The sequence below is a fragment of the Carassius auratus genome, chromosome 34 (assembly GCF_003368295.1).
Source record: "Carassius auratus strain Wakin chromosome 34, ASM336829v1, whole genome shotgun sequence".
NCBI classification, from domain to species: Eukaryota; Metazoa; Chordata; class Actinopteri; order Cypriniformes; family Cyprinidae; genus Carassius; species Carassius auratus.
Window position 1 is genome coordinate 11,594,410 of NC_039276.1, and position 242,480 is coordinate 11,836,889.

The 242,480-nt window shown below is 36.6% G+C and overlaps 12 protein-coding genes and 2 long non-coding RNA genes across 36 annotated transcripts; 7 read left to right on the top strand and 7 right to left on the bottom strand.

Moving 5' to 3' along the window:
• Positions 1–30,614: 30,614 nt before the first annotated feature.
• LOC113053195 (interleukin-1 receptor accessory protein-like 1-A) lies at positions 30,615–115,525 on the top strand. 2 transcript variants are annotated; one of them, XM_026218019.1, is made up of 12 exons: positions 30,615–31,235; positions 45,608–45,705; positions 74,605–74,890; positions 77,666–77,852; positions 78,471–78,624; positions 92,269–92,343; positions 108,152–108,284; positions 109,171–109,316; positions 111,483–111,629; positions 112,191–112,361; positions 112,959–113,003; positions 113,221–115,525. In XM_026218019.1, exons 2-12 carry the CDS (start codon positions 45,621–45,623, stop codon positions 113,940–113,942), a joined length of 2,151 nt encoding a protein of 716 aa, XP_026073804.1. In that variant the 5' UTR covers positions 30,615–31,235; positions 45,608–45,620; the 3' UTR covers positions 113,943–115,525. The 2 variants fall into 2 exon arrangements, with proteins under 2 accessions (XP_026073804.1, XP_026073805.1); XM_026218020.1 differs by lacking the exon at positions 112,959–113,003.
• A 4,571-nt stretch (positions 115,526–120,096) lies between these two features.
• LOC113053196 (tripartite motif-containing protein 35) lies at positions 120,097–123,088 on the top strand. The gene is made up of 6 exons (XM_026218021.1): positions 120,097–120,623; positions 121,124–121,219; positions 121,321–121,551; positions 121,690–121,712; positions 121,785–121,906; positions 121,990–123,088. The coding sequence occupies exons 1-6, from the start codon at positions 120,183–120,185 to the stop codon at positions 122,529–122,531; spliced, it is 1,455 nt and encodes a 484-aa protein (XP_026073806.1). The 5' UTR covers positions 120,097–120,182; the 3' UTR covers positions 122,532–123,088.
• Positions 123,089–125,327: 2,239 nt separating this feature from the next.
• Positions 125,328–127,086, bottom strand: LOC113053199 (uncharacterized protein CXorf21). The gene is made up of 2 exons (XM_026218025.1): positions 126,939–127,086; positions 125,328–126,350 (listed from the first exon to the last, which is right to left on the bottom strand). Exon 2 carries the CDS (start codon positions 126,348–126,350, stop codon positions 125,529–125,531), a length of 822 nt encoding a protein of 273 aa, XP_026073810.1. The 5' UTR covers positions 126,939–127,086; the 3' UTR covers positions 125,328–125,528.
• Positions 127,087–127,259: 173 nt separating this feature from the next.
• Positions 127,260–133,255, top strand: LOC113053200 (uncharacterized protein C13orf42-like). Its single transcript, XM_026218026.1, has 3 exons — positions 127,260–129,884; positions 130,340–130,484; positions 131,549–133,255. The coding sequence occupies exons 1-3, from the start codon at positions 129,471–129,473 to the stop codon at positions 131,797–131,799; spliced, it is 810 nt and encodes a 269-aa protein (XP_026073811.1). The 5' UTR covers positions 127,260–129,470; the 3' UTR covers positions 131,800–133,255.
• Positions 133,256–133,406: 151 nt separating this feature from the next.
• Positions 133,407–137,802, bottom strand: LOC113053197 (ribonuclease H2 subunit B). 3 transcript variants are annotated; one of them, XM_026218023.1, is made up of 11 exons: positions 137,460–137,802; positions 137,142–137,213; positions 136,906–137,013; positions 136,693–136,769; positions 136,494–136,608; positions 136,325–136,386; positions 136,129–136,231; positions 135,965–136,046; positions 134,186–134,231; positions 133,821–133,898; positions 133,407–133,583 (listed from the first exon to the last, which is right to left on the bottom strand). In XM_026218023.1, exons 1-11 carry the CDS (start codon positions 137,521–137,523, stop codon positions 133,473–133,475), a joined length of 918 nt encoding a protein of 305 aa, XP_026073808.1. In that variant the 5' UTR covers positions 137,524–137,802; the 3' UTR covers positions 133,407–133,472. The 3 variants fall into 3 exon arrangements, with proteins under 3 accessions (XP_026073808.1, XP_026073809.1, XP_026073807.1); XM_026218024.1 differs by having other exon boundaries at positions 135,965–136,043; positions 136,325–136,389; XM_026218022.1 differs by having other exon boundaries at positions 136,325–136,389; positions 137,460–137,798.
• Positions 137,803–141,502: 3,700 nt separating this feature from the next.
• Positions 141,503–156,701, top strand: LOC113053205 (uncharacterized). Of its 4 annotated transcripts, none has more exons than XR_003277183.1 (4): positions 141,503–145,570; positions 147,140–147,191; positions 150,511–150,554; positions 152,772–156,701. It is a non-coding gene; the product is annotated as an uncharacterized LOC113053205 (long non-coding RNA). The 4 variants fall into 4 exon arrangements; XR_003277185.1 differs by having other exon boundaries at positions 141,974–142,109; XR_003277184.1 differs by lacking the exon at positions 147,140–147,191.
• On the bottom strand, positions 151,827–160,842 carry LOC113053202 (tripartite motif-containing 13). Of its 5 annotated transcripts, none has more exons than XR_003277182.1 (4): positions 160,755–160,842; positions 157,082–158,323; positions 152,707–152,796; positions 151,827–152,135 (listed from the first exon to the last, which is right to left on the bottom strand). XR_003277182.1 is itself a non-coding variant. In XM_026218032.1 (2 exons), exon 2 carries the CDS (start codon positions 158,315–158,317, stop codon positions 157,103–157,105), a length of 1,215 nt encoding a protein of 404 aa, XP_026073817.1. In that variant the 5' UTR covers positions 158,318–158,323; positions 160,755–160,842; the 3' UTR covers positions 156,841–157,102. The 5 variants fall into 5 exon arrangements, 2 of the variants coding, with proteins under 2 accessions (XP_026073817.1, XP_026073818.1); XR_003277180.1 differs by having other exon boundaries at positions 152,707–152,799; XR_003277181.1 differs by having other exon boundaries at positions 152,696–152,799.
• On the top strand, positions 160,122–163,067 carry LOC113053204 (SPRY domain-containing protein 7-like). Its single transcript, XM_026218034.1, has 5 exons — positions 160,122–160,387; positions 160,813–160,929; positions 161,167–161,333; positions 161,451–161,553; positions 161,901–163,067. Exons 1-5 carry the CDS (start codon positions 160,282–160,284, stop codon positions 161,996–161,998), a joined length of 591 nt encoding a protein of 196 aa, XP_026073819.1. The 5' UTR covers positions 160,122–160,281; the 3' UTR covers positions 161,999–163,067.
• A 1,138-nt stretch (positions 163,068–164,205) lies between these two features.
• LOC113053201 (muscle M-line assembly protein unc-89-like) lies at positions 164,206–173,317 on the bottom strand. 5 transcript variants are annotated; one of them, XM_026218028.1, is made up of 22 exons: positions 172,959–173,317; positions 172,768–172,872; positions 171,043–171,176; positions 170,930–170,970; positions 170,736–170,779; positions 170,545–170,567; positions 170,386–170,447; positions 170,075–170,160; positions 169,871–169,896; positions 169,733–169,764; positions 169,500–169,570; positions 169,057–169,079; positions 168,907–168,962; positions 168,749–168,813; positions 168,375–168,403; positions 168,210–168,241; positions 168,097–168,125; positions 167,190–167,280; positions 166,207–166,437; positions 165,893–166,072; positions 164,642–164,713; positions 164,206–164,427 (listed from the first exon to the last, which is right to left on the bottom strand). In XM_026218028.1, exons 1-22 carry the CDS (start codon positions 173,082–173,084, stop codon positions 164,351–164,353), a joined length of 1,635 nt encoding a protein of 544 aa, XP_026073813.1. In that variant the 5' UTR covers positions 173,085–173,317; the 3' UTR covers positions 164,206–164,350. The 5 variants fall into 5 exon arrangements, with proteins under 5 accessions (XP_026073813.1, XP_026073814.1, XP_026073812.1 ...); XM_026218029.1 differs by having other exon boundaries at positions 168,097–168,122; positions 169,871–169,899; XM_026218027.1 differs by having other exon boundaries at positions 169,871–169,899; positions 172,959–173,316.
• Positions 173,318–173,575: 258 nt separating this feature from the next.
• Positions 173,576–190,714, bottom strand: LOC113053206 (guanine nucleotide exchange factor DBS). Of its 3 annotated transcripts, none has more exons than XM_026218037.1 (30): positions 190,433–190,714; positions 185,759–185,842; positions 183,842–183,956; positions 183,678–183,768; positions 183,055–183,168; positions 182,859–182,975; positions 182,171–182,320; positions 181,931–182,055; positions 181,282–181,396; positions 181,051–181,170; positions 180,706–180,897; positions 180,315–180,506; positions 179,671–179,815; positions 179,503–179,567; positions 179,257–179,336; positions 179,083–179,149; positions 178,704–178,819; positions 178,527–178,596; positions 178,321–178,413; positions 177,745–177,837; positions 177,202–177,327; positions 176,866–177,087; positions 176,372–176,464; positions 176,169–176,247; positions 175,996–176,068; positions 175,803–175,924; positions 175,623–175,688; positions 175,290–175,364; positions 174,613–174,722; positions 173,576–174,528 (listed from the first exon to the last, which is right to left on the bottom strand). In XM_026218037.1, the coding sequence occupies exons 1-30, from the start codon at positions 190,512–190,514 to the stop codon at positions 174,451–174,453; spliced, it is 3,270 nt and encodes a 1,089-aa protein (XP_026073822.1). In that variant the 5' UTR covers positions 190,515–190,714; the 3' UTR covers positions 173,576–174,450. The 3 variants fall into 3 exon arrangements, with proteins under 3 accessions (XP_026073822.1, XP_026073821.1, XP_026073823.1); XM_026218036.1 differs by lacking the exon at positions 190,433–190,714 and adding an exon at positions 188,813–189,001 and having other exon boundaries at positions 175,996–176,053; XM_026218038.1 differs by lacking the exons at positions 175,290–175,364; positions 190,433–190,714 and adding an exon at positions 188,813–189,002.
• Positions 190,715–194,778: 4,064 nt separating this feature from the next.
• Positions 194,779–197,995, top strand: LOC113053208 (uncharacterized). Its single transcript, XR_003277187.1, has 4 exons — positions 194,779–194,972; positions 195,973–196,138; positions 196,236–196,520; positions 197,608–197,995. It is a non-coding gene; the product is annotated as an uncharacterized LOC113053208 (long non-coding RNA).
• Positions 197,996–198,174: 179 nt separating this feature from the next.
• Positions 198,175–224,974, bottom strand: LOC113053207 (RING finger protein 17-like). 3 transcript variants are annotated; one of them, XM_026218040.1, is made up of 37 exons: positions 224,870–224,974; positions 224,531–224,646; positions 223,497–223,594; positions 222,147–222,234; positions 221,941–222,021; positions 221,590–221,693; positions 221,335–221,503; positions 216,909–216,985; positions 216,692–216,766; positions 216,425–216,615; positions 212,496–212,600; positions 212,228–212,386; positions 210,465–210,636; positions 210,114–210,240; positions 209,704–209,870; positions 207,317–207,449; positions 207,071–207,224; positions 206,841–206,956; positions 206,247–206,361; positions 205,954–206,071; positions 205,631–205,858; positions 205,351–205,495; positions 205,140–205,252; positions 204,580–204,670; positions 204,357–204,469; positions 204,020–204,267; positions 203,319–203,482; positions 203,033–203,152; positions 201,455–201,535; positions 200,683–200,805; positions 200,546–200,602; positions 200,359–200,466; positions 199,849–199,969; positions 199,511–199,649; positions 198,952–199,138; positions 198,544–198,650; positions 198,175–198,460 (listed from the first exon to the last, which is right to left on the bottom strand). In XM_026218040.1, the coding sequence occupies exons 1-36, from the start codon at positions 224,922–224,924 to the stop codon at positions 198,555–198,557; spliced, it is 4,554 nt and encodes a 1,517-aa protein (XP_026073825.1). In that variant the 5' UTR covers positions 224,925–224,974; the 3' UTR covers positions 198,175–198,460; positions 198,544–198,554. The 3 variants fall into 3 exon arrangements, with proteins under 3 accessions (XP_026073825.1, XP_026073824.1, XP_026073826.1); XM_026218039.1 differs by having other exon boundaries at positions 198,175–198,469; XM_026218041.1 differs by having other exon boundaries at positions 198,175–198,469; positions 224,531–224,643; positions 224,870–224,973.
• A 1,451-nt stretch (positions 224,975–226,425) lies between these two features.
• On the top strand, positions 226,426–237,275 carry LOC113053209 (rho GTPase-activating protein 20-like). 5 transcript variants are annotated; one of them, XM_026218044.1, is made up of 16 exons: positions 226,426–226,787; positions 229,663–229,742; positions 230,314–230,481; positions 231,229–231,378; positions 231,506–231,547; positions 231,632–231,716; positions 231,804–231,881; positions 232,002–232,068; positions 232,204–232,359; positions 232,845–233,029; positions 233,247–233,411; positions 233,982–234,112; positions 234,324–234,507; positions 234,673–234,784; positions 235,241–236,396; positions 236,528–237,275. In XM_026218044.1, the coding sequence occupies exons 1-15, from the start codon at positions 226,713–226,715 to the stop codon at positions 236,362–236,364; spliced, it is 2,802 nt and encodes a 933-aa protein (XP_026073829.1). In that variant the 5' UTR covers positions 226,426–226,712; the 3' UTR covers positions 236,365–236,396; positions 236,528–237,275. The 5 variants fall into 5 exon arrangements, with proteins under 5 accessions (XP_026073829.1, XP_026073830.1, XP_026073828.1 ...); XM_026218045.1 differs by having other exon boundaries at positions 236,531–237,275; XM_026218043.1 differs by having other exon boundaries at positions 235,241–237,275.
• Positions 237,276–237,407: 132 nt separating this feature from the next.
• Positions 237,408–241,029, bottom strand: fdx1 (ferredoxin 1). The gene is made up of 4 exons (XM_026218048.1): positions 240,736–241,029; positions 238,775–238,899; positions 238,177–238,306; positions 237,408–237,840 (listed from the first exon to the last, which is right to left on the bottom strand). Exons 1-4 carry the CDS (start codon positions 240,888–240,890, stop codon positions 237,711–237,713), a joined length of 540 nt encoding a protein of 179 aa, XP_026073833.1. The 5' UTR covers positions 240,891–241,029; the 3' UTR covers positions 237,408–237,710.
• Positions 241,030–242,480: the final 1,451 nt, after the last annotated feature.

A 242,480-nucleotide genomic window follows, 5' to 3' on the forward strand; every position in this document is an offset into this window, starting at 1 on the left:
GCGACGAGCACCAAACAAAATCTGCTCCTCTTTGTTTTATTCTCGTCTGTGACTCATTCATTACCATGTGAAAGATCAAACTATAGCTCTCACAAAAGAAGCATGTTAAAGCGAGTTTTCCAAGCCATATTTAAACAAACAAGCAAACAAGCAAGCGAACAAGCAAACAAACCACCCTGTGCCGCAACAGATCACGTCCTCGTTTAACTCTATGGCATCTTTGATTCGCGCTGCAGGCTTCTCGCAACTTGCCTTATGAAACCAAGTAGCTTATCTAGAGCATCTTGAGAAAAAGCTGGAGGAAATATTGTTATTATTTCATTTATTTATTTATTTTTAAACGAGTTGAGCCAATATACCCAGGCAGGCCTGGTCCTCTCCAGATGGATTCCAGGCAGCCTCATCTTCTTCATCCATTATTGATGAGTGGGGCAAAGAGAAATAGGTCAGAAGAGAATGAACTACATTCTCTTTGTTCACTCTGCTTGTTACATAAATGATTGAGATTTATTGCTTCCACTCTCATATTTAGTCACTGGCCTCTGATCACCTTACAAGACTGCCCTCGGATGATTGTTTGCAATATTAATATACAGACTTCTCTGATTATTCTTGTTCCCAGGTGTAAATAAGTGATTCTTTTCATGTACATGATAGACAGAAGTGGAAGAAGATATAGATGCTGTGTTAAGTATAAACTCAGTACAATACCAGATGGCTGCCAGCTGACGGCAAAGATGGATGGATTATGACCCGGGCGGATAGGGCAAGTGTTTTGGGACCTTTGACCATCAGCGTGCTCCGATACCTAGAAATAAGGCACTCTGTATATAAAATTGACATAGACAGATGAAATGCACTTGAATATGTGCCAAATATGTTATTTAAATATACAACTGGGTTTCTTTTGGTTTTGGTTTTGGACTTGTACAGAGGTATATATAATTGACACTGCTGAAATTAAATTACACAAATGAGGGGTACAGCTGTAAATGCACCTTACGTTCTCAGAATTGCTACTTCCTGTTATGTGGACGATGCATCTCCCAGTTTTGATATTCATTAATTTTTTATTTTACTGCAGGCTAAATATTTCTGTTTTGAAACTGGCAATGAATATAAAAATGTCAACAAATTATTATAAATCAGACTATAAATGCAGTATGTCCTATCCACAGACAAGAGAAGATATAGTGTACCAAGCCTTTACTTATTTATCTGTCTGTCTGTCTGTCTGTCATTCTATCGATCCATCCATAAATTTGGTCTGACTTTGTCTACCCAGCATTCAAAGTTTGTCAAGTAATGAATTTCTTGGAATTTCAGTTTTAAATTGTACTACCTTCAAATTCAAATCACAATTTTGCATCCAGTTACAGTTTTCTTTTTACTTTTTTGTTCCACTTTGGTGCTGTTTTCACAAGTACAGTGTATATTTTCATAACTCCTTATACAAAAATCCAAACTGATCACACTTGTAACATCGCTAGTCATTCTTTCAAAAACAGCAACCAATGCAAGACATATGTTGCAACCTTTTTTGCTGAAATAATTACAGTAATACAGGCAATAATTGGCATGTTAGAAAATACGCTTACATTCCCTAACTTGCATAACTTACATAAAATCTATAATGTTTGTAAAACCATTTATCTGGTGTGTTATCAAAAGGTGTGATGAAGGTATGACATGGAAATAAGTTTTTGTGCTAGAACAGAGTTTACTGTCAATGCAGTAAACATCCTCACTGTGCCATATGACTGAATCTATACTGTATCTTAACTTTTCGATGGAAGATGAGTTATATGTTCTAACTCTGACATGTTATATGCCTTTACAAACAGTATCACATGGAATAATAAAATGTAAAATCCTGCATTTTATGCCATCTGCCCCTCCTCTTCTGATGCATCTCTGATCAATCTCTGAACACTTCCTTGTATCCTGCTGTATGTTCAAAAAATGCAAAAGTTAAAGTAGACAGTTTTACAAAAAGAGGTTTTGTGTGATTTTGACATACACACACATACACAGGTAATGGAAGTAATTTTCCCTGAACCGCACACACATTTAAAAAAATATGAGTTATTATCTAAGAAAAATAACATGTGAATATCCGTAAATTGCAGACAAGTTCTTTAGAAACTATATCTACATTCACATTTTTTTTTAACCAGAATGTGTGTTCCCTGAGAATCAAACCCAAAACCTTTTGCATTGCTAACACAATGCTCTGCCACTGAGCCGCAGGTATCTACTGAAGCTATCTACATCTATGCATTTAGCAGATGCTTTTATCCAAAGTGACTTACAGTGCATTCAGACTATACATTTTTTTACCATTATGTGTGTGCTCTAGGAATTGAACCCACAATCTCTTTCACTGCTAACACTATGTTCTACCACTGAGCAACAGCAACAGATCTCTATAGATGCACCATGATGATTAAATGATAGACAAATGTATTAAACTGAATGAAAAGACATTAAAAAGTTTGATAGTGAGAGCTTTATGAAAGGCTGTTGCTGTGAAGGAAACATTTATACAGAAGAAACTTTTATTTTGTGTAGTGAAAAGGATCATTGTGTGTAAGACAAGTGAATATATGCTGAAATGTTTTGCACTTTTTAGATACAAGTACTAAGAGTTTTAAAAATGCACACCTTCCTTATGAAAATAGTACCAAACCAATAAAAAAATGAATAATAATAATAATAAATAAATGAAATAAATTCAAATTCAGGAATTGTATTGGTCAGACCTACCAGCTCGCAGATAAACAGCAGTTGTTGTTTTATTTGTTGTTGCTGTTTTTCAGCATGGCACAGACATAACAGGGACCATTGAAAGGTATCTCTTCAACGGCGGTCAACAAGAAAGCGCACTACAGGTCAACAAAGAGTGTCAGTGTGTGTAATTGTTTGGAGAGCTTCTACATGACTCTGTGTTTGCACGTCTATGCCCTGAACCTTTTGGATATCACGCCAATTTCAGGATGTTATTGTCAGTATGAGGAATGGGTTATTGTTCTGTATTCTGGAACAAAGTGCAATAATTCATTACAATGTTAATTCTGCTGATGACCTTTCTGCGGGTACGCTCGCCCGTTTACACACGAACACACACACATTAATCTTCCTCCCTAAATTAACCTTTATTAGAACAGTGTTGGTGTTCAGAGGGCTAAGACATCAATAAATTAATTAGAATAAATGTAATTAGGACTCGGTGATTATGATTAAAGGTTTGTTAGAAAAGTCTGTCAGAGTGTTTAGTTTTGCACATTGTGTCGTGGAGCGTGCCTAGAGAATGCTCGCAGCTAGAGAAAAACTAAATGATGACTTGATTCCCTATGAAAACCACTATCACAATGCCATCTGAACCCAAGGCATTTGCTCTTAGGCTAAAAACAAAACTTGTCAAACTAAATTTGAAAAATGGCTGCTGAGTCATTGTTCATATCTGCACTGTGACAGCTACAGTAAACATAGAACATTCACCGACAATAGAAAACATAGAGAATAAGCAGACTAAGATACATGATATTAATATAACTTTTGAAATAATGTATATTGAAAAACAATATGGATTCTTCCTCTAAGAATTGTTTATTTGTGTACAACTATTCTTGTATTTAGTAACGATATGTGCATGTGTGTTTATTTGAGTAGATGTGGCACCGAAAGTGATAAAGTGCCTCATATATTTAAAAAGTTGAGGCAAAAAGCTCCATCAGCAAATTTTTCCATTTTGTGGAACCGGTTATCAATCATATTTCATATATTATATGGTGATAAAATAGAAGTGCATAATCCAACGTGAAAGCCCTCCTATTATTAAAATTTCTACATTATTGTCTTTGGTTTTGATTTGATTTTGTATTCATATTATATTTATATTAATGAAGATTTTAAGTTTTTGACAAAAAATACTAGCATGCAGTATTTTCATATTGTTAAAATCATGTGCACTGGATACATTTTGCCCCTCAGTAAAAGAGTGCATTTGTACCATTTGACACATGTATTCTTACTCCACTCTATGTACATTAACCTGAATCTGTTCAGCCCTGACACACCTGAGCAGCTTTAATCAATGCAAAGGTCAAATCATATGGTCAGGGGTCAAATTCAGGATTGCTGAAGTCATGAATGTTAACCCGTGAGGTTTATTCTGACAGGCATTCTCCTGCTATTTCTACCCCGGTGATTCATGGGCCATTTAATGCAATCTGTCACACTCCGGCATCATCCTGAACTCTACACTAGCTGACACTTCAGAGACAGCTCTGATAAATGGGGCTTTAGTCTCTAAGGAGGCCATTTTGGATTCGAGTCATGGCTAATCTTAAAGCAAACATTGCAATAATTATGTCTAAATGATCTCAGTTTAGCTGCCGTGTCATTTATAGATTTGCTTTTTTTATCAAATTACAGTTTGTCTACCAACTCCATTGAAATCTTATTAAATGAAGTGAAAAATGTTTTTTACTCAAGGTTTACTTTTTACTCAGTAAACACATATACAGAAAGAAAGTCCTTTAATTTATTTATTGCTTTCACAAAAGTTTAAAAAAAGTAAATAGTGGTACCCCAACCAGAAATAACAACAAATAGCATAATGGTGGGTGATAGATAACCTGTCACCAAGCTTGGTCTTTTTAACTCAGTGTAAACAGAAACTTTCTATAGGGTTCTTGAATGGTTCTTTGTAGAACCTTCTTTTGAGTTGTCTGAATGGTCCTTTGGAGATGAAAAAACTCTTATTTAGATCAATGTATTATTTTCATATGTTTTCTTTTGAAGCTATGTCATCAAAATTATTCATTATCATTTAATATGTAACATTTGATCAGTTGGTTGAGGCATCTGGAAGGAGATTAAAATTTTTAATTAACTTAAAAGTGAACAGAGCTGTTTCTTATTGTGTAAACAGAGTGCATGAAAACAATTATAGTAATCAAAACAATTGACTCGTAAGTAAATAATAAAGCTGCTAATAACCATTTGATCGTTTGCTTAATGCATGCTACGAGTTTGTAGAGCTCTGTTGGTTCATGTGCCTGACATTTTAATCCTCTTTGAGCTTAAGAGAGCTGTACTAATGTCTGCTGGATCACAGTCTTGGGTTTAAAATGCTTAGCAAAAAAAAGGCCACTACATTCATGATACGTATATCCCAGAAGGCATCGTTCTAATGAGGTCTCCGCCCCTTTTTCAGGGTCGCAGCCTATGTACTTCAAATATATGTCGATGTTCATTTTAGTATAAGCTTATGTTCTCAGGGATTTGAATGGAATGGCTGTTTCAGGAGCTAATGTATATGCAAGTGAGCAGCACTGTCCCAACCCTGCAGTTATGAGAGGAAGAAGAGGTGAGAGGACAGGCACATACAGTATTCTGAGATGTGGCTCCGTTGTGCTCAGACTCACCGGGGCTTTGGTGCATTATATGAAAAGCCAGAGTTAATTTCATTTCTATATTAATCTCACTCAAAGAAAAGTCACCTGCTCTCATATCACCTTATAAAGATGTTCAAAGGCAAGGGGTCCAGGAGGACACCCACTCATTTCTACAAGAAAAAGGAAGAGCATGCCCTTCAGCTAAGTTATTTTAAAGTCGTCCACTCGGACTTTCATTGAGGAACAGGAGAGGACAGATGAGAGAGAGACCGGGCCTCCCAGTGCTTTTTCTGGGACAGTTCCCCTGACCACAGACGACTGAGAAAAGAATGACATGCGTGAAGGAAGAACGAAGGTAGAGGTAAAGAAAAAGCAGCAGGATGGAAGAGCAGTCAGTCGTGATGTCTCATGAGGCTGAATCTCTTGGAGGGGATTTGCGTGTGTGGTTTTTGTAAGGACAGAGATTACTGAGATGAAGTTAGATGCCCTTTTCAACATGCCACCCACCGTAATCCTGCGCCGTGCAGCGATAGCACAGTCACCGCTGACTTTTTAAGAACGCTGTGACACTATCAGAATTCTGCAGACACAATGACATCACCACCCTTTCGCAGGCTGCATGACATCATCAAAACCCTCCCAGACATGATGTCGTCATGCACCCTGCAGTGACACTTACACCGCTGACCCTATAGAGTGGTAGTATGATCAAAATCTATATATGGGACTATGAGAAAAATTATAATTCAAAATTACTGTATTAAAAAACAATATGGTAATGCCTGTGTTTGGAAAATACATTGAATTAAATAATGTATGAAAGATATGCAAATAAAGGATATAAAGCACGTGACAGATACTTTGCAGGCAAAATGTCCATAAAACTGCAGCACAGCACGTTACACCTGTTTTAAGGCACAAAAAGAAAAACAAAACAGAAATATGTGAACGAACTGAAGGTTTTGGGCACCCATGATCCATACAGGCTACAGCACCCACTGCAGTATTTCATTGACTAAAACAGATGGATATTCTATAACGATTAACGTGAAAAACTCTTAATTAGGCTTAATGTATTAAGAGAGTCAAATATTAAAAGGTCAGATTCAGTAGGCTACATAGCCTACCTTATTGATGGTGCACCATTCATTTCTTAGGATCCAAACAGGGATGAATTTAGAACAAAATAAAATGTGATGATTTTCTAAGCCGATAAAAAATGATGACTATGTATGGCAGAAGAGCACTTTGCAGTACTTTGACCTCGGAACAGTAATATCATCACTCCTGAAAACTCCCCCAAACTCCTACCAATAGTGCTGAAAAGTGCTCTCCTGCAATACATTACAGTTATCATTTTTTATCCGCTTAGAAAATCGCCAAGTTTTATTTTGGTTCACCATACTTAGTCGTGTAACTGCTCATGTAACCGTCTTTATATAGGGAAAACATGGAAGTGTTTGGTGGCATCTAAATGCATCCCTGTTTCGATCCTAAGGAATGAATGCTGCTTAGCTAATGCTAACATAGTGGCCCCACTTACAGTTACAGTGAAGTGCATTCACTGAGACGAGAGAGGAACGTATCAACTCGTCTAATTTGAGGGACGAACATAGTGGAATACGGAAAAACAGTGATGTTTTCCTTTAATGAATGACAGACTTCTACCACTGCAACAGCGTCATAACCGTCCACCAGATGTGTCGCTATTCCTGCATGGACTATATCCGGTGACCAGATTTCTTAAATTAAACCAGGGATATTTCCTAGTTCAGTGGTCAAAATATCACTGAAATGTCACTTGTCATTATCTATGAATTAAAAAAAGGGCAATATGTGTTTTCCTATTGTTGTGGGTTCCATTCATTAATATCACAATTGATACAGTGGTGTTTGAGGATGAAACTTACCCTTTAAAAAGTACAGTTCAAGTAAAAGTACAACTAATCAGTTTACATTTTATATGAATAAAGTACAAATACCCCAAAAATAATACTTAAGTACAGTAATCCAGTAAAATTACTCAATTATTTTACACCCCTGCAAATAGCAGACATCTCAAAACAGTAGGCTAGTATTATAACAAAATTATGGCTTTCCAAAAACACATTAAAATAAAACAATAAATATGTTATTTTCTAACTGTATTTAACATTTTCACAACTGTGTGTACATCCCTACATACTTTCGAAATTTCTGTTTATAAACATATGCTTCTTATCTATCCCTAATCAGGGTTAATATTTTGCATTTTAGGCTCATATTGACTACAAAGTATGTGCTTTCTGCAAATGTAATTGTTCAAGTATAATTGATTCCTTTATTATTTTTTATATTATTCATATCAGACACTTCAGAGTTGTGATGGCGGAGGTTTCAGGAATGTTTAATAGGCCTATTGTGTGCAAAACAATCCCGCAACCTACATATCTTGTTATACACTGCACACAAACAGTATTACTATGTTTAATATGTATAAAACGCAGTCACTTTTGATACCTGATGATAACAGCGCTCTGCTCTCGGCCAAAATGTTCATAGCTACAGTAACGGCTTGCGACCAAGGAATCATCTCACAGCTCCTAAAGCAAGCTGGCTAAATTGGTCGGGCTTTTCTAGTGTATTTACTGATTGTTGTGCTGTAAAACGGGGAAGTTTCCGGGGACAACTCCAGTCGGGAACAGGACACCAAAAACCGGGACTGTCCCAGTTCATAAATATGGAAAATTATTTGGAAATATAAATTTATTAAGTGGTGCTTCCGGCATCGGCACACTTGACTCGGCAACAGATTCACAGAATCGCGCCAGCACCTCTCAGTGGAAATTTTTCAAAAAACGATTGAGTTTTTTCGTGTTTTTGTTCTAAAAAACTGCTGTCCTTTTTAACTTTTGCTGTTTTATCTGTTTGTCTGCTCATGTAAAAAGTCTGTTCATTTGCAAAAAGCCAGAAATTGTGAAGGAATAAAGGTTAGTGTCATAAGAGCTTGCGGCCTGTTTTTTATTTAATTACTTGCAGTTGTAACGTAGCCTAATTGTATTTTTGCTGCATGTGGTATTTGATTATCTATTTTGGAATTTTTTTATTTTGTTTTCAATTATGTAGTTTCTTTTAGCTAACACAGCGTTATAACCAGTAATGCTACCGGAGACATTTTTTTCAATAAACAATGAACAATAAATGTGACAATAAACATTGTTTACATTGTACACTCAAGCAGTACATTACATGTGATTGCAGTTCTTTAATATAATTAGGCCCATCTCAATAGCCTATATCCACCTAGCTATATACACCTTTAGATGTAAACGTAATGTAACAGTGATTAGAGTTTTTTTTTTTTTATCTAATATTATAACAATAATAATTAAACATAGATTAATATTATTTTTAAAAGGAATAACACAATAATGTAATTGTAAACCCATTGTTTTCTAAAGTATTGCTTCCCAACAGTGCTCTCCATTGATAAAATGAAATCTCACAGATGCAGCGACTTCTCAGGGTTTCCATGGTTACGCTGTCACAGCCACATCATTAACTGCCCACTTTCGGAAAGACAGTAACAGCCCTCTGTTACGACCTCGCTATAGCTCAACAGGCACAAAATCAGCATCTTTTGATGGTTGGATAAGTAAAACACTATCATAAAATCATCCCATCGAACAGGATGACATGGTGTCTTTTTTATCCTTTAATAAGCAAGTGACTTCAAATGCATGAAGTGTTATGCATTTCAAATGGATTATGGTATCAAGAACTTAAATCAGTGAAGTACATCACCTCTTATCTTGCATGCTACAGTATGGCGTAGTGCATGTATGTGCAAATCTTGATATGCTATAGTAGTTTTTCCTTATTAAGATAGCTTATATGTTTGTGAATTAGATATTGCAGTGGGTCTGTATCTGTCCTTTTTAACTTTTCTCAAAATATTCACACTGTGAAACAGAAACTGAGCCCATTCCATCACTCTGAATCTGACAGCTATTCAGCTGACAGACTGCACTTGTAGCTAGGTTATTTCGTGGACTTTACAGATGTGATAAATGCATTTTAATCTATTATTTAGTTTGCTGTAACGTTAGCATTATTTGAATGTTAACTGGGCACTATCGTACTCTCTGATTGGGGGCTTGGGGCTGTCAAAGCTTCTGGAACAATCCGTGGAAATGAGTTTGAGAGCAACAGCTGATTTGTCACGCCTCTTCTCATGTCCCCCTTCAGTAAATCATGCCAATTAAACCCTCATGTGTCAATTATCATGTTTAGCTGGAGCTGGTTGCTTATGAAAATAACCTCAGCTGATGCCTAATAGGCAGAGTAACAAAAATGCACTTCTGCATAAAAACAAATTCTCCCCAATACATTTTTAATGGTTTTATCTGAATATTCCCTTTCTATCTATAACGATCTAATTGAAATTTGAATAAAAAATGTATGCAATTTAAATGTTTTCAAATCTGCAGTAAACTAGTCAAGCAGCCAGTAAATACTTTTATACTTCACGCTGTTAGAAGTAAGATTAAACATAGTAACTTGGATCTTCTGAGCAAGTTAATTGAAGATATGTTAAAATAATTTGCATGTAGGCCTATTAACTTTTTAAGCTCTGTAGAATCTAAAGGCAGAAGTAGCTCCTCTAGCTAAACAAATGCTGGGTCGTTAATATTCAAGCAATGGAAAGAGTAACTGTTCGGCACTTTTTAGAAGTACTAGCTATGTTTAAAAATTTACCAAATAATCAAAATGCAGGAAGTTCTTTTTTATGTCTCATGGTTTCATGGTTACAATGAGCATAGTTTTTTTCTCAGGACTTTTTTGAAAATGGCACTCCAATGTTCCAACTACCAGGTTTATTTATTTATTTAAAATATATTTCTCATCATAAATGTAAATGTCACCTTAAAGGAAACTCAGCTAGTCATATAACGACATTCCTCTCATTAAGCTGACCTTTGTTATCAGGTTCTGTATTAAACTCAATATGATTCTCCACAGATTCAACCATTCTAGCAGAAAATTAAATTAACATAAAATCAATTAATACATTAATTAGTTTGGTTTAATCACATCATTCCAAGTCTACTTGGAGACTAATTATTTATTTCATAATTAATGTAAGGTGATTAATTGTGAGGTTTAGAATGAGTATGCACCTTATGCCAGACCTGTGCAGTAATGCAGACCAGGTGCTACTGTTTTATCATGTTCTCACTTTCAGATCTGTGTTATTGTAGTATGAATTGAGAACAGCCTGTATACGCCATGTAACCAGGACACGTGTCAAGTCACCCTTATTAATATAGCGCTTTGTACAATACAGATTGTGTCAAAGCAGATTTACAGTATTAATCAGAATAATTGTGTGCCGATAATGCAAGAGGACAATAGTAAACACAAATTTTTTCAGTGATGTCATCATCCAGCTCAGTGCAGTTCAAATACTATCTGTTAGGAGTGTGACGAGACGAGACACGAGATTGGGTTCACGAGAACGAGACGAGACAAGATTTTTTGACTTTTTTAAAGAAATCCTCGATTTTTAACGGAAAAACACACACAAAAAAACTTAGGTGTTTTTTAAAATCAACTTTTACTTTATGATATTAAACAACTATTTTATTAAAATTTATGCAGTAAAAAACAATATGTAAACACTGCAGAAGGTTTTACCACAAACACAACTGACTTTCTCTGTTTTGCCTTAGGATACAAGCTTCAGTCTGGATCCAGAACACCTGAGAGGAGATGATGCTGACCCTCAGAGGACCTCAGATGATGCCAACCCTGAATCAATAAACAGAACTAACAAATATTGCTATATACTTACTATTCAATCTTTGTATGCAATACTATGCTACTCACTATGCAATCACATTATAATTGCTGTTAATAGTTCATAATAGCCAATAATGTCTTGTATAAATTATTTCTGAAAATTCCTATCATATGCACATAAACTGACAGTCACCACTTATAAACTACTACTAAATATTGTAGAAACTTTATTTTCTTTAAAGTTGCTTTGCAATGATTTGTATCGTTAAAAGCACTATACAAATAAACTTGAATTGAATTGAACTGAATTAAAGTGAAAGTGAAGCAGCCAGTCAAGTGTATTATTTGGTAAACTGATATCCACTTTTTTAATAATAATAATATATTTTATTTTTAAATTATTGAAATTAACTTTTTTTTGGCAATAAAAATGGGATTTACTATTCAAATTAATACATGGAAGAAATGTTGTGTGATTAATCCTTAAAAAATAATTTTTGTTTAATTTTATTAGTATTAGAAGTAGTAGTAGGCTGTGTACAGTCTGACAACAGAAAAATAGTACCGGACTTTTATTTTGACCGGTTGCCGCAAATACATTTACAGTTCTGTGTAAGTGACTCTCAGATTACTTCTGGAGACGTTGTTCATTTGTTTCCATCCTCATTTATGGGGACAACAGACGCTGAAATCACTGTGAGCATCAGGCTCTGTGTGTAGTAAATTAAACGCGTCTGCGCCATTCATTAATAGAGATGAAGAACACGCAGGATTCATGTTTAAATCGACTTTTGTGGCTTTATATTTACAGATATATCTGGATTTTATTTAAATGTAATGCAATTCATGTTTGACAAATTCCGTGAGATTCCGTATTAATGACTAGATAAAGATTACAGCACGAAATCTCATCACACCCCTATCTGTGCAATCAAGTCCACATATTGCCAGAAATGAAGTGTCCCCATCTAAGCAAGCCAAAGGTGACAGTGGCAATTAAAACAAAACCCCATCTGTGACAGAAATGTAAGTTGTTAAGTTACTTACAATACACAACACTGCCGTACAGGGGATCTTTCTCTCATTTCAAGAGGTTTTCTTTCTCTCATTTCAAAGTCTACAATCAAAAGTCAGAGATTCTGATGCAAATACTAAAATTTCTCATCAAATATCTGTGCTATGCTGTAAAAATGAAAAGATACTTGATACTTGAGATTTCTCGATTCAAATGGTGATATTTTAATATTCTCAGCATGAGTACCCTTGTACCCTTACATTTACTCATTTAGCAGAGGCTTTTATCCACAGTGACTTGCAAATGAGGAATACAACACACTGTAAGTGTGGCAGTGACATAAATGCTGCAGTGTGAAATTCCTGCAAAGTAAAACAGAGATGACACTGAGAAAAGTATAAGTTTGAGAGTTTTGTGTGTGTGTGTGTGTGTGTGTGTGTGTGTGTGTGTGTGTGTGTGTGTGTGTGTGCTTTAACAGGATTCAGTTAAATGCTTACTGAACAGATGTGTCTCTTCTGGAGGTGCATAAAATGTTCTGCAATGTACTCAAGAAAATCCAATATATTTCCACTGTTTTCAACGGGGGCACAGACTTACATCAAAATTAGTTTCCCCATATTTTGATATATATATATTTTTCTTGTTGACGACTCTGAACTGCAGGTAAAGATATTTTATATCCATATGTCCATAACTTATGGACATGTAAATTGTTTCACCGGCAGCATACAGTCATTCACAAGCTACATGCAAAATAAAGATCTGCTCCATTGCTGAAAAACATTAGAATGCATTTCTGAAGTGGATTATAAGTAAATATCCACTATTGTTTTTGTTTCTGATTTATAAGGTATCCTGTTTCGATGTGAGAAACCACTGTAAACATCTAAAAGCTGACAGAAAAATAAACATGACATGAAAACTGGAATATTGGGTTAATTTGGGATTTATCAGTAGTAATTTACAGGAGAACAGCAGTATTTGACTGAGGCTTGTCCCCCAGTTAAAAGGGTCTTATCTTATGATGAAGTACTGCCATTAACAGTCTTTAGGGTTTAGGGTTTTTGCAAGATCTTCTGATTATGATTTGCTGGTATGATGCAATCCTTAAATTTTAAATAGTCCCAATTATTTTATACCTGGATGCTCTTTGTCAATATTTCAAAGGACCTTTAGAAGGAGTATCTCGGTTTCATTCAAGTCATGCTGAAATAGAAATAGGGTTCCATATTGTGAAGTCAAGTCAAGTCAAGTCTGCTTTATTGTCAAATCTTCCACATGTACAGCACATACATACAGAGAACTGAAATTGCGTTTGGTGCATACAGATAACACTAACAGTAGAGCATACAAATACAGATAGATACAGAATAAATCATTTTACATACAAAATACAGCTATACAAATATGGGCATGTTAAAAAAAAAAAAATACAGTTAAATAAAGCAGCATAAGGTACATGACAGATAGAGTGCAAACCAGTGAAGTAAACAAACAATGCAGATAAAATGATTATTGTGCAAAAGAGCTTATTTAGTTTGATTAAAGTGACAAAAAGCTCAGAGAGCAGTTATTTTATTTAAACTGACTGAAGAGGTAGTTGAATGAGGAAGTGAACATACCAATGCTTCAGTGACTGGTGCAGGTCTGAGTTTGTTAGTTGGGTGCGAGGGGGTGGAAGGACCTGGGGATGTGGGAGCTGGGGGGAGGGGATCAAAAAGAGGGGAAGGGGTTCAGAATTCAGTGGTGACTGGGGAAAAAGAGAGGAGGGGAGGCAAGGTCGGGAGGGAGTTCAGCTTCCAGACAGCCTGATGGATGAAGCTGTCTTTCAGTCTGCTGGTCCTGGCCTGGAGACTCCACAGTCTGCTGCCATCAGGGTGGATTGTGTTGGGTGGGTGGGATCACCTGCGATGCAAAGGACATTAAGGGTGAGACAGGTTCCATAAATGTTCCGGAGAGAGGGGAGAGAGACATCAGCGATCTTCTCAGCTGCCCTGTGTTTTACAACAGGACGCGTTGCAGGCCCCATACCACACAGTGATGCAGGTAGTCAGGATGCTCTCGATGGTCCCTCGGTAGAAGGTGCACGTGATCAGATATCAGAGCCACTGGAATACCCAGTTATGACATTTTGATTAAAAATGACAAGATCAAAAAAAGGAAAAAAATAAACATAAATTTAGAAAATAAAAAAAAACCACATGCACAGATGAATTATTCACACTAAGATCAATAAAGTCAGTTCATTGATGATTCAGTGATGTCATCATCCAGTTTAGCTCTCTCCCAATGGTGCTGAACAATCAATAGAGGTTTTTAATATAATGTTGAATTTAATGTTTAATTTTAAATTTTTAAAGTCTCCTGAGTTGAGGGTTGTCAAACTGGAGCCTAAAGACTTGCAGGGAGTTTCAAGAGGGTGCTAGAGGGTCTGTGAAAAAAGTGAGAGAATTTATATTGTTTAACTTATTTTTCACATTTTCACAATCCAGTCAAATCTAATGTGTAAGGTTAAATATGTGTTTAACAAAGTGATTTTTGAAATAAATCGATCAAATTTGATATTAATACTGCTTAATTTTTTATTTTTCAGTTTGAAAATCAGGAGATTAATTATTATTTCAATGTAATTACAGGCTCTAGTTTAAGCTAAATATGTGCTAGCATTCTGATGCACAACGTTATATATGGTGGTATACTGGGGGACAAATGTCCTGTTCTCTGGGCTCAAATCTCTTCTACTGTACATCTTAACGAGACTCCCATCAGTTGGCTTCGAGCAGTCAGACCCATACGAAAGGAAAATATATTTACCAATATATTTCTTAAAATATATTGTGATATATTGTAATATATTATTTTCCCTTTTTATTTTCTAATATTTTATATATTTGAATACATTTAATAATATATTGATGATACATATATTATATAATATATTGCAAAATATACAAATGATTGCCGCTTTCAATATATTGCAATATATTGGAAAAAATAAATATATTTAAGAATATATGCCTAATATATTACATCATATTTTCTAATATATTGCAATATATTTTTGTTTCATAAGGGGACACCTGCTGGCTGAGTGTGAGTGTGTGTGTGTGTGTGTGTGTGTGTGTGTGTGTGTGTGTGTTCATGGTGAACTTCCTCCTAATTAGCTGTCATTTGCTCTGTGCCCATATCATAGGGTCATGTTATCATTGGGGCTGATGTATTCTCTGTAAAACCACACCACTCCTCCAAAGGGTAGGCTATGTTTGATGGGGTGGAGGGAGGCGACGTGAACTTGGCGAGTTAATGAGGAATCAGACATAATTTCAATGCAGATACGTGTCATTAATCTCGGTGTCCTCCCTCACTCTTACGGCGTTTTATTCACTCGCTCTCTGAGTCTTCTGGAATCAAACTAGCCTGATGTAATTTGGGGATAAAAGAATATTACACAATACATGATGCGTTTACGAAGCCTTTCTGACCACCGGGGATCTCTGCTGAAACGCAGCGCGTGTAACCTTACCGCTACTTCCTGTTTAGATCCTGTGCAAACTTTTCGCCAGTTCTGTTTCCAAGCTTGCGAACTTCTCTGAGCCCACCTACACAAGCCTGTATGGCTCACAGATGAGAGTCGAGATAAATGTGCAGTCAGCTGGGCTCACATCCCAGAATAGACCGGTAACTACGGTGACTGTACGTTGGAGCGAGTGTAGCTACTGGAGTTAATGTAACCACCCCTCCTGCACTCCACTCTCTCTTTCACACTCTTTCAGAGTAATTTGCACGTAATTGGCTGTCCACTGAGACGGCCCTTCCACTGCATGTCTGTCCCTTGTCTTTCTTTGATTGTGAAGTGGATTGCTCGGATTTTGTCATTGGCATGTGTTTAATCGATGTTGAGAGGTAGCCGTGGTGATGACATGACCCTCTCGATGGCATACCATAATTATGTCCACCCCCGGCATGCGGCGCTTGATCGCAAACAATGTTTGATTTTTTTCCCCCACCTCTTAATTATTTTTTAATTAGCAGCCTCTACACGAGAGAGTTGGAAACGCTAAGCACCGGAGATCATTCCGTAGTTAATTACCACGCACACACATACCCACACCCACATGGTATAGATTTTCTATGTATTGTGTTAAATATCAGTATGATATGCATTACTTTGCATATGTCATCTTGTTTGTCAGTTGCAATAACACCAGCATTCCCTTATCGGAGAGAATCGACGCACATATCGGTCTTTAATCAGCCATTTGAAAACCAGAGAACAAGAAATGAAAGAAATAACAGAGAGGTTTGTCTGCAGAAGATTGTATCTTAAGATTCTAGTTCTCCATAATCACACTCTTTATGAGGCACTGGTTGGGTGATTGTTATAGTTCCTGTTCTTCTGTAGGTGTTTGTGTGGTGATTAAGATCACCATGACAACAACGGGCAGCTGGGCCAGTGCTTAGAGCCTGCAACACATTACCTGTTTCATATTGAAACTCATTTCAAGAGAAGTAGGTGCGCAATTATTCAAACCCTCTGAGTTACCTAATAGCGAACATCAGGCGTGTATCATGTCTAATCTAATGGCAAACATCAGCAAATATAATGAATGTCTCAGTAATGCCTGTCATTTATACCACATTTTTGATAAGCAATATTTAGTGCTGTCACAGTTAGTTAATTTATTATCCCCTCTGGGAAATTCTGTTTCAGTGGGTTTCAACAGGCATTTCGCATAGAAAACAATACAACATAACTACAAGATCACAGACATTAAAAAAATACAAACTATCTTTTATTAAGACATTTCACAGCTTGTGGTAAAAAAAATGAAAATAAATGTTTTTTTACACCTATTTTTAAGAAACACTGGCATCCTAAATTTTCAACCTGAAGGCAACAGCTCAAACTCATCATACAATGGGTGCATATGGTCAGATGTAATTTGTATAGCTTTACTAAGCCATTTAACACAATTAGCCGTTACACTGTGCTTGTAGCACGTGCTCTTCAGTTGGCACACAAATGCAGTGGCATGCACTGTATATCATTTCATTAAAGCACAATAGAAAGTACGAGCATGCGAGCCGTAGTTACTGTCATCAGTAAAGTCATGAAGTTACCAAAAAGGTTGCGATTGAAGCTACCTTAAAACTGTGCGTGCATGTAAGTATATTCTATATTTATTCCGTCTATATTTAGGCCAGACAATGAGGACCCCTTGATACAACCTGATAGAAATGTAATGTGGCATAAGGTTGGCTGAATGGATGAGAAAGGGAGGGAAGGGTGGGTTCGAGAGAATGAGACTAGCAGAGCGGTATTAGTTGGCCCGGTATATATGGAGGTTTTAGAAGTCAGGTGATTGTTTGAGGCGTGGCCCTGCTCCCGAACTTTAGTTAATGTCAAATTGACTCCATGTTGTTATTTTTGAAAGTCTAATAAATGTTAAAACTGATAGCTCTCAATTATACTGTAATGTACAAGGCTATGGTCAATGTAACATTACATTGGCTATAGTCAATGTAGTCAAAAAATGGTAGTATTGCTATCAGTGATATTCACTTCCACTACATGCCACTAAACAAATATTAAAAAATATTATACTGTCTTTATATTGTTTCTACATTTATTCGAAGATTGAATTGCAATATAAACATATATTAAAAAACTTTAATGTTAGATGGGATTAATCATAATTATTTCAGAAAAATGTGCAATTAATTAGTTTTTATTATAATCATTTGACAGCACTAGTAATTTTCTTCTTCTTTTTTTTTTTAACCCAGACTTGTTGGAAAAGAGTACCTGTGTTAACATTTCTCTAAAATGATAATATATTGCTTCTTGCGTGTTTTGCGACATAATCAAAGTGAAATGTCTGTCGAGTGGCACTAAAAGTGTGTTCAGATTAATCAAAAATTGATAAATGTGAATCTGACAACATTTTATTTTGTTGGTTGTTGTAAGTGTTGTGGCAGTTTGTAAATGAAATATAATATGTAATACACTGATAGTGTTAACATTAGCAAACTTTAGACAAAAACAAAATAAAAACACATTAGTTGAAGTAACCATGCCATTTTGGCTCACTGATACAAGTTGTTGAGTTGTTTTATTGTGATTCATGTTTCACTGGACTCTACCAGCTGAGCTACTAAGCAAGTGTGGTTATGTGATACAATTTGTCAATATGTCTGTATGTATTAGTTTACAAATCATGCACTGTGGTAAAAGTGTTTTTAGGTCATAACAACATATTGAACAAGCAACCACACAAAGATAAATCTTTGTTAATCAGTCATCTGCATTTGTCACCATAATGGACATTTTAGCTGAAAACTGCAGGAAATAGTGTATTGGTAAAAAAATGTAATTGTTACAGAAATGTCACCATAGGCAAGTTATCCAGAGAGCCTGCACTAGCTAGTATTTTTAAATACATTTTTTTATTTACCATACTTTTTAAACTATATTGCAGAATACAGTATGTATACCCCCTGCCTATGTAAAGCGCTTTGAGTGCTTAGAAAAGCGCTATATAAATGTAAGGAATTATTATTAATTATACTGCACACTTTATGTATGCATGGAATACTCAGATACAAAAATACATGGTAGTGTACACAGTGTAGTGTGCTCCACCTTCCTTCTCCGTCTTCACACTTTCCATTCCAATCCAACAAAATAAATAAAATGTCCAAACAAGCAATGTATTCTGGAGCAATTAAAACAAACCAAGATGAGCTGTTGCTCTCAGGATCAGGACAAACAGCACAAACCAGTAAGGATGATTAAAGTTGATTGAATTGTTATGTTTAAAAGTATTTTTAAACAGTGTAATGGCACATACTGTATTTATTTTTTGGTGAATGAAATAACCCACATTACAATGACATGTGACAACAATGTTGCAAATTAATGTCTGAAATGTTTATGCTGGCACAATGCACAATGCGTATTAATAAGTACTTAAGTATTTCATTTTGAACATAGGCTTTATTTGCTGGATTTAAGTCTGCGATGTGCGGTGCTTGTGCAGTTATCTTCCTGTTGTTTTCCTCTTTCAGGATCTGTTTTTCTTTGAAGCAGCTGTTGAATTCATTGTTTTAGCATTCACATATTCGAGTACAGGAGCCAGGCCATATGGTGGCGAATCACTGTGCCAGGACTGGAGCGATAGATAAAGATAGAGAAAAGCACACAAAAATTCTTTACTTGCCCTCTCTCTTTCTTTTTCATCTTATCATTAGCACTGTTATTAGTCATGCTGTTGTTATGGTTGTTTAAAGTGAAGGTTGATTGCTTTCAGAGTGCATTTATGCTCCGCAATGCCAAGAGTGTAGGCAGGATTGAGTGTGTGTGGACAGGCACATTTTTCACCTGTTCACCTCCTCTTATCTGGTCTGCCGTTCAAGGTCTCTGGTCTTTACAATGGCCCAGACACAAATGCAGCCACCCAAAGAGTGAAACGACATGGGAAATTTCAACATCCATCTCGCTGCATATATTGACTATATACGAGAGAAGTGCTCCTGCTAGAAAGCCATTTGTATGCTTTGAAATCCAGAAAGGCTAATAATGGCCTTATTTGTACTGCAAAAAGTCTGTTTGAGGAATGATATAGGCAGCTGTGAACCTTGAGTTTGGTTAAAAAATAAAGACAGGCTGCACCGTAAATCAGTAGGTGTGTGTTTATCTGTTTACATGTATTTGGGTGTGTGTTTAGAGATTTATTTGTGTTAAATAACAATACACGTCCATCTTTAATAGCAGGACGAGTGCCATACTTTGACAAAGGAGTAACTATAGCAACCTTCCCCCATTGCTTTATTGACAGAGTGACGGTTTTAATGTTTCTGAATGAAATGTGGCCAATGAAATTCCTGAATAAGTCTGGATGCCAGTTATGAGCCAAATCCGGGCTCGGGGAAGGAGTTATGGAGCCGTAACCAAGGGCATGGATCAGAGAGGTCATCTATCTCCGGTACCAGTTTTCTGAGACGGACAGGCCCTTGCTTCAGGAGTGTTTATTATAGCCTGTATATTATCAGACGCTGTGGATACTACCAGTAGTCCCTGAAAAACTTTATAAGCTCCCCTTATAGAATACATAGAGAAATTCATTGGATGGCATTGTCTAAACCTCAAACTCAGAGACAAAATAAGAAGCAATCTAACAGTATTTAACTGCAATGTAGTAATATGAAGTTTTATTAAAGACAAAATGATTAATTAATATGACTACATTTATTTTATTTTTCTTATTTTTTTTTTTTTTTGAGGAACATTAAATTACAACTTTTCACAGCTGGGTCTCATTTATGTAAGTTATATTTGACATGCATATTTGCAAAATTCTTTCCAGATTTCCCCACATGTGGCTTGGCTTGTTTATTACTAGAAAAACTCCACAGGAAGAGGTCTGTTCAGCCGAATGAATGTGAGTTTTCGGACTATATGAGAATTTAAATGAATTTATTTATAAAACCTAACGAGCATCTGCCTATTTCTATTAAGTGGTGGGAAAGAGGACACCATTAAGAGTCTCTCCTCCTCCCTCTCTCCTCTCGTTCTGTGTGAAGTGCTTATTATGAATGTTCCATATGTTCTACATTAGAGTTGAGCTCAAGTGAAGATAGATGTTAATATAATCAACTATCCCCGCTTACAAATACACTCCCTCAGGACTACAATCCCCACCCCAACACATACACACACATATTATATATATATATTATCTCCTGCATAGCCATTAATCAAATACTCTACAAGCTGTTTTAGTTGGTTTGAGAGGCACTTTGCTGTGTTTAGACAATATTGCACCTGGTTTTCAATTGATCAGAATGGTCATAATGAAAATACAGCTCTTATGAAACTGGTGTAAGTTTTTTATATATAAAATATATATATATATATATATATATATATATATATATATATATATATATATATTGTTTTTTTTTTGTTAAAAAAATGTTTTATTTAGTTTAATTTAATATCTTGCAAATAATAATTAGCAAAACTTTAAAAATCCCAGATCACATTTTAGGGTTATTATGTAATAAAACACTGCGTAATGGTATCAACAATATATATCTATATTTATTTATTTATTTAGTTGGTTATTTAGTTAGTTAGTGAGGATTGGGGTTATACTTTAAACGTATAATCTTCTCATGTTAATATGCAAAAAAAGGATTATATTACACAAAAGGCCTTCTGCCATTTTCCTCTTCAGATGTCACTGCATTGAGATTTGTCCTCACTGGATTTGTTGCTTAACTGTTTAGTTAATCAGCAGCGATTGTCCACATACAGTATGTTTAACAATTTGTGGTTGGCTTCCCTCTGTATCTCTTTATATTTCTTGTCAGCAGTACTTATTTGTATCTAGGTTTTAATGCCGTGTGTCATCAGGGCAGGTAATATTATGGATTGTTGAGTGATTGATTCCACTCTCTTCCCGAGAGATTTCTCGTAATGCAGATTTTAAAATAGCTCACCTTTCCCTGTTGGCTTTTTATGCCAATTCTGAAGATGCAGCAGTCGAGTGTTACACTTATCTTCCCCGACTGAAACGCATAATGTATGGTTTTTATGGATTGCTATGACAGCGCTCATAACAGAGCAACGACAGAGTCGGCATTCATTAGTACCTTGAGGATGTGACAATCGGAATGAGATCCCTGTGATGAACCGGTCCATATTTCATCACAAACCTGGAGGCCTTTCACTGCTTACATCCCGTGTTAGGTAACCCATGCTTCACGCAAAATGCCACTGTCAGAGTGTTCTAGCTTGGATTAATGTGATATTCTGCACATTCGATTTGTGCTTCTGCTGTTTTCTTGGCTTTTCCCCAGGATTTTACCTTGCCGTGTCCCTGCTCTCCGTTCTGGGTCAGCGAGTGTGTGTCGGTGTAAAAGGAGGGCTTGTTCATTTGGTGTCACCCTGCTGTTAACCAGATACAGTTACTGAGGTTAAACCTTGTCATATACCACTGCCATGATCTAACTGAGCCAAGCCTGTGGTTTGTGCACAGGAGTGCTGTTAAACTAAAGTACATGCCAAAACCGGCGCACACACTGGGCATCGATGGTAAAGACTCATCTGGAAGAAAAACAGACTGCGAGTGTAGCCAAGCGAGTCTGCACCAGATGATCAGTGTGTGCGTGTTTGTGTGTGTGTTTGTACTTGGAGAAAAAGCAAAGAAACATAGTCAATTTACTCATCAAGCCAAAATGTCGAAAAATTGAATCCTTTGTCCACTAATGTGACTTGAATCAATAAACTACCGGGGATGTCAATAGGCTGAGTGCTCATCCTGAAACTCATCTCACAGCTTGCGGCTGAACTTCTAAATGCACACCTTTAAGCGGCCAATATTAAAACACCCGGCATGCATTTTTCTATGCAGTAGTAGTTATACATTCGGCTGTCTAAACACCATCTGCGATGTTCAGAGAAGTCTGAAATACTGCAGAAATGCAGAAATAACCCAGAACAAATACAGGCAAAATACAGACAAATACAGGCAGCCAATGTTTAAACATTTGGAAACTTATGAACTGCTGAATTTTGAATTTGAGAACCCAATGCATGTGAAAAAAATATAGTGAATAGGCTTAAATATTTGCATTACTACAAAAAGTCATCAGCCTTGTCTGTACTGTCGGTTTTACTTTTAAAGACAGAAATGGGTTGTTAAAGGAGTAGCTCGCCTAGTAATAATAATATTTCTCCCAGTAATAATAATTTTGTCGTCATTTACCATTATTTAGATTATCAATCCTTTCTTGTTGTAATTTTTTTTTCTATGGGACACAAAAGCAGATGTTTGGCAGAATGGGCATGCTAATCTTTTCTATAAAGTGAAAGTGAAAAGGGACTGAAACTCTACAATGGAAAAAAAATATGCTCGTTGACTGAATTTAAATTATTCCCGTTATTGAACCACATTAATTACAATTAATCACATTATATCAATACTTGTTAAGAGAATGCCCAAAAAGAAGCTGATTCAAGCACATTATTGTGTAAGACAAGTAAAGATGAGTAAATCAATGATTAGCCATTAACTAGAGGCTCAATATATAGTTTTATTTACGCATAAGTTGAGAGCAGCCCATATTTCAATCAAGGTGTCAGTCAGTCTGAGGTAGATTTAGGATCTATTCGCACATAACATATAATCTCTGTGTACGTTTTCGTCTGTGTATAGACACAGATTTTGTATACATGCTGTTTTGGTCGTTGTATTGCATTTTATATTTTTCAGCATTTCATGCCGTGTTTTTAAGTTGCAGTGTCAAGTTCAATTTTAAAAAGCATGTCTCAAGGCCCCTGTGTTTAGTCCCATTCCGTTCTGCTCCAGCTATTTTTTTTTTATAACACAAAAATGTGAGCAGCTTCTCTGTTTCTGTGCCGTCTGCTCTCATTAAGAGTAGTTTTGTGAGACAAGCAAAAATATAGTGATATTATAACATACAGCTTGAATTGCTCCGATGGTAGGAAAATTTCATAAGGAATTTATGAATGTGGAAATTATAATTGTGTTAATTTGATTATAATCAATTATAATTAATTGTTTTATAATCTTTGCTTTTTGAATCTTGTTATACTTTTATCTTTTTATGCTAATCATGCTAAACCTGTTAAATTAACAGACCTGTAGAAAGAATCTGTAAATTGTTTATAATTTTTTAATGCATTGAGAAATGTTGCAATTGTGTGTATATATATATATATATATATATATATATATATATATATATATATAATGATTAATTGTGTTAATAAAAAAAAAAAGGTTTTATACTTTTTAAACAAATTTGTCCTTTAAAAAAAAAAAAAAAGTTTACTATACTAAGTAAGCTGTTCCTTTAAAAGGCCTTTATTTGACACACACATAATTACATTATCACTGTGACGTTCTATCCCTGGCACACTGAAAGTTCTGGAATCTAACAGACACTCAACTCAAGTTTGGCAAGAGCTGAGGGGTTTTATATAGACTCACATTAATCTTGTGGCCTTCTGAAAAAAAGGCCTTATTAGCCCACATAACCAGAAAAAGATAATTACCTTTGTTACTCCTCTTCTGTTTAATTCTCGGGTGTGTGTGTGTGTGTGTGTGCGTGCGTGTGTGTGCGTGTGCGTGCGTGTGTGTGTGTGTGTGTGTGTGTGTGCGTGCGTGTGCGTGTGCGTGTGTGTGTGTGTGTGTGCGTTTATGTGCGTGTGTGTGCATGTGTGCGTGCATATGTATAGGAGGGGTACTGTAATCTATGAATTATTAATACGTTATTATCTCTTAATTAAGACATCATTTTTGTGACATTTTAATATTGCAGATGCCTAGGAAGTGTTGTTTCTTTTTCTTTTTTAAGCCAGTGGGGTGTCACATCAGCAAAAACATAATATAGTCACAATATGCATGAGAAGCAGTTCATCTGCAAGCTGCATGTGAGGAATACAAAGAAGTTATACATTTGTATGTGTATATATATATATATATATATATATATATATATATATATATGTGTGTGTGTGTGTCTGTATTAAGCTTGGTGTTCATGAAATGCAAAGTAGGGAGCGCTAAGGCTCAGCCAATCAATGCAGATTACAGCAGTGAAGGGATGGACTTAAACGATGACATGTATTCCACTTTGGGAGCCACGTGTGAACATGTAACACACATCAAAGTGACTTTGATCACTGCAAACACAAACACTGTTGCAGGTAAATAGGCCAGAGAAAGAGAATAGCTGTTTAGAATGAAATACTAAAGCTGCTGCTTGCTGCATATTATGCAGTATATAAATGTAAACCGACTACGTTTTTTTTTTTTTTTAGTGTGTGAAACTGTATGAAATATGCAGTGATAAACGTTTCAAATGGCCGCATGCAATTTGCTACTCTATGTTACATATAGTTCACCCAAAATTTGCTAAATATGTACTCACCCTCAGGCCATCCAAGATGTAGATGAGTTTGTTTCTTCATCAGATTTTCAGAAATTTACCATTACATCACTTGCTCACCAATGGATCCTCTGAAAAACAGTTTGAAGTGAATGTCATGATGAGTTTGTTCATTACAACCATGCAGCTTTCAAAAGATGTTAATTGATGGACTGACTGGAATTGTATGGATTACTTGTGGATTATTCTGATGTTTTTATCAATTGTTTAAACTATCATTCTTATGGCACTCATTCACTGCAGAGAATCTACTGGTGAGCAAGTGCTGCAGTGTTAGATTTCTCTAAATCTGTTCTGACGAAGAAACACATAGAACTTGGATGGCCTGAGGGTGACTGCATTTTTGCAAATTTCCTTTAACTATTCCTTTAATTTAGCTAGTGCCGTCTATTTATCTCAGAAATAAATTAGGTTATTTTGTACTTTTAATCCAGGTTTGAGTAAAAATGTCACATAATTGTAGCATAGAAGAGTGCCTGAGAGCAAAGATGGCAGGTTGCAGGTTATGTGTTTCAGGGTCTGAATACAATAGCTGAGCATCTGCTATTGAGATGAATGGGAAAGCTAACATTCTCTCCAGGTATTTAGACCTCCTTGGGTGTAACTTATGTGCTGATCATCAGGTTTGAAATCACATTTAAATCTCAAATTTCGTTACAGTGTTCACTGTATCTTATCCCCATGGACAAACATAATCTCAACTGCATTTAGATGATTGCCAGCTATCAAACATTATCATGTCAGAACATGAATATATATGTCACTGGTGTTTTACCCTTTCAGAAGATACTAATATGTACCATTTAGGTATTAATATGTACATTTAAAGAGCTAATAAGCATCCCTTAGGGGGCTTTTAAAAGGGTACCACCCCAGTGACAACTTTTGTACCTTTTTTCTGAGAGTGTACTTTAGTGCTGAAATCTGTCACTATACTGTACCTTCATTAGACCTTTAATCACTTTATTCTTTCGGATATGGGACAGCATTTGAAAGGGTAACAAACAATACACAATTCTTCCTCTGTCTCGAGATTTGGCACAGGGTTTGCATCGTTAACAAAAACAATATATGAAAATTGTCACGTTCATCGCATATTGGAACAAAATTACAAAAATACTTAATTACTAAAACTTAAAGTTAAATAATAAAAAAACTGAGAAAAAACTAAATCTAATTGAAAATATTAATGAAAAGTGTGTGTATATATATATATATATATATATATATATATATATATATATATATATATATATATACACACACACAATTTTATTATTGAATAGTATATCAATGAAATTGATATGTTAGGTTGTGCAACTGTCAGCTTAAAGGTCAAACTCATAAAGTCATAAAAGTCATAAAATCACCTTTTATGCAGATTTAGGATTTATTCTTAATACAGTTAGTGTTTTGTCTTAGTGTGATGAGTTGGGGGGTCCGAGAGCTGTGGGAAGCGGTGAACATATAATAATAAAATAATCACAAAATAGCACGACTGTCGCGCACAAACAGAAACAAAATAAAACCCAGTCCTGGTCCCCTCTTGTCCTTCAATGCCATTACACCTTTTATCCTTCTGGAGCTCGAGACTGGTGAGTGGTGCAGGTGTCGCTCATTTCCCGCCTCACTCATCACACTTAGTTTAAAATGTTTTATTTTTATTCTAATGTCTATCCAACATGTGCATCTTTTAACCCAACTTATTATGCAGGAGGAAAGATAAGTAATCAGTTGATTTCCCTGAATGTTTAGAAACCAGACATTATTTATGGAATTCCAATTGGCGGTACTAGTTGCACAAAAATGTTACTATTCAGCTTTAATATTTGTTTGTTGTCCTGGATTTTTGTATTATCTTAAATTTGTAATGCCTTTTTTTTATTATTTCACAAAAAATAAATAAATAAACAATTAAATCTTCCACTAAAAACATTGAGGGCATTGCAGACATGTTTTCATTTACGCTATTTGAACATGTTTGATATTGTGGCTGTCTTTACCTCCTCACTTCCTGCATTTAATTCAACTACAAACCTGATAAAATGACAAAAGACCTTTTAAGAATCCTGAAAAAATCACCTACTGTATGAAAAATGAATACTGTCTGTTGGGGGAATGCTTAAAATAGCTGCTAAAACATCTTGTGACATTTTCCTTTCCGTTCTAATTTCCGTTAAATTATAGTAGACCCAGACACTATGACAGACAGATGGAAACACGGAGAGGCAGACGGATAACCGGACTGACAGACTAGAGACACTCAACAGTTGTTTATTCTAGAGTATGCTACAGTTTATGCTTAAAACATCATTTAGAGAGACATTAAATCTCAGGTTTTCAAAAATGGTTTTGAGACCAGCTGGATAAAAGTAATTGTAAAACTCCCTCAGAAAAAAATAAATGAGATAATATCTATCATTAACTGTTTGCAGATTAAAATATTTTTAAGCAGTATGTTAAATATAGTTTAAAATAGTTTTTCAGGCTACTGTATAGGATTTTGTAGCTAGGGTTTTTAGAATAATAGGAATAAATAGTTTAACCAAACTAAATTTAAAACTCATTCCATAAATGTTGCAATATCTCAGGCCATTCAAAGTAAATTATCTTCTTAAGATTGTTTGGGGTATTGCAGCATTCCGAATGTAGCAAGTTTTGCTAGTTTTGCAAAGAGTCTGCCAAGTTTTTGGAAACTTTCAGCAAATTAATTAGTTATTAAATTAATATTATTTGAATATTTTTGGGGTGAATTTATTGAAACCTTTCACATTGTTTTTTTGTGGTTGACCAGAGTTTCCAGTGGTTTTTTAGTGCAGTGTGTGGAGTGAGATTACTGTAAATGTACAGTTCAGATTCAGCCTTACAAGAGATTGAGCTGTATGACATCAGCAGAGTGGGCAGCAGATACTGGAAGTTATAAAAACACGTGGACAGTAACTGCAGGAGAGAACACTCTCCCTTGGGCAGAAGGAATATACAGAGAAAAATGTGTGTGGTTTTATGGATGAGAGAGGGAGAGAGAGGTAAAGAAACAGGCAAAACCAGAAAAAGAGTGTGTGTTTGTGTGTGTTTGTGTTATGAGTGGGCTTTTCTTTTGCTGTGAACCTCCTCATTGTTATGCAACTCACAGAGCGAGAGACTCACCCTGGACAGGACAGCAAAGTGTTTTGGAAAAGACTCCCTCTCTCTCTCTCTCTCTCTCTCTCTCAGACACACACAAACACACATACACACACACACACACACACACACCAGTGCACACAACTGGGTCTCAAGGCTTTCTCTTTTCAGAACAACTCACATATAAAATGCACAAACACACACACACACACACACTATGAGATTAAAGGAATATTACACCTGAAAATGATTTTGTTATAATTTACTCACCTTCATATTGTTCCAAACCTGACATTCATTCTTCTTGTAACATACAAATAGTTGTTGCATAATGTCCTGGTTGCTATTTAACATGCAGTGAATGTATATTCTTACTATTTATGATGCAGTTTTTAGCTCGTTGTAAAGATTTATTGTTGTCTAATTTTCTCTTCTAATTTTTCTCTCTTTTCTTTGACAGATCATGCCATATATGTTTATTGTTAATGTGATTATATATATATATATATATATATATATATATATATATATATATATATATATATATATATATATATGGAATTGTTTTCATTATTGTTCTTTTCATTGCTTGATCAGGCTTCCCTAAAAAAAGCAAAAAGCACTTTATGTGCATTACATATGACTTCTGGCTATATTATGTTTTCTGAAGTCATGTAACTTTGTGCAGAACAGACTGAAATTGAATTTGCTCTTCACTGAACAGCAGCTTTCCTTCTGCAGTACCTGTCAAATCTCATTTGTATTCATGTGCATTCAGATATGACCAGTGGCTATGTTTACATGTACACCAATAGTCTGATTATTGCCAATATATACTGTATATATATATATTTATATTTTCTTTACATCACAACATCTTCAGTGCCATTTACATTTTTCATTACTTGAGACATTATTCACTTATGCCCAAACCGAAAACTCAAAATGTTAAATCAAAAGATTTAAATCCAAAATGCTTGTTATTTGGAAAGGATAATTTTATTTTTGTTGTTATTTTGCCTTACACATAGCCTGTCTTCATTTTGGTGTCCCTGTCCATCAGTAAAATGTGTCCACGTCACATAATGCTGTAAAAACTTTTTATCGTTGCCCCCCTAAGAGTGGTTTCTCATGGCTGTCACTTAAATTCACGGGGCTTTAGGCAACATTTTTATTAGTGGGCCCCTTTTTCTTGCTTCAGATGAGTAAGCTATACCATAAAGGAACCAAGTGGGGCCCCCTGATCACATGACCCAGGACAGCATTCTCAGTAGTCTTTTTCTATTCTGCTATGATTTCAGACCTGTTCATGAGTGTAACACGGCAACACTAGTACATGCACACTTTGGTCGGAGTGGAATGAATGCAATTAAAGCATAAACATGCTTGTGTACTGCACATTTTACTGTGATTAGGGTTACTCTAATTATAAACATAACCACATTAGCATAATTAGAGTATTCTGTTCCCATGAGGTCCAACTTAACCACAGTATTACTTTAAAGGAATACTCAATGAAAATGTGCTAAAAATGTACTCACCCTCAGGCCATCCAAGATGTAGACAAGTTTGTTTCTTGATCAGAACAGATCTGGATAAATTTAGTATTGTATCGCTTGTTTGCCAATGGATCCTTTGCAGTGAATGAGTACCATCAGAATGATAGTCCAAACAGCTGATAAAAATGCACAATAATCCACACGACTAGTCCATCAGTTAAAATATTGAATGAATAGTGACAAGCTGCATGTTTGTAATAAATTCATCATAAACTTACAACTGTCTGGCCAAATTATGAGTCAGTAATTCATAATAATGCTTCCTCCAGTAAAAAAGTCCATCCCCTGTTGTGCTTTCACATCAAAATCCATCAACATATCTGCTTGTAAACAGTGCTTGATACATTTCCCTCCTGATTCAGACAGGATGATTTGGGAAAGCAGTATAGTGCAGCTATAGAGGACTGGCGTTTTAGCCAGAAGCAATGGTTTGAAGTAAAAAATATCTGGATGGATTTCTTTATTACAAACACACAGCTTTTCACTCCACAAGATGTTAATCGATGGATTGGATTCATGTTGATTACTTTGATTACTCGGATGGCTTGAGGATCTGTACATTTTCAACAACGTTTCACAATTGGGTTTAACTATTCTTTTAATGACATTATAAAGAGTAATATTTTCAGTCAATTACTGCATAAACCTCCATCACACATAACTATAATACGACTTCAGGTGCTTTTTGTCCTTTTTGGCTCCTGAAATCCATTGGTCACATGATAAAGCCACATACTTTAACTGTGGGGGAAAAGCAATAAACATTCTGCCTTTTGCAGAAGAAAGTCATTAAGTTAGGGAACGACGTGATGGTGAGTAAATCATGACAAAATGTTTATTTTGGGAGATGAGCTATTCCTTTAAATGAAGATGGTCCTGAATGCAGCCCACCAGTCGTTGTGCACGCAGGCTTGTTTTTTTTTTTGGGGCGGTCTTTAGGACCATGGAGAGTTCTCCCACAGCAGCGAGCGCACACAGTCCGTCTTGAAGAGGAAACCCCCACAGGAGCTCTAGCTGCCGGATACCTGAGACATCTCAAATCATCCTTCTGACCGACGAGCGCACGGCGCGCCACGGAATGCGCAGGACCGACCGACTGTCCGCTGGACGAGGGCGCGCGGTCAAGCCATGGGTCCTTCTTCAGCACCTTTGAGTTCTTAATGCATTATGACGTTCTAAAGTCATAGAGATCCCTGGAAATCATTTGAATTCTCATTAAGGCAGCGTCTGTATTGGAATAAACTATCAGCTGGTGAATTTCTCTGTTCGGATGGATGATCTGGTCAGATTCCTCATTCATCGTGATGCGCGTTCCTTCCGTTTCAAAGTGTCTTATTGACTGACCGCGGATCAATTTTTGGACGTGGGCTGAAGGTAAGCTCGCGCTCTGTTTTAGTTACCCATGCAAAGTTTGAAGTGTGTGTTTTTGGAGAGGTTTCATGGTGATGCGGGGGTGGCGAGTTCATTTGCTTCGGCTCTTGAAGATGCAGAATATCGAAATCATGTAAACGTGGAGTTTGATGCTTAAATAATGACTAATTTTCATCAAGGCTGAATTGTAGAGTGAGAACTGTCAACAATATGTCCTGCTCATATTTCACCTAAATTAAATTAAATAAATAGGAAATTATGTTTTGTGATAGATGATATATAATTTGGATCTGACTGTATTGTGACATAATTTTCATGACTATTTCACGTCTATTTAGCATTAACCCCCATCCCCATAGTGTATGGCTGTAATTACATTAAAGTAAAGTGTGTTTTATACTGCTTATTTTTCCAAATCAGTGTGTCTGGACAGGATGTTTCTTTTTAGGCTACTGAATTGCATTAACGCGACTCTTTACTCACATTAATGAAAATTATACACTAATAAGTAATACATTCGAATTGAGGGCTGACATATGCTTCACTGACATAAATATAAGGTCAATAATGACACAAGAAACGTCTTAATGGTTCTACAAGTACGCAAATATATGTATACGTTTATTTATTTATTTTTATTTTTCCTTTTTGTATTTTATGCCAAAATATAACCTTTTAAACATCTTTTCTTCGGATTTATCCACACCCAAGGCAGCATTTTAGGTGGGAATCAGTCGAGATCTCAATGAGAGTCGCGGACTTTTCATAGGCGCAAAAATAAGACAAGGTTTTAATCGTGATGTTTTCATTACTGATAAAACGAAGGTTTAACGTTTTGTTCCAGTTGTGCAGTCTGTTGGCAAACGACTGTTATGCATAATCTCGTTTTGGTTTTGTTTGACTCTAAACAAATTTAGTAAACGCGACGTGATGTGCGGCAGCGTCTGAGATGGCTTGTTTAAAGGCGGTGTTTGCGGGAGTATTGCACCCTCCTGCGATGGTACGGACAGAAGACAGGAGCGCGCGCACACACACACAAACGAACGAACACACTCTCTCTCACACACACTGCAGTGGCGTCTGATCACAGTCTGCAAGAGAGTGAGCGAGGGAAAGAGTGCGCATGAGAACCTGTGCTTACACTAGCTGGTGCACATTAAACCCCTCGTGGGCTTTTCACACTTGAAATTGTAAACCCAGGGTCATTTTTATTCCTAGGTTAACAACAGAATCCATTCTGGGTTATCTGGTTCACTGTTTCGCACTGCTCCTTCACCGTTCTGGGTTAGTAATTAATCCTGGGTAGTCAGGTTACAAAATTTCACTCTTCACATTTGTGAACAGCAGGTTATCGTTCTTCTTTACATATTTATGTGTAACATTGATTGGACAAATAGCGTACCCTGTATTAATAAATGCTTGTCCATCTGTGTAAATGTGGCCAATTAGATTCGCTCTGGTCTTGCGCCTACAAACACAGGCCTATAGCAAAAGCAATACTTAAATACTTTCTTATTGTCACTGGTTAATGGATTTGTGTCACTGTTCCACATTTTCCCCTCACCATGGAGACTAAATATTAAGTGAAAGTTTATGCAACATACAAATCTCATGAATACTTAACGAGGTAAGCATTGTTTGTTTATAATTGGTTCTTTGTTGCTAAACAACTTACTGTAATATTTCAGCAACACATCGTTTCTCGCTTTATACCATTGTATAAAGAGTTAGCATTGCAAAAGTCTAAAGAAGGACTTCATAACCCAGGGTTAAAAGCCTTACAAACTCTCTTTTGAAATCTCTTTGAAAGTTGCTTAACCCAGGGTTAAAAGTGGCCTTAACCCAGTTAAGTTTAGTGTGAAAATCCTTTTGACTGGCCTAGTGTTGCTGTTACTATTCAAGATTCATGTGAGAACACACCCAAGGCATGAGGATTATACTTGTTATGGATGCATATTCATAAAATCACATTGCCCTCTTTTAACTCGTGCCACCTGCAAAAATTCTCAACCTAACGTATAGACATCCTCCATTTGATGGATTATAAATAAGCCAATCTCCTAATGCTAATGATTACTTTAGCTTATTCTTCAAATGTGTGCCTAGAATACACCGATTAAATGTTGGCGTAAATGGTCTTTGACAGTGCCATTGACTCCTCTTAAAGGAACTGTCACTCTGGTTTGAATGTGGTATGGGGCACAGCCCGGGTTTGTTTGCCCGGTTGTCATTGTGTGTGCAGTTATAAAGAATGCATCGAGTCCCATGGTGGGGCTCCTATTGCCTAGGGTGAGTTTATAGATGAACCCACACACACTTCCCTACTTAAGTTTCCAAAGAGGTCTGGCTATAGCGCATGCCATCACCGGCGGCGTTTGGATGGCCTATTAATAAAAAAGGCATGTTCTGTCATGGGCATATACTAAATGGCCAGGGGCATTGGTTAGCCAGTTGTCGATAAAATCTGTGAAGTAGAATCTGCAAAGAACCAATATGCGTTAAAATGCACTTTGATGTGATATGGCCATTTGACTGTGAGTGGTGCTGAAAGAACAGCTCCCCTTTTCAGTGAACTACAACACATCTGTCAGAACCTTCTCTGCCTTGATATATCAGCAGGTCGACTTACGTATCACTAAGATGACAAAACCACTATGACTGATGCCCCTGCTCTGTGGAAAGCTAAAAGTCATGTCTATGGCATTCTGATAAAAGAATGCATGTGTAATTTAAAGTCTGTATCACAAAATCTCGAAAACTCAAATTGAACTCCATATTGCAGTTGAGTTCTGAGTCTGTTTTGCTTTTGAATTTGAGTGGAATTGGTGCTGCTGGCTGTTGTAGAGCCATTCGTTGCTGTTAAAAGGCACAAAATCTTGGATGGGGTTAACTGTGGCAGTTCATAGGTGTCCTGAGTGTATGAAATATAGTTGTATTGTTTTCCCAGCGAATAAAACATACTCATGAGACTCCTCCCAGTTTCTTAGGGACCACTTTACTGGGCACAATATCAATAATAAGCTTGTCGCTATCTGTGTGTATGTGTGTGTTTGTGTGCATAATAAGGAGAGTATGCTTTGGGAAAGCCCTCATTATAAAACAGTTTGAGCTCTCAGGCCATTAAAGTCAAGTACAGCGAGTCAGGAAGCAAGTACAGGATACTCAGGTGGATTGTTAGATGATCAGTAATGGCTACTATTGGAATCCACTGGGCTGAGGGCACTTGTCAGCTCTCGTTCTGGTGATGTTTGTGACCTTTAGTTCATGCTGATTGATTGGGTCTCAAAAGAATAGTCATCGATTAGTAGTAAGAAAAGAGAAAGCATCTATTTAGGTTGGTGAAGTTGGTCTTTTGGGAAAGTCCACTGTGGTTTCCTGACCTTGATAGTGTGCTTTATTTGGAGTGAACCTGTGGAGGTGAGGCGTCATGCATCAGAGATCTTGTATCCCATATTTTCCTAACTCATGTAGGGAATTTAAATTTGAAGGACATACAAATGACACATACACGCAAATAAATAAATGCAATGAGTTCATTTATTTATATGTTTGTGTGCACAGAATATTCAAGTCAAGTCCCATTGGGGAATGCACACAAACTAATTTCTGCTGGTTTTCCTGTTGCTGATGAAGTCTGACATGTAATCTTTCCTTGTTTTTTTTCCCTCTAGCTCTCTCCCTCTCTATTACTGTCACTTTCTCTCTCCCTTAAAACTGTCAAACTGTTAGAATCCTCACTGATTCTCACCGAATAGTACTGAAACCTGCAGTGTGTGAATCCATATGAGTATGTGTTTGTGTAGACCCAATTTATTCTCATATGTAAGGATGGTATAGCACTTCCTACACTGACTTTACTCATAAAATAGCTCTGAATGTTACTGAAACATCAGTGCTTGTTTATTTATTCATTACTGATTTCTGAGAGATGGTGAAATTCGACACTTGATCTCTGTTTATACCCTCAAAATGTAATTTTAATTTTGTGGCTTACAGTCGCCGCAGTTTGAGAGAAGCCTCATTTTGATTCTCTCTCAACATATAACCTTGAAGTATAAGCTCATGACAAACTTAATGGATTCTTTGGTGGACAACCTTTGAAGGAATTGGAAATCTGCCTCAATCTTCAGTCCTCTCCTTGTAAATGAGATGGTGCAGTCATTTACATTGGTGAAACTGCATCAGAAACCTAGACATCAGTTAGAGAAGTAGTTCCATAATGACAATCACAGTAATTCTAAAAGCATTGGTCAGGATGAAGATTTGGAATGAGCTAGAATACTAATTTCCCAGAGGAAAACACAGGGGGAAACACATATTTAAACACACTGTACAGTGGGGTTCTGTAGTCAGACCTAGTGAAAATTAATGCAATGCTTTTCGTTTCAAATTATAGCATTTTGAGGGGGGAATTTAATTGGAAAATCAATGACATGCAGAATGTCTTAGTATTTGGTTTGTTATCCTTTAATGAAAGCAGCACTTGAGCTGACATGAACTCCACAAGAAAAACCTGATAATCAGCATGATTTGAGAATGTTCTGAAGAACATCTTATGCTTCAATGAACAATTTTACCTTTGTACAAAGGAATTCACATGGTCAATTTGACAAATTTGCTCAGTAGTGACCTGGACCTCTTGAATATTTATTATTCATTTTTTGTATCAAAAAGATTTCCAGTGTGGACTCAAACCCCGCAGTATATATTCATATTTAATTAATCAGTTACACTCTTTAAATAATGATAGGCTGTAATTGCAGTGATTTTTGAACTTTTGAATAAAGCAATTGTTTGAAGTCTCATATGTACAGTAACACATAAAACTCAATCACAGTGTTCATTAAAATTAGCCAAAATATATTTCACGAGTTTGCCTGCCCATCCAGTCCTGGTGGTTAATGGTAAGCGAATTTGAGCTCCAAGTTAAATCCCCCTCATTGTGGTACTAACAGAAACAGAGGAGATGGGGTGGTGGCCAGGATGCCAGAAGAATTGATGGTGGGACGACGCAATGAGTGCTGCTTATATAGGCTCATAATGATGATTGACAGGACTGAACGATTAGGCTCCTCCTAAACATTTGGAACTTCCTTACGAACATGTCACACCTTTTACCAGTTGAGATTCTACTATGTCCTTTTGCAACTGAAATCATTGCAATACTTTCAAGTCAAAACATGGGCATAAGGTATGATTTGGAGCGGTGGTTGGATATGTTAAAAATGTAATATACTGTTATTGTTATTTTTGGAATTGGATTGGTTGAGACACTGGAGTATCATTTGCTGAGTAATGACGTTGATAATGCTCTGTACTGCTAGACATTATTGTATTCTTTTGCCTTTGTGAGGTTTTTATGTTAATGATACCCATGTTTACAGAAGTTATTGTGTCTCTTTCTCGCTCTTCAATTTCATTGTATTCACATGAGATAAATTAAAATAGGCTTTCAAGCATCACTATATTATAAAATGTTACTGCTCAGAAGCAGGTTTTTTGATTTTAAAATTAAACTTCATCTCAGATTTTCCCCTAAAATTTGTTATGGAAATTAGAACCAGGCAAGGAAGACAATTATTAATATGCAATAATAGTTCAAAGCTATAGTATTAATATGAATGGCATGGCTCAGATAATTTGCCAAGAGTTAGATGAGAAAGTTTAAGTCCATATTAAAATCTCTGTCGTCTCATTGCAGTAACTTAGCAAATCGTACTATTTGTGAAGTCGTTGAGTGCCTCTTCTGAAACTCAAGAGGGAATACTTGTGAGATTACTGGGGTCTTTTTCAGCAGACAAGCTTGAGAATCAGGAGACTGAAACGGATCAGCCAACAATAGTATTCTCAATTGTATATTAACTCAAACAGTAAACTAGAATGTATTGATTGAAACTGATAATTAACATACAAATTGCTATGGCCCCATGGCTGACTTCTTAAGCAGCTGTGCTTGAAAGAACATTTCAGTTAGAAAACTTCATGTCATGTTTTTGTGATACAACTTGTCTCAGCCCTTTTTTATATGTGCACCAGTTATTAGAAATAGTCCAAGGAATTCAAGTGAAAACAAATGGGCTTTATCTCTGAGACATCAGTCATAATTATTGCAAATTTGTCAAAAGTAGACTGACATAATTGAATACACGCAAAAAAATGTTTAGGTCACAACAGCATCTGTTTCTGGATAAATTCAGCCATCATTCATTTATTATTGATAATTATAATTTAATTTAAAAGCTTAATAGCAGAGCCTACTCTACACAAATGGTATCATTCTTTTATATCATTCTAACAAGTTAACTCAATCTAAACAAGACTGTAGATAACTGAAGTCAGAATATAAAAATACTACTCAGAAATTAAAAACATTATTTTACTAATCCCTAGCATGTAGATATATTTTTTCTAGTGTCATTGATGTATTGAACTAGTATAATTTCATATATCGTCCCCTTGGAATTATAAGGTTCTATTATAAGGTTCTATTATAAGGACATTTTTGTCAAAATTGAGTTATTCCCATATTGTTATTCTATGACAACTTATTTACATAATGTTTTAGATTTCTTTTATGTTGTATACATTATGGGATTTTTATAAAAAAAAAAAAAAAAAAAAAAGGTTCTATCTACACAGTCGAATGGAGTGCAAAAACTTTGAAGCTCAATATCTCACAACTACTCAGAATTCAGATAGAACCTTGTAATTCCAAGGGGATATATCTGTAATTTTTTCATGCATTGGAGGATAGTTTGGTTCTTGCATAAATAGCTAATTTGACTAATTTATCCATTCATAATGTGCCAGTGGCAGGTTTCTCACTCATGGAAAACCAGAGAATTAGAAATTGGTGGTTTCCAAGCCCGTGAAAGTTCTGGAAGTCAGTTAAATCTCAAAAATCATTGAGAGTTCTATAGTGAGCATAAAAATCATTCTATAAATGTCATTATATTCTTCTCTAGCCAATGTGAGAGTAATGGCCTTCAAATCTCACAGCTCTTTTACGAGAATACGCAGAATCAGCAATGTGTTTCAAGCTTCAACAACAACTGCAGTAGTCAGTAAGAGTAGAAACCCTGCAGATATATAAACCTTTCATCATTGTAAAGTCATGTCAGATGTAATTTAAATGGAAAACCTTAAGTTTCCTGCACAAAGCTCTTTTCTTCTCCACTATTGCGATCCATTATCTTTGCTAGCCCTTTGACCACCTATTACCTTGTCTTTTTCTTTTTTCTTTTTTTTTGACTCCTGACTGAGAGTGAGTGTGTCTGGTGAGGGGATTAGTGGTGCTGTGTCTGGAGGTGGTGTTGGAGAGCAGTAATACTCAATAATTAATCACCATCAGCAGCGCAGAGCATGGAAGAGTACTCAGGGGTCCCTTGTTAGCTGGGGCCGATCAGTGAAGTGTGAACAGTCTGCAGGCCTCTTAAACCACATACATGTATACAAACCTGATCAATATTCTGAATTTCATTTCATGTTAAGGACACAGAAAGACTGATACGTTTTCTGACTTTTTCATGGCTGTGATGTATTGTGAGGGTAGAGCACCTGTATTCAAGGTTACATGTGCCCTAACAAGATGATGTCATTAAAAAGCATTCAGGAGTCCATATTTGTTTCTATATTTATTGTTTCTCATTTCCTGCTTTCACATTCAGTCACACACATGCTAAACACACACACTTTATGCCCCCGAGCATGTTCGACTTCTGCTCTGATATTTAGCTGGCACAAGTAATCTGGAACTGCCACAATAAATAACGAGTCCACAAAGACCAGTGTGGTCTTTGTCTTTTCCCCCCTTTTTCTTTTACAAACACTAGCCCAAACCTACAATAACATGAATACACACATGCGTACACGTCTATTTGTCTCTCTTTTGAACCGTCATACATGTAATGTCTGAATATAGATGCAGCTCAGGTTGTCCTTGAGTCATTCGTTCTGCTGTCTCGTAAGTGTGTGTGTGTGGGGGGGTTAACGTTGTGTGTATCTCTGTTCATAACGCAGCACTCTTCCTCCAGGGGCACTGTTATATTTACCGCATGGTAAATGTGTTGACTGTCAGGCCTGGAGATGTGGAGAGTTTAAATTGGATTAAATCATAAAATCACCACATCAATCATTCAGAGCAGGGCCCTCCACCACACGGCTGTCTGTGTGCATGTATGGGAGAGACCGAACATGTGTTTGAGGATATTAGAAGACCTTCTGTGTACGCCTCTAACTGGACAGTGATTGAATTGGCAATTGTGAGTGGGAAAAAAAATCAGTGCTCAAACAGACAGATTTGTTCTTAAAAGTGTTCTGTCTGGCAGATGAGGTGACTGTATGATTGAATGATTTGGGATGATTAGTGTTATTTGCTAAGCCAAGCATCTCTAGCATCACTTTAAAATAAAGTGTTAACCCTAAGGCTTAAATATAGTACATAACTCATCCCACACTGTTTGTTTTGTACCACACTGAATCATGTAGCTTGTTGAGGGGAGGTGTTGTTACTTTCTAAGCAACTGAACTTGAGAATATTTATATATATAAATATATATATATAGAGAGAGAGAGAGAGAAAGAGAGAGTAAATAATGTATAATTATAATTTTTCTTATTTGTTTATTTATTTTTGGTGTTAAAATGAGTGGGAAAGTCTTGTTGAAGATAATTACTTAGATTATGGGGTAGTCAACACATATTACACTCAGAGAACCATAGCAACCACACTGCAACACCCTGGCAACCACCCACAACAGTCTGGTGTCATTTGAGCAAGTCATTTGGAAAGCATTACTTACCTTTTCTTCTGAAAATGAAAGACTAAATATTTTTGGACTGATGTTTAGCATTGTCATAATGAACAAAATCTCATGGCAGTTCATAACTATTTTACATTTTGAATTGTTATGGTCTTGTCCTTATGCTTTTGTACAATCTGCTTACAGTTAGTTACAGTTTAAGAGTGGACTTTCAAAGCTTTTTTTCTCAAAAATGGTATGTTTTCAAATATGTATTCATTTTATGTAGCATTTACGGAAAAAGGAGTTATTTACTTACTCTTAAGACATACCAAGCTTTTATGACTTACTTGCGGTTTTCCATTCAATTATAATGAATGTGGACCGACACTTTTAAGCTTTAAAATGGATGATAAAGTATCAGAAATGTCCCATAAAATATAGCCCATATGATATGCCATATTCAAAAACAATACGTTTGTGTGAGGAACAGATTGAAGTTGTTGTTCATTGATAAACAAGTTATTTGTTGTGATTCACTGAGTGAGATGAATTGACCATATCAGTCAGATTTGTGAGCAGTCATTCAGGTGTGTGTTTCCAAAAAGCATTGTTAGCTAACTATGGTGGCAAGTTCCATTGAAGTATTTTGGTTAACGACCAGAACTTGTAACCATATTTGCCTTTGGGAAAGGCACCCCAAATCATTTTTGTGAACTGGATTAACCAATCCATTAAAGAGATCCAACTTGATAGAATGATTAATTCACAATTTAGACATTGCCGGTTCCTGGATGAAAACATCCAAGGACGGATGTAAAGATCTTCAGTGAGTAATTTCCTGGGTCTGTTCCAGAATAGTCCTATAAAATGTACCTTTTGTGTTTCACATAGGAAAGAAAGTAATTCAGCTCAAATGTTGAAAGAATTTTCATTTTGGGTGAACTATTCCTTTAATTAAAGCCTCAATGTGTGATCTCATATGCATTAACTGGTGGCTGTGAATGTGAAATATTTATATTTTACCTTTTCTCATTTTTTTTCTCTGTCTCTCTCTCTCCTCTTTCAGAACCCTGAGATTATGTGTGGGAGAGGGATGATAAGCCCTTTAAAGAGATCACAAGAGCACTCTCTCTCTTTCACCCCTTTGCCTTTTTAATGCACACACACATGGACACACAAACACTCCCACACACACACAAAATAAAGTCTATTAACCTCTCAAATGCTACTGTTCCTGATGGGATTTAGGCCTTCCAGTCTCTGAATTTGACATGCAATTCATCATCAATAGAATTTTATTGTAAGATAATTACGGATGAAGAGGAAGGGTTTGCACACACATATTAAGTTTACATTAATTATTTGAAAATCTCAATTTTTCTCAAAAAAAAACATGGGAAGTAGGGCCTATAGGTATTATTTGATTAAGAAGTCTTGGAGGGAATTCCAAGAATAATGTATAGCTGCAGGGAGTAATTTAGAAGTCTGCGTTAAAGTGACAGAAGCAGTGCATCATTAGGGAGTCACTTATTTATATTAAGTCATTGATTTATATTAATTTCAAGCAGCTAGATGTTTGTTAAAAATGGTGGAAAACTGTTACAGCAATTAAAATATACCTTTGCCTTAATGCATTATTTACCTGAAATCTTGTTGTTGCTTGTTATTATCTATTTCTAAAAGCAAAATAATGTTTTTTAAAATGAACAATGAACACATGTTAGACTGCACCCCATCAAACCTATAAAAAACACAGTAAACCATCCCTTTAATGAATGTTTCAGTCAAATTTTGGTTTAATAGACTATAGATGCCTGCACATAGCATTCAGATGTCTAGTTGGCCTATGACTCTTATCATTTGTTCTTAGACTTTAAAGATAGATGAATACACTAAATCGTTACTGCATATCTTTTTTTTTTTTTGACCTCTTTGTTAATGATTTTGGTAATTCATTCTCTTAAAATATTACACACCCAGAGTTCTTTTTAATAATCGTGCATGTCCTACATTACTCTAGAAACACCCTTGAAAGGAGAAAGAACAAAGAAATAAGTGTGTGCATACTCTGTTATGGAAATGATTTGGATTCTAGCTGAAAACAGGCTTCTATAACCTCTGAGATGGGAGAATTGTGTGGACGTTGTGCACAGACAGCAAACAAAGATTAAAATAGATTTCAAATATGAACACAGAACTCAGGTGATTGAGTGGCTTCGTGGGAAGGCATAGAAATCAGATCAAATATGAAGAAGTCATACTTTAATATGATTTGACCAAGAAAGAAATGCTTAAAGATTGTATCTCTCTTAGCGTTGTATCACACATATACATATGTATGGAGGACAAAAAACTGAAATTTAATTTTGCAGACACATTTTGCTGGAATTTTGAATATAGAGGGAATATACTGATTTTATTATCATTATTATTATTTAATCCCCCTCAGAGTTCCAGTATAATTGTGATTTTATGTATTTTTTAAATGTTACATAAGTACATTTACCACAAAGTAGGCTATATTTTGTGCATCCCATTAAAAATAACATTCAAACTGGATTATTTTAGAGCTTTAAAGTGCTGGAAATAGTTGTGTGAAATGCTTGAAAGTCATTTAAAAGTGCTTGAATTTCTCTCTCAAAAGGTTGTACAAACCCTGAATGAATGTAATCATTCAACTAATTCTACCACAAAACCATGGTTACAGTTAGTGTTACCACTTCTGGTTTCCTGACGTATGTCAGTGCTGTTTATAACGGAGATTCCTGTGCCGAATCTAAATGCTTCTCACTGGATCTCGCAGCACTGTTGCATCTGTGCAGTAACAGTGTCGCTAAATCAACTTTGGCTACAAAGTATTCTGAGCTCAAGTTTTTTTGTGTCACGTTGCGAGCTGATAACCATTCCGCGCCGTGCAGCAGAAACGTAGCGTGGTTTATTTTCACTTTCATTTCATTTGCCATTTTAAGTTTCTCAAATGCAACAGAAATGGCAGAGCTCATGAGTTGGGCAACATGGTGTTCACAACAATGTGACCGCTTATAAAACATTAGTCGCAGTCTGGAGACCTGTGTAACAAAGTTAGCAATTTTAGCAATGTGACAACACTAGTCAGTATGAAGAACTACAGTAGATTTTTATAGGTTGTTAAGGTATTCTGAGTGATTTTACTGTTAATACTAATATTAATCATTTCAATCATATTATTAAAGGTTGCTGTGTAGCGGCTAAAGTATTCCGAGTGTTGCTGTGGTCACTATATGAACAACTAGATTTGTACATTAAAAAAATGTGAGGTTGCTAATCTGAGAGTTTTTTTTTTTTTCTGCTATGTGGTTTCTAGGGTATTCTGAGGGGTGTTTTATCCCAATAAAGCCCAAGAAGCCATGGTTTATTGAATGGCAAAATCCAGGCTTAGACTACAGGAGTTTTAAATTTCTAATCGATTATGAAATCTGATTGCAGCATGCACAGAGAGAAGCTTTACAAACTTTCTTCCCTCAAATCAAGATTTGAAAACTGTGGCACATCACACACTACAAGATATTATTAAGAATATCATGCCAGAGGGAGCACCTCGTGATCTTACACAGCAGATCGTTTCAGCCATAGATATGTATATATATACTAGTGGTGGGTATAGATTGTTTTTTTTTTTTTTTTTTGTTTTTTTTTTTAGATTAATCTCACTGTAATCTTGGAATTAATATAGATTAATCTAGATTAAAATGGCTCATTTGAATTCTGCCAAAGTCATTCAGAAAAAGTGTGCTACCCAAATTAAATAATGACTAAAAGTCTTTGAGAATGGGTTTCTCAAGACAGGTGGGGCATTAGACCAGGGGCTCATCTCCTGTTTCCAAAATGCATCACAAACTGCTTGAGAAAGCTGTAAACGAATTCCACATTGCACAAGGAGCAAACAACCTTACGGCTGTTTCACACATAATCCGTCTGCAGTGCGTATGCGGTGCGTATTTTTTTACACACACGTTAACGGATTCCAGCGTTCACGCAGTTGCGGTCCGTCAGTGCGTTCCAGGAGCGTTGCGTCTGCAGCAGTGCAGCGATCGTTTATGTACCGAGTAGCGGATTGCAAACACGTCCTGTGTGAAAGCACAATGAATATGAGTCCGTGCTGCTTCTGCACCACATACGTAAAGCACACGGACTGCATACGCACTGCAGATGGATTATGTGTGAAACAGGTGTGTGTCTTGTCGAGGTTTCCATTGAGAAGCTTCTTGTATAAGCTTCTTATACACACAGGTTTAAAGACTCGTTCTCGCCCCCTACAGATTCGGCTAGGCATACATCCGCGCTATAATATCAAGGTCATCATGTCATCATAGCTCGCCTAGTATAGACCCAGCTCCCAACCCAACTTTGAGAATAGACTAACAGCGATATTTTTTTTAATCGCCCGATAAGAGTCTCACGTTAACGCAGCACATTAACACCGATAATGGCCCACCACTAATATATGCATATCTATGGTTTCAGCAACTTATATTTACATATGTTAGTTAGCATGCTAGCAGCTTTCTACACTCACCCAGTACATTCAAAACTGAGGCAATTTCACCCCAGCGATTCTGTTGTCCTTACAACACCACAAGTCGTCACCACCATTCGTGTTATTGTAAAACTTCCACAAGCAGTTTCCTACAGTCTTCACTATACAACCGACATGTACAGCAGCTTGTTTTGCTTTCACATATTGGCTATTCTTAAAGTAATGTGCCGTGATCATTATTTATAATCCTAAATATCAAAAATGTTTGATATGATCAGGGCGGCCCCAATTTGTGTGCAAGCAGATCGGGATGTGCAAGATTCAATCTGGAAATGTCTCACATTACCTGATAATCTGTGCGAACATTGGAACCGACCGAGGTCCTCAGCAAGATTTGTGTTTTTCGGGAGGGGAAAATCTGGGTTAAATTGGCCTAAAATTCCTGTAGTCTGAGCCCAACTTAAGGAATGCTGTTAGGTACAAGGTGGAGCTGAATATGTTAATACTTATACCTGGTGAGATTTCAGAAAATAAACACAAAGCAAATTTTTTTTACATTTATTGGTATAACAAATAACCATTCTTCCACCAAGTATTATTTAGTAGAATGCACACTGACGCAGCGGCACAGATGTAAATACAAATGGAATCACAGGTGTTTATGTGTGTTTATAGAGTATTTTACAATATCTTCAAACGCGGCTCAGCCTATCATACCTCATCAAGGATCGGAATTATCCATTTAATTTTAAAAACTATCATGATAATCGGATGCTAAGGTATAGTGTTTTTTGCTTGTGGCTCTGGTGTTCTTGGTGGGTGCTAAGCATTGTTTGCTTGTCCAAGAAAAAATAACCCTGCAATTTTCTATAGTATTGTTTAATGTATATGGCTTTTTTCACCAGTTTTATCTCTCCAAAATTGTCCAGACATTTAAAAAAAATTATAATATACCAGAATGGTAATGTAAAACTAAGGAATTTTTCAAATAGATTACTCAAACATGCTCTCCTATTGTTCCATTGTTCCTGTGTTTACCTGCTTCAGGACATAGGTAGCTTGTGGTTGTATGTTGCCTGTATGACGCAAGTTGTTTTTTTCTGTGTCTCTGTCAGGCTGGAGAGGAAGATGACAGCTCTCAACCCAGTGCTGTTCCTGCTCTGCGGTGTCTCCATGTCTATGACTCTGAAGGTGGTGTCAAAGAGAGGCTCAGGTATTTCTCTCTCTCTCTTTCTCTCTCTCTCCCTCTCTCTCTTTCTTTCTAAGTGCATGGTGGGAGTTAGTGGGTGGAGTTGGTGTGTGTGTGTTGGAGTGAGTTCCACGGTTCGAGTAAGTTTTCTATATTTTTACCTATATTTTGTGGCTTTGTTGTTAAGCAAATAAAAGAAAGGTTGTGGGTAATGATGCAAAGTCTGATTCATTTCCGGGAACCCGGTTCTTTTCGGACAGATCGGCTCATTGAACTGGTTCAAAAAGCTGATTCATCGGTTCCTGATGTCATCAAGCAATAATGTCTCTACGCATTTCTTTTCTGACAACTCACATTCAAATAAGTAATTTGTGTCAACACATATGAAACATAAAAAAATAAATAAAGTTATTTGTGTGAAAGCATATTGCTGATTATTACCATTTATAAAAGGTTAGTTCCCCTCCTCAATTCTGATTGGTCAACAGCTGTGGTTTATTCAGGATACAGCATGGTTCTGTTTATCACTTAGCAATACCCTTAGCAACATAAGCAATCAATAATATAGCATAAAAACTTATTCATTTAATATGTATTTCAGCAGAATAAACTAATGATCCCTGCTGTTGTTATGTTGCTTCTTTCATCTTTAATTTTGAGACCCCACCCTTTCCCCTTCTAATAAACACTTCTCATGCGGAGATGTGTTGTTGATGTGTGTGTGGGCATCTGTGTGGTAGCCTACAGTTTCCGAACTGAGGAGGGAACATTACTATATTTATTCGTTTTCTATTTCAGGTATGATTCTGTATGTCCATTATTTCATACTCTAATGATGCTTGCAAACTTGCATTGTGCCGCGAATCGGTCTGTTTTAAAACTAAAAGATGGAAAACAGATGTTTTCTCATGCTGAGAGATAAGCAGATGTATTTGTTTGAGAAAATATCATATATGGTGTTAAAAAAAATAAATGACACAGCATATGATGAGAGCTCCTATTCTCTGTTTTTATTTGAGCTCCATTAGATGAGGCATGCTCGGAACCTTCTCTTGCCGTTTACTGTTGCTGTAAGGAAATGTTTTTTTAACAGAAGGACAGCATTTAACTAACTTGCTTTAAAAAAAAAAAGTAACATTTCAATACATACATTTTTGGTTTTGATATTTTTGATTGTGTGGTAACCATTTTATAAAAGCAATAAGGTGCTCCAGGCCATGCTGTATCATGAATTAATCATGGTTAAACTTTTAGTATGGAATTTTTGGCCACCAGGGGTCACTCAATCAAAATAATAACATAAGACGTACTTTGATGACGTCGGGAAAGAGCGTAAGGCTCATGGGAGTTGTTGTTCATTGGAACACGTGCCATGTCGCTCCCTATCATTCCTCACTGATTCTAACTTAGTATTTTGACAGTCACGTCTTTTCGAACGGAGAGATATAGACGGTTTCAACGGCAACAACATAAACAAACGTTACTGCGCATAAGCGCTTTTGTGGACCTAACTTAACTTCCGGTAGACTTCCAAATATAATCAATAACAACAGCCAAGTCCCTCTAGAGTAGATATTTTTTGATAACAAACAAAATGTTTGCTGCGTGGATCAGGCAGACTTAATGAAAATGCAAATTCATTATTTGCCAACGGGAGATGTTTTAAAGCATAGACATAAAGCGCCAGAAATAGAGGTTTCCCCAGTAACAGCTGTAAACGAAGCAGAGCTGGTACGCTCATATGCTGCTATCAGGCATGTAACATGCAAGTCTTCCTTCAGAAACACAGCGATATAAAACACCTTTGCCTCGTTTTGATATTTAAACATAAATGTAAGGAATTATTATTATTATTAAACGTGCGGTATGCAACGTTACTCAATGAAGTCTTTTTGAAAAAAGATCAGTTTTAAAATTGTGGCGAGTCTCAAAAAATAAATAAATGTATGGGAAACACATCCTGCAGCACATCCACCTGAGCCCAACTTCAGTCTACTCATAACCTTGCCTTTAACTGCATTTGTAGAAGGCACCACAGCCAGACCTATATACACGACCGTGCGCCCAATGAAACCATCGATATGAATTATGAGACCACTATCAAATCAATATTCCATCTAGCTAGTAGTAATATATGTTAAAATTATAATAATTAATAATTTCGTTAATAATTATAATTACGTTATACTATGATATCGAACAAGTTAGAGAACTGCATTTGAAGCTACTTTATTCAGCTAGATATAGAACAAATGTAGATTTACATGAGAGCTAGTCTGTCTGCGTTTTACACAAGACATCCTCGTTTCACAAAATATACGGATATATACAGTTAGCTGAATGGATGCATACCTGTTTATTAGAATGCAAGCGAGTTCGACATCTCTCTGTAGTTTCAGCTTGTCACGAAGCTCTCTCTATCTTGGAAATGCAACTCCAATATTTACCCGTGTCTTGTTGCTTCTCTTGTCCCAAAACCATCTCGGGTCATTTATTTCACATGTGCGTTTACGCTTCACAGAACGTGCAGGCAAAGCATAATCATGATCCATAACTAAATTATTGATTGAGGTTTAAATACGAATATAAACAATATAAATATAAAATACAATAGTCTCGATAAAGGCTACTACTTTTTCTTCTTCGTCTCGTCTTTGTTTCTGTTCACCTTTGTATTTGGCGGTTCCGCAGGAAGTTAGATAAACTAGAGGGGTCAAAGTTTATATGACGTCATAGATGGGCGACAAAACGGAAATAAAGAAACGTGCCGTGTCTTCGAATTAAACTATAATTTTCTCCGGATTTGAAAGTTCGTGGAAACTGTCAGGATGATGTAAGTACACAACTAAAAAATATATATAACATAGATATAGTGATTTCTGCTATTTGTAAAGCAGAAAAATTACATATTCCACCTTTAAAGGGGTTGCAGGCACTTCATGTCATACCTAACAACTCCCTTTAGCCGTGATTTATTCAAGATAGGAGTGTAAATGTCAATCAAAAATATGGTTAGAACACAAATATCAGCAAATATGAAGCAAGGAATTGTATTTAACTATTTATAGGGTATCTACAGAAGAAATAAAAAATTAAGTCAATTTTAAGAGCCACACAAGTAAAATGAACACTGTATGAGTGTCGTTGGACAATGTCTATGGTAACATACAGTAGTGAGCCATAAAATTAAATGATTTACAGTTCAGAAACAGGATTTCACAAAAACAAAAATCTTATACAACAGCATTTCAGCATTTAGACCATTTTTATGAAAAGGGATAAATCAAGCATATAAACTATGTCAATTTAAAACATATAAATATATGTATATAGTCTTATTTGTTTAGATTTTTAGGAGGCACATTAACTTCTTTCTCATTTACAACTCTATGTGTTTGCTGCATAAAAACATGAATTGATATTTGCATTGATCTGCCAATAAACAGCAAGAAAGTCTTGTTGGAAATGCTAATTCACTTGAGGAGCACTAAAATATTGCGATTTCCCTAGTATCGGCTGTACAAAAAGCAGCTCCACGCTCATAGGTGAAATGAAATAAAAATGCCAATGAAACGTTTTTGAGGAGAGTCAGTTCCCTTCAGATACATTCACTTAAAGACACACGCGCTGTGTTTTGAATTGAAATGTTTCACACTCATATTTATTCAATGACATCATTGTCCTTTGAACTTTAATCGTGACTCTTGTCTTTCCGTCCCTAACTGTAAGACTTCTTGAAATTATAATTAAGACATTTCTTATACTATTTAACATATTTAAATATTTTCATGGTCTTAAGTTTGATACTACTCGCTTTAGGAGTTTTAAGTACCCGTGTTAATCTGCATTAGGTTACTTCCTGAAAACTGCCTCAAAAGAACAATTTGTTCAAGAAATGAACATCACTAGTTATGGTTGCTTGTGAGGAGCATTTTCAGTCAGTGTGCACTGATCACTATGGCAGCGTCTCAGCATGCAAATTTGGAAGGTTTAACGTTTTTGCAGGTTGTACTAAAGGAATGACTGGAGTAAGAGAATCATTCACAGCAATCCCACATGTCGAGAGTTTGTGTTTGTGTGCAAAGTTTGAAAATATGATTTTAGTTTTTATAAATGTGTAAGCTCCTGTTCTTGGTCCTGAAAATTTGTTGTTGTTGTTGTTGTTGTTGTTTTTGGATAAACTAAGCAATATTCTGTCAAATTGTAAGGAGGAGGAATTCATGTTCATTGGAGGAGATTTTAATTGTACAGCAAATGAGACAATGGATAGGAAACATAAAGAGCCACATCTAGCTTCTCAATAGGCTATAAGAAAGCTCATAGCAGAACACGATTTGTGTGATATATGGAGGACTTCATATAAAGAACAAAGGCACATGTGGGCTCAAACAAGAGAGAACTTTATTTCCATTGCTTGATTTGGATCGGTTTTATTGTTTTAAATGCCATTTTAATGTTGTAAAAAAATAATAATAATTGCATAGTGGTTTTTCTGATCACATTCTAGAAATCTGTAGTGTTTTTATTGCTAACATAAAGTCTAAGAGTGCTTAATGGTATTATAATACTTTGTTGCTACAATATAATTTTTCTAAGGATGTTTTTCTTTTTCTTTTTCTTTTTTTTGGAAGCAGTGTAGTTCTAGGAAAAAAAAGATTTTAGTTCCTTACAGCAATGGTGGGCTCATGGGAAAAAAAGAGATACAGCAACTGTTCTGTCAGTACACTCTTAACGTATCCAAGGACATCTCCCAGTCAATGAGAACCCTAGAGAAACTCCAGAATTTGGAAGTCCACAGGAAATACACTCGATGCCATAGAAGAACCTTTTTGTCTAAATGGTTCCATAAAGAACCTTTAACATCTGAAGAACCTCTCTGGTTCACAAAAGGTTCTTTGCTGAGAAAGAAGGATCTTCAGATTATAAAAAGGTAAGAAAGAGATGGTTTGACTAAAATGGTTCTTTGTGGAACCAAAAATGGTTATTTTATGGCATTGCTGTGAAGAACCTTTTGGAGCACCTTTATTTTTAAGAGTGAAGGGGACATATTGAGCTCCTCAAAGTTAAAAGAAGGGATCTGGATAACCTGTTTTAGAAATCAGAGCACAGGGAGCTTTGATCCGCTCATGATTTTAGAGTGCAGTAGAGATGGATGGCTCGACTAAATTCTTCTTTGGTTTGGAAAAAAAGAATAGTCAAAGCAGACTTATACATTCTTTATAGTAATCGGATGGCACAGAAATTATGGAGCCTAAAGAAATTAGAAAAAGAGCTGTACTCTTTTATTCTGAGTTTTACAAGAATGAAAATACAGATGCAGATGAGCAGGCCAGCTCTTTTTATGTGAGTCAGATGAGACCAACACCTGTTACCTTTGAGCTGCAGGAGAGCAGTCATTACCCTGTTACCCAAAAAAGTTGACTTAAAAGAAATAAAGAACTGGTGCCCAGTCTCACTCTTGTGCTCAGATTTAAAGCTCATCTCTAAAGCTTTGGCCATTAGGTTGAGGGAGGTGGTTGGGCAGGTTATTCATCAAGATCAAACTTACTGTGTGTCTATTTTTTTATAACATTTATCAAATTTGAGATCTCTAGGCTATTGGATATAGATATTGGTCTCATTTTTTGGACCAGGAAAAGGCATTTGACCGGATTAAGCACAGCTAAGGAGGAGTTTGGTGTCAGCTCTGGTTTTATTGCCATGATTACTTTTGTACCAGGATGTTGAGAGGGTACTGAAAATAAATGCTGGTCTGACTGCTCCTTTCAAAATCGAGGTATTAGTGAAGTGAAGTGAGGAAGTGAAGTGACATTCAGCCAAGTATGGTGACCATACTCAGAATTTGTGCTCTGCATTTAACCCATCCGAAATGCACACACACAGAGCAATGAACACACACACACACACTGTGAGCACACACCCGGAGCAGTGGGCAGCCATTTATGCTGCGGCGCCCGGGGAGCAGTTGGGGGTTCAATGCCTTGCTCAAGGGCACCTAAGTCGTGGTATTGAAGGTGGAGAGAGAGCTGTTCATGCACTACCCCCACCCACAATTCCGTCCAGCCCGAGACTAGAACTCACAACCCTTCGATTGGGAGTCCAACCCTCTAACCATTAGGCCACGACTTCCCCAAGGTATTAGACAAGGTTGTGCTCTTTCTGGAATGTTGTATGCTCTTGTCATTGAACCTTTATTGGTTAAGATCAGAGAATGCAATGAAGGTTGGACCATAAGGTGCTCTGGAGCAAATTTTATTATTGTTCTGGTTAAAGGGCAAAGTGATCTTCTTAGAAGAAGTGGTCTTCTTAAAGAAATTTGTAACAATATTGGTATAATTTCCTCTTCCAAGATTACTTGGTCAAAAAGTGAAGCTTTTGCAAGTGGTATATGGTCTCATGGTCTACCTAAACTACCAGGGGCTTTTCCTGGAAAAGGAATGGGCCAAAATATTTAGTAGTATATGTTGGCAATGATTTAATGTTAAGTAAAAATTGGGAAGGTGTTCTAGAAAAAGTAAAAGGGTGGCTACAAAAATGGAAATTGCTTTTGCCAAAAATGTCTTTTATTATAATAATTCAGTTTTGTGGTATTGTTTGGCCTGTGTTGATCCTCCAAATGGACTTTTGAGTAAAATTCAAGTCATTCTAGTTTACTTCTTTTGGGGTAATTTTCATTCGATTCCTCAGAGCGAATCTCAAAGGACTTTCTGGACCATTTCTGGACCTGAGGGGGCTAGAAGAGTTAAGTTTGCAAGATGTTCAAAGTAAATTTTTATATAAATATATTGTAAAAGTTTTAAATAAAGCCACTCTAAAAGAATGTAGTGATAAAGTGTGGAGTGAGAAATTAATCTTGTTTGGAGAGTTTTATGACTACTAATTATAAAATGCACAGGTGATATTTAGTGAGAGTTTTACATTGCACAATTACTGTAAATGCATTTGTGAGTGTTTTTATGTAACAAGTGATTTTCCATTTTTTTTAAATGAGGGAGGCAATTTTTCAATGTTTTTTTTAGAATGCTCAAGGTTGTATGATTTGTTTTCTTGATGTTCTATTCATGAAGTTTGGGGATTTCATTTCTTCTGAGATTTTTGTTCTTGGCTCTAAGTATAGTGTGGCGCAAAGAATACAATGTCAGTTGTTTATTATTTTTATTGGTCCAGCTATACTTTCTTTTTATATAAGCAGGAAAAACAAAATAGAAGGTAAAGAAGGACAACATGTGGTAATTGTTTTAAAAAATCTTGTGAAATGAAGGGTTTTAAGGTCTATATAAAGATGAATTATTTAGAACGTTTTTCTGTATAAATGGTGTTGTAAAGAAGCTATTACTACAGTTGTAGAAGAAATGTTGATCTTTTCTACTATATTACAATCAGTATTGGGTATAACGCGTTACTGTAATTAAATTACTTATCCACTGAAAAAGTAGGATTACTGCTCTTTTTTAGGTAATTTACAGTTAGTAATAAAGTACTTGCATTACATACAGTAAATTATTTCGATTATTTCATTTATCAATATTGAATTTGAAATCTAAATTTACCATCTAAAGATAAAATTTAAAGCAGCGTTTTTAACCTCCGGCATACCAGCGCACTTTCAGTTCTTCCTTATTCACAGAGAAACCTTAAATACTCAGACTTAATCAATCTAATCTAAAAAGGGACAACATTTATTTGTGTACACTGGCAATAACAACAAAACATTGTGCTTTTGAATATAAATAAAACATTCAGGGTGCACTTTCTGCCGTCTAGGTCTCCGTGTGCAATTTTCTACACGTCACAAACTCAGCGAATATTTGACACAGAGACATGAAGAATATGTATATAGAAATCTTTTGTCTAATTTTAAAAGAACGAATTCAAATTGAAAACGAATATTATCTGATTATGTAATCTGTATGAAACTAAAGCGAGGTCATAGGCGGAGGGTGAACCAACTCCAGGGTAAGGATATGTTCATTCATGATATGTTGTTATTCGGAGTATTTCTATTTGTTAACCAAAGAAGGCTAAATTTTTTATAAAAATGTTTAGGTATTGTTAAACATTGTTAAGTAATGTTTAAGTGTAGTTTAAAGCTAAAAGACTAAACTATTCTATGTTTGACTCAAATTGAAAGAATAAAGAGTTTGATTTCTTTTAAGGTTTGTAGGGATTTTAAGATGTAGCCTAATTAGCGATTTGAATAATTAAGTTACTTATTGAGTAACTAAGTTACTTTTCAGACAGAGTAATTTGTAAAGTAATTTGCATACAATATTGATGATGTAATTAGTAATAGTAATGAATTACTTTTTGAAAGTAACTTACCCATCACTGGTTATAATAACCATTTGTCTTTTGCAAACCCTTCTTTGAGTTTAGGAATTTTTTTTTGTTGTTTTAATGACTTTAATCACTGAATAAAGTGTGTTGAAAACTCTCTCTCTCTCTTATCTCTCTATCTTTCTCCCATTACTCACAGAGGGCTTGCTCTTTACTGACAGTAAAGTGTAACATCAAATATTATTTCACGGCGTAATGAAAACTGCTATGCTAAAATGCTCTCGTACTCCATGTGACTGTACATATTTAGACTTAATTTAATGCAGAATGGATTGTGAAGGTCATTCTAGTGTCCTGAGACAGTGAGCGTGTATGTGTGCTTTCCTTATGCAGAAGTACAGTAGGCATGTGCATAATCACCAAACTGCACACACACATGGGAATATGTGTAAATACACACATGCATTTTGCAACAGAGAACAGGTTGAGAAGAGAGCAGTGCCAGCCCATCTGTCAGATGTGATACTGGAATGTGTGTGTGGGGGGGGGGGGTTTAAGGGAGCAATAAAATGTGTGTGTGTGTGCGTGTGTGTGTGTGAGAGAGAGAGAGAGAGAGAGAGAGAGAGAATTATATGACAGGGAAAAAGAGCACAAAATGTGAGCCAAGACCACCATGCACTCTAGATAATTAGGTGCAGGGAGGTGTTATGAGGTGTTATGAGTTTAGCTGTAGTTTTATTTCCTTATACCCCAGTTGTTTTCCTGTAGCATAATGACAAAAAAAGAGTTACTCAATTATTGAAACATAAGGCATTCCCTGAAAATTATCTCAAAATATGAACCCTATCTTAGCGTTGACTTAAGGAGCAGTTATTATGTACAGTCTGATGGAAACTGTCAGGAGCTTTTTGAGGTAAACTTCAGTATCTTGCCTTAAAGTCAGTATGAAATGACATTCGCAACCCATTTTTCTTTTGTAAGTAGCCATATGTCATGTTATGTACCAGACTATAGCCAGATCTGCATGGGTGTTTACTAAAACAGCTATTTGATTTTTGATTATCCACTTCAATTCAAAATCAAGCAACAAGAAAAGTCGATTCAGAGGTGAAATTATGACAAAAGATGATGATATTTTTTCGATTGACATACTGATGAAACTTGAACACGCACCCTGTATTCAAAGCTGGCATAAAATGGAAATACATCCTATATTTTCTAAATGCATGTTAATGATCTTATTGTGAACAGTTAATCCATGCTTCTTTTTTTTTTGGACCATCGTCATTTTGTAATAAAAATGTTGTAACTTGATCTTTTAGATTAGATAAGAATCAACTTTATTGTCATTGCACATGTAAGGTCCAAGGCAACGAAATGCAGTTAGCATCCAACCAAAAGTGCAATAAGCAGTAAGTACAGGATATACAGTGGCTACAATATGTTACAAATGTCCAATAAATATACAGATATGGTGTATGTAAGGTGTATGTCCATGTACTTTGGACATAATTTACAGATTTTGAAAATATTATCAGCATGATATACAGACGGTTCATCTCATAACCCGCGGGCCCAGTGGGTCAGTTCGGGCGGGTAAAGAAATTGGCCCTTTATTTGCGGGACGAGTTGAGGCTGGTTAATTAAAAAAATCATATGCTTTTTTGTTTGTTTAGATAAATTGTTGAGAAAGGTTTGACCAAACTGTTAAACTAGGTTATTTAAAAATCATCCAAACACCTGATTCATTTCTAATACAATTAAATTGTAAAGTAATTAAAGCTCTATCTTTGAAATCTGATTGGTTGACAACTTTTGACGCATGAGCCCAGAGAGATTTGCGCTCACACATTGTATTAATGTGCTTTCGTGCTACAATAATGCGCTCTCGACATTTGTCAGTAAAATAACGCCATATATTTTCATATTTTATAAGGTTCTTTGATAAGGTTACAATAAAGGTCTAGGCAGCAACGTAACTTGCGTGATGTCCTTGCGGGTCAGGGCGGGTAAAGAAATGTTACTTTATTTGCGAGACGAGCTGGAGCAGGCCAAATAATTTCAGTAAAGCGGGACCCGCGCGTTGGAAAAAAATCTGACCACACATCACTATGAACATACTATAAAGATGGATTATGTAATATGTGTACAGTATGTACACTATAAGCAGAAACTATAAACATATGAACATTATTTACACTAGTGCTATAGACATAAAAAAAAAAGTGCATAGAAAAATATTCCAGTGTGCAAATGGATCATTTAGTATTCTGGGTGAACAGACAGTGCAAGTAATAACACATGTAATCATTTTTTGTTTTGTTTTTCCTGGTACAGTATGTTGTATTCAGTCAGTCATTTAGTCCACTTAAACCTCTATCCATTTTTGCAATCAGCTGCAAGCTCACATTTCAATCTGCCTCCATAGTGTCAACTACCAGTGCATAGAACCAAATCCCCATCCAGATTTTTTTAGCGCTAATTTATTTTGCACTATTTGTCCTAGAATTGGCTCATAGTGGCATAGATGTACTGTACCATCATGCAAGTTTTAGGTATTGATTCCATTGTTGAAATGTGCTAATCACAGCCAGCCATGATTGATATATTGCATAGACAAAGTTTATCAGATAACAAAATGGTTACACAGATAATGAGTTGTTTTAAGTTGGTCGTGTGCTCTGACCACCAGATGTAGAATAAAACAGCTTTTATCAGGCGAATGATATCTCAAGTTAGTTTCCATGATTTTAAATTATTATCTAAATAAGTACTATTCATATCTGCAGGGGTGAAACGTTTCTAATGAGCACAAGATTACAGAGTGCAAATACAGTCCATTTTAAATTCATGGTGATTTTAAAAAGCATGTTTCAGAGCACAGTCACGTTATGAGTGCGCACTTCAATGCAGCCTTGAAAAGACACTCAAAATCCGCACATTTGAGATCACTTAAAGCACAGCCTTACAGAGACTTTTGACCATGGGGTTGTTGAAGGTACAGTAATTTAAAGGTTTTTTTCAAGGCACTCTAAAACTAAAGTTATGCAGGACTGCCACCTGTGTGAGGGAAGCAAGCCAGAAGTAATGTCTACTATAAAGATGTACTCAAATTTGTACATGCCGTCTTTCCTCTTATAGTAATGTCTGAGGATACCATCTGTGGCTTGCTGTGGACTTCCACAAACAATATTTTTACTGCAGTCCTCCATCTGTAAAAAATAAGAAAAAAAGGAACAAAACAAAAGAAAGAAAGACAAAAGGAACACCACAACTCATGTAATTCAAAACTCATAGAGGAGTTTTAGTAAAACACGAGCTTCAAATTTTCCAAATTCTTATTGACAAGGTGTTCTCCAAGACTGAAAGTGGTAACAAGTAATATTAAAGTAATATGAAATGGGAAAGTGTGTTGAAAACCAGCAAGAGAGTTTTATTGGACTACTGGTGCGTTCTGCACTATTCAGCTCAGTGACGCTTCTGAATGTATTGCAGCAGAATCAAAGCTTCAAAGACACTATTAAATGTCAGACCCATCAACATCACTCTCCATGCTGAAGATGAAATAATAACTCTTTCCCTTTCCATCTGATCATCTCAGCAGAGGCCCAAGGCATGGCCCAAACATCAGCATGTGTATATAAATGTGTGCATATTCATGACTGAGTGACGCAGACACAAATCTCATCAGCACAGCATGCATTCCTCTTGATGTGTTGTAAAGGACTTCACAGCTGTAATTGAACAGGGCCATGCTCTGATTGGTTATAAAATATAAAGCTGTAATTGTCTTTTGCATTATGGATTATGAAGATGTTGAAATTTTTAATGCAGATTCATGAAAAGAGATTTGAGAAACAAGGGCTTAAATGTCAGAAGAAATTAAATGTTTATGTTCTAAAGAAATTATTTAAGTTGATTTGAAGCTGGTTTGTTGATGCAATCTACAAGAATTTTGCTGAAAATATTCGTAAAAAGAACATTTGGTGATTTCAACTAAGGGCAAGACCTTATAAAACAAAATTGACCTTGCAAATGGACTCTAATCAAGGTACAGTAGATACCATGTTTACTTTGATGTGAATGAAACCAAGGCGGTGAGAAGTGGAAGTGCAGTATTTTTAATGGTTTATACAGTCTTAAAGAGTTAGTTCACCCAAAAAGGAAAATGATGTCATTAATAACTCACCCTCATGCTGTTCCAAACTCGTATGACCTCCGTTTATCTTTTGAACACAGTTTAAGATATTTTAGATTTAGTCCGAGAGCTTTCTGTCCCTCCATTGAAGCTGTGTGTACGGTATACTGTCCATGTCCAGAAAGGTAAGAAAAACATCATCAAAGTAGTCCAGGTGACATCAGAGGGTCAGTTGGAATTTGTTGAAGCATCGAAAATACATTTTGGTCCAAAAATAACAAAAACGACAACTTTATTCAGCATTTTCTCCTCTTCCGGGTCTGTTGTGAGCGCATTCCCTGCAGTTTAGGGATATCTGGTTCGGGAACGAATCACTCGATGTAACTGGATCTTCTTGAACCAATTCACCAAATCGAACTGAATCGTTTGAAACGGTTTGCGTCTACAGTAAGCATTAATCCACAAATGACGTAAGCTGTTAACTTTTTTAACGTGGCTGACACTCCCTCTGAGTTAAAACAAACTCATTCTCAAACTAACCCTTTAATACGGAGCCCCGCAGATGACATGCATGAAAAATATTAGGCTAAATCGTGTGCACGATTTACTAATCCGTTCCCTCAATGTACTAAAACGTGCACACGATAAAATGTGCATACTATTGCGTTCCCTCAGTTTACTATTTCTTTCACTCGACTTATAAATTGTGCGCACAATTTCCTAATCGATTTGCTAGCCCTACCTAGTGGTGTGGACGGAGCAATCAGGCAAAATGTAAATGTTGTTAGTTACTAATGTGAGCATATAAATGCATTCAGAATTAGCTTTGATTAATTTTTTCAGCAATCAAAAATGTTAAGTATTATAGAAAAAACCTAGACTAAGTTAGTAGCATTCAGCTGGTCATGTGATCTCATTATGACAGCCCCTATGAGGCAACATGTGTCGTATAAAATTAAACTGCTTTTATTCAACCACTAATATGACTAGATATGCAAGAAGTATATGTCAAAAGTACTATTTCTTTACATATAAAACATTTTAATGAGGGAAACTTTAAGGGGTGATACAGCATGTTTGAGCAAGAAATGTTTTTTATCTAATGATGGAAATCTATGTGTTTATACAGTGAATGTTAAAGTGTGATGGTATAAATTAAAGAAAGTACAATTAAAACAAAAAATAAAATTCTGACACACACAAACACATGCACGCTCAAAGTGTCAGTTCATCCTGTCTCATTAAACACACTATAGTTCCTCTTGCTCACTCGCAATCTATGTCTGTTTTTTTAAATGCTAATGATGGATTAGCCCGTGCGCTGGCCTCAGGATTTTATCTCTTTATTCCAATGTTTGTTTCAGTTCTCTCTCTCTGGTCTTTTCTCTTTTCTCTCGCTGTCATGTAATTGTGGCCGCAGACCCTCTCTATTTATGAGACCCAATGAAAGGCCTCCAACGACAGAAAAGACTTCAATCCCTCTTTTCTCCATCTTAGTCAACTAAAGGAATTTTCCCATTATTCCCTTGTGAGCTGTGAGAAAATCGTTCTCATTGGTTAACAGGCCACCTGCTTGCCCAGCGAACCTGCTTGACCTCCGTCGCCATGGCGAGCCAGAGGCGGAGGTGAGCGGATAAGAGGTATGGGAAAAGATCAGGGAGGAACAGTTGCACTATTGTCCGACAGAGACCTGCTTGAGGTTAGCGGAAACTCTGAAAGGTCTGTGTGAGGTCTAGGAAGGGTCAAAACAAGGGGTGGGTAGGAAGACACTCAGGCGGCACGGCATGTCGTCATGGAAATGTCCTCAATTTGCCTGATGCATTCTAACTAAGACAAATTAGTGGCAGACAAAGTGATTTTTGCGATCGCTGATCCGAGAGACTCCATGGGAACAGTAAATAAGAGCCGCAGTGGTTTGTTTTGGAGATTAAAATCACTTATTTGACCAAAAACACATCAGCTAAGAAATATGGGGTACATAATGAGTTTATATGAATATACCTACTCGAAATAACAACAAAGAATGGAGAAGCAGAGGAGCCCCATTCCACCTCTTCTTCTCGCTCTCTCTCTTTCTATCTCTACAGAGAGCTGTAGGAAATGGAAATGCACACTTTATGGGTCTGGGTGATTGGATTTGCATGGCATCAAGCCAGCACAAACACACACACGCAAATACACACACACACACATACACTAAGACACAAAGTGTCTGAGAGAGCAGTGGTAACTCAAAGTCAACATGACAGTTTTACAGAGGTGCAGTTGCTCTCAGTGTCTAAAGCAAACAGCCATTTACTGTTGCACTAAACAGACTAGCATTTGCCTCAATATCAGAGAGAGAAATTACCGGTGCAAATTCAAGCAGGGCCGTTGATGCTCGTGTGCGTCAAAAGAGCCAATCGAGATTGTCAAAATGAATTTTAAATTCCTCCAAGCATGATTATATACAATTTCTCTCAATTGCAAGGAACTGTTTCATCTTTGAAACTCTCATTCTCTCATTTAATGGGAAATAGGACTTGCAGTGTGCTCAATCCTCGTGGTTTTTCTGTCCAAACTCTTGTATTTATTTCTGAATGCAGTGAATTGATCATAATTACGGCTGAAAAGCCATTTTTACTCTCTTGTGTTCAGAAGTGCTCACTTTACGTTTCACTGCAACACTTCAAATTGGCTTTAGACACATTTCAGGTTTCTTTTCATTGTGTGTAAAAGCCTCTGGAAACCTGCTCGAGTCTGTCTAGCCCACCTGTGGCAGGATGACAGCATGTGGCGTGCTTCTGCTTTATTGCGTTTGATCAGAGGACTTTTCCAAGTCTTATTAAGATGTTCCAGTTTAAGTAAGTGCGAGGTATACTCTATATCCTTAAATGACTCTTTGTTAAGCAGAACATTTGAATTAAATGAGATACAACGGTTAATTTAATATTACTGTAATTGACTCCAGTGGTTGGGCACTCCACGGTAATATCACAGAGGACTGCCTTTTGGTTGAAAGAGGGCGATAGAGACGGGAGGAGAGAGTAAGAGTGACAAAGACAGAGAGTGAATGTTAGGAGACCTCGAGGGATGAGGTGACCTACAATTAGTGACAGTAACATGATAACTCAAGGCCAACAGCAGTCCATTAGCATATTTCATAATTGATTACAGAATATCTTCGGAGGACGAATATTTATTCAGACCTAGTTAGGGCCAATTTTAGGGCGAATTAATGAGGAAACGAGGCTTAAGATGAGACCTGTGCTTTCTTTTTCTTCCCTTTTCCATTAGATGATGAAATACGCAATTATGTAAAATCAAGGTTGATGACTGCAGAGGAAAACAAGTTTCATAACAAATATTCATCCCATGTGACCATGATGGAGATCTCTTCAGTCCAGCCAGTGTTCTTATTCTTTACTGGTTAAAAAAAAGAAAGAAAAAAAACCCTTTTTCTCTCTCTTTTAGTTACCCTATGATTCTGGAATTTCAGATAATTTGTGTAAATTCTATTCTATTAAAGGAATAGTTCTCACAATAGATACAATTATTTGTTAATATGGTTCCTAACCTGTTAAAAAAACAACAACAATCAATCATGTTCGTCACAACATGATGGTGTATAAATGATGACAGAACTCCTGACAGTTCTCTCAGGGGGGGCAAATGTTTTCTCTATTAATGAGGATAGTTCACCCATTCAATTGATAAATTAACAGCTAGTTAAAGATGTAAAGGTAACTTAACTACTATAGTATTAATAAAAAAAACTGACATTAGGAATCAATCTCTTGCTCTCCTTATATTTTTATATGCATGTTAACAGCAGCAGCAAGTGAAGACTGATGCCAGGACGTGGTTTTCCAAAAAACTTTTTACTTCAATTTCAGTTTAATAAGAAATAATTGAAGTCACATAAATCACTGTTTATACAACTCGCTTATATTACTGCTCATTTATATCACATTGCTCACTTACATTACACTGCTCCCTAATATCCATATGCATCTTTGCTCTTTCGTGTTTTTTCACCTTCTCCGAGAGATGATGCATTTCGGGGACACCTGTAGTTGTCCAAGCAATGTCCGTCATGCTCTCGCGCTTCTTTAAGTGACACAATATAATTAATCTATGCTGAGGTAATGCTGACAACTGAATTTGCATAGCTGTCCCCATCTCTCTGTTTTTTTGTTTTGTTTTTCTTTTCACATTTGATAAAGGTATTAAAGTAGTTTGACATTTTTTCCTTGTTGTTAAAATTAAAAATTGTTTTTAAATATTATTAGATGTCACTGTTCCCACCAGTCATTGCACAAGTTAAGGTACACACGATGATGAAAGCATGTCAGGGTTTAGCCCTCCCAGAACTTGCATTGTAGTGGCTGCAGTTCGGAAAAAACAATTTTTGAATGGAAGTCTATGATAGCCCTCTGGGCGATTCTCAGTTTTCCAGTTTTCCCAAAAAGGGGCGGTACTACACAGAACGCGACTCGACGCTGATTTGACTATTTAGAGGCAGCAAAAACAGTCTACAATAGTGAAAGCTAGCGTAACACTGTGGTTGAATGTAAAATAAAATAAAAATCCCTCCCTTTCCTTTGGTGGGGCGTCGCTAATGGAGAAACTGCCACTGTATTTAAGAATAAATTTTGTTCGTTTTTTTCTACATATGGCCATTTTATTCTAGGGTGAAACACCAATCTGATTTCCTAATCATGACCTCACTGCTTGAAAATGTGTGAATATGTAGTTATGGAAACGCTGAAGCATTTTAACAAGGTTCTTATCTAAGGAACAGAAACCCACTTAAACTAATTCTCCACCTCCATTCACCCAACCACACACAAACACACACACACAGAGCTCCCTTGAAGATGAGTGATTCCCTCAAACTATAAGAAACAAAAACACAGAGAGAAGATTGCATGATTATCAAGATTATCTCTCTTTTTATCTACACCTTTATTTTTTATGCATTTCATTCACTTGCTCAGCAACAATTCAAAAAAATAATAATAATAGCAATAAGAGCATTTAACCTTGATTTTTCCATCCATGTTGTGAGCATTTGCCAGGGCTACACTATTGCTAAGGTGTTTTAAGTGTTCTTTTGCCTGTTGTGATGCAGTTGCTGGGGGGTTCCTAGTGGTTACCATGGTGTAGTTAGGGGCTTCCGGGTAAGTAAAAAAAAGTCTTTATAATATTCTGGTCTTTAGATATGACTCAGTGCCCTCCTTCATTTTTATTCTGGGATTTTTTTTTCCACATTTATGTGTAATTATAAAATGTCACTTAGAAAATATGCTACATACATACTGTAATAACACACCTCTACTCAATAATCTGCACAATTTAAGTTCAATACTTTGTTTAACAAAGTTTAATCATTTAGAACAGGGCCATCATTAAAAAAAAACTAGTCAGCATTTTCAGCAATGGCAACATCAACATGTTTTGTTTGTTTGTTTGTTTGTTTGTTTGTATTTTCTACACATTCACATTGTCATCCTCTTCTCTCTTTAATCTTTCCTCACAGGTAAATGCAGTCATGTATTGTTGTGACTAGTCATTTGGTTCTATACAGTATGCGCTTTCATTTGTGTGTGTGTGTGTGTGTGTGCATTATATTTCCCATGAGCGATGTAGAGAGGAGAGAAGGAGAAGGAGTTGTTTGATCTTTAACAGGATTATTCATCCTCTTTCCCTTTTATTTATTTAATATCCTTCCTTTATGCGCAGAGCATCTGGGCAGCATTTAAAACATTAAACCACACACATCTCACTAGAGGCCGGTGCTTTGTTTGTGTGCTGTCCATTTGCGGTGTGTGTGGAGGCGGAATTCCTTGACCTGACAGTCCTGTAGCATGATCGATACTGCGCTGAATTACACACGAGTCTGCAAGCCACACATTTCCAAATCCTCCTCTTCCTTTAAAATCTCTCCCTTGCCTTCGGACACACGCGCACACACACACACACACACAAACACACACACACACACACACACACACACACATAAACATACATGCGTCAGCCCTATAACTGCAGTTTAAATTGACAATGGTATAAGATGTTTGCATTGTACTTACTGTGTGTCATCATGATTTAATTTATTGAAATGTCAGCATTTGGATAAGCAGTTGGATAAAATTTAATTTGAAGCTAATTTATTCAACAACAAAAAAAAAAGTGTGCAGTGCAGTTAAAATGCATTTCTATGAAAAACAACATCAGATCATATGTATTAATATAATTATAATAGGAATCAAGATTGAATATACAGCATGAATATATGTGCTCATATCAAAAAAAATTATTTTAAAATATTTTAAAATTAATCCTAAAATGGTAGAATCATATAATTAATTAACTGTACTTAATTAATTAATAATTGTGTGTATATGTAATGTAATGCAGGTTGCTTCATGAAAGTGACTCAGATCAGAATTAAAAATGTCCATTTCATTTTTCTTTTTCTTTTTTCTGAGCCATAATTTTTGTTGTTTTTGCTTTAAAATTCTTTAAATCAGTCTTTTCACCCTGTTTCAGAGAATGAATTTCCGGTTAAGTCCTGCTGATATAAGAGCTTTGGGTGGATTTTTTATACATATATGCAAACAGTCTCTTTCTTGTATCGTTGGATGTATCCTAACGTGTGTAATGTTTAATTATTCTACTGCTCTTTAATGCTTTTTTTGAATTTTTTCTGGTGAAATGACTTGAATCGTAGACCTCCATTAATAGCTCGTTGTTTGCACATGCCGTAATGCCCTGTGTGTGAAAACCTCTACATTTGCCAATGTGTATGTTTTCATCAGTCTTTTGCAAAGCGAGGTGATTGTTGTTGATGTGTATGCACTGAGAGGTTATGCATAGAGAGGTTATTGTTGGTGTGTGTGTTGAGGCGTTGGATCATGGTGGATTAGCAGTAATCTTGGCCAGTGACACTCCCCAGTGGTCGGATCACTAAGCACACAGCCTCTCAGTCTTTCTGCTGAATACATCTCACACAGAAAGAAGCCAAACTACCTTTTTCCAGCAACTACAAGCTTAAACTCATTGAGGTTTGGGTGATTGACTCCCATTTGCGTTCACACAGACATGGACTTGCTCAAGAGAGTTGGCATCTTAAACAGTCAAGTGATCATTAGTATCTTACTTAGGGGACACACACAAACAAATAAAAACCTCTTGCAGTTAGAGAACACTAATCTCTTTGTATTCAGTTTCATTTTAATAAACCATGCATTTTAATATGAAAATTCCTCATCACAAATGGCCCATTTTTACTAATGACCCTTCAGAGGAGCAAAATCTCAACTGGACTAAAAATCTAATATCTGTCTCAAGGCCAGAGCTGTGATTCAACCTCCCTTAAATGTTTTCACGGTTTCAAAGCAGCGCTTTACTTTTACTGCCATTAAAGACTGCATGAAATGGTTTAAGAAACACTATTTTCTTTCTTGTTTTGACACATTTCCTATTGAAACGGGTAGCTGGGGCAGAACAAATCGAAAGGCTTATGCTTTTTCAAATAACCAACTGCTTTTAAGTAGTACATCACAGCCTGGCAAAACCAGGATTTACTATTAGTCATAGCTAGTGTGTGACAGGTGGTATTAGATAGAAACTCCCCCGCAAACAATATCATTTGGTTATTAATATTATGATGAAAATATATTGTTAATCTATCTAAAATATAGTAGTAGTAGTATTTAAGTCTTCCAAGGTACAACCAAGGCTGTAAAAACTAAAAAAATAATCAAATGTAATTTATTCCTTTGATGGCAAAGCTGAATTTACAGCAGTCAGTACTCCAGTCTCACATGATACTTCAGAAATTTGTATAATTGTATATCTAATAAAAGATAATCAAACCTAGATAATTATATTTAAATGTTATGTATGTACGGTATTAAGGCTGCACTATGAATCAGATTAATTTATCATGTGCATCTCGTCATTAAACCCAGTTCTGTGACTAGTAGTAAATCTCCAGCACATACTTTCAGATGGAGCAACATTTACTACACAGAGCCTTAGCTCACTGACAAGTTACGCAATATTGCGTTCATTATTCATGATGTATCGCATCCGCTAATGAAAGCTGTAGGTGTAGTTTCTCACTGAAGCACGTGATGGAGATTTGCTGCTAATCACAGAAACGGCTTTAATGATGAGATGCACATGATGTATGTATGTATAACAGATGTACAGCATGTATCCCACGAAAATGTAATTTTCAGGTTTTGGTTTACAGTGTCATCAAGAAAACAAAACAGATGTAAAAACTGTGTCAAATATGAAGGGAAAAATAGGCCACATTCAGCTGCAATGTGAACACAGCCCTGTCACACGGAGCTTCGGAGAGATGAAAGTGCACAGCTACAGAGACCTGAGATATGATTGTGTGCATGTGCGTGGAGGGATTCAGATGTAATTTGCATGAAATGCATCCAAAATCTTAATGATTTGCAAGCTGGTTGTTTTATCTTACACAATGGGAAGGAAGGGGAGTGCAGAGAGGGAAAGAGGGGCAGTGTTCAATCAACTTCTTGTTCGTTTTCTCAACCTCCTGTTTTTCTGACTATTTTAGTGCAGTAGGTTGTGCAGGATTGAGAACATGTGAATGTTTTATAGGCTTACATAAGGGACCTCACCCCAGAGACAACCGACCTCGTTATCGTTCATTTAGCAGTGAAAAACAAGATAGATAGATGGGGTGGGGGTAGATGAGAGGATGAAAAGAGAATGGGGAATGCAGAGGGAGAGGGGAGAGAAAAGCATGTACATGCAGAGGAATCGAGCATGATGGGATGTATTTGTAAAGGGAATGTAGGAGAAAGAGACATTGAGGGAAAGAAGCAGGATCCAGGTGTGCAAGTGATCCAAGTGTTCCAAGAGAGAGAAAGGGTGGAAGTTTGATTCCATTTTGTTTCTTTTATATGTTATCCCGAGTGCCTCAGGGAAGCTTGGCTTGTTAGCATCGCCCGGGCAAATGTTTCGTCCCAATTCGCCTACTTAAACTATGCCCTAAAAGTAAATACTCTTTTTTGTGAAGAAAAAGTACATACTTTTGAATATATAGCAGAATAGTAGACAAGCTTTGGGACATACTACTTCGTCATAACTGCGTCTTTAACGGACTGCTCTGTTGCTCAGTTACATGCATCCTGTAACACTTTAAACTGCTGTGTCAATCATCTTGTCAAATTTAACATTATCCATATTTCGTTTAATTACATTTTCTACTGTACTGGAGAGAAATGAAGAGGCACGTTGATCATGCAGAGAACTAGGGGTGTGCGATATGACGATTTTTGATCGAAGATGATAAAAATGTCTCCACCATCTACTTTTGAAGAAATACCATAGTATAATGTTACAGCACACATTTTATCAGCTGCAGTTCTGGGGCCTCCGTCATATACTGTACAACACCACATGAATTCACAGCAGTGTAAACTCAGCGGTAAAGTTGCTCTCTCAATATTTGCACGTGCTTTTAAATGTTTCATTCGCACGCTGGTCTGACCTTTGCTTTTTCTGAGTGCCACATACACCTGAAGCATGCTCTCTAAGAACCTGTCAAACAGCGCCTGATTATTGAACTAAATTAACTTTTGCAATAATACTGTCAAAACACACAAGGTTTACATGTAGACTCAAGTTGGTTATGTCTAAAATGAAAGTAAACAGTTGAGAGAAAAGTTATACGTGCCTGTATATTAGATGTGTACAGGTCTAAAAGGGACAGTAACCCTATTAACCCTTTCACACGTGAGTTTAACATATTCTAGCTGACACAGATGACCGTTATTTTAGAATGTATCGCCTTATTGTTTCCATGGAGACGCGCCATGCTTGTCATGTGACACAACACAGCCAAAATAGATCTGTATGACGCATGGATCGCTTTTATTTAGTTTTTCCTGTTTTATTCAAAATCTTCCCAAACATGCTAACTATATTATTAAATATCTGATATTCCGATTCTGAAACATTTGCAAGTGAATATATTTGGTAGCTTGTACACTTTTAAATTCAGCAGTTGATGCGTGACGCACTGAAAGTTCTAATCACATGTGATCGTACGCTTCAGGGGCCAGCCAAGAATCATCACACCGGTGTGATCATACGTGTTAAAGGGTTAAACATGCAGGCTACTGTCATTGCTGTCAAGGGATAGATCACCCTAAAATGACATTTCTGTCATTATTTACTCACTGTCAAGTTGTCCCAAACCTGTATTAATTTCTTTCTTATCCTGAATAAGAAGATATTTTGAAGAATTTGGGCAAAGTTGCTGGTCCACACTGAATTTGATAGTAGCAAAAAATACTCTGGAAGTCACTGTGAACCAGCAACTGCTTGGTTTTCTTCGTTCTTCAGAATAGCATTGTTCAGAAGAAGAAAGAAAGTCATTCAGAGTAAATGGTGGTATAAAAACAAAGCACTATCACAGAATTGACAGACAGCTGACATAATTTTTTTTTTTTGGGGGGTGTACTATTTAACATTAATAAAACAACAAAGCACAAAGACAAAAATCACTCACTGCTTTTGACTGAAGAAATTTAATACAGTTGCTTTAGGAATCAGTTCACATAATATTTTATTTTCATATTTGTTCATTCAATTTCTTGAATGCTCCTGCTAATTACACCTATTGTACCTGAAAATAAAGCACTGTTTGAAAGGCTTTGTCTTTATAATAGGAAAATTAGTTTGGCTATGATGCTCAGACAACTTGCAAAATAATAAAACCAACATGATCAAAAATGTGATTAAATCGTGATATTTCTCGTGATATTATATTTTTTCCATACCGCCCACCCCTATTGAGAACTCTGCTCATATTTTTGCATAATGATGGATTTAAAAGTTAATGACCAAACATAACATAATAAAGTTCACAGTGTTTTTGCGCATGAAATAAAATGCGGATAACATTAAATAAATATTTTTCAACTTGTTAGATATTGATTATTTACTACTCAGTCCCCTTTCTCTACCTGACCGTTGATCTCACATATCCAGCATGCTTGTAGTTTTTGAACACTTTTCATGCGTGTTTGTATTTCTAATCGAATCCTCGCCCACAGCGCAATGTGTTTTGGGCAATATTAGCCATTAGATTATGCACGGATCTGCACTTTCTACCGATAGCAGTAAACCATCAGGGTACTATTGGAATACTTATTTCCACATACTACTTTGGACTTACTTATTCTTATTTTGAATACTATTTAAGAAGGAAAGTAGGCTAATTGGGATACAGCAAAAGAAATGTAAGGTTCTTAGCTGGAGGTATAGATGAAACATCTCACTTTCTCCTTCCTTCTGTTGCTTTCCCCCTTTTGCTTATATAAAAAGGTCAGAGTTTCCTATAGCGTTGGGAAGCCATTTAAAGCACACCTGACATTAGAGTGGAAGCTTGTGTCTACATTCCTCAGCCCTCATATATCTGGAAATCATTAATGTCCAAACAACGAAAGCTAACTGTGTGTTTGCATGTGTGCATTTGAAAGCCACAGGCCTGTAGTGTATAGGCATGTACCGGTAGTTTATTGGGTCAATGCATTCAGGTTTAATATGCCTATGTAATTGCCTCATCTCTCTTTGACTGTGTTATTAGCGTGGTGTTACTTACAGCTCCTTTTAGATTTGACACTCATGTTCTGTTTGGAGTCCCAGAGACCTTAAGACCATGAAAAATATACTATAATAATATTTTAATAGCTTAAAAAAATACACTTTAATTCAACATGAAAGGAAGATGGAGCCTGTTTACTTTTTGAATCTAAGTTCTGCGTCTTATTGTGAACAATTCATCAGTGCATGGTATTTCAAAGAAAGAATCTGCTTTTTGTTCTTTGTAATTTTTTCCTAATTTATCTTCTCGTATCACTTACGCTGCATGTTTTATTGAGTATTGTTAACCAATACCCAAATACTTATTTTACCAATATTCTGTCCGGTCCCATTCTGGTATGCAATGCCCACTTTTCATGGCCTGCTGATTTGGTGCTCAAGGAACATTTCTTATCATTATAAATGTTAAAATGGTTGTGCCGCTTCATTTTTTTGTGGAAACATGATAAAACAAATTTTTATTCTTTAATGCATAGAAAGTTCAAAAGATAAGCATTTATTTTAAATAGAAAACAGCTTTTGTAACATTATAAATGTCACATTTGATCAGTTCAAGCATTCCTACTTTTGTAATACTTGGATATGCATGATTAGATGATGAGATTGATTGGTTTACACACTGTACCAGTACTGTGGATTGTTAAGTGCATAAACAGTATAAAAGTTATAGGAATATATATATATATATATATATATATATATATATATATATATATATATATATATATATATATATATATATATATATATATACATATATATATATATATAATAGGAATAAATAAAGAATTACATATAAAGGAATGAAAACATTTTTGTATGATTAGATGCAAACTGTTCTAATACAATTGCAGGTGTTTCTGCAGGAAACTTATTAATAAACCTAAATAATGTTACTAAAATAGATACTAAAATAGAAAAGTGCATGTCTGCATTGTAGCAAAACAGAGAGATTAAGCTTCAGTAATATGTTTCTGTTGGGATTTAGTTAAGATCTGATGAACTGATTTAATCAAATTCAAATAAAAAATAAGATGTTAATATCAAAATAGATTTTCTTATTTCAAGTGAACATCATTCAAGTTTCTGTGACCACAAACATAAAAAAGTAAAGTTGATCTCAATAGGACATGAAAATAAAATGAAACAGCTGGACATCAGCACCAGGGACAGTGGCAGAGCTGGAGAACAGGGACTAATGGAGAGCAGGGTATGATGACACCTGAAGAGGTTAACAGGGTTTAGTAGAGTCATTTCACACTGTACAGTTACAGCATACTGATGCAAGACAGTTGTAAGACAAAACAGAAAGAAAACGATGAGAGATGTAGAAAAAAGGAGAGTGGAGTGGGAGAGATGGGTGATGTAATTGTCATATTAAATGTAATTGATTTGGCAGAATGCACATGTCATCAAATAATTTTTATTCAATATCATATTCATTTAAAAGATTCAAACTGCCATCTATTGCCTCAGCATTTTCACAAGTGATGAGCGTCTGGATTCAGCATGAAGGAAAACGTCTTGAGTGGTGCATATTGTACATGAGCTATATGTCACAAAGCGTTTCCGCACAGTTTATGTTGTTTATTTTCATACCATTTAGCATCGACAGAAAGCGCAATAATGAGTGGATGTTCTGTTCTCCACACTGGGGAGAAAATGTTCTGTAATGGGTTTCACTTAATTTGAACACAATTCGGAAGTTATTACAGAGACGGATTTAGCCATTTGTGAATTTGGTCAAGGGCAATGCAGTCAACCAGGAACACAGAGGACTGTGCTCAATGACAAGAGCTTTTCTTTTCTGGAATATAATCATAATTTAGGGGATGTTAGATTGTATAATAAGCCTTTGTGTTTTTAATGCTCTCACAAGAAGTAAAATGAGTGTTTTGTGAAGAGCCTGTGATATATGATTCTCATGAAAACTGTCAAATAATACCCTGGTCATTTTTTTACTCAATGTCAAAAGTAAAAAAAAAAAAAAAAAAAATTAAAATAAACATAGTTTATTAAAAACATAACGACTAAAAAAATAATAGACTATTAAGACTTTTAGCATTGTGCTCCAACTATAACTTTAATGCTAAATCATTTGAATTATGAAGTCATTTATGCATCTACACACAAGTAAATCCAAGTTTATACAATTTTATGTAAAGCTAACAAGCAAACCTTTATTAATGTATATAAATAGTTCACTCAACATTCTTTACTTAAAAGTATAAGCAAATTAATTGCAACTTGTGTTAATTTAACATTCTTTTTATCATGAGCTATTGAATTAAACTGGTCTGTCTGCTCTTGAATAAAGTCTTAATATAAACACAAAACACACAATGAGCTCAAAATAAAGCATTTTACTTTGGACAGAGGCTGCATTTTAACAAAAGGATTTCAGAAAATTATACAAAAATAAAGCATTTTGTTTCTTGACAGCGATTGCATACTACTCTGAAACAAACAAACAAAAACAACTAAAATAGTCTAGAACCAAATATTATGAATATAGTGCTGCTGAGAAAATGTGACAAAAAGAAGTTCTTGTCTCTAAAAGTTTATCCATGATTCCAGTTCCTTAAGGTTACTGCGACTATCCTTAAAGACACAATTTGTCTAAAACAATTAATTGTCAAATGTGAAATTAACACAAATTGTTACAGCCAATGTTTTTGTACTAACAAGATCTAGATTGTTGCACCATAACTGGTCACACTGGAAAGATGAGTTGAGGGAAAAACAAAAGTATTAAACAACATTACATAACTGATTAGGTTACACTGTAAAAAAATTCTTGTTGTTTTTACAAAAACTTTTTGGCAGCTGTGGTTGCCAGAATAATTTTGTAAAAATACAGAAAACTGTAAACACATTTACGTCAAAAACTGTTAATTTTACAATATAAAGCTGTAATTTACAAACAAGAAAATGTGAATATAAACCAGTAAATTCAACAACACACAAAATTAAATCTGTTTTGTACCTTGAAAATACTGACAACCACCATAATAATAAAGATGGTACTGTATAAGAGAAAGCCACATGAAGTATCAAAGCTCATCTCAAGTAGCTTCACCACAAGCAGAAGTATATATTAACATATAGAAGGTGCACATTTATGGAAACACAAAACACCATCATGGTAACACACGTGATACTTAAATAATGCAAAAAACTTTCATTAAGCAACAGAAGATGTAACATAAAGCTCAAATGTACATAACTGATAACAAGAACTATTTAAAAACATGATTATTTAAACAAAATACTTTCAAACGTGGAGTGTCACGCAGGGAATTCTGGGAATATCAGTTTACAGTTTTAGACTGTAAATTATACATTGATTTGTTCTTTTTTTACTTCTAAAAGCTGTATAATTAACAGAATTTTACTGTAAATTTACATTAAATGCTTTGTTAGCTCTTTTACAGTTTTTCCCTGTATATAGTACGGGAACTTACTGTTAACCTATTATCAGTTTTTTTCCGTAGCGTTTTTACCAAATTTTACAGTTAAAATTACACTTATTTTTTACAGTGTAGCTTTTTATATTTTTATTGTATATTATTTTGAAACTAAGTGTAAACTTAATGCATATGCATTAGTGCAAACTCAATCCCTTTAACCTAATGTGATCTTCATGCATACGTGCAAAGGCGATTATGCATGGTCATATAAAAAAATGAAGCATAAATACTCTGACCACTATACATATAAACACTCAACCATATGTTCAGTGGAAGCACATTCATTTATAAGATATAATCACGTGCAAACCTGTTTCCTCGATTCATGTGAAAAAAACTTACAAACTCTATGTATATTTGCAATAGATTATAGATTATTTTATTGTTACAACAATAAAAGTTATTTTTAAGGATCTGGTTTGGTAGAAAAGGCTTTGTCAGGCAAGGTATGTTTCCAATACAGTTGAGTGATTCCCCTGTATGTTTTACTGCTGAATTATGAATTAATCTCAAAATCAATATACTGTCTGAAATATTTAATACTGGTGCACTCGATATATAAAACGTGTATTGCTTCTAAATTGCTATAGCAATTGTCACAGTTTGATCTTTTTATTTTTAACTTTGTACTTAGAAATAAAATCAGTAAATCAACCATGACTGTTCAAGGCCACCAGTACCTCAGATTTTGTTGGGGGCTAATTCAAATTATGTAAAATATATAGGATATAAAGGGTACAGTAGATTATTTGACTGTCCTATCAGATTCTAATAGCTCTATATTCTTCAGCTCCAGAGTTTCAAAAAGCAATTAACTGCTTTTATTACAAGCTCATGCCATCTCCCGTGTACACACACACATGTGCACAGCGATCCCCCAGCGCACACACGTACTTGCATATGCAAACATTATAAAACACAGCACTTAATTACAACAATGAAACAAAATTAGTTAGTGTATAATTAGTTGCACGGGTTAACTTCTTTATAGCAACTAAGCTTGAAAATGAACTCTGACTCATATTGACTTAACATCTCAATTATGAGATTTATTCTGAGGGAAAAAAATAACTAAATCTGCATTTCAATAGCTCAAAATTTGTCTTTGTGTTTGTATCTGAAGCTTTATCTGCAAAAATTAATGAGTTTTTTCTTCTTTTTTTTTTTTACCTACAGTGTTTGATGTGTGTTTATGGATTCAACTATTTGCCGCAATGAAAAATAGTTTAGTTTTAATAAAACTAAAATAGATATTGCACCTGAAAAAGTCAATTCTGTAATTATTTGCTTATTTTAAATGTTTAATGTTTTGCAGTTTGGCTAAATAGTCAATGAATGAAGAAAATTTCTAAAGGTGTGGGGACTAATATTTCTGTCCTCTGTCCTGTGTCTCTGCAGTGGACGGCTGCACTGATTGGTCCGTGGACTATCTGAAGTACCAGGTGTTGCATGGAGAGCCCGTGAGGATAAAGTGTGCTCTTTTTTACGGTTATATCAGAGCCAACTACACCCAGGCACAGAGTATTGGACTAAGTCTGATGTGGTACCGGAGTTCTGGGTTGGGACATGGTGACTTTGAGGAACCCATGTCCTTTGATGGGGTACGCATGAGCAAAGAGGAAGACGCCATCTGGTTTCGGCCTGCCGAGCTGCAGGACGCCGGCCTGTACTCCTGTGTTCTGAGGTGAGAGATAGAGAGAAGAATGCACATGTGTGAACACTCATACACTTAGATATGCTAATCCACAAAGAGACACACACACACACACACTCACACATACACACACACACTGCCTTTCGGACATTAGCTGGATTGGGGAACATGCTTAACTTTTTCCTTTGATGTATTTTCATTGTCTTTCAAAGCCTTCAAGAAAACCGCCATGCTGAGAAAATTAGTGTGTGTGTGTGTGTGTGTATTATTGTCTGCCTGTGTTGTGTGTGAGAGAGTTTCCAAAGCTCTGTTGTGTGTGTCTGTATCCAAAGCTTCTCATGGACAGTAAAACTGGATGTGAAATAAATGAGTGACGGCAGAGGACAGTGAGACGTTCTGTCATCCATCAATCAAACACTGACACTCCAGCACTCTCCCATAATGCCGCAGGCCACTGTCACACATATTAAACAGTCAGGCAACTCTCCAGGGTCCTCATTTGCTCAGGTTCCGACTTACTTGAGGTCAAAGCACATAATCTACTCATCATATTCACTTTTGCATCACAGAATGTCACACTGTGTGTGTGTGTGTGTGTGTGTGTTTATTTCTAGCATTCATGTACTGTAGGAAAAATCTAATATTTCAGAGTACAGTATTTCTTTTTTCATGTGTTGTACACATGAGAGACCTTTTGGAGAATATTTGAAGGAATTATACACATGCTTCCAATGTGAAAGTGGTTTTAAAAGTCACCTTATTTCTAAGGCAACATCAAATGTATCAACTGCAAAAAAAAAAAGATTAGCATCAGAATGCATCTCTGTGAATAATCATCCAAGATGGCCAACAAGTTGTGAGACATTTTAAAGGGATAGTTCTTCTAAACTTCTGTGAATTTTTTTTCTTCTGCAGAACACAAAAGAAATTGTGAAGAATATTGTGAAGAATATTGCCTTTAAATAAATTAATTTAATTAAATACTTAATGGAATTGGTAAAAAAAAAAAAAAAAATGTTTTTTTAAATATATATATATATATATATATATATATATATTTTTATCAGCACATTCTAAACTCATACATGCTTATACCGGTAATATCGTTCTGCATTCACACAGAACACATTACCATTAATTTGCTGGTATTGTTACAACTCCTCATACCGGTAAACTGCCAGAAGGAATTTAACAGTATTTAGGTCCTGTTTACACATTATCTCTTTAATGTAATTTACCAGGAAAGACTGTATGTGTGAAAGGGCCTTACATTCACCATTGAACATCCCTAAAGAGTATTGCATTCTTAGCTTATATTTAAAATGTTGACCTGACTTAGCTCGTAATTTTGACTTTTAAAAAGTCAGTGTAAAATAATGAAGTTCTGATGATTTATATGTTACTTGCAAAAGTAATATGATTTAGTCATATGCTTAACTCATTTTGAATAGCTGGCAAATGAATTTTTACCAGCAGTGGATTAAAGTCTAAAATAACTGGCCAAACACAGATCCCCTGGAACCAATTAATGTTAAACCGCTAGTTGTAAAATCAGTCACTTATAAGATTCCAGTTCCAGTTAGGATGCTGCCTAAGAAGGAAGACAGCTATGTAGACAGCTTACTAGATTTAAAACAGAGCTAAATTGCATGTTTTTTATTAAGAACACAGTTAGCAACAGGAAATTGGAGTTGTTGTTGTTCTGTTTCCTCTGAGACTGGCTTTGACCTGATTAAACCATAAACAATAGTTTTCAGCAGCACATCAGCAGAAGGGAGACAATATTTTTGTTTTCTTTTAAGGTTTATAAGGTGATAAAAAAAAGACTGTGCCGACATATGCAGGTGTCTGAAAACAGTGTAAAAATTGTGTTTGCTATACAGTTAATAGGGCAGAGAGAAATACAGCATATCGTTTATTTCTTTATTTCTTTATTATTTTTTTGTTTATGCATTTTACAAGAGACAAGTGCATTGCAGGTTGCCACCCCAAGCACTCTGTAACCACGGTAACCCGGTAGGAGGTGTGAGGTCATTACACTGAAAAGGTCAAATTTGAACAAATCTTATCAGTAGCTATTAAACTCAAAGCCCTTGGATAAAACAAACACTAATGCACTTTAAATGGAGATACTCATCAATGTATAGAACTGTGTGAATATGCGTTTGAGGCTGTGTAATTTTGTTTGACTGACTTTAATGCAAGCAACAAGCAGGGTCATATAATGAGAAATTATGTTCTTAAGTAAATAAATAAATGCTCATAATAATATTAAAACATACAGTTTTCAGAACTCAGAACTGCAATAACATTTTATTCTGTACTTTCACATCTTTCATAGTCTTATAGGCACAACAGCAAAAAAATAAATATTATTTCACATTTAATTAAGGGTCATAGAGAGTGTAGGATACTAAATCTGACACCTTTTTTTATTCTGCTGAAAATCATTAACTTACATTATAAGTGGACCTCAGGGAAAATGGAAAGTGATAAAAAATGTATCAAATGACCGTTTAAAACATTTGAGAGAGCATTTCATTCAATTAATTTGCTATTCATATTCGATCAGTAAGACACTAATTATTTGAAGCCCTACACGAAAATTGCAGACAAATTCTGTTCCATCATGGTCAGATTACATCTATCATGGTTGAATTACAAATAAAGTCATGTTTTATTCTCATATAATTTATTTAGTGTATAGGCTCTGTGAGATAATAACAAATTCACGATCAGTGATGTCTCTCGTGAGTATGTGTTAATCTGATAATGGATAGTTTATATACTCTGTGTGTGTTACAGGAATTCCACATTTTGTATGAAGGTGTCTATGACTCTGTTGGTTGCTGATAATGACACAGCAGGATGTTATAACTCAAAACTGCGCTACACTGAAAAAGGAGAACTGGGCAAGAGTAAAGACATCTCCTGCCCTGACATCCAGGATTACGTTCAGCCTGGAGAAAAACCACAGATAACGTGGTACAAGGTACAGTGGGAAACACTATGAGGCGATTTTACTAAGCAGTCGCACTCTTCAGCGCACAAACCAGTGTCTCATTCACAAACCACCTGCGATCCAGTATCACAGCACCTGCCCCCTGAGAATTTAAATGAGGGCATTGTCGTACTTTTCGCATCCTTTTTATGTAAATTAGGGTTCTTATACTTTATGCCAGTAAGTCAGTGCTATTTGCCTGGGGCAATAACATTGTGATTTAACTGCACATGCAAAACGTAAACAGAAAATTATTTGTTTATGTACATTTTCAGTTGATCGTGGCAGCTGTCATTTATCAAATTATGATTAAAAAGTGTTCTAAAATAAAGTTGAGAGCACTTTCTGCATTTTAAAAAGCCCATTCAGGTGTCTAGATCATGAACTCCAGCCTGCAAATTGTGTTTAGTGTGTTTAGTGATTTTTTTAGGCCATATTTGTGCCATTGTTCAATTTGCATGCTGTCACCAAGTGCAATCTATTCTTACTGAATTCCCCTTTGAGAATTATCCTGATGACAGTATATACAAATGTACAGGTAGCAGTTTCATCTCTTCGTTTCATAGTTTCATAGTTCTTCTTTCTTTCTCTTTGCCTGCGGGTGTGCAGGAGTGTACCGTGCAGCAGTGGAGGAGCAGTGTGCTGCAGACCGCAGACTTGCTCTCCATACAGGAAGTGAGGGAGGATGACATCGGCAACTACACCTGTGAGCTGGGTTTTGGAGGCTTCCTGGTGCGGAGGACGACCTATCTGAGCGTGACAGGTAGTACCATGTGACATTTCTTCAGTGTGTGTCTGTGTGTGAAAGCACTTGCTCTGATAGTCTTGCTTAGAGGGGTTGGTTGTTTTTTGAAGTGTGTGAGGTATTATTCGTTCTGCTTCTTATTTGATTTCAGTTGCATTTACTGTGCCATGCTTTTGTTAACAGTGACTTTACTGCGTGTCATTAATGCACAAGTTTTTCAGTGAATAGCAACTTTTCAGTCTGTCTTTCAAAGTCTCATAATAAGCCTCATAATAATATGAATTCAGAATATTCAAAATATAGTGCATTAGTCATACGGGCTAGTTTCTGTCGTGTTTTGAGTCCTCAATCCCTCATTTGTATCCTTTTGTGTTAAAAAATTATGATAATATGGCTTAGAACGAGCATTTGTTGAGTGCTTGTTTCTTTCGTTTTGCTACTTTGATTTATTTCATTTATTCTTTCATTAGTTTTAATTAGTATAATTAATTAGTGGTGGCCAGAAGTTCACCATCAAATATGCAGTGACTTTTTACAATTTACTGTATAACTGTATATTTCATATCCTTGTTATATATTGTCATATAATGTTGAAATCAGCTCTTAACCACAAATCCTAATAATAATATATCATAACTATAATCCATAACTGTATGCATGATACATTAAAAAAAAATAATCACATGATGTATCAGGTTCATTGTAAGTGGCCTGTCCATAAAATATGGGCAATACTTCTACATAAGCTATGCAGCAAGTCATAAAATACAAAACACAACAGGATAACAAAAATACTACAGTATTGCAATGAGCACTTATTAAATAACAAAACGTAACACAAAACACCCTAATGTAAATTACTAATAACAAAAATAAGAAGAAGCTAAATTATTTATAGAAAGTATAATCAAAAGATTTCAGGCATGTCTTTTTTCCATAATAGATACAGTATGGTAATTCAAAGTTTTTGCTGTACCGTATTGGTATTTATTGTATTTTGCAGTAAAATTGCATATAAGATTATGCTAAGTCCATTTACAAATTTTCACTGTGCCCCCAGAACTGCACATTTTGTATGTCTCCCTAAATCAGTTCTTGCAGTCTCCACTAATGAGCTGATGAGTTGAGTCAGGTGTGATAATTCAGGGATACATACAAAATAGGGGGTACTCCAGGACAGGTTTGAGAACCACTGTGGTAAGGTAACCTATGTCAGCTAACACACAGGGAGACAGAGGTAAGTGTGCAGCAACAGGTTTATTAGTGGCAGGCTGGCAGAAGAAAGCAGAGCAAGAGGTCCAGGTGAGTTGATGGGGAATAGCGAGAGTACTGCTTCTTATCTGAGAGTCCTTGATCCTTTCCAGGGGATCCTGGGCGAACGGAGGAATTATAAGAAATAGTGCATTACTTTTCTGCTTTTTTTGCAGTAGGAGAGAAAGTGATCTGTGATCATGGTAAAGGGGTCTTGAGCTCCCTCCAGCCAGTGTCACCACTCTTCCAAAGCCAGCTTAATGGCGAGCAGTTAACAGTTTCCAATATCATAACTTTGCTCCACTGGGGAAAGCTTCCTTGAGTAGTTGGCACAAGGGTGGAGTCAGGGAGGCTCTCCATGGAACTCTGTGAGTGAGTAAGTGAGTGAGGATGGGAGCAGTGCAAAAGGCCTCCTGGAGCTTCTTAAAGGTGGCCTGAGTTTAGGGGTTCCAGGATAAAGAATTGGATGATCTACGGAGCATGGAAGTGAGAGAATTCACATTTCTCTAGCTTCATGTAAAGGTGGTGCTTTCTGAGCTCCTGAAGGACCTGCGGGAAGTGAAGCTGATGTTCGACCAGGTTCTGGGAGTATATCAGGATATTATTCAACATTGGAAACACCTTGTTCATGAATCCCTGGAAGATGGACAGCGAGTTAGCTAGGCCACAAGGCATAACCTGTTATTCGTAGAGGCCTGAGTTGGTTATGAATGCCGTCTTCCAATCGTCACCTTCCCAGATTCAACTGAGGTTATAAGCACTTCGCAGGTCCAGCTTCGAAAAGATGCAGGCTCCACGGAGTTCCTCAAGGGGCGGCTGGGACCAAGGGAAGTGGATAGGAAAGCTTGATGATGTGCTCATTCAGTGTTCATTCTGGTCTTCAACGAGCCCAAAAGAGCCTTACATTGGCTTCAGGTTACAGCTCGCATCAAGTTCAAGACATTGATGCTTGCATGTAGAACAGCCACAGGCTCAGCACCCGCCTACTTCCACTCACTACGACGAATCTGCATCCCCTCCAGAAGTCTGACATCCACAAGTGAGCAACACCTTCTTGGTACCATCACAGATAGGCTTAAAATCACTTTCCAGAACATTCTTGTTTACCATCTTGATGAGTGGTGACAGGTGGAGGTGATTAGAAATCAGACGATTGGGATCTGGTGAGCATGGTTAATGGTGACTGTGGTGATTGTGACTCCCTGGCTGCATCCGAAAACTTAGGCAGGTGACGTGTTAAGGGGGTCGCACACCGGACGACCGGTCGTGTGTGCGACGTCGCATCGCGCCACGTCTTTAAAATTCGAACACATTATTCTCTATGAGTGTACACACACCGGCGGCGCCATTCGGCGTCTGTCCGCGGCGCCCAGCTACGACTTTTCTGAAATTTCGAAATTTCTGCCGTGCCACAGAGCGCCATCTGCATAGTTTTATATTAAAAAACACAGATGTTATAAACTGAAACTGAAATTAAAATACAGTACACTTGTTTCATTCAAATAAAACATTACAAAGTGTTTGGTTACGTTTTCAGCTGCACAGTTGCCTAGACAACAGATACAACAAAACAATAACAGACTTATTATAATAACACAGATTCTTTTCATTAATTAACGTTCAAAACTCAGCTTTTATCAATTAAAATCATATATTTAAAATAATAATAATAGATGAAGTTAAAACTCTCCCATCTTGCTGCGAAATTGAGCTCACGCAAATAGAATGTGCGCGTCCGGTGTGCGATACCTTGAGTTGTCCTACGTGTGGTGCGACGCGACGCGGCGCTTCTCGTCCGGTGTGCGACCGCCTTTAGGCAATGACTTTGTAGGCAGCATTTTTGCATGAAGGCACCTCATAAAACTAATTTCAGACAGGCTTCTGAGGCAGAGTAATGGTTTAATGATCTACAGCAAAATATAGAGAGCTTTTGGTGATAACTAAGTGGATATTTAATTACTGCAATATTAATTTGAAATGACATAAAAAGTGGAAAATGTTGATCAAAAGCATACATTAAAATACAAACTGACCACCGACCGCAACTTTCAGACGGCATCTTTATTTTTTGGCTTAACTGTCACGGTATGGAATGCATAGGATTGAGGGATATCAAAGGCAGCGAAGAATACATCTTTGCTGCCTTCAAAAATCGTCCAGATGAAAGCATCTCAGGAGACAGGAACTGAAGCTAACATTGAATTCGGATGTGCCTTGATGCCTTCTTACCTTGAACTACGTCCTCCGAAGGCAGCATTTTTCAGTTTTTGGATGCGGCCCCTGAAAAACCCACAATTAACCATTTAATATTCTTTTACAGTATACAGAATTTTTCTGTAAAAATTACAAACATTTTACAGTGTAAATGTAAAATAGGCAAAGAAGACTTGCCCAGTCTTGCACCATGCACATTTCTTTCAGAAAAGTTGCATTTAGTGCCAGAGAAATTACACATTGCAGATTTAAAACTGTATATTTTAATGTTAAATGTGACCCTGGACCTGGTCTTAAGTCGCTGGGGTATATTTGTAGCAATAGCCAAAAATACATTTTATGGGTCAAAATTATTTATTTTTTTATGCTAAAAATCATTAGAATTTTAAGTAAAGATCATGTTCCATGAAGATATTTTGTAAATGTTCTACTGTAAACATTATACAACTTTTTATTAGTAATATTCATAAGAACTTAATTTGGACAACTTTAAAGTCGGCACCTTCAGATTCCAGATTTACAAATAGTTGGATCTCTGCCAAATATTGTCCTATCCTAAAAAACATACATCAATGGAAAGCTTATTCAGCTTTCATATGATGCTTAAACCTCAATTTAAAAAAACTGACCCTTATGACTGGTTTTGTGGTCCAGGGTCACAAATGTGGTGATGAAGTGGTTCATGTTAACACAGACATTTTATTATATGATTTATAAGCTTTTGGCCTTTAGGATAGTCGAGAGAGAGAATGGGGGGTATGAGACTGAATTATGACACAAGGCCAGACCTGTGTTCCCGTGAGCACAACTGCTCATATGTGTCGTGAACATGTGCACTACCAACTACACACATTTGACCTCTATTACTGCTCTGCACACACAATAACAGAGATAGAGAGAAAGATAGAGTATGACATTTATACAGACACAACACTAAGCCGGCAGTGGAAAGGTCAATTTCATCTTTATATTTACGTTTAAACATCTCGGTCTACGATTAAACAGATAATTTTTGGGCCCTTGCAAATTCATTCCTTTCTGCGACTGTAGCAGGTCAATAAAATGGCACATACAGGTGAAAAGAGGTCAGACGTTATTCTCTCTCCCTTTGTAAGCCCTCATTCGGTAGAAACCTATTAAAACACTTGCCGGCTCTCTTCCCGTACTCATTTAAACCCTATTTTAGGACAGCATTAGACTCTCAGGGACGATTTCCTGTATGGAACTTATAGTCCAGGATAGCAAATGATTCTCAGCGGAAAAACCACCATTAACAGTCAAATTTAGTGCATTTCTCAATTTAACCCTCGTCACGGAGGTACAGTTTTGATGTCAGGAGTCGCATAGCAGTTACAGCAGAATCATAACACTATAGCTCAATTTGTTTTGAGCTGATTACAGCAGTACATCTCTTTAATTGATACAGAAACTTGCCTCAATGGTACATATCTGCAGCGGGTTATCTGGTGTAGCTGCCCATGTGCCTGAGGGAGGAAGTTAGCGGAAGAACATGGAATCATTTTCTTGTTTTTGAGTGCTTACAGACAGTCTATTACTGCGGACATGGTTTTCGACAACAAAGATTGGAGTGGTGGATTTTTTGTGCCTTTTTGTACTCGTGCATGTCTGAAATTTTGAAGCGTGAAACTGACCTACAAAAATACACAGAATCGTTGCTATTGTTCATCCTCTCTCGAGGCAGAGGGCCAAAAATGTGTGTTTAAACAGTTAATCATGTGCATTGCGCACACCCGCACACACAAACAGTGAAGAAATGACTTCCTGGGTGAGCGTGTTTGTGTGTAGTTGGGTGTAAACTCTAAATGTCAGTCACAGAAGTTGATTATTATAATAATGGGACAGATAAATAGTAAATTAGAACATTTGCATTCAGTCATTTAGACACTTTTATCAAAAGTGGCTTTCAAATGAGGACATTGTCCTGCACATTGACTTGGCCAGTCTGCTGCCCTCTCTCTTACCCAGTAATTCATCATGCTATGCCTGTATTTGAAGGAAAACACATATAGTATTATAAAGGCACATAAAAAAAGTAGCTGAATGTTTTTTTGTTTGTTTGTTTGTTTGTTTGTTGGGTTGGTTGGTTGTTTGGTTTTTTCGATGAATGGCCACAGAGAACATAAAATCATTAGAAATAGTTGAGGTGTTCAGTAATTAATATAGAATCAGAGTTTTTTTTTTTTTTTTTTTTTTTTTTTGCAATAAATAACAATTAATGGGAAAAAATATTATTTTTTATATCACTTTATTATATTCATTATATAAGGCTATCCAAATAATATGGGGGAAAATGTCTCTGAAATCAGAGACTTGGGAAGAAACATTTATAAATTTACATATGTAGTAACACTACACTTTTGTATAATATAATTTAATTTAATATAATGTTTTCATTTGACATATTAAATAAATAAATAATATTATTTATTATCAGGGGTGCACATAAGTCGTCTGCATGTTTGCATGTGCGACCAAAATAAAAATAAATGCCCTGTAGAAATAAGTTCTGACCCGCATGCTTGTCAGCTGTTAATGCACAGCTACTATTTTAGATCGACAAACTGTACTGTATAAGATTTCTATACAAATTTGAAAAAATTTTGATAAAAAAGCCCAAATCTAGCCTATCCACAGACGTTTTCAAAGCACAGTGTAAAACATTTCATTTACTAAGGCGCTTCAGTGGATGCTAAACCCAGTAGCGCATATACTTACTTGCCTGCAACCAGCCAAAATATTTTTAAGTTTACTATAAAATAACCGTATTTATATGTAATACTCCCTTTTTATTTTATTTTTATATAATGGTATTATCACACTTTATTTTGTTTATTATTATTTTTTATTTTTTTTTAACTAACTAAATAAAGTGCAATAATATTATCACTATTATCCATTTATTTTTATAGTTATATTTAATCTTTCACAAACCAAATCTCTAATTTGTCTTATGAGAACCAGGCTGAAAAATGAATCTAACACTGGGCATACAACAGTTTCAGCTAAAGAAGAATTTAGAGTTTCTGGCACTTTCTGACACATTTTCTAGAGCCCTTCAGTTTATTAAAACTACCACATAATTGAATTATTCATTATTCTGGTTATTCATTCTTATTTTATTTTACTTCAGGCCTTTACTTTGAGCTTGCCTTGGTAACCACAGTCTTTGTAAAATGCTCTTTTATTGGTTTCATGTTTCAGTAAAAAAGAAATCCTTGAAACAACAGTAATTTTCCCCTATAAAAAATGAAACCACAAATTTTTTATATTTTGATTTGTTCTAGACAGCAATGCGATTAAAATAGTGAGAAAATTGAGACTATTTAATTAAGTTAACCTGCATCAGAGAAAAAAAGACCCCTATAATCATTTATCACTTTTTTTCTGCTAAGGAATTTTAGAAGAGGTGTCCAGCTTCCGGATGCAGAGCTGTGTGTTAGTGCGATCTGGTTGAAGTAACAGTTTCCAAAAGTAGCTTGCATTTCCTATTGCTATTTTAGTACAGACAATGTGGTTTCCAAGGACACTTGCGTGGTGTCCATGCCAACGGCAGGTTTGGAGCAGTGTAAGCATGTAAGCGTGTGTGCCCGGGAGGGACTTGCAGTGGAGTGATTCAGGGACAGTGCCAACCTTTCTTTACCTCTCCCACCTGTACCAACCTGTACACTTCCCACTGAATCTCCATGGAAACGGTCAGATGAGAGCAGTCACCCAGATTCGATCCAGTCACCCATAGACAATAGAAGGGTCTGTGGGTACAGCAGTCCACTAGGGAAGCATTGCTGAGTGGCAGGGTAGGTATTAAGTGGTTACAAGATGATACATTTTGTTTGTTTATCCATTGATCTCCATGTTGATTGGAGCCCCTGTTGTCTTAAAATCCCCTATAGTGCACTGGGGCTGCCATAGCACATCCTTTACAAATGCTCCCAAAACCTTGCATCTGTCAAGTCTAATCAGGGCAAGATAAGTGTGTGTGTGTTTTGTGTGTGTGAGTGTCAGTGTGTGTGTGTGTGCACATGTGTCTGTAATCAGTACAGTTATGTAATCATATTTAATTAAGGTTTAATTACAGATGCCGTTAAGTGAGAGTGTAACAACTTAACTCTCTCTTAATCCCCCAACCACACACAAACACACACACAAACACTGTTTATTTTCTGTCATGTTGGGGACATTCTGTTGACAAAGGACATAGCTACCAGGTGAGCAGAATCCAGTTTATTTTCTTATACAAATATAAACATCATTTTATATATATATATTTAAATTTAAAGGTGGCATGACCAAGGATTGAAATTTACAATTTGTAGACGAATTATTTGATGACATATTTTGATAAATATTTTAATACGTAGAATTAATAATAATGGATTTTAAACCAATTTCTATAATAATAATAATAATAATGTTAATATATAATATAAAATGTAATATTTTCATTTAGATTCAGGGCACATATTTATACTTTTATTATTTTGGTACATTGTATGTTAAATACATTTAATTAATAATTATATAGGACCCTGGAGTTTATAATATATTAATAATATTAAAATGAATTACTAAATTGAATATTATTCATTTAGGTTGAAGGGACATTGGATTGAAATGTATAAATTGTGTATTAATTGTTTTAAGACGTATTTTGATAAACATTTATAATACATTCCTTTAATTATACTTAATCCGTTGTTATAATAATATGAATATATATTATGAGATGTTATATTTTTTTAATTTAGGTATAGGGAACTGATTTGTGTTTTCATTATTGTGACACATGTAGATGTAAAATACGAATTAATTTTACAGAATTCTACATTAATTGGTATTATATAAATAATATAATAAAATATATAACAACATTTGTTATTCAAGTGGAAGGGACCATGGATTTAATACACGATTTGTGCATTAAATATTTTATTACATGTTTTGATGTAAAATACATAGAATTATTTATAATGGATTTCACATCAATTGTAACTATATTAGTAATTTATAATATAAAAGTTAATATATCTCATTTAGGTTTATGCAACCTATTAAATATTAAATAACTTGAATACCTGAGTAAAATTTTGTGAAAATATATTTAAATAATTATACCAGATGCTTCATCAATCCTGTCTCAATTGTTTTGGGCCCCTCTGGACTTTTAGTTCCCAAGAATCATTTCCACCTTTCACCCCATTAGCTCCGGCCCTGCACACACACGGCAGTAAAACACATTCCACCTTTTTTACATTCCACTCCAGTAGTTCCTCCCCTCAGAGCTTCCTTTTATCTCACAGTTTATTTCTCAAGGACATCTGAACAGGAATAATGCACAGCATGAAAATCTCTGTCATCACTGAAAACAGAGTCAGATATTCTGAATGCTCTACAAAAGTGAATTGTATCCAGCGCAGTGTGCTGCAGTGATCGCAATAAATATATTCTTATGTTCTCCCAAGCATCAAATCTGTACTAGTTTCGTCAGTGAACCATGCTCTCTGGCTAATGCTATAGGACACTTTTGCAGATTAAAGATCACACTGGGTTTATCTTGTAGTTTAAGCTGCTGCTAAGTAAGGCCGCGAGGTGTACATTACATCTGTGTATAAGGTTCTCAGGCCATTTAAGGTGCATGATTTTGATTAGTCGTTCCCTTGTTTTGGGTTTATCTGTAATGGAAAAATAGTGTTACAGTAGTCAGAGGGCCATGTGAATTATTTACCCTACACTGCATACTGGTAACAAAGAGTTATGCAATATGAACTACGATAGAGAGAAAGCTGCACCTCTGTGTCTGCGATCATCCTGACATCATGCTAAAGAATAAGAATGCGCATTTGATCAGATGCAACAGCAGTCACAATTTAACAGATACATTATTCGAATGCTTGGAGAAAGAGATGTGTTTTTAATCTAGATTTAAACCGAGAGAGTGTGTCTGAATCCCGAACATGATCATGAAGGCTATTTCAGAGTTTGGGAGCCAAATGTGAAAAAGCTCTACCTCCTTTATTAAAATTATATTTAAAACCATTTGGACACTTAATACACCTTAAATAATAATACACACAAAACAATTTATGAATGTAATTGAATGAGCAATTGCAAAATATTTTTTTATTCATTACTTTTAACTGATTTCAAGATCATTTTAGTGGAAGTAGAGTCAGTTCCCCTCAATTTCACTCCAGGTGCTGTGTTCAGTTCAACTCAGAAAATCCTGCCTGGAAAAGTACAAAAGAAACACCACTCCAATTCAGACTTCCAACTTGAGTTGGAAATGTGTACAGTTATCTAATGCATCCTATACAATGCTTAAGCATGCCCAGGAATGTTTTTCAGGCCATATACATTTCTGAAACCTGTGTTTGAATGTGTGTTTACGTGTGTTTGTGGCCATGTGTGTGTGTGTGTGCGTGTGTGTGTTAGAGAAAAAATAGTTGTGAACCTCAGAGGGAGCCTGTGCTATCACACCTCTCCTACTCGCAGTCTGTCAATATATCAGTCTTAAACTCCGTGAACTCATCTCACACACAGAAACTACTCTACGCATGTGTGTGAGTGTGTGTCAGATAACACACACAGAGCACAGAGGAATTTAAAAGCGGAATGATTCTTGTAGTTTTTTTCTGGGTTGTAGCTTCCTCCCTGCTGAGTGTAACCAGTCTCCCCACTGCGCTGGCCTGAGTGTTTTTATTTCTCTCCTCTTCTGTATCACGCCATCCTTCCATCACACTCATCCCTTGCTTCTGAGCCAACCCACATTAACACTCTATCTCTCTCTTTTCATCTCTCTCTGTATTCCTCTCTCTCAGGGACAAATTCACAAAACAGTCATGCCATTTTTGCATCCAGTATTTAAAGGCAAAAAAAAACAGCTTCTAACGAATCGTTTTGATTCTTTTTAGCGCGAACACCTCAATTATATCTAAATTCAGCACAGTTTTTGTGGATGCTAGTGAACTGGGTGCTAAAACAATGCAGACAGTGTTCGCAAATAAATGGTGCTGTCAATGGGTGCAATTCAATCTTAGTGAATTCTCTTCTCTCTCTCTCTCTCTTTCTCTTTTTACTTTTACACATAGAGATGGTAGCATCTTCATATTGAGGGTGTTTGTCAGGGTAGTGGGTTCGAGTCGTGGTGAAACTACATTGCTCATTGCTTATATTAGCTGTATAGTTGTTCTACCAGACAGCAAGCAATTTGTATGGTGACTCATCCTCTCTCTCTCTCTCTCTCTCTCTCTCTCTTCTCTCATCCTCTCAATCTCCACACGTCCTCAAGCTGCGTTTAAAGCATGTTATGATAGTTACAGTCTTGACAGGCTCATTAAAGACCCTCATATTCTTAAAAATATATATTTTAAAGGAATAGGTCACCCTAAATTTGCTAATTATTTTTTATAATTTGCTCACCCCCATGTTGTTTCAAACCTGCATGACTGTATTTAACATGTACTGACTGCATTTCCCATGCAATTACTGTGAATGGAGACTGAAGGTTGCAAGAAAAAAAAAGTACAGTAAAGGTGCACTGTAATACAGCTATTGTGAAGTCATTGATGGTTTTGTGAAGAACAATCAGGCCACAGTTAATCTTGTTATTCAGTTCTTGTTTACCACATGGAAGTATGGTATTTTCTAACATTTGCATGGACTAGTCAGTGCTTTTATTGCCTCCAGAATCCAGAATGATGCTTCCCACATACATTTTTTTTATTTTAATTAGTTTTATAAATGCTTTTTTGACCACTGCCATGTGCTTAACAGTAACTGTTGTGCCACGCTATGTGCATGCATTTTAAAAATAGACTTTTATTTCTTAAATCAATTTAATTGCCAACTAGCGGGGTCAAATGTTTGCCTTATGTAAATAAGAAGTTTAAACCATAGCGTGTAGATTTTCCAAATTTTTAAAAGGATACTTAAATGAATCATAAACATGACTGACCACATGAGCAGCTAATTTCCACAATTGTAGAATCAGAAAACTCACTATTTCCACCATCATTTATAATGTGTTATTCTGAATGTATGAGTTTTATTACCAAGGAGAAACAATAGGGTGAAGTCATGGCTTAGTGGTTTGAGAGTTTGACTCACAACCCAAGGGTTGTGTGTTCAAGTCTCGGGATGGCAATACCACGGCTTCGGTGCCCTTGAGCAAGGCACTGAACCACAACATTAATGGCTGCCCACTGCTCCAGGTGTGTGTTCACATGATGTGTGTGTGTGTGTGTGTGCACTTTGGATGGGTTAAATGCAGAGCATGAATTCTGAGTAAGGGTCACCATACTTGGCTGTATTTAACATCACTTAGGGCTCAAATAGGGCCAGTTTGTGGACGGGATCAGCTAATTCATTACAAAAGATCCAACTCAACTTAAATTTCAGCATTAAACAAAACTATTTCCTAGACAAAACTATCAAAAAAAAAAAAAAAAAGAACATGAATTGGTGCTTTGGTGAAGCTTGATAGCTTTAGTTTAAAAAAAAAATAGAGTTTTGTGTTTAGAACAACATGATTTTCAAAATTTTTCACTGAACTATCATATTAAAAAAAAAAAACAGGTAGCACACATAGACTGTATAAAAACATGGACATAGTGTCCGTGACATCATCCGTAGACTCCAGATGTGTGTTTTTGAAGCTTAAAGTGTGCAGAGCAGGCCATCGCCATCTTGGCAGCACGTCACCGCGCAACTCTCCCAGACAATCAAAAATGGGCAAAAAGGCGGGAGCTAGTTGCTGAAGCCACGCCCACCTTGTGCGACGACAGAGTTAGCAGCGGCAAACCACCTGTCATCCAAGTGGCCACGCTCTTAATTATGCAGAACTTTAAGTCTTAATATAATTTAAATGGATGAGTTATAAAAAAATTCACCCCCCTCACAGTTGTCATGGCAAAATTAGCTATATAGACCAAAATCATTTTTTGCACCAGGCTGTAAACATGTTTTTTCCTGCTGTAAAGTTGGGTAAAGTTCTTATAGACGTTAAACCCACAACAAAAATATTTAAAATTAAACTTGAACTACTGGGCCGGCATATGGAAAATGCACCAATAAAATGCTCAGGTACATCTTTCATTCCGAATTTTTTGCATGTTTTGCATGCTTGATGTTAATTGCTTTATGTAAGTCACTGTAGAACATGATAGCAACACTTTTAAGATGATAAAAACACTTATAAAAACTTATAGGTTATTCCTTTACAATAAGTGTAAAAATTGTTTATATCCTTTTCCAAAAACAAGGACTACCACATGACTAATGTTATTTATCATTGAATTTCCATCAAACAGCTACATTGTGATATCTACCATTACTGTGATATTGTTTTTTTTACACGGTAACTTAAGATTTTAGACATACTTTCCACTTGCAGTGAACTAATATGTACATTCCCTTTACAACTTTAACAGGGAAATGTGCAGCATAGGTCAGCAGTGAGATGTGTATATTCCGGAAGCGTAATTCATTAATTTGCTGTTTGCTATCCGTCAGTCACCCGGAATAATCCGTCGGGAGGGGCCAGTGCGCTTTCCTCAGCCGAGTGAAAATTGGATTTTGGATGAGCGATCGCGCGGCTTAAACTTCCACCAGCTCGCTGTCTATTAAGTGCACCCCCCTTGTCGCACACACACTCACTCACACACACACACACTTGCAACCCAGAACAAATCTAGAACCGCGACAAACAAACACAAATATATATCCTCAAGTTGTAAGAGTTACATGGAGCTGAATGCAAACTCACACGTATGCAGACACAGTGACACGGTGCGAGTAGTATTACCTACGGCAGTCCTGTGCTTGAGAAAAGCCAGCTGAACAAACACAGTCAGCATAATCACCAGAGAGATAGAGACACATGCACACCTCTGACTCGAAGGAAATGAGCTGGAATTTGGGGCTTCATGCCCACGTGGGGAGAGGAAGATCTGGAGAGAGAGGGATGTTGGCAGGATTGATGGATAGGGGGACAAAAGTCAAGAAGAACAGAAACCAGAGCACTGGGGAGACCAAGACAATTCTTGCTGAGATGTTGATGGCGAGATGCTGGAGTTTACTCATCCAATCACGAATGTGTGGGCAGAGAGGGAGACAGTGTGTGCTTCATCAGAGGTGCTTGATGTCACTTAGTAAAAATAACACTCTGTGTGTGTGTTCCAGCTCCTCTGACTGAAGAGCCCCCCAGGATTCTGTATCCCTCTGAAAACAAGCTTCTCACCATGGACGTGCAGCTCGGTAAGAACAGCCTCAGCTTGTGTATGTTCACAATGCCATGTACTATTTTTGAAAGAAGGTAATATGTAATAAACTGTGCACAGTATGAAAATGTTCTAAGTGCATGGATTACCCGGATGACTTGCTATTTGGTAAAATGTTCAGCACAGAGCCAGAGTATAGTGGATGCAATATTGTATCCCATGATGCTCTACCCTCGACTTGACCTTCTATTTCCTGAGTGACAAAAGACCTGGAGGCGATATCAGTCAGGGTTTTTCACGATTTGTCTGATTGACTCATTTTTTGAAGGGTCTGCCAAAATGTTTGCACAAACCTGGACTAAGAATGGAAATAGAAAGAATGCTCACTGAATTAAATGTTCAAACAGATGCACCATTTTAGCTAAAGTGTTTCTGAATGAAATCCTGCATTTTCTTGCCAAATCACTCACTTCAAGATGCCAAGGCCATCTTGAGGGGGCACCCTTTTTTTCAGGGGGGGGGGGGGGGGCACTAGTGTTGAATGGTGCTTCTGCCAGGTGCTATAAGCTATATCAATGTATATTACCATTTAAAAGTTTTTTTTTTTGTTCTTGTTGTTTTTTTTTTTGTAGGCAAGACAAGTCTCTTATGCAAGCCAAGGCATATAATTAATTATAATGTGCAATAATGATCATAAAATACAATTAAAACATGGAAAATATGGTGAAATAATTGCTTTATGTAAAATATATGTTTTCTAATGTTAAAGTAATTAATTCCTGTGGGGACAAAGAAGAATTTTCTTCAACCAGCAGTATTTAAATGTACTGATCTGGAGGTGTTATTACGGTCAATGTTGAAAAAAGCTTTGCTGCTTGATATTTTTGATGAAACTTTTTTTTTTTTTTTTTAGAATTCTTTTATAAAAAGAATAGCAAAATACCATATATATATATTTTGGTATTCTTTTTATAAAAGAATTCAGAAAAAAAACAAGTTATATATAAATATGTTATATATAAATCTTCTGTAACAATGTAAAAGTCTTTGCTGTCACTTTAATGTCAATTTAGCAATTTAATGCAGCATTGATAAAAGTATTTGTTTCTTTGACAAAAATTTTTTTTTTACTCACCTACATTTTTTAATAGCACCATGTATTATATATTTAAATGTTAGTGCTGATGCATTTAAAGTTGGCATCAATAATGATGAATTTATGTAGAAAAGTGTTATAACCGGGCACATATCCAGTTGTTTGGTGCAGTGAAATGTACATTTGGCATTTTAAAGAGCCAATTGCTCTAATCACAGCTAAAATTCCCCAACACTGCTGCACTCTCCACAACATAGCACTTACATTTTGTTACTGAATCAACAATAATAGGAAGAGCATGCAAAAAAACAGGCACAATTCACTTTTAATCCATGAAGTTTATAGTGAAACTCTGTGTGCTTTCTTTTTGAAATACTGTAATAGGCAGAATGCATTATACTGCAGAGTAAGCAGCATGGTAGTATTCTATTCTGAACACAGCCAGTGTGGTTTATGTATTTGAATTATGTTTGTGCAAGTAAAAGGGAGTCATTGTAATGGATTTACTCACAAAAACACAAGCAAAACAGTTTCAAAAATGTGTGAACTGTTTTTTTATTGAAAAGACGTCAAACTGTTACTAAAAGAGACTCATCGAGAATGTTTAAACTCATGCCATGCAGTTATGCGCTAACTCAGCAGCAGCAGCATTTGTGTATGTGTGTGTGTTAACGCCTGAGAAAGGAGTTCCCCTGTTAGACAGATAGCTGCTATAGTCAGCATTGTGATGCTATGTTGTTTACTCTCTGAATGGAAGTCGTTTTCAAAAATGCAAATCCTCTCTGCTAATTATCTGCTGTTGTCTCCCCACAATAGCCACTCCATATGGTGCCGAAACATTAAGTGGGCCTTCTTTTGGATTTCACTGTGCGTGTGTGTGTTGATGCGAGCTCCTTGTGCATGTTAACACACGCGTACCATCCACTTTAATATATGTAACAGACAGAGATGTGCTTGTTCGTGCATGTGCGCTGGTCTGTTAGTGTGTGCATTGAACTGAACTATGTGTGTGTGTTTGTATGTGGTGGATGGAGCCGCGTCTGTTTGTTTGGCGGAGACTCTGGATCCAGGCATGTTGGAAACAGGAGCAGATTGGAGCATATTGTGGTGGCTCTGACTATGTTATGCCTTCAGAATGAGCAGAGGGAGAGCAGGACACCACTCATCGACTGGAGACACACTGACCACATGATGAGTAATTTATAGGTTTAGACCGTGCGTGCGTTGTGGGCTGCTTAGCTGAATTAATATAATACAACCAGAGTCGAACTTTGTTGTGTTGTGAATATTGTTGAAACTGTTCAGTTTCATCTCTCTTTCTCAATTCAGTTTCAGTTCAACTGAAAACCAAAATTTTCTTATTTTTAAATCCTTTGCAAATTCATGAGAACCTAAATGGTATTTTAATTTAAATGAAGTTACAATTGTAGTGAAGAAGTAATATTAAATCGCTTCTCAGTAAATTTGTATGGCGTCTTATACATATAATGACACCTGGTGGCAAGGAGAAGCATCATCCCGGCATTCAGTTTTCAGTCAATTGTTCTTATTCTATTGTTCTTGTTCTATGAGTGAAAGTATATGATAATTGGGATAAAACAAGCATTTTCCTGCTGATCATGTGATCTCAACATAGTAAAGCAACTTGCTCAGAGAAAAATAAATATTTTTAGGCCACCGCTATCAAATGCGTTTGATGAAACATATTTTTCAAATATTCCAAAGATATTTATTTGTTTGTTTGTTTGTTTGTTGTTTGTGAAACTTCTACTTTTGTAGAAAAACAATGCTGATTTCACTTACAACAAATTAAAATATGAATTCAATATAATTAATGAAGTATAAAAATGCAATACAGAGTAAATAAAGGATCAGTAAATTTGACATAACTCATTCCCCTATAACATTAAAAATGATCAATTAAATATAATTAAAATAAAAATGCAATAAATAGAATTAATAATAAAAGAATCATTTAAATTTTAGCTATACTGGGTCAAATGTGTGGTATACAGGTGTGGGTTGCAGGTGACATAATTAAAGAAATTGATTGTAAATGAGAGCGACTCTAAAGGAAAGAAGAGCATTAAAGAACATGAAAGGAGGTTCTGAGAGATGGAGACAGAATTCTGAGCTGGTGGAAGAATATTTAATGCTTTTAGAACGTTTCAGGAGGGAATCGCTCCTCGCTGAGCACTTCCTACAGAAATCTTATTGGACACGCACAGACACACACACACACATACAAACTTAAACACATGCAGTTTTATAAGTACATAGCAGGTAAGAGGATATTGCTGGTCTAATACTAGTTATTTCCAGCATTTGTTGATGCTACTGTGTAGTACTGTGATATGTATGATGTATATGGTCATTACTTTTTTTATAAACATGCTTATTATGTGAGATGAGCTATCGAAATAATTTTTCATGCTCCCTGCAATAGATGCGGAACAGATGATGATGTGAGAGGATGGGATGATGGGATGATGAGTGATGGATAGAGAGAGACAGATAGAGTGTGCTGTGTGTGTGAACCCATCATATCCTAACATTATTAATGACAACAGGGGCACTCTCTCACTCCTGTGTGTGCCTACACACACACACATAAACACAACTCAAGTATCACAGACAAACAAGGGAAAAAATGAGACAGAGAGAAACTGGGCTGACACACATTCAACATAGAAAGAGGGGAAGAAAAGGTTATCGTTCTTCCTGTGTCTTCATGCAGTCCCCAGCCAAGATGAGCAGAGAGAAAGGAACAATGCAGGAAAGACTTGACTATCTATCTGTATTATATATATTGAATTGGACTGATGAGAGTTCATTTTAACCTTCATGTTCTGTATGGGCTCTTAGAACCCCCAAGGGCTCGAAAATATACCAATAAACATTGAAATGTCTGGTTGAAACTACATTACTTGTTCTAATCTTTTGAGATCTGATTAGAAACAACATTTCCGTTTGATAACATGCATCATCCTTTGATGAAAAATTGCTTCATTACTTTTGTTTGTAGTCTCAGAGAACCCAGATACAAAGCGTTCATAAATCCAATGAAATTTAACATGCACATTTCAGTTCTGTCAGTTGTTTATTTTTATTTCTTGAAATTTATTGTATTTTTCAGAAATGTTTTTTGGAGGGGTCCAATCGACACTGAACAGGTCACGTTTATTTATATACTGTAGCACTTTAAACAATACTGATTGTGAACAGAAGTGAAGGTACTGAAATGGATCTTAGTTTTATTCTTATAAATGTCCTATTATTTTTAATTTATGTGAGTCATTGGGGCTTCTGAGTCATAAAAACAAGTAAAGTCGATATCAAATGAACATGCGGGTTAACTAAATATAAACTTAATTGAAATGTATTCACTATGTGACTTTGCTTTGCTTCCTCACAGATGGCACAAAACGCACACACAGAAACACACACGTATGTTAACGCAGAAGTGGGGAGGATATGTGCAGAGGTATTCAGAGAACACTTCTTAATATTAATCACCCTTGCCCAAAATAATACAGTTGTTGCTAAGCAACCATTGCGAGATAAGGGCATTTCTCTAAATAAACATCTCAATTTATTATTGGGTAAGATTGGACACTGATATCCTTAAAGGAACAGTACAAAAGCAGTGGATTTCTGCAAAAGCTGTGTTTCTGCTTTTAGGATGTTGGGCTAAATAGCCTGGAACCAGATATTTGTGGTTTACAAGCCCATTTCAAATATCTGGCCACAGCTGTGGATTTAATGATGACTTAAATTATTATTTTTTATGCCATTTCTTGTTAATTCACATCTAATCTTTGTTTAATAAACATTGGTATGTAATGTGCAGTAGACAAATGAGGGATCGTAACAGCCAGTGAACAGCAACCTAGTTATCCGCTTCATATTTTATAGCACATACATTTTCAGCTTTATTTGAGAAAGAGAGAGAGTGTAAAAGAGGAATGACTAGACGGAGAGGTCGCTTTATCTCTGTTCTGAAGTGTTCACTCTAATCCAGAGTCCTTTGTCCCACATTTTGGGCCACAGTTTCTAATCATGCATATGACCCTGTTAGAGCTGCCACGACCTTTCATGTGCTGGTAATTTTTGGCATGCTCTTTAAAAGGAAAGTTCACCCAAAATTCTGTGATTATTTACTAACCCACATGTTGTTCCCAAGCCGTATGATTAGAGAGATTTAGCAGAATGCCTGAGCTACATTTTTCTAAAGCGTAATGGGACCAGGGACAGGTGTGGTTACAACCTAGAAGCATTGGATCCTGCATATTTCACCTTGTGTTTTGAGTAATATCCAGGTTCAGATTTCTTCAGACTAACAAAATAAATGCTGGTTTGTTGCATATGTCATCCAGACAATATCTTTCTGTTTAAGTTGGCTATTCTTGGCCAGAATAACAGAAAAATGGACACCGAATTTATCCTTTATAAGCCTTTTTATGTAGATGTGGAGATAAATGGCATATGTAATCAGTTACCTGTTCTTGCATAGAGACACAATAAATAAAGTGGAATTTCACTCTCTACTTGAAACTGTCTTTGTACCGCTCTTTGATGCTTAACCTTTGACTGTGTATCCCACAAATGCATCTCTCTAAAGTGTTCGATCTTTGTCCTTTCTGTCCTTCACTTTAGTAAGACGAAATCCTTTCATCTGACATTGCACAACACCCGTCCTTCCTTCTGCTGCGGTTTAGTTTCAGGCATAGCTTAAACCATACATAAACCACATGTCAGTCTGTTAACAGACTCATACTCACCTGCATTCAGAAAAGAGGAGTATTAAACACACACACTCACATGTGTCAAACACCGAGCATTTCACAGTCAATCATCTACAAACTGTTGGGAATTACATATACTTGAACAATCTGCCATTTATGTCTTTTCCTAGCCTGAGCTCGACAGATAATCAGATCAAATCAGATTTGCTGCCCAAAAACACCTCATTTGTGTCCATCCTGGCAGTTTGTCAGATATCCAGCATATATTATCTTTCCTTTGGGGATTTGAACTCACAGTCCTCATTGATGACTTTTAGAAGCTGAAGGAAACTGAAGAGAGTGTGAGTCCCTTAAATTCAAACATAAAAAAAAGATACCTTTAAAGGAACAGTCAACTATTCACCCTCACCCTTGTGTCATTCCAAACCTGTATATCTTTTTAACACATGGATCCTATTATATACCACTTTTATGTATTAAAAAGATTTATTAAAATGATTTCTGAAGGATCATGTGTTACTGAAGACTGGAGTAATAACTGCTAAGAATTCAGCTTTGTCTTTAGAGGAAAAATTACATTATAGAATATATTAAAAAAGAAAAGAGTTATTTTAAAATGTAATACTATTTCAAAATATTACTGTTTTACTGTATTTTTTATCAAATAAATGAATCCTTGGTGAGACTTCTTTCAAAAACATGAAAAAATATTACCCAATTTTTTTAACTGTGTATATATGTCACACACCTGGACTCATTTAATGTGTTTTTGCCCGTGACCCAGTTTCTGTCTTTCCGTGTTTGATTAGTTCCCAGGTGTGTCCATTATCTTCCTCATGTGTTCCACGTCCCTGTTAATTTAATGATTCCATCCACCTGTGTTTCCCCAATTATCTGTTGTTCATAAGCCGTGTCCCTTCAGTTCTGTGTTGTCGGGTCTTCTCACTTGCAGCTCACTTGTGACATTTGCCACTTGCTACTTACGTGTGTCTACCTCTGTGCTCCATGTTGGATATCCCCTGTGTTGGATATATTAAAAACCTTATTCCGTTTATCCTCGACTCCGTATTCCTTCAGGCAGCGTAAAACCGTGACAGAAGACCCGACCTCAAAAGAGAAAATAGAAAACTGCGTGTTCTTCCCTCCGTTTTGCTTTTGTTTTTTCACAGTCTTTTCTTTTCTTAGTGTCTATGGATCCCCTCTATCGTCCCGAATTCCTCATCCTCCTGCTGAAGCAGGAAGGACGTTCTCTCGAGGACCATACCAGACAGTTTTTCCTATTAGCTAATGCCACCAGCTACCCGGACGGCGCGCTCTGCACCTTCTACAACACCAGCCTGAACTCCAAATGCAGAGCGTTGTCGTCCGAAGATGGTCCTCGAGAGGATTTCGCCGCATTCGTGGAGTGGACTCTGGCGAGAAATGGGTCACCTCTCACCGTCTGCCCCATAGAGGACCTCGCCAGCCCCACTCCCGACCCAGAGACCAGCCAGCCACCATCACGCCGCACGGAGCCAGAGCCCACCGCAGCCGCAGAGTCCGAGCCATCCACTGACAGGGAGCCGGATCTCGAGAGCGCGACTGACCAGGTGTGTGAGCCGGCAACACTGTGCATCGTGGGAGTCCTCGTGGAGATCGAGGGCGTGGAGGAAAGCCCTGCCCACACTCCTGCGACTGAGGGTGAGCTATATGCAGTCTCTGAAAGTCATATGGAGCAAGTTCTGGATCTGATGGACTGGTCTACGGAGGTAATCCCTAATATTCCTGTTTCCCCGCTGGTTCCGTCCAGCCCTGATTCCCCTGTATACCCTCTCAGTCTCCCACTCCTACCTCCTCCAGTCATTTCCTCTGCTCCATTTCCGCTGGTTCCGCCCAGCCCTGAGTTTTCTGTTTCTCCGCTGGTTCCGCCCAGCCCTGAGTTTTCTGTTTCTCCGCTGGTTCCGCCCAGCCCTGAGTTTTCTGTTTCTCCGCTGGTTCCGCCCAGCCCTGAGTTTCCTGTATCTCCGCTGGTTCTGCCCAGCTCTGAATCTTCTGTTTCTCCGCTGGTTCCGCCCAGCCCTGAGTTTTCTGTTTCTCTGCTGGTTCCGCCCAGCCCTGAATTTTCTGTTTCTCCGCTGGTTCTGCCCAGCCCTGAGTTTCCTGTTTCTCCGCTGGTTCCGCCCAGCCCTGAGTTTCCTGTGTCTCCGCTGGTTCCGCCCAGCCCTGAGTTTCCTGTTTCTCCGCTGGTTCCGCCCAGCCCTGAGTTTCCTGTGTCTCCGCTGGTTCCGCCCAGCCCTGAGTTTCCTGTGTCTCCGCTGGTTCCGCCCAGCTCTGAATCTTCTGTGTCTCCGCTGGTTCCGCCCAGCTCTAAATCTTCTGTGTCTCCGCTGGTTCCGCCCAGCTCTGAATCTTCTGTGTTTCCTGTATTCCCTCCCAGCCTCCCTCTCCCGCCTCCTCCCAAACCTGCTGGTCCCTCTACTCCTCTTTCGCTGGTTCCGTCCAGTCCTGATCCTCCTGTCCTTCCTCCCATCCTTCTCCTCTCTCCTCCTCCTAGACCAGCCAGTTCCTCGTCATCCCTGCTGGTGCCAGCCAGTCCCGCAGCTCACCCTCAGTCCGCGCCATCGGGGCGCGGTGGTTCGCCGCTGGACTGCCAGTCTCCAGCTCCGCCTTGGCGTGTTAAGGCCCTGTCTCCGCCTCCAGCCTCCGAGCCCTGGACTCCTCCTCGGTCCTTCGACCCAGCGGCTCCGCCTTGGCTCTTAGCTCCCTCGTCTCCACCGTGGCCTGTCATCCCACCTGCTCCACCGGGCTCCCTCGTCCCTCCGGCTCCACCTTGGTCAGTCGTCGACCATCCGCCGCCTCGGGACTCCTCTCCTCTGGTTCCACCTCGTCACTCCATCCCTCCGGCTTTGTCAGGCTCCTCCTTCCCTCCGGTTCCACCTCCATCCTCGGTCGCTCCGGCTCCACAGCAGTCTGCCAGGACCCTGCCTCCGCCTTGGTCGCCTGAGCCTTCTGCTCCACCTAGGCCCTCCGGAACCTTGACGTCCCCCTGGCTCTGCGGCTGTGCTGCTCCATCTTGGGCTCCTCACCCACCGGTGCAGTCTCCGCCTGTCGGCCCCCTGGTGTCGTCGACCCTTCCTTCACCATGGCTCCTCCCGCCGTCGACCCCACCTTGGATCTCCGTCCTGGCTGGTCTCTGGTGGACCATCTGGCTCCTCCTGCTCCTGTCTCCTCCCTGGCTCCTTCCTCCGTCGTCTCCTCCCTGGCTCCTCCTTCTGTGGTCCCTGTCTGCTAGCCCCCTCCTGGAAGTCCGTCCTCCACCGGAACCTCCTCCCAAGTTCCCACCTACGCCTCCCCCTGTTGTTTCTACGGTGCGAGGACGCACCTACCGGGAGGGGGGAGTACTGTCACACACCTGGACTCATTTAATGTGTTTTTGCCCGTGACCCAGTTTCTGTCTTTCCGTGTTTGATTAGTTCCCAGGTGTGTCCATTATCTTCCTCATGTGTTCCACGTCCCTGTTAATTTAATGATTCCATCCACCTGTGTTTCCCCAATTATCTGTTGTTCATAAGCCGTGTCCCTTCAGTTCTGTGTTGTCGGGTCTTCTCACTTGCAGCTCACTTGTGACATTTGCCACTTGCTACTTACGTGTGTCTACCTCTGTGCTCCATGTTGGATATCCCCTGTGTTGGATATATTAAAAACCTTATTCCGTTTATCCTCGACTCCGTATTCCTTCAGGCAGCGTAAAACCGTGACAATATATGTATAATATATACATTTTCTATATTGCTTGCCATACAATACAGAATACAAAAACACATTATACATTTGCTAAACAGCCAGACAGGAAAACTGCACTGGTTCTCCCATTCAACTGAACTGAACTGACTATACTATTGACTCTTCAGTCCATCCTAATGTAATGAGGTGCTGATATATCTGGATTTATTTTGGTGATTGAAACAGAATCTCTGGAGAAATGCCGCCTTTGTGAGGGGGAGGGGACACATATATGTCAGTATGTGTATGTGTGCTTTTGTATTTAGAGACCGTTGTAATACATCTAGAATAGTTCGCTGTGAAATCATATGTGTGTGTGAAACTGTTTTATAATAGAAAACTTTCTCTTTGTTCACGAATCTCCCTTTACAATTCAAATGTGCTCAGCGCTCTAAAAAATGGATTAAACTGTACTAATTGTCTTTTCTCTCTCATTTGCACACTCTTTCAGTGTCAGACACACAAGCTGTAACATCGGTGAGAGAGGTGCTGAGGCAGGGTCTCTATTATGACATCAGAAAGAAAAGATGAGGGGAGGACAGGGAGTATGAAAGGATCTGCGGAGGAGTACCTGTTCACAAAGCCCTATTCTATATAGATAATTAAAGTCTTACTCTTCCCCATTGGGCTGCACTGCATGAAGAACAAATCAGGTAAAGAATTGGAGGAGGGGAGAAAAAGATGGATACAAAGAAATATGTACATTCGGTTTGCTAAAGCATTGGCACTGGGAGATTCTTTCTTTAAGTGAAGTGAATTCTGAGTGAAGGTCATAATGTTAACATATAGGTCTCTATTCGTTTATTCATGGCTGTGTGATGTCTTCAGACCTGCATGTTTGTGTGTGTGTGTGTGTGTGTGTGTTTACAGGAATGCTTGGTCAGTGTTTCGGCTCTGTTGGTAAATGAAGCGAATCACCGCAAGCAAACAGCTCAGTACACTTGCTTTTCATTCAAACGCATCGAAAAACACACTCAAAACAGCAAAATGGCCCTGGATAAAGCTTAGAGCTCTCTCTGGTGGCAGACCTTATTAAACATCTGCTTTTTTCTAGTTGTTTCCTAAATGATGTATTGAAATTGCTAATTTAATCCATATCTGTAGTGCGTTATCCTCTGATTAGGAGGAATACGAGATTGTGATGAAAACAGAGAAAACAACTAGATTTGCATTGTCAGTGCTTTCAAGGCAGCTAAATTTATAGTGTTTGAGTTTTAAGCTTGAATTGGTTTTGTGATAAGGAATACTGCATCAGAGCCTCTTGATGTCATCATGGCAATCAGCACACATCTGATTTTCTGCCAGCTATGCATAAAAATAAACATGCAATACAACACTGCTCTGATTATATAGGCAAAACAGGAGAAAGACAGGAGAATTGCATTTTAAATACATTCTATGAATGTAAGTCAATAAAATATTGTTAATATTATTTCTTAGATTTCTTGAAAAGAAAACAGTACAGTGGTGTAGTGTAGTTTTTTTTTTTTTTTGTAGTGAGTATACTGTGATTGTTTTTCTCTCCTAGCCTCATACTCACCCGTCCCAGGGCAGCACCATATAAGCACCACCACACTCACGAAATAGTGCTCTATGCTTACTTTTATTTTTAGGAGCAATTGTGCTGCTTATTTAAAATGTAAAAAAAAATTAGGAGCAGAAAAAAAAAATAGGAGCACCTTTATGAACAAGAACAAATATTTTCTTTCCCATTTACAAATCTATACTGGACGTTGAAATATAAAATGTTGAGTATAGAAATATTCAGTGATTTAAATTACTGAAATGATACTTGAAACTAAAATGAAACTAAAACTAGGTGGCGGCAAGTTACTGATTTTATCACTGAATCGTTCACTCAATTGATTCATTCGAATGGCTGATTCATTAAGGAACAAAGAACATGACGCTTTATAAATATATAATTGAATTGACTCGTTATAATTCTTAATTTATAAACGTAGTCAATGTATGCTTCAGACACGGGTCATGACGAGGTGTTCCCCATAGCGCCCCTTAGAGGACACAGTGTCTCGTTCCCTACACAGGGAACCATGGTTACATTCATAACCTGCGACGTTCCCTTTCAAGGGAATTTCTAACTGTATCCTCTAAGGGGCAATATGGGAAACAGTATACCCACGCCGCCATGCTGAGGGGAGTGCAGGCCAGAATTATGGCCAACACTAAGTACCAACTCTACCATTTCCATGGGAGTTGCCCCTGGGACATTTAGAAGGCTGTCTGTGACCCATAGGTGACCCTTCTTGGAAAAGGGGAGCGCTGCTAAATTACCACGAGAATCGCCCAAATAGCCCCTCATGTTGAGGGAAGCGATGCTTGAAGTGTTTAAACAAATACATACTGGCTGAATAGAGCCCAAGGAACCTAGGTCTAATCATCTCAAGAAAAGACTCAAGAGTCTTGCGTGCACACTTACCACTTACGTGGATTTTAGAAAGTGCGCAAAGTGTTCACGTGCACACTAACCACCATGTGGTTTTCAGAAATTGCACAGAGCTTAGCATGTGAACCTAAAGGTTTCTAAGCATCACAGAGGTGCTGAACCACACGGGAGAGGCAAGTTCAAATTTTACAAACCTCTGGTGAGGGGAGCATCACCTGAGGCAGCATATACAAGAAAGACTTCTGTAACTGCCACCTCCACTTCCCGCTGGATGCGACAGCACAACTAAATGGCCAGGAGACCCCTCAGGGTGAAAAGAAGAAGATGAAGAAGAAATGGGGATGGTGTCTTGTACAATCAGGCAAGGAACACACTGAATAAAGAGATTAAAGTGGCTAAAAGGACCTACACTAAAAAGTTGGAAGATCAGTTCACTTCGAATGACTCAAGTTCAGTGTGGAAAGGTCTGAGAGTCATCACTACAAGACACAACCCCCCTGCACTTAGGTGAATCAACAACTTGCTAGCGATCTGAATGAGTTTTATTGTAAATTCGAAACCCCCAACACCCGCTAGCACTAATACCTCCTCCAGTCCCCCTCTCCCCACCTCCTGGATGAGCACCAGGTCTTCAGGAAGAACAAAAGAAAAAAGGGCACCAGGCCCAGATGGTGTTACACCAGTCTGTCTAAAAAACCTGTGCTGACAAGCTGGACTCATCTTTTCACAGATCTTCAACAGAAGAGTTGTGGGAAGTTGTGGGAGTTGTGGGAAGTCCCTTCCTGCTTCAAACGCTCCACCATCATCCTTGTTCCAAAGAAGCCCAAGATAACAGGACTATTATTAATGACTACAGACCTGTGGCTCTTACGTCTGTCGTCATGAAGTCGTTTGAAAAACTGGTTATGGCTTATCTGAAAGACATCACTGGACCCTTACTGGACCCTCTGCAGTTTGATTACTGAGCAAACAGGTCCGTGGATGATGCAGGAACTTATGTGAGCATTCTGTTTGAGGACATTAGTTCAGCTTTCAACACCATCAGCCTGACAGGTCTCCAGACCAAACTGACCCAGCTCTCTATTCATAGCTTTATCTTTCAGTGGATCACCAGCTTTCTGACAGATAGGGAGCATCTAGTAAGACTGGGAAAATTCATGTCAAACAGCCACTCCACCAACAATGGTGCCCCTCAGTGATGTGTTCTCTCCTTACTGCTCTTCTCCTTGTACACCAACGACTGTACATCTGAAGACCCCTCTGTCAAGCCCCTTGAATTTTGCAGACGACAGTACAGTCATTCGTCTCATCCAAAACAAGTGGAGTCATTTAGATTCTTGGGAACCACCATCTCTCAGGACCTGAAGTAAGACAATCACATTGACTCCACTGTTAAAAAGGCACAACAAAGGTTCATATTTCCTTCGCCAGCTGAAGAAGTTTAACCTGCCACTGTTCTACTCAGCCATCATTGAGTCTGTCCTGTGCTCTTAAATAACTATCTGGTTTGGTTCAGTTACAAAATCAGACATGAGAAGACTACAGAGAACAGTTCAGACTGCTGAAAGGATTATTGATGCTCCCCTGCCCACCCTTCAAGAACTGTATACATCCAGAGTAAAGAAAAGGGCTCAGAAAATCATTCTGGATTCCTCACATCCAAGTTATCCCCTTTTTGAACTTTTGCCATCTGGCCGGCACTTCAGAGCTGCAAATACCAGGACAGCCAGGCACAAGAACAGTCTCTTCCCCCAGGCAATCTTCCTCATGAACAGATAAATGTTCCCCACTTATAAAATAAAAATTTGCAATATCCTTATATTTATTTGTTACCACCTCCATCCTGGTACATCCCTGCATCTCACCCTATTCTATTCCACTATCATCTATAGCACTGTTCGTACAGTTTATTTATTTTTCAGTTTATTTTTCAATATTTGTCTTTATATTTACTTATTATTATTTATTTAAAAACATTTTGTCTGTGTGTTGTTCTCTCTGTGTAATGGAAGCTTACGTCACAAAAAAAAAAAAAAAAAAATCATTGTATGCGCAAACATACTTGGCAATAAAGCTATTTCTGATTCTGATTCTGATAAGCGCTCGTCATCACAGTTGTAAACACGATGGCTTTCTTCTTTCATGAGGGGGTTTGGTGCCACAGCATTTTTTTTCCCAGGTGGAACGTTAAAGAACGTGACACATATGTCTCCCCGAAATTCTGTATAATTCAACCTATCTGATGATTACTCAGACACTCCTGAAGTGTTTACACTTTTGTGTCCCATATGCATCAGGCGTTAGCCAGTAGTCCATGGGTGTGACGTCTGAGGCAGAAATGAGTATTTAACTGACCGGTGATAGCCCCCGTTTCACCCCTCTCAGTCTTGTTCCATTGATATCCTAATCAAATTCAAATTCAAATCTCTCTTTTTATACTTCTGCAATTGCACTTCTACTCTAGCTTTTGTTTACTCTTGAAATTCAGTATTATGGCGCTGCTAATGTTGCTGGCTCCTGTATAATAAATAGCTTGTGTTTTGCCTTATTTGAAAGTAGCTTTGGATAAAAGCGTCTGCTAAATGATTAAATGTAAATATAATTCGTTTAAAGGTCTCAAACTGTGAATGTCTGAACATTAACATCACATAATTTGTGTTTATTATTATGTCAACAATACATCAAACCCAGTATCAGTTACATTTCTGTGACTTGATGTCATTTACAGTATGTGTGTATGGTGCTGTTTTACAGACTTGTGGTCTCAGTATCTCTTTAATCAGATGCTCCACATGTACTTCACATCCTGGTGAGAAACAGATGCTATTTCTGGTTTGTTTGGGGGCCCAGAGCAAGATCTTCCCTGGTGCTGGGCCTTATTCGTTGGTAGTCTAAAGACATGCCTAATTAACATCAAATAACTGACAAACATCACAACATTAAGGCAGAAATACCACCTCAACCGCAACTAAAGAAAGAAAAGAAGCAGCACTTCAAAAACCACTGAGGATAAACATGTTCATACACTAAAATAAACACACTGTTGTTAGGGATTGTAGTTCTCAGTTTTGCCTTTTCACAAAAATTAGACTGAGATCAAATAATAATCACCCAATCCCTTTCTGACTCATAAGATTCTGATTTAACAGCTCACATGCAAGATTGTCTTGCATTTCAATTTTTTTTTAACTGCAATAACCTTTTTTATTTCTTATTCTGTGGCAAGAACAGACTTCCATACTTGGTGGATAGAGAGAGAGAGCAGGAACCTACTGTTACATATTGTATTTAAGTGAGTGTAGTATTTTATTAATGGCTTATAATAATATAGTTGAATGCATATTTTGTTCCCTGTTTTTTAACAAAAATCTGTGTTCGATCAAATAATAATGGGCATGCTCTTAGGGTTCTTCCCCCGTTGAAGACCCTTGCTTTTAGCAGAATAGCTGTAACTGATTTTAATGCTTTAAGGGAGTTTCAGAGAAATCTTAAAGAAATACAATTCAAAGAACTGGGAACAAACTGCATTTTATTTTCTCTCAGGAGGAAATAGTCTTCAACCATACTGTATTGTCAAGAAAACGCTCCCTTATTATGATCCTGCCCGCCTGCTACACTGGCGAGTCCCATTAACCTACAAGACACCATTGTAAGCTTGTCAGCTGCCATTGAGTACAGTGAAACCCCCCAGTGGCCAGTGCTGGGAAAGTATCTCTGGCTTCATGAACACAGTATTCTTACAGAGGGCAACAAATCCTGGGCAGAGGAAGTATTGAATCAAAACAAAAGGAAGTTTTGTATCAATGTGTAATCACAAACCCCCTTTCCCTTGCAGGAAGCATGCTGAACCTGACATGCAGAGCCTTCTTCGGGTACAGTGGGGACATCAATCCACTTGTTTACTGGATGAAAGGAGAGAAGTTCATTGAAGACATGGATCAGAGTCGCATTCGAGAGAGCGAAATCAAGTAAGAAGGAATACAAGAGCAAGGTGGAGGCGAGAGTAAACATGTTGTATAACTGAAACTCAACACATCCCCCCCCCCAGCCCCTGAATTAAGGATATCATGCTGAAAAGCATGTGCAAACATAAGAATTGCATGCAAATTACACATCAGTTTTATAATAATAGATTACACCATCATGGATGGACAGATGGATTTATTTATGAGCTCAGTGTAAAGACCATGGTAAATTAATAGCTCAATATTATGATAATATATCAAAGTTCGATGGTATTCCTATCACTGTACCACCACTGTGTTTCTGTAGTGGTGTACAAGAAACAGTTGCTTTTAAAAACTAGCTTCCACTGTGTAATCACTTATTCAATACAATAGATTGTGCACGATAAAAGCACACTTTAAATGTTCACTCAGATGTTGACAGTACATTTTCAATTACTGATATCACAAGCTGGTATATGAGCCTATTTATATCTAGCAGGGGTGGTCGCTGTGATGACACACTATTATTAATTCCCCTGTCTGAAGGAGAGCTGGATCTGAGCAGGCGCTGAATACATCCTAATAACACAGCAAAATGTAGCAAATATATTTGCATTTACATGCAGTTAAGGAGCAGCATTGTCAGCATCTTTTAAATGTAATTTCAGTTTCAAATGATTCAGCCAGGACAAACAAGAGAGTGAATGTGTTGTTATAATTAAATAAGAGACCCATTTTGTTGAATGCCGACCAAACCCGAAACCCTTCCTCCTAAAATTTCTAACCTCTACAAGCTGCTCAGTCTAAAATTCATCCCCGAAATCCTCTAACAAAAGGGTCTAATTAAAAAACTTTTATTCCACAGCCTTCGGTGAACAATGGCTCATTGTTTTGTTCTCTTCACCAGGACTATTAGAGAACACCTGGGTGAACAGGAAGTGTCCATTACTCTGACCATAGATTCACTGGAGGAGGTAGATCTGGGTAATTATTCCTGTTATGCGGAAAATGGCAATGGGAGAAGACAAGCCAATGTACAGCTTGGGAAACGAGGTAACACATTCAGCCGTAACATACATGAACTCAACCAACCGAGTCATACCAGGTGCATCTCATTTAAAGGAACAGTTCACACAAAATTAAAAATTCTGTCATTTTTTTGTATGAATTTTTTTCATAAAAACCAAGATGTTTTGAAGAATGTTAAGGCTGCTCTTTTTCATGAAAGTGGAAAGTAACCAGGTGCTGTCAAATAAAAAATCACCATAAGAAATGAATGAAAGTGCAACCAAATGAGTTCATATATCATAGTAGTTTATAAGACATACAGTGTCTTTGTATGAAGAACAGATGGAAATATAAGTAATTCACTGACAGTCTTTCTTTCCAGTGCTCAAAAGTTTGAGGACGGTACAATTTTTTTTTTCTTAAGACCCATATGCTCAGAAAGGTATTTATTTAATTAAAAATACAGTAATATTGTGAAATATTATTACAATGTGAAATAATTGTTTTCTATTTTAATATATTTTAGAATGTAATTTATTCATGACAAAGCTGAATTTTCAGCAGTCATTACTCCAGTCTTCATGTCACATGATCCCTCAGAAATCCTTCTAATATGCTGATTTGCAGCTCAAGGTAACTTTTCTTATTAGTTTTAATGTTAAAAATAATTTGTGATGCGTAATATTTTGACCGGCCCTAATCACCTACTGTATATACTTTTTCTGTTTGAAAAAGAGCAGCTCAGATGTTCTTTAAAGGTGCTCCTTTAAAAAAATATGATGACTGAATTTTCATATTTTGGGTAAACTTTCCCTTTAATGTGCATTGGGGATTCTTAACATACACAACACAGAATGTTCCTATGTCTCTCTCTTTCTTTCTCTCCTTTCGGGAAATGCATCGGTATCTAAAATTCACTCTCTTTTAGAGAGAGCTGCTTTGAAGGCATCCTATCTTCTCTTTTAATGGCAGTTCAGAAGAGGAGACAGCTTCAGCAGTTCAGACACATTCTCTCCCTCTCAGCCCAACTCAAACCTCATTCAACTGTTCTCACACACACACAAGTGAATAAACACTCTCTCTCTCTCTCTCTCTCTCTCTCTTTCAACTCGTCTTAGCCATACACACATATTTCTGCAGATAATCTCAAAGCCACACACTCACAAACACACACACAAACCAAATCTCTCATATGCACCCTCTCTCTCCTTCAATCTTTCAGCTTCTCTAAAGCATTTGAGTGTATCTTGCGTGTTTTCCTCCATTAGCTGTAGCGCAGAGGAGCTTTGAACAATATGAGCATCATTAGCACTTAATCATTCTGAAGACATTTTGCATTTCTCACCCCTTGTGTGTGTCCTTAGCACAGCATGAATTTCCATGCTGGTCCAGACTGGTTTGGTGCTGATATGGCTGGTAGATTTGCTAGTGAAACTAATTGACAAGGGAAGTCTTGCCGGTTTAGCTAGATGCCAGCATGCCTAGCATCCTATGCTGGAGATAGGGGACCATATAACTAAATCTCTAGAGTCTTAAACTAAAATCTGATAAGAATTCAATTCTCCAGCTAAAACTGCCATGGTTCCAAACTAATGAAATGTGACCCTGGACCACAAAACCAGTCATAAGGGTACATTTGTTGAAACTGAGATTTATACATAATATGAAAGCTTAACATTGATTGAACATTTCATTGATGTATGGTTTATTATGATCAGACAATATTTGGCAGAGATAGAACTACATGAAAATTTGGAATCAGAGAAAATCGAAATATTGAGAAAATCATCTTTAAAGTTGTCCAAAGTTTTGATATATTTACAGTAGGAAATTTACAAAATATCTTAATGGAACATGATCTTTACTTAATATCCAAATGATTTTTGGCATAAAAGAAAAATTGATAATTTTGACCAATGCAATATATTTTTGAATGACATGATATACAGCCAAGTATGGTGACCCTTACTCAGAATTCGTGCTCTGCATTCAACCCATCCAAAGTGCACACACACAGCAGTGAATGTAAATGATGTATAGAGTCAAAAGTACTACTATATTTCTCTTTTTAATTTGATTTGATGTCATTCACAATCCTTCATGGGATTATAGTTCTTCCCTCACAAGAGTACACGTTATTCTGGGAATATTATATTTGTAATATGTTTTCTCTCTTTTTTCATTTTGTCTCATGTGGTTTATCTCTCTCAGTGGAGCTGATGTACACTGTGGAGTTGGCTGGTGGACTGGGTGCAATTCTTCTGCTATTGGCTTTGTTATTATCTGTGTATAAGTGCTACAGGATCGAGCTGCTTCTCTGCTACAGGCATCACTTTGGAGGGGAGGATACAGATGGAGGTAAAGGCCACATGCACACCTCCTACAGGAGCTACTGAGCACAACATCGCAGCAGTTACTTATTTGTTTCTAACTGTTACAATATATGTAATTATTAGAGTTACAACTCTTTTATTTCATATTATAAAAGATAATTTTATTTCATATTTATTTCAAGTAATATTGTTAAATTGTTTCTTTCTTTCATTCATTCTTTCTTTTTCTTTAATGTGTTCTTGTTCTTTTTCATGTTGATTTTTGTTGTTTTTCATTCATATATTATTTTGTTTATTTGTTGCTTTGTTTTTTCTTCTGTTGTTCTTTTTTTGATGATTTGTTTCTTCTTTGTTATTTTTGTTTGTTTCTTCTTTTCTTCTCTTTTGTTTGTTTATTATTTACTCCATTAATTTCTTTGTTTGTTTCATTGTTGTTCCTTTTGTTCTTTTACATTAATTAATTTGTTTATTATTTTTTCATTCATTTATTTGTTTATTCATTTGTCCATTCTTCCATTTTTCTTCAGCATTCCATTTCATCTGTTCCTTGATTCACCTGTTCTTTCTTTCTTTCATTTCTCCTCAGAAAACAAAGAGTATGATGCGTACCTGTCCTACAGTAAGGTTGAGCTGGATCAGTGGGGTCAGGAATTACAGGAAGAGGAGCGCTTTGCTCTGGAGATTCTCCCTGATGTCCTGGAGAAACATTACGGATACAAACTCTTCATCCCTGACCGAGATCTCATTCCTACCAGCAGTACGTGCAGAATGAGTGTTCTGTGTGAATGTATGTCTTTGTTAGTGTGTTTGTAAATGTTGTCTTAAATGTTTAAAACATTTCATCAGCACATGACATTCACAGAAATGCCGTACTATTTTTTTTGTGGAGTTTTAGGAGTGTTTTCAGAAACCCACAACAATCACAAAAGAAAGTTGCACGGACAGAGATTTGACAAGCAGGACTAATTGTACAGAACTAATGAAAACTCCTCGATCATTCATAATGAAGTATGACATTTTCAGCTCATAAACATGATAGCAGCACTGGATTTATCTTGCTTCCTAATACTTAGTAATTTAATCATTTGTAATTAAATCTAATTAAACTCCCTCATCAGCATTAATATGACCAGAAAGCCTTATGTTGACTAGAAAACAGCTTGGTGAAAAAAAGAAAACAATTATTTAGTTATTTTACAAACTTTCTGTAGAACAAAACAATAATTTTATCAATAATATTCCTAAATGTTGGCAAGTTTGTGCCTTTGTGACACGGTGCATTTGTTTGCATCATATGTCAGGTGTTTTTGCCCTGTTCGTGTGCTGTGTCTGAAAGCTGAATGTTTATGTCCAGGTATGAGCAGTCAACATTACCAGGATGACACACATCTTCTTAGAGGTACAGCTTTGTTTGAATGCAAAAACGCGCGTGCACACGTGTACTGTATGCACAGTACGCATACATTGTGCATGCAGATTGTTCTTCATGAATGACTGTGGTTGTTCTGTCTTAAATGTGTGTTTGTCTTCAGCTGTGCATTATTTTCAGTCCTCATGCGACTTCTTATTTTGGGATTACAGTTTCTTTCTTTGTCTGTGGTGTTTATTTCCTGTAGCGTACATAGAGGACGTGTCCCGCTGCGTAGACATGAGTAAACGCCTGATCATCGTGCTGACTCCGAGCTACGTGCTTCGTCGCGGGTGGAGTATATTTGAGCTGGAATCCCGTCTGCGCAACTCTCTGGTTTCAGGGGACATTAAAGTGATCTTAATCGAGTGTGCCGATCTGCGAGGAGTCATTAACTACCAGGACGTGGAGGAGTTAAAACAATCCATTAAATGCCTGAGCGTGGTGCACTGGAACGGCCCGCAGAGCAACAAGCCCGGCTCGCGCTTCTGGAAGCAGCTCCGCTACACCATGCCATACCGCTGCCCCCAGCAAACCCTCACCAATCACGCGCTGGATGCCAGCGAACCCGGCCCCTTCGCCGACCTGCAGACCGTCTCAGCCATCTCCATGGCCACAGCCACATCCGCCGCCTTGGCGCCGGCTCACCCCGAGCTGCGCCCGTCTCTGCGGAGCTCATACCGCTCGCACTCGCTGGCAAGACAGAAACACTCACACTACCGTAGCTATGACTATGAGCTGCCCTTCACAGCTGGAGGCACGCTGCCGCCACAGCACACCTATTGCAACCTGCCCCTCACCCTCCTGAACGGCCAGCGGCCTGTCAACAACAAGAACCACCGCCAACACAGCCTGGACGAGCACCACGCCAACAACGCCATGCTCCCGCTGTTGCCCAGAGAGACGAGCATCTCCAGCGTCATCTGGTAAACACAGAGAATCCGAAACGCAGTTTCCTAGCTTGGGCCGCCTGGCACACGGTGGACTATATAAACTGGTATACAGCACAGGACACAATGGGATTAGTGGTTTCCTGTGATCAGAATGATTGTTCTGTCCACGCCAAGTGTGTCTGAGGATGTGAGTCTTTTGAGCATTGATCCGGCGTTGAGGGACGAAATAGTGGTGCACCTATAGGCGTGAACTGAGCATAGAAAGTCACACCACATGGAGGTATACAGGGTCTCGTGTAGATGTTAGCATTATATTTGTAGCACCGCTGTCTTCCTGTCTCCATGTTCGGTTTGATCACCCCATCTATTTTTACTTGTTAACGCTTGATGCTTTTGTTTTGTCCCTTCCTCTTTTTTTAGGTTTGAAATGGACATTTGATTGAGATGTTTTGTTTTTTCAGCCTTCTTTGGAAATGGACTGAAATCGTTTTGCTTGGAAGCTATTGCGTTTTGTTTCGTCCCTCTTTCTGTTGTCCGATGTAAGGTATGTATTTATGGTTTTAACTGCAGAATTTTCAAGAAGGAAATATATTACAAATTATGCAAAATATATACGAAAGCCTAAAGGGGTCGACAGAGGTGATCAGAGAGCAGTGCCGTCTTCTTTTACAAGAGGAACAGCACCATTTCTCAAATATTAAGGGGATTTTAAATGAGGAGAAATCTATTTTTATATATCTGAAGAACGCTGATTCTCTAACACCACAGGGTCAATGGGACAATGGGACTGAAGACTCTCTTCTTTGTGAATTTGGGGTATTTTATACAGTTTGCTACATTGTTCTCATCTGTGGAGAAAAGGAAATGTTTTATGTTCACTTCTGAAACAATAATCAACTGCTTTTTTGTTTGTATTATTTTTTTTATGCTCATACTCTAGGACTTTTGATCCACAGACAGACCTTTTCATCTTCTTTTACATTTCTAATCTGTTTAGCTCTCAGTCTGATGTCTTAACCCACTGGTTACACGCTTGTCTTTTTCTCCTCTAACTGCTGTGTGACTCAGATACATGCTGGCATGTTTCACAGAGGAACACAGGCCTGTATACTCGCATTCTAGTATAGAGTGTCAAACAAATCATATGATTTAATAAATGCCCACAGTCAACATGTATTTGTTGTATCTCGTCTAGAGGTTTTACTGATCTAGGGGTTTTCACTTATGGCAGCATGTACTGACTCTAAGGGGGAAAAACACAAAGCTAGAATCAGAACCAAGAGGTTTGACACTAAAAAAAGAGGTCTAACTGTATAAAAAAAGGAAACAAAAAAAAAAATCTGAAACTATTCCTGTAATTCCTTTACTCCTATTTTACTTTGTTCCTTTTTTTCAATTTCAATTGCAAAAAAAAGAGTTGTTTATAAAAAAAAAAATTAGAATTATGTATGAACTTTTACCTCTTGAGTATGCATAGAGACTAGTTGTGTATCCTGATTTGAATATTTACTGTATTATGAACAACAGCTATCACAGAGAGATGTGTGATCTCTCTAGAGGCACAATCATTTTTCTTTTTCTATTGTTTCTCACTGTGTACAGTAAAGTCACAAACCACTATAAGCTGGTCGGTGAAATTTTGTGTGTGTGTGTTTATGGTTGGAGAGGTGTGTCAGGCCTGATGTGAATTTTCTCACAGTGGATTGTCTGAATAAGACACTTATATTTGACAAAAAGAAAGTTTTAGGTTCTAGTTGAGCTGCTTAAATTGAATATTTCAATTATGCTTTTCAACAAAATGGTAAATACTGGATTCTACGCTGAATAAGCAAAAATCATATCATATCATATGCATATGAATGCACCTCTTTAAATAAAAGAGAAAAACAACCTGTTATATATGAACTTATTTTTTGTATTACAACAGACTGTGACATCTAAAAAGATTTTATGTTATGCTTTTTAATCCTTTGGATTTATTATAGAATGGAAATGAGTCCAAAAGTTACAATGAATAAATCCATATTTACCATAAACAGACTATAAGTAATTATTGAACATAAATAGACATATTGCCATAAGATAAAAACAATACTTAAAATAGTAAACTGACAGCAAAGTAACTTGAGGATAATTACTGCCAATGCAACACTTCACAGTAAAGTTTAATTCATTAACATTAGTTAATTTATTGGGTATCATGAACTACCAATGAACAATATTTTTACAGCATTTATTATCTAGCTAAAAGGAAAAGGAAAATTTACTAAAAATATTCTCATCTTCAGGCCATCCGAGATGGAGATGAGTTTGTTTCTTCATCAGAACAGATTTATAGATTAACCTATGTGAAATAAAAAGCTGCATTTGTAAGAAACAAATACATCAAGGTGCTTTAACTTTAAACTATAACTTCCAGCCAAAACATGAGTCCATAATCAACAATAATTCTTCCTCTAGTGAAAAAGTCCATCCCCTGTTGTCCTCTCACATCAAAATCCACCAATGTATTTGTTTAGAACTTTTCTCACTTGTAAACGGTGCTTGATCTGTGCATATTTCCTGATTCAGACGAGACAAGCTTTTCACTGGAGAAAGCAATATCATAGATAGAATACTTGTATCTTAACTGGAAGTTGGGGTTTTAAGTTAAAAACATCTTGATGGATTTTTTTTTTCCTACGAACTTTAAGCTTTTCACTTCTGTATACATTAACTGATGTGTCGACTGGATTACATTTGGGTCATTATGATGTTTTAATAAACTGTTTGGACTCTGCCGGCACCCACTCATTGCAGAAGATCCTTTAGTGAACAAGTGATGTAATTTTCTCCAAATCTGTTCTGATAAAGAAATAAACTCATCTTTATATTTGACGGCCTTGGGGTGAGTACATTTTCAGTTTTTTTTTTTTTTTTTTTTTTTTTTTTTTGGCGTGAACTATTTCTTTAATGTTAATTTATATAAAAAAAAAAAATAAATAAAATATATATATAATATAATATAATATATATATATATATTATTGTCGAGTGTTAATTCATATTGCTTCAGAATATATTAAATTATGTTAATTTATATAACTCAATTAAATATATAAATTTGAAATAGTAAAATGTATTAGTATATACAGAAATCAACACTAGTTGTTAATTTAAGATATATAATGATTAGCTAATGAAAATAAATTGATCCTTATTGGAAAGTTTTGTCAGGATTTATATAAGTTTGTTGGTCACATGAATTTTCTTACATAAACTGGGTTTTTCAGGAATTTATTTTTGGGTGTGTGTGTGTGTGTGTGTGTGCCTTGGCTTCTTGTGGATGTAGTCAGTGTTGCTCTAGAAGTCACTGACTATTATATTGCAGAGATATTTAAAGCTGATGACCTGCTTCAGATCCTGTGCTGCCAGCTCGAGCATAACTTTCTAATCATGGCTCCTTCGTCTTGGTGATATTAATGTGTAGGGAGCTGTTATCAAACCAGAAGACACGGCTGTCAACATTCTGGAAATAGACTATTTACATCCCTCTAGCAAGCCACCAAAGCTGTATCATCGGCGTACTTGAAAGGAGCAGGTCACTGTTGTTACACTGCATTTGACTGCTGTATATTAACATGATATAACAGGGGAGATGTAGCAACACACATCCCTGAGGAGCGCCAGTCAGATGAGGTGCTGTTCAAACGGTCTTGCTGAAGAAGCGCTTTTGATGCAAAGAACCAACTTGCTGTTCACATTTACATCATGTAGTAGGTACTTTGGGATTGGACTGTATTAAATGCAGAAGAGTATGTTTTGTTTGAAAGCCTGATAAGCAAAATGCATGGTGTCCACAAATTCACATTTTTCAGATTAAAAACTTTTCCATATACTGTAGAGGCCCCATGCATTAAAGAAGAACTGATGTAAAATCAATGGGTCAAATGGCATTAAAAGATGTTGCAAATGGAGTTTTGGGTACAGGGTTGTAAGATGTCCAGGCCAGGGTTAAATGTTTCGAAAACATTCACGTAAACACAGATCCCTGCTGTGCAGCACTCCTTTAAACCCTTCCCCTTCAGCACATCTCGATAAACTACAAACCTAAGCTTTTAAAACTACTCAGACCTCAGGCTAGGTCTGTCAAACCAATATTCAAAGCCTGTCTTGGTGGACTTAACTTTTTCTAGTTTCATAGCTTGAATGCACATCAGAAATGTCAGTACACAATAAAGGTAATTGCAGACACATTATTACAACAACATTAACTACCAGTTTTTAAAGTTTTTTCCAAAAAGTTTATATATAAACTATAGGCCTAATTTATAAAATAAAAGGAATTTTTTTGCAAAGAACTCATGTTATATGGTATTTTCCTAATAAAACAAATAATTGCATTGTCTCATTCTTACATTCCAAAATATCATTCTGAAAATAAAAAGTCCATCAAATACACAGATTTCTATCATAAAATATTGTTTTTTTTTTATGTCTAAATCCTTCAGTAAATACAATGATAAAACAAATGCAAAGTTGTTTCTTTTCATTTCCTATTTAGATTGCATAAAAGTAGCTCTGACACACACAAAAAAAGTTTAAGTAACTCAATAATAATAATAAAAAAGTTTATTAATAGAACTTTACTGCACTAATCACAATGAACCAATCACTGTCCTGTGATTATCAAATAATTGATGGAAATTTTCAGGTACATTTTTGGAATGAATATACATGTTTGGAGAGCAAGGTGATCCTACAGGAAAGTTGAGCCACCCCTTGTTTCTAGACAACCTTAAACCATAAGACCACACATATTTGAAGATTTAAACATTTTACTCACTCTGTGATGGAGAGGGGTCCATGGAATACTTGGCAAACAAATTTAGGCTCAAAAACTTCTTCTTCTTTTGCTGTTTAAAGTGATCTTTGTATGTTCAAGGAAAAGTCCTGGGGTAAGTTGAGCCAGTGGCTCACCCCTTCTTATGATTATAAAGTATCATTTTATGGTTATTCTACATTATATTTCATTAATTTTACACCAAACATGATTTAGATTTTGTTCTTCAATGTGAACTTTTTGTTTTTAATTTTTTAAATAATATTAAAAAATGCCCTATCTTTAAATACAGAAGAGTGTGACTTTTAAGAAGTCATACATCCATCCAATCTATCCAAATCTATAGGCTATGTCCTTATTAGGGGAAAATGTTCGGTTTTACCTCAGCATAATCAGTGGCACAGTTTAACTCCATGTGGCCCAACTCGCCTCGCTCTCCTCTACATATGAAATGTCTTTAGTCGAGATTTAAGATTTGAATTCGGCTTATAGCGCCCCCTTGAGGACGAGACATGTGATCCATAAGATGTACTGTAGGCGGCGATAATACACCACTTCTGTAACGAACCAAAGTGAAACAAAAGAGAAGTCGATGTGTAAGATTTTCTGATTCATTAGCTGCTAAAATAAATTCTGGATCACGATCCTGCCTGAAAAATAAGTCAATATGATAATTTTGCCATATTGCCCACCCCTAAATAGAGGTTTTAATTGCACCACAAACCAGTGTGTTTATGATTACTAGAATAAAAAATGTTATTGGTAATCATAATAATGTGAAATAGTTTGCCCTATCAGGCAGCATAAATAACTGTTTTTGTACAGTTAATTGTAAGGGGTAATTCAAGTTAAGAATCGTTGCACACACAATTGCATTAAAAATACTGTGCATAGACTGAACTGGGCGAGCGTGATTTGTTGATCAAGGAACATGTCTTACTTGGCAAAATCACGACGACCTTACCAACTGTAGTGTTATGTATTTGTCTGAAATGTGTTTCGTTTCAGTTTCAGGCTCAGCACAGATTAAGGAGGAGTTTGAGAAACTAATGCAGTATAAAAATGCAAAAAAAAAAAAAAAAAAAAAAGTTTAAGTTTAAGCTTAAGCTTAAATTTGTTATATATTCTGATTTTTTTTTTCTTTACAGAACTATGATGCCACTTTGAAAAAAAGAGGTAAGTCGTGACTAGTGGTTAGAGAGTTTGAAAAAATATTATATAAAAAAAACTGTAATAGTATGATAAAATACCACTTGGAAAAAAGCTCTTCTTTTGCTTAGTTTGGATATTGTGTTTATAACTAAACATCAGCTCCCATGCGCACTGTTCTTATACTGTCCAAGGACCGCCCACATGGACCGGAAGAAATCACGTGACTGACATGTAAACCGACCAATCACCGTTCGCTGTTCAAACTACAGTTCGTTTTTAGGGGCGGGTAAATCTGAAATCGATAATGATGGCACAGGAATCTCTGCGAAACGTTGTACAGACCAAACCGAGGAAAGTGGAAAATGACTGTTTGCTTTGTGGTAGGGAATTCTATCCATCCAAATGTAATAAGCACCGACTGTTTCACGGCAACAAGTCTGAAAACAAAGCGGATCATGCGGTCGTGCTGGAGGAATTAGTTGGCAAACTTCAGGACACGACTCTGGCCATCTGCAGCATCTGCAGAACTCTGCTACTGAGGTACGATCGCGTGTCCAAAGATGCAGAACGAATAAAAAAGCTTATTACAGATACGTGGAGGAAGATGAGAGAGAAACGATGTGCGGAGTCAACACCTTCACTGGAAGTGAAGAGACGACGAGAAGTGATGGATACAGAAGAAGATGATGATGACAAAAACACTGCATCCTCCTCACTACAGTCCACAGACAGCGCTGCTGCTAAGGTCAGTTACGTTAATTCTTCAGACACTGCCGACAATAATGAATAATATTTTAGGCCAGAACACTACGCTTCGAATTCTTTTGACTATTTTAAAATCCGACGCCCAAAACCTCTTAAAGCGAATTAAACCAAGTGATTCATTGCCGAGACATGTCATCATACATGTTTTCATCTGTCTGATATTAACTTTAGCGATGTCAGATTCATAAATTAATTGTTTTTCTAAGTCTGATTCTTTCAGTGAACTGGAGATTAAATTATGAAGTCATGAATTTGACCTGAACCAGTTCTAGAGTCTCAGTTCATTCATTGAACCGAAAACCCATTCAGCTTTTTGGGTGAATCGATTATTAAGCGGTTGATCAGAAAGTTATCTTAATAACCAAATGGAAGAAATATTAAGAAAGCAGGCATAACTGTGCATGTCAAGTACATGTTTCATTTCTTCGATGTACAGGATCTGGTATTTTTATATTAACTCCTTCTGTTAATTTATTCCAGGAGAAACTCAAAACTGCATTAAAACCTTTGCAGTTAAAGTTGAGGATATTTCAGGAGTTTCAAAAGGCTTCACTTCAAACTGCAGAATATATTATGGTAGGTTTTTGTAAGTTTAAATATGGCGAAGCTCTATTACATTGTAACGTGTGTGTGTGTGTGTTTATGCTTTTATGGAATATAGACATGTTAGTTGTCAGTTTCAGGCTCAATACACAGAGGGTCGGATCAAGGAGGAGTTTGTGAAACTTCGCCAAAGTTTGTGTAATGAAGAGGCAGCCAGGAAAAAAGCTCTGAGAGAGGAAGAAGAGCAAAAGAGCCAGATGTTGAGGAAGAAGATTGAGAAGATGAGTAAAGAGATGTCTTCTCTTTCTGCCACAATCACAGCTATAGAGGAGGAGATGAAAGCCGAAGATGCTCTATTCCTACAGGTATAAATCATGTGGGTTTTTTTTATATAGAAATTAAATGACAGCATTTTAATTATCATGATTTCAAATGCAAATATGACATTTTCAAAAATTCTAATTTAGTTTTGCTGCATAACTTGCATTTCTTTTCTTTTCCAGAACTATGATGCCACTTTGAAAAGGTTTGTTATCGTTTCTCCTCTGCTGTACTGAACTCAAACCACAGCATCACTGATTATTGAGTGTTTTTCCAGGGTTTCCCAGTGTAAACCGCCGGATCCGGAGAACATTTCTGGAGTTCTGATCAATGTGCCAAAACACTTGAGCAACCTGAAGTTCACTGTGTTACAGAAGATGCAGGAAACTGTTGATTACAGTGAGTAAAGAACACAACTGTGAATTCAGCTCCATCATGAGAGTAATTTGTTTTCTTTCATGTTTATGTGTCTCCCTCTTCAGCTTCTGTGACCTTTGATCCCAACACTGCTCACTGTAATCTCATTGTGTCTGATGACCTGACCAGTGTGAGGTACAGCGATGAGGAACAGACACTTCCTGAGAATCCAGAGCGATTCGACATGTTCGCCTGTGTTCTGGGCTCAGAGGGTTTTGACTCTGGCTCTCACTGCTGGGACGTTGAAGTCGGAGACAGTACAGGCTGGTTCCTCGGAGTGATGGCTGAATCTGCTCAGAGGAGGAATAAAATATTCTCAAGGAGAGGAATCTGGCTGGTGGGTCATTTCTGTGGTGAATATAAAGCACACGAACCACCACAATCACCAGCTCTCCTCCTTGTGAAAGAGAAACTGCAGAGGATCAGAGTTCAGCTGGACTGGGACAGTGGAAAGCTGTCGTTCTCTGACCCTCTTACTGACACACACATACACTCTTTTACACATACGTTCACTGAAAGATTATTTCCATTTTTTGGTGTTGGCTGTAACATTTCTCCTCTGCTCATCTTACCTGTAAAATCCTCAGTAGAAAAAAACCAACTGTAGATTAAATTATTAACCTTAACACAGTTTATTTAGTAATCTTTGACTGCTGCTGATTGTGTTTAGTCATTTATAATAAATAAATAAACATGCTTATTGTCCTTTTGATGTTAAGTCTAAAAATCAGCCCTAAAATTTTACAGTCCTGGCGGCACACCACCACTTCAATCATTTCTATATTATGTATACATACCAGTCAAAAGTTTTTGAACAGTAAGATTTATGTTTTTTAAAGAATTATAATGAATTATTATCTTCTGCTCACCAAGCCTGCATTTATTTGATCAAAATTACAGCAAAATCGGTAATATTGTGAATTATACTGACTCCAAGCTGGAGTATAGTATAATGTTCCAAAAGCTTTTTATTTCAGTTAAATGCTGTTTAGTGTTCAAAACATTTTGATTGGTAGTGTATGTAATAATTATAATAATAATAATAATAATTCATTACATTTATATAGCACTTTTCTAGGCACTCAAAGCTCTTGTAAAGTATGTAGCCTATGTATCACATCTTGTTTTGGATAAGAAATAAGAATAAAACATCTGGTCCTACAATATCGTGTTTTTTTTTTTTTTTAATCTAGCTTTATATGCATTGGCCCATCAAAACCTATATGACATAAACAGGTGTGCATCTCAATAAATTAAGAATGTCGTGGGAAAGTTAATTTCAGTAATTCAACTCAAATTGTGAAACTTGTGTATTAAATTCAATGCACACAGATTGAAGTAGTTTAAGTCTTTGGTTCTTTTAATTGTGATGATTTTGGATCACATTTAACAAAAACCCACCAAATCAAAATCTCAACAAATTAGAATACTTAAGGCCTTCTGGAAAGTATGTTCATTTACTGTACATGTATTCAATACTTGGTAGGGGCTCCTTTTGCTTTAATTACTGCCTCATTTCAGCGTGGCATGGAGATGATCAGTTTGTAGCACTGCTGAGGTGGTATGGAAGCCAAGGTTTCTTTGACAGTGGCCTTCAGCTCATCTGCGTTTTTTGGTCTCGTTTCTCATCTTCCTCTTGACAATACCCTGATTCTCTATGGGGTTCAGGTCAGGTGAGTTTGCTGGTCAGTCAAGTACAACCAACACCATGGTCATTTAACCAATTTTTGGTTCTTTTGGCAGTGTGTGTAGGTGCCAAATCCTGCTGGAAAATTAAATCAGCGTCTTCAAAAAGCGGGCCTGCAGAAGAAAGCATGAAGTGCTCCAAGATTTCTTGGATAAACGGGTGCAGTGACTTTGGTATATAAAAAAAATGGACCAACACTAATTATGTCTCTATTTGTCTCTCTCTCTTTTTTCTTTTTTTTTTTTTTTGTCTAGTAACTAGGATTTAAACAAGCTTCAGTCTGAATCCAGAACACCTGAGAAGAGATGATGCTGACCCTCAGAGGACCTCAGATGATGCCAACCCTGAATCAACAAACAGAACTAACAATTATTGCTTCAAGTGTGATTGCATCATATAATAATTGCTGTTAATAATGTTCATCATCTGGTTGACTACGTCTTGTATACATTTTTCTGAAAAATCCTGTCATATGCACACAAACTAACAGTCACCACTTATAAGCTACTACTAAATATTTTAGAAACAATTTTCTGTGAAGTTGCTTTGTAATGATTGTATTGTAAAAAGCGCTATACAAATAAACTTGAATTGAATTTTTAGATTTTTAAAGTAATTTGTGATTTCTCACAGACGTTATTGCCAACTATAACTATTAATAACCTTAATTATCATTTGTGGTAATTATGCTGAGGTAAAATGTAAATTTTATGTGAAGTCTTAAACTTGAAAATGAAAATAAATTAATAAAAAAAATAGATTAAAATAAATAACTTGAAAATGAAATAAATTAGAAATGTTGCCTTGACAGCTAATTAAAACATTTATTCAATTCAAGTTTATTTGTATAGCGCTTTTTACAATACAAATCATTACAAAGCAACTTAACAGAAAATTAAGTTTCTACAATATTTAGTGGTGACTGTCAGTTTGTGCGCATATGACAGGATTTTTCAGTCAGCCAGACAATGAACATTATTAACAGCAGTAATTATATGATGCAGTCACACATGTAGCAATAATTGTTAGTTCTGTATGTTGTTTCAGGGTTAGCATCATCTGGGGTCCTCTGAGGGTCAGCATCATCTCTTCTCAGGTGTTCTGGATCCAGACTGGAGCTTGTGTAAATCCCATGGCAAAACAGAGAGACAAATAGAGACTTCTGTTCCAACCAAGTAAAATTAATTAGTTTAACCCAAGCTAAAGAATGAGAATGAGCATTTGATCCAATACAACTGCAGTCACAATTTAAGAGATACATTATTTGAATGCTTGGCGAAAGAGATGTGTTTTTAATCTAGATTTAAACAGAGAGTGTGTCTGAACCCCGAACATTATCAGGAAGGCTATTCCAGAGTTCGGGAGCCAAATGTGAAAAAGCTCTACCTCCTTAATGGACTTTGCTATCCGGAACTACCAAAAGTCCAGCGTTTTGTGACCTTAGGGAGCTTGATGGGTTGTAATGTGGTAAGAGGCTAGTTAGGTACACAGGAGCTAAACTATAAAGGTTTATTAACCATTAATCAATTATGTACTTAAAGTACTGAAACTAAAATTAAAACAAATTAAGGCTATATGTTAATATAATAAAAAAATAACAAAAGCAAATAAGATGAGTAAAATGTAAATGAAAACTCCACAAGTAAAAGCTAATTTAAAAGATAAATAAATACAATAAATGAAAAAAATTATATTGAAACATTTTAAAACTTGCCAAATTATTTTATTTATATATTCATCCAGACTTTCAGTGACTGTGGGAACCCCGTTTGAATTAGAAATGTGATATTTATTTTGCATTTTCAGAATCATTATTACTTTACATAATCAATGATTAACATGCTAGTTTCAAGCTATTAACTACTTGTTACAAGTAACACATTACACATGTCTTTCCATCTCTTTCCACTATCAAACTCACTTCGTATCAGTGGAGATCTGCAATATAGGGGTGCTGATTTCACTGGACTGGTAACTGCTGGTGACTTTAAGCAGGCAGCTGAGGAGCATGTCTTTGGCCCGTGCCGTCTCCATGTTCTGCTCACGGCTCAGCTGGAGAGTCATCTGATCCAGACTGGTCTGCAGTAGCTCAGATGCCATGACGGGCCTGGTCACCAAGGGTCCCTCCGTCAGGTACTGCTTGTACAGCTCCAAAAGCTTCTGCTCCAGGTAGCCGTTGAGCTGTGAGTTAGAGAGGGGCTGGCTGAACTGCAGAAGAGAGGGACGCTCGCGCCCACTTTCTTCCCTCCAGCGCCTTGAACTTCTGTACTCATGGACCACAGGAGGCAGGAGGGAGGGGGAGGGAACATCTCCAGAAAGGAGGAAGGGCCCGGGCTGGGGGTCCTGAATGAGATTGCCTTGTACATCCCCTGCACATGGGCTGAACGGCAGCACCTGGCCACCAGCAATATGTAAATCACTGTAATGCTGGCAGATGCTGTGGCAGCATGAAGGCACCAAAAAGGCCTCTGCTTCTGGGGTGTCTGCAGGCCTGGGAATATCTACACCTATGGCCAGTTGCCGTCCTGCCTCAGGATCAGTGGGGGAAGGATGGGCATCGCTCTGCTGGGTCTTGGTCCTGGTTGTATTTTCTAGAGATGAGTGGACGGAGCTTCGTGCTGACAGGGGGCAGCTTGGCAAAGACGATGATTGCACTGTGACCGTGCAGCATGTAGGGGGATTTACACACTCCAGTTCAGCTTCAAACACCACACTCCACAGCTTACCTTCACACAACATCTACAAACACAGAAGTTATATCCGTTCACACCGAACTCAGAAATACAGTTTGTGCGAGGATACATTATATTCATCAAAAGTGACAATAAAGACTTTACAGAAATAACATTACAGAAATGTATATTTCAACTAAATATTGTTCTTTAGAATCTGGGAAAAATGCATCACAGTTTCCGCACAAAATAATGAGCAGCAAGAAAACGTTTCCTTTTAGAATGGTTTTTTAAGGATAATGTGAGGTCTGGAGTAATGAAAAGTCAGATCTGCCATCACAGTAATTGAAATAATTATTATAAATTGTAAAAAATATTAATATTATTAATAATATTAAACTGTATTTAAAAACAAACTACACACTGGGTGGATCACATGAAATCACAAGGTTGTACCCATGGGCAAAAATACCCTTACTTAATCCATCTCACATTACACCAAGAATATTAAGTAATCCAAGACATTTTTGCATCTTCCATAATTGAACGTTTTTCATTACCCAATACTTCAGACCAATTATGAAGACTAGAATCCAGCTAGAATATTGAAGACAAAAGGAAGATTACGGTACACAGACAGTTCCCTTAAGCTTACCTTTTTTGGTACTGAAGATTTTCTGATTATTGAGCTGTGGTGGATCTGTGCAGTTCTGTCTCTCGCCGAGTCTCCGCCGTTTTTAAGCACTGCTGTAATGGTTTTTATTTCACTGTAAGTGAAAGTTATGCAATGACTATGTATAGTTGTTCAGTTTTATGCTCCACTGAGGGAGGAAGTGAAAGTATTATGAAATTCTGTCTTCCATGTAAATTTGGAACCATATTTATGTGTATTTATAGATGCCTGTTCTCATGATCCAAGCTTGTTATAGTCATTACAAGAAGACTTAAATGAGCTGTTAAATTTGTGTAATGTGCTATTATCCACCAACAGGTTAAGAGTATTGCCACACACCTCAGACCAGCACAACTCCTTTGATGTTTCCCATATAGATTTCCTGTTTTTTAAAAGGAGGTTGTCTGTAATTTCCATAATGGAGAGACTAAGTACATAAAATATAAATGTGGTGAATAAACTGTTTGTGCTATGGGAGATGGACCATGGTCCTAGGGTATTGATTGGCACATTGTTGTATTCTGTTACTTTTCTCTCTCACGCTACTTCAAGCAGCTGTTATATTTGGCAGTTTCATTAGAATGAAAAATGTCTTTATAGGCCGCATATTTCCTCTAATACCAACGTTTGCACCTGCTGCTATTCAGAATCGTATGTAACAGTGAGTCTTTATTTCCTTTATTACCAAATAATCCAATACCAGTGTAACAAACGTCTATGTAGCGCTGGTTAATCGGCTAAAAGGTTGGTGACAAAATGCTGCATCACCTACATTCATTATTCATGTGATGATCTGTCTATCTTAGATAAAAATAAAGATTACCTGATGAACCAACAAGTGTACAAGCACATGCACATTATACTTTTTCATAAATTTTCTCATAATATGCACAAGAAAAATGTATATAGTAGTTTTCATAATGTCTATGAAAGTACTTATTTAGACAGACAAAAATTCAGAACACAAAACCAGTCAAATTGGCGGACATTTTAATGTATACAACAACCTGTGGAGAATGTCATGCCACTTTCATTTATTTTATTTTGTTTTGTTTATTTTACTTTATTTTATTTTTTGCATGCCAGTTCATTATTGTGCTTTAATCTCACATAACACACCCTAAAAAAAAAATTTATTCAAAGGGTCAGAAATAGGGTTAATATATATATACAGAGATAGAGAGAGAGTACATTTTGTATCTGAATAAAAATAAATAAACTGAGATTGCTCACTTGAAGCAACAAAGCTTTTGATGATCCTTAGATCCTTCAGTACACGCAAGGAATAAACTCCCTTAATGGTGACCACACAGCTCGCAGAGTCCACCCAATACCCCACCAGAAACTTTAGCCGTCCCATCTTAGTGCCTCTAGCTCAAGTGTCCAACTTATGTTTAATATGAATGGATCTGTACCTTGTTTATATCCTCCTGAAATCCAGCAATTTATTACTTTTAAGTTCTGATACTATATCAGAGACATAATTTAGCATCATAATTTAGCAAATACATGGTAATACTGTCATTTTTATTACTTTATTGAAATTTTTTGTAGAGTAAAAAACAATAAGGTTCTTCTGTAATATGTTTCCAGTATACCATCATGTTAAAATAAAACCATCACAGAACATGACACTTACTATTAATTTCAATGTATTAAGTCTGATTAATTGATGATGGTTTTAAATCAGAAACAACTATTGTTGAATTTTTATAGGCCTATTATCTTCACATTTAGATTGCTATTTAAAAAAAAGTTTAAAAAAAACCCAAATGTGGGTTAAATACAAGTCTATTTTCCATCTTTTTTACCACTCAGTTACAAATAGTACTGTTAAATAATGTTCAGTAGTAATTAAATAGAATATAATAGCGAACTGTAATTTAGGAGATCTTTTATCCAAGGCGATTTAGGGTTTACCTGGTTTTTATGCAAATGAAACTGTATAGAATGTTATGTAACATATGCATCATAGGTCTAACTGTGATAGCCAGCAGATGCATGTAGTCTAATATGTCTAATGTTTATTCATTATTAATGTGTTAGCGTACAGTTACAAGCGCACCGTCGCCATGGCTGCGTTAGAAACTTACCATGACTTCTTTCATACAGATAAGAAATAAGCATCGTCTATAATATGTCCTTAACGCGTTTGTCTCAAAAACAACTGTTTCGCACCATGGACAAAATCAACCAACAAAACTCGATCTTGGCTCTGGATTTAATCAACATATAAAGTAAGTTTTCGCGTGTGGAGCAACGCGGAGAGGGATATGGAGAAGCAGAACAGGCTGGCTGTCAACTATAAAAGTTATTATATATATTTAAAGGTTACTAAACAAGCTTAGTAATTCATTTGACGTTTTTAACGCTTTTCTTAATGACTTACGATATTAAGTGTCTTCATCAAGAACAAAATGGTGATAGAACCCTCGTGGGGTTTGAACCAACATCCTTTCACATATCAGCACAGATATTTAACCACTGAACTACAACACCGAGACAGCGACTGTGATGTTTAAGAAAATCAACGCAGCTTTTCGTCCGAACCATCTTGGACCTCGCTCACGGGACAGGTTCAGGCCCAATGAGGACTACCACAGCGCGTGCACTGTGAAACTGGTCCGGAGCACGTCTATGCTCGTGGTCGGGGAGAGCAGACGCGCGCCGCAGGACACCACGCTGAAGCGAAGCGTGAGCGCCGTGAGCGTCGAGTCCTGCACGGCACTGTATTACTACCAGAGCCGAGAGGACCGAGTATGGCTCTATTCTCAGAACCAGAACTGCTTAGAGTACTTACAGGAACTGGTGGCGCTCAGGCGTCAGTACACCAAGAGCATCAATGACCTCAAGAACAGCGAACACAAAGAGACCACGTCCCGCAAGAAGAACCCCGCACCCCGGCCACCGCAGAACAGAGCTGCACAGGTGAGAGGCAACAAGACAAGGTTTACATGTTTAATATAAGAAATTGAGAACATTATTAGGGCAAATCAAATCAAGTTGTGCCCATTTGTCTACTTTCAACCGAATAAGAGTCATAGTTAGGGGAGTTAATAGTGAGAATTGGAACATAAAATAAAGTGTGGCCAATGAAACGGTCTGATCTAGATGAAAAAAAAGGAAAATATGAAATGTTGTTCCCTTTCTGAAGTTTACTCAATTATATTTGGCTGGTGTAGGTTTGTTTTGTGGGGAAAATCCTTGATCATTTTTTAAAGGATTGCATGACCAGGCTATTCATTTTAACAGTTTTAGTTTTGAGGTTTATCAGTTCTAAAATTAGCAAAAACAATGTCAAAGGAACCTATGCTAATGCAATTAGTTTGAATAAGCAATGCAACTAAAAGTATGCATAATACATACATCATCTTATTTTAAAGACTTCAAGGCCTGAACCTTCTGCTCCACCAATCCCAAATGAGGAAGACACCCTTCAGTTCTTTGATGCAGTCATTGCAAGCTGTGACCCAGAGCCCAGTCGAAAACCACATATGGATAATGGGCATGCAGATGTGGACTTCATAGGTGAGTGTGGAGCTTATTACTTAAAGGGGTCATATGATGCAATTTAAATTTGTCCCTTCTTGTCCCTTGGATTGTTACAAGCTCTTGGTGCATTAAGAAGATCTGACTGTAAAGTTGCAAAGATTTAAGTCTCAAATCCAAAGAAATATTCTTCATAAAAGTTCAAACCAGTTCAAAAAAGGTCAACCATGCCCTCAACACACCCCCACGTCTATGTCATGATGCGGGAAGATTTGCATAACACCGCCCAAATGTTCAAGCAAAGAAAGAAGGAATAACTTTTTATTGCCGCCGCAGCCATTTTGTGGAGACGCTGTGTATTTTCATTGTGAAAGAAAAACTACTTTGTTTGACCTTTAAAAAGAGGACACAACTAGAAACCAGTTTTTAAGTTGTATTTACAACACTGTTCCAGAACAGTTCAACCTAAATATTCAGATGCGTGCAGCACATTTTATGGAGGATGAGGACTGTTTCCTGATCCAGTAGCCTACAATGCGTCTGTGGTACAAAGGCTGTTTCTATAAAGTGGGGCAGCTCCAACTTTGAAACGACAGTCAGGCGCTTCTACCTCACTGTCTGTAAGTGCATTTTTAATATTTAAAGAATTTGCCAATGATGATTCAAACGCAAGTTTTGAGAAGTTTGGCCAATCAGCGTATACATTTCTTTTTTCAGAACGATGAGCTTTGTAAAAATCAATGCGTTTCAGAAAGACGAGGCATAGAGGAGCATCAATAATGTACAGTACATTATATGAAAAATAATGTGTTTTTTTAACATTAAACCGCATAAATACATTGCATTACACCAAATACACAAGCTAATGTTCTTTTTATCAACGTCATATGACCCCTTTAAGCCTTTCTTTAAGTTCAAACTCTAGTGAACTCTAAAGACTGCATGGAAGATGCAATTGTAGGATGTTGCAACTGTGTACATCTTAATGGAAAGCTTGGTCACTTAGATGTATTTAGCTCTTTCCCCTTCATGGTACAGTCATCAATTTTTTATTGTTTGTTATGTCTGTTTCTCTCCATCCTCCCATTTTAATGTTTCTTTAGTGGCTACTAGTACCAGCGAACATGACCTTCACTCTAACTGGGTACTTCGGGACCCTCGTCGAATCTCCATGACAGAGTCGCAGCCCAAGAATTCAGATATCAGTCACGGACAGGCAGCCCAGCGGAAGGGGGACATGGGAAGCACAGGTAGCAGGAGACGTCTACAACGAAACCCAATCCACCTGCCAAAAGTGGTGGAGAGTGCCTTTCAGACTCTGCGCTTCAAACCCAAGCTCAAGAAGAAAGACTAGCTGCTTAAAGGAACACGCCACTTTTTTTGAAAATAGGCTCATTTTCCAACTTCCCTAGTGTTAAACAGTTGAGTTTTACCATTTTTGAATGCATTCAGCCAATCTCTGGGTCTGGTGGTAGAACTTTAGCTGTAGCTTAGCATAGGTCATTGAATCTGATTAGACCATCAGCTTCTTGCTTAAAAATGACCAAAGAGTTTCGATATTTATCCGACGGAAAATGAAAAGCTGGGATTTTCTAGGCTGATATGGCAAGGAACTATTACTATCATTCAGGCATAATAATCAAGAAGCTTTGCTGTCGTACCATGGGTGCAGCAGGCGCAGTGATATTATGAAGTGCCTGAAAATGAGCTAATGTTGAAAGTTAGCTGGGTACTATTTTCAGGCACTGCGCAATATCGTTGCGCCTGTCTAGAAAATAACAACTTTTAATTTTCCATTGGTCAAAGTACACAATGTAGCTATAGAAGAGTCAAGTTTTAAATAGTATTTAAAATATTGAAACTCTTTGGTCATTTTTAAGCGAGATGCTGACGGTCTAAACAGATTCAATGATGTACACTAAGCTACAGCTAAAGTGCTACTGCCAGGCCCAGAGATCGGCTGAAATGAAAATGGTAAAACAACTGTATAACTTTAGGGGAGATGGAAAAGTAGCCTATTTTCAAAAGTAGTGGAGTGTTCCTTAAAGCAATGCTGACCTGTTTCCACTGTTTGTGCCCAGATGACTAAAAGTTCACAGGAATAGTCTGAATCACCACAGAGGATGCGAGCTCTGTGACGTAATGTCAATGCTTACTCACTGCCCAAGCTTCATAAATTATCCACAGCAGATCAGATCCTTTTTGTCAGCAGCTTTCAATAACAAACGTTTCAGGCAATTAACAGAGCATAACCACTGAACAATCATCCTGTGCACTGATTCCAGCAACAAGAATTTCCTAATCACAATAATGCAGGTTCGAGAATCACCTGTCTGGTTAACAGTTAGATATTCAGAAAGGGTTCAGACATACGAGTGATGCAAAACACATCAGGGCCAAGGGGCTAGCTATCAACTGCCTAGTTATGATAGGTGAGTTTTAATTAACCAAATGCAAAACTAACACTTGTATTTTCCATTTGTTAAGTGTAATACAGTAAAACTTTAGGGGATCCTTACTATAGCATTTCATTATATGACATCCCTCAAACTGGTACTAGGTGCCTTAGTGTGTAGATTGTACAATCTTTTTTTATTAATGTTTATGATGATTTGTGATTATCTGTTAGTACACCAGAATGCAAGAAAAGAGTGCTCAACTGTGTTAACTACTTCAGCTACTGTTCAAGTGGTGTATTTCTAGTCAGTTGTTTTTTAAGCATTAAAGCCTATAAAGAGGAACTACATGCATGTGTTAGAATCCATAGCTAAAAAGGGCTGGTTTCTTTTTTTGAAAAAAAGGAAGCAGGAATTGGGTATTACCCTTTCAAACTATAAAAACTAAAAATCACAATAACAACAGGTGCAAGTTAATTTTTTTTTTAAATCGAAGTATTGTATAGCGCTGCATTAAGCACAGCACATTATGGGTGGAAAAATAAAGCAAGCAGTGGAGCAAAACTTATTTTCTAATACCTTTATTAGCAAAATGTTTCACACTCACACAAACACTCACTCACTCACTGAGTCAGTTCTTCTCTTGTTTGACTTTTGGGCTGAAGAATGCCGACAAGCACTTCATCCCAGATTTGTCTACTTTGGCAAGACTCTTCTGAGCTGCAGTCATCTTCTTTGGTGGCTAAGATAACATAGAACATATTTTAAATATTATAATTATCCAAACTGTAGTACAGTAGCTAAAATTAAGCGGGAAAAGTAAATTTACATCCAATAATACTTGAAGCATGAACTCCTGAATGATTATTTTAGGCATAGACAGAGAGAAACAGACAGTTCTGCTGTAGCATGTAATGCAATTTCTTCCAATGTTTGTATCATAAAACCTATGACCACTATGTTTGTGATTCTAACTCACTTTTCGTGTAAAATCAGCACTGTTGAACTTGGTGTAGTCTTCCCCGGCCTCTACCGGTTTATCTGACAGTTTCCGTTTCTACCGAATGAAAGACAGCAGTCAGAAAAACTAAGTCCAGCAAAAGATCTTTTTGAATCTAAGTGAACTGCTACACCAATCCTCTAAATGCATTCAGAAACAAAGCATTTATTTTGCTTCTTAAAACATGACAAGCTGCTTGAGTTAAAGGAGAAATAGAAATCAGAAAGCAAATTATCAATGCATAAAATCAAGTAAAGCAAGGACAGACATAATTTAACTATTAACATGCAAGCATGTTAGTAATATGCCAACTGCACAGTGGTATTTCCATCCAAAAGATTTACCTTAAAAGGCGGCTCTGTTTCTTTAGGGCTGGATATCTCTGGCAACCTTGTTATATGAGACAAACATTTTTATACCTACATAAATCTGACTATACAAATAACATGGTACAAAGTAAATGACAGCCTGGGAATGTTATTTATGTTTGTAAGTAGTGGTTGACTGATATGTACAGGTGCTAAATATACTAGATACTGAATTTGGGATTTTTCTTAGTTGTCAGTTATAATCATTAAAATTAAAAGAAATCAACATTTGAAATATATCAGTCTGTGTGTAATGAATGAATATAGTATACAAATTTCACTTTTTGAATGGAATTAGTGAAATAAATCAACTTTTTGATGATATTAATTAAATGACTAGCACCTGTATTATTCTGATGGCTGATGCCAATATCTTAGAGAGTAGGCTGTTCACTGGCCACTACAAAGCTGATAAATATGATATCACACTGTATGGTATATTTTCCACTGCATGGTACAGCACCGTACGGTTGGGTACGGTTCACTTTTGAGGGGTTTTCCACTGGGTACAGTACCTTTAGTAGCACCTCAGTTGAGGTTCCAAGTGAACCGTACGGTTACAAAAAACACGACATGTTAACTCTGCTGATCACGGATTGGCTTGAGAGAATCATTGCTACCGGTATCACTGAACTTGCAACACAAACACAACAGAACCGCTAGATTTAAATCGCATGCCTTGAAACTTTGATTCACTTCTCGCGAGAGAGTCATTGGCAATTGCAATTCACTACCAAAGATTAAAAGATTGAACAATATGAAGAATTTAAACACATTTCCAAGATGAAATGATCTATCCATTAACTTAAAGAAAACATCTTGCCATATAAGTGCAAGTAAAAGGTGTAAAGTTAGTTGATAGAGTTTATATTTATAGGTATAATAACAATTAAAAATCTAAGCTCATATTTGTTTAAAGCTATTGATTCTAAAAGGTATTTATATTAAATATTATCTATGTTTATATTAATTTAAAATAAAATATTAATAATTACTACTAAATTAAGGGTATATAAATCTAATTTTATAATTATATAAATCATATCTATATAAAAATTTGACTATTTATCTCTTTTAAAAAAAGTACTGTGTAGCGTCCTATAATTTGGAGTAAGAGAAACTGGGGGAGTGGCTTTATTGCATCAGAGATGCGTCACTTTGCTTGAAGCTGATTGGTCAAATTTCGGTTTGAGCTCTCTAAACCAGAACATACTTTTGCCCTAGAGCAGGTTAGCTGTGGGGTGTAAGTTACTAAGGCATTGAATGTCACTAAAACCCATGGTACAGGCCCCAGCACACCAAGTGAAGGATCGAACGGAACTGTTTTTAACGAGCACACCTATTTTAACAACCCTAAAATGGCTGTTTTGTTGAACAGACATTCCTCTCTCTGATAGCAGAGGAGCAGATCCAGCGAGAGCTTGATGGGGTGATGCGAAATGAAAACGTTTTTCACAAGTCGTGGCAGTAGAGGCAGCGCAACTATAATGACATGTGAATAATCCCGCCCACTCTAAAGCAGTATTAAACTGCAGTGCAAATGCATACCAAGCCTGGTCGAGCAGTGCTGTACCATACTGAGCCATAATGAGCCGAGTCGTACCACACAGTGGAAAAGCGCCGTATGTAACTGGTGCTCTGGCAGTTCATAACCAAAACTGCATGTATATGACAAGTCAAACATTATGTTAATTTTGAACAAAAAAAGTTACATGGTGTACCACTATTTGTGAAGTGATGTGAATGTACACATACTGCAGATGCTTGAGGAGGTCTTTGCTCAGGTCTTCACTGATGTACTCTGATATGAGACCATGTGCGTAACGTAAGTATTCTTCTATAAAAAAAAAAAAAAAACAATAACATAAGCAAATAATGCATACAAACATATTTTACCCCGATTTATTCATCCTTTTTACCTTCAGTAGCATCTTCCTGCTTCACTCTGACAAACGTGCTGGATTTCACTCCTCCACCCACAGAGATGTTGCTCTTTCTGAGTGTGCTTACTGTGCGTTGGACCTAAAAATATTGTTTTTTAAATGCAACTTAAATGCAAACACTCAATATTGAAATAATTGATGATTTTTATACAGGTTAAAAAAAAATATAAACCTTTTTCTCGAGCCACTCCAAGGTCTTCTCCTGGTTATATCTGTGAAACTTTGATCCACCTACTTCTGTTAAAGAGGATTACATTTTTATATATTGGACGAAATTTGGACATCACAGTGTATCTGTAATGAACTTGGCTCTATACGTTCCAACAAACTCAAATGCACACCTTTCTCATCAGCTACATGATGAAGGGAATCCAATCCATGTTTGCAAAGCAGAAGTCTTGTGCATCCAGGATAATCCTCATCCATCACCATCTGCTCCACCGGCTGGAACTTTCCCTATAGGAAGAGTGCCTTCATTAAAGATTAAGCTCATGTAAATGGATTTTATTGTAACAGTTTCATTTTTAATTAATTGTTTACCTCGGTGGTGGTTCTGCTAATGTATGGCAACAGCAGAAATAAAGGATCAATGGGAGTCACATACAGTAGTCTTCCATCTAAAGACATGGAAACAAAAGTGAACAATTAGTTCACCTTGTCAGAAAATTACTAGATGATTTATAAAGGAGCATTAAAATCAATGATCTATAATCATATCAAACGGATAGTTCATGTTCTGTAAGGAAAGCTTACCTCTTTGCACTGTCTGTCCAATAAACCAAGACCGAAAGTCTTCAGAAAAGGCTTTTACTTCATAAACAGAAACATTGCCACAGCCAAACAGGTACAGTGAAGAACTTCCTGAATTTAATAAGGGCAGAGCTGTCAGTCAGTTGCAGTTTATTTAGATAGACATCATCACCACTAAATAAAGTTGTGCATGGCATCTAAACTATGTGTTGCAATTAATTAAATTGGTATAGTGACACCTGTAGCAGGACTCTTTAGTTTGATGAAGGACGGATCACCCTCTTCAGACCTGCCTGTGTCCAGTGCTGAATCTGAAAGTGAAGGGTGTAAGGGAAAAAACTAAATCAAATTACATTTGATTTTTTAAAAGAAAACAATAGCACTGAGATTTAAGTATACCAACTCTAAAGTTGGAATGAATAATGCATACTAAACATTTGTCATAATTAAGTTACAAAGTCTCAGCAAAATAAGGCGTGCAGTAAACTCTCTATATAATATTTCTGCAAGTACACGTGTGTAGCATGCAACACAATAAAATTGTAAATATAAAATACCTGGAGCAATGACAACCCAGCTGTCTTTGTCGTTGTGCACAGAGCGTTTCTTTTTAGTAGTCATTTCAAGGTCTGGCCTTAAACGTTAAACTGTATCCACCGGTTGCCTGATATGTTATAACGGAATACTTGCGAGTAACTTAGAGGCTCTGCCTGCAAAAAATAAAATAAAATGGCGGCAAATATTTTTGTACAGTACAAATAAGATAAATTCGAAGTGACGTTTTATTCTGATACAACTGTAAGTAGTAATAACGTTTTAACTAGTAAGTAAAAAAAATACATCAGATCCAAAATCTCTAATAAATGTGAAGAGAGAAAAGTGTTTAATTTGAAAACGCGTATACATACACCCCTCTCTCAAAATGGTACAGTCTCCCAGCATTTCTTAAAGACATAGTAGCACATTTATGTTAGACAACAAAGTACAGCTGGAAGATCTTTCTCAGTATTTTTCAGTGTTTTGAAGTTATTTTGCATGATATTATATATCTATTCAAAGGTCAGCTCATCTAGTTGTCGCACAATCACCTATTTACAATGTAATCTGTTGGTAAACTTTCAATGACTAAATAATAATATAGGCATAATTATAGTTTGCCGATAGCGTTGAGAAACAGAAATATCAATGTGAATCAAACACCAATGTTAAACAAAAAAAATATGTCTGAATTATAACTAAATCAACGAATTTCAACACAGAAAAATAATCACGAAACATGGCCTCTATTCAAAATTAATGTTTCTAACAGTGAGCTCTAGATGGCGCCAGTGCCTTGAAAATGCATAAAGCAACGCCCTTCGGCCGAATTGTTATTTATTGCCTGCATAAAAGTTCTAGACATGTACTAAACCATCATAATAATCTTATTCTTTCATTAGTCAGAATGAAAGAAGCTTTATTTGCACGACAGATTATAATAATCAAAGCATTCAAACATAATTCAAAGCATTTAAATTTAATCTACAAGAAACAGTCTATGACATGGGAAATGCCTAGGCCTGCATACAATTCATAAGAAAGATAAAGTACAAGACCAAATATATTTGTATAAATATATGCTAGAAACATGGCATGAACAGCATAGAAGGTAAAGCAGTAGCCTATTTGTTGAACTGTATATGTTGACTGCAATTGAGAATATATAGATGCATAACAGTCATTCTTTCCTCTTTTTCTGTTTTCAGGATCTTACAACAAACTTCACTGTTGTCGATGGTTCTGTATGGTCAGACTGTGTGTCTGTTTATCGCTCATTTTGTCTCTCATATCATGTGAGACTGAAAATCCTTTTGCACTTGTGTCCCTCATTAAAACAACTAACCAAGACATGTCCTGACACAGTATATGCTTGTGCATTCGTGTATGGCTGATTGAGAATCAGGGACCCCCTGTTCTGCTATAAGTCTTGAGGTATTCAGGTCAACCAAGGTCTGCTGAGCAAGGACATGGTGGAGGGGGAAGAGGGGCTCCAGGACATCCCAGCTGTACAAAAAAATAACCGTCAAAAGGGAAGTTTCTTCAGTTGTCATATGTCACGATTCCACAATTTTCCAAACAAAAGTCCACAGTTTAGATTTTTTTATTTATTTCAAATTTTATTCATATCACATGAATTCTAAACATTTACAAATATTATTAACATGTCTTTTTATCACTCATGTACCAATAAGAAAGTCTAAGTAATAGCCTAGTTACAAGGTACATTGCACCCTATTTCTCACTTCATCTGAGATGTGGCAATATTACACCAATAGGTATAGAGTAACTCCATTAGAGTCGTTAGAGACAGACAGAATGAAATCTGGTTAGGAAAAAAAAGATCATGGCACAACTTCAAGGCACGCTTGTTTTACATCTGACTTGTTGCTCTGTTTAATAAAGTGGCTGATGGAACATGTCAGAATAAAGATTCTTATTTTGCATCTGAGCCTCACCTCCTCCCACACACATGCAAAATCAGGCAAACACACTTTGCACATTAAACATGCTCCCATAACACTGCTGGAAAGAAAATAGTGTAATTTTACAGGGGTTTGGTTTGTAGTTTTACTTGTGCATACGCTAACACACACCCAGGAGCGAAGTAGCCCATGCATGGTTGACATCGTGTAATCTACTATCGCTCATCAGATTAACGTCACGCGCTGATTTGTTATAATGTTTGGATTATACACTGTCAGTTTTCCATCTCAATTCATAGTAGGAGGGGCAACATACATATATGCATTGAACTGAAGCATTTTCATTTTTGACGACAACATAGGGAATATCGTGTTTTACATTCACAGATATCTGTCACTTCAGAAGTCTGAGGAGTCAAACTGAGCGTACTCTCGTAGATCTATCATGTGGACACAGGATTTTATTTTTTCTAAATAATTGGTGGTAAAAACGAAATACAAATCTCTGAGTTTTCGCTAGTATAATACGAGCTCGGTTTATATTTTCAACAGGACAAGAAACTCAAACGTGAAGGTAGGAAGTAATATCGCAAGCTTGATGAAACAGTCTTGAGGCATCCATTTATTTTGTGTTATCTTGCCAAATTTAAAATCTTATTGTATGATAGCAAACTGATTGTTGTAAAAATGTTCTACGTGAACGGTGTGCCATTTTGCAAAATGTAGCCTATTTAAATCACATAATCTGCGTTTTTAAATAAGCAGAATTACTATAAGGATGTGATGACGTATTTATGTAGCCTATTTTCATACAAGGAAACTATTTTGGAAGAATTGTTAATTTTCACATTTGGAAACGACAACAGGAAATGAAAGTATACGAAATTCGTTAGTCATTCGAAGAGGCAGCGTGTTTAGTTACTGAATTCATTAGTCGAAAGAGTGAATTCGTTACTCTACATTTTCATTTGTTCTGCAGCAGCTTGAAAACCGAGGGTTATGCATTATTATTTAGAAGAACAACCATATTATTGCTTTAAACTTCTCTTTTGTAGTTTTTCCTATTTACTAACGTATCAGGTCGTTGTGCAACACCTGCAGATTGATTGATTGTGTTTGGAATTAATCAAGATGATTTGATTTATCACTAAGAGAATGCTAATCTTAACGAAAACAGGCAAATATCGAACTGCTTCACTGGTAAAACGACACAAATATTAATTGTATTGCACTAAATTGCTTAGATTATTTTAATTTGATTAGATTTAGGCTATTTTGCTGGATTCCTGATTACACGTTTACTTAATTCTAAAATCACCTACAGCCGGTGATGATCGTTCGCCTGTATTTGTACATTTGAGAGTGAGTAGAGGAAGGTTGGAAAATGCTGAAAACCTCACCTCACCTCAGCTGTGTCAACAGGCCGGGTGTTTTTCTCTGTTATAAATAGCCCCAAATTAACTTCCTAAACGCCACGTGCCATCCAAAATAAAACTATTCAAATAAAATATTCATATTGTAGGCAACATTTAGCATAAATCAACTGTACGAATCCCTTGTTAACTAGCAGCTGGGTTAGCCTACTCTTAGACCTGACTTTCGAAGTCACGTACACATAAAGGTTATGTTTCATAAGTGCTTTTTGACATAGGCCTACGAAAATTGGAAAATAAAAAATATTAAAAGGTGCAAAAGTGGTTATTTGCCTTAGGGACTGAGTGCAAAAAAAAAACGTGTCCTTCAACGTAAACCTTCATTTGAAACGTTAAATTATTTTATACCATTATAGGTATAAAGGCAAAATTGTTAAAACAGAAAACATGTGCGAAAGCAGTTAAGCGTACGGTTTAAAGTTCGTGCCATGCATCCTAACCAAAGTGAGGTTTAGCATATGATGATATTTGACAGGCTGCAGTTGCTCTAATGCAGTTGAACACACCAAACAGCAGCCAATATCAGAATCCAGCTGTTTCAAATCACAGTGAGTTTTTTCTTTATACTTTTTTTTCATAAAACACAAATATACTCTCAAATATGCTTATGCAGGTGCACTGCAAAGAAAAAAAAGACATTTAGAGCAACTTCAAACTTTTAAATCAAACAATGTTTTTAATTATTATTATTATTATTAGCTTATGATTTTTTTTTTGTTTACACGTATCAGTATAAGGAAAATATCTGATCTGTTCACGATGAAAGTTTCTTACCTCTACCATAACTTAAATAAAATATCTCACATTGGATGGAGACTTAGCAATATATAAGATGAGTCATCTGTGAACGGCTCATAGTAAAGCACTTGGCATCTCTCGCGCAGCTGAACGTAAAGCCTGGTTCTCGCGCCATGCTGTGAGGTCGATCTTATGTCGTCGAGATCAGGATAGTGTGCAGTTATGACACAGACTTGGTCGCTGCTCTGTAGCACGTGACCTAATCTGATCCAGTGTGGGTCGTAGGGTTCGAGTCTTGATTAACTACGGTCGAGCGCTGGCGCTTGGTCTTTTTTTCTTCCTCTCGCGCAGCACTACCGCTCCGCCTCCTCAACGCGCAACTTTGACGCTGTGCATAAATACTGGAACAAAAGAACTTCCTCGATACCTTGTGAAACGGCAGTAAATAAGATCAAACTGTTATGCGAACTGAAATTAACATGCAAACTTGCCAGGAAAGGTATTCATTAGAACACCTCCCTAGAGTCAAACGATATCTTCATACACATCTTAATTCTTCCCCCGAGCGCTTTGGGTAAGTGCCATTCATATTGACTCTTGAGGTAGCTGCTGATCTCTTCGCAGTGTAAATGGACATAGCTGTTTTAGTTTTTTTTTTTTTAGCATTTTCTGAGGTATTAGATTTCCTGTGGTAGAACAAGAATGAATGAGGAAATTGAAATGTGTTTTTGTTAAAGCAACACGATTGGCAACCTCGGGACTATCGGCGTCGAACTGTTGTTGAAAAGTTTTTGCTCTTAACTGGATCCCGGTCTTCACAACATGTTGTTAATGTTCTAAAAAGTTTTTAAATTATTGCGTTCCATGAATCAAGGAAGTTGTACATAGAAAGACACTGTATGAAAAACAGCAACAACAACAAAACTGCATGTCAAAAGTTCAGCAACAATTGCTATGCATAAGTTACCGGCTGTCTTCGAGATACGTCGTGTTATTTTAAAGTGTCTAACAGTTTTGGTTTAGAACCGTATTAAACTACTCAGTTTTTTTTTGTGTTGTTCATTAATGATTACAGGAGGTCCATAACGTGTACAACGAGTTTTCTTGAGTAGTCTTTTGTCGTGTTGATCTTCTCATGCAGTGAACAAAGAAGCGCGTAGCAAAGGCTCGGCACCCGTGGAAAGTAAGCACCCTGTTTACAAAAATAACACTAGTTTCATGACGTTCAAAGACTGACAGAGCGCTGCGCCAATGGCGTGCCACGGTTGCTTCGGTAAACGTGACATCATCGGAGGACTGCCATTGAGGGGCGGGACATCCGTGACGCGATTGTCTGGACTTGCCTGCAGTACGCTTTGTTATTACTTTCCCCGGTGATAAAATATACAAAACCTGTCACGGATCAAAACCACAGTCTATCATCAAAACAAGAAGCATGTTCTTTCAGCATTTTAAAAGCATAGAGAAAATAATATTATATGTATTTACAATGAAAGGTTAATGAATGAGCTGTAGTGGTTAATACATGTAAAGTTTAATAATTGTGGGGAAGGAGAATTTTCGTTTACACGTTTACACGATTTTAATTAATATAATACTAAGTGATTTCATTAATAAGTCTAGAGTTGAACGAATGAAAATAAAGGAGAAGAGCGAGTCTTAACTGTGTGACTGATGATAATTTTAATGTTGTGGTTGTTGGTACTGTTCAGATGATTAGTCAACTATTGTGAAGGAAAGGAAGGAAAATAATACAATTTATAGTATCTTATGACATGCTTCAGCCAATACAATGAGGTTTTGTTGCAGTTAGCAATAGACTAAGGTAAACAACGGATCTGTTAGGCTATATCACATGGCTGAATGATAAATTGAACAGAGCAATAATAATGGCCAGTCACGTTCAATATATCCAGCATTAATGTCTAGATCCAGAAACTTACTAAGTGACATGCAAAGGAGTAGGCATAAAATCGTCCATTAAGGTTTTCACTTCAAAAGAAGTTCATTAGGTGTACACATATTTAGTTGTAGCGTTCTAGCCATCCATTATGGATAAGTATAAAACAGTTTGTTCTTTCAGACACACTTCCTGTTCTCTATCTTCAAAATAAAATGAGTCAGTTCCTTTTCCCCATGTGGACATCCATTTACACCCAATACAATTAAATACACATTTAGTTGTGCTGGCCTGTGTATAAGCACCCAAGATATTTCATGCTTTAATTATGCCAGCAGTGTCATATGAGTTCATGTGGGTGTGTCTAAAAATAAGAAATATGCTTGATGCAATGATGCCACCCAATTATTATAACTAAGAGGTGGGTAGTTTATGACTGTATAATAAAGGCATCATGCTTTCTTTAGCAAAAACACTAGACGGCCTTTGTCTTGGTGTTTACAGTTGCAGCTAATGCCTGCAAAATAGGGCTGAGGTTTAGAAAGCAATAGTCACATAGCCACCAGATACTCAGTTGCTGGTCAAATAGCTACAAAACGGTGCCAAATTTTACAAGTCATTATCCGAATGATGCAGTCGGCAGTAATCAGAAAGGGGCGGATTTGACAGATGGAGCGCAGTTTCTTTCTTCTCCCAATCAGCCTTCAAGCTGCTGGTGGTGTGAGTGACGCAGCTTCAGTTGCTCGCGCTGTCTACTGTAGTAAAAAACAAGCTCTGTTGTCAAGCTACTTGCAGTGTGGCCGTTTGACTCGTCTACGTCGAGAACGTCGACTGACGTTTAGTTCTTTTAACGCATCCATCTTTTTTTCGAGTAACTGTAAATGTAACTGTAAATGCACCTTCAAAATCGGTCACAGAGAACGCAATCACGACCGCTAATACCCTGTTTTGTTTCCCTCTTGAATTCCCCAATGATGTTAAATGAAAAAGCTCCCTCGCTTTGTGACACATGCTCGCACCAGAAAAGCAGATATTCCAGCAGACGACGATACATTTCATGTTCATTGTAGCGTTAAAGCAACAGCGTTTTAACGTTGATAGGTTTCTCTTTTAAACTAGTGAAATCTTTAAGCTATGCATCATATACAACCTCGCACGTTCGCCTGAAACTATCAATTATCGCTATTTCAAACACCGACTGGAAGAGCTACAGTTTACCCGTGTTTAGGATATTGTGCGTGGGCTCTGGGTTGCTAGCCGGTTTGAGGGTGCATTTTGTCTCGACCAATCCTGCGAGGTGCTCTAGGTCCCGGCATGCCCAATGCGGGCAGGGGGAGGCTCCGGCCAATTTGAATGAAGACTCGAGCTTTCGGCGCCATTTTCGAGTGAGCAGCTCCAGCAACAACAGCTGCACGGAGAGCTCCGCACCGGAGTCCTGTAATTTGAATGAGGGGACACTATTTTCTTTTTGATACCAGAGAACAAATATATGTTTTTTTTAATATTCGACCACAAATTTGAGCCGTCTGTTTTCCGGTGGATGAATGCGATGGACACAAAGGATGTCCACAAAGGATGTGGTGACAACAAATAGTGAAGTGGAGACTGAAGTGAGCTAGGAGGCTAATCCGGCTAGCATCTCCAGCCGAGAATGGGCGTCCGATCGGAGCCGCGCTTTGGAAACGATATATTTTTGTATTATTTTTCGAAAAAATCTAACAAATATGCGGATTACTTGAAAATTCTTGAAAAAAATCGGAAAATTATTACAGGGGACGACGAATAGATCGGTGTGGGTTGTTTGGTGGAGCGAGGTGGTTTTGTGCATTTTTTAAACGTTAAGTTTGAGCGGGATTGGTGATGTGCGCGAGACGGCCGGCGAGCCCGACAGCCTATCAGCGAGCGAGACACCGGGATGCCACACCGACCGACTCTCTCCTGTTCTTTACTACAGTTTTTGTTCCTCTTTCTACAAGAAAGCAACGATGACCAAAGTGCCCTTTATTTCTTCCGTTTCTTTTTTCTTTTTTTGCTGCACGAACTGTATCTGAGTGCACCGTCAGAATATGAAACCGTAACTTTTTGTTTCTAATTTTTTGTGGATTTACAATATCACAAATGTTCAGGTGTTTTAGGTAAGTGTAATATTTTACATAAAATATGTTTTTGTTTAGTAACCATGAGAATAAATATTTTTGTGTGTGTGAATGGTAACGTTAAATGTGTTAAAATAAGCAGACCCATTCCATCTGTCTAAAAAGCACGAACAAAAAAGAAAAGAAAAGGTAACGTTAAATATGAGTTGAAGAGAGGAAGGAGAGCTCGGTCTGTTTGTAGAACATGATCATCTCTCGATCGAACTAACACGTCATAATGTGTCGATCTACGTTCCTGATCTACTATTACAGCTTCACTGTCACTTTTCCTTTCTTGCATTTTGAAACCATTGTAAATCACTCCAAAGTGTTATGGACACGTATTCATACTTTTATACGAGCGGGCCTGTAAATTGGAATTACATAACCAGGTTGCATTGTCGGATAATTTAAGGCCTAGTTGTATAATTGTAAAGTGAAAATATTCTTCATATTGATTGTTTTAGATTTTAGTGTAAAATGTACTTTTATGCATTGCACCGAGAGCGAGAGCTCATCTTTCGGCGTGATCTTAGGTTGCCAGTCGCTGATTTTTGCCGGCCTTTTTTGTCAGCGTTTACACCTCAGTTATTTGACTAGCGCCGTGTTTTTTTCTGCCTGTTCTTAAAATAATTTTGATGATGTTGTTTCTTGTCTTTAACTCGACTCCATAACACATCCTCTATACCTTCAGGAGAGTAGCAATTTGGAGACTTTTGTTCTTTTCTAATGTAGAGGTCGCATGCAGAAAGGTCATGGAGTCATTACCATGATGCTTTGACCTCCTAATTGTGTTGATTAATGTAAAGGCCTGTCCATGTCATGTGATGTCATGGAGGTTAACCCAGAAGAGACCCAGGGTCATTTTTAGCCTGGACAGGGCAAGGGAGTTCAAAGAATCCATTTTTTTTTTATTTTCTTTTTTTTTATAGAAGCTATCAACCTAACCTTAGTTTTTTTTGCACTGTTTGTGTGACTTTTGTTTTAATGTTTCAATATTTTTGTGAAATTATCGGTTTTAGCTTGTTAAAATTATACTTTGTACACTTGTTTATGCATGTGGTGTAATATTGCATTTTAAAACTATGGGTATTGTTTTATTTCCACTTCCACAAATCTAAATGCTCTCTGGTTTTGCCTAAATAACATAGTTTGAGTTATTTTGCATTGAGTTTTTTAATAGCCATTCACAAAAAAAAGTGACAAGTTACACCATATACCAGGTTAAGCCCAATGGCAGAATCCTTACATTATGTCAACAGGCATAGAATGACTAGGCACAAAATGTCAGTCTTAATGTTCCTGTTACAAAGAGTTTACATTTGAGGTACAATCAGAATTTATTATGTTGCACATTCACTTGGCCAGAAAAAAATTCAGTACAGTGGTCAGTGTAAGACTCTTCCTGAAATATGCAGACGTTTTCCATTTTATACTGGTTCTTTTATTTTAATCATTATTGTTTTTGTATTAATGTAATTAACTTCGTATAGGCCAATACTAAATATTATTAGTTTTACATTAGTCTCTAAGTGTTGTATTTTTTTTTTTTTTTTTTTTTTCTGGCAGTTTTTCTTCCCAGGAGTTGATCCTGCCTGGGACCGTAGGGAAACCCCCACAAGTAAGCCACAACGATCTCTTTATCATGTTTGCAACATTGCAGTTTAATCAACAGACATGTCTATGCACCCACTCAAATGCCCCACAGAGCTTCAGTGACAATGCTGATACTACAATAAGTTTGTTTATTTATTTATTTTGCTTGGTTGTGTACAGACACATTTTAATCATAACTATTGTAATTACATTTCAGGAATTCGGCCTACAGTAAGTTTTTATGCTAATTAATAAAATTACAGTGTTACTTTGAGTTCACTGTTGGAAACATTTTAAAAACATAATCTCACACAAAGTTAAAATGAATGCATAAGACTAAGAATGACTGAGTACCTATGATCTGTTGCCATCAAAATATGTAATCAATTAACTTAGGTTTTTTTAGGCAGATTACTCTTTACACAAGTCGATATGCATCTATTTTTATCCACTTATTTTTGCTCATTTAAGGGAAAAACTAGCAATTTTCCACCCACAGGTTTTTTTTTTTTTTTTTTTTTTTTTTTTTACACTTGTGTGCCTGTACACTTGTAATCTATCATTGATATGATACAATTGTTTTTGTATTATCTGTGAATTTAATTATTTTGTAACATCAATAATATGATGATCCAGATGACAAGATTTAAGTCTGGGCAGTTGAACTTAAAATATGTTGCATGTTGAGACATTGTCACATTTTTCTGGTGTGTCCGGAGCTGAATTTTGGGAGAAGCTGAATTTTTATGCTGCCAGCTCTGAGTTTTTAAAAGTAATAGGCACCAGACTAGAGAAGTTAAATCGTGGTTTGTGCAAAATTAAAAAAAAACTAGTTATAAAAAACAAGAATAAATGAAGTCAGTCATGCTTTATGTGCTTATGAGTGTGAGAGAGTGTAAACGTGAACTTGCAGGAAATTACACTTCAGATCTCCTGACCAGAGGCTGTTATGTACACACTCTGTTGGGGCTTATTTATCTGTTAATTGTGCAGGTAATTTTATGGGATACACCATGTTAATTTTATCATACATCATGCCAAGATTTTCTGAGTTTGCCAAATTGGGTGCAGTAAAATGACTGTATTAAATCTGCAATAGTGGTCATATTACAGTGCAGACTGATTATGTATGTGTATATATGTGTATATATATATATATATATATACATACACTCACACTTCAGTGTTGTTCTTGTAGTGGCCCATTGTGAAGTGGAGGAGCAAATATGCGGTCCCAGGCACACAAAATGTCTCTGTGACTTCTCCCACACTCTTTTAATGATTATAGGGAAAGTAGTGTGTGTAATATGTTAGGGCTGTATTTTTTTTGTGTGATGCAGGCCAGCCCTAACTCTGAGATTGGCTGTTTAGAGCTTCTCTCTAAGTAATGATAGAGTTTAAGTTTGGGTTGGATGTGAGTTGTTATTGATACAGGCTGTTTGCAGTGTTGCAGAGCTTTCTTTGATCAATGCATGTGTGTAACTGAGAGGTTGCAGTCATGGCACAGGTGTGTATTGCTGTGTGTAGTTTCAGCCGTACTCAGGTGCAACGGTGCCGTACAGGTGTGCGGGCTTGCCTGCTGTCATTCTTTCTTTGACTAGATATTTACACAGTGTTTTGTTTTTTTAGATTGCAGAAAATGTGTTTAAGAGACACACACACACACACACACACACACACACACACACACACACACACACACACACACAGCTTTCATGACGACAAGTGCAGAAGTTTAGTTATATTTCAGGGTTTCAACATTAATGTAGTGTGTATATCATTTGCACATGACAGGAGTAAATAAGTATTCATGTTTTGATTTATTCTTGCCATTTTATTATTAAAATATTTTTTCCACTTTTTTTTTGCTTCCTATTTTCAGTGATCTTAAGTTTTACTTGTGAAATAAAAGTTGTTGTTTTTGTTTAATTTTCTTTTGTTCATTTATTTGACACAATAATTACATGGGAGGGTTTCCTGCATAAGGCAGGTCTCTCGGAGTGTGCGAGTGTGTCACATGCTGATGTTGATGGAGGAGTGGAAGGTGATAGCCTTTGACCCTGAGGTCATGTGAGCTCAGTAAAATACAAGCAGAGAGAGGTTAAATGTTATACATTCATTCACACCCCCTCTCACTCACAGACGCATTTAGGGGCTCTGACGGTCCTTGTGCACACACACACACACACACACACACAATGAGCATGACCACTTTCTAGGTTCTCAAAGAGCTCTGTGCTCATGCACTGCTTTATAAATAATCAAATTATATAATTATAACACAATTTTAAATTCTAGTGTAATATGTTGCATGTACTGTGCACTTATCTTGTGGGATTATAATGTTGCTGGTGCATGATATTAAACACCCAAATAAAGGCTAGGCCGAGTGCACACATTATAGATAAAATAATGTTTTATGTCCCTTTGATGGCGACACTTAAAAAAAAAAAAAATGTAATACTGAAAAAATTTATTTATTTAATTTTTAGAGTTTTAGTTGTCTAAGCAGGATGTATTTTGTTTGACCGGCTCTGTTACTCAAAGTCGTTCTAAATGTTTGTTTTTCCTATGTCTCCTTTTCAGCTCTGATAGTTGTCTGATAACTTTGGTGTGACTGAGTTTTTTTTTCTTTTTTCTCCATGATAAAAATGTATGTGGTCAGATGCTTCCTGCGAAGATATTCATTTATAATATCTTCGCATAAGGCTGTGTGTGTGTGTGTGTGAGAGAGAGGGAGAGAGTGAGAGAAGGGAAAGGGACGTGGGGAGTTGGTGAAAGGAGGGGGAAAAACGTTTTCCCGTCAGTCTCTGTTTTTGTGCTACACGTGCATCTTTGGTTCACATCTGAAAGAAAGGAATAATTTGTTTTTATTTTTTCTATAAAAATAACTAGTGGATTTGAATGAGCTTTTTGAGACTAACTTGAATGAGGTGTTAGATGTAAATTTCAGAAATGGTTTCTGTCTAATTTATGTTATACAGGCCAGTGATAGATGTAATTTGGGGAATGTCATTTTAAGGGTGTATTTAAGGTTTGTTTATTTTAAAATCTACATATTATAATAATATTTTTACACCTCACACACTGCAGTGACATCAGAGAACACACATCCACTCGCATAGTTCACAGCAGCTTTCATACACACACAGTGTAGCACTAGCTATAAGTGTATCAATTCTTTTATTTTTTTTTACAACATATAGGTGTATTTATATTGTAACTATTTGTATAAATATATCGGTTTTTAAATTTTGCTGCTGATTGTTCCATCAGATTCTTAAAACTGCAACTGTGTCTATAATGTCTATATTTTGATTACCTTTTTTTGTTTTTGTTTTCAGAATTTGCCTGGTTGTGACATCAGAAACCTTGAAAACAATTGAAGGTAATACACATCTCTGTTCAACTGATGTTATATGTTGTGTTTCTTGTTATAAGAGATGAGCTAAAACACATTTTTACACCAGCTAGGCAGTTCAGGTGCTATATTATGCCCAGTAAATGACACTTTCAGCATTTGACATCTGGCAAGCCATCATGGTATTAAGGTTTTAAAATCCCCTTCAAGCAATGGGATGTCCGCCTCAGATCGACATAGTGCTTGCTTGCACAAGAGAAGTGTAAAGCTTTTTTTTTTTTTTTTTTTTTTTTTTTAAGTTGCCTATCATGAGAGCAAATCCTTTTTTTTTCAGGCAGTGCTGGCTTGTCTCTAACTTCTGTGAAAGTGCAAATTTACTCTAATGTCTGTAGTGGATTTATTTGTATATCTTGCTCTTGAGGTGTGGTAGCTCAATTAAATGCTGGAAGAATTTTTTTTTTTTCCAGATGCCAATTCTCATTTAGAAGCAATTGTCTATTTATTGTCATTATCCAGTGCAGGCCATTGGATCTTAAAGCTAGTCTAGCATTGTCTGTATCGTGTGTGTGTGTGTGTGAGAGGATCTAGTTGTCTTCCTGTCAATCTCATAGATCACAGCTAGACATTAGGTTTTGTTTGAGTGACAGAACTTACTGGAATATTTTAGAAAAAAAATGTATCTACCCTTGTTCAATCTCTTATGCTGTATCATATATTTTTTCTACAGGAGGAAAAAAAATTAGTGTCAATGACTTATCAGGAGCTAAACAGTATATAAATACTGAAGCATTATCACAATGGATTGTTTCTTGGCAGTGAATCCTTGTTCAGCATTGACCCAAATGAATAGTTATGTTAGTCAGCTCGTAACCTTGGAGTCAATGTTACACCTTAGTGATCATAATTAACAGATGATTGAAACTTGTCATTTACTAATATTTTGTTATAATTAATACATTTAAAAAAAGTTATGTAATCGTTTCATCACAAAATTAAAACAATAAAAAAAATCACAAGTGATGTTGTTGGCTGTAAATTGCTGTATTATTTAGTTCAGTCTGCAGATCTCACCTTTCTGCTGCTTCAATGTTTTCTACTAAAAAGCAGACATGGAAATGTTCTTGAATTATTGTTTAATGCTACAATTCTCCAATTTGTAATGAAAGCCAAATATGATTCAACACAAATTTTATTTTAAGATGAGAGTTAATTTCAAATGTTTAGGAATGTGGTGTCAAAGAAAATACTTTGAGAATCCGTTCGTCTTTCTATTCTCAGTTGTATAAATATCTCATATTATAAATACTTCAGAATACTTTTTTTTTTTTTATATATAGCATAGTGTGGGCATAAGAGATGTCTTCAGCCGTGGGACAGTACTTTAGGAAGCTGGTGGCAGGTCTGTTGCCTCTGTTGAAGATGACTACGAGGCTGGATGTTGTCGGTGCTGAATCACCATCTTGGAGGTTAAATCCAGACTGGGCTGGAAGGCAATAGTGCTAGTTTCTTGTTTTCTTTAATATCATTATTTTTGATGGAGTTGCCAGATGACAGGTTTTGGTATAATGCTTGAAAGTTGCTGAGAGGTTTGTCTGCAGAAAATCTGTCCTGTAGAAAATAAGAAAGGAGGATAATGTACCACTGGGGATGATTATGTAAAAAAAAAAATTGATTACTATATAAAACTCTTGTTATGCCTAATATTTAGTCATCTCTTGTGTCCTGTTTCAAAATATAATAAAAAGTAAATATGCCAAAACAGTACAGGACCCACTGGGAATGATGCATCTTTTAAATATGCATAATCATCCCAAATAATTAAATTTTTGACTTGTAGATGCCTTTTTACTGAAGTGCAAAATCTTCTGTGATTCAGTGTGCAGTAATAAGTAGTAACAAGTATACATTTTGCTTCATGTAGCCTATGCTATCATTCTAAAGTTTTTATTCTTTTAATCATGTCAATAAAATGTATTAAGTAATGTACATTGTAAGCATGCAAAAAAATATTAAATTAACAAAATACTGATGAACTTGATATGTATATCTTGAACTCTTAATTGTACATTAGCAGGTCCTGCAAACAAATGTAGAAATAACAATTATTTTTTTCTAATTGGATGCAAATGGTTTGCAGACAAACACAGTAGTAGACTGAAGTATTTTACTGCAAACTGACAGCATCACGTCCAGCTGCTGTGTGTATGTTCTCACGCAAGCGTCCTCCTCTCTTCTGTGTTTCAGATGGAGCCCTGGAATGCCTCAAGCCCTGCTGAGAGAGAGAGAGAGGAGAGAGGAGTCACTCGCTCTGTGATTCTGGCAGTGCTTGGTCATGTTGCCGAGAGTGTGAGTGTGTGAAAGAGAGAGAGGGACCCTTTCTAGGTGATGGTGTAGCAGCACAGAATGGTTTGTGGTGATACAGAGATACAGGCCGTGATGTGCTGCAGCATCAATTCCTGGGACATACGCAGTCGAGAGCGAGAGAAGAGAAAGATTGTGGGTGTGTGAATGTGTGTGTTTTGCTTTAGCAGCATGTAAATATTGGAGTTACTCCTTGGCCAAAGCCTCCAATATTGCTCGTGCTGCTGAAGCAAGAAGTCACCAAGCAGCACATGCACGTCATCATTTTAGGGCCTAGCTGGGACAGGTAGAGTCTGACTCTGGTGCTGAAATCATCAAATCAACAGAAGTCAGGAGGACCCTCAGTCCAATGATTAAAGGTAAAATAGATGCAGTACTTTGTTTTGTTTGGGAAGTAAAGTAGCTTTTTTAAATGAATGTTTTTTCTTAATGTTTATACAAAAGTTTGCTTTTTACTGTTTGTTTTCTTCAATATGTAAAAATATAAATTTATACGTATCTATTTTTTCAATCGTCTGTTTTGTTTTATTTTTTAATAAATATTCTGAATGAAGTTGTTATTCAACTAAACGTGCTGTTACTTTTTGTGTTTGTGAAAATGAATAATAAAATTGGGGGGAAAAAAACTGGTCTGACATGTCGCATACTCATTTGAAACTTAGCGCATCTTTTGTCGATGTATACGTTGTTAAGCTTTAGTTTTCAACACTTTCCACTGGGAACGCAGCTTTTGTTCACGAGATCTCGTCTTTGATGTCGCTTTTCCTCTTTATTGTGTTTGAATACGGTTTTTTTTCTGGTTGAACCCGTATAACGTTAAGTGCATTAATGTCTTTTTGTCCCCAAGTTTTCCTAATTTCCGTTGAGTACACTGAGACCACAAAACTGACTCAAAATAGACTTTTTATTTCCCCCAGTAGTAACAAATTAAAAAAATAGTTTTTGCAATTTATATGTGAATTATTACACTGGTTAAAATTAAAAGCATATTAATATTAGAGACCAAAGAGAGGTTACCGAACGGCGCATGCGTACAGTATTGATCTTGTATAACATCAGTTAAAACGCTTATCATGCAGCGAAGTTCTGACGTGGGCAAGTTTTTTTTTTTTTTATATATTTTTTTTTTTATTTTTTTTTCCTCCAGATTTCCCGTTGTTTGTAAATGACGTATCATTTCATGCTAACAGTACAAGTCACTTAGTATATAACCTTACATGACAGTGCTTGTATAAAATAATATCATTTTTTTGTGAAATTTCACACGAAGTTCTGTCGGCCTAAAATAATAGCCTTCTATAAGGGGTTTAAAAAACATATCACTGAATTAATTTCCGCCATTTTATGAAAAATAAAAAAGACATTTATGAAAAGGCCAGCTAAATCATGTATAGCAGCCAAGCACATAGCTTATAACCACCATTCGGGCTCGTTTTTTTGCCGTGTCCTTGTATTCTGAGAAATTATAATTATTCTTGTATGATTTTATCAAGGTCAAATGAATTAGGAAAACTTTGAGGAGTTTTGTAAGGGACCTCTTTACACGCAGAAAAGCGTGTGTGGTTTTTCATGGCTGAATGCTGCGTTTGCCTGATTTTAATCACATTTTGTATCCTTGACAATAATGAAAATCATCTATTTTTTTTTTCTTTTTTGATGTTTAATTGACCAGCACTTAAACAGTTGTTGCCTTTAACTCGTAACACAATCACTTGTGACACACGTCGATTTAATCTTCTGACGCTTCGTTTCAGTCATATGATGCTTTTAGACTTGATCTAAAGATGCTCCGCGCAGCTTACATAATACAGCAACAGTGCACAGTTTCATAGAGCTGATTTTAATCTATTATTTGGTAATGTCAAAACATGCACATTTTATTAATTTAATGGAAAAACTTTTCAAGATGAAATGGTTCATTGTCCAGTGCGCATTGTCCAGGTAAAATTGTCTTGACATTTCTTTAGTCTATTTCTTTTTTTTAAGCAAATAGATAATTTAATGTTGAAGACTGTGATTTTCTAAGCGCCTTTTTTAATTATGAAATACTTTTTTTTTTTTTTATCAGAACCCAAATATTTTTTCGGCGCTCACTTATTTTGTTGTAGGCCTATTTGATGCTTTGAGAAGTGCTCATGTCATTTTACATGGCTGTGAAAAATATGTAGGCTGTTTAATGTAGATTTACTCTTAGGCAGATATTTAAATAAAATTTGCTTAATTTAATTGTGAATAGACTGTTTTTGACATGACCGTTAGACCTAATGGTCGTCGCTTGTTTGGACAGAAGTTTTAAGTGAAAAAATGCCGTCTATTTATTTTAAGTGTTTTAGTGTGTTAATGTCGGGGAAATTTAGACCGGTCCAAATAATTCTCCTTCGTATATTGCAGCTATCGAAATTTTCTCTGCATGCAGCAGCTGATCGTCACGTCCCCTTTTATTTCTATAGACAAAACAATGAGATGTAAGTCTCAAATCCTTACGGACAGTGGGTATATGCAAAAGGTTAGCATGTAATTTTGTGTGTGTGTGTGTGTATATATATATATGTATATATGTATGTATATATATATATATATATATATATATATATATATAATTATAACTTATTTTTCCTTCTTGACAACACTAACACGTTGTCTGGGAGTTTTGGGCATTTGTAGTTATACTTCTCATTATGTTCCGAACTAATGGTGCATCAATCAACTTAAAAAAATAAAAAATAAAACAGGAGAAAATGGCAATGCAACGTGCTACTTTTCGGTGTAGTCACTTCATTCAAGAGACACGAGTAGGCTATTGACAAAACCAATTACTAAAGCAATTCCATCATTAGTCATTAGAAACATTAAACGCAAAGAAAAAGACACGTTTAAACGTGTGCTGACGTGACTGCCTAAGGCATACTGGTGTAACATAGATATGTGATAAAGTGAAGATATAGTGTCGTTATTTAAACACACAACGTTACATTTGTTTAAAAAGAAACAAAAAAAATCGAAGAATTGGAATTACATAAAACATGGCACCATTTCAGAATGAGCTTCCTATTTGTCAGCAATGTGTTCTGTAGGCTTCAGAAAATAAATGTATATGAATTAATACATTTGTTATTCAATTAAGGTTATGAAATTTATGTAAGTTTTTATTTTGTAAAGTAGGTTAAAGTAGGTAATTTCACTTTTCATCCCTCAGTTCGCCTGGCAACAGTCGGCTAAATATATGTTCGGTGACGTGCGCAGGGCTCCGGTGGTGACGTCATGAGTCGTCCGAGAATCTCGTAGGACTCCTGTTTAAACAGAGGATACCTTCCCTTTTTCTCTAAAGAGTCCTGACTTTGTGTTTAACAGTGCACATCTCATGTCTCTCGGGTGAAACTGTAAACGTTACAAAGACGAGCTCTTATTTGTTTTAATAAAAATATGAAATTGTGTGTGTGTATGTATATATGTATGTGTGTATATATATATATATATAAAATTCCCCCATAAAACACGAAACCATTCGCCCTTAAAACACGAAACCATTGGCCAATGATGCTCAGATATTGTTTTTTCTTCCTTCGGCACAAATCATTTCAGAACTTTCTCTTGATGACAAACGTAATCGCAACATTTAAGCTATATTATCGCAATGACATGTATGCAACAACAGCAAACAAATAGCAGTGTGCCAGTTAATTCTGAGTGATGCTGAAATAAATAAATAACTGAATAACTACATTTACTGTCCTGGTGCGACACTGACATTCAGTTGCGTAACGTTTAACCTTGAGTCTCCTGATAACTTGCACAGAGAAGATAAACGATATCAATGCACAATCGGAATAAATTTCCCCTTTTTGTAAATTGCCAACATTAGTGCTTCCAAAACAGCAGTTAGCATAATGTATTAAAAAGTTAAAACTTGTATTCAAGAGCAACTTTGGGAGATTAACTGCGGCTCTATAACTTCAGTCAACAAGGCATTTTATTAAGTTTAAGATTGGGAAATGTTATCCCATTAGTAAACCACGATTCATCCACACTTTTTTTTCTCCATTTAAAACCAACAGACACAATCCGTGCAATTTAAAAGCACACAAATGCTGACTGTTTAAACCAACCATTCTTGTTACACATTCAAAAACAGAGACACAAATAAAATTTCCCAAATGCTGGAGTTATTAGATTGGCACACATTAAAAAAGTACCTAATGAATGAAGTTATAAAATCAGCTGATGAAATCTGATGTTGTGTTTATCAGGTCCAAGATGCAGTTCTGACACAGCTCGGTTAATAACGTGCAGATCGCTTCCGCTTCTTTCCAGCAGAACACAAACCAGCGCACAATGTCTCCAGGACCCGGCAGAGACAAGCCACTGAGTGCGAGCATCTTATCCTGGAAGCTCAGAGCGAGACAGTCCGACGGGAGAAAGTTCAGCGCGGGGAGGCACGCACAGACAACCAGAACAACTCTCCACAGCACACGGGAGAAGCGCGGAGCGACAGCAGGGGGCAGCGAAGCCAGGTAGGTGCTGCTCTCGTAGGGGGCACACAGCTTGTCCACCTCTCCTATACGCACACGGTCCCATTCCTTCACATCGAAGCTATGCAGGCCAAGCAAACCCATATCCACGTCTGTCCGCGACGGCAGCGGTGTTCCCTGAATGACGCGCAGCTTATCTCTGAAGTCCTGCATCTGCTGGAGGAAAGTGAGTGGGTCGGAGAGCGACCGGAAGGATTCGGCGATGCTGAGCGCGCGCCGCTGCTCCTCGAGCGCAGAACGGAGCTGGTTGATCTCGGGGTCAAAGGTCTGCATGACCGCGAGCTTCAGGGTCTCCAAGTCCGAGAGGATCTCGCTCCGTTTGTGCTCCAGCGTGCGCAAAAGTTTTTCAAAGTACTCCGAGACTCGATCCGCGTCCCGCGAGACCCTCTCCAGCGCTTTCCTCTTCGCTCCCTCTAACGATTCCAGGCACGAATGCACCTCCTCACCCCTCCAGCCCTCCACGACACGAAACAACTCCTCAAACGCGAGCTTCTCGCGTTCATACGCCTCCTCCAGCGCGCAAAACTTGTGTCCTTTATGATCACCTGTCGTGGCGCAAAAACCACAGATGAGCTTCAGATCCGTGGCGCAGAAGATGTTGAGCGGCTGTCCGCTGTGAACTCGGCAGAGCGACATCCTCGGCATCACTCGAATCCTGTTGTACTTCTCCACGATGCCACGTAGGGAGTAATTGACTTGCAAGCTCGCGATACCGTTGTGCACGGTCTCCTTTCGACAGGTCGGACATTTGAACGGTGGTCTCCATGCAGGGCCCCGGTTACCGTCCAGGATGCCCTCGAGACACTTCTTGCAGAAGCTGTGAGAGCACGGCAGAACTCTCGGGTCCTCGAAAAGACAGCAGCATATTGGGCATGTGAGATCCTCCTCCAAGAGCTCCATTGTATCCTAAAGTGGAAAAATACATCAATTTAAAAGCTTGTTGGGGGCATGACACATTAATACAACTTTCATCATCTTGGCAAGCGTCTTTCTCGTGCATCTCGCACCGATTGTGAAGTCCAGAGCACTCAGTGCTGTCTAGTGCGATTTTATACATCATCTACATTGAGCGTAATAGCGTTAGCCTATTTGTTTGGTTTTACGAAAATGCGCTTCTAGTCTACAGTGAATAAATTATAGAACCAAATTGCATGAGAATGAGAAACTGCATCCATGTAAAGCTTAGCCCCCAAGCTTTTTTTTTTTTTACATCTGCATCAAGCAGACAATGTTTTTTTCAATGCATATCAAGCGATTCTGTGGAAGAGACAGGTTAACCAAACATATTAGGTCAGATTGCCTGATGACGAAGACTCCTGAGTGCACCAGTACTTCATTTTTAATTGCCGCGTGAGAACTTTCGTTCAGGAATATCCGATGACCTGTCCAATAAACTTCAAGGTATTGATTTAGAAAAAGGATTCCCCGTCGTCGAGTTGTCAAAAATGTTTCTCGGTTCGCCCGGGTCCGGTTGTCAAGGTATTACTACGGTTGTGGCAGATTTTGCAGGCGGAAAGCATCAGCAATTGGACCAGAAGCGCACTAGATGCTCAGTCAGTGCGCAACGCAATCGTGATTCTTGTTGCTGTGCAGACTTCGCCCTTTCCAATTGGGAAATTTTAACTAGTTCATGTCATGTCAGTATTGCCAGGCAGTTAAAAAATAATGCGCAATAACAGCCAATGAATAGTGCATCTAAAGACAAACATTTTAACGCCACATTCAGCGTAATATCCGCGTAGCGAAGTGTATTTGCAGACTCAAGCAGTTGAATACACGTTTTGTGCGGTGAGAAATAAATGCAGAGGGTCCCTTCATTCTTGTATGGGTTTGTTGCTCTCCCCTAGATCAGCGTTTTTCTGCAGATTACGTCAATAGTGGCGTTACCCATCATTTACCCACATAAACGCCTAATTCGTGAATTCGGTGAGCTACAATAACGACGTGATTTTCGTTTACAACTAGTCATGGGTTACAGACGGAGAACCAAACAGCAGGTCGTTGTTCTCTGCCATAAAGATGATCCTTCATCACGCCACTTCGGTCGCATGTGCCCGTGCCATGTGTCAGGGTCTTGACGCATCGATAACCAATCGCTACCGAGTCACGTGTCAAAATATTTTGACCTCGATTTTTCTTCCCCTGTTTCCATGCCATCAGGAAGAGAAGGGCTTCCGAGGCGCCGCGCTCATTGGTCGAGTCAGGGATGAAAGCGCCTGTAGTGACGTAATTGACCACGAGAGGGCCTACGAACCGGACACGCGCATTTTATGATAGTTTGTTTTTATTAATTGTATGATAATTCGATAACACAAAACAAAATTTACAAAGTGAACACATGCATTTAAAAACATGAAACTTTATCCCAGTCCAACTGATATATGGGTGGGGTGAAACGAGGCACTTAAAAGCGACCAAAATAAAAGAAAATTCCTCCACTTTCCCTCGTCACTTTATATTTTCTACTCAATGGCAATTAAATTTTCTCAGAGTGATGATACGGATGTAAATATATATATCCAGACCGCCGGGCTATTTGCAGTCGTTTGTGATTAATGGATTTGTAAAAAATCTATTTTTATAGAGATTGCAGGCGGATTTCCATTCGAAATTCAAGAAATAATATCAGATACGAAATTATTTAAAAAGCTCTTCAGTAAGAAACAGTTCTGAATGCAGCCAAAATCAGGATTGGATTTCCCGAGCCGGCGAGCGCCCCCTTGAGGCGGAACTCTGTGTGTGTCTCAAAACAGCACCAGGCAACACTGATTTTTTTTTCCTCGGGGATTCATTGTATCCTGGAAGCGTTGTGCGCTCTTCAGTTTGACGTGTGTAACTGCACTTCCGGCGGTATCTGCGCTAGAATGGCTGCAGTGTTTACGTGTTGTTTGGGCTGCTGCGGGGATGGCGGACCGGGTCATGCTCCCCTCAAAGAGATGCCCACCGTACAGCTAGACACGCATCACATGGGTAAGAGTCACTTCCACTGCTCAGCGGGGTCACTAGAAGTCACCCATTTAAATTTTAAAACGATGAGATGTGTCAAGACAGCAGATGATGCTTTATCCTAAAAAAACAATGGCTAGAACACACACCGACCAAAAAATATGTGAACATCCCTGTTTTTAAATAAACAATGTGCATTCGTTCCTAACAGTGTCTAATTCATAAGCTAAAGTAGTTTTCTCTATTCTGGATCACGTGCTAGTTGCTAGTACAGAACTGTCAGATCCAACGTCTGGTTAATCTCTTTTATAATCGAGTGAATCCAGAAAGTGTGTTTCATTCCAGCCTTGTTTTTCTGCAGTTATCTCTGAAAACATTATGAAATGCATACCTGTATTTGAGTGCTGTGGCAGGATGGTCATGAGAGTTTGCTTGGCCTTTTTTCCCAGGGACGGATGTGGTCATAGTGAAAAGTGGGAGGCGGATCTGTGGAACTGGAGCCTGTCTCGCTAACGCCCCTCTACACCAGAACAAGAGCTATTTTGAGTTCAAGATCCAGTCCACGGGTGAGTACCTCCGGGATATATTATATTTAAAAAAAATTACCTATCATTTGGGACTCTTAGAATAAAACAAATGGATGTAAAGTCACTTATTGGGACCTTATAGAAACGTTTTTACTTTGTGACATTTTTACTGCAATCACATTTTATTTACCTCCTGAATCTCTGGAGTGGTCTTCAGATGGGATGAGTACAGCTGTCTAATGAAGGTGTGTGCTGCTGACTGTGTTTGTGGTGCAGGTGTTTGGGGGATCGGTGTGGCCACTCAGAAGGTGAATTTGAACCAGGTGCCACTGGGCCAAGACACTAACAGTTTGGTGCTTAGAAACGATGGATCCATATACCACAATAATGAGGAGAAGAATCGATTACCTGCCAACAGCCTTCCTCAGGAGGGGGATATAGTGGTACATTTTTACTTTTGGATTGTGAGCCATCGATAGCTAAACTGTAGAATACAGGCAGAATACCGTATAAGACAAGACATATCGCTTCTGTTCATAAAAGTGTGTCTCTGTTTTAAGGGGGTGACCTATGATCACGTGGAACTGAACTTGTACTTAAATGGAAAGAGCATGCACTGCCCAGCCTCAGGTATTCGAGGGACTGTGTTCCCCATAGTTTATGGTGAGTACTTCTGTAATATTATATATAATTTTTTTTCTACTGTTCTGCAGGAGAAATGAAGGCTTGTAACAGCATGAGGGCGAGCAAATGATGACAGTTTTTATCATTTTTGGGTGGACTGTCCCTTTATGTTTAAAAAAGGTTAAAAAAAACATTTAAGAATGTGCAGACTGTTCTTATGCTGAAGGAAACATACAATAAAGCAATGTTTCAATACATTAAAAAAAAAAAAAAGTACTGAAAAAAATAGATTTTTCATGATATATTACCTATACATTTCAGAGACAAAGTGTCATGAAACGACAAAGTTTATGCCATTCATTGATGTTTGTATTCTCTCCTCTCAGTGGATGACAGTGCCATCATAGACTGCCAGTTCAGTGATTTCTACCATACTCCACCTGAAGGCTTTGAGAAGATTCTGTTTGAGCAGCAGATCTTTTGAATTGTCAGCTGTGTGTGCAGACACACACACAAAGTCTCGAGCTGAACTGTGTGTGTGTGTGGCAGCACGTGGTTCGATTTCTTTGAATGTTGCTTCTGCCTTTGCTGTTACTACTGCTGCTCTTGTTCATTTGGAAGAAAAACCAGGCTTTATTTGTGTGTCTCTCTCTCTCTCTGTGTGTGTTTGTGTGTGTGTTTGAGAGAATCGTCAACCCAGAAAACACTTTACATAAGCACTGAAGACACTTACTGATATCTATTTTCTGTAGTGGGTGATATTGATGAACTGAGCGTATCCTTTTATTTAATGTTAATGTAATGTACAATGATCAGCAGCTGATCAGCTCTGTGTGTATATTTGATTTACGTAGAAATTACGGTTGATTTATTGTTTATCTACACAAATATTGGATTTTTTTGTTGTTGAATGAAACAACTGTATTTGCACTAGTCACATGTGATTGAAAATCAAACCAAACCTCTCTTTTGTCTGCTACTCTCATTTGAACTAGCCATATTGATAAATTGCTAACAGTAAATAGCAGTTTACTGTATTTTAACATCTTACCTCTGTGATCTCTATTGCACATAATATTAAATAAGTGACTTTTGGGAACAGATTTCAGTCAAATAACCACTAAAAAATTTCAGACATGTATGAATCTATTTAACATGATACTTTTTTGCTGCTCTAATAACTTACATAACTTTTGTTTTATCCAGCTGTATTTACTCCGTGCAACTTATAACATCCAAGTTAAAGAGATAACACCAATATGTCAAAAACACCACATCAGATTGTGATTATTTTCTGTACCCACAGTACATACATTTTATTCCCACAACAAAATTTACCACCAATTCTTAAGACTCATTTTTAACAGCATGGCCATGCAGCTACTTAAAGACAATGTGCTTTTCAGGAAAGGTGCTCTGAAAAAGTTGTCCTTTAAGACTTCTCAAATCTGTTTTTTATCCCTCTCCACCCCAAAAGCTTGAATTTTCATTGTACACTGTCTTATGGTACATTCCACAAGTGCTGTATTTAATAAACACAAGTATTCTATGTGTTCAAGTGCAATGATGACTTATGGCCGAATAAATATTGACAACGTACAAAAATAAAGTGTAAGAATCAGTTAAAATTCTAAGGATAGACGGATTCATCTTAATTCGATTTAGTAAATAATAAATCTGTAAATGTTCCAGTCATATGCCACAGAACCACTCGGCATCAGTCAGTAATATAAAGCCTAACTAACAGGGATGGGTGAGTAACTCTGTGTAAACCCCCCAATGCAGACTCTTATTGTTCCTATTGTCTTGATTTCTCAGCAGGTCTAGACATTAGTAATGACAGACAGGAAGGGGTTCAGCGCACATTTTGAAAAAGGCTCCTTCTAAGATCTTACATCCTACTATTGTCTGCTTTAGTGGTTCCAAAAATGTAAATAAAATGAATAAAAGGTAAAGGGACTCTTTTATAATAATTTTGAATGAATAAGTAACATTATATTTATTATCTATTAGAAATAATAGTTAAAAATGCTTTTAAAAAGTCATAAAACTAATATATTTTCATGTTTATATTACCTGATCTACTTGTGTGGGTTTTATTAAAGCATTGGAATGTTTTTGGCTTAAAATATTTATCAAAAATAATTGACTGAAAACGGTTTAGACAAGGTTTGGACTACACTGCGAAAAGTACAGTTGAAAGGACAATGAAAACTTCTGGTTCTGAAAGAAACAGCTGTGATATATATATATATATATTGAAAAATGACGGAAATGTTTTGGTTGGTGACCCTCTTGAAGCTGTTAATATGTGCCTGCTGCCACCTAGTGTCCACATCGGGAACGGAGTGTTTTTTCTATTATGAAGGAAACACAAATAAAATGTTTGACTGGCCCTTCAGGCACTTTGTGGTTAACCTGACCTTTGTCAATCTGTTGCTGTGTGCTGATTGGCTGTCCAGTTTCCTGCTCTGAACTGTTTGCAGATGACATATGAGTCTCTCTTCCCCAGTCAACAGACAAAATAAACACAGTATTTCTGTGTACAACAGGCACATATTGCACACTCTCAGCTCCTCTTCAAAAGTGTCAAAAGTTAAGTTTTAAAATACAATGCAAGATATAAAGAACAACATTCTGTAAAGAATGTTTCTTACCTTGTTTTTTACATAATGAAAAAGAATAATCATATAAAAATGACGTGTAGATATATTTCATGAGATTTTGGTCACTGATGTAAAATCTTATGTGTTTGCAAACTGCAGAAATGTTCTCAACTTAAAAAAAGAAAACATAAAAAAAATATAAAACATCTAAACTCTATTAGATTGTTCTATTAAACATCGAGTACAGCTTTGGCATCCCTCAGTGCTGCTTTTTTCCTCTGCAGATCCCTTTCCTGTTTCTCCAGGTCTGGAAACACAAAGAAAAAAGTCGTTCTCATGAAACAGTGCCATTTAAGTCTCCATAATAATTCTCCTTTATAATATGTGATTCATTACAAGGCACAAAGATATCTACTTATTTATCCATTCAAATGATAAGTATACAAATTCAAAACTCACTGTTAAAGGGTTGAAATCATGTAACACTTTAGATTTAGGTGGCTACAAATGAAATGCTGTACCTTGTTCCAGCCGAGTAAAAAGGCAAGGCAGCTGTCCAGACGCCATCAATACTTTGAGAGCAACATCATAGTCTGTGGAATATTTCATAGTCTTTCAGTTGTATAAACAAATACAGCATTTTATTGTGGGTTATAGAACATCACAGGGATATTTCAGGTTCAATGCAAGTTAAGCTCAGTTGATAGTGTTTGTGACAATATAACAGCATAATGATAAGAGATCAGTGAACAACACACACACACACACACAGACAAAAAAAAAAGTAATAAAAAATGTATACAATTTAAATTTAGACCAGTTCCTCTTTTTACTAAAAATATTGTTTAGGGTGAGAAACCTGTATTGGAAGTTAATGGGGCAGATTTTAGGAGAATTTAGAAGCAAAAATGTGTGTTTCTCTTAATGCAAATTACATTAATCATATTACATTTATTTACATTAATTATTCTGTTAAAATGTGTATTATTTGAGATGTGAAGTTGTTCTTATCTATTGTTTGGTTGTTTTCAGCTTTTAAGCGTTACGTGGCAGAACAAAGTTGTAAAATTGTATAAAAAAACAGAAAAAAGTTCAGTACACTTTATTCCACACATTAAAATCATGTAAACACTCATATTATGTCCTGTTGCTATACTAAAGAAACAGTATTTTAACTTCCATGAATTGAAAAAAGTCAAAAATTATTGTTTTTGATAGCAAGATTATGGCACAAATGTTGATGATTTAGCATAAAGGTGAAGTTTATAAGATGTTTTGGTTAAAATAACTTTTCGAAACCTATATTATCATTCACTGACTGATTTGTAAGTTTTGCATTCATGGGTTTACCTCCCCAAAAAGTGTAATCACTGAGCCTACCAGACACCAAAAAACATTTAGTGTGGTCCACTCAAATCCCTCAATGTCTTTCCAGTTCAACCTATAGCAAGAGATTAGACGGTGGCTACTTTAGCAGACAGAGAGAGACAGGCTTTATAGCCAGTGTGTGGGACCATCGCTCACACATTACATAGGTAAAGAAATTCAGATTCGGTTCTTCACCAGCAAGCCATAATTCGAAGACTTGCCAAAATACACAGAGACAGACAACAGGGTAAAGGCTGCAAAGGTGTAAGGTTGTTTGAAAATATGGCTTATTTTTCTAACTCCACAAGGTAAAACTAGTAGCGCAGAAATCGCATACTTCACCTTTAACTTGTATTGAACCTGAAATCTTCCACAAAACTGGTCTAAATCAAGGCTGTTCTCACCTTGGTGGCTAGCTTCCTGTGACTGCACTCTTTCTCCTAGACTGCTCAGCTGAGACACAAGCTCTGAGAAGACTTCTTTAGTCCACCCAGCCTCATTACATCTGGTCCAGAATATGGCAGCACTGGACTTGGATTTCACTGTGGTACACACATCAGAAGCATCTGCTGCAGCGGGACGACCTGGTGATGAGGAGAGAGAAGGGTTCTGGTAGCTGCTCAGATTTGAAGTGAGATGCTTGTACTAATAGTGGTAGTTTTTGTACTGCGGATGATGACACTACTGGAACATCAATGCGGGAGTGACCCGGGCTGACCTGCGGGACCATCACTGGCATGGCCCTGGTTAGGCGTAGGGTCAGTGGTACCTGGTGAGATTGGGTCAGTGGTACCTGGTGAGAATGGGTCAGTGGTTTGAGCTCTGGTCGGTGGAGAAGTTCTGCTTGTGGATGGTGTTTCCTCTAGTTCAGGGGCAGCGACAGACTCCGGTGAGGTGCACACAGCTGCCGGGGCTGCACCAGCAGGTGAAGAAGGTTCTAGACTGTACTCTGAAACAGAGAGAGAAAGTGGGTTTAAATAAATCTCTTTCCAGAGCCATCACAAGGGCTGTGCCAAGTGTGTGACCGGGACCAACAGGGTAAATAAATAGGGCACCAAAATAGGGTAAATAAATCCAATAAATAGATGGTTTAAAAGTTCATGTTTTTGTCCTTCGAAAGACTATAATAGGCTAGCTAAAAGTCCTAGCTAATAGTGAGTCAATGTGTAACATGATGTTGTATTATTCTGCTTGGTAAATATGTTATGAAGTAGAACCTTGTAGCCTTGCTCATATCTGCTACTTCTCAGGAAATGGGAAGAAACCTTGTATTTTTTGCAGAATTGAACATAAAGCTGATATTCCGGCTGTGTATCTGGTCAGACACTTGCATGCGTCATTGTTTTGTTTACATTTGACCAAATTCAAGTGGAATTACCAGGTTTCTAACCAGCGAATGTCTTGTCCGTCTTTGGCAGCATCTGAGGGAGTCAGTGCATTGCATTATATATTTTTTTAACTTACAGGTTATAAAGTTATTGTTGCTATGTGGCTGTGGCCATTTCTTTTCTGTCACTTGACCAAAATCTCAAGATGTAGTGCTATATGCACAGGCTTGATATACTATGACTGATGACAAAAGACGTTATAACCAAATAATTATAGTAGATATAGATAAATATTTGCAAAGCAAGGACCTTACCTCCTTGTGGGGAAAGACAAAAACAAGACAGCAAGACAAAAGAGAAATGAAGTACGCACCTGATTCTGCTGAGGTTCCAGGGTCCATAATAACCCTACATGGAACAGTGATGTGGTACATTTCTGATTGTAACAAACTCTGAGAATCTTCCTGAGAAAGAGAGAGTAATGACACTTATAAATAGAACTTATATATAAGTGAGTATAATAAATAAGTGAGTATAATACACCGTTCAAACTTTTTTTGGTTTTAAAAAAATGTATCCTTTTATTCAGCAAGGATGCTTCAGATTTATCAAAATATATTAATAGAGTTAAAAAAAGATTTCTATTTCAAATAAATACTCTTATTTTGAACTTCCTATTCAACAAAGAATCATTAAAAAAAAGGTATCGTTTTCACAAAATATTTCTTGAGCACAAATCAGCTTATCAGAATGATTTCTGAAGGTTCATGTGACACTGAGAATGATGCTGAAAATTCAGCTTTGCCATCACAGGAAGACTTTAGATAAAAAAAAAAAAAAATATATATATATATATATATATATATATATATATATATATATATATATATATATATATATATATTATATAGCAAACATTATTTAAATTATAATATTGTAAGAATATTTCACAATATTACTAATATACTGTCTTGGTGAAAATAAGAGACTTCACAAATATGACAAATCTTTTGAATGGAAGTGTAATGTACTGGATGGTGATGATTGTACTATATTTAAATGCTTTTGGATGTACAGTAGTTTTTAAATTTTTCAAGTTGCTGTCCTGAACGTTTTATTTAAAACTCATTATGGGGGAAGATATTAAAAATATTACATTTTTTGATTGTCACTTTTGGTGGCAATTTTTGCCCAGGAGTCCTGGTTAATTTGTTCCTCTGCTTTTTTCAAGTGACAAGAAAATATGAGTAAGTACATGTGTTGTGTACAGACAGACTTACTGTTTCAATGTCTGTGTCATCATCAGCTTCTGAAAAGAATGAAATTGTTGCTTTAACGCAAGGAATGATAACAACCCTTGTTCATTTGTTTTCAAAAACGAACACCTTTGTACCTGTGGGTGATGGATTTTGTTTTACACATGGCCTTCAAAAAAGAGAAAGAGTCAGGGAAGTTTACATAACTTTATTATAGTACGTTTTTGCCAAAATACCATGGTAAACGGTGGTATTCTTGTATTAGTATTGTTTTTTAAAATTGTTAAAAATCATAAACATACCTTGTTTTTTCAGGCACAGGAGTGGAGTGCTATTAAAAGTGAACAGAGAAACACTTTATTGCTACAATTTTACTGGCAAATGTTTACAAGATTCATTTAAGATCATTAAGGGCTAGTTCACTCATCCTCATGTCTTTCTAAACCTGCATGACTGACTTTCTTTTGCAGAACTAAAAAAAGTCAATGGGGTCCAAGTCTTGCTCAGAAAGTCAATACAGTCTCACAAGACTGGAACAACACAAGGGTGAGTAAATGATGACAATGTTCATTTTTTGGGTGCACTGTCTCAGAAAAAGTTTCAGTGTAGCTCAATATGAAACTTTGGTACATATGGACACATATCAAATGGTCCAGTTTAGTAATATGAGACTCACACGGGGCTCTGTAGCTGCCACTGCTGGAGCCATTACACGCTCAGTGCTGCTGGGACTTTCATCATCTAAAACAGACAGACATTTACTCAAATTGGTTTGATTTTATGACTTGTTTCATGACAAAAACATGGAAATGAAACTTAATATATAATACACACCTGAGTCTATAATGAGTTTATTTTTTTTCCTTCTGGGTGTTTCCACTTCTGCCGATCTAAAAGAGACCAAACACAGGATCATTACAATTCAGGCTGTGAATACTAACTAAACCGTATTCTGTAATGAAAAGTTTTCTACAGACTACTCACCGTACCAGTGAATCATATGCACTCTGTAAAATAAGACAAAAAAGACTCAATTAGAATAAGGTGTACTTATAAACAGTACTATTTTTCTAGTTTGTCTAGTTGTCTTCTAAATGCTATATGCTATGACCTGTTTCTTAAGTAAATTATACAATTGAATACAATTCTGTAGCCGCTCATCTCTAAGATGAGGTCCAATACAAACGGCACATTCATTTTTATTATTATTTTTGTAATAAGTTACATTAATTAGATATTAAAAGTTAAACTAAGTTCAATTGATGTGCTATGAAGTGATATTTAGTGATGATAGTACAGAGCAATTTTTGTCTATTTTCTTGACGATGATGAAAATGACTGTACTTCAGAAAACACCAAGTGTGTTTATGAAAAAGAAAGCTGAACAGAGTGTGTGTGTGTGTGTGTGTGTGTGTGTGTGTTCTGACCTGAAATTCCCTTGAACTGTCTGGTGGTCCACAAGCCTTCTGATCAGACGTTAAGCCCCCTTTTGATGAACCTAACAAACACAAATGCATCTCAAACTAACACTTATCTATACAGATGGACTCAGTTTCAACTAGAATCATCAGAATTACCTCCTAAAAAAATAATGTGACTATGTTTCTTTACAGTAAGAAATAAAAATGACCCTTTACTTTTACACAGTGTGCATTTCTACCTGAGTTTGATGGACTGGGCCTTGCATAGGGCCTGTGAATAGACAGAGAATCTCAAATGGCTATATACTTCATCAAATCCCATCCTAGTACACATTTAATGCTGGATACTTTGTGTAGATGAATAAAGTTCAGCATACCTTTTAATTTCAGGATCAGGTTTGAACTGCTATTGAAAGAAAAAAGAGAAAAATTACAAAAATATTACTAAAAGCTTTAAAAGAGCCATGTCTTTGCTTTAAACAAGAATTGTGAAATTGCTATCTGAATTTAATGTTTATAAGATGATGTGTCATGAGACATTCATACGATCCATCAAGACAGATTATATCATGAAAACTCACATTGTACAGATTTGGAGATTTACTGTCCTCTATATATAACTCTTCTGGAGCAAACATGGGGACCACAGTGTCTGCAATGTCATCATCTATTTAAAAATTATAACAGTCCAATGTTATTCATGTTTTACATTTACATTACAATATCCGTCATCAAAATGCCAAAAACTAGCTATTATTCTCATGCTGACAAATAAACAGATGTATAGATCTGTGAATAAACACTCTTCTTTTTGTAACATCACTTGGTTATTTAGTATTAGTGCAGTACTGTGTAATGTTATAAGGCTATAATACACTGTATGAACAGTTACCAGAATCTATTAGAATAGGTGAATTCCTCTTCATCTTTTTGGACACACTTTTTTCTGATGACCTGAAAAAGAGCAAACACTTGGTCATCTGAAATAATCAACACTGTGTTCTGTGATTAATCCAGTTCTGATGAAAATCCACAAACACTGCACACTCACCCTGTAGATGAATTAGAATCTCTCTATTCAGGGAAGAAAAGGAAAGACAGAAATTCACATTTACAATTTCTCATTGCAATCCAAATTTATGTGATATTTATATGTCTCTATTTCAGAATTGTGTGGTGATGTTTTAAGATTAACAGTAATAGTCAGTGTAAGTGTGTGTGTGTGTGTGTGTGTGTGCTGACCCTGTCAGGCTTTTTCATGTCAGGCCTTCGACCGTCTGGTGATCCTTGTAAAACAAAAATGATAATTTATAATTCTCACGCTGACATTTCACATTTTCTGCTTACAACATTCATTTGATATCACTGATACAGAAAAATAAAATAACTAAAAAAGTTTTACCATGTAATTTCTGAATTTAAAATGAAACACTTACTTGTTTTTTTGGATTTTGGATCATGCAATTCACAGAACAGCCTAAAAGGAAAGACTAATTAGGTATATTTTACTACATCTAAAACAAAAAATTGATATATTCTTCCATCTTACTTAAAACTGCCTTTTTTAAGGTCTTCATCGGTCGTGGCACGGGCCTCTATGGCACAGGGATAATGGTACGAGCGCTTACAACGCTTTAAATCACATCCCGCTGTAGCACCGTTTTTTTTACAGTGGTAGCAAAGCTATAAACAGACAAACAGCAGTTATGCATCCACAGAAAAACAACAAGAATATGATGACCGTTTGGTCAAAGTATTCATTTAATTTACAAAGTATTCATGTTAAAGTATAATGCTGTCCTCAATGCAAATTACCATTGCAATCAAAATATTCATCAATAATTGATAAAATAATACAAATTAAAGTGATAATGACAATATATAATGCAATGTTTTTGAGTTAAAGGATTTTTTGTAATATAGCTGTCATAATTCTGCAAAGCTTATGCAACACTTCTGTTTTTGTACCATATGGTATGTTACAGAATTTGGTAAAACACAATTAAACTCTGGAAACTTCAACAAAGCTGAGTTAGCTTGAGTTGTTACGCACACATATATTTAGCCCATGCATATGCTAAAGTTGAGTAGCAAAGATGGCCAAGTCAAAAAAGATATAGAGAAGAAATGATTTTATTACATTAGAAAGTCTATGGCTACAAGAAGATTTTCAAAATACTACAGACAAGTCCCTAGTGACACTGCTTATTCATAAGTTTAAAATGTGTTGTACAAGAAAAGCACTAATACCACCAAGAAAAATAAAAGATTTGAGTAAAGCCAATGAGAAAACCCCTCGCTTTACTACCAAAGACTTGGAAGATGACCTCATGCAAGGAAACAACATTTAAACGAAGAGTAAAAGAAAAACACTAGACAAACATGAACTTCACGTTGAGACATCTTACCGAATACCACGCTTGACTAAGAACATAAAAAACCCACTTTCATGCACTAAAATTAATTTGGATAGAGCTGTGGAGTTCTGGAAGAATGATTTATGTAGTGATGTGACTAAACTAGAACGGTTTGGACCCATGCATCGGTGGTAAAGCACCAGACGTCCCGCTGATGCATGGGTAGCTTTTTAGAAGCAGGGATCAGTAAAACAATGTTCTTGAGTGGACTGTTCATTCTTTTAAAATTAAATCTCATCGAAAATATTTGATGAATTTGACAAAGATTATCAGTGATCTGAAGGTTTTTCAAGTGAAGAATGGGCCATTCTTATCGGAGGTTATAAAGAATAGAAGATTCTGCACAAAATTTGGCTTTAGGGGATTGAATCATTTTGTGTTTAGAGCCAATTGTTTAAATGTTTAGAGCCAATTTCCATCAACTATATGTTTTCAGAATCAACTTCAACTTCATTTATTTATATAGCACATTTAAACGCAACTTTGTTGCCCAAAGTGCTTCACTAAGTAGAAAGTAATTGATTAAAAATATCTCAGACTTTTTTTTTTTATTAAGCTGAAGAGAAAAATGTTGTTCTTGCCAGCCAAAAATATTGCAGGTAAAGGAGGTTGAATAAATGATTGCAACTGTATATGTCATGTACAGAATTTATACTTGCAAGAATCTAACACATTAAATACCCCTAATGTTTCACATTTACCTTGTTAATATCTACTGTAGTTCATCATTAAAACTATTTTGTTATGTAAAAGTATTATACAATGTTTTAAGGGGAAAAAAGTAACCAGTTAAAATGAATTATAATGTTTTAGAGGCAGTTAATGTGTGTTGTGTATGCTTTAGCGATTATATTCACTAGTCTTTTTCCTCTCCGCTGCTCTTCTTTTACATCTTCCACAGCAAATCCAAACAGGTCGTCATAGGTGGGTGAAGTCTTGCAGATGATCCCTGATGCAAACAACTGAGGATACAGTACATTACAAGTTTATATTACACAAGAATAATGAATGATACTACAGTACGGGTGCAATATGAAAACACGCTTACCAAACAGTTCTCATGTGCGGACGTGTTCTCTTTGGATGAAAGAGGCCCGGTGATTTCATCTTCGTCTGATTTCTCGCAAAGCACACAAATGATTTTATTCTGAGATTGATATAGTTCCGCACCCATGAGGAACTCTGCTTGATGACACTCAAGCTAAGGCGATTTACGTTTTCAAGGTAATGTTTTCTACCGCGCATTCACTTTCGTTTTCTTTTTATTGCGTAATGCGTAGAAGGCGGGTCATGTTGATCTTCATCTTGCATGCATAAAAAAAAATCACTCTTGTTAACTACTCGGAACTCCAGACAGATATCTCGATTATCTCAGGGAGTACACATTTTAACTCAACCAAACTTCAAACTAAATCAACTTATATAAAAGCCAAAGCCTTACTCTTTTAATCCCAAACGACTGTGATTGGTCCATCCTGACCGGCGCTGAGAAAAGTAACAGGTACCACGCAAAAGCTTTTATTTTTGCCAGTCCTAATTCTGTCGTAACTTTAACAACATTGCATTAAATCGCACTTAAATCATTATCTGACATTCACATGGTTGTAAATGTCATTATGCATATTTGACCTGTGTAGTTTTATATATAAAAATAGGCAAAAGTCAGTCAGTCAACTATGGCTTTATTTTATATGCATGTATTATATATAAAACAATATTGATTTGTTAACAGATTTTACATACAAATGGTACAGGGTGATCACAGTCACTTTGAGAAACAACATCTGCATATATAATATGCTTGTTTTACACATAGGTACTAGTTTCCTGCATTTTACAGTACACAATTGTATTTTATATGCTTTCACATTGGAAATCACAGGACTTGACAACAGACATGCCATATCTCAGTATGGACATAATACTGGGACAGAAATAACTATGTTTTAAGGGATATGAAACATGTATCTCAGCATACTATGATGAGACCGTGTGTAGAGAGCTGGCTCTGGTGTCTCTGTGCAATGCATTATTTTGGGACATTCTAAGACCTCACTCTTAAAAATAAAGTTTCTTGCAAAGAACCCTCTAAACAACAATCATTTTCACTGTTTACAGTTCTTTATAGAGTCCATTATAGGGTTGTCAGTTGGTATAAGATAGTTTCTTCTAGATTTAAAGGAAAAAAGGTCCTGTAATACCCTTTTTGGCACTAACATTTTGTTTTGGGCTGGTTAGTATGACCCCTGCTGGTAAATATTTTTCTTAACAGCCATTTAAAATTAGCTGCATGTTCTGAAAAAAAAAAAAAAAAGTTTAGGTTTTTTTTTGGTCACACTGAGATTGAGATTAAAGTGAATACTAATGGACAGCTTTCTTCGTGTATTCTAAACCTCTTTGGTTCTACTAGGAACCTTTATTTTTAAGAGTATGCAAAATTTCAAAGTTAAATGTTTTTCCCCCTCTTTAAAGAGTGATGCATTAAATCTACTGTATGTGCTGTACACTGATGGCATTGTGCACACATCCACACTCAACTCTCATTTCTCAGGATCCTCCGTCTCTTCAGAACACTGGATCTCTTCCTCTATCCTCACAGATTGCAGCTCATCTGCACACTGAAATAAAGATACAGAAATGCTTAAAACATGAAACCCTTCCGCTTTTATGTCTGACAGTGAAAAACAGACTTGGTCACGCACCATTTTATTTTCCTTCTCTTCTTCTGGGTCAGAGGTCACCTGCTCTTCTGCACTAAAGTATCCATCATGCTCCACAGAGGCATCCAGTGAGAGAGACCCTTTAGTCCAACCTGAGACGGTCGGAAGAAAATAAAAGAAAACTGATTAAAGTTAAAAGGATTGAAAACAGGGATTGCATTGTAAGTGAACACCTAAATGAGGGCAGAGATGACAGAGAAAGCCACTGAAACCTCACCCTGATAGACAGAAGACATTTCCCAGAGCACACAGAAAGAGCATGCGTGGATGTGCGTCGGTGAAACGTTCTGGGTTCAATTCAAGTTTGTGTCTATCAACAGCATGAATAAAAAGACAATTTGTCCACAAACACCACATTTTTTTGTACAGAAGAATTAATTAAAGCGCTTCTTTGCTGCACATTTCTGCTTTTAAACCCTCTGTAATTTTCCTCCATTATATAGACATTGTTCTTTGTTTTTACAAACTGAGGGAGTAGTCAGACTTATTTATTGTGTAACAGCTGTCGATAGAGCTTAACATGAAACAATGTTGTAAAGACAAAGACGTGGTCAGCACCTCTCAGAAAGCATCAGATGAGACAAACATATAACCTACAAACACATGCTACCCTATAACACCTCCATGAATTATGGATAAGTGTGCACATATATGTGTACCTCTCCTACGATTCTGAAACAGACTTGATGTACTCAACCACCTGCCTCCACCCAAGTTAGGCTGTGGCCCTGTTTCTGGGAGGAAAATAACCAATCAGACTGCACCTCTGCATCTTCTTCGTTATTTCTCAGTATGGCACATGAAGTACACACGATGTGAGCTATTCCTTTGAGGATCATCTTGTGCTTTTAGCCTTTAGAGAGCTTGGTGCCTTGATGATAATGAATCAGTTATTTTTACCATCACCCATTTGCTGTTTTTATTTAATCTCTTGAAAATGAGACAGCAATCAAACTCTTATATTTGATATTCAGTTTGCTGAAACAGGTCACCTAGAGGTGTAGGGTCACTCCGAATATCTTGTCGTTTTGGTTTCGTCTCAAAACTGAACGAAGACCCTGCAATCACACACACACACACACACACACACAAAAACAAAAAACACGGAAAGAAGTTAAAGGGGAAGTTCAATCAAAATGAAAAGTCTATAATGACATGAGTTTTTCACAAACCTTTTGCTCTCCCTGTCGTTCTGGGCTCTAGAATGTTCTCAAGTTCTTTGCATCTTTCTTCTTCTGTGCTCAGTTTATCCACTCCTCCACTCCTGAAGTTACTTGATTCATTTCTCACCAGTCTGAAGACGAGTTTCATGGTATGAAAATAGCTCAAATATGTTTGTGTAAATGTGATGGCGTGTGATCGTACCTGTTAGTTGAGCTGATATCTGAGGAAAACTGCTCAGGTGCCCTCTGTTGACTTACTTCTACATAACACAAACCTACATTTGATGCACCTTAGTTTTAATTTGGCATTTTGCAAGTTATCTGAATGAATCACGTATTGTAAACACTCTGTAAAACACTGTAAACAGTCCATACCTTTACAGGCCTCCAGCTGTCCTGTTAGAAGTTTCTGGATTTCTGTTACCCAGATGGTCTTAGCCTCCTCAGACACGGCCTACAGGACAACATATATCACGAAGCAGTACATAAAACCAAGATATTTGATCAGTGCAGACTCGGCACATGTGACAGTCTTCTTAATAGAAATCTGAACTCAAGGCACACATTGTTGTGCTCACCTGTACTGTGTAGACCTCATCCCTTGATCTGGACCAGATCTCAAACTTCCTGCTGTCCCCTTTAGCATGCTCCGTTATTCCAATCGCAGCCATCTAACAAAGACAGAACAGAGACCATCATGTAAACAAGTTATTTTTTTCCTTTCAAAATAACATTTTGCAGAATGAACATTCTAAAACATATATATTTTTAGTGACCTTACTCGTTTAAATATTTAAATATGCAAAAGAGACACAAATTTGAATTATATACTCCACTTTTATCAAAATATTTAAGGTTGTGCATGTTATAAAATGTGCTTGTTGTTTAATAAAAGATTTCAATTTTAAAATGTGCAATAAAACAATGACCCATTAAAAATTTGCCATTTTAGAAAAATATCGGATGAGAAAATTACCTTTTGAAGATGCTAACTAGAACAAATTTTACACAATTTGCATCATTTTGTTAATTTTTTTCTTATTATTACACTCTATGGTGAAGACACACTTACGCTGAGCTCCTGCTTGAAGCTATATGAGGGCGCTTTCTCGTATCCCTCTCCACTCTCCTCTCGCCTCTTGCAGAAGAGCAGAGCTTTCTCGTGCAGGAACAGGTGTCTTTGCATGGGCTTAAACCTGGCAAGCTCCATGACCTTCACGTGACCTCTCTTATGCTCCGCCCACACACTGAATGACCCTTGCATCAGCAGGCGGCCCAGGACTCCAAGGTTACCCTGAATGGAATCAGTAATCATTGCTTGGAATGACGTGGAATAAAGTGGAGTGACAGAAAACATTAATGAACAGTAATGGGTCAGATGAAAGTCGTGTGTGCATATGTGTTTTACCTCATATCCTGTGATGGCGATGAGGTGCATTGAGTCATTTACAGCCTTCAGGATACCCAGTATGGAGGAAAGAGCTGCCGGCAGCTCCTCTGAGCCCTCACAGCCTTTACTGTACTTAATCATCTCCTAAAACACACAAACATTGAAAAATCTTGTTATCCATTATATGGCCACTTTAAAGTCTTCCATGTTGTGATGTACATATGAGTGAGACAGATTCTTTAAATAGAAAAAAATTAGGGCAGGGATTGGTTCTATCCATTGATATTTGATTGCATGAAGACAGATATGAAAAAGGGAGAGGTTTAAATGTTTGGAGATATGTCACCAGAGAGAAGTCTCTGTTTTCATCAGAAGATTTAAAACTGATTGTTTATACATGGACAAATCATTCACAATAAGATGCAACAACATGCATTTAGAAAATAGAGGAAATTTTCAATTCATGCTGAATTTAAGATGCATTTAAACCTCTATCCCATATTCAAATGCCTAAAGCAAACACTTCAGTTATGATGTCTGTACACACACATAATGCAGTACCTTCAGCAGGAGTTGGTATTTAGTGATCCTCTGCACAGGCTTCAGTAAGTATGAGTCCAGTCCTAGTTTGTGCTCTAGTTTCTTCTGACATTCCTGATGGCACAAACACAATTTGGTAAAGTTGCTCAAACTACATTCTGTCACAAAGAGGGCCTGATGTCATCAATAGATTGTGGTTAGTGTATATGTGTCTGTTTGTGTTTCAGCTGAAAAACAATTACTGTGTTTATTGCATGTTAAATATTATTTAAAACAAAAGCACTTCAGTATTCACTTATATTTTTATTTAGCATTTTTTAATTCAATATTGTAAAAAATACTCTTTTGGAAGTGCAATCAAATAAGTGAAGAGGATGTTAAAAATCACATTACTTCTGGATTATTTGTCACCCTGGAAATAGAAAGTAAAGTGGAGCACATTGGTTTGTGGTTTACAGTATTTTACACAATGTACTCTACAAGTGAACCTTTGGGCAATTTTAGATGGTCATTTAAATATTACATACATACATAATATTGTAAATGTGCATTGTATTAGTATTATGGTAGTATAATGTTCGATATGTATGTGTATACCTGGAAAAAGGCGCAGTCTGAGCACTGCCTCCAGAGGCTCTCAGAACGAGGCTTGTTGTGGCAGTATTTCTCATAAATCTGCAGCTCCCCCATCTAAACCACCACAATGACCAAAGATATGAGGATCACTGTGAAAAATAAACTCCCAAAAGTTCTTCACAATACTTTACTTCTGGTTTTGTTTTCTTGTTTTCTATAAAACTCACCCAGTCCAGAAAGCAGCGGCCCACGAGCTCAGGACAGCCAGTGTAACTTTCCAGCTCTTTGAGGAAAATTCTGAGAAGATACACGGTTTCAAATGAATCTTGATTCATTTATTTGATATGATTAACCCCCCAATTACATTTTTACTACTGATCTGAACACCACTAGATGGCGCTTACCTTTTGTGGAAATTATAAATTTCCTGCATGTTCCCAAATAACACATCCTTCTTGTTCTGCAGGGCTGCGGGGAGGAGAGGAGTCATGGAGGGGTTGTCCATCTCAGCAGCATATCCCTACAGCACACGTCACATTTAATGAAGGCATCTCATGGCAAACAGGATTTTCATGGCTCTTTTAAAATCAAGAGTTTGATGTAGACTCGCTCTAACATACACAAGACTTTATGGGCCAAAACCTGCTACAAAAGTGTAGGATATGGCCTACATATTTCAGAGTACATCCACCTATATAAGAAAATGAATTTGTTTCTTGATTGAAGCTTGATTGTCGTTTCTTGATTGTTCTTTATAAAAGAACTGACATGGTTTTCACTCACCTGCAAAACGCACATAAGCTCTTCCACATACGCTCTCTCTGTTTCCAGTAGCTCATTCATTACATGCCTGTAAACAAACACACAATGAAGCTCAGTTAATGACTACACTACACGGGGTCCAGTAAAGCACATGTGCTCCCCTCTTTCCCCTCTGACCTTTAACCCTGGACTAACCTGCGCAGCACAGCCAGGGTTTCCTCCTCCTCAGATACAGAAGGATTGCGACTGCTCCTGTCAACTTGATCAGAGTTTACCTACACAAAGAGATTCATTACTGAGTAACAGTCAAGTCACTTAACTTACACAGTGCTCACTATAACAGAGAGAGGTATATATAATTTGCTTACACAGAGAAAGTGATATAAATTGATTAAAAAGAAAGGACATACACAGAAGGCATTGTAGATGAATAAGACATACTTGTTTACAGGACACCCTGCTGTCTGAATCTTCACTAATACAGATGTTCTCATGCTCCCTGTGAGCTGAAAGAGAGAAATAAACCAATCACCTCCATTTGACACTTTTAAGGATAGATAGATAGATAGACAGACAGACAGACAGACAGACAGATAGATAGATAGATACCAGGAGATGAGAGTGACTCTGGTCGCGGGGCCACAGGTTGGATGGGGCGTGTTTGTTTGGCTGCTAGTTTCTTCAGACTAACTCTCCTCCTCTCAAACATCTCCTTTAATGATGTTTTCTTCTCAAATGCACGCTTCACCTTCTCCTGTACCATTACACATTATAAAATATCACAAAATATAATACATTAAATACTAATACACATTTTTAAAAACACAAATACAGAGACTGACCAATCAGAAAAAAGTATTCTGGGACGCTGAATTATAAACATTTTTAAAAATACCGTATTTTCTGGACTATAAGTCACACTTTTTTTCATAGTTTGGCTGGTCCTGCGACATATAGTCAGGTGCGACTTATTTATCAAAATTAAACGGTAATGTTTTCTCTTTGTTCTTGGTTCTAAATGAATGCGACTTATAGTCAAGTGCGACATATGTTTTTTTCCTCATCATGATGTATTTTTGGACTGATGCGACTTATACTCAGGTGCAAATTATAGTCCGAAAAATATATATCTTTATTTATTTTAAATATTTTTTATTCTTGATAAAAAAAATAACTGGGAAACTATCTTTTACCTCCATTCCATTTTGTGCTAAAATAATAAACTGAAAAAAAAAGATTTCATATTACCATACCCTGAGCTCATTGTTCAGTATGTTCTCATATTCCAGCCAAACTGTGCTGATATCCCACTGCTGTTTCTCACTGGCTGTCTCCAGGTAACACTCCAGCTCTGACAGTGCCGACTCCGCCCCCTCCTGTGACTGGCACTTGTCAAGAGGCTGTGATGCTAGCATGTAAATCCCATCATCACACCATTTACACATCTGAAAGAGAAAAAGAACAGAATGGAACTGTGCTGGAAACTGATTTGCATATACAGTACATATGAAAGAGTGCTATTTATGTCTGTCTGTAATGTTTAGAAAAACTGCATGTAGCTATGCAAAGGAATGAGTATGTTAGTGGAATGCATATATTCAAACATAAATAGAAATGTGCATGTGTATATGTATTTCTAGTCACCGTTTCCAATCTTTTATATAGCTCCATAGCCTGTGTGAGCATGGTCCTCTTGTCTTTGAGCCTTTGGGTGAGATTCTCTCTCACTCTTTGTAGCTCACTGCATTTTACTGCAACACTGTCATCAACATTTGGAGAGCTGTCAATCAAACTTTGGCCCTCTGCAATCACAGACCTCACTCTGTCCAGCACTTCCTGCAGAAAAAGAAATGTGTTAACGAGAGAAGAGGTACAATGGTTATTGGAAGCTTTGAATTAGACTGACTCATTCATGCATATAGGTGTGTGCATGCATGCTTGCGACTGTAAGTATAACACGCTAAGATTATACAATGGGCGGAGACTCACACAGGCCTTATTCTCATGGTTGGTCAGTTCTTGAAGGAAGTGTTCTGTTTGGGCAGGGCTTATTCCGACGTCTGAGAAAGCATTCATAGTGGCTGTTGCTTGCTCAAGCTCTGTTTGCAACTACAAGAAAATGGAAAATAAAAACAGAGTGCAAATATCATTCGTGAATCTTATGTTTAGCAATAATAAGAATAAGCTGTATAAGCATGAATGTCTTTAAAAATGCAAGACCTGTTGAAAGTTGTGCTCAAACTGGCAGAGTTTAAAACATAGATCCAGTTTATTATGATGCTGAATCCAGAACTCATCAAACGCTGTCGAGCTCTCATTCAACTGGGATAACAGCCTGCAAGTCACAAAAACCACATATTATAAAATTAAATGAAATAGTGTCTATACTAGCAGAATTGTTATTGTTAGCTAAAACTAAAATTATTAAAACTTTTTTTTATATAGTTTAAAACTATTTGAAATAAAGCTTAAATACGATCAAATGAAAATATTCAATTAAAAACAAATGTAAATTAGTAATGTAGCTTTGGCAACTAACTGAAATAAGTTTAGGTTGAAGTACAAAAATAACTAACACTAAAACTTTAATAAAAAAAAATTCAGGCTTTACAGAAATATAAACCAGTTATAAAAAATGGTATACTTCAGTAGTAAATGCAGCCTTTAAAGTGTAAAACCATTCATTTGTGCTATCCAAATTGCTAAAGCATGAAGACGTGTGAGGAGGCGTGACTGGCTAACCATCCTGCCAATGTTGTAATACCTAGCCAATATGTTTGTGACCATTCACAAATTATTCCAAGAAGAAGAAACACTGCAAAGAAACTTCAAGCAGGATAGGAGAGGATTCCTACGGAGACAGACTTACCTGTGCACTGTAGCAAGGTTCTCCAGTTGATCAGGGTTTAGACTGCTGTCCGGATCTCTGCGGACCGGTTCCCTGATGTGCTCCAAGAGTTTCCGTCCTTGGCTTAGAGCTCCTGCCATCTCTTCCTAAAGAGAAAACAATGAAACCAAGAATAGTTTTGTTAGCACCAAAAAGAATGTGTGAGGTGGCACATATTGAATGCTTTAAAGAGTTTTTTTTAATTTATTTTTTTATAAATACTTTGAAACCATCTTTTCTGCTGGTTTGTGCAGTGAGCAGATTGCTGGCTGTTTGGAGGTTGTTAGGGAGCTCGGTTTCTGCCAGCTCCCTGCCAAACACTTGCAGTCTCTCAGCCATCCTCTTCACTAATGCGGCAAAGCTTTCAAGATCCTACCGGCATAATTATCATCATTAGGAAATTATCATTTTCACATATGATGTATATTACTGGTTTAATGTGCTTTGTTTCATATATGCAATGAGGTTTTGAATGTGTGCTTAATAATCTTTCTCTAATTAAAACAATGCACATAAAATGGACTTAGATTACTTTTAAAATATGTGTGCACTGTCTGAAATACCATAGTCTTATCTGTAATAAAATATGATTTACTGTAAATGAAGCAGGTTGTCTCATGGTGGGCCACTATAAAAAAAAGCTGAATATTACTAATATAATGAATACTATTTCACTAAATCCCCCTGATTATTGGCCACATTGATTTACAAAATAAACAAATCACTGCTGACTGAGAATTCCGCATTTCTACATAAGAATTGGTGATTCAAAACAATTGTATTTTATGTGATGATGCATCCATTCCACTAGGCACAAGTAAAAGTCCAGGACAACTGCCATAATGTGAAATAAACCAACAAACAACCAAAAACTAGTGAGTGCAACTTTGAGGTGTGTATTTGCTCTTACTGTGCGATGAGAGATCCAGGTCTTATGGCAGTAGTATTGAGTGCCACCCAGTTCTTGTGTCAGCTGACTCCGCTCAATATAAGAGTGCAGATCAGCCACCGAGTTTATCATGATAACCTTTAATACACACACAGGCTTCGTTATTTACAATGACATGCCACTCACTTACAGTTCAAAACCCATTCAGGTCACTTACCGGTACTTTAAAGTCATCTCTGTGGAGTTTGAAGAACACTTCAGACATCGTTCTCTGCAGGATAGCACTGGGTCTCAGCACCAGAACAAGCCCAAGATTAGCAGGAAACCAGCCCTACACACAAACATATTTTAACATGACAAAAGCCATCCAGATGTGTATCCACAAGAAGATCTACTGAAGGAATAGTTTACCCCAAAAAAAAGAAAGTTTGCTGAAAATGTACATTCTTTTTTAGACTGTTCTTCTTGTAAATGGATGCTTGATCGGAGCACATTTCTCTCCTGATTCATACAAAATGACTTTTTCACTGGAGAAAGCAATATTATGGATCGAGGTCTTGTATTCAAGCCAGAAAAAAATGGTTTGAAGTTAGATTTGTTTATTAAAAAACACATATCTTTAGTCGTGTGGATTACTTGTGGATTATTATGATATTTTTAGCAGCTGTTTTGAATCTCATTCTGACGGCACCCATTTACTGCAGAGGGGATCCATTGGGGAGCAAGTGATGTAATGCAAAATTTCTCCAAATCTCTTCCGATGAAGGCGGAGTACATTTTCAGCAAATTTTTATTTTTGGGTGAACTATGCCTTCAACAACTGACTCATGTCCGACTCACAGAGATACGCAGTAACGTTCCCTTCAAACACATCCATCGATCTCTACGCCTGTCAATCACTACGATGAAGCCCACACCTGCTGCACTCAGGCTGGTAAAGACACACACGTGTTACTGCTGTCAGCATTTATGACATTCAAACGTGTGCTAATGTGTGTATTTACCTGGGAATACTTGTCAGGTAAGTAAGAACATTACGAAAGTCTTGGTCTCCAATTTCACAAAACGAAGGGAACTCTGGAAAGATTATGATAGGGCTTCCATCCTGTCCCCTTCCCCCTAAAACAGACAGAAAGAAATATGAAGGATTAAAGAATCGAGCCTGCTCCTCTGATCTACTCAACAGCCAAACAGCAGGGGGCAATAAATACCAGAAACCATGCTGTCTTCTGTGCTGGCATGCATCAGAGATCTTAAATTAGCACACAGGCAAGCAAGCCAATGAAAACCTGCTCACACCATATTTCTGCTGTGTCACAGTCTCCGTATTGTGTGCTACTGCTCCCCAACAACTGTTGTTTGAGAGCGCTGTGACAGCCAAACTCCAACATAATCTCAGATCGGCTTCTAAGTGTTCTTATCATCGATTTGGCAGCTAGTGTCAAGAAATAAGCTTGTGGCACCACTGACAATTACCAAAACATGTACAAACTATTTAGCATGTAGCTACTCTCCTTTTGAAAAGTTTGGGTCTGTAAGATTTTTGAAAGAAGTCTCAGAAGGTTGAATTGATTTGGTCAGAGATATAGTAAAACAGTGATATTGTCTTAAAAGAGACCAGGTATCCTGGTTTCTAGGTTTAGGTTCTTCCCATGAAAGTATGATTCTTTTGACCATTTTACAGCTTAGAGAAGTGGTTGAAAAGTTATTGTTCTTATATAGTGAGTGCTCGTCTCATCAAAAAGTCACATTAATAAATAGAACCAACACTGCAGCTAAAATAAAGGCACTGCAGATGGTAAGACATCTGAGTATTGTCAGTACTCCCTCAGGACAGAAACTATGATTATACTGATCTGTAACATGAGATTCAAAAGTGTCCCTCCATTCTTCCTTATCAATTCTCTCCTTTAAATCAGGATGAAGATACAAGGGGATGTTTCTGTGGTAAGACGGTGATGATGGAGAGCGGAAGAGAAATAAGCCACTGGGTAAAGATCCCCTTGTGACAAAAATATTAATTTGGCAAGTCATGCCTTCTTCTCCCTGTCTCCATGACAACAGGACAGAGAGCGTGCGAGCATCGTTTACTCGGCTCACTTTAACAGGAACAACCTGTCATCAAAAACAACACTTCTTCAGAGAAATACCTTCACGTTAAAGTGTTTGTACATGCCCATATACAAAAGGTTTCTAAACCCCAGAACATCTTTTTCCATTCCCGTGCATATTACATTCATACGTGCGCAGAGAAATTATCTAGCCATCTATTTCAGACAGAAGCAGGAAATTACGGATGGTGAAATTTGACTAACAAATCACTCTTCTCGCATGTTCATGTGCAATAGCGTTTATAACTTGTTACATGTTACAAAAATGCACCTTAAAAACTCTTTTATAGTTCGATATTATTTTACATTAAAAATGTTTGATTTCTCTCATTGAGATGAAGGAAAGACAAGTGTTTAATGCAATATACTAGAAATGTGCTGTGTGTGTAAAACTGGTATAGCTCCTATTATAATTTAGTCTGTAAGGACTATGATAAGAAAATTTTTTTGTATTGAAATCTTTTAACTGCAGATTTTAGTACGTTGGCAACTGTGAGCACAAAACCTTGTTGAGATCTGATCCAAAACTCTAAGGAAGAAATATATCCAAGAATTAAGAAGCATAAGCAAAAGTCTCCAACTTCTTTCTATAAGACAAAATTGAGATATAATTGCAGAGATCTAAAGAGGTCTCTTTTTTCCTCTATGGGTCCTCCTTACAGAGTGTTCTTACTTGAGTCCACTTAAAAAAAAAAATAATCTAACTCACATCCCTTTGTCTCTTTGTCTCTGAAACAATAATGTTGGTCCCTGGATAATATTTCTGTTTTACAGATAAAGATATGCAAATATAATGGAAATAATATTTACCAGACAGGAAGGCAAACTGTCTCTTGAGCTCAGTGATGATGTCAGCAGCGTAGAGAGGACTGGACTCCTTCTGCATGATCTCATCTGAAACAAACACACATGAGACACTAACATCATGTCTACAGTCATAATAACATTATAGGATGATATAACAGGATTGTTCCAGTTCTCAGTGTAACCTGAGTAAAACAATGATCCTGCATTATCACCCATTAAACTCATAAGCTTAACACTTTTCTGCAAATCTCATGCAATGCCTTTCTTGCACAACATCAAATCACAAAAAAAAAAAAGAAGTTATTTTTGTTACTTGACTACAAGATAAAATAAACCACAGGTGCGAACACACTACACACACTTATAAATGACTAGCTGTCTCTTGGGGGTATTGTGTCTTCGGCTGGTGTATGTTACCACCTGCGGGAGGAAAATCTTGCCCAGAGCAGTTCCCATACTCTGGTCAATAACGAAAGAAAAAAAAAATAGTAGGTGATTTCCTATCCCTCTCAAACAAAACCACCCCTGGATACAGAGCTGTAAAGTGCAGACAACTGATAATCTTAATGCATTCCCACTCATTCTATTATACATTATATTATAGCCTCTAGGCTTTTTCTTTTTACTGCAATATTAAGAATTGTATTTTTTAACCAACACACCAATCAGATACTCTACGTGGTACTTCAAAGTGAATGACAAAAGAGTCCTGTGCCAATGCCTTCTTTTGTTTTAAGAGTGTGTCGTCCCATTGGAGTCAGATGCACACCCTTAGGATGTTCACACACATTGGACAGAACATTATCTGTCACATTTTAAAAGACTTTTGTGGTAGCGCTCACCTGTTCCCATCTCCTAATTCTGTCCACCTTTTATACACACTGACATTTTATTTATTTATTTCTACTATTACAGTTAAGTAATGAATCCACTGTTTCTCAATACTAATCAATTATATTTAGTTTAGCAGAATGGAGTAGAGTAACAATAGTGCAAATGGAGTATTAAGTAACAAAAAAAAATAATTATTTTAAATTTTTAAAATACAATAACAAATAAAAAAAGTTAATAATATTATGAAATAGTATAGAAAAAAAATAAATAAATAGACCTTACTTCGGAGCCAGTGGCAACATCTGGAAAAGTGGTAATATTTCTCGACCTCTGCTAGAGGAATGCACATAGTTTTCCCTTCATTCTGTACATCCATCCCTCTGTTTTTCTGATTCCTCTTCCACTTGTTTTCTTATATCTTACTACCTCCCAGGTCGTCTTGTAACCATAAGCAGCGATCTCAGAATGAGCTACCTGAGACAGGTGCACAGGTCAATTCAATGACTTCCTGTTTCTCTCTCTCTCTCTCTCTCCTCATTTCCAACCTTCACACAGACTTCCTGGAATGGACTGGTCCCCTGACACACATACACAGGTTCCCTTCACCTACTACATTTTAATAAGTGATAACAATGATGGATCACTGACTGTAAAGAACTGTACTTCCTTTGTTTCCACTCTCTCTACGCCTGTCTTTTTCAGCACAGTCACCCCAAAAAGAGTCTGCTGCCCCCCAGAAGCCCCTTCCCCCATCACACCGGTGGATGAATGAAACCCTGTGTGTGTGTGTTTGGTTGGTTTCTCTCTGTTATAAGAGGAATCTGAGTGAGATCTGATCTTACTGAGAAGAGAAAGATAAGAGCTGGATTCAGGCCAAATCACTCAGAAGCCATTCAAACCAACAGATAACATTTAAAAGAAGAGGCAGTCTTTTTAGTCTGGTAAATCTCTCTAGTTCCCTCTCTTTCTTTCAGACACACATACAAAAAGTAAATGCATTACACACTTTTCCTTTGTAGTTTCTAATAGACAATAGCCAAACTAAAGTTCAGACGAAAAACAAAACAGAACAATAAGCACATTGTCTCGGGCCATTTAGAAAATCTGGGATTTAAAATGTTGATTTAAAGTATCAGGATCAAGAAAAATGTGAAAGAAAACAACATGACAAAAAAAAAAAAAAAACTTTTCTTCAAGATTTGGGACTTTCTATGGGTCAAAGTGAAAATAAGTGACATTAAGTAACAAAGCAGAATTTTCAGCAGCAGCCACTCCAGTCTTCAGTGTCCCATGATCCTTTACAAATCATTTTAATATGCTGAGCAGTTCAGCTGTTTAAAACTGGACAGTTTATTATGTTTGTGTTTTTTACGATTTTTTTGATTAATAAAAAGTTCAAAAGAAAATAACTTATTTGAAATAGAAATCTTTTGTAACTTCATAAATGTCTCAATTTAATGTGCACTTGTGTACTCAGAGAAATCTGAACTTTTGAAAAGTATGTGTGGTAACACTTTACAAAAAGATTCCATTAGTTAATGTTAGTTAATGTTTTAACTAACATGAACAGTATATTTATTACAGTATTTATGAATCTTTGTTAATGTTGATGAAAATACAGTCATTCATTGTTAGTTCATGTTAATTCACAGTGCATTAACTAATAACAAGTACTTAAAATTAACTTTAACTAAGACTTATTAATGCTGTAGAAGTATTGTTCATAGTTCATGTTAACTAAAGTTAACTTTATTGTAAAGTGTTACCAAAAAAGTTTAAGACCACTATAGTGAACATTATTCTATTTTGTACTTTTCTAATTTAATTAAGTTTTTGTTGTTTTTTATTACAAATTATGTTACTGGAAAAAAAAAAAAAAAAAAAAAAAAAAAAAATGAATTCCACAGGTTTGTGTGAAACCATGATCATCTTCTCCAGAATGATTTGAGAAGGATCTTGAGCTTCAAGAACAACATCTTACAATCTGTACCAAGGGATTCATGAATAAGGAATACATTACTTTTTAAAATATATTAAAATAGAAAACAGTTATTTTAAATGGTAATAATATTTCAAACTATTATTAGCTTCTACTGTATTTTTGATCAAATAAATCCAGCTTTGAGAACACACAAAAAAATGTTTAAGAAATATCTGATATTTTGAAGACCTTTTGAACATAAAGTGCGGAATTTTTGACAATTTTAGCATGCTTTCACTCACTCTGTCCTTGTACCAGCGGCACCAGAGGAAGCTGTCCACGATCACTGTCTCGTTTGGGACGCCTTTTCCTGGATTTCCTCAGCATAACTTTCCTCTTTATAGTCATCTGATACCTGGCCTCACACTGTTCCTTTAGTTACGCTTTACGATACTACATGCTACTGAACTCAAACAATAACTGCCATTGCTAAAGCATTAACTGCTAAACTCCAATCCAGAACAGCTAATAGATAAACAAACAGCCCTGCTTACCTAAAGCCAGTGAACTAACTACTGCAGCAAGCCGAGCTGCTCCTGTGGAAAACTGTGTTTTATGGTATCTGTTTTTGTACTCAGCAGTAACTCTGCCAAACACACAGACTCTTTATGAATCTCACTGAAGGGTTTTTAGGAAATCTCTTTCAGCCTTCAGGCTTTTGAAAATGAGGGCAAGTACAAAAGTATGTTTAAGCACAGATTTCTAGTCAAGGCAGTTTTTTATGTCATTGAGAAATATCTTTCACATGTTCTTATACGATAATATTCCACAGTTAGAGGAGGAAACATTCATTTACGAATTTCTATTGTATCATATTTAATACATTTTTAAGGCCTCTAGGTTAACACCATTATCAAAACTGCTTAAAAAATCTGTTGCACACTATCTGCTACATGCTTTCTGTCATCTGATTGATAATTCATACTTTGATTCATACTTAGCAAGTAAAAGGTATTTTAATATAATTGTAAAAATTTCCACATTGAGATTGTGGCACACTTGTATTTTTGCCTTTACATTTTTTCATTAATTATTTTTAGAAAGTAATTTTTTTACACACACACACACACACACACACACACATACATATATATATATATTAATATTTTAAGAGACCATTTACTGGATTAAAGCAACTTAACTGTATTTGATTATTCATTAACCATTTTTTTATCAAAAAAGTCTTGTTAAAATATATATGTATCAAATATACAGAAACTGACTTATACATCTCTCAATCATTGTTTTATTGCATTATATGCATTATGCATAGGTTTAATATTTATATGCATATGCATATTAATTCAAGGTCTGTTATACTGTTATAAAAATCCCACATTAAAAACTATCAGAAAGTCATCTTATGTTTTGGCCAAATAAAAACAAAATCACCAAATTGCATATTCTTGGTCAGCTTGGACCTCTGAAAAAAAAGGTGTTTTTTCCTCAAATGTAAGATCCATATTCTCACTATTTTATACCATATAGGCCATAAAAGCCTGATGTATCAAATATTATACTAAATATAAAACATATATGTAAACTTTTTTTGATTTTTTAAAAAAAGGTTCTAATAAAGGTTCTATAAACTGTTCCATTAAAAAAAAATCTGACTATCAGGCTTTTCAGTGACAATATTTAAGTTAAATAAAACAATATCACACAAGAAAAATGCTATTGTTCTAAATATCAGCTTGACCAAAATTTGTTGGGACATATAAGATTATGCTATACTCATTTAAAAGGTGAATAATCCTTACAACCGGAAAGCATTATTGAAGCATTCAACATTAAAATGCATTTAAACAAAACCAAGCACCTGTGCTGGGTGTCAAGCATAGATACTCATTTACAGTCCTTACCAATGTTGTGAGTGACATTGCTCAATCTGCGCTGTAGATCTTGCACGACCGCCTTCTCTGTCTGCATCCAGATCATCGCCATCCTTCAGTCCACAGGTAAGGAGGACTGATAGATAGGACGTTAAGGGAGGAATATCACCCTCTGCCCTTCAGTGATGGGCAATTCAGCATCAGCATCAGACGGGGGAGGGGCGTATATAACCAGTGGCCCTCACACGCATGTGCACACAGAATAACATGCTGCTACGGGTAGGATTTTGGCTCCATCACCAGGACTGTTTCTGCTATTACAGCACACCACCACGCGCCTGGAAGCAAGATTGACAAAAAGCATACGAGACTGATTGATTTTCTTGCCGAACAGATGTTTAGCCACATTGAACAGAAGTTACAAAAAATAAACAGAGACTATTCAGACACACTTGATTGAAACGGATATATTTTTTCTATTGTCAGTAACCTATATACAATCTGCTGTAGGTTCCAAGTAAGCATTCTTCATGAACGTAATCTGTATATAGCCTACAATTTTTACACGCTTTTTATATTGTCTGAGAAAAATGCTTGTGGTTCTCACCTGAGCATCTCGTTGCTGTTGTTATGGCTTGAATGTATTCCTCAACTCTGTGGACGCATTTATCGTCCACTTTGCGAAAATTGTAATTCAAATAATTAAATAATCATTGCCCTTTGAGGTCACACAATTAAGTTTAATATTTTGAGTTTTGTTTCGCTGGTACACAATTGAGTAAATGCGATTGAAGGAATAGCTCATAAATATTAATCTTCTTCCGTTCATGAATATTAATAAATCCTTTGCGACGGAGAGAAGCGTAGGACAGTTTTTGACTACAACTCCCACCATGCACCGGTGATTTCGTTCTCATTTCGTCACTGTCTCGCGGGATATGCCGTGTTATGGCGTCATCGTTCGAAACTAACCAAAGTTCAGACGTCAACGGTCCGTGTACGTTTTGATAGTTTGTTTTTTCGATTGAAACACAAAACAAAATAACGAGAAACCACCTGTTTTTCGTTTGTCGTTTCAAACCAAAATCAAAGAAACAGTAAAAAAAGAGCCGTTCTCTCGTTTTTGGTTCTAAATCCAAAAACGAAAAATGACAAAACCAAAATCAAATAACGGTCCGATTTTGGTTTTTTGAAATTCCTTTTTCCATTTTTTCGTTTGAAGATCTACATTGAAATACAGACAGGTTGGCCACGTGACCCGGAAGTAATAGTAAATATGGCCTATCAAAATAAAAGCCAAGCTTTTTACAAACGTTTTATAAGTTGGTAATATAGGTTAACCTAATAACTTATTGTGTGTGCAGAGTTGTTACTGTTAGCACTATATTATATAATTAAATTTATATTTAATGTGGTTTCCACCGTAATGGACAGCGATTCAACGTGAATTCCCACGTGACGTCATGCGTAGGCCTAATAACGTTACTAATAATGAGGGAGATTGGGATTCCGCCATCAAAATATCAGTCCCTATCTCGTCTTTGCCATTCGATTGACACCCTCGTAAAACTTGTGTTGGTCCTCAAATATAATTTTATCCTAACGCATCATATCTATTTTCAAAAATCCCAAGGACACGCTGTTACCTCGCTCACGTTATACAGTGTTAATATAAATGTATTGAACTGGCTAGTTAACTAATAGTGATAGTAGTTTGTTTATAATACAAATAAAAACGACATATGTGAAGGTTCTCAGTCCTCCATGTAACGTTAATAATCCAACGAAGTTTAAAATCAAGGGCAGTTCAAAACGATTACAGACACCAGTAGGTGTCGCACTGTGTCTGCTTTGTGCGAGCTACTGTCATGGAGATATTGCTTTATGTTCTGTAATTAAAACACTTTCCATTATTTTCATTACAACTGTGCTTTCACAAATCACGTTTCCTAGCACGGCTGCTTAAGGCATTAGCCTACTCAATAAAATGAGCTCTTTCTCCCCATGTTTGATTGTTTGATTTACATGTGCTATTATACTGCGTGAAGTTTTAGTTGACTGTAACACTCACAAATTTAAAAACATGTCTCACATATAGGCCTTCAGTCCAGTGGGGTGTGTGGTTCTAGTGTGTTATAATAGACAACAAGCAGTATGTCATGAAAGTGAACATAATTTATTTTATTAAAATATTTATATTAATTTATTATTTGCATAAAATAACATAAAATGAATACAACAAAAGGAGTTCTGCAAGTGACAGTAATAGAAAATAAAATTGAACAATTTATTAATTGCATAAAATAACATAACAGATGAACATAACCAAACTTAACTATTTAACTTAACTTAAAACCTAAACCTAAACCTAAAATAAAAACTAACTAAAACAATCTCCTAACTAATAGTGTCTTTCAAAACATTCACAAACTCCCCCATCCCTGTAATTTAATTTTTTTTTTTTCTTGGAACATCTTGTCCCTGCATTTTGGGTAGTGCGGCTAGGTAGTTGCCCACTGCTCAACGCAGACCCGGCATCCAACGAGGCTGCGGCAGCACGGTGCCACAACTGGGTTTTCCATCACATCTGCAAGATTCAGAATATTTTTCAACAAATATTTCAACAGTTGTCTCAAGCAATTTTCATCTGTCTCATTTCACTTGTTAGTGTTACAGTGACTACAATAATTACATTTTAATAAAAATTGTAGTCATAGTAATGATATTTCTAAACATTCCCATGTATCCCCTATATATCTCTGTAGTCCTAAGCCTCTTTTTCTATATTGTATGACTGTATGACAGTAACATCCATATTTTTTTTTTTTTTTGCTGGTTACATCTTCACTGAAGCTACATCACACTTATATTGATACAAATATTAAAATCCAATATGCCATTGCAACAGGACAGTACCCACCCAGCCACAGCCTGTTCATCCTGCTGCCTTCTGGGAAGAGATATAGAAGTTTCTACTGCCGCACCAACTGCAGAGCAACTTTTCCCCCCCAAGCTATCGTACTCTTAAACTATAGTTCATCCTCAGCAGCAGATCATAGTTTATTTATGTTTACCATTTTTATAATTGCTTCTATATTAGCCTGATAATTTTTGCTATGTACCAGAAGGGAGTTACAAACTCAATTTATACTTTATACTATTATATATATTATATTGTGACAAAATATATCCACCTACCTTAAAGAAGAATAAAGTGAATGTTTTGGAAAGGCAGAGTCAAAAGTTATGACCTTAAAATGATTGAAATGTTGTGGAAGGATGAGGAAGCAAGCAGGTTATGTGAGGAAACCCACCAACATCCAAGAGTTGAAGCTGTTCTGTACAGAGGAACGGGCAAAGATTCGTCCAAGTCAATAAGCAGGACATATCAAAAGTTACTGGAAACGTTTTGTTGCAGTTATTCCTGATGTAATCAGCGTTGACAGCCTGTTTTTAGTAATGTAATTATGTTTTGGGGTTTTCTTTTGAGGACCTTGTAAAATGTTCTTACCTTAGGGATTAACAAATGTTCTGCAGCCATTGATTGTACATGCATTGCCCTTGAAAGCATGTATGTGCTATATAAAGTTTCAAGACTTGTACGGATTCTCTTCACTGGCATGACACAATCAGAGTTTTGTATGTTATACAAACTGGAATGTGTATAGAGAAGAAAGATTCACACAGTATATAGCACACTGGTAAATCATTATTTTGGCTAGATGGCCTACATTAGGATTAGGACATGTCTGATGTGAGTTTGTTGTCTGAGCTGCTATAAGAAGCTGATAGCAGTGCAGTGTTATAATCAGGTTAAAACAGAAGCAGGTTTAACTCTGGGCTGGGTGAATGATGATGATGATGATGATGATAACTAGGCAAATAAAAACAAAATAAAATGAACAACAATAAATACATCTGTATCAGTAATCTTGATTTAAAACAGTTACCAAAGACACCATAAAGTCAGTCATTTAAATACTGCCACCTGCTGGTAGAAAGGGGGAACAGTTATCCATTACGGTGGAAACCACATTAAATATAAATTTTATTATATAATATAGCGCTAACAGTAACAACTCTGCACACACAATAAGTTCTTAGATTAACCTATATTACCAACTGTATTGAGCCAAACAATGCGCTCATTAAACGTGACTGGTGATGTCTGGATAGGCACGATATTAAATAGCTGTAATAAACTACTGTTGCTAACATATTTATTCCGGTCCAGGTTTATATAAGGCTATTTATTAATAGATTTTTCTTCTTCTAAGGTTACTCTCGTATAACGTTAGCGCTGCATATTATGACCGTTCTAAAAGCTTGGCTTTTATTTTGATAGGCCATATTTACTATTCCTTCCGGTTCACGTGGCCAACCTGTCTGTATTTCAATGTAGATCTTCAAACGAAAAAATGGAAAAAGGAATTTCAAAAAACCAAAATCGGACCGTTATTTGATTTTGGTTTTGTCATTTTTCGTTTTTGGATTTAGAACCAAAAACGAGAGAACGGCTCTTTTTTTACTGTTTCTTTGATTTTGGTTTGAAACGACAAACGAAAAACAGGTGGTTTCTCGTTATTTTGTTTTGTGTTTCAATCGAAAAAACAAACTATCAAAACGTACACGGACCGTCAACAATCCGTGTATCATTCGTTCCTTTCATATTCAATTAAGAAAGCAAATTCGGAAAATCGAAAAAGGACTTATTTCTTTATTCGTTTACAAATACAATATTTAAAAAACAAATTATCTTTTTTTTCTTCTCTCGATTACGTGCTCAGGGAATGAAATGACCAATGCCAAGTTCCAATTTGTTTAGAATGCAATATAAGAAAGAAAAAAAACAAAAACAAAAAAAAATCTCGTTTATTTGGTAAATTAGATTTTGACTGGATTTCTCATTTTTCGTTTGAGGTTTACAAATCGGTTTAAACACAGATCACATTTCCTGATTAACACATTTGATGATTAACAAAGATAAAAAAAATAAAAGGTGCAAACTACAAATACAGCTTTTAAAGCTTATCCTAGATACACACAAACACAACATCCTCACTTATTAACTAAGTCATGTATTTCAAGATGTACAATGAAAGATATAGGTGCAAAGAGAAGTGACCTCAACCATGGTTACAGTTACAGTTAATGGTTTCTATGATGGCAAAGCTGAGTTTTCAGCAGTCATTTCTCCAGGCTTCAGTGTCGCATGATCCCCAGAAATCATTCCATTAGGCTTATTTGGCTCTTAAGAAACATTTCTTATTATCCATGTCGAAAACAGTTTGATAAAAATAAATAGAATGATACATAAAAGTTCAGAATAATAGCATTTATTTCAAATAGAAATAAACTGTAACTTTGTAAATGTCTTTAATTTTGATTGGTTAAACCATCCTTGCTAAATAAAAGTATTTCCTGTTCAAAAAAAATCTTACCGACCCCAAATTTACTGACCCAAAAGACACATCTGATGTAATATGCTAGTTACATGCATGATTCTACTTAATCCTGTTATTGGTCTTGCCAAGAACTGCTAACTTTTTAAAAAACATTTTCCCATACAGGAAAGAGAGGGCTGAATTTGAAAAGAAGAGGATGGAGGAAATTGCAAATTAGGAGGAGCTTGAAAGAGACGAACATAAGAAACTGCAGCGTGAAAGGAAGCTTTTTGAAAAGCATGCAGCAACTGTAAGAGCAAGACCTGACAAACAAGAACAAGATGAGATCCAGGTCCTGCTATTGGAAAAGTATCATTTGGACACTGTCAGTTCTGTTTGTTTTTATTACAATTAATTGTTTTGTTTTAATGTGACTATGTCTGCATCAGGCTCTAAAGCAGCAGTTGAATGCAAACGAGAGGCTCCTTGGATCAACACACAGCCGTCTCCGACAGCAGATAGACATTTTGAGTGCAGAGAATGCAGCCCTCAGAGACCAAGTGCAGATGCAGGAGAAACCACACCTCAGTGCGTGGAAGAGTGCTGAGAAAGAGAAGGAAAAAGGAAAGTGCTCTGTGTCTGGCAAAAGAACCAATACTGGATCCAAATCTACAGATTCCAGGGCAAGTGGAGTGGCAGGTCTGAAAAGTTTCTGCACCCTCCCCTTTATACAGGTAGATTTAACCCTCCTCTTCTCTTACATATATAAACATTTGAAAGCAAAAACTATATTACCAAATATTTGCTTATTTAAATACCTTTCAGGTAGATCTATAAACATTTGTGTAAGATTTCAGTCAGTATGTGTGCTTGTATGTCTAGAGTCTCTCTCAGAGTTCAAAAATAAGCAGCAACAGACAGGTAAGTCCAGAGACCCAGATCACGCTCACAAATTCAGGTATAACTGTATTGAGATATTATTGATTATTAGTGCAATTTTTTATCGTTTTATTTAGCACATCTGTACTTTTGTACTGTTACTGCCATGTAGCATAATTTTCAATTCATTTCATAAATCAGATTTTCAGATTGAGAAGGTGCTCCCTGGTGGAGCCAGACTTCTTGTTTTTTTCCCAAATGGCACGAGGAAAGAGCTTTCTGCTGTTGGACAGATGGTTACGGTCATGTTTTTCAATGGAGATGTGAAACATACAATGATCAAAGAGTGGTGAGGAAGGGACTCAATTACAAAGAATATATTCTTATTAAAAAATTTACACAAGTGTAATGGTTCAGTTATTTGTGTGAAAAAAATCCTTTCACTTTACATAATGGAATTAAATGTTTATAATTAAAGTTTTTATTATAAAGAGGTATGACTTTGAATTCACAAAATCATTTTAAGTAGCATTTTTTATCACTATATTACTATTACTTTATTTATTACTATGCAGAAGCCCAGACCACACACACATTAACTACCCAGATGGGATGGAAGTACTCCAGTTTCTTAATAATCAAACAGGAGGGCCTGGATTTCGGTCAAAATTAATTTAGTGTTCCAGCCTTAAGACTGAATTTTAAGTCTTAATATTCCACTCTCTTTTCCAGAAACACATTTCCCTGATGGTCATAAGGAAATCACTTTTCCCGATCAGACGGTTAAGACTTTTTATCCTGATGTTAAGAGAGGAAAGTGTTCTCAGATTGAACAATAATACAACTGAATCCCCGAGTACAACTCATAGCCCCTCCACCTCAATCTGTTACAATAAAGTTGCTTAACTTATTTAAGGCACATAATTTTTATTTTGCTTTCAGGGATGGCAGTAAGGTGATCCAGTTTAACCCAGGTCAGCGAGAGATCCAGACTGCAGATTTTAAAAGACCGGAGTATCCAGACTGTACGGTTAAAACGGTTTACTCGAATGGACGGCAAGAGACAAAATACCCTACAGGACGTGTTAAGGTTAAAAGATGCACAGGGTCATGTCATTATGGACACCAAGGCATGAACACTGTTTTATTTTAAATGAAAGGAAAATTAACTGACTTAAATGAAGTTGAGTGAAATAATGTTTGTACTGTGTAAATGTGTAAAAAGTAATTTCTGTAAAAAATCTTTGCATGTTGTTTAACAGTTATGCATGACAAGGTAATACTTTTAAATGGTATTTTTAGAGTGATAAAAATGAGCTTGATGCCATTAGATGAGCTGTACTGTGCAGTTGATTAGACTAGCATTATTCGGAATATGGACATTTCATTCATAATGTTTAAGGTCTCTGGAAGCTTCTGGTAGTGTTCTGAAGATGAAGTGCGTCAATTGGTCAGTTTGCTATGATTGTTAGCACCCAAAATTTCAAGAAGTCAATTATGATGAGCAAGTCAGAGTTAACAAGGGTTTTACTTCAAGTTCGGCTCAACATACAGAGACATTAATAATATTAACAAAAGTTTTCTGCTAATTTGAAGCAGTTTTGAACTTGAATAAAAATACTTAACATAAAATTAGGCATAGATACAGAAACATAAAACTGGCTGAATATTTTAACTAAATGCCTGCATAAAACCAAGTACTTGAACATAAAATGAGAAAACTACACCAATGTAAAATGTTTTGCAGTCTCAAAAGCTTCTATGAAATCTGATGATCCACAGCGTCTGGCACGACCTACAGAAACTGAACAATAACATGAAAAATACACAAATGTTTAGACACACGGTTTCTTTTAATTCATTTACTTTCACACTTACCTTTTCAAGAGTTATGCATAATCAGCAAGGCCTTTCTCCACCAGGGGTGTGTGGACGAGTGTCCCTTTCGCATTGTATAACAGCACAGTCAACTGTGGTTCGTTTGCCTGAAATTGCCAAATTGGAAACATATTTTTGACTGCTTTAAACAGGTAGAAAATAGTTTTGCAATGTTGCTGAATGTTACAGCAGTTTGGTCCACTTTACACCTGTTTATCCTGGTTAGTATATGAATGAACTATTGCATAAGAATGTGGGAAGTTAATTTCAACATTTTCACCGAGTTGTCAGATCTACTCTAACATTTAAAAGCAGTCAAGAATGCTCAGATCATTAGCAGATCGCCAAAATGAATGTTATGTCAGGTGTAAAGGAAGACACATTTCCTCAACTATGAAGGAGGCGTACAGTAAGCACTGCAGTGAGCTCTCCGTTCAACAGGTCGATCATCTCCATCATGGCTCTCATACTCCACTCAGGCCGGTAAGGTATTCTCTCCAAATCCAAACACACGTTTGCCGGTTTGAAGCCAGCTAACCTGACGTAAATTGCTGCACATGGGAAATGATGAAGAGATGCAGGGAGCTGCCGCAATCTGCAGTGAGACAAGTATATTTTTTGGATGCGTTATTTACTGTTGAATATGACTGAAAAACTGGTTCTTTTAATGCAGTGAACTCAACTACGTGGCCTTAAGATTCCTTGATTTAAATTAAGACAATGTTTTTAAATTAACTAAATTTAATGATGTTTTATTATGACTTGAGAACAAAAACCTTGATATATGGAACAATTTTAAGACCTTGAATTTCTTTATAAAATTTTTCTATCAGGCTCAAAAATATTTTATCGAAAATTTATATTTGTGAAAATTATTTGAATAGCTCCCTGTAAATCACAAACACCTATAAAAATCATGACCTTGGAAGTCTAAGAAATATGATCTGAATAATCTTTACTGTCTTACTTGTGTGTTGGTAAGATGTCATCTGAACCAAAATCCACATGTCTCACAAGGAGCTTCACAGAAGGAGTCAGTTCAGAAAAACCCAGGAGCTTTGCACGATAATATTTACCATCTCTGTACTCAGCCAGACAAGGACACTCTGCAAACAAACACACATCGAAAAACATCCATCCATTCTCCAAACCATTAAGCCTCTGTAGAGGCAGAATGAGAATGAAAAACACATGGACTCAGTTTCTGAAATAAACTTGACAAAATTGGCATTTATACAAACAAAATAACACAGAAGTGTTTGCATAAACTGAAATAAACTATAATCAAATGACAAATATAAACACCGATGGGGAAGTCTGTCAGCGGGCTCAGATTTTCTATATTCTCATTCACACGCTCAAGAGCTTCCTCCAGACTTTCTTGCTCCTGTCGGCACAGAGTCTTATCTATCGCACACAGGAACACCTGCAAGCATACATTAGATTCAATGAAAACAATGTACAGTAAGAGGTTGTAAAAGTGTGGACATATTTACTTTTGTATTGCAAAAGCAATCGTCAATTTCACTTGAGGGTGAAAGATTTCTACACTTGAACATGGATTCAAGTTGGTCATGCAGATTCACAGAGCGGATCAACAGAAAGCTGCTTGATTTAAAAGTGATTTCTGCCTGAGCTATACTTCATACATCTCTTCACCATTGACCAGCAAAATTTCCCCAATGTGACTGGACACATTATAGATGTGGAGACCTGGTAGAATCATGAGCAGCTTTTTTCACATTAAATGGATGTGTGATTGATTAGGCCAGATATATGCAAGAATTAATAGGTTTGACCCAACAGCTTACATACTTCATTAGGGGTGCGGATATGCTTGACCTTGGCGGGGAAATGTTTTCTTGCTTTAGGAATCTGGAGTTCTTTATAAACCCCTAAAACAGGCTGTGGCTCCTCCAATCCCTGAAAACATAACATATTGCTACTAAATTAAACCAGAATTTCAGGAACTGTATGCCATTAACCGAAATTAAGTTTCTACCTGTGTGTTTAAGTCCCAGTCATCTAAATCAGGGGCTGGAGGCTTAACCACATAATCCTGCACATAAATACACAGTCAGTATCTCCATCTCACATAAACAAAACAAACCCCCTCTCACAAATCTCCATTGATCAGACCTCCTGGCTGCTGATGGCAGGATCAAAAGTGGCATATTGGTGGTGCACCATTATCTTGCTAAGTGCCATGCCATCCACCGTTATCTCTACCTTAACACAGCCACATGGATCCTCTGGGTGTTCCTGCAAAACAACAGGTTTACTGGGAAAGTGCTTAACACATGATCGACATTTTAGAAATGAACAGAATTCTGCTGATACATGAAGTGGTGTAGATTAGGGCTGCACGATGTGTCGTTTAAGCACTGATATCGCGATGTATGAATCCACGATAGTCACATCGCAGGATGTGCAATGTAGGCTGTCGTAGTTGATCCGTTATTCATTAACTGTACGGGCCAGCTGCTCCCCGGCCCTTGACGAATGTGATTCGCGGATTAATTTCACAGCTTAACCATCATAGAGTGAAAGTATATCATTTGCATGTTTTTAAGTCCTGTCAAGTTTAACAGGACAGAGAGAGAGAGACAGAGGGGGAGAGAGAAAGAGAGAGAGAGCGAGCGAGCGAGCCCCGGCCGCACACTCACCGTCTTCAAACAACACGAGCGCTGTCTTGCTCTCTCTCCCTCGAGCATATTGATCAATTGACATGATGGTGTCGATGTTTAAATCATTTAAAATGAGAATGTAAGTGTGCTCACCCCACTTTTGTTTGTAAGAAAAAATTAGATTAGATTTCATATCGCAATATATATCGCAGAAAAATAAAATATTGAAATGTAATTTTTTTTCCAATATCGTGCAGCCCTAGTGTAGATGTTAATTAATTTACCATAATGTGGACATTGACTGAACGCCCAAGCAGCAACTCCTTCATGAGCACTACAGCGTCCCACTGCCATCCCTTCCCAATCTGTAACATTTAAAAACAGAAGATTTGACAAACTATGACCACATTCAAACAACTACTTCGAGTCTGAAATAGTTTGATTCAGTACAGCTGAAATGCTCTTTCACACCCACCACAACCCTTCAATTTGCCTCCTCTAGTTACTTACATGGTATGAAAGAAACTCCACTTCTTTTGAAAATAGGCTCATTTTCCAACTCCCCTGGAGTTAAACAGTTGGGTTTTACCATTTTCAAATTCAGCCAATCTCTGGGTCTGGTTGAAGATCTTTAGCTGTAGCTTAGCATAGATTATTAAATCCGATTGGACAGTTAGCATCTAACTCTTTTAAAAAAAAAAAAAAAAAAAAAAAAAAATTCCTATTTAATACTTGACTCTTCTGTAGTTACATCCTGTACTAAGACCAACAGAGAATGAAAAGTTGTTATTTATTAGGCCAATTTGGCTAGGAGCTATACTTACATATAATTGGGACTATTTTCAGGCCCTGCGTAATATTACTGCACCAGTTGCACCCATGGAACAGCAAATATTCCTTGATTTATTACACTGGAATGAGAGTATAGTTTCTAGCCATATCGGTATGGAAAATCAGATCTTTTCACTTTCCGTCGGTCTTAGTACACAATGTAACTACAGAAGACTCAAGTTTTAATAGGAAAAATGTTGAAACTCTTTGGTCATTTGAGTGAGATGCTAACGGTCTAATCAGATTCAATGATCTATGCTAAGCTAAAAGTGCTATCGCCAGGCCCAGAGATCGGCTGAATGGATTTGAAAACGATAAAACTCAACTGTTTAACTCTAGGGTAAATGGAAAAGTAGCCTATTTTCAAAAAAAAAAAAAAAAGAAAAGAAGGAGTGTTCCTTTTAACCCCACAATTAAAGTTTTCTTTACAGTATTGCTGAAATAACAAAAAAAAAATTATATTCCTCAATGCAAGGATTAATTTGATTAAGTGTATGGGTCATGTTTCATGACAACATAAGAAATATTTTTTATAATGCATAAATTAAACCACATCTATTTGTTGGACCATTAAGATAGTTTTGTACTGTAGTAATTTTCATGAAAATAAAGTATCTTTTTGAAAAATTACATTACATATAGAAACACTTTGAGGTGAAATATGGAAATGTAAATAAAAATGTTACATTTTGGGGAAATTGTTATCCAAAATAAATACAGAAATCTTCAATCTATTAGGTAGAAAAGGTTAAGGAAAAGGTGATAAGTAAATCAAACAAAATGTAAAATATAATTTTTAAAATGAATCAAAAACAACAACAAAAAACTATTAAATATTTGTTTCTTTTATATGATGTGATGTGTAAAACTGAATCTTCTGAATGTTTTAAATTGTTGAATTATTAACTTAAAATCTCATGGGGTACTCATGGGTATTAAAAACATCTGGCTGCCAGATTACACAGGTTTACATCAATAGGTTCAAGTTCAAGTGCAAGTGATCAAGATTTAATTAGCACAGACACACATACCGGTGTGACTCCATTTATCTGACAAGGCACACAGAGCTGCGGCACATCCTCACAGAGAACGACTGGGTACACGTGACAAACCGGGATACTCTCCACAAGTCCCTGATCCACATACTGGACCTGTAAGAATTAATTCACAAACTGGTAAAAAAACGCGTTGATCTAAGGTGTTTAGCTTATTAGCATATCATAGAACATCTATTAGCCCAGAGACCAGCACATCTGTGATTATGAAATAAATTCACTTACATGTGAAAGTGATAGAATGCTGTGAAAGCACACTGACCTTTACGTGTCCTCCAATGACCTCCTGCACCTGACCTCTGTACCAGAACATGTCTGTTCCCATGACAGCACATCCCAAAACTCCTTTCCAGTTGTAGTTCTTCTGTCTTGGCAGGGTTTTAATGTGCTGTTGCAGTCGTTCCCTTAAGCGATCAAACTCGCACACTGAACATGAAATAATTTTTTTTTTAATAATCAGCAGTCATTAATTTATGACCACACAAATTAAATGACTTTTCAGAAATTTTGCAGGAGTACTGCTACTCATTCTACATTTAAAGAGGTTAGCCAATCATAATAGAAATCATTTGAATAAGGTTAAGCACCAAAAATGGCAAGTTTAACTCAAAGGCTGAAAGAGATGATGGAAAAATTGTCATAAAATTACAGACTGTTTTAATGCATGTACATTTTCCATAATTTCCGATCGATCATTGTTTAAATAAACAATTTAATTGATTAATTGTTAACCTTAATGCTGCAAAACTTGTCTATTGCAGTGGCACGCAGTCAACAGCATGACAGGATGTGCAAAAAAAAAAAAAAAAAAAAAAAACACTCCCCCGAATTAAAGAGGGTTTAGTATGAATAAAATGCTAGTAGTGATTATGATCATTTGATAAAATGAGTGCGCTGTATGTCTGAGATGATATTTTCCGTCACAGAGACCGATGATGTAATAAGAAATTTAATGGCACACACCTGCTTGGTATGTCATTGCGTAAATGACACCTTGTTCGGAGATGGCTGAGATGCTCATGAGTGTGATGCCACAGGGAGGCAGCTCTGGAGGGAGGTATGAGTTTGTCTGCACTCTCTCTGGAGGTGGGTTGATGCGAGGAGTAGGTGTGGGTGGTGTCTGAGGTGGGCTCATGATTCTCTGCGGCTCAGGAATTTTCTTGCTCAACACACACTCCTCTGAAAAGACACTCTCGGATATGGAAGCAGTCCTAGGAACACAGATTACTTTGTATACATGGAGATCAACATTAACGGTCGTATGAATGATCAGCATGTTGAGCAAAAACATTTTTCTTACTTTCTCTCCTTTAGTGCAAGTCCTTCACTGATGAGGAAATCAGCAAAACTGACATTTTGACCAGCACGGTTCGAACAGAACACAGCCACCAGCACAGGCCTGGCAGAAGGGTCCTGAGAGGAAAAAAAATACACACAAACTCAGAGACAGGAATTGTTTGTAATATTGTAATATTGTAATATACTCTTCCATAGTTTTATAACTCCTTTACATTCATTCTAACCTTTATGGTAATTACAGCCATGGCACCAGTCAAGTAGTGAGAGATAAAATCACACGCTGTCGCTGTCCATGTGGAGCCACCACCAGCTGGTCTGAGAGTTAGAGAGGAAGGCACAAGGAAGGAAGAAAACAAATATGATGAAATGACAAAAATAAAAAAAAAACTTCACATCATGTAACATTAAAAGATACAGTTGTGGTCAAAGTTTACATAAACCGGTTTACAAAAAAAATAAAATAAATAATCATAAATTCTGCATGTTTTTATTCAGTACTCCCCTATATAAATCTGAGATCCATATTTTCACACTGAAGACAATTGAGGGACTCTAATACAACTAATACGAAATATGAAAAACTCACAAATGCTCCAGAATGCAACACCATACACTACGACCAGGGAGTAAATCGCTGTTATTTGGTTTAAAAATCTTATTTTTTCCCCCCATTTAGTACTGCCTTTCAGAAGCTTACTATGATACTTTAATGATTCATAGAAAACAAATTAAATATAGTTTATCCTATTAAAATGACTAACATCAGCTTCTACACATCCATTACCTTATATCACTGAGATTACATTCGAGTAAGAAAGATCCGATCAGTTCAGGACTGAGGGGTCTGAGATTGTCCACATGGAGTTTCACTTTATTACCAAAGTCACAACGCAAAACCTATAAAAAGATAAATACACAACACACAAAAAATTTAAAATAAAATTAATACAACTCTTTACAGATTTATTTAACTATGAAAGTGTGTGCATCCCTACCTCTGCAACACCATTAGTGGACACACTGCACACTTTTCCTCTTTCCCAAACCCCAGTGTTGTTGGCAGCACAGAACATCTCTGCTTCCCAGAGCATCTCCTGTGGCTCTGACTTAGAGAAGAGAGTCTTCAGCGTGTCATGAATTCTGCATGACAAAATGGCAGCATTACGACTAAACATCATTGACTTGACCTAAATGGATGCGTCACTGAAAACAGGGCTTTATTTAGTATTTTGAAAAGAAGTCTGATGTACAACATGGACTAAAGTAGTCAGGAACCTCTTCAGCTGGCTGTCAAACTGCACTAGCTGCACACAGATGTTTCCAGGAGAGGTGACGTGCGTCACACGAACTTTGATGTCTTTGAGACATGTGGGCAGAATCAGGCTGGGCTTCAGCTCCTCAGAAGCAGGAGGAGGGGGAGCAGGAACAACAGACAGAACCTCTTCTTCAAATGGAGGGTCCCATACGGTCATCTCCAAGGGTTGGGCGTCTTTAATCTGGGCCCTGATAAAGCAGAGGAAAGAAAAATAGACATAATGAAAGAACAATTAAATACAGAAAGAAAGGTGGTCCAGATGGTCTCTTTTTTCATGACTTACCGTTGACTGGAAACAGCAAGACCATTACTGACCAGTATCTCTCCAATACTGGCTCCAGTGCAATCATCACCAACCTCATAAAGACACACAGGCACAGGTCTAGTGCTGGGCACTAACTCTGAAAAAAGAGAAAGATTCAAGAAAAAAAAAAAAATCAACAGAATACCACATTACTCTCCAAACTATGGTCAAAAATTATTTCACAATGCACACATTATTATGGACAATAGATAGTTGTTTAAAAGCAATGATATATTTAAAACATGTACTTACACATGTAGGTGTAAACTTACTTTTTGCTACAACAGTGATAAGCTTACGCTCCACGAGTTCCTTAAACATAGCAGATGCTTCATCGCTCCACGTTTCCTGCAGACTGACCACATCATTCAGACTGCACCACAAGGCCTGAAACAAGTGGACAGACAGGCTTCTTTAAGTTTGTTGTCTCATGCAGATGATTCCGCTGTGCTTGAAACACCTTCTTTGACAGACTTTCCACAGTATCATAATTTTCACAGCGGTACAGTACTGGTTACACTGCTGGTGGGATGCTATGTGGTGCAAGGAAGTTTGATTAAACATGTTTTAAGATCAACCTGTGTAGTGTGTATGTATATGTTTATATGTTACTTTTTGTAACAAGTTCTTTGTTCTGTATGTTTGGAAAAAATGGAGGAAAAAATTTAAAGATCAAGGAATGGTGCATATGTCTTCTTGAAATCTTGCTATGTACTGGCAAGTATTCATTAAGACCAATCTGTTATTGATGTAGAAACTGTTGTCAAGTAAGTTTCATATATATTGTTTCCCCCTTTAAACCAATATTTTTTGTCACTTATAACCAAATTACACTATCACAGTATACAAGCAATCCTAAATCTTACCATTTCTGGCAAAGCAAAGAACTCATCTTTTATCTGTCTCAGATCTTTCACAGAAAGAGTCTTTCTGTAGCCAAAGTCCACATACCGAACCTCAACCATCCGACCACCAGGGAAACCTGAAAGATAAACACAGGCAATCCCTTTAACCTTTATACACAGTATCAAAGCAACACTGGCTTTCTTTTAGTGTATGTTAATATATTTGATGTTCTGTACACACATCAACGCACCTATGACTTGAACCCTGCACCATTCTTGGTCATAGCGAGCGATACAGGCCTGTGAGAGAGAAGGGCAGTAGATCTGGAACTCACTGCTTGCATTGGGACGACTGTAACAGTCCTGAAGCTTCGAGTGCAACAGCAAATACTCCATGTTTTCAACCTGTATTCACCAAGGATGTGTAAATTTTATTTTCAGTTAATTATTTAACTTAATTTAATTTAGACTTTATATCAAATGGGTTTTATACTCACTAGTTGTACATAGAAGTCGGATGGTGTGTTCACATGAGAAACCACAGCGTTGGCCTCAACATTGAGTGCAGGGCTAACTGATGGGTAGAAGAGTAGGGATGTACTGCGAGGGGCGACTATAGGAGAACTGAATCTGTTTAGAAGTTACATAGCAAGATTGTTAATATTAATAATAACATCAAAATAACAATAAAAAAAAGAGGCAATATTCTAAATTGCCTTAACTATGGCTGCAGCCAATCACAGATGTTTGATGAGCATGTGGGCGCAATGGCCAATCAGGGGCAAGTTAGTTAGTCAAACTTACCAGAGTTGCCACAGTTTAGCCATAACAGAAGTATAAACGCAATGTAAATAAGAGATTCATTGTGCGGTATAAACAGATTATTATTTTTTTTTTTTACATAACGGGAGTTTTCAGTCAGTCAGTGCTGTGACTGAACTGATATCAGCTACATTTATTAGAAGTGTCAAAGCTCACTTTGTGCATAACCAATTCATAATTTGAATAAAAGTTTTTTTTTTTCATGCTAACTACACACTGGAAAGTTTCAGGAGTGACAACTGTATTAAAATGTGGGACTGAGTATGAAGTTGCAATGTTCTGATAACCATAAAAATGGACGGGACAGAACAGCGCAAGTCCAACAGACCAGACACGTGTTCTATTACCTGTAACATGTTTCTTTGTCATTTTAATACTTTCATTTGATTTATTTAAATACAAAAGATGTTTTCCACCATCAGGCGAACTGTTCACATTTCCTATCAATTCAATACCCTGCTGATCCCAGATATGGTTTTGTTTTTCACTGCTGGGCTGATAACATATTCAATATAACAATATTCGGCTGGTGGATCAACATTCACCAGACGATCGTTATCACTAGCACCTTTAGTTAGTTCCTGTTCCTCAAGTGGTAGAGCATTGCATTAGCAGCACAAGGTTGTGGGTTCGGTTCATGTTAGGTAAAAAAAAAAAAGGTTAGTCTGAATGCACTGTAAGTTGCTTTGGAAAAAAGCGTCTGCTAAATGCATAAATGTAAATGTTCACAAAATAAATCTGTCAGTGACTGAGTGATTGACAGCTAATATTAATCAATCTAAAATCTGAATCTTTACATTCTGTAATAAAATTTAATTGGTTATTTAGCCTAACGTTTCATAGAGCTGCAGACATGTCGCTCGACAAATTATATGCACTCGAACAAATGCTCCCAAATATATTTTGAAATAGCACAGATAAAATTTTCGGGAACCTATTCGACCAAAATGGTCACAATTTCACTGTGATCACAGGGTCGGTAGATTGGTTGGCGCCGGACCACGAATTTAACCACCAGTAACACCCGAACCCCATCGACATGGGGGTGGTCTCATTTGAAAGAGGACCTCTAGACATACACTAAGATTGTGTTCCAGAGGGTTCAAGGAGCTGAAGGGATCCCCCGAATTTGGTGCGGATTCTCCAATTGCCTGTATGGAGATATAGCTATTCAAAGTTTTAATAGTTTTCCATAGACTATTTCCACTCCCTTTTGCAGCCAGCCTCCAGCGGCCGGTTGATGAATTACAGTTTTAGTTACTTCCTTGTTGGCTTCACGAGAGAGAGCAGGAGGTTCCTGCTCAGTTTTAATAGAAAGGTAAGCAAATATATATTATCTATTGTACAAGTAAGAGTCACATACAGGTGATTTTAATAGATAAGAATGCAGTTACTCCTGAACATGATCTGTGAAAATGACACCTCCGTCATCAAGCTACTTCTCTGTTGTTCGGAAAATGTGAACTCTATTGGCAAAAACTTACATATTGTGCCTTCAAAGGGATAGTTCACCTAAAAATCCTCTTGACTGTCATCATTTATTATATTAGAAGATATTTCTAAACTATGTTAGGCAACTAAACTCCTTTGGTTACCACTGACTGTATAAACAAAATTTATGAGGCATTTCTCAAATGATCTTTTATGTTCGATAAATTATGTTAGTCATTTTTAGCCTTAAAGTTTGTGCAATAAATGGTATGTTGCTCAAATAAAATACGCCTTTCTAAAGCGGTCTAAAATTACTTTCTTTTTGTAACTTTATCTCTTGGGTGTAAATTCCCAGCCAAAATGTGTGATTAATTGATGATGAATTAATCAACACATCATGTAATTAAATTATCTATAGTTGTTGCTTGACAGTCCTAACTAATATACAAACTCTTAACCTGTGCTTCCTAGATCATTTATCCTTGAAGTTATTTGTGGCAAACAATAAAAAGGGGCCTTTTTATCCAGCATACTCCAGGCCATTTGTGGCATTTATTTCTACAAATTTTGTTAATCATGCTCTACCATTTAGTCTCAAAATCCTCTCAAGTTAAAGGTAACCATTACAGACCTGGCCAGCTCCATGAACACCAGGTGCTCCCGCAGAGACACCATTGATGTTTTCTTCAGATCCACTAAGAGTACGTCTCCGTCCTCACCGAACACCAGCATCTCCACAGCCTCAGATCCCAACAGGTTCCTCATCTCGTCACTTGCCTCTAAACTCCACCCTATCACCTGATAAAAAAAAACAACAACTCAACACTTTCCATGTTTTCCCAGTTGCAGATTATTCATATTCTCTTATAACATCCATGAATTCAAAACTATATTAGAAAGTTATTTTGCACCACATGATGGAAGTCATATGCCAGAATATTTATTTTGTATAAATACAGAACATTTAACATGTATTTAAGTGCACTTAAGAGCTGAAAAACTAAGAGAGTGAATACGGACCAAATACATTTCGATTTATACCTGGTCCGCAGGAATAATATCTTTAAGGGAACATTTGATGGCCAGAGGAGCCCAGCCATTCATTTCAGCCAGAGTAGAAGCATCAGGTCTCCGTAGACACTCATTCAACACGCTTAAACCTCCATCACTGACATACACAAAGGGAAAACATGCACAAAGTGAATGAGTGAATTTGCAGTCTGATGCAATGGGTAGATTTACTTAAATTAGATGAACATGCAAAAAATAAATAAATAATAATAAAAAAAAAGATACACACAACTAACAAACAAATAAAGAGAGCATATTTACCTTTAAGCATTACAAACTATTTTTAAGTGTCTATACACGTAGATACCATTTATTTCTTACCTTGGGACTGAAATGCCCTTGGAAAAGCCATAGTCCTGGAAATAAACAGACAGACGGGAGACTTCTGATGCAAGGCATTTGGTCACACTCTGGAAACACTCTTTCTGAAAGAGCTCAGTCACTGTGACCCTACACCACATATCCTCCTTCCAACAGATAAAGAGCATAGAGCCTGTGCACATAGATAGACACAATCAGAACAACACAACTTTTTATATAGTGATAGTCTTCAGAAAGCATTGTCAGTAGGTGTAATTGTGCTAATTTACTTTATTTGATACCTAATATATTACATTACTGAATTTTTTTGTTTGTTTTATGTTTGCCTGGTGAGCATAGAAAAAAAATGAAAAATCTTAGTACATAAAAAAATAAATGCTGATTAGAGATAAAATCTCATTGTCAAATAAAAGAGGCCATCATTAATTCACCCAAAAATGAAAATTATGTCATTAATCACTCAGCCACATTTTTAGGCATTAAATAAATTATATTTAATATTTAATCCTTGTCTCCTATATAAGTGCATTGTTTTTTTTTTTTATTATTATTATTATTATTAACGGTATTGGAACTGATACCGTTGCTATTTTTAGATCCCGCGGTATACCATATTACCATATTACCGCCCAAGCCTACTGTCCATGTCCAGAAAGGTAAGAAAAACATCTTCAAAGTAGTCCAGGTGACATTAGAGGGTTAGTTAGAATTTTTTGAAGCATCGAAAATACATTTTGGTCCAAAATTAGCAAAAACTCTGACTTTACTCAGCATTGTCTTCCCTTCCGGGTCTGTTGTGAGAGAGAGTTCAAAACACAACAGTTTAGTGATATCCGGTTCACGAACGAATCATTCGATGTAACCGGATCTTCTTGAACCAGTTCACCAAATCAAACTGAATAGTTTGAAATGGTTTGAGTCTCCAATAAGCATTAATCTATAAATGACTTAAGCTGTTAGTGTCGCTGACACTGCCTCTGAGTTCAAACAAACCAATATCCCGGAGTAATTAATTTACTCAAACAGTACACTGACTGAACTGCTGTGAAGAGAGAACTGAAGATGAACACCGAGCCGAGCCAGATAACAAACAAAACATTGACTCATTCATGAGTCAAGAACAGTTTCTGTCAGATGAGTCCGATTCGAGAACCGAGGAGCTGATGATGCTGCGCATGTGTGATTCAGCGTGAAGCAGACCGACACAGAGAGCGTCTGAACCGAACTGATTATTTTGGTGACTGATTCTGAGCTAGTGTTATGAGTGCGGGTAAACCGAAGGCTGGAATCAAGGGCAATCATCACAAATGACATCATTAAGTCGTGTGCAAAAGAACCGGTGAACTGTTTTCTTCAACCGGTTTATTTATTCGAACTGTCCGAAAGACCTACTGGTGATCCGAAAATCAATGCAACCGGTTCTTGACTCATGAACGAGTCATGAACGAGAAAATGCTGAATAAAGTCATAGTTTTTGCAATTTTTGGACCAAAATGTATTTTCGATGCTTCAAAAAATTCTTACTGACCCTCTGATGTCACATGGTCTACTTTGATAATGTTCTTCTTACCTTTCTGGACATGGACAGTATAACGTACACACAGTTTCAATAGAGGGACTGAGAGCTCTCGGACTAAATCTAAAATATCTTAAACTGTTTTCTGAAGATGAACGGAGGTAATTCGGGTTTGGAACGAAATGAGGGTGAGTCATTAATGACAATTTTGATTTTTGGGTGAACTAACCCTTTAATGTGCACATACCTGTCTTGATTTCATCACTGAACGTGAAGAGGCTACTCTCTCCTGAGCAAATTTTGTTGACCTTTTGGGTCAACCTTTGGCCAGACTTCTGTTCCATCATATAGCGTACGTAGAACTGTCCAGGATTCACAATGTGAGTCACTGTTACATAGTTCACCACTAAAACAAACAAACAAACAAAAAAAAACACTGAGTTGACACAAAGTGCACTTAAACAAGGGAGCGGTCTTATTAATTTAGGTGATTAATCAACAAATGAGCCACATACATTTAGGCTGTAGAGTTAAGGGCCTTTCAAAATGCTGTCTGCGATGTCTTCTATGTGATTTGAGCCTTTCATTGTGCCTTGGTTCAGGTCCTGGGGAACGATGAGCTAAACACATGAGCACAGCATATTAAACATGGACATAATATGAAAACTTATCAATAAGACAAGGTCATTTGTTGGGAGTATTTATGGGACAAAAAAAAAAAAAAGTGTTGAAATTGTTAAAGCATTTTATGCAGAACTGTATGTCATCTTACATTGTATACAGCAGTCTAGTGATCAATAAGATGCCGGATGATGGTTTACTACATGAAATAGTACCTTCTAGACCATGGGTGTACAAACTAGATCCTGGAGGGCCAATGTCCTGCAGAGCTAAGCTAAAATTTGCCTCAACACAGCTGCCTAGAAGTTTCTTATATGCCTAGTAAGACTCTGATAAACTGGTTCAGGTGTATTTACTTGGGGTAGGAGCTGAATGCTGCAGGACAGGGGCACTCCAGGACTGAGTTTGTGAAACTTGCGTATTAAATTCAGTGCACACAGACTGAAGTAGTTTAAGTCTTCGGTTCTTTTAATTGTGATGATTTTGGCTCAAATTTTACAAAAAACCACCAATTCTCAACCATCTCAATAAATTAGAACACTTCATAAGACCAATCAAAACATTTTTTTTTGTGAATTGTTAGCCTTCTCGAAAGTATGTTCATTTACTGTACATGCACTCAATACTTGGTAGGGGCTCCTTTTGCTCTAATTACTGTCTCAATTCGGCGTGGCATGGAGATGATCAGTTTGTGGCAGTACTGATGTGGTATGAAGCCCATGTTTCTTTGACAGTGGCCTTCAGCTCATCTGCATTTTTTGCTCTCTTGTTTCTCATCGTCCTCTTTACAATACCCTGATTCTCTATGGGGTTCAGGTCAGGTGAGTTTGCTGGCCAGTCAAGCACAACCAACACCATGGTCATTTAACCAATTTTTGGTTCTTTTGGCAGTGTGTGTATTTCCTGCTGGAAAATGAAATCCGCGTCTTCAAAAAGCTAATCAGCAGAAGGAAGCATGAAGTGCTCCAAGATTTCTTGGTTAACGGGTGCAGTGACTTTGGTTTTCAAAAAAACACAACAGACCAACACCAGCAGATGACATTGCACCACAAATCATCACAGACTGTGGAAACTTAACACTGGACTTCAAGCAACTTGGGCTATGAGCTTCTCCACCCTTTCCTCCAGACTCTAGGACCTTGATTTCATGAGGACTTTGGATCACTGGGAAACAGTCCAGTTCTCCTTAGCCCAGGTAAGATGCCTCTGATGTTGTCTATGGTTCAGGAGTGGCTTAACAAGAGGAATACGACAACTGTAGCCAAATTCCTTGACACGTCTGTGCGTGGTGACTCTTGATGTCCTGACCCCAGCCTCAGTCCATTCTTTGTGAAGTTCACTCAAAATCTTGAATTGATTTTGGTCTACAATCCTCATACGGCTGCGGTTCTCTCAGTTGGTTTTGCATATTTTTCTTCCACACGTTTTCCACTCAACTTTCTGTTAACATGCTTGGATACAACATCTGTGAACAGCCAGCTTCTTTGACAATGAATTTTTGTTGCTACCCTCCTTGTGAAGGGTGTCAATAGCCGCGTTTCCACCGCAGGAACTTTACCCAGGAACTAGGGACTTGGTCCGGTACTTGGTGTGTTTCCACCGCAGGAACCAGGAACTAAATAAAAGTTCCGGGTAAAAAAATGCCCCCCAGAAAGTCCCTGCTGGCGAGGTGGTACTTTTTTAAAGTTCAGGAACTTTCGGGGGCGGGACTTTGGCGCTAAACATCCTGATTGGTTGAGTTGACGCAGCATTGGTTGAGTTCAACCACCATTTATTCGGATCAACATTTTCAAAATATTACTGTTATTGTGTCATGAAATGTAATTTTAAAAGTATTTCAGGCGAGAATGTAGTTGTTTAAAACTCAAATCTGTTGTTTATTTATAAAGACAGCGCCTATTTAAAAATGTGTTTCGCCGATCTCTGAGACGGTGAGCTCCACACGATCAGGGAGAGCTCAGTGATCATCTATCCGCCCAGAGGCAGCCTCACCTTGGATAGACCTTCTGATATGTGCCGCTGGCTCTGATGTGTCTTTAGTGGTTAAACATAACATATAATTCAGCTGCGGGGTAAATCTAACAGGTTTTCTTTGGTCTGTATTCAATTTATCTATATGTTAAAATGAAAATAAAAAAGGCAAGTCTATATAATATTTCGTTTCATTGTAATGGCTGTATATAACGTTACACATATCCCTGAACTAAGTACATTTCTGCAGCTGTTATTATGTTTACATGAAAACGAAAGGAGGCAGTGGTATTTTATATCCTATTTCGTTTTATTGTAAATGTACTGAGGGGAAAATTGCAGTAGCCAAAGCGATCTGAGTTCACGCAGCATTGGTTGAGTTCAACCACCATTTATTTGGATCATTTTCAAATATTACTGTTATTGTGTCATGAAATGTAATTTTAAAAGTATTTCAGGCGAGAATGTAGTTGTTTAAAACGCAAATCTATGGTTTATTTATAAAGACCGTGCCTATTTAAAAAATGTGTTTCGCCGATCTCTGCGATGGTGAGCTCCACTCGATCAGCGAGAGCTCAGTCCTCATGTATCCGCCGAGATGCAGCCTCAAATCGGCTAGACCTTCTGATATGTGCCGCTGGCTCTGATGTGTCTTTAGTGGTTAAACATAACATATAATTCAGCTGCGGGGTAAATCTAACAGGTTTTCTTTGGTCTGTATTCAATTTATCTATATGTTAAAATGAAAATAAAAAAGGCAAATTTATATAATATTTCGTTTCATTGTAATGGCTGCATATACACATATCCCTGAACTAACTACATTTCTGCAGCTGTTATTATGCTTAAATGAAAACCAAAGGAGGCAGTGGTATTTTATATCCCATTTCGTTTTATTGTAAATAGGAAAATTGCAGTAGCCAAGACGAGCTGACTGAAGTTATCAAGTACGCTGCTGTTTATAGATTTACCGGACTTGCGTCGTCGCGGACATCACACTCCCGAGTCGAATGCACAAAGTCTGAACTAACTACCGAGGATGCACGTCCAAAATCAGCGTACTTTAAAAAAAAAAAAAAACAAATCAGCAGTACTTTGTATTGAGAAACGCGCGCAGACCTACGTCACCAGTCTATTTGCCTAATCTACCCGGTACTTTACACCGCGGTGGAAACGCAGAAAGCAACAGGTCTGGGGGGAAAAAAGTTCCTGGGAAAAAAAGTTCCTGGTAAAAATGTTCCGGGTAATTTCGGTGGAAACGCGGCAAATGATTGTCTTCTTGACAACTGTCAGAATATGTCTTCCCCATGATTGTGTAGCCTAGTTAACCAACCTGAGAGACCATTTTGAAGGCTCATGAAACCTTTGCAGGTGTTTTGAGTTGATTAGCTGATTGGCATGTCACCATATTCTAATTGGTTGAGAAGGTGAGTTGGTGTTTTTTTTTTTTTTTAAATGTGAGCCAAATTATCAAAATTAAAAAGAACTAAAGACAATTTGAGTCGAATTACTGAAATTAACAAATTTTACAAATAGTAATAATAATAAGAATAAGAAGTAGAAGAATAAAAATACTACTACTACTACTATTAATAATAATATAAATCTATTAGCATTATTTATGCAATGTTGAATCAAAATATTTCTTCCTATATATTTTTTATGTAATGTCAATCCAATGCTTTTCTCATTTAATAAAGACTCTGGCTGGTGTTTTGATCAATTAACTGGCAAATCATGTAATTATTTAGATAAAAAAAAAAAGTTGCATGAGAACCCTTATAAAAACATTAAACGGTCACAATCAGTCACTCATTCACATCAGTATATTTATCCAACCCTGCATACACACCTATTTCCACTATCTCTGAAGAAGTGTCTGTATCTTCCATTATTTCCTCCATGAAACTTTGCCTGCGTGTGCTTTTCTTTTTGGGAATGGGATCTGCCTTTGCTGGAACAGACTGATCGGAGCTGTCCCAGACCTCCACGCCACTCTTCAAAACGTGTTGCAAAGGCTCTACTGTAACTTCTTCCAAAAAACTGTCAGGATCATAAAATGGACAAAAATCTGATCACAAGGTTTCAATTAAATGAAGAACATTCTATCAACACTTACCAGTCATCACCGTTATCTGTGATTTTAAGACAGTTTCTCAAACTGTCAACAAGACTGTCCATCTGAAGACTGCACCTAAATATAAAAACAAAACAAAATGAAGGATTACAATTTAGTATGCATGCAAAAATAACTGAGCTGTGTGCACCCATTCTTGTGACTATATTAACTGCATTAATTGCAGCTCTTGTATTATTTGTGTACAATGGTCCCCTACCTGAGTCCTGAACGCAATGACATAGAGCTCATGTCATATGACTCAACATCCACTGGAATGCGTAACGTCTCCAAAATCTGAAAACAATTAAAACAAAGCAAATCATATAAATCAAGTTATCTTAATAAACTGAATCATTTTCATGTTGTCTGACTATTTAACATTGAACAAAACACTGTGTGGCGTCTGGTAGGGATGCCATAATTCTCAATATAATATTAAACCATTCGGTAAAATGTCCACAGTTCAAACCTGTGAATTGCGGTTGTTTTTTTTTGGCGTTTAAATAATTTCTGTTTGATCTTTTTCTCAGAATTGGCTCCGTTTGTGTGACCACGCTTTTTTTTATCTTTATTTTATCTTATTTTTAATGAATGAGCTGGCATGAACTTGAGTGTGTGAGGTAATGTCAGCAATCTCCATTTAGCCTATTTAGCTGCTGGATGTTGCAAACTAGTATTTGTATTCAAATTATTTAAAAAGTAATAATGTACTAATAAACACCAATTTGTACTACATACATAGAGAAAAAAAAAAGAAAAAATTTTGATTGCTCCAAAATCTCCTGGTAGATGGCTACATTGACTTTGGACAATGGAGCAACACCAGCAGACGTCACGGCACCCAAATCATCTCGGTCTTCAGAAACTTCACACTGGACTTAATGCAGCTTGGATTCTGTGCCTCTCCAGACCTTGATTTCCAAACAAAAAGCTAAACTTACTTTCATCTGAAAAGACGACTGTGGACCACTGAGCAACAGTCCAGGTCCTTTTCTCCTCAACCCAGGTGAAATGCTTCTGACATTTTTTCTGGCTCAGGAGAGGCTTGGTTCTAGGAATGTGACAGCTGTGGCCCTCTTCCTGAAGACGTCTTGAGTGTGATGACTCTTGATGCGCTGACTCTGGCTTTAGTTCACTCCTTGTGAAGCTCTCCAAAGTTTTTGAATTGGCTTTTCCTGACAATCTTCCCAAGGCTGTGATAATTGCTGTTGCTTGTGCACCTTTTCCTACCACACTTTTTCCTTCAAGTCAAATTTCTATTAATATATTTTGATACAACACTCTGTAAACCGCCAGCCCTTTCAGCAATGACCTTCTGTGGCTTACCCTCCTTGTGGAGGGTGCTGATGATTGTCTTGTGGACAACTGTCTAGTCAGATGTCTTTCCCATAATTGTGGTTGCGTGTTCTAAACTAGCCCAAGAGGTACCCTGTATTTATACTCAAAACTAATCAAGCTCAAAATGGAATATATATATATATATATATATATATATATATATATATATATATATATATATATATATATATATATATATATATATATATATAATTTTATGTTATTTAAAAAAAAAAATTCATAAACTGTAACCATCAGAATTATATATTAAAAAAAAAATCCTGTTCAAATTATTTCAGTTTGTGTGCAATGAATCTAGAATATAAGAAAGTTTGCTTTTTTTTTTTTTTTAATTACAAAAAAAAAAAAACTTTTCCATGATATTCTATTTTTTTTTCAGATGCACCTGTAGTCAAGTAAATGTTTAATCAAATAGTTGAACACTGACCAAAGCTATCTTATGCGGACATTAAATACAGGGTAAACGGAATTAAGCTCACCAAAATCTACAGAGAAATTTTTAGTGCACAAGATATATTGGTTTCAGTACAAAAAGTTAAAATATTAAATCTCTCACAAAAAATATAACATTTTATTTAAATGACAAAATCATTTAAATTAAGATATACATCATTAAATAAAACAATTCTGGCTGTGCTTAATGGGTCGTTAATGGGCCTTGGCCCTGCACCTCTCCACTGGGCATCCGACAGTGGTGCAACCTGCATCGACTCGTTCCTGGCTCAACATTTAAAACGAATGTAAATTCAGTCTAACTGCTTACTAATATCACGTGAATTAAATTAATCATTCAGCACATTTTCCACCTGTTCTTAAAATCCCACATACAATGTAACATATTACAATACATTAATAATTGACTAAATAAATACAGTTCTTTATAAAAAGAATATATATAGATTTCCAGTGAAATTCAGTAATTAAGTTAACGCTGTAAAAATAGTTATACCATTATAATCCTGCCTGCCAAAAAATTAAAATAAATAAATATAGAACTCCTCCCAAAACAACTGAAAATCAAATGTATTTCAGGGTTATAATGGGAATTGCATTGGTTTTAATGTAAACTATAATGGTGTCTATTTGATGGATTCTATTGGTGGGATGTAATATGGCAGATGGCAACCAACAGAACAACAGCATTTTCTTTTGGAATAATACCTAAAACAAAAATGAATTATGTAATGTTTTGATTGAAACTGTAGAATTTTTTTTTTCTTTTTTTCAGCAGGGTAGTGATACTCGTACTGTGTTGCATATTATTGACAATATTGAGCTGAAGCTTGACTTTGCAAATTTTAAATGGAAAATTAAATTGCAATATATGTCATATCTGTCAAGAAAAATCGCAATTAGATATTTTCCCAAAATCGCACTAAACATCAAGAAGGGTAATATTTTTTTTTTCTTTTTTCATAATCTGATCTCAAAAATGGAAGTGTGCTTAATGGGTACATTTATCCTAATTAACAAATGGCATTCCTTCAATACTTTGCATCAGCAATTTTCTCATGAATCAACTTAAGAATACAGGAGAGCTCCACACAGAGTCACTAGAGGGCACCTCTAAATCAAGCAAAAATTAAAGCAAGCAATCATTAATCCACATGTAATAAGTGTCATTATGAATGCAGCATTTGCAGTTTTAGTACAAGCAGACACTTTATTCCAACGTTACTTCTAAACAAGTAAAATATTTGTAGTATTTTAAGCCTTTAAATCTTGGTCTTAAAAATAATTTAATTTTGTGATTTCAACCGTCCTGACTGAGGACTGTTAGATGACAAAGACGGTGCGCCCAATGCGTAATCCCGTCCACACACAATTCAAACAAGATGTTGACGATGAGAGACGCGAGAGATTCCAACAAACGTAATACCATCAAACAAACAAAAAAGAAAAACAACTTTGGATCAACACAAATCACATGGGTCATCCCTCAAAATGTTCTTATTAGCAACGTCATATGACAATCCTGGTCTTTCCATCCCCAAATTTAACCTGTTAGCCTGAACCAGTGGAAAATAGTTTATTTGAATTTTGGCGCTCTCTCTTGACGCGCTCTGATACACCTGTCAGCTGATGGAGGCGGAACGTATAGCGATTGCCTTTTTCTTTATTCGTTTTATTTTTCAACAGTTTAAATATATGTGAGAGTGTGTTTCCTGTTGAATGTGAATGTATCTGCATGATTAACATCTATTTGAGTGCCAATCGGCTCGCTATTACTGTGTATTTATAGCTCTCACGGCTACAGATGATAACTGCTGCATTTCTAGCAATCTCAGGATGTTCTGTAATTGGCATACAAAGTTAAATGATTTTAATGAAAAATTGATAGCCTGAATGCACTGTAAGTCGCTTTGGATAAAAGCGTCTGCTAAATGCATAAATTTAATTTTAAACTTATTTTTTAATGTAATTTATCTTAAAAAAAAACTTATATACTTATATTATCACTTATATAATTTTTACGTTTGTCTAATCTTTTATAATTGAAAAAAAAAAAAATCTATTCATGATATCTTCTTCAGATTTGAAATAGAAACTCATGAGACATGTGACTTTCAAACCATTAATTTTCTAGATTGCTCCAGGACTGATTTCACGTATGTTTATATCAACAACAAAAAAAAATCACTGTGGTAAAAATTTTTTTAAGGCATTTCAGTGTCTGTAACTTTTAATATTTTTTTGAGGATTATCAAATCTGGTTGATAAAAAGTAAAGCCCAAAGGGTCTTCTTTTCCAAAGACAACAAAATTATGTGTGTGACAAACATAAGTAAGGAACCGCTACAATTTTAAGTTAAGTAGGGAACCTCTGAATCTCATAATCGGGGGTGCTGACTAACAGGTTAAGACCTCCTGAAATCATTTTGAAGACATTATTGTACAATTTAAGACTTTTTATGGCCTTAAATTTAATACAACTAAACTGAAGTCTTTAAGGACCTGGGATCCCTTTAAGGGATCCCTGTAATATCGGCATTGGCCAGGGAAAAATACATATCGGGCGACCGCTAGTGTTTATAGTGCTTCATAATGGACAATCCATCCTATTTTGGGTAAAAATATGACAAATAATACATCTCTCAAAATAAATTTTAAGTAGAAATATGATAATCCATATCTTTCTCCAGTGTACAGAAGTGTACAGGAGTTTTTTCTATTGCCATTTGTTTTAAAAACTGAATTTAAAATAGCAGAATCACTCTGATGTGCCAAGTACTGAACCGTGGGCTAACTGGATTGTTGCATCCCTAGCGTCTAGAACAGCATTACCTTGTCTAGGTTGCAATAGGTCTCCAGAGAAGGAACCTGACGGACATGTCGAGCTTTCTGGATGGCTGTTTGCAGCTCCTTTATCCTCTCTTCTATCCGCTTACATTCCTTCTGACCATCCGAGAAGAGAAGATCCACATCACTCAATTTTGACATCAACATACTCCGCCTACAAATTTCACAACAAGAAACATTAATCAAAACACAACAGAATGTTCCAACCCTAAAAGTTCTCAAAAGATTCTGTCCACGTACCTTTTCAGCAAAATAATCTTAGATTTGTCCACAGCCTCATCAATTTCTCTGATTATTCGAGTTCTCTCCTCCCTCAGTTGAGCACGAATCCCACCGGAAAGAGTCTTGAAATTTAAATTAGAAATTTGTCAGTTTTTATATAAACAATTTCTCTGCAGTTTGCACATCATTTTTCTGAACATGTCCTTGTAAATTTTCATTAAAAAAAAAACAACGATGTTTCCTCACAACATATCTTCTAACAAAAATTCTACCCAGCAAATTGACTGTTGCACAGGCAACTGATTTCTACATAACACAAATTTCTACATAAGACTACATACAAGATTTTGTACGGTTTCTAATTTTTACCTTGTGAATTTTATCTAGTTGATTGAGGTTTTCTGTTGCTTTCCCAAGAGCTTCATCCAGAACTTTAACAACATCTGGCCTCTACACAAACACACATAAATAACTGAGCTCTAATCTTGTGCTAAGAATATTAAGGGAGCCTGATCTTAAAGAAACAATGAGACTACATAATACAGTTCAGTCATATAAGTGGAAAGTGCCTGTACCCCTTCAGCATTCTCCTGTGTGTGGATGGCTGCCGATGAGGGTGGGCTCTTCAACCTGTGAGATTTCCAGCTGTCTCCAGAGTGCCTGCTGAAAGTTGTTTTGCAATTGCAATTTTAACTTACTGAATATTGAGCTAATGTTTAATCAAAAAGATGGTTATAAAATTTGTCTCATGTTTATATTTGGAAGAAAAAAAATGCACACACACACACAAAATTATTCAATACAGATAACGGTTTCTAATAAATGTTAGAAATGTATTGCTGAAAACATTACAAAAGACTGTGAACTGTGATGGCAGCTTTCGTGCGAGTTACTGTGCGTTCACACCGCCACCGTCTAGAGCGTCAAAAATCACTCTGGCCGCCCTGCTCACAATGCCGCAGAAAGATTTGTGAGCACGCTGACGTAGATCGAATGTTTATCTTGTATTTAAAGCGGCCGCAAAGCAAACAAGCTTGTTAGACTTGTGCAGACTAACCACAATGAAGGTAACATTTTAAGTTAACCTCATTAAATATTGTTGTGGACGAAGTATTAAGAGCCTTTACCTAATAATGTATAAAGCACTGTAAAAATACTCTGATGCAAGTAAAAGTCCTGCACTGAAAATGTTAAGTAAATATAATTAAAGTATACACATTACTTAATGTAAGTATAATCAAGGAAATCGGTTTAAAAGTAAACTGGAACTACTGTACCATTATTTATTATATCATTAGATTATTATTCCTATATTGTTACTGCACATCAGCAACTCACCAGGAACATGAACAATCTCAGACACCTTTGTCCACGTATAATTTTTATTTTATTTTTTAAGTCCCTGTACGCAAACAGGGACACATCATAGATTATTGCAAACCTGACACAGCAACAATCAACCTGTCCTCTACTGTGCTTGGGAACTAATCTGGTTGGAGCTGTGTTCTCTGGAATCCTCTCAAGCGGTGGACTTCTATGTTCCGATTGGTTGCCGCCAAACCGCGTCATAGCTCATTACCATAAAGTTGCCCTGATTTCAACTCTCCTCAACACTCTCAATGGCCAAGTCGCACTGCGCCGCTACTCGACACCGGCTCACATTGAAAATTAATGACTTCCGGCCACTTTGACGCTCTCGATGTTGGCGGTGTGAACACACAGTCAGTGCAGACAGTGGACATACCCCCAGAGTTTGTAAGCAAAGAATACTGCTTATTTTGTCAAAATATGATACCATATTTTATTTACTTTTTTTCCCATTTAAATTTAGGTGAGAGATTAACATCTGTGGTGTGACTCAGAACACAAATTTCACATTGCTTTACAAAGACTTTAGAACTAAAACTCTTTAATTTGCTGAATACCCTTTCTTTGTGTTCATTCGTGCCGTATAGATGAGGCCAATGATTCTGCTGTCCATCTCTAAACCATCAACTCCTTCCTCACCAATTCTGGTGTCCATCTAGATCAAAACAAACAAAAGACATCATCATAAATACCAATCTGAAAAAAAATCCCATTGCACTGGAGAAGTTTATAAACATTAATAGGATTGCAAAACTGTGCTTGTACTAGGGAATTTACTCCATTGAGACTAACTTTAATGGTTTCTTAAACATGAAAAAAAAAAGGTTAAGTAAACCGTCCTTTTCTTGTATTTTTCCTCAGAAATTTTGTTTTGATTCAATTGGTGCTAATATAAGTTTTAACACAGTAATTATAATTTACACCATATACAGGTGCATCTTAAATTAGAATGTCGTGGAAAAATTCATTTCAGTAATTAAACTCAAATTTAGAAACTAATGTATTAAATAAATTCAATGCACAAAGACTGAAGTAGTTTAAGTCTTTGGTTCTTTTAATTGTGATGATTTTGACTCACATTTAACAAAAACCCACCAATTCTCCATCTCAACAAATTAGAATACTTCATAAGACCAAAAAAAAAAAAAACCTTTTAGTGAATTGTTGGCCTTCTGGAAAGTATGTTCATTTACTGTACATGCAATAATTTGGTAGGGGCTCCTTTTTCTTTAATTACTGCCTCAATTCGGTGTGGCATGGAGGTAATCAGTTTGTGGCACTGCTGAGGTGGTATGGAGGCCCAGGTTTCTTTGACAGCGGCCTTCCGCTCATCTGCATTTTTTGGTCTTTTGTGTCTCATTTTCCTCTTGACTGTACGAAATTTCGGAGTGTGCAGAGACCTTGACATTGCCCTTTTACAAACGATAAAATTATACAGTGACCAGGGCCCTGAAGACGATACCGCCATAAACACAAGTGGTCCATAAGTCTTCTACAGTCATATGATAACTTCGGGCGAGGAACAAACTGAAATTTAAGTCGTAATACACTCATAAATTTGTTTTACCGTGGGCTTTTATACATAAATCACCTGACATTCCGGACACGTAATGACATTTTGCGGGGACTCGAGCGCACGCAGACATGTACTGCAGCAAATATGACCGCACAACAGCACATGAGGGAGGTTCCCCACAGCTTCATCTTCTGGAGGAAAAAAAACACGGGATTAAGGTTAGTAAAAGTGACAATATTAGCATTAGCTTTTCTACAGAGTGACTCCAACGCTTTTCTGGAACATTCTTTCAGTCACGTGTTGCCAAACGTGCTCATGTAGGACTCCATGGAATGAAAAAGTGTATTAACGTAAATTACACTTTAATTTAATTAAGTAAAAAGCTTTTTCTAATAAAGTTGTGCTGTTTGTTACCAGGTAATGTATAAGATGAACCACAGACATTACAAGCAGCCGCGGCCTCCGACATTTTCTACAAGAAATAACGTTACTCTGTGACGGTTTCCTTAACTGATGAGCTCGCTTGCCAATCGTCCAATCAGAATTTGCCGTCAATGGATTTTTTGTCCAATCAGAGCCATCGTTAGATTCGCATGACTTTCTTCCGTTTTTTAATTGAGTGGCTATTCTCAGGCGTTGTACTTTTCGTTTCAAGAGAATATTTTTGTTTTTCCTTTTTTTTATTTTTTTGTTGGAATATTTTATATTGTTCACTTTAATTTTACATTGAGCCCCATCACTTCGTATTTCCTGAAAAATACATTCAAACTTTATTCTAAATAGAAATTCAAAGTTTTTTATACTTCTGTCTCTAAATCACTGGTGTTTGTGTTTTCTTACAATTGCTCGTAGTTATCAGATGTTTCTATTTAAACTATGGTATGTAAAATTCAAGATAAGTACAAAAGTAGTATTGATTCACAATAACACCCAGCACAATAGAGTTTAGTGATAATAATCATCATCACATATTAAAAATGGTTAATTGAGTGTTTGTTGTGAATACTGTATATAGTATTTTTAGGACTGAGGATAAATGGATTCATTGAAATATAGGTCAGTAACTTTCCTCAGTACATACACACATGTCCTGATCCCTGCCCCACCCACCAATCACTACAATTAACATAAGCTGTATCAAGATCCAGGTTGCAGAGCTCATTGCGTGTCATTTTCTACACAGCAAAAAGGTCAATGAGCAGAGTACCTGAGGCACATTGTGTCTGGCTGTAAAAGAGCAAAGCAATACATAGGCTGTATGTAAATAAGCACAGTGCATGCAATCCCATCATGTTATTTCTATTACCCTGTTAAATTCTTTATTGTTTGCATGTACTGTATGTGTTAGATAGATAGACTCAATATTCTCACATTTTGAAATTGAAAATGAAATGTGAAAATGTATATAAATTATGTTTTGATGTTTGCATAGTTACTGCATTTTTGACTTTGAGTTCAGAGGTTTGTGTTTTACTTTTTTAGAATGTCAACACTATAGTCTCATTTCTTGATTTTAACATTTTAATTATTTTGTGTGTGTGTGTGTGTGTGTGTGTGTGTGTGTGTGTGTGTGCATGCGCAAAAGACAGATTTTCTGCATGCTCCTTTGTGAGCTGGGGTTGGACAAAATCAGTATACAAAATGGACAGTCTGATGGAGTATAGTGAGGAAAATATGATTACAGTTTGAGCAACCGTCAATCAAACTGGCTTCATCTGGTGAGAAAAGAGGCTTAAGCTTGTCTGATCATTTACTCATCCCAGAAAGGAGGGGGCAGGGTATGAAGACAAACTGGAATTATTATAAATAAATACAAAATAGATTCTTCTAGAAATATTGGTCAAAATGTGTAATTTCCAAAGACAAACAAATGTAATTAAAGAAAGTTGTTTCACAAGTTATAAACTTGCTCTCCCCTGTTGAAACTACACACATTTGTTTTACAGACCTACATCCCATTATGTACCGGGATCCCTCCTCCTAAATCCTCCCCCTGAGTCACAGACATTAATCTTCCATCATTCAGAGAGGAAAGACAAATACATTGTTCAAAGTGTGGACAGTCAAAGTGCTTGTGAGGAGGACAGAATAACTGATTACACCCCTGGATTTGGTATTTTTTACCACACTGAAAAAGAAAAGAAGGAGGGCAGCAAAGGGAGGATTTTCCAGAGGCATATGATGATATGGAAGCATCTTTTCTGATCTGATCAGTCCTCTAAATCACCTCCACAGTCTTTTTACTTGAATTTTAACCATGGGACCGCTTCATGAGCCAGGATGGCAGAAGAGAAGCCAAATCAAAATTTGTGAGGAAAACCAGCATTCCAATGTAAGTAAAGCAACATAAGAACCTATTCGCAATAGAGAGACTTTAAATAAAAGTAGTCTATCATGTACATTCAATAGTTCAATAATTAAATAATTCAATAGAATTGCATACTCATTTAGTATAATGACAATGGTTTGTTTTAGTTGGACCAGATTTGTACAACAGAACATCAGACCTATGTCTGGTGCAAAGCTATGATTTTCCAGGGTTTAGCTTCAGCATTCAAAGCTCCATTATGAAGATTAACAAAACAAACTCAATTAAATAATTGAAAAGTAGATTTCAAATAAAAGCGAAAAGAGATTAGTGAAAAAGTAATAATCTAGAGTAGAAAGGGTTAAAAAAGGTACTAAAAATAGCTCAGATAAAGACAGCACGACTCTGTATCAATATAAGAGAGTGTTGAATCAGTCATACACACAGCTGTACTGTGATTTTGATAAATAACAGATGTAGCCAACTCATTTAACTTTATAAATTAAGTTGACAACATAATAATAAAAAAATTATAATAATAGAATCCATCATTTAAAATAGCAATAATATCAAAGCCATAGCCTTGTGGGCATTGCACCAATATACTGTACATAAGTGCGTCAGAGCCTCTGGTGACCCAAATTTGAGTCCTGGAGTTTACTCTCAATGCTTCCGTCTCCCCTCATCCAATCACAATCTAGGCAAAATTCTAAAAAATACAACTTTTAAAAGAACAATAATAATAGTAATAACTTCTATATAAGTATTAAAATTAATAAAAAGTAAATTAATAAATGTAGAAAATATATTTTATTCAAATATATTTAAAGGACGAGAGGAAAGGTTTTACAACAAATGCTATGTCATCAACCATAGCAATATTTATAAGTATATAATTAAAATGTTAAACTATAAATGTAAAATAACCAATTTAGAAAATTACTGATTTATATATATAAGGAGGAGAGTAATGGTTTTATGGTTTTTGAAATTTTGGTTAGGCAATATTAGCTTTTTGTTTCTCAGATTTTAATACTCCTATAATCAACAAATGATAATCGTAATTAGTGATCGACCGATGTATCTGTTTACCGATATTTTTCCCGATATTTAAGCATTTTTCCATAATCGGGTATTGGTTTTGTAATATCGGATTGGCCGATTTACGGCGCCATCTTGTGGCCGTTTTGAGATTTCCGCCATTGCAGCCCGGGTGTCTGAGGAGATCAGTCAACTCAGTGCACAGGTAAATATATGTTCTACTTGGTTTGCTTTAATTAATCAACTTTATTTAACATAACAGACATGCACAAATGAGATCTGAGACATAAATTCCTGATATAGTTAATTTATGCAGCTTGTTTCTAAACAATTGAGACGAACTCATTGAGTCACGTAGTGTAATTCATCATGTCCTGCCCCAATAAAGACGTATCTTTACATGAATTAAATAAAACAGACATGAATGAGTGCATGTTGAAAATAAAAGCGTTGAATTTAATTCTCTATCTGTTGTATTTGCTCACCATTAGTCTAGAAGAGAAAGTTCGTTCATATTGCTTAGCAACTGACGGATGATCTGGAGGCTTAAGCACGGCGACTGAATGAAACTTTTGACAAGATTATCTTGTTTAAACACCCTAGATTATATTATCATTTACTACATAACAATTATTTCGACAATACACATATAAATATAGTCTACCGCTTTGTGGAAATTAATTATTATCTCCATGCGCGATCGCGGTTGATTAAGTTATAGTCAAACAGCACTTTGTCAGTTGGCATTTCATGATTTAACGTTAGATTAAATTTAGATCATAAAATGCCAACTGACAAGTGCTGTTTAACTTTATATAGTCTCGGGAAAAAAAGTTCGTTCATATTGCTCAGCACCTGACTGGGTTGATGATCAGGAAGCCTCAAGCACGGCCACTGAATGAAACTTTTGACAAGATTATCTTGTTTAAACACCCTAGATTATATTATCATTTACTACATAACAATTAATTCGCTAATACACATATACATATACCGCTTTGTGGAAATTAATTATTTATTATCTCCATGCGCGATCGCGGTTGATTAAATTATAGTCAAACAGCACTTTGTCAGTTGGCATTTCATGATCTAACGTTAGATTGAATCTAGATCATAAAATGCCAACTGACAAGTGCTGTTTAACTTTATATAGTCTCGGGAAAAAAAGTTTGTTCATATTGCTCAGCACCTGACTGGGTTGATGATCAGGAAGCCTCAAGCAATGCCACTGCATGACATTTTTGAAGGAAGCAGGCTTACAGGGCAGAATGCTGAAAGACTCTGTTTTCTACACTAAAACCTAGTTCTGTTTAGCTGGGAGTAAATGGCTATGCACGCCTAAATAGCCCTCCCGCCCCCACCAATATGTTAGAATCATTTTTGTGCTTTATTTTTTTACCTGTTTTTATTTTTTTACCTCATCAAAGCTTTTATTTTAAAACAAAGACACTTAGTAACAGTGCGCTTAAATTTTTTGGACTCAGACCCCTCTATTTATTTGTGTATAAATATAATGTTGTTTTTTTTTGTATGCAAGGGGGGAGTGATTGTTATAAATAAAATGTTTTTTTCAGCTCATTTGTGTTGTAATAATTGTCAGAAACAGAAGTATAACAGTAAATAAAAATCGGTTCTGCATATCGGTTATCGGGTACATAAACATACAAATAATCGGTATCGGTTATAAAAAACCAATATCGGTCGATCACTAATCGTAATAGATAAATGATAATTGTGCTGTTAAACCAAATATCAGCATTGTTGTGAATATCTGTGTGTTATTATGTAATGCTGATTATCTTTCTGTCTCTTTTATTATATTACATTATTCTCTCTCTCTCTCTTATTTTTTCTCTAGAAGTCTTTCTCTCAGCGCAGACAGTCGGCACCTTCTATTATTCTCAGTAAAGCTCTTACAAAGTCGAAACCTGCTGCCAGGTATGATCTTTGAAAACTAAAAATGTGTGCATGTAATGATGCTGTGAACATAATTAGACTGCATGGCCGTTTGATTATTTTAAAGTCTGTTTCAGTCTCAGTGAGCAGTTTGTTTCCCACTTCTGGCACAATGTCACAGTCATTGCTTGTGTGCATGCAAGAGGCTTCTGAGTATATTTGCATTTAACTGAAAGGAGAGAATGAAGAGAACCAGCCCGTGCGTGGTCTCACAACCAACATCTGCACGTGTGTGAGTGTGTGGAAGAGTGACACAGAGAAACAAAGTTGTCTGCCATCAGACAGGCTGTCTGAAAACTATGCGTATATTTTTTGAAATCTCTCTTTTGTCTGATATGCAGCTGTAACACGAGGTAATCTATCAATGAAGCACATAAAAGAGCACTCAAGTCAGAAGCTTTGATTAATTGCAAATGGATTGATGAACTGGACATGTTTTCTTATGCAAACTTCGAATTAAATATGCCTGGCCCAGGGAAATTGTGTATTTTGTATAGGTTTTCTACCATTGTCCTTTCAATGAATGTCTCTTTTTGTCTCATGTTTGTGTCAGGGATTGTGCATCTCAGGTTAGCCAGGACATTTTCGCCCTGATCCAATCTCTGCTCAGCCCAACAAGGAAGCTCATTTGCCAAGGCAATGTGGTGCTGCAGACTGGGCTACAGACCCAAGAGAGAGTCCTCATCCTCTTCAGTGATCTTCTCATCATCACCAAGGCCAAGTATGGACTTGGAAATTTACTAAGAAGAATTCAAATATATTCATGTATTAACATACTGTAAATCACCTAAATATTGAAATGCACAAACATCCAGAGATTTGGGGTTGGTACGATTCTTTTTAATGTTTTTGAAAGAAGTCTCTTCTGCTCAATAATGCTGCATTTCTTAGATCAGTAAAATAATACAGTATAAAAATCTTTCAAATTTATTGCAGTTTCCTATTTTGATTTTATTTCAAAACATAATTTATTCATAGGATTGCAAAGCTGTATTTTCAGCAGTCACCAGTCTTCAGTGTCATATGATCCTTCAGAAATCATTCTAATATGTAAATGTGCTGCTCAATAAATATTTCTTATCATTATCAGTGCTAAAAAAAAAAGATACAGTTGTGCTGCTAAACTTTTTTTAGTGCAAACTGTGAGACAGTATTTGATGCAAAGAAAGTTCAAAAGAATAACATTTATTTGAAATAAAAAATATTATGTTGTATATGTCTTTGCTGTCACCTTTAATCAATTAAATGTGCCCTTGCTGAATAGAAGTGTTTGTTAAAATAAAATAACTAAATAATAAACAAGCAAACACACACACACACACACACACACACACACACACACACACACACAAACATACTGACACCAAATTTCAGAATGGTAGTATGTAGAGCTACAATGTTAAAGTGGTGAGATGGTATAGCTCTAATGATTTTGTCTTTGAATAATTTGAGATGTTTTTTTCTTCAGGTCAGTAATGCAGGTGAAGCAGAAGAAGTGTGTGCGTGTTAGTGAGATGTGGACGGCCAGCTGTGTGGATGAGGTGTGTGAGGCTAGTACCGCTTCAGAGAGGAGCTTTGTCATGGGTTGGCCAACTTACAACTGTGTGGCTAATTTTAGGTACACACACACACACAGTATATACAGTATATATTTATATATATATATATATATATAGCCAATCTAAACATATCCATTGATTTCTCCTGTTAAAATTTGCTGTTTTTGTGTGTGTCCATGTGTATAGCACTTCAGAAGAGAAAGACAGGTGGCTGTCTCTAATTGAAAGGTCAGTTCTTTTACTATATTACAATAAATACAATGAAGAAATAAATCCTCTCTTCTAAAATTCTCTTCTCCCTCTTTTAATTAGTTGTATAAAAGAAGAAAAACAGAGTGATGATCCGAAGATGATTCCACTAAAGATATTTGCAAAGGATGTCGGCAACTGTGCCTATGTGAGAACGGATTGTTTTTTGAGTATAAAATGATGTACTGTAGCTTTGATGTGTAAATGAATGTAAATTTGCTTTTTTTCTGTTTAGGCAAAAACTCTTTTTATCAGCAACACAGACTGCACCTCTGATGTCATTGGCACAGCACTGCAGCAGTTTGGTCTTTCGGTATGAAAAGACTGCACAGCTACTACACAAACAAACCAAAGCAACAGATAAATAAATAAAATGATTATTATTTAATTATATTTTTATTTAACTTTATTTAACTTTTCTCTTTGCACACAGGGTGGAATAAAAGATTATATGTTGTGGGTGTGTTCAAAACAAGATGAAACACCATACCCTTTAATTGGTAAGAGTTTGTCAGAGATTCTCCTGTCATCAAAGCAATCAAACATTTTAGCTGTGAAATAATAAAGTACTGTGGTATGAGTATCCGATACTATCCCTGCACAGCAGCTTTTATAAGGGGCTTTTGTTCCACCAGGTCATGAGTTTCCTTATAGCATAAAGATGAGCCACATTCGCCTGCTGCAGCAAGATGCAGTGACGTTATCCTACAGCCAGATGGCGCTTTTGCCTATTGACGCTCAGTGCCAGTTCTTCTTGAGGCCCAGTAAAATGAGTAGCAGCACCTGCACAGGTGAGAGATGCTTGTTTTCAGAATGCTACCATACTACTCGTTCTATTTTTGTAGTATGGCCGTATATTACTAGCAACCATAATATTTTAAAGGAACACTATGTCAATTTTGGCGCTCTAGCGGTTAATAAACAGTACTGCACGCATCCCGCAGAAGAACATTCTATCCAGAGCTACTTCTTCAAGTATATGTCTATGGCAATTGGTAGATTAATTTATGATGTACTGGCTCATTATATACATTTGAACACAGAAAATACAGTTACATAGTGTTGCTTTAAACTTCTGTGATGATTTCCCTTGCATCTAGATTAGTCCACAGTTGGACTGTTCAGGTTTTTTTTTTTTTTTAAATAAAGCCCACATTTATGTCAAAACACAAAATCAAGTCTGAATATTAAGCTCTATATACACATACACAATGTCCTTAAACGCTGCCTCTTTTTTTTTTATCTTGTTGACCTCTCTTGCATACATTTCTCCTAGCAGAACAGAAAAGCAGGAGGAGGAGGATGTCTATTTTTAGCTGGGCTTTTAAACGAGGCTTCAGCATTGAACAGGATGTTCAGACCGAATCTCTTGTCCAAACCATTCAACCAGCTTCTGGTCATCTGTTTGGTCGGCCACTCAGTGATGTGATAAAAGACAATATCCTGCCATCATCCATTGTTGTATGTACTGAAAATCCTCTAATTTTAGGCAATTAAAAAGATAATCCCTAAAGTATTAATTTTCAAAATTTTTATATTATGTAAATTAAAAGCAGTCCAACTTTTTTGCATAATGTTCAGCATTATTGAATGACATAATGCACTTTGTTAAAATATGATGACATCCAATTACAATAATATTATTACAATAAAACCACTTGTCTTTTGTTTTTTAAAGGACATGCTGAAGTGTTTGTGCAGAGAGGGGACCGTGACGCATGGAATATTCCGGTGCTCTGCTGCAGTGAAGGCCTGCCGAGAATTGAGGGAAAAGCTGGATTCTGGTCACTATGAAGAGCCACTGAGTGCAGAACCTGTACTTGTTACTGCTTCAGTGTTCAAGGTACATATTTATGCACGAACACTCTTCAAAAGTTTGGGGGCTGTAAAAGTTTCACAGTAAGGTTTAAAAAAAAAAAAATCTCTTATGCATTTATTCGATAAAAAATGCACTTAAAACAGTAATATATTGAAATAACAGCTTTATATTTGAATGTTTTTTAAAATGTAATTTATTCCTGTGATGGCAAAGCTTCAGCAGCCAATACTTCAGTCATCAGTGTCACACAGTCCTTCAGAAATCATTCCAATACTGATTTAGTGCAAATGAAACATCATATTATTATTATTAGCAATTATAGGTTGTGCTGTTTAATATTTATGGAAATGTAAGGTTTCTTTGATGAAAGGAAAATTCAAAAGCGCATTATTTATTTAAAATAAATCTTTTGTAACATTATAAATGTCTTTACTGTCATACTTTGAATTGAATGTATCCTTGGTGAATACAAGTATTAATATTCTTAAGAAAAAAAAATTGACCTTGAACTATCGAACAGTAGTGTGAGTCAAGAATAAACTTTGATTCTATTATGAGACTCTCTGTTTTTATATCTGTGTTTTTGATTGGCAGGAATTCTTACGCAATATACCGGGCAGCCTCTTGTGTGAGGAGCTCTATGAGCAGTGGCTCCAAGCCGTTGAGCAGAATGGTGAAAGCAATGGACACATGCCGGAGAGAAACCTTCTACAGAATGTTCAGAGGTAAAGTCCCAGTAACACCCCGATTAGTTTATCAGGTTTTGTAATGCTAGTTCGCAAAGAAGGATAAAACCTTGATAATGATGGATCAAGGCTATGATATTACTGCACACCTTAAGCAGATTTAGATTTAGTAGCCAGTTTCCTTTAGCTTTATGAGTTATCTAATCGTGAAGACAGTTAACTTTGATGTGTTTTCTGCCCACACTCCCAGGCTTGTTCAGCTTTTACCTAAAGAAAATCTCCTGCTGCTGAGACACATGCTAGCGATGCTTCACCACATACAGCTCAATGCTGAGCACAACCAGATGACCTCTTTTAACCTGGCGGTGTGTATTGCACCTAGCTGTCTGTGGAATTGCAAACTATCACAATCTCATGAAAAAGACGCCAAAAAGGTAAGTGCACATGCTTTATTATTACCAAATTACTACACAGAGGATCTGCTGAAGTAATCGTCATTATGGCTCTCTAAAGAACACGGAAATGGCAGTAGGAATGGAAAATATAACAGACATAGGAAAGGAAATGTTAATGTAATTGCTGATGTAATCTGTACACAGGTGTGTGACCTTGTGCGTGTTTTGATTGACAACTGCTGTGCGTTGTTTGGGGATGAAATTATAACCCTCTTAATGGATTTGACTCAAGACAATAGAAGCAACCACGGATCAGGTTACTATAAATACATACAGCATTCACAACACACCAACACAAAACAACACTTTAGAATATTTCTTTTAGCCTGAAAAATGTGCTTTAGTAAATTTGACTGCTTTTTAATAATAATAATAATAAAGATTAGTTAGTGTGATTATTTCAACCAGATTTTTTTTCCTTGTTGAAAATATAAATGAAAGTTTGAAAGGAACGCTGCCAAGGCAACCATTTTCATTTAGTTATTTTCATGTTTTTAGATTAAATATTATTAATATTTTAAAATATCTAATCTAATATTCATATTTTATTTCAGCATTATTTATAACAACAATGTCTTTGGAGACCCCAGATCAGTTTAAAAAAAATACTGTAACTTCATAAATAGTAACAACAGCACATTTTCACAGAATTTATCTTACTATGTTTTTAAAATTGTATAGTCTATATATCTTTTTCTCTTCCTGCCTCTAGTTGGGTCTCTGCAGCAGATGTCAGATTCGGGTTGTGAGAGTCTGAAGAATGAGGTGAATACAGACACAGAGGATATTTCTAAGAGCCGCCCTCTTAAAGACAGTCGTAGTATGGACTCACTCATGTCACTGAGTGATTGTGACCTTGATTTGCCAGAAAGCCACCTGCTGTCTTCCACCTCATTGACACAAATCGGGAACCTTTCACCTGCAGTGCGACAGCTCCGATCCCTTAAATTACACAGACACTTCATGTCCACCATTGCTTTGACTTCTGAGGAGCAGGAAGTAACCCTAGAAAGTGCAAAACATGAAGAGTTTAAGAGACCTGATGAGGTCAATGGTAATTTGTTTCTAGAACAAAGCTTTCAGCAACTGAATTTCATGAGAGAAAAGCAAACTCCATCAACCTCCAATGTGTCATCACCAGTGACTTCACCAATGCACTCATCTCTGAGTTTATTAGACAGTCCATTTTCTCTGTCCACCCGTCAGACTTGTCATTCTCCTCAGGACTCTCCAGAAAAGGGACAATCTGATTTGCTCGCTCAAAATGGCGCAGACTACCAACATTCAAACAGCTTGCTGAATGAAAAATCATCTCTCCCACATCATCAGAGGAACATCACTGATACTGAAAGGAGTTTACAATGTAAAGTGCCCAAAAATCCTCCTTTTCATCAGCAGGCCTATCAAAAACTCAACAGAAAACCATTCTCACAGACTCCCACTCAAATGCTTTCACATAAAGGAAAAGGCCTTTTCTACAGGGGCCCCTGGAGCCACACACGGAATACTTTAGGACACCCAAATATGCCCCCTGACCCTCAGACCGTCGGGTTCACTTGTCAAACCAGGACTGAAGAAGAGGTCAAGCTACCACAAAGTGTGTTTTGCAGACAGAGCTGCAAGTTGATGGTGCACAAAGTCAGGGGACAGAACGCAGGTTTGAAGTCTAGCAAACTCTCTGGGGAGCAGTTGAGGTTTAAAGCTCTTGATTTGCACCCCTCCTCTGGAAAAATAGTCGGGGAGTACTTTATGGATGCTTCTCCTCTCAGAGAGAAGCAGGCTAATGGGAAAGGTCAAAGGCTCAGTTGTTGCAGTAGCAGCCAGTGGATTGTCTGAAGCCAATGGGAACAGTCTTTTTCCAAAAACAGGTCATACACACTATGACTCCATTAATAATAAAAATCTGCAGTTTATTATAATTAACAATTACAGGCTTCATATTACAATATTATTTAATTTTAGAGCAGGCACGTAATATTCTCATTTTCATCTTCATCAGCAGTTTAGATTTTGGCACGCTCTGCAGGAGCTGATGCACTAAAGACCCAGGTATACTTTATTTTCCACATCCGCACAGCTTTCAAGCAAACTCAACCGCTGAGTCAACTCACAAAGATTGGGATGCACGTGGACCGTGTGCATGGATATCAGCCATCGACGAAGGACAGTAACATCATTTATCAGCTCAACCCTACTTAACTGATTTATTCAGTTTTCAATGTGTTTTTCATTATGCAAGTCAAACTGAAACATGTAAAACATTCAAAAACAGCACACACTTATACTTGCAAGTTCACAAAATCCCCTTTTCAGTATTAGGGTAGGGATACATTACCCATTTTGCCTGTTGATCCTAAAACGTAATCACTCATATTTTGATTCTGTAAGATGAATGCCACCATTCTGAGGTCCAAGAAGATTTCATTCGAAGATGATTTGTGAGCATTGTAATGCCTTTTTGTAAACAAAGCCAAACCTTTTTTTTGTAAATGTATACCAAACTGTTTCAAAGCAAAAAAAAAAAAAAAAAAAAAAGATTTATACTTACAATATTTTATTGCACTTTAAAGAAATGCTATTTAAGATAGTACTACAGAATTTAATTTGAATTTCCATCATGTTTTGTACCATAGATCTTATTAAAACTAGTAATCCCATCTGTGTGTGGCCCTAGTTTATTTCTCAACAATTGTTCATTCTTGCAAACATATTTCCCTCAATAATTCATATTTTCACTGTGCTCGTGTCAACATTTTTAATGCATCAATATAACTTATTTAGCAGCAAAACATGTTCAAATATTAAAAAAAATCACATGTACTTGCTTGAGGATGATGTCCCAGCTTTCAAGTACAAAATAAAAACAAAGCAACCTAAAATGTTAAATATCATATTTATTGCAATAAATCAGTTAGTTATTTCTGCATTGAAAATGTATAACAACAAGATGCTCCCACCTCTCATTGTGACACAAAGAATTGCAGAATCTGCACAATTTAAAAAAATTACAATCACCAAAATTATAAAAACTACTTATGGCAGCATGTAAATAATATGAAACAATATATGTTATCAATTAAAATGTAGTTTTCTATTAAAGTAGCACATATTAAAATGCCTGCTATTAAAGATTTCTCCATAATGCAGTTTTTATGTTATATGACTGGGCTTTATTTTATAGATTATACTTTGGGTGGGGCTGTGGAGGACTCTTTTTCACTGTCAACTCGAGCATCAGATATCACGTCTGGCACACGCAGAATCATCCCATCCAGATCCTTCCTCAAACACACCTGGCAACCCAGACGAGATCTAAATGATGTACATGCAAAAGAGAAATGTGAAGATTTGCCATGAATATTCAAATCCAGATAACTCTCTCTATTGGTTGAGAACGTTACCATGTGCTGAGGATGCTCATATGAACAGAGCAATGATAGAGAGATATAGTTTTTATTACAGGGAAATCTGTCTTATTAATTGTTGTCTCTGCATAATATAGAATAGGAAAGTGTATTTCAACATCAAAAGAGATACTTTCTTCATCTTTAAACTGAGGTCTGTACAAAAATACTAAAAGCTACTGCATGGCTTCTGAAGACAATTATAAAATGATCTCCTATTGTTGGAGTGATTTGGTTTACTCACGTGTCTGTAAGCCCATAAGCCAAGTCCAGCATGTCCATTTCCTCATCGGAAATAGGTCCAAGCTTCTTATAAACGGCCTCCTCGAAAATAAGGTGGCACGTAGAGCAGGCCAAAGTTCCCTCACACGCACCTAGTTCAACAACCCAAAAGAGACACACAAAAATATTAGCCTGCAAGCTACTAAGACTCACATTCCACTTACATTGACATGACAAGTATTCAAATATTTCTTTAGCTGTTGACCTCATTTTACCTTTGGATTACATACACAAAGCCCTGTAAAGCTTTGGCCTGTTCACAATGATCAAATCATTTTTGCCTTTCTATGGCAATCACATATGTTTTTCCTTTGCTTTTTTGAGGCAACCAGCAGTCCTCATAGACAGTACACTATGTGCACTGTAAAAATGTTTCATCAAGTAGCCTAAAAATGTGTTTCAAGTGGATTTATATAATGTAAACTAAATCAATGTGACTACATCAGGTGACACAGGAGGAAACTTCACGTTTTTATAGTGGGTCAATGAGATGTACATAATTGTCTGTACAAATAAAACTTACCTTTTTACACTATGTACAATATTTGTAAATAACTTACCAAATCCATCAATATCTAGATCATGGTTAACAACGATATCGAGTAGTGATTCTCCCGTTAAAGCTTTCACCGAAATCCTTTTTCCATCTCGATTCAGAAAGTGAACGGTCACCTTCTCCTCAGCCCTGCACAGAGACATTTTTAAGACTTCGGTGCAAAAGCCATCATCATCATCATCATCATCATCATCATCATCAGAAGTGCTATATGCAAAACCTAGAACAAAGATTTGTTGTATCCTTAAGCACATTTTCCTGAAAACTTTGGCTAAACCTCTTGTTGATGTTGTTAATCAGACCATTGTTCAAGAAGCCAAGGGATTTTCCCTGAAATGCAGATCCCTTGAGAAAAGCACATTTTTTAAAATAAAAATAGGCTTTGATGGATGGACTAAATATTACATCATTCTATAATGCAAACAAAAAATATAGCCAAAAAACAATTATGGTTGTTGCATTTCATTCACACATTTCCTGTCATTCCTCTGTTGTTCATATTCGGTATGATTTTAAACAACAGCTAGAATAGAATAAACAGTATAGAATTTTCTGAGCATGAATTCACCTAAGCCCTGATAAAACCCTCCTGAACCTTATGCATGGAGGCTTAAACACAATGAGGGAGCATGGAGGGGCTTTAGGTGCAATAGTCTTCAGCAGGCAAAAGATATTTAGAATAATATTACGGTATAGAGTAATACAGAAGTTCTTTAAGGTCATATTTCTGACCACCTTGTGTTTTTATGAAATGAGAGACCACATAAGTACTGGTCATACTTTTTAAAAGTAGCTGCTAAGAACTATACTCAACAAGGCTGCATTTATTTGTTCAAAAATTAACATTAATATCTGTGATATATTATAACAATTTAAAATTATTATTTTCCATTATTATTTTAAAATGTAAATTATTCCTATGATACAAAGTTGACATTTTAGCAGCCATTACACCAGTCTTAAGTGTCACATGATCCTTTAGAAATCATTCTAATATGCTGATTTGGTGCTCAAGAAACATTTATCATCATCAACTTTGAACACTGTTCCTTTTAAACTAGACTAGTTTTGAACAGTAGAGTAGATATGTCAGCATGTCAGCAGTAGGTTATATGGCATATAGCAATGCCCTGAACAAAAGTCAAGATTGTGAAACATTTGACATCTGAACGCCAAATCTGACATCAAGTATTACAGAGAGTTGGATTGTATAAAATAACCTTGAGGAAGCTTCAGTTATCAGTGTATTCACCATAACAATAGTCTACATTCTTAGTCACCATATATCCAAAGATAAAACCCAGATAAAGACAGATAACATAAAATAAAGAGGAACACATTATTACACAATGTACAAACACTGGCAGTATACTTGTAACCCAATAGCCTTGACCCACAAAAAAAGCACATTTAACATATTTAACCTATTGCACAACTGAGAAATACAGTGAACCCCAAAAATAGTTATGCACTTAACACACTTAAAATACATTAATGTCACTTTATTAGAAATAAAATATCAAACCATGTGTCAAATGCAAACAGATTACGCTATATCATTCAGAGCTTATCTGAATTACTTTTAACCTACTGATCTCAAGGTTATTTTTGAGTCGATGTATGAAATCAGCTCTCCTCGCAGACTACCACAGTTGTAGTCCATCACATAAACTATCAACTAACATTTGACAACCACTACATTTTCAACATTATGTATATTGTTTTATCAGGTGAACCCTATAAGACTGTAAACAGAGGCATGTTTTGTTTTTGTTTTTGACAGAAGCGCTAAATAATTTTTCTTTAAATAAAAAAGCAACTCGTTTTGACAACTCGTTATCTAACCTAAAGACGTTACGTATTTTATGTAATCCACACGTTTTGGGACATTACAATACTGCTGAAAAAAATGCTAACATGCATAAGTCCTAATGACTCCGTACTTTCTGAAACACAGTTTCTTACCTTAGTGAATTAGTTAATGTGTTTATTCCTCTGCTGTATGTGTAGCTCCCAGTCACGCATTGAGGAAACGCTCTGGTTTGACTGAATGTTTGGTGCGCCGCTTTACGCATCACAGCCGCTCGCTGGAGTAACACTCTCAGTGCACATGCCGACATTGCAATATTTTTTGTTGTTGTTGACAGACCGCTGAAGAACTAACTAACAACGTTACATGTGTGCTGGAATTAAACTTTCGACTCTTTATATCTGGCGGAAATACAGCTGTTCCGTCGTGACGTCAATTTGTAGTCCAACCCGGAAATAATTCATCATGTGTTCCTTCCAATGCTCTATAATAAAGAACTATATCATATATAGATCAGTGGTTCTTTCTATGAGTTTTTAAAATAGCGATTTTGGATTTTCTTTCTTTCTTTTTTTTTCTTTTTATTTTAGTTAATTGTGTTAATTTCATATTACATACTACATACAGTCATACCAATCTCTCTCTGCGCTATGTTCTTTATATGAAACATTGAAGAAACTTTTTTGGCCTTTATTAGGAAAAAAGGAAAACAGGTTATAAATCATACAGAATGAAGGTTTGTGGAAATCTAAAAATACCACATAGAAACATTATAACATGAATGCTGCTGATGCTGGGAAGTGACTGTATTAAGTGAATTTAAGTGCTGTGGTGGAGACCAATGAGTTTATATAATTTGTATATTTTTATATATTATATATTTATTACATATTAATTTACATATGTTTAGATTAGCATTCAGTTTGAATTTTTACAAAATATAGAGTTTTTAGTGTGTGTGTGTGTGTGTGTGTATATATATATATATATATATATATATATATATATATATATATATATATATATATATATATATATATATATATATATATATATATATATATATGAATGCCTAAAAAAGCAAATTCAAGCTGGTGTAAATGCCAATGTTTCACTTGTTTTGCTCAGTTAAGAATCTCCACAGGGATCCTATAGGCCCCTCTAGTGCCAGTACCCATAAAATGCAATTTTATTTCTTTTTTTCACCAGGTGGCATCAGAGACACTCAGAGACAATTTACGATGCACCTTTCTGTGTTCTATAGAAAATGACTACAATTGTCTTTTTGTTCGTTTTTGTAGGCTAATGTATGAAAATATGATAATCTGCATAAACTTCTCCAGAATTAAAAGCAAATAAAATAAAAATCACAAAAAAAACAACAACAAAACAACAATTACAACAACAAAACAGTAAGAATAATAAACAAACAAACAGCTAAAATTATCAATATAAGCTTTCTGGACCAAATTTTTTTTGATAATTTTGACCCTACATTTGCGAGGAGAGGATGAAGGTTAAATGGCCTTCTGAGCAGCTCTATTGTCAGCTTTGGCTATTATTATGGGGGAAAAACACTTCAGATGGTTACCAATGGTCACATCCTTGAATTTCTGAGTGAGGTCGTTTGTAACTGTAGATGCTTTCACTGACCACAAAAACCATTTACTGACCCAGCCAATTCCAAATTGCAACTGCACAACAGTTAAATTTCCCAGTGAACAATAATTAAAATCAGGAGTAATTAGGTCTATATGTGAATATATACAGTAATTTTGAAATTAGTTAGCAGCCAGTCTCTATTTGTATTTATGGTCTGAATCTATTCTGATTGGCTGGATAATATGGAGCCAAAAGAGTCTCAATAAAGATAAATTCACTCACTACATTCACATATGCA

Coding starts and splice junctions, on each gene's coding strand:
- LOC113053195 (XM_026218019.1), top strand. CDS start 45,621: ATGACAGCTCTCAACCCAGTGCTGTTCCTGCTCTGCGGTGTCTCCATG. Junction 92,344..108,151: donor CACCATGGACGTGCAGCTCG/GTAAGAACAGCC, acceptor TTTCCCTTGCAG/GAAGCATGCTGAACCTGACA. Junction 108,285..109,170: donor ATTCGAGAGAGCGAAATCAA/GTAAGAAGGAAT, acceptor TCTCTTCACCAG/GACTATTAGAGAACACCTGG.
- fdx1 (XM_026218048.1), bottom strand. CDS start 240,890: ATGTCGGCATGTGCACTGAGAGTGTTACTCCAGCGAGCGGCTGTGATG. Junction 238,900..240,735: donor ACATTAACTAATTCACTAAG/GTAAGAAACTGT, acceptor GTCTCTGTGCAG/GGCTGAGGAGAAGGTGACCG. Junction 238,307..238,774: donor TCTAGATATTGATGGATTTG/GTAAGTTATTTA, acceptor TTGTTGAACTAG/GTGCGTGTGAGGGAACTTTG.
- LOC113053202 (XM_026218032.1), bottom strand. CDS start 158,317: ATGGAGCTCTTGGAGGAGGATCTCACATGCCCAATATGCTGCTGTCTT.
- LOC113053199 (XM_026218025.1), bottom strand. CDS start 126,350: ATGTTGTGTGAAGGTAAGCTGTGGAGTGTGGTGTTTGAAGCTGAACTG.
- LOC113053196 (XM_026218021.1), top strand. CDS start 120,183: ATGATGGCACAGGAATCTCTGCGAAACGTTGTACAGACCAAACCGAGG. Junction 121,220..121,320: donor AAACTGCAGAATATATTATG/GTAGGTTTTTGT, acceptor GTTAGTTGTCAG/TTTCAGGCTCAATACACAGA. Junction 121,552..121,689: donor AAGATGCTCTATTCCTACAG/GTATAAATCATG, acceptor TTTCTTTTCCAG/AACTATGATGCCACTTTGAA.
- LOC113053197 (XM_026218022.1), bottom strand. CDS start 137,523: ATGACTACTAAAAAGAAACGCTCTGTGCACAACGACAAAGACAGCTGG. Junction 136,609..136,692: donor TTAGCAGAACCACCACCGAG/GTAAACAATTAA, acceptor CTCTTCCTATAG/GGAAAGTTCCAGCCGGTGGA. Junction 136,047..136,128: donor GCAGGAAGATGCTACTGAAG/GTAAAAAGGATG, acceptor TTTTTTTTATAG/AAGAATACTTACGTTACGCA.
- LOC113053209 (XM_026218043.1), top strand. CDS start 226,713: ATGGGACCGCTTCATGAGCCAGGATGGCAGAAGAGAAGCCAAATCAAA. Junction 231,717..231,803: donor ATGTCGGCAACTGTGCCTAT/GTGAGAACGGAT, acceptor TTTTCTGTTTAG/GCAAAAACTCTTTTTATCAG. Junction 233,030..233,246: donor TCCTGCCATCATCCATTGTT/GTATGTACTGAA, acceptor TGTTTTTTAAAG/GACATGCTGAAGTGTTTGTG.
- LOC113053207 (XM_026218040.1), bottom strand. CDS start 224,924: ATGTCGGAGGCCGCGGCTGCTTGTAATGTCTGTGGTTCATCTTATACA. Junction 210,637..212,227: donor CAGTGATGAAATCAAGACAG/GTATGTGCACAT, acceptor CTATGTGCACAG/GCTCTATGCTCTTTATCTGT. Junction 198,651..198,951: donor AGCTCACTGCAGTGCTTACT/GTACGCCTCCTT, acceptor TGGCAATTTCAG/GCAAACGAACCACAGTTGAC.
- LOC113053200 (XM_026218026.1), top strand. CDS start 129,471: ATGTTTAAGAAAATCAACGCAGCTTTTCGTCCGAACCATCTTGGACCT. Junction 129,885..130,339: donor CGCAGAACAGAGCTGCACAG/GTGAGAGGCAAC, acceptor CTTATTTTAAAG/ACTTCAAGGCCTGAACCTTC. Junction 130,485..131,548: donor TGCAGATGTGGACTTCATAG/GTGAGTGTGGAG, acceptor ATGTTTCTTTAG/TGGCTACTAGTACCAGCGAA.
- LOC113053204 (XM_026218034.1), top strand. CDS start 160,282: ATGGCTGCAGTGTTTACGTGTTGTTTGGGCTGCTGCGGGGATGGCGGA. Junction 160,930..161,166: donor GTTCAAGATCCAGTCCACGG/GTGAGTACCTCC, acceptor TTTGTGGTGCAG/GTGTTTGGGGGATCGGTGTG. Junction 161,554..161,900: donor TGTGTTCCCCATAGTTTATG/GTGAGTACTTCT, acceptor CTCTCCTCTCAG/TGGATGACAGTGCCATCATA.
- LOC113053206 (XM_026218036.1), bottom strand. CDS start 188,918: ATGACTATAAAGAGGAAAGTTATGCTGAGGAAATCCAGGAAAAGGCGT. Junction 179,816..180,314: donor TACTGAACAATGAGCTCAGG/GTATGGTAATAT, acceptor GTAATGGTACAG/GAGAAGGTGAAGCGTGCATT. Junction 177,328..177,744: donor AATACCAACTCCTGCTGAAG/GTACTGCATTAT, acceptor TGTGTGTTTTAG/GAGATGATTAAGTACAGTAA.
- LOC113053201 (XM_026218027.1), bottom strand. CDS start 173,084: ATGGGTGCGGAACTATATCAATCTCAGAATAAAATCATTTGTGTGCTT. Junction 169,765..169,870: donor CCTGATCCTGAAATTAAAAG/GTATGCTGAACT, acceptor GTCTATTCACAG/GCCCTATGCAAGGCCCAGTC. Junction 168,126..168,209: donor ACAAAATCCATCACCCACAG/GTACAAAGGTGT, acceptor CATTCTTTTCAG/AAGCTGATGATGACACAGAC.